The sequence below is a fragment of the Schistocerca piceifrons genome, chromosome 2 (genome assembly GCF_021461385.2).
Source record: "Schistocerca piceifrons isolate TAMUIC-IGC-003096 chromosome 2, iqSchPice1.1, whole genome shotgun sequence".
Classification (NCBI taxonomy): Eukaryota; Metazoa; Arthropoda; class Insecta; order Orthoptera; family Acrididae; genus Schistocerca; species Schistocerca piceifrons.
Genome location: NC_060139.1, coordinates 906,038,234 through 906,326,591, shown reverse-complemented (window position 1 = coordinate 906,326,591; position 288,358 = coordinate 906,038,234).

The window sequence follows — 288,358 nt, the reverse complement described above, 5'->3', positions numbered from 1 at the left end:
TGAACTAAAGTGCTTTTAAGTCCTTGTGCAGATCATTTTTATTCCTGGCATTGTATGTCTGAACTGAGTTGTTTGTTGGAGAAAGATATATATTGTTTAGGACAAATTTCATTAAGGAGTAAATATACTGAGAGGCAGTAGTTAGTATACCCAGGCCTTTGAAGAGGTTTCTGCAGGACGTCCGTGAATTTACTCCACAAATAATACGTATTACACGCTTTTGGACTCTGAAAACTTTTGTTTGACTTGAAGATTTACCCCAAAATATTATATACCATATGACATTATGGAATGAAAGTCGGCAAAGTGTGCAAGCTTTCTCATTTTTATGTTGCCTATGTCTGCTAACAGTCAAATTGCAAATACAGATTTGTTAAGGCGTTTCTGCAGTTCTGTGGTGTGCTCCTCCCATCTGAATTTATTATCAAGTTGTAATCACAGGAATTTAAGACTGTCAACCTCGTATGTATGGTTCCTTTTTTTCCCCACTTCTTTTCCGCATGTGCACACAATGCAATTGCGGTACGTACAACTGCTGCGGTTAATAACAAGTTCTTGTCAGCCATCTTGAACTTTGACGAAAAATTTGATGACAGTGTAATACCCTTCTAGCACTACGTCAAAGATCTTTGTCAAATATATTTGACGGAATATTTGATCAAATCTTTGACAAAGAAATTTGATAGTGCAATACCGGCCTAAAGGCACATTTGGTAGTTTTTCTTTGTAGGTCTTGGTGCGAGCAGGGAACTTTAAAAACACTTTCTTTGTGGATGAAATCAGTTTATCTACATTCACACACGTGGAACGTACTACTTCAGCAAAGCGATGTACTCCATAAGCAAAGCGCGTCACATGAATCAAACTGGGATAAAATACTCAGAGCTTTTCCTGCTTTGATCATATAGGGAGCAGCATCTGAAATAAACACAAACACCCTTTCATTTGCAGAAGATTCCGGAAATACTTTTCTAATACCCACATTCTCAAATCTGGCGATCGTAGAATGATTTACTTTGTCAAGTTCTTTGCAGGCTGCTAAATAGGAAGAAGAAGGCTGTTTTAAAACAACAATTACATTTGCAATGTAATGCACACATGTGTTTGTAGCTTTGTCAACTGAAATCCAGATAATGCTGTCCTTGAGTTCATTGCGTATTTCTTCCAGAATATTTACGTATATTGTCGGTATGTAATTTTTACGCAGTGTTGATTCATCTGGTATATTTTGATTTAAGCCTTTGAGGATAGGTTTTCTAAGTTTGCGAAGAGGAATATTGCTTGCAGTGAAGGCTTCACATATATCTATTTTAAACAGACTTTTTTGGTTACCTTTTGACATATCCCTGCTACTGCAACTCGCTGTTGTCAGAAGTTGTCGTGGTCCTTTCCTCCGCGTTCCTGCGATATGAAGACTTGTCTTGACAAGCTGGTGTATTTGAAACTTTTTTGTATGAAACTTTTTTCTCGCAAACTCGACCATATAAACCAATTCCGCTATACGTAAATATTCCAGGATCGTCAGCTATCCTCGAAACGACGTATCTTTTTCGGACGGTAAGGCGCACAACACGTTACACACTACACGTCGTTAACACGTTCTACTGTGTACAAGTAAATAGAAAGCTAAACTGAAACAATGGAGGTGCGACTAAAAGCTTGCGTAGTTTAATTGTTGCCGACGGTAAGGTATGACAACGGAGGACTGGAGGGGAGGGCGCAGGGGTGTGTCTGCTCTTCTGTAATAATTTCGCTAGGCAGTGGTTCAGCGATTGCACTCAGTTCTAGGTCGCGTTCAATCTGAGACACATCGAAACTAGATCGAGCTAGAGACCGCGGGATAAATTTTTAAGATCATGTAAACATAGGGTGAAAATATACATCGTCACTAGTTTTTAGTTAAAATATGCGATAACCGGTGAAAAGCAGCCAAATATGCAAATGCGTCTAGTAACGCAATTGTGTCTAGTAACGCAATTGTTTCAGAACAAACCTGAAAAAAATTAGAGGTGAATTTTCTGAAGAAAGGAATAATGGGTAATGTAAAAATTTCGAAGTTTTTTTTTTCTGCTGACAAGTGCAGAGTAGAGCCAACACTGGCCCTAGCATGGTATCACAATGAGAATGTAGCCAGGACTGAAAGCCAGAATGTAGCAAATAGCAAGGCACACAACAGGGGCATTGCCACACAACACTCTAAGCTGAGAGCACTAAGTGCAACCGCAGAAGAATGACCACATCGTAATGTCATTCTGACAGCACTGAAAGGTGCCATAACACACAAATCTGATGCAAGAACGATTTTGAGCCTGGTGACAGAAAGTGACAAGCTGAAGAACTGAAAGCCACAATTGAGACACCACAGAAAGGTGTAAAGTGCTGATGAACTTACAAAACTGGGCCAAGTTCGGTCATCGTCACAGATTACTAACATTATCAGCATCAGCCAGCCCGCATAAATACTGGGACTTGCAAAGAATATATTCGGTTATGTTCAGTTGTCAGCAGTCTGCCATGGGTTGGTGTGACAGTCTTGTGAGTTACAGTGGATCCACACCAAAGCTGTTCCATAATGTGCTGCCAAACATTCGCATTGACACTTCAACTGAGACAGCTGCTGCACTATACTGTCGTGGAATGCTACCACTGATGTTAAGATCTGAGTGTCGTCAACCAGCATCCCACTGGATCAATCGAAGGTGACCTGCTAGCTGCCGGCCGTGGTGGTCTCGCGGTTCTAGGCGCACAGTCCGGAACCGCGCGACTGCTACGGTCGCAGGTTCGAATCCTGCCTCAGGCATGGATGTGTGTGATGTTCTTAGGTTAGTTAGGTTTAAGTAGTTCTAAGTTCTAGGGGACTGATGACCACAGCTGTTAAGTCCCATAGTGCTCAGAGCCATTTGAACCTGCTAGCTGCGACCAAGTGAGGTGCTGCAGTGTTCAGCACACTGGACTCACATTTGGGGGATGACGCATCGAACCCATGTTTGGCCAACCAGATTTAGGTTTTCCGTGACTGCCCTAAATTGCTCCAAGCAAATGCCACGATAGTTCTCGTAAAAGGGCACAGCCGATTTCCTTCCCCATTCATGACACAATCAGAGCTTGTGCTCTTTCTCTAATGACCTCGATGTTGACGGGTCATTAAACCCCATCTTCCTTCCTTCTCTCTAGCTGTCGGGCATGCACAATATCAGTGTGGTGTATCTGTGTTTACCCTAGCTCTACCTGTGAGCGACTACCAGAGTCTTGGACACCTCTTGTTGGGAAGCTAGGGCATACTTTTGCATGGTTACCATCATCCCTTGCGGAGCTGTGGGCTACTGACCTGGATGAAAACTCTGATATCTCTGAGAACATATTGGTACAGTAACTCTCACCACTGCGGGCGTTCTGGCTGAGCAGACAATGTCTGCAGACCTCTGGGTTGGCATCCTGCATGACAGTGCCCCTGCTGAAGGTGTGGCCTCTGGCCTCAGACTGTAATATAGGCGCCACTGAGCTGGCAGAGTCAGCAACTCCTGGCCATGTGTGCTGCTGCCACATGAATCTAAAAATAAACATATTTACAGCCAATATTGTATCACAGGCGCCCTCGGGTGTTTCAGTGGACTCCGCTAACACATTCAGAGTTAAGCATCCTGTGCCTTTAGAGACCACAGATTCCTGGGTCCCTTCAGAACTTAGTATTTCTCTGAAGTTTATGGTTACGTTTGGGTGTGTGGTGTGGTCGATAGAAGTACCTCACTCTTAGATACTGAGTCTCGCCCAAACAATCTCACATGCAATTGACTTTCTCTCGGTGGAACTGAGTCTGCCCACTGCAATAGATACATGACCTTCACTTCCCATTAGCCTATCCTCTCCATCTACACACAAATTTCCCCCAAAAATCTCAATATCTGTTTTCTGAATATATTAGTAGCACGTAAGCTAAGTGGCAAACAGCAGCGTTCATTGCAAAGATGTCTGGGAAGTAGTAACATGCTGTAAATAGGACTCAGTACTTACGGATGCAGGTAAACATTTCCTTTGCAGTATACCATTACAATCAAGTAAGTAGTAAGCCAGCAGCAAGAGCAGCTGTACAGCCTGAGATGGTGCCAGCATTTTTAAGAGCAGCAGCTCTCTTTCTGATTTACCAAATTCAATTGAAATGGCAGAAGAGTGATAAGCAGTAGTGATAAGATTGTTTCCTATACAGTTAAAAATTAAAGTTACCTAATCTGTCGTTAACGTGTAATTTGACTCAGTCCACATCCTTAATAGTTCCCCTTGTTGACAGGGTCAACAGAACATGATGAACGTATCAGAACATGTACAATCTTTTTTCACTGATATATTACTTCAAGTGCTTAAAAAATATTGCAGAATCATTAGCGCACGACTCTAAATTGCGATTCGGTGGAACTGCACCATGATAGGTCTGTAAGTTCCGCTTAATTTTGCCACCAGTTACAGTGCAGCTATTAGCAAAGATCCTTTCAAAGTATTTTTGAAGCAGCCCTATTATAATAAGAATCATTTGATGTAAAATGTAACTTTAATAAAACTAATCTTCATCTACATCCATACTCCGCAAGCCACCTGACGGTGTGTGGCGGAGGGTACCTTGAGTACCTCTATCGGTTCTCCCTTCTATTCCAGTCTCGTATTGTTCGTAGAAAGGATTGTCGGTATGCTTCTGTATGGGATCTAATCTCTCTGGGATTATACATTGACATGTTGTACCTGAACGAATAATGCCTGACCTAAAAATGTTAAGCACATAGAAAACACCGTCGGATGTAGATTTAACTTCATACGTGCACATACTGTCAGTGGGTACGTAAATAGTTACAACTTCCATTCTCTGTGACAGGTAGAGCGTTTTATTGTTAGTCTTTAGCGTTGTTACCAGGTCTGGTACGACACATAAGGGGACACGATCAGCATGAGATGTTGAGTGGTCACTGAAGGACACGTGGATGCCGTGTGCTCATGTGAGACTCCGTTATCAGCATCTGATAGTGTTGGAAAGGTCTCATTGTGGGTCTTAATTTGGTCGGCTGGTCAAAGTGTAGTTTAACTTCTCTCCCCATTAAGTCCAGAAATTAATTTCTCAAAATAGAGCAGGTTTTACTGATTTCCCAGAATACAAAGTTGACTACGAGTTAAGACACATAAAATAATATCCCGAGCCACAGACAAGGGAAAAGTTAAAATAACGAAAGAATCAAACGTACGGTTCCCATTCACGAAATTATAGTTTTCTATAAATGAGCTTCATAGGTACATTTCAGGATACATTATCCTCTTGCTCGAGATGAAATATCATAGTTAACCAAATCAAATCAAGTCAAGTTAAATTACGTATTCAAAATGCCACCTTCCAACAATACCGCTAATTACAGTTCCGCTGCGATCATACTCTCCGCAATTGCTAAATCAGAAGCAGCACACGTAATGTTTCACATTATATCCAGAGTTTTTGTATCATGAGGCAGAGATTCTCTCTTTCTTTCGTAACGAGTCTTTGTTCCATATACAGTAGATCACTTGCGCAGTTACACACAAACATTTGCGCTTAAGGAGACAAAGTAACAGGAAAAGGGTGATACTACAAATACCCCTCGTGGTAGCAACAAACTTCAAATGCCAATTAAATTTGATCGCTACCAATTAAAAAGGGATTGTCTCAAAATTATAAATTTATTGAGAATGAATAACTATTAAGCATATTCTTTTGCAAACAGGCCAAAATTTGGTACCTTAACTATTTTCAAAGAATTTTTATACATGCTCTTTCGGATAGTATGGGTTGGTACAAGGTTGCTGACTTCTACGTATGGAGAGGTTCAAATGGCTCTGAGCACTATGGGACTTAATATCTGAGGTCATCATTCCCCATAGTCGTAGAACTACTTAAACCTAACTAACCTAAGGACATCACACACATCCATGCCCGAGGCAGGATTCGAACCTACGACCGTAGCGGTCGCGTGGTTCCAGACTGTAGTGTCTAGAGCCGCCCGGCCAGCGTGTGGAGAGGCTTATATCTAGTTCTACCACACAACCGTGAAAGATCACAATGAACCTCTACCTATTTGCGATATATAAGCAACATGGGTATTAAAATTTTGAAAATTACACACAGAAAACTAAAATAGCATGTACTAATTGCCTTGGATATTTTAAAATCTTAACTAATTTCGTTTGGTAAAGAATTTGAATGTTCAGATTATTGGTATGGCATAAACTACAGTTTGTGTGTTTACAGTTCAGTGAACAAATACAAAATAACAATCTTTTGGCTTGAATAGACGAAGTTGACGAATGTTGATGGAGCTGGATGGAGTTAGTCGGCAGATGGATGGCTGGATGCTGACTGGAATTATTGGAGTGTGATGTAGGGCGATTCTTGCGGGAACCTGGAACCAGGTTGTAGGAAAGTAGGATGATATCGAACCTCAGGTCACCAGATAGGACCAACAGGACATGAAATAACTTCAGACATTGATCAGTCGGACATTTTACCTTAGACACTGCTAAAGAACGAGTTAGTAGCGTATTTCTCCCTCGGATTCTTCACGAATTTAGTAGATTCGGAAGAGGTATGATCCACTGCTGTGTACTCTTCATACAATCGATTTTACCTATTTTTAAATAAGTCTTTCCAAAGTAAATCACTGCTCATGATCGTTTCATTACATTCGGGTGTTCTTGTACTATATTAAGTAGGCAGATCATCCAATACTTTCTCTAACTTATACCACGTAACTCGACATATACGAATTTTTCGTGTGAGCCGATATTTAAGAAAGATCATCCTTCGTTTTAGGAATCCTTCTCTCTGTGAGTCGATATCCCATATCATCCTTCATAGTAAGACAAGACAATTTTTCGTTTATCCAAAGTGAATATTTCACTAGGGAAATATTTTCAACGAAGACTATAAATCATCTTGCCTTCGCACCACTTCTATTCTTTCGTCACACATTTCTCTCTCGAACTCCTATGCCTTCTTAATTTCTTTCCAAACCACGTCCGAATCTGGATTCACTTTAGAGCAGATAGATAAATTAATTCTTCTTACATTCATGATTATTTGAAATCAAATTATGCAAACATATATAAAGGATTTCATCTTCCTGAAAGCAAAATTCATCAAACCAATCGCAATCTACATCTTATATACCAACCAACTTGCAACTACACTAAGTGGCAAGAATGTAGCAAACTTTAACTGTTCATTATCGATGATTTCTGCAAGTCCCTAAAATTTCAACCTCATTGTAAGTCAGAATACCTCCTTCAGGTAAGTTCAGACAATTCAGGTACATTTCCTTCCACGCGAAAGACTAACTTATGATGCATGAACCTGAGTGGATAAAGCACATGAAAACATTCTATGATCATAAAAATAAAGAATTAACTTGGTCATTAATAAAAAGAAGTAATTCGTTAACTAGATAAACACTATCATTACTTCTCTAAAGTGCATGCAGTGCACTTACTTATTAGTAACTCTGATCTCACTATGAGTGCGTCAAAGTCAACACCAAACACAATTACTTTATATTTAATCACTCCTCATTACCTAATTCCTAATCACTATGAGCTGAATCATCATAGCCCTTTTAACACGGTTAACCACTTCACATGATATTTCTTAATATCCTGAAGGGGATACAGTCCTCTGATACTTCAACTTTCTGGATACGCCATTAAATACGCATTAGTGTTTCGAACCTTCACAATTATGAACGGTCCAGTGTACAATAACTGCCACTTCTTGTTCTTTTTGGAAGGTAATGAGGATTGTGGATGTGTTCGCGGCAACACTTTTTCACTGATGCTGAATGTTTGCATCAGTTTGAGTTCGAAGTCGTAATCCTTTTTTCTGATCTTGGCCATCTCGGTGAGGTTAACCAGAGCTTGTCTAATTTTCCCTTCCCGAGGTATTTCAGTATCTTCTGTCTTCGGAGATTTATCTACCAATCCATTTCTTTCCTTTTTTCTAAACATCGATTCAGCAGGCATGAATTTGGTTGAGACGCAAAGCAAGTTATTCATAATTGCCTCAAATTCCGCCGACCGAAGTGGCCGTGCGGTTAAAGGCGCTGCAGTCTGGAACCGCAAGACCGCTACGGTCGCAGGTTCGAATCCTGCCTCGGGCATGGATGTTTGTGATGTCCTTAGGTTAGTTAGGTTTAACTAGTTCTAAGTTCTAGGGGACTAATGACCTCAGCAGTTGAGTCCCATAGTGCTCAGAGCCATTTGAACCATTTTTGAAGCTCAAATTCCTTACGACTGCAGAGAACCCGATAGAAGCTGTGACAGTATGTCCTATGTGGTATAACATTAAGGTGACAACACACATCCTTTGATAATTCTGGGTTTTTCTTCAGAACATCCGAATGAGATAATAGGAGGCTTGATAACTGCTGCTGCTGTTCCTCAGTGAGGTGAATAGGTTCATTTAATTTCTCATATGTATATACACACCTGAATAATTGGGACAGTAATTTCATTCCTAGTTATAAGAGGGCTATGCCGAAAGTTTTTAACAGAACGTGTGAAAAAAAATTTATTTGCAAAAAAAATTTACTTTTCAAAATACTCTCCATTAGCATGTATACATTTTTCCATTCTCTGAAACCACTTAGAAAATGTGTCAGTCCACGCTTCTTTTGGGATGTCACTTAGTGCACTCTCGTACGCTACAATGGCCTCTTCATCTGATGAAAACCACTGCCCTCGAATTTTTTCCTTAGTCTTAGGGAACAGAAAGATGTCACAGGGGGCCAGGTCAGGTGAATAGGGGGGATGGGGTAACATTCACACTTTTTCCTTCTCCAGAAAGTCCATTGTTCTGGCAGCCCTGTGCGTAGATGCATTGTCGTGATGCAGCAGAAGGTGCCCACTCTTGGACTTTGGATGCTGCGACATCCATGTGGCGATGACTTTTGGAAGACAGTTGTCACGTACCATTCAGCATTGACTGTACGACGTGTGTCCAAGGTCACAGAGGTGAGATGCCCGATCTTTGTGAAAATGTTGCCACCATCTTTTTTCCAGAGCTCCGACTTCGTCGAACTTTTGTGGGTGGTTCCTCCCCTGGAAAGTACCACACAGAAGACTGTCTCTTCATTTCAGGGTCATAATGATACACTCACGTTTCATCACCTGTGACGATATTGTAGGTCTCTTGGGACTCCCCTCCATTGAATTTTTCGAGCCTGAAACGACACCAGTCCATTCTCGCGTCCTTTTGGCTTTGTCAGGGAACGTGGCACCCAACGGGCACATCTCTTAGTAAGGCCTAAGTGGCTATGAACGATGGTCCGTGCTGTTGTTGATCCAATATTTAGGGTCCCTTCAATGTCGCAAAATGTAAGATGTGTATCTTCTTTGATCATTTTCCTCACAGCATCATTGTTTTCAGGAGTCACAGCTGTTGTTGGACGACTGGGACGAGGTTCATTTTCAATTGACTGCCGACCCCTCGAAAACTCGTGAAACCAATTTCCAACTGTGGCCCTAGAAGGGGAAGCTTCACCAAAAACACACAGTAAAGAAGAATGGCATTCTTCGGCACTTAAACCCTTTTTATAATCATAAAAAATCATGGCGGGGAAAGCTGTGGCACGACAGCTTCATCCTGCACCGTCTCTGACTCAGCACTGCCTGTGTTTCCTTACCGCGCTGTTGGGGGATCACTGCTAGCCAGGGGCTGCGCGCACGCGTCCCAAGGTTGAAAAACATCGCTCTTTCGAATGAAAACAACCCCATTGTCCTCTACCATATGGTTTACGGGCTGCTAAAAACTTTCGGCATAGCCCTCGTAGCAACTGCGTTTATAGATTACTTGATCTGGAAATGCAGATACTATCATTGTGTTCTGGGAAAACGTTTTTCGGCGTTTATTATTTGTGACAGTCAAGCTTAAGCGGGCCGTACAGCTGTACCGCTCATGTACTCCTCCTTTCCGTATTACCTCCACTAAAGCACCATCAACACAAAATTTCCCTTTCCCCATTGAGAAGTCGATGCTTCCGTCCCTCTCTCGTATGCTAGTAATGAGAAGGATACAATCCACAGTCAGTTTTCCAACAGTCAGGCACGCGCATGTAATTGGTGCATTTCACAATTTCAGATGTATCTGCATCCTAATACTTGGGGGAACTTGTGCTTAAGGTTCCTCTAATTCTCCAGTTCTCCAGTTCTCCACTGGTGAAACTGGTAGTTTTGCTTTTTGCTGTAGCTTTTTGGAACAAAGCACTCGATATCACATTTGCTGAAGCTCCCGTGTCTAATGTTGGTGCCTGGAACTTCTTCAATTGTAGGAGGCGTTTTTTTAAAGTAAGTACCGTTTTAAAATAGAAAAAAGACGTGCTAAGATATCTCAATTTTATTTTTACATGAAAGCCTGTACCTTACTCTACTTTTCTACGCAATTTTCGTCAATATTGAGGCACTTGCCATAACGTTGTACCAGTTTTTGAATACCCTCCTCATAGACGTCTGCCGCCTGACTTGTTAACCACTGAATCACCACTGTTTTGACTTCGTCATCGTCTTGAAGATGCTGACTGCCCAGGTGTTTCTTCAAGTGCAGGAACAGATGGTAGTCACTGGGCGCAACATCGGGGCTGTACGGAGAATGATCTAAGAGTTTCCCATCGAAAAGATGTGATGAGATCTTTGGTCTGATTCGCCACATGCGGACGGGCATTGTCTTGCAGCAAAACGATGCCCTTGCTCAACTTGCCATGTCTTTTGTTCAGAATTGAACGGCGCAGATTGTGCAATGTGTTACAGTAAGCTGCTGCATTGATTGTCTCATTACGAGGCAGAAATTCCACAAGCAATACTCCTTTTCTGTCCCAAAAAACTGTGCACATGATTTTCCAGGCAGAAATTGTTTGCTTAAACTTCACTTTTCTGGGTGAATCTGAATGCTGCCATTCCATGGATTGTTGCTTTGATTCTGGTGTGACGTAGGCCACCCATGTTTCATCACTCGCAACAATTTGGCTTAAGAAATCATCACCATCATTGTGGTACCGCTGAAGGAAAGTCAATGCACTGGCTACATGTTTGGTTTTGTGCGCATCTATCAACATTTTCGGTACCCAACGGGCGCACAGTTTTCGGTAATTCAAGTGCTCGGTCACAATGCCATACAAAGCACTACGAGAAACATTAGAAAAGTCATCCCACAAGGAGGAAATCGTAAAGAGTCTGTTTTCTCTCACCTTATTGTCCACTTCCTGCACCAAACTTTCATTAACCGCCGAAGGACGCCCACTCAGTTGTTCATCACGCACATTTGTGCGGCCATCTTTAAATGGTCTCACCCACTTTCTTACCATTCCATCACTCATAAAGTTTTCTCCGTAAACCGCACAGATCACGCAATGAATATCGATCACTTTTAGGCCTTTAGCACTAAGAAATCGTAAAACAGCCTGTACTTCACAGTCGGCGGGACTCACGATTATCGGAGGCATCTTTAACACTCAGCACACAACGTAAACAAGGAAGAATCAGACTGTAATGGCGTCAGCGCGTAGACAACAGATGTAGGTACCCAGTGCGCATGCGCTGAACGCCGACCGCAGCGCTGCGGCCGCTGTGTGAAACGGTACTTACTTAAAAAACACGCCTCGTAGTAAGGGTTTCCGACAATGGCACGAAAGGATAAACCTTGTCACACTGATAAATATCCTCACACAAGTCCTCCGGCAGTTCCTTTGCATCGTTATACCGTAGCATCTGCAACAGCTGGTCGTACCCCTATTCGAATCCCTGACCGCGTCTCTGGGGCTTGTGGCGGTCACGATTAGTTTTTTGGACGCGCATCACTGCCCCTATTGGCGCTGTCTGTTACCTCTGTAATTATGGGCGCCTGCATGTGCCAGTCTCCTGGCATAAACGGCGGCTGATTCTGTTGTTGCTGTTGAGGCAAGTTTTTGTTCCAAAACTGACTAGTTGATGGTTGCTGGTTATTAGGTTTGACTGGATTGTAACTCTGGTCACCTCTATTAAATTTGTTTCTGGCCGGTCGGAAGCCACTAGCATTTCCATTTTTGTTCTTCCAACTATTGTTTGGGTTACCATTTGGTACATTGCTTGGATGTGCTTTATCCATGTGGTTGGTACTTTGTGCATTATTACCATTTCCAAGGCCACTTGTGAGTGATAATTATAAAATTTATTCAATCGTGACATGGACTTCATGTCTTCTTGAATCAAGTGGATCGAATCTAACGCAGAAAAAAATTCCTCCATATTTTCTCCTGACGCATTAAGAAGCTGATTTCTGACACTGACCTGTAATTTAGCTTTTAATATTCTATACATATTCAGTTGTGGTAACAGGTCGTCCAAGTAACGACTTTTCTTGCGATACTTTTCGAAGTACTTTCTTAACTCCCCTTGCTTGAATGAGAATTGTTCAGGATTAAATACTTCCTGATGCAACCTTTGTTGAATTCCGTGCGACCAGTATTTTGCCGACAAGATTCGCATGCGTCTGTTGCCCATAGTGCACCTTCTCCTTGGATATAGCCTGACACATAGCTTACCTTCTGTGTACCAGTCCAGTTCCTTGGCAAAGCTTCCGAAAAGCTTCGCACGAACACTACGGGATTTACCGTCCCCTCATCGAAATTAAATATCTGAAACTGCCGATACTCGAGCATTTTTACTTCGATATTAGCTGTAGAATACAGGTACTCGCCCATAGTGGCTTCTTTTGGACTATATGGGGGACTATAGTATGGCGATTACACGTTTGGATTTCCGTAACTGGATGCATCGCCCGAAGTTTGCTGTCGTGGAGCTTCATGTACCTTACTACCTATACTTTTCTAGCTTTCCTCTGGTCATCTTAATAGATTCTTCGATTTGCTCCTTCAATTTCTGAAAATAGGAGCCTAGCTGAGTCTTAACATCTTCCAATCCTTTCTTAAAGAAATTCTCTTCTGGCCATTCATCTGCAGATAAGTATGAGACAGCAGATTTCACGCCACCTGTGATCTATCACCTGCTGTTGCTTTGCCTTTGCCAAGTTATCGATCTCCTTCGAAAAGTAACTCTTACGTAACTCAAAAATTTCTTTGATTTTGTTTTCCTGTCCTGAGAAAATATCTTGCACTATTCTGCTGAGGCAAGCAACTGTTTCTTCTGCTTGATTCCGTCGATTCATAATTTCACCCACAGCATCACTTGTGTTTTTGATCTCTATCGGAAATTTGTCTTGAGCCTGTCGCAATTCTTGTTACTGACTCGAAGTGGCCTCGTGCTTTCTCATAAGATCAGCTATCGTCTCTTGCATTTCGTTTTGATTTAGCACGATCAACGTAATTAAGTCAACCTGTGTCTGGATTTCAGACTGCGCCTGTGCTATGGTTGACTGCGATTGTGCCATCTGATCGACTTGAATTACCATATCTTTTTGCGCTTGCGCCATATTTGACTGTGCTTGTGTCGTAGTTACTGCGCTTGTATGATATGAGACATATTATCAGTTAGCAAACTAAGCGTTTGCATAATTGCAGTGAGGGGCTCAATCGCGGGTGCTGAGGATCTACTAGATCCTGCGCCGCAGCTGAGGGGTCGTCTGTAGCGTCCGTTAAGTTAGCTGACTGCATTTCACTTTCTTGTTCCGCTTGCATTTTAAACTGCGCGCTAGTTAAAACCATGAAATGCTGCCAACAATTCCGTAATCTCTACTTTTCTGATTAACACAGTCAATAAACTGAATCACTATTTAATACGCAATTAAATCTCGTAGCGCTTCACAAACTACAGCTACCGAAGTTCGTCTACAGAATGACAGCGACAATGGAAAACTATTCTTTACATAGAACAGCAACAGAGTCCTTGCCACTTCTACTCACAACAAGAACCAAGTTGGCGGCGTAAAAGATGCAGAAAGATAATTGGTTAGAAAGGTCGTGCCTTTATATGTTTTCTTCGTCGCGGTTCTGGTCTGAACTTTGTGATGGACCTGCGTAGTCTGCACCCTACGTCGTAGCAGCAGTACTCGTTCCGTCGTGGCATGAAACAGATACACACAAATAATATACACGGAGTCCTGGCCTAAATGATTGCCAATTTAGCTTCTCTCCCCATTAAACTGAAGTTAATTGTGACTGTATAATATCTTGTCACTTGAACGGAAAACTTTTGGGCGACGGAAGTCGCTTCCCCAATACTTTAACACAAATATCTCCCACAATCCAAGGTATAAACGTAATTTCTGTTTGAGTTCTCAAGTCTATGAAACAAAATGTTTAGGCAGTAACAATTCGTAATCATTCTCTGCTTGCCTCTCGATGTCGAAGTCAGCAACTGAAATGAATGGCTCGGCAAAATTTCAACGGTCGTTGACTCTGAAAATTCTTAAAATAGTCAGAGCTACAATAGCCCGCCGTAGAGAAGCTGTAGTGGGTGCTTGGCACTCTGCAGCATCAGTGTCCAGGTACTGTATTAATTTTGACAAAGTCCAGAAATTAATCTCTCAAAATAGACCGACCATAGTGCAGGGTTTACTGGTTCCCAGAATACAGAGTTGCCTACAAATCACGACACGTCCAATAATGTTCCGAGACACAGACAAGGGAGAAGTTAAAATAACCAAAGAATTAAACGTACCTTTTAGATTCATTAAATTATCATTTTCCACAAACTATATTCATATGTACATTTCAGGATACATACTCTTGTATGGGGTGAGATGTTATTGTAATTAACCAAATTACATTCCGTATTCAAAATTACAGCTTCCAACAATGCCGCTAATTACAGTTCCACTGCTATCATACTCTCTGCAACTGCTAAATCAGAAGTAAGTAAGTAAGTCAGTCCATAGCACACGTAATGTTCTACATTGTATCCACAGAGTTTTTATACGCTGAAGAGCCAAAGAAACTGGTATCGTGTAGGGGCCCCGCGAGCATGCAGAAGTGCCGCAACACGACGTGGCATATACTCGACTAATATCTGGAGTAGAGTTGAGGGAACGGACACGACGAATCCTGCAGGCCTGTCCATAAATCCGTAAGAATACGAAGGGGTGGAGACCTCTTCTGAACAGCACGTTGCAAGTCATCGCAGATACGCTCAATAATGTTCATGTCTGGGGAGTTTGGTGGCCAGCGAGAGTGTTTAGATTCAGTAGGGTGTTCCTAGAGCTACTCTGTAGCAATTCTGGACGTGGGGGGTGTCGCATTGTCTGCTGGCATTGCTCAACCCTGTCGGAATGCACAATGGACGTGAATGAACACATGTGACCAGGCAGGATGCTTCCATACATGTCACCTGCCAGAGTCGTATCTAAAAGTTTCTGAGGTCCCATATCACTCCAACTGCACACATCCCACACCATTACAGAGCAACCACCAGCTTGAACAGTCCTATGCTGACACGCATGGTCCACGGATTCATAAGGTTGTCTCCATACCCATACACGTCCAACCGCTAGATACAATTTGAAACAAGACTTGTCCAACCAGGCAACACGGTTACAGTCATCAACAGTCCAATGTCGGTGTTGATGGTCCTGGCGAGGCATAAAGTTTTGCGTTATGCAGTCATCAAGGGTAGAAGAGCGAGCCTTCAGCTCCGAAAGCCCATATCAATGATGTTTCGGTGTATGGTTCGCACACTGACACATGTTGATGGCCCAGCATCGAAATGTGCAGCAATTTGAATGATTCTTTTCAGTCATCGTTGGTCCCTTTCCTGCAGAATCTTTTTCCAGCCGCAGCAATGTTGGAGACTTGATGTTTTACCAGATTCCTGATATTCACGGTTCACTCGTATAGTGGTCATACAGGAAAATCCTCACATCATCGCTACCTCAGAGATGATGTATCCAATCGCTTATGCACCGACTATAACACCACACTCGAACTCGCTTAAATCTTGATAATCATTATAGCAGCAGTAGCCAATATATAAAAACTGCACCAGACACATTTTGTCTCACATAGGAGCTGCTGACTGCAGTGCCGTACTCTGCTCATTTACATATCTCTGTACAGGGTTATTACAAATGATTGAAGCGATTTCACAGATCTACAGTAACTTTATTATTTGAGATATTTTCACAATGCTTTGCACACACATACAAAAACTCAAAAAGTTTTTTTAGGCATTCACAAATGTTTGATATGTGCCCCTTTAGTGATTCGGCAGACATCAAGCCGATAATCAAGTCCCTCCCACACTCGGCACAGCATGTCCCCATCAATGAGTTCGAAAGCATCATTCATGCGAGCTCGCAGTTCTGGCACGTTTCTTGGTAGAGGAGGTTTAAACACTGAATCTTTCACATAACCCCACAGAAAGAAATCACATGGGGTTAAGTCGGGAGAGCGTGGAGGACATGACATGACATGACATGAATTGCTGATCATGATCTCCACCACGACCGATCCATCGGTTTTCCAATCTCCTGTTTAAGAAATGCCGAACATCATGATGGAAGTGCAGTGGAGCACCATCCTGTTGAAAAATGAAGTCGGCGCTGTCGGTCTCCAGTTGTGGCATGAGCCAATTTTCCAGCATGTCCAGATCCACGTGTCCTGTAACGTTTTTTTCGCAGAAGAAAAAGGGGCTGTAAACTTTGAACCGTGAGATTACACAAAACACGTTAACTTTTGGTGAATTGCGAATTTGCTGCACGAATGCGTGAGGATTCTCTACCGCCCAGATTCGCACATTGTGTCTGTTCGCTTCACCATTAAGAAAAAATGTTGCTTCATCACTGAAAACAAGTTTCACACTGAACGCATCCTCTTCCATGAGCTGTTGCAACCGCGCCGAAAATTCAAAGCATTTGACTTTGTCATCGGGTGTCAGGGCTTGTAGCAATTGTAAACAGTAAGGCTTCTGCTTTAGCCTTTTCCGTAAGATTTTCCAAACCGTCGGCTGTGGTACGTTTAGCTCCCTGCTTGCTCTATTCGTTTGACTTCCGCGGGCTATGCGTGAAACTTGCCCGCACGCGTTCAACCATTTCTTCGCTCACTGCAGGCCGACCCGTTGATTTCCCCTTACAGAGGCATCCAGAAGCTGTAAACTGTGCATACCATCGCCGAATGGAGTTAGCAGTTGGTGGATCTTTGTTGAACTTCGTCCTGAAGTGTCGTTGCACTGTTATGACCGACTGATGTGAGTGCATTTCAAGCACGACATACGCTTTCTCGTCTCCTGTCGCCATTATGTCTCACTGCGCTTTCGAGCGCTCTGGCGGCAGAAACCTGAAGTGCGGCTTCAGCCGAACAAAACTTTGAGTTTTTCTACGTATCTGTAGTGTGTCGTGACCATATGTCAATGAATGGAGCTACAGTGAATTTATGAAATCGCTTCAATCATTTATAATAGCCCTGTATTTTAATATGCACGCCCATACCAATTTCTTTGGTGCTAGGTGTGTATGTTCGCACTTTGTATACTGCTATTTTGATGGACATATTACTTGGCAAACGTTGGTTGCTTTGAGAATGGGCGTAGCCCGAAACTGGTAACCGAAGACATAAACGTCCATTTTAGTTGCAGTTCTGGCTGTCTCTTTTTACATCAACATGAATGGACCACATGTCCCAAGTGCTCAGCAACATGTAATAGATACCTTAGGAAAGCAAACACAGCTTCTATATGTAACTCTTTTCCCAAACATGAATGAGGAAGAAATGAACATGGATGTGAACAGGGTATCAGCAGTGATGGTGTCTCAGAGCAAGTTATACATTGAAGAGGGTGTTTTTAAAAAAAAAAAATCATTGAGAATGGAGGTAGATGTGAGTGTAGCAGCAATGTTGGTGAATTCTCAGACTTAGGTGGACTTGGTTTCTCCCTCTCTGACTCCAGTAACACTGAGGCTGGTGAGTTACAGCAAACAACAGGTATCCATTTTTGGACAGTTTTCTGCACCTGTAACTTAAAAGGCTGTGATTCACTCATTAACATTCCTAGTTGCGTACAATGCTTACACTTAATATCTGTTTGGTTTAGTCACTTTTAAACTGTTTGGATTGTCCATCAATGATGAAATGCATTTGATTTCTGATAAAGTTCCATACCAACAATTAGATACTGTCTGTGCTGAATATTCCTCTCTATTTTCTCCAGGACTGGGTTTTGCAACAGAACTTCAGACTCTCATAACAATGAAACAGTCTGGCCAGCCCCGTCTTTCCTGGTTCCACCCAGTGCTGGTAACCTTACAGAATCAAGTAAAAGCGGAATTAGATCCTTTTTAATCCCTTGATGTTATTCGAACCATTTCTTCAAGTGAATGGCCAGCACCACTGATTATAGTCAAAAAACCTACTGGTAAATTACACCTCTGCAGTGATTAAAAAAAACTATTAATGAACCATCACTGATACCTGTTGTTTGTCTAATGACCTGTTAGCAAAATTATGGGGGATGTGGAGGGGGTGGGGGGGGCGGCACATTATTTTTCAAAGACTGCCTTGGCAGAGGCATATTATAACTGCTGTTCAAGAAGGAATCTAAATGACTTCTATTTTTCAATGCTTTTTAGACTAACTTACTGGATCCATTCAAGGCTGCATGAACTATGTAGATGATGTACTAGTGCCAGTTGCCTATACAGAGGAACATTTGCGGAACTTTTGTGCTCTCTTTTCTGCTTTACGGTCTGCAGGGTTAGAGTGCAATTTGGACAAGACACAGGTTTTTCAACCATCCATTATTTATTTGGGAATTTTGAAGTGTCATATGCTAGTATTAAACCATTGTGCCATCATACTGATGTTGTTGCTGTGTTGTGACACCTCATGTCTGTCAAGGACTTACAGGCATTTTTAGGCAAAATTGCATACTAGTACAAATTCATACCAGATGCTGCATATATAATAATGCACTCCATGCATTATTATATAAAGATGTTTCTTTCCAGTGGCCCCCAGCTAGTGACCAGACATTTAAGTTGTCAAATCTAAGCTGTAGTTGGCACCTTCTTTGGTCACTTTACAGCTGGTCCAGCATTTGATGTCAGCAATGGACACATTTCAGTTTTGCCTTTGTGCCATCCTTGCTCATAAGTATGCAGAGGGATCTTAACACCATATTGCGTATGTCTCTAAATCTTTACATTCAGTGCAACACCATTATTCTTAAATAAAGAAAGAGGCTTTAATGATTGTGTATGCTCTAAAATACCATGTTTTTCTATTTCTCTTTTTATCTTGCTTTTTGTGCATGTTCAGACACATGATAATGCATTAATGCATGGATGTTTTAAGATTTGATTGCGCATGGAAATTTGGGCTGTACTACTTAATGGAAAAAAGACTAAATAGTTCCATATTAACATTCTTTACTTCCAACCAGAAATCGACCATTTATACAGTAATCACAAAATAAAAATTTACAGTTAAGGTAAACTGAAGAAAAATTTGATTTCTGCTGTTGCAAATTCAATGGTGAATAATTTATATTACTTGCATACTTTGGAATTTTTAGCAGAATGCAAACTGAACTCATGTCATCTAATACTTGCTTTCTTACAGACTCTTTAATATTTTCCTTATCAGAAAGTACTGAAACACAGGCATAGTTAGATGAGGATATTGTCAAAATAGCAAACACCAGCTTCTTTAGAAAGATACATGTCTCTGGAATTGAATTCCACATTTACGTAATGTTGATGTCAGAATTTTTCCTCGAATTGCCAGATAGTCTAATTCCTTTACTTCCAATTCTTTTCTTGTTTTGATAACTTTTTGAGTCTGTATCGCACTGAGACAAATCCCGTTTAAACAATCAAGTCATATCTGGATACATAACAGATTTTAATGTTTCCGGCAATGCTTTGAACTGAGAAAATCTCAATGAAAATTCTTTGATTGAACAAATTAGCAAAGAAAATTCCTTTTTTGGTTGACTTTTATGTAAATTGAAATTGCTGGTAATATTTTTCAGATTTGAGAAGTACTTGCAGTTTTTGGAAACAGTCATTATTAAAAAGTCACAGTTTAGTCTCAAAGCATGAATAAAATGTATCATAATAATAACAGTTTTACTTACTTCCAAGTCTGGATGAACAGACATTGTTGATGAAAGACAGACATCTAAAATTTCTTCAAAATAAGTTGGCTGAATACAAATAACTTTCTTTTATTCGAAACTTGTGACACAAAATGCTTCACTGTTTTTGTGATGATGGCTATTATATTATCAAGGGAAGTGAAACTACCCTTTGCACACAAGGCTTGTCGATGTATGATGCATTGGATTTCAGGAATAGGACGTTCCATGTGTACCGTTCCATGTGTACCTGGAATAAACTAATAAAGACATTGAATAAAACAAGTAGTTTACTGTTTCAGTCACTGTTTATTCATATCCACAACATGCACCACAGGTTTAAACCTCCATCATCTGGTGGATTTCCATGTGTTAGTATGACGTGTGTGTGCGGTGTTAAAATTCGGAGGTTATGTGTGACACTGCTTCAGTGGTGAAACGCTCCTTCCTCTATTGTAACACATCACATGTAAACTGTCATATTTTGTTTACAAAATACAAGAGACTGAGTAAACTGTTCTTTTGTTTGATATAAATAAGTCACAGTAACCCCTAAACTAAAACGTTCACATTTAAAATCAGTAGTGCACACAGTTACAGCAAGTGCTAAGTGAGGAAAATGCAGATGTACATATTCTTACAGAACATGGATTGTCTAATACTTTAATTACAATGACTAAATTGGACAACTATACTCTGTGTAGTAATTTCTGTCAAACAGAACATAAAAGTGAGGGAGTTGCCATATATTATAAAGACCATCTACATGTCACAAAACTGGATTTTATCACAGAACTTAGTGTAGAAATTACATCTGAAATTTCAGCAATAAAGCTGTTGGTAAACAAAGTGACCCTGATTGTTATAGGTCTGTACAGATCTCCTAGTAGTATTGTGGACAATTTCTTACAAAACATGGAAAAATGATAGAAATTGCATGTAATTAGTATAAGAACATAGGTATTGTTATAGCTGGTGATTTTAATATAGATTCCTTAAAGTATACTAAAGATTATGAAAAAGTAAATGATATTCTATGTAGCTATAATTTGTCAGACAGGGTTAATGGGCCAACCAGACAAACTAAGGACTCACCTAGCTGTATAGATCACTTTTACACCAACATAGATAACTGCAGAGTTGACATAATAAACCTTCACCTCTCTGATCATCTTTGTCAAACAATGGAAATACTGAATATGTATGATTCACAAATTACACATGAGACGATTGAAATAAGATGTACAAATGAAAAATGTTTAGAGAAGGTGGGGTCCGCACTGCCGTCTGAGACATGGAATGATATATATTGTGCAGAAAATGTTGCAGGCAAATGGAATAACTTTTATAACACTTTCTTTGCTCATTTCAATGTAACATGTCCACTTACTTTCAAAAAGAAATATACTCAAAACCGCATAAGACTTCCTTCAGAAGTAAAACAGCTGAAGAAGAAAATGTTTATTACTTGGAAAATATATAAAGAGTTCCAGGACACATCAGCTAGAGACAACTACCAAACATGTCGAAAAGCCTATAAACAAGCATTGAATGTATACACAAAGGAAACTATACAACAAAAAATTGCGACCTCAAATAACATAAGCAAATCAGTATGGAAATGTGTAAATGAGACAATCAGCAGAAAACCAAAGCCTACTGTCAACAATATCCAACTAATGACTGAAAATGTAAATATTTCAGATCCATATATGATCAGCAATGTTTTTAATACCCACTTTATAAATTCAGGTAACATGTGTGTGATCTCTGTCGCTGATGACTACAGAACTCCTTACCAGGTACAAAAATCAGTGTTTATGTATGAAACAGATACAATTGAAGTAGAGGGAATAATAAATAAAATGCAAAACAAATTCTCTATGGGATGGGATGAAATCTCCTCCATTATATTAAAACGATGCAAACATTTACTCATACCTGTTCTGGTCCACCTCTTCAATGAAAGTTTGAATAAAGGTGTGTTGCCATCTGAATTAAAATACACAATAGTCAAGCCATTTCACACAAAAGGTAGTATCGACAAAGTCAAAAACTACCGACCCATTAGTTTAATTCCAATCCTAAGCAAAGTATTAGAAATGATTATTTCAGTATGGTTAGGAAACTTTCTTGTCAAAGAAAAAGTGCTACGAGAAACCCAACATGGTTTTAGGAAAGGCTATTCTACATCATCTGCCATATGTGATGTAGTACATATGATACTTATGAAATTAGATGAAAAAGAAAGGGTGGCATGTTTGTTCCTAGATTTATTGCATGCAGTCGACACAGTATCTCATGAGCTGCTACTTGAGAAACTGGAACCTTATGGTATTAGAGGAATAGCCAAAAGTCTCATACACTCATACCTACAAGACAGATATCAGGTCACACAAGTCACACACAAAGTGGGCAATGTTATTAAGAAGTACAGCTCCAGCCCAGCTATAGTGGGCTATAGTAAAGTATGGTGTGCCCCAAGGGTCAGTTTTGGGTCCTTTATTGTTCATACTATATGTTAATGATCTGCCCACAGAACACAACAGCAAGATACTTAACTACGCGGATGACACAACCATTGTTAACTGGGGAACCAATGAGAATGATATGGCCCAAAATTGTTCTGATGTCTTATTTGGATTGAAGAACTACTTCCAAAACAATCACTTAAGCTTAAACATCAATTAAAAAATCTAATGGAATTTCAAATACACCACAAACAAGATGAAATGCAATGGAGTGTTACGTCTGTTGATGGTCCAGAAATAAAATTGAAAGATAAAACTACCTTCCTTGGCGTAATGTTAGATCAACATCTCTCTTGGGAGCATCATATCAATTTCTTATGTAAAAAACTTAGCAAATCAATTTATGCAATGTGGACAATGTCACAATTTCTTAAATATGGGCAAACGAGTATAATGTACTATGCTTTAGTGTATCCATACCTCACATATGGAATTGAAGTATGGGGATGTGCTGCTGCCAAGCATGTAAATAGGGCATTCATCCTTCAAAAAAAGGCAGTTAGGATCATGTGTAAGCTTAGATATAATGAGTCTTGCAAAGCTATTTTTAAAATTAAGAAACTACTAACACTCCCATCACTATATATTTATAAAACTGTTCAGGTGATGCTAAAATACAAGCAGTACAATCATCTAAATAGAGAAGTGCACATGTACAATACTAGGAGGGACGATTATTATCACATGGAAAGAAATAATACAATAAGTGCAGACAAGAGTCCCTAATACATGGGGATCAAATTTTATAACAAACTTCCAAAAGAATTGAAAAGCTTAAGTGGAAGCTACCTGGAAATTGCCTTGAAGGAGTTCCTCAGCAATAAATGTTTTTATGGAATTAAGGAATTCCTCTCAGAGGAGTAGAATACTTTCATTTGTATAAATAGTATTTACATGCACAAAAAAAAGCAGCATAGTTTTTTCTGTTAGACATATTTTATATAATTGTTTCCCACAATGTTATAAGGGGAAATGATCAATATGTAAACTATCCAAAACAAATCCTTGTCTCTCTCTCTCTCTCTCTCTCTCTCTCTCTCTCTCTCTCTCTCTCTCTCTCTCTCTCTCTCTCACACACACACACACACACACACACACATTGTTGATATATGTAGAAAACCTAGACACACTCATATCTGTCTCCATGAGACAAGTCATCACTATCTGTCACAAAGAGATTCGATGTTAAGGACTATGGTCCATAGTTCTTGTACACTTCAGAGAAGGAAAGTGTTGCCATAGAATTAAAACACCTACAAATAGTTTTCTAAAGGAATGGGTACTCAGATCATCAAATTGAAAGGAAAATGCAGTCAAAATCAGGAACAGCTAAGACAGAGGAAGAGAAGCAAAAGTCACTTATCTACCTTATGCTGGCCCAATGGCCAGAAAGATCAGTACGCTACTGAGTAACTATGGCAACCAGTTGTGATGAAGCAAGCTGGGATCTCTTTAATTCTTCTCTTGTTTTGCCATCTGCCTCCTTAAATTCATTTTATTTTAATTTTTGACTAATTACCATTAACATACATGAGTATAATCTGCATTTTCATAAAAAAGAAAGGTTGCCTCTCAGTCTTAAGTAATATAGCACCAGATCTAATTTTGTGCTTAGTTTTGTGTATGTAATCAAGCTCCTAATTTATTTTGACCATTCCTAGTTAATATCTTTTGTTATGGGTGAAATCAGTAACTGTTTTGTGACTAACATTCTGTTGTTGACTTGTAAATAAATATAAATTCTATACTAATTATAAACATTTGGAAGAAGCATTGTCAGTATCCTTTCCAAAGTAATTACCAGGTTTGCCAAAAGTATTGTTTGTATAACTATGTCTGTTAATTTCATTATTTAAACAAATGATTTGGCCTAACCCTTGTAGTAGAAGAAACTGTTAAAAAGAAGAAATTTTTCTATATATTCAGTTACTTGAATGAGTTATATTTAAATTGTAATTTCTGTAACTTTAACATTGAACAATGTATAGATTCAGTACGTATTATTGTGAGGATATACGAAGGCCAAATTTTTTGATTTTTGGTCCTGGGACAATCAGTCCACAGCCAGTTTGGTTAGATCAGCAACAATGTATCAACTTAACCATGAAATAGGTGTAAAACAAATACACTGTGTGTTAAAATAATGACAGTGTCTGTTCAACAGTGTCACATGTACCATATCATTCCACAAGAACTTTTGTGGTTAGGTTTTTACTGCTCATAGATGTTCAACGGTAAACTATCGTAGCAGTATGTTGACATTTGCCTGCAAACTATTAATGAGGCTTATCAAAAGTGAACCAATAATGAACTGGTCATATTAACTGTGTAATATTGGGGGGTTGTGAGCAAGGAAAGTAAAGAACTGTGAAACACATCTGTGCAACTGTCGGCTACATCATTTACAGTAGTCAGTGTTGAACTTCCACTCCCCATTTTACAGCCAGTATAACAATGTGTTACATTGACTCTGGAGACTATCAATGAAGAAATAAAGCAGGTAAATATCACACAGTATACGTCATTCCCTTCACTTGTGATAAAATGTGTTCCCCGTAGTCAAGGGAACTCGTACTTGAGGCAAGCTGCACCCCCCACCCCATATTCTGTTCTGCCCCTCCCCCAATCCCTCCTGCGTTTACTATTGTGTGAATGCCCTCATTTGTAGCATTTAAGATGATCTAGGTCTCTGAAAGCTGGGTGTGTATCACATTCCGTGTGACTCTTAGTCTGTCCCACACACAATGGTTAAGGAGAGATGCAAGAAACATCAGTGATACATCAGACGAAAACAACCAGCCAAATCAGCTGTTGTTCAGCACTGCCTTAAATCTTGAAATGAAATATGAGACCAGTATTGTGGTGTAAACACAAAGTTTCTGGGAAAGCATAATTAAGGAGTCTGTCAATATAAAGATGTCAGAAGACCTAATAAATAGGGAGGGAGGCTTTAGTTTAAACAAGATTTTTGGGCCCAACACTCAGTTATAAGATATCACTGGCTGTTGCATCCACCAGAGTCAGAAAATGATGAAAGAATTTGTGTTCTGCTGAATATCAGAATGAGCTCTGAAAAACAAAAAAAGCATCAAAAGCTATAGTTGGTGTCAGGAGTGGAGGTCTGCTATAAATAGCGATATAAGAGCAGTAATAGTTCAGTCTGGTTGGAGTACAGCCAGTTGGTACACATAACAGCAAAACTTGTGGCACTGTAGATGATGGTTGGGTTGTTGTTGAAATATTGTGCATAAAAGGGAACAAGTACTTGGCAGAACACCAGAAAGCACATTATTAATTTTAAAAATCTATTGCCCTAAGGTATTGAAACAAAGTAAAACAATGCACAATAAATGTTGCACCACACCCGAGTATAAGTGCTTCACACATGCCCCATGGATACGTAGACTCTCAGTTACATTTTTTTAACAAATTTTAAAATGGTAATTTATACAAAACATGATGCAGAACTCAAAAGTAATTAGGTTATTTAAATGTAGGGCAGATGATCATTACAGTAAAAACTCCCACAGTAAATAAAGCATTTTGATATGTTGTGAAGACTGAGTCAAGTAGAAGTTAGTACTGTAAAAATTCAGATAATGTTAATGTAATAGGTACTGAATGTATTTAATATTCATACTGTTGAGTCTCATTGCACAAGTTACTTTACTGCAGCTTAGTTTAACAATGAAAATGACAAAATTTAGAACACAAAACTTGCTGACCTCTGTTAAGGCAATCAAAGTCCAGTTAAGAGTCTGAAGAGTAAACACCCACAAACCAGAACCATAGTGAGAACAATACCAACAGACCAACAGTGTGCCCTCCCAAAGCATCCACATTGAAAGGGACAACAAATTGCTCAAAACAGATAGGGGCTGCTCAATGCAGGATTCATCATAGGGTGCCTCTGGTGACAAGCAACATATGTATAGTAATGCCATGATGGTCAATAGTAATGTTGTGCCACCTAATCAGTTTCCACAACAATGTTGTGTGGTGAATATTCACTCCACTCCCCCCCCCCCCCCCCTTCTTAGTGATGACTGTCAGAAGAAAAAGGATCAGGAAGTGTATGGACTGTGGTCTGGTGGATCTATCATGTAGAAGGCTGACAGTTTGGTGTCCACAGACATTGCTACAGAAGGCCAGAGTAGGAAGAGGCATGAGGAAAGTTACATGAGTTGCAACGAGGGCAGAGGCTTTGTCAGGTGCAGAGATCAGGCATCTGCTGACCATGATTGTGGACATCAGTATGCCCACCCAGGAAGGAGAGGCCTCAACAATGACATGCATCAGCAAAGGGTACAGCATGTCCAAGAGACTACAGTGAGGATGGCTATGAAGCTGCTCTGCTGAGTTGCAGTCTTCGATTAATGTGCACTTTGATCTCCAATCACCATGCATTAATTACGAAACTATTTACAATAAGAGATAAAAATCAACCATCTGTTACATGGAATTCTAATTAGGATTCACAAAAAGTGTCATAAATAAGGAAACATTAAATGCTTCTCAGACAGCTGTCTCTGTATTGGAGTGGTGACCTGGATTGCAGCAAATGGCAGTGACTGATGCCTTTAAAGAGTTCTTCCAGATCACAGATCTGATTGTATCTATTCACAGAAGACCAAACAATGTTTTGCAAACATATCATAACACAGTCACAGTGTGAAAAAAAAACATGGTATAATGATGAACTGAAAAAATTAAAATGTGTAGTACTGCTACTACATGATCACTACAAAACGGCAACAGATTCCAGTGCAAAGAAATATTCTACAGCAGATGTTTACAAACAAAAAGACAGAGAAAGGATGTAGATGAAGCCAAAAAGAAAAGCAATGATAGGTTAATAAGAGCTCACAACCTGTGCAATGCGGCCTGATCAGTGAACACAGAACGAAAACCACCTGTCCCATAAGCTTGTTTAGTTGAGATGACTTTAATAGTTATTTTATTAATATTGTGGAAAACACTGTAAGCACAATCCCAGACTTCAATATAATCACTGCAACTACTGTAAAAAAATGACAAAAAGTGCACCATGATGAACTGGAAGGAATTAAAAGAAATGAAGTAATACAGATTATGTAATTTTACAAATCTACTGATAGTCAGGATATAGACGGGATGTCTACCAATGTTCTTAAGAAAATTATTTGTGAAATTGCTGAAACATTAACTATGGTAATTAATAAATGTTTAGCTGCTGGTGTATTTCCAGAGTTTCTGAAACTTGCAGAGACAGTGCCAGTTGATAAAAAGGGTGGTCCAGCCATGGTAACAAGCTTCAGACTAATCTCAATAATTCCAGTCTTCACTAAAGTCATTGAGATTGCAGTGAAAGACCAAATATCAAATTACTTTGAAAGTAATGAACTCTTCACAGATGCACTGCATGGTTTCTGGAAAAGCAAATCCATAACAGCAGCAGCACTAGATCTGGTTACCAGGAGAAAGCAAAGTTTTGAGAAAACAAAATCTGTAGTACTGACACTTTGCTACCTTAGTAAGATATCTGACTGCATTCCTTATAAGTTACTCCTAAACAGTCTCTGTAAATATCGAGTTGATGGCACTGTTCTGGCAACCCTGAAATCTTATTTGGAAAACAGAAGGCAGATTGAATCAGTCCAAAGAGCACTGTGATGTGAACAGAAGTTGGAATATGGCATGCCACAGGGATCAATAGTGGCTCCTCTCCCGTTCTGAAGGATAGTACTTGCAAGTCGCTGATGATGTAACTTTATACTCAAAAGGCATTGATGCCAGCAAGGTTCAAGAAAAAGTGGACTTTTGTTTATGCTACAAAGGAATAGTTTGTTATAAACAAAATGAGCATAAATGAAGAAAAAAACACAAAAAGTAATGTGTAGCTTCAGTGACATAGGATACCTAAGTAGTGCAGGAGCTGTGAAGCTGCTGTGGTTCATGGTAGATAGTAAACTCACTTGGCAAGAATGTACTGCACATGTGTGTGACAAACTGTCATGAGTTGTATACCTTCTGAGGAGACAATTACAACACACACAGTAAAGAAAACATAGACACAGGACAGGTCTTCCAACAGTTGCTATTAAAGTGTTCAATCATTTAAATATTAAAATCCTGTTCTTGGAACTGGTGAAATTTCAAAGAAAGATGTCACAAAATCTATTCCAAAAACCACTGTATGGTTTAAATGAGTTCCTTCAACAGTCAAATAGCAAATTGGACTCCCTAAACAGTGCACTACTACCTGAAATGAATGAACATGTACTTGTTAAAAATGTCTCACTCTATGTGTCATTAAGTGTTATGCAATACTTGTGCAAATTTGTTCTTTTATTATTATGCATACCGATGCTAATTTTTTTCTTTTATTATAATGCTTGTGTAATCTTAACCTGTAATGCTGATGTAGTCTACTGAGTGAGGTGACGCAGTGGTTAGCACACTGGACTAGCATTCAGGAGAACAATGGCCCAAACCCACGTCCCGCCATCCTGAATTAGATTTTCCGTCATTTCCCTTTGCTTCAGGTAAATGCTATGATGGTTCCTTTGAAAGGGGATGGCCAACTTCCTTCCCCATCCTTCCCTAATCTGATGGGACCAATGACCTTTTTGTTTGGTCCCCTCCCCTGAATCAACCAACTGACACAGCCTAACCAGTTCTGACTGGTGAATAACATAGCTATGGTAATCAGTGGTAACAAAGCAGGTGGATCCTTTTCAGTTGGTATGTTTTTCTTACCACAAAAATTATTATTTTTTTGTCAGATCTTGTGATATCTTCAATAATGTTAGCTTTATAACATGTACACATCACCTGAAATTCCATATGTTGATCTAGGGCTTATCCAGCTTAGCTGTACTATTTTTATTATTTTGAACTTTTCCTCATTCCAGAGGATTATCTCCAACATAATAATTTACTCGGAAATTACAATACAAACAATAAACATTCTTAGACTATATTTTCAAAATATTCCTCCAGGTGTTTCGATCTTGTGTGTCCTCTTCCTCTGCGCCCATTCTCCTCATTGTGTGCTGTACATTTTGGAGCCAGGTGGTCATAGGTCATCCTCTTCTTCTTCTCCCCTCTGGTTCGCACTCCAGTATCAATTTTGGTATTCTGGTTTTCTCCATTTGTCGTACATGCCTATACCACTGTAATTTCTTCCTATCCATTATATCATATATTCTTTCTTTTATTTCCATTCTCCTTATTATTTTGGTGTTCCTTATCTTTTCTTCCCTGGAGATTCTTGCTGATCTTTCCAGAAGTCCATCTCTAGAGCTTGTAATTTTTTAATGTGCTTCATGTTAATTGTCCAGGTCTCCGTTCCATACAGAATCACACTCTCTAATATGGATTTGTATATTAATTTTCTAGTTCTGCTCTTTACATTCCTGCTCCATAAGACTGAGTTAAGCATCCCAATGACCCTCCGTCCGCTATTAATTCTTTTATTGAGTTCTGACTCTGATTTTCCCTCGATTTCTAAAATAGATCCAAAATAACAGAAAGTGTTTATCTTTTTGATTTTCTTTCCTTCAACGTATAGCTCATCTGAATCATTAGTCAAGTATTCTGTTTTTTGGTAATTAATCTTCAAACCCCAAGTTTTGTATGCTACTGCTAGTTGATTGCACATATAGTTATCATCCTCCCCATCTTGTGCTACGACTACTTGATCATCAGCAAACAATAAATGATATAGGTAAACTCCATCTCTTATTTCTAATCCCATACTGTTACATTTATGAGACCATGTTCTAAGGCTAATATCTATATAGATTTTAAATAATGATGGTGACCTGGGACAGCCCTGTAAAAGGCCTTTGCGTGTTCTAAATTTCTTTGAAAGTTTATTACCAACTTTCACTTGGCAAATGTTATCTTTATACATCTGATGTATTATTTTAATCAAGGAAGGGTTTATGTTTGCCATATGTAGTGCTTTCAAAAGTAATTTTCTTGGAACAGTATCATACGCTTTTTCTAGATGTATGAAAATTATTCCTATCTTTTTTTTATTTTTCCCTATATTTCTCCAAAATCTGTCGTAATGTGAAAATATGGTCTAGACATGATCTCCCAGCCATGAATCCACATTATTCTTCTTGGGTTCTAAAATTTTTTCCAGTTTGTTTTTAATTATTTTCACAAAAATTCTCATTAATGTGTTTGTAACACAAATTCCTCAATAGTTTGAACAAAATTTGCGATCTCCTTTCTTAAATATTGTATTACTGTAACCTAGCTTCATCTCGTTGGGCAATGAATCTCCATGTATCATTTTGTTGAAGAGCTGTGTTATCAGTTTCACAATTTGGTCACCACCATATTTCAGACACTCCAGATTGATATTGCCTGGGCCCGGTGATTTGCCATTATTTCCTGTTCTCAATGCCTGGAGTACTTCACTTTCTAAAATCTGGATCTCATCATCTTCATGTCCTTTTTCTTCCACTGTTGCTTCTTCTAGATATTCTTCTCTGTCCTCATTTAATAATTTTTGGAAATACTCTTCCCATTCCTTTTGTGTTATCAGTTGAAGATTAGTTTTGCTTTTTGTATCCTGTCAAAGCCCTTTTAATACTGACCATGCTTCTTTTGCTCTCCCAAATCCTAATTTGCAATTCACCTTGGCACATGTTCTTTCTGATGCTTCATTTTTTGCCATCCTTATTTTTTTTCATCACTTCATTCTTCTTTTCCTTGTATATTGATCTTGTTTCTTCTGATTTATCATTCAACCACTGAAGGAACACATTTCGTTTTTCTCTAACGAGGACCTCTAGTTCCTCTGACCACCACTCTGCTGTACGGTTGTGATTGCTATCTTTTTTACCCAACACCTCTGTTGCTATGATTTTCACACTAGTTTTTATATAGTCATATATTTTCTCTGTACTTCCTTCAAATGATTCAACCAGTTTCCTTTCCATCCTGGCCGCAAAGAGTGTTCTGATACTTTCGTCTTGTAGGCTGTCAATATTAAAAGGTAAATTATCATCTTTCTCAGTCTGGTTCGTTTTATTTATGTTACTTGTATCATTCCTTGCATTCTTCCATGGCTAGAAAGACTTCATTTTTACTAGATAGTGGTCTGATCCACACTGGGCTCCTCTATAAGATCTGACGTCTAATGCCTTGAAACTACTTGTTTGCCTAATGATAATATAATCTATTATAGAATGAAGTCCTTTAGTGTTCTGTTGCCAAGTATATTTATGAATGTCCTTATGTTTGAAAAATGTGTTGGTACTTTTTAGATCAAATTGTTCACAAATTGCAATCAGTTGTTCCCCATTGTCATTATATTTGTCCTCTCCATGTTTTCCTACTATTCTACAGGATTCTCTAATTCCTACCCTTCCATTCAGATCTCCCATGATAATCAGCTCCTTTCTTCATGGGATTTTTTCAATAGTCTCCCTGAAGGTGGCCCAGAATGTATCTTTCTCCTTATCTTTTGTGTCGTTCGTGGGTGCATATACGCCAATAATCACAACTTCCCCAGCAAATAATGCCATTGCAACAGTTATAATATGTTGATTGATGAATGTCCAATTTTTGATTCTTTCTTTCCATGATTTCTTTATCATAATGGAGACTCCTGCTTTGGCTCTTACTGCTTTTGATACCACACTCCAGATATGTACATAATTATCCATTTCTTCTTCTCCTTGGCCTTTCTTCTTTGTTTCAGAGAGTACGACAACATCCATGTTGAACATGTCAAACTCTGCAGGTAGTAAATTTCTTTTAGTGGAAATACCTTGCACATTCCAGCATCCAAACATCATTTTCCGTTTCTCATCGCCAGTTCGTCATCCAAAGTTCCAATTTTTCCAAGGCATATTATTAGGTTTTTTAGCATTTTTAGGTTTTTATGTGAGTAAGGAGCTGGCCCACTGCACAACCCCCAACCCGGAGGACCAGCTGTACTATCTGTTACTTTCTTTTGGTTAATTATAATCAGTCAGTATAGTTAGTTTGCCTGAAAACCTTGCTAATTACAAACATCAGTAATTTCAGATTTCATTGACATTTTTCACATGCTAACATGCACCTCATTACTAATGTCCTGATACAGAAGAAAAAAAATAAACATTCCACATAGGAAAAATATATATAAAAAAACAAAGATGCTGTGGCTTACCAAACGGGGAAGCGCTGGTAGATAGACACAGTAAAAAACACACCAACACACACAAATTTCAAGCTTTCGCAGCCCAAGGTTGCTTTATCAGGAAAGAGGGGAGGAGAGGGAAAGACAAAAGGATGTGGGTTTTAAGGGAGAGAGTAAGGAGTCATTCCAATCCTGGGAGCGGAAAGACTTACCTTAGGGGGAAAAAAGGACAGGTATACACTCGCACACACACACATATCCATCTACACATATACAGACACAGGCAGACATATGTAAAGGCAAAGAGGTTGGGCAGAGATATCAATGCAGTTACTTGCTTGCATTCATACGAACCAGAGATATAATAATATTGCTGCACAGTAACTGGAGTTAGCATCTGTATACAGATTGTTTATTCTCAGTTAGATTCATATTGTTATTTAAAGCTTTGTTTGTACTCTGATTGCTTTAAAATGATTAAGTACTGTGCTCTTGTGTTGGATCATGTATAGCTACCTCCTTTCTTCTTTTCAGAAAATATCAAATAATCTGTTGTAAATTAATTTACACGTAATATTTCAAATCTATAGATAACATTAGTTTTCACTTTCTGTAATACTAATTACTCTTCTATTTATCATTTTTTTTAACAGCAATCTCAATTTAAATATTCATGAGAGCACAAGTAGAGATAGAGGTTCTTAAATGCTATCCACTAAAAGAGATACAAAGCTTCAAAATATTTTTTATCTTCAGAAAAACCTCAGGCTAATTTATTTTCATCACAGAATACAACATATGCCACATAAAAATGTAACGACAATTGTGAAAGCAAGTGTGGCTCAAACCAAAACTGAATACAGATTGATACTGAACATTTTCATTACATGGCGACAAGGCAGCTACAGCTGACCATTAGAAGGCTGGAAACCTGGGCCGAGACAACTGGTTTTCAGTTCTCATCAGAGAAGACTATGTGTGCCAATTTTAGCCATGATAGTCAGAGTTTTAACCAGCCAGTGCTCACAATGGGGGACAATACCATACATTTTCAGGAAACTGTGCACATTTGGGTTTATTGTTTGGCTTGAAATTAGCTTGGCTCTCATACCTGAGAGATCTATGAACAAAGGACGTCCAGTCATTGAGTATTTTGAAATACCTTAGTGGGAAAGCATGGGGAGCTGACAGGTCCTGTCTCCTGCAGTTATATAGGCCATTTGTTCAATGACAGTCCATATTTCCTACGTCAAGATGTTAGACACTGTCCACAATGATGGCATTTGGATATTGACTCAACCCTTTTGGACCAGCCCAGTTCAGAGTCTGTGTGCAGTGGCTGGTGAACCACAGGTACTCAAAATCTCAGCGTCACCTCAGTCATTGTGATTTAGTGCAGTGGTACAGCTCAACTCTGAACAGCTGTTCAGGGATTGGCCCCATGAGACCAAGCCATCTGGGATACATGCTACTGACTATCTCAAGAATCTGGATCTACCAGAACTCCAAATACACAGCCAGGGATGGAACGGGCTGCTGCCTACATATCTTCAAAGGCCCAAAGTGATTTTAAGGTTGACACGGTACAAGAAAACTTGTACTCCAGATTACATTTGTACAACTTTCCATTTTAAGTATGTACCACAGTTTTATTGTTGTTTATACAGATTGATCCCAGCTAGAGAATGTTCTTGGTTGTTCTACTGTTTTCTCTGAGAGGGTTTTCAAAGTGTATCTTCCGGAAAAATTCACAAATTATGATGTGGAGTTATATGGCATTATGATGGCACTGGAGACAATTCACAGACATCACCGTACAAGATTTGTTGTCTATTCCTGACTCACTTCACCAAATGTATCCAGTAGACCAGTTGATTCAGCTCATCCATGACTCCTTACAGTGGCTTCATCACCATGGCAAGGTGGTGATTTTTTGCTGGGTACTTGGCCACGCAAGGATACGGGGAAATGACATGGCTGACAAAGCAGCCAAGGAAGCATGTCAGGATGGTGTTGTCCATCAATATCGAATCTCGTTGCATGCCATCATCTCATTTTCTGACAGACTCATCATGCGTCAGTGGAGGACTGAATGGACGCAGGTGACAGGAAACAAACTGTGGTCACTCAAATTGACCAACCAGGAATGGTGGACTTCATGTCAGCCTCCCTGCTGGAAGGAGATTCTGCTTACCAAGCTGCACGTCATACATAGCCCTTTAACACACCTCCCTCCTCCAGTGGGAATATCCACCACTCTGTGAGGTTTTTGCTGTACCACTTTCAGTTCAGCATATTTTGGGACTGTGTGACCTGTATACTGATATTAGGGCAGCACTCAGTCTCGATGGAGATCTGCTCACTATCCCCACCCATACTGATTCCAGTGTTATAAGAGCACCCCTCACCTCAAATCATCATCATCGTCAACAGCAGCAGCATCATTTTCATTATATGTACATATTTATTTACTTTTTCAGTTACTAACACAATTGTCATAGAAATAAAATGTAGCCTCTAGCTGCTTCTCATGATACACAGCCATCAAACTAGTGCAGATTTCATCTGATGACGTAAAGTCCCCATGCCACACAAAACATCACCGTTAACTCACACTTGATCTCTGCACTGTTCTTGAAACACAGAAATGTACAGCAAATACTTTGTAGTTTTTCATATAAAATTGCTACTACATAAAAATAATTAACAAGTATAAAAATAAATTGTGAACATATCTTACCAAATATTGTGGAGGAAGCAGAACTACACAGAATTACATCAATGTCCGATGTATCACTGCGTAGCACTAGGGCAGAGAGAGAACCACTAGGGAGGTGTAACTTGATGGACTGACATGTGGAACATTTGCAGACAAGGTATTCAATGTCAGAATCAGTAACTGACCAGACCACTTGTCATTTTGCCAAACTTCCCATCCAGAACATGCCCCCGTGAGCAGTGTGCAGTAAGTGCAACAGTCGGGACCAAAAAGAGGCAGGAATCAAATGTGGCATTGGTCCTCCTCAGAGACCCCAACAGATTTTTCCCTGATGAGTCAGATCAAAAATTGGGCCTAGCAGAAGCATGCAGCCACCAGTGTTGCACAATTTATCGAAAGAGCTAGTACAACTTACATTTACATCTACATCTACATTTACATGGCTACTCTGCAATCATAGACAGTTCTTCGAACCTTCTCAATAATTCTCTATTATTCCAACCTCAAACAGCATGCCGTAAAAATGAACACCTATATCCTTCTGTGGGAACACTGATTTCCCTTATTTTAGTATGATGATCATTTCTCCCTATGTAGGTCAGCATCAGCAAAATATTTTCACATTTGGAGGAGAAACATGGTGATTGAAATTTTGTGAGAAGATGCCACTGCAAAGAAAAAGGCTTTTGTTTTAATGATGTCCTTGCCAAATCCTGTATCATGTCAGTGACATTCTCTCCCCTATTTCTCAATAATATAAAACATGCTGCTCTTCTTTGAACTTTTTCAATATACTCCATTAATGATATGTGGTAAGGATCCGACACCACCCAGCAGTACTCCAAAAGAGGATGGACAACCATAGAGTTAACAGTCTCTTCAGTAGATCTGTTGCATCTTATAAGTGTTCTGTCAATAAAACACAGTATTTGTTTCAGCTTCCCTCAACATTTTCTATGTGTTCTTCCGAATTTAAGTTGTTTGTAACTGTAACTGCAAGGTATTTAGTTGAATTTATGACCTTCAAATCTGACTGATTTATCATGTAACTGAAGTTTAATGGATTCCTTTTAGCACTTACGTGCATGTGCATGACCTCACACTTTTCATTATTTAGGGCAAATTGCAATTTTTGCACAATACAGATATCCTTTTTAAATCATTTTGCAACTTGTATTGCTCTTCTGATGACTTTACTAGACAATAAATGATGGCATTATCTGCAAAATACCTAAGACAGCTGCTCAGATTGTCTCCTAAATTATTTATATAGATAAGGAACAGCAGAGCTTCTATGACACTATCTTGCAGAGGGCTGGAAAAAAACACTTCTGTTCTACTTTATGATTATCCATCAATTACTCTGAACTGTGAACTCTCTGACAGGAAGTCATGAATCCAGTCACCTAACTAAAACAATATTTCATAAGCATGCAATTTGACTACAAGCCACTTGATAGGTACAGTTTCAAAAGCCTTCTGGAAATCTCGAAATATGGAATCAACTTGAAATAACTTGTCAATAGCATTCATACATCATGTGAGTAAAGAGCTAGTTGTGTTTCACTAAATCTGTGTTGACTGTGTGTCTTCAAGGTAATTCATAATGTTTGAACACAATATATGTTCCAAAAGCCTGCTGCCTTTCATGAATATTGGTGTGACCTGCACAACTTTCCAGTCTTTGGGTACAGGTCTTTCATTGAGGAAGCAGTTGTAAATGATTGTAAAGTATGGAATTATTGCACTAGCAAACTCTGAAAGGATCATAATTGGTATACATTCTGGACCAGAAAACTTGCTTTTATTAAGTGATTTAAGTTGCTTCACTACTCCCAGGATATCTACTTCTAATGCTATTCCTGATTTGAATTCTGGAATATTTACTTCATCTCCTTTGGTAAAAGAATTCTGTAGGCTCTATTTAGTAACTCTGCTTTAGCAGTACTGTAATTGATAGTATTTCCATTGCATGCAGAGAAGGCATTGATTGTGTCTTGCCAGTAGTGTACTATACATATGACTGGAACCTCTTTGGATTTTCTGCTAGGTTTCCAGACAAAGTTTTGCTGGGCAAACTTTTGTAAGCATCTCATATTGAAATCCATGCTAAATTTCAGGCTTCTGTAAAAGATTGCCAATCTTGGAGATTTTCACTCATTTGAATTTGGTATGATTGTCTTGCTGTTTCTGCAACAGCATTCTGACCCATTTTGTGTACCAAGAGGGAGCAGCTAGATAATTTGTTAATTTATTAATACTTATTTCAGCTTAAGAACATTGTTTCTGAAAGTGTCCAAACAGAATTTTGTTCTGTATCATTTCTTTTTTTAAAAATTAGCTGCTGTTATTACATTAACTTACAGCAGACATTCTGGTACAGCAACCAAAAATGTATGTGTTGATAGCCCCATATTTGCTATGCACAGCTGCTGCACTTGACTGTTTGTTTTGAATTTATTTTCAATTGCATCTGAGACCACTACAGATGATAAGACAACCTGATAGCTGCACTTCTAGGGCGTGGTTCTTACATAAATACTATGAGAGTTTGGATACCTGGCCAGAGAGAGCAGCACAGTTCAGCACTTCTCAAGAAGCTTTGAGATACACAAAAATTTGGCTGTTTATCTCCAGATACTTGAGTAAGACAAATTTCCATTCGTAGTCAACATGGAGTGACTAGAATAACATGCCATCATTCAACTCATCTTTCAGTAAAAGAGCCAACAGAAATTTGTCCCAAGTAGTGAAGATCTATAAGGACACTGGTCCTCAGTTTTCAACAGTTTAGAATTAATGCCTCAGTTCAACCAACTCAAAAGTAATTCATATGAAGCACATTCCAAAACTTCAATCACTGATGAAAACAATCAGGAAGCATTCAGTATGTTATTGGGCAGTTGATGATTAAAGGCAGGCCTATATGAAGTAGACTACATATAGGCATACAAAAAGAGAGTATGTTATGCCACAGTTATTCCTGATATTTTAGGGAAAGTAGAAAACAATATATCAAAATTTCTTAAAATTTAAGATATCTTTCTTTTTTTAAGAAAAATCTTTTAATTATGTAGATTGTCTACATATTTTGAAATTAAAATATGATGACTAGACTAGTTTCAGTTGTTAGAGCAATCATCTTCATATCTATGAATAAGACAAAAACAAAAAATCACATAGGAAAAATTTCTGTTTTAATGTGCAGTATTTGAACGGAAACATAAATACAACGGTAATAATCTAATAATCCACCACTTGTGGAAAAAATGTCAGCATACAATTCATTCTGCACATTATACACTGGCATTTTTACTTTGAGTAGTAGGTTATTATCTTTGTATTTATGTTTCCCTTTAAACATTTTAACCTTTTTGCTAACACCCCTCCCATCCATATTCTTAAATGTTACAAAAATGCATTTAAGTGTGTAGTGTAGTTGTGGTTGTGAATGGGAGAATTACTTTCGTGTATCTAAAAAATCTTCTTGTTATGTTTAACTTTAGTAGAAATATTTGCTGCCATGGTTATGATCAAGCTAAGTGTACCACGATCTCGAGTGGACCAATTCTGTGGCAATGTTAGAGATCTTGGCTGTGTAACTGCAAGTTCATTGCTGTCAGAACCTGCCTTGCACCAATATCATGTAATGTCCCTACGAAAGCTTAATTTGCTACTTGGTACTTGTCAGACGGCAAGACAGATGACAACAGAGAAATGACAATAAAGTTGTAAGTACTCATCAGTATGATCAATGCAATGACCATAACAGTTGATGATGGATGTTTATTGGAATTTAATGGTCCAATAACAACAATTTAATGATATGCTTTCTATACCAATACAGAGTCTTTCTCCAAGATAATACATCACAATCTCTCCACATTAAGCAAACAGTTGAATGTGGCAAAGAATAATATGTTTCACAGGGCATAAAATGTCACTGCACATTAATATTGTCACTGGTTAACAGGTGTTCACTTCATAAATGTATAATTATAATCAATAACAGTTCACTCACTTGCTATACAGATGATAAAATGGTATTACGGAATTGTGATGTTACAGCTTGAAGATTATTCAGTAAAAAATATCTTTCCTAAGACGATTTAGGTTTTGTGCTTTTTGCAGATCTGAGGATGGTTGCACTAACAACTGAAACTAGTCTAGTCATCATAGTTAAATTTTTTATACATGTACATGATCTAGGAAATTAGAAAATTATTTAAAATTTTAAGATTATATTTTATACTAGGAGCTAAATATGAGAAAGTTTTGTGCAGTGTTTTGGTTCTGACAGAATGACAAAAATTTTCTGAGATGTAAAAAGGAGTTCTTGATATTGATTACCTTGCAAAGGATAAAATAGTAATTCATGAGTACCATACATGTGCTTTGGACCAGCTTGAGGAATAAATATGTAAAGAGGACTGGACCACAAAATAAAAAAAAGGAAAAAAAAAGTTTTCATCATGATAATGAAAGGTGCTTTGTCATGGAAAAACTGAGAAGCCTGAAGTATGAATTGTAGGAAATTTGTCACATTATGACTTCCACTTAGCCCACTTTTGGAAGCTTTGTCAATGAAAAACTTTCATGACTGAAGATCTTGCAAGAGCTATAGACAAGTATTTTGCAGACATTCCATTACTGTACTTCAAGGAATGGAAGCTACTGCTTGGAGAAAAAAAGCATGAATGCATGTCTGCCAAGTTGCCACTTGCAACAAGATTCATCACGACGTAGTACAAGATCCACACATTCACATCATAGCACACTAAATGTACTCGGTAACACTGAGATTGAATAATCTTCAATGGCCGTATAAGTAACAGTATGTCCATCAAACTACCCTGAATCAATTTGTCAGGGGCAGTAGTTTGGATTGGTGGTGGTGGTTGTTGGGATGTTTAAGGGGGACTAAACAGCTAAGGTCATCAGTCCCCCAAGTTTGGATTATCTAGCTGAATAGTGGGTGGTGGGGTACTATAAGAAAACAAATGGTGGAACATAATGTGCTTCTAAATCTCATTACAGTAAAACTAAGATGTTTGATCTCAACTGAGAGGCTTGTAAAAATACTTACTCCAAGGAAAATTATGTCCTAACCTGATGATGAAATATAATGTGTACTTGCCCTTGGTACAATAAATTTACAATTTATGTGCAGACCAACTGGCAAAGAAGAAAAGGCTTATTTTAATACTACCAGTATGTAATACATGTTAAATGTCTTTCTGGTATTTATGATAATTTAATTCATACCAGACCATGTCAGTGAATGACTGCCGACTGAAACAGCAATGCAGCAATTGCACCTTTGTTTGCTTTAAATTTGTACAAGTTATTGAGCATGAGAGGGTAAGGCGATTCAGTAATTAATGAATAAGAGTCTCATCTTTATAGCTGTTATAACTTCAAGTTGAACAAGTATATTACAAGGATGACGCAATACATGAAAGTCACAGATCAAGTAAACAGAGTAAGACATGTGTCACTTTAACAGTCAAATCATAACTGAGTCCGAGTCTAGCGGCCACTGACTGGCTGGCCACTTAGGTGGCACTGCTGCTGCGTGGCTGGCAGACAGTTCCGCATGTAGAGGACATGCCTAACTGTGCGGCAGCACTTTGAAAGATCGGCGAGTCACAACACATTTCCCCCCTTTGAATTTTTTGCACTGGTCTTGTTGGAGGTGGCCTGTAGATTGCTAGCGTCCATAGGTGTTGTTTGACTGGCCGTAAAGTCTCGAGGAGGAGGCTTCCCGTATGGACGGAAGTGTCCACGATGATAGTGGGTTGAGATGACAGGAGACGTGGGGGTCGAATCTGCTGCGGCCCCGTGCACCAACCAGCCAGTTGCGGCAAGTCCGGTTGTTATAACAAGAGACATGGGCGATGTGTCCATGTCCGTAGGAGAAGGAGGCAAGTAGAGTTGCTCCGACAGATGATGGTCATCTGGTTCCTGCATGGGCATGTCTCCTGGTGGCGTCAGTTCTTGTGCTGGCACCAATATGATGGTGTGAGGACTGTGTTGTGAGTAATGAGAGATTCCAGGATCCCGAGCGTCAGGTAGAGCTGAAGGTGGTGTAGCGGCATCCAGAACAGGTGTTGCCGGCATATGAGGCTGAAGCTGGTCCGAATGACGCACTGCAACACCCGTGTCCATCTGGATTTCATACAGGAGTCAGCCATGGTGTTGTAAGATGCAGCCAGGACTCCATTTTAGCCGCCTGCCATATCTCCGTACCCGTACCCATACAAGGTCGCTGGCAGTGAACCGGCCAAACGAAGGCACCTGCAGCCGTGAGGTGGAAGGCCGCAGAAGATGAAGTAGTGTGCAGGGATGTCAGCCATGTAAGAGCTCAGCCGGGCTGTGGTCGCCCATAGGGGTGAAAGGGTAAGAAGCCAGAAATTGGGGAAGCACATCATCATCAGCAGAAGAAGTCAGGAGTATCCTCATCTGAGCCTTAAATGTGCGGGCCAGTTGTTCAGCCTCACTGTTTGACTGTGGATGGAACAGAGGAGCCGTGACATGCATGACGCCGTGACGGGCACAAAAATCTGCAAAATCGGAAGAGGCAAATTGTGGACCATTATCAGTAACAAGAGTAGAGGGAAGGCCTTCCAAAGAGAAAATGTGAGCTAGAGCATTGGTGGTTGCCGCGGTGGTAGGCGACGTGCAACGGACAATGAAAGGAAAGTTAGAGTAGGAATCAGTAACGAGAAGCCAATAAGTACCTAAAAAAGGTCCCGCGAAGTCAGCATGAATACACTCCCAGGGCTTCTCAGGCAAAGGCCACGGTGACAAAGATGACTTTGGGGCAGCGGCCCGTGATGCACAAGGGCCACAGGCAGCGACCATGTGCGCGATTTCAGAGTCGATGCCAGGCCAGTACACATGACAGCATACCAGAGATTTTGTGTGAGAGACACGCCAGTGCCCTTGTTGGATGAGGTGCAAGACCGAAGCACGCAAAGACGCAGGTACCACAACACACGGCGAAGAATTTTCGGTGGAAAGGAGGATAACACTATCCCTAGCCGTGAGGTGGTAACGCAAAGTGTAGTAGTTCTGCAATGGATCAGAAGTCTTAGCAGACGGACGATCTGGCCAACCCTTCTGAATACAGTGTAAAACCTGGGAGAGGGTAGGGTCAGAACCTGTAGCAGCCGCCAGCCGGTCCCCGGTGATGGGGAACCCATCCACAACCAGCTGCTCGACAACTTCCAGGTGGAAACACAAAAGTTTGTCCCTATCAAATGCCAGATCAGAACCCATGGGAAGGCAAGACAGTGCATCAGCATTCACATGTTGAGCCGTCGGTCGGAAATGAATCTCATAATTGAAACGAGACAAGTAAAGAGCCCAACGCTGGAGGCGGCGTGCAGCCTTGTCGGGAAGTGACGTTGATGGATGAAACAAGGAAACAAGTGGTTTGTGATCCGTAACAAGATGAAATTTGGATCCATAGAGAAAAATACCAAACTTATGAAGAACATAAATAATGGCCAAAGCTTCTTTTTCAATTTGAGAATACTTTTGCTGAGCATCCGTGAGCGTTTTAGAGGCATAAGCAATGGGTTGTTCAGAACCGTCAGGAAAATGGTGCGCAAGGACTGCACCAACACCATATTGAGAGGCATCCGTGGCAAGAACAAGATGTTGGCCAGGTCGATAAGTAGCCAGGCACGGGGCCTGTTTCAGCATAGTCTTTAATTTCTGGAAAGCCGCATCTTATGACGCGGACCAGTGAAAAGGCACGTTTTTATGCAACAGACGATGCAACGGCTGAGCCACCAAAGCAGCAGATGGTAAAAACCTGTGATAGTATGCTATTTTCCCCAAGAAGGCCTGCAGTACCTTAACAGATGTAGGGCGAGGAAGGGCATCTATTGCAGCGACAGTTTGCTGAAGCGGACGAATACCATCCCGAGAGAGTTGAAACCCCAAGTACGTGATAGATGCCTGAAAAATGTTTGAATTCTGAAGATTACACTTAAGACCGGCAGTCTGTAAGACATGAAAAAGTGTGCGGAGATTCTGAAGATGTTCTTCAGTGGTGGAGCCAGTGACAACAATCGATACATTTCAGGTGAAATCCATGAAAGGAACAGAGACTTACATGTTTGGTCGTCCGTGACATGAAATGCCAAGAAGTGCTGTCGAAGACGTTTTTCATAATGAGACCAGTCTTCTGCCATCTCGTCGTAAGGAGAAAAAGGAGGTAGAGACAATGACGAGAGACACCCCACATTTGATGGCGCAACGAAATTACGAATCTCATTTGTGAGAAGCGTTTGCTGTTCTATGAGACCTTGCAATAGTTGCTCTAAAGTAGCCATGGAAACACGTGAGTCAATTATGAAAAAGAAAAAATCCCACCCTCATCGCCAATTGTTAGAACTTCAAGTTGAACAAATATATTTCAAGGACGACGCAATGCATGAAAGTCACAGATCAAGTAAACAGAGTAAGACGTGTGTCACTTTAACAGTCAAATCATAACTGAGTCCGAGTCTAGCGGCTGCTGGCTGGCTGGCCGCTTAGGTGGCACTGCTGCTGCATGGCTGGCAGACAGCACCACATGTAAAGGACGCGTGTAACTGCGCGGCGGCTCCTTGAAAGATCGGCGAGTGACAACAATAGCACAGTTTATCATGTGCTGTACGTAAATAATGGCTGGCTCTGAGCACTATGGGACTTAACAGGTATGGTCATCAGTCCCCTAGAACTTAGAACTACTTAAAACTAACTAACCTAAGGACATCATACAACACCCAGTCATCACGAGGCAGAGAAAATCCCTTACCTCGCCGGGAATCGAACCCGGGAACCCGGGCGCGGGAAGCGAGAACGTTACCGCATGACCACGAGCTATGGACGTACGTAAATAATGATTACAGGAAACAAATATCCTAGCTTGTTCAGACTGAAAATAATTACTGCACCCCAATATGCCAAAAAAATTAGTAATGTGCCCAAATATGGAAAATAAACAATAGAGCTACTAAGCAGCGTCATACATACTCAGTTTTTATGAAATAGTTCAGAGTAGGTAGTAAAATGAAAATATTATTTATCAGAATCATACAGAGTCAGCCAGAATGATTAAAGAGGATTTAAACTGTGCAATCCAATTGTGGTTTTTATTTGATTAACTGAGTATTGAACTACTTAAAAGCCTCAGCTCCTTTTACTAATTTAGTTTACAGTGGAAACTTACAATCCTGTAGAAGGACAATCATTTCACACTGACAATTACTGGTGACCACTAATTTTTCTTTACATTAATTTTTCCTAAACTTTATTCAAGTGATGCTCTACAGAGACACTGTATCCCAGTACAACAAATTGAGCAGATACTATCATAATGTTACATGAGAGTTTGTTGAGCAATTTTTTTCATTCAGTGTGTGTGCTCCTTGGTGATTTTTCACTACATGCTTTCTGCCAGGTAGGTAGTAGTTGTCAGTGACTGTCTTGCCCACCAACTGAAGTGTGGCATCCTACACTGTACCACCCACAGCCACAAACTCTCCAAGGAAGAGATAGAACGTAACAGCCATATATGGGGAAAACATCATAATTCATTAACAAAAGCATTAGTTTGTGTTCTTTGATGGATTTATTTATAGAAGGAATCATATGTGAAGGTGCCACATAAGTTACCAGTAACTCTGAACAACATTTTAGTGTTTTGGAGCTGCGCTGGGATCTCAAATGGGAATTGCTGGAGGGAAGGTGACATTCTTTTCAAGGAACCCCACTGAGAACCATCATTTGAAGCTGCAGAATTATTCTAATGCTGCCAGCATACATTTCACATAAGAGCCATGAAGATGAGATATGAAAAATTAGGGTTTGGAGACATACAGACAGTCATTTTTTCCTGTCTCTCTCTGCAAGTGGAACAGGAAAGGAAATGACTAGTAGTGATAGAGGGGACCCTCCACCATTCTCCATAAGATGCCTTGCAGAGTATGTATGTAGATCCAGACGTAGAAGTAAAAAAGTTTTGCTTTAAAGAAAACAACAGTTATGTTAAAAAATAATTACATATTCCAAGCTCCTCTCACAAAAATGGTATTATTACCAGTTTTAACTTATTACCTAGTCATCATCATATGATCTGTTCAAAATGCAGGGAAAAGGGGGATAGTAAAATATTAGGAAACTAAAATACAAATTTAACATATATACAGAATTATAAATAGCTCAATATGCACATAGTGTAACTAGTCATCCAAAGAGGCCCAGAGAAATGCTCACAGTGAAAACATATCTGGTAACAGGAGTGTACCTAGTATATGAAAAAATTCTGCCCCTTAACAACAGTAAGATAAATGGAAAAGGATTTATTAATCTGATACTATAAAACCAAAATTTAGGTTCCCTCAAACATATTTGTATAGAGCTTTCAATGCTCTTTTCCTTTAGATTGATGAAACTGAAATTCAGTAGGGGGGAAAGATTGGAATTTGAACTCTGTCTGAAGTATGTTGTTGCAGTAAGAGTCAAGAATTGAAATTATTCTACTTTTATTGATGTGAAGTTTCCCTGCATGTTATGAAAACAAGGAGTGTCATTTATCCGTAACAAAAAGAAAAAAAAAAAGAAAGAAAGAAAAAACCCAGAGGAATGTGAAGTGGTGAAGTGTTTGACACTGAATTTGCATTAAAGAGAGCAGCAGGTTGTATCCCCATCAGACTAGCAGGATTTTCATCTCATATGGTTTCCCTCCTCTTAAAAAAATGACATGATGGTCATAGGGAAAGGGACATGACTAAACACCTTCTTTATCTTGTACCAACCTGAGCCCTAATGCCCTCTTCATCATCTACATCAGTACTTGGCAAACCACCTGATGGTGTGTAACAGAGTGTACTTCTGTTACCACTACACTAACTGGTCCCCCACACGGTTTCCCTGTTCCACTTTCAAGTTGCACATGGAAAGAATGATTACCAGTAAGCCCCTGCATTAGCACTAATTTCTTGAATTTTTTTGTCATGATCATTTTGCATGGTGTATATGGGTGTAAGTAATATGTTGTCCAACTCTTCCTGGAAAGCACTCGCTCAGAATTTCATTAGTAAACCTCTCCAAGATGCAAAACACCATTTTTTAGTACTTGCACAGGGGTCTGTTGAGCATCTCCGTAACACACTTGTGCTATGACAAAATGTGCCACTTCTTGTTATATACGCTCTCTTTTCTTTCATGGATGAGTTAAATTTCCTCAAAAATTTTTTTATGAATCTTTCTGATGTGTGCTTTTTCTTACTATTTGTTTTATGTGGTCAGTCACTTAAGGTTGCTCTGGATAGTTGTGCCTAGATATTTTATAGTATGTACTGTTTGCAGCAAATTTCTCAATGATAGTGTAGTTGTACAATGGTGGATTTTTTTTGTACATACTTGCAATATGCTACATTTATTTACATTCAGGGTCAACTGCCAGGGGCTACGCCATCATCAGTCTCTGTAGGTCATTTTGTAGATCATTATTGTCTACTAGCATTATTACTTCCTCATAGCCAACTACACCATCTGCAAAAAGTCTTAAAAAGCTTCCTACATTTTCTACTAGAGCATTTATATGCAGTGTACACAGTAACAGTTCTATCACACTTCCATGGGCTATACCAGAAATTGTTTTTAGATCTATAGATTTTTTTCTGTTAAGAGCAACATGCTGAATTCTATCTGCAAGAAAGTCCTGAATCCAGTAACTAATCTGGTCCAACACTCAGTGAGCTCATATTTGTTTAACTAAATAGCAATCTGGGATGAGATCGAATGCCTTTCTGAAGTCAAGGAATGTGACATCAACTGAGCACAATTGTCTACAGTGCTATGGATCTCGTGCAGGAACAGAGCGAGCTAAGTTCCACAAGATCTTTGTATGATCCCATGTTAATTTATGTAGAGGAGATCACAATTCTCCACATATGTCATAATTCTTGAGTATAAAAATGTTCCATAATTGTACAAGAGACTGACTTCAACAAAATAGGCCTATAATTATATGCAACTGTCCTATGACCCTTCTTGAAAAGGCAGATGATTTGTGCATTTTTCCAGTTTCTAGATACCCTTTGTTTCTCCAGTGAACTATGATAAACTGCAGCTAGAAGGAGAAAAAGTTCTTTCACATAATCTTTGTATAACATTGCTTTTCTGTTTCATGATTGGTTATCTCAATATTTTCCATTTTGATGTTCATTCAGTGATCAAAAGGAGGGACCATATTGAGATCGTCCATGGTGGAACAATTTTGGAAGACCAAATTCAGTGTTTCAGCCTTCTTTCTGTCATCTTCTGTTACAGTGCATGTATGATCTCTGAATGACTGAATAGATGGTTTCCACTTGCTTACTGATTTTATGTAAGAATGAAACCTTGTAGGGTTTTCAGTCAGAGTGGTTTATGAAATTTTACTTTCAAAGTCATTAAGTGTTTCTCTCATTGATCTCCTTAACCTCATTTTTCTTTGTTCAGTTTTTGTTTGTTTGCTAGGTTTTAACTTCTTGTGAATCTGTGATGAAGCTCTCTTTGTTTACATAGCAGTTTTCTAACACGGCTATTAAACCACAGTGGGTCTTATCTATCCCTTAAGATGTCGCTTGTGACACACTTGTTTAAGGCCTATTGAATGATGGTTTTGAATTTTGTTCCATTTGTGCTCCACATTTTCATCTTCAAAATTAAATACTTGATGCTGACTACTCTGATACACAGCAATTTGTATCCTGTTGCTCTTGATAAGCAAAAATATTTTCCTATCTTCCTTAACATTTCATGTAAAATCCAGGATGGAATACAAGATGGAATACAATATTGTGAAAAGGAAAGTTGCTACTCACCATAGAATGGAGATGCTGAGTCACAAATAGTCACAACAAAAAGACTGTTACAAATAATAGCTTTCGGCCAGTAAAGCCTTTACCAAAGTTAGACGAAAAACACACACATACACATGCACACAAAAGCAAGTCACACACACATGACTGCAGTCTCAGGCAACTTAGGCCACACTGTGCACGTTGTACCTGTCACTAAAGTGTAAGGAGCCAGCTTTGCAACCCATTCCTTCTTTCATCTTCCACCAACTGATATGCAAACCTACGATGTCTGCCACTCACTATAGAGTGAAGACAAGCAAGGGAGATGCTGAATATCTGAAGATACAGCAACAACCAGATCACCAAGGGATTCTAGTGGCACCAGAGATGTTTCAGGTCTCGTCACTGGTGCTCCATTGTCGTTGCAGCTTTGAGCAGCTCCCAGAAGCCTGTGTATTAGCGCCAACACAACTTCCTGTTGTTTAGAGACAGAAGCTAGTTCTTTCTGTGACTGCTCACAACAAGCACACATACTGCATGAGAAAACTGAACAAAATCTCAGAAAATACAGATGAAGCAAATGAGGTAAAAACTGTGTAGTACACTACAAAATAAACTCACTCAACACAAGTGATCAAGAATACACGATCTCTTACACCAAAAATAAATAACAGTACCAGAAACAGCTAAATAATCAGTTACGGTTGTCTTCTACTCAGAAGTAAGTCAGAATAACAACAATAAAAATGATGTATACAACCTATGTACAGCAAATAAGCCACTCCTGCTGCTGCTGATCTTTGATCTGGTAGGAGACTGGAGCTCTGCTCAGTGAATAGGACATAAAGTTCACAATCTTCCTTCATTACGTCCATCCCAGAAAGCAGCCACAATAAAAATGATATTATTTGAAATCATTGCTCACCAAACTCAATTAACATTTCTTAACAATGACAACAAACATTCAAACAATAATAATATTTATTAGGACAGGTGCTACTCACCACACACAGGTGGTGTTATATGGCAGTCATCCACTTTCAAAAGTACATTTAAAAGTAAAATTAATAGTAGACTAAGCTATCAGTCAAAGCCTTTCATCAGATTCATAAAAAAACATGCACACATTCATACACCCACAGCTCACACACACGGCCATTTTCATCTCCAGATGCTGTGACGTAACTGCAGTCAACAAAAAAATAAAATTTATATTCTGGTGATTTATGAATGCCCGTAAAACATTTCATGGGTGTTCAACAGACAACAGTAGCAGTTACAAATCAACAAACAGAAATTGTAAATCACAAGAAAGTGGTTCTACTTTTAGCTGTGAGACTGTTTAATGAAAAGTACCAAAATAATATTCTTTGAGTTATATTCCTAATCAGTGACTCAATGTATGTTTCTTGAAAGCTGGAAAATGCAATACTAAAACCATTTAATTACAAGTGTTATTCACATCTTAATTTTTTCTGGAAAAAATGAGACAGTAATCACTTATTGTAATACTGAAGTCCACTTTTCTGAGAAGATCTTGTTAAATACACTACTGGCCATTAAAATTGCTGCACCACAAAGATGATGTGCTACAGATGTGAAATTTAACAGACAGGAAGCAGATGCTGTGATATGCAAATGATTAGCTTTTCAGAGGATTCATACAAGGTTGGTGCCGGTGGTGACACCTACAACGTGCTGACATGAGGAAAGTTTCCAACCGATTTCTCATACACAAACAGCAATTGACCAGCGTTGCCTGGTGAAACGTTGTTGTGATGCCTCGTGTAAGGAGGAGAAATGTGTACCATCACATTTCCGACTTTGACAAAGGTCGGATTGTAGCCTATCGCAATTGCGGTTTATTGTATCGCGACATTGCTGCTCGCGTTTGTCTAGATCCAATGACTGTTAGCGGAATATGGAATCGGTGGGTTCAGGAGGGTAATACGGAACGCCGTGCTGGATCCCAACGGCCTTGTATCACTAGCAGTTGAGATGACAGGCATCTTATCCACATGGCTGTAATGGATCGTGCAGTCACATCTCGATCCCTGAGTCAACAGATGGGGATGTTTGCAAGACAACAACCATCTGCATGAACATTTCGAAGACGTTTGCAGCAGCATGGACTACCAGCTCAGAGACCATGGCTGCGGTTACCCTTGATGCTGCATCACAGATAGGAGTGCCTGCGATGCTGTACTCAACGACGAACCTGGGTGCACGAATGGCAAAACGTCATATTTTCGGATGAATCCAGGTTCTGTTTACAGCATCCTGATGGTCGTATCCGTGTTTGGCGACATCGCGATGAACGCACATTGGAAGCGTGTATTCGTCATCGCCATACTGGCGTATCACCCGGCGTGATGGTATGAGGTGCCATTGGTTACACGTCTCGGTCACCTTTTGTTCGCATTGACGGCACTTTGAACAGTGGATGTTACATTTCAGATGTGTTACGACCCGTGGCTCTACCCTTCATTTGATCGCTGCGAAACCCTACGTTTCAGCAGGATAATGCACGACCGCATGTTGCAGGTCCTGTACAGGACTTTCTGGATACAGAACATGTTTGACTGCTGCCCTGGCCAGCACATTCTCCACATCTCTCACCAATTGAAAACGTCTGGTCAATGGTGGCCGAGCAACTGGTTCGTCACAATACACCCGTCACCACTCTTGATGAACTGTGGTATCGTGTTGAAGCTGCATGGGCAGCTGTACCTGTACACGCCATCCAAGCTCTGTTCGACTCAATTCCCAGGCATATCAAGGCCGTTATTACGTCCAGAGGTGGTTATTCTGGGTACTGGTTTCTCAGGACCTATGCACCCAAATTGCGTGAAAATGTAATCACATGTCAGTTGTAGTATAATATATTTGTCCAATGAATACCCATTTTTCATCTGCATTTCTTCTTTGTGTAGCAATTTTAATGGCCAGTAGTGTACTTCTAACATTACTTCTGTAATGAACAAGTTACAGGTTAACCATTTCATAACCACACAAATCAAATGTTCACTGATGCAAACAATAAAATTTATTCTAATTGCCTCACATGATCTCATATTGTATAAATCATAAACTTCTCTTTGTAAATTAAAATAAAATGTTAATGGCAGCCCACTTGCATGGACTGAGCCCAATCTTTACATCAAACACAGTTATCATAAATCAATTTCATCCATAGGTTGCAATTAAATTCAAAACAACTACTAGAACATGCAGTCTTTTTCATCCCATCTAGAAAGTCTCCCCTCACCCAGGGTTCTGGGCAACCTTCCTGTACCTCTTTTCATTTTTTAGACCCCACCAGTCCTTTTCCTTCACCCCTTTTCCTTTCCGTTCAGCTGTTCTGCCAGAAGAAAGAGCTACTGGCTCCAAAAGCTTGCACATTTCAAATTTCCTTTATGTTTTTTCTCCTGCTGCTGATGCTAGATGAGTAGATTTTTTATCTATTTTTATATGTATACTAATATACAAAGAGAAAACAGTATTAGAAAGTACCTCAAAAAGCTCTTGATTGATTTGCTTCAAATTTTTGCATGGTAGTCTAATAAACTTTAGGAGGGTCATAGGCCATATATTTTTTTGAACAACCATGTACAGTTTTCTGTTTAATGTGATTGCAAAAAGAAAATACTGCATTGTGCTTTGAAAATGTACAGTTTGGTTTAACTTCTTGCAGTTAATTTTAACTACAATAGCAGGACATTTAAATGATTAGCCAAATTGGTTCGCCTATACATTTCTGCAAATCTACAATTTCAAGCAAAAATTATATGCACTACAACATGCTGTTTTGTTTTCTTTCTTGCAGTCAGTTTTACAGAAAAATTGTATATTACTAAAATTGTATTTATGGTTCATTCACTTATGATTAAAACCCAACTACCCAGTGTGAATTGTCTAAAACTTTGTAATGCTAGCCATTTGACTATGAGAAATATTTTCACTGAAGCTACTATCCTCATAGGTCCAGCAGATGGAGAGGTCTCTCTGACATACAGTATACCAGTGATCCCAACTGATTTCCCCATTCAATTTAAATGAATCAGGATTTCATTTGCCGTAGCAATCGAGATTGTTCAAGGTCAGACACCCAAATATGTTGTTATTGATTTGCAACCTCAATGTTTTTTGCATGGTCAATTCCATGTTGCCCTTTCATGAACTGGTAGTTCAGAAAACCAGTTCTTATTTTTACCACACAGTACCTGAAAAATGAAAAATGTGGTACATTCTGAAGTTTTGTAATAGTGCCATGTACAATTTTTTTTTAAAAAAACTTAAAAGCAATAAACAACAAAAACAGAACAAAGGAGCCTTTTTCATTCACATTCTATATGATTTATCATAATTTGAGTTCTGTACCTTGTGCATTCTTCCGCAATTCCCAGGGTTACCCCAGATTAGGATGCATATCAAAATCATATAAATATTTAGCAATTGCAAAGCATTTACATGTTTTTTGGTGACAGTATATTCTGAATTAAACAAAACTATTCATATCTGGTATTAAATGGATGCGAGAAGATACAAGAGAAACAACTGGAAATAATAACAATATGAAAAAAAGTAAAGGGAAACTGGTAATGGATAGAGATCAGTTCATCTGTTAAGATACCTTAATAATGATAATTATGTAGGGCTCATTTCAAATCGTGGAAGTCATTACATATGAGAGTTGAGGTCCAGTTAATTGTTCTCTATCCTCAAACATATATGCAGGGTATGGTGAATTATAAGACCAGTCAGGCTTAAAGGGCTCATTAAAGAAAATTCTACAGAGTCTCATTAAGGGAAATGAAGCCCTTACTAATTGTCCAAAATCCCAATAACTTTAGTGTATGGAATGTAGCATTGCTCCTGGTCCTGTATCCTCCAAAAAGTCAGAATATCACGAATGTTCATCCTACGCCAACCACAAAGTCCCTTCGAAAGTTCATGTCTTGAATTTAGCACCCCTCATGACAAATACTTTACCAACACAGCTAAACTGCTGCCTGGACTGAAACAGGTGCCTTGCACAAATGCATCTCATACTGCAGTCCCTTCCTCTCATTCACTTCTCTCAGTTTATATCATTTAGCCCTACTACAGATCTCCAGCTGTCGCTGTTCTGATTCAGAAGACTTGAATTGTTTACATCCCACAAAATAATTGTACCATGACTTTTGTAAAGGTGAATAACATTTGAACTTGTAAGGACTCCCCATGGTTTATTTATGGCAAGAGATATGTACAAGATGCTCCTCTGAAAACAGCACAAACTGACTTAAGTCCATATTCCAAAGCAAAGTTCAGTCTAAACTGTATCATTGTTCTGTTTATGATGAACAGAGTCCACAAAACTGGCATCTAAGCAAAACCAATAGCACAATCAGAGTGCACTCCACAGGCTGCTTCACGGCTTACTCAGATGAACACTGGGTCAACTTATATGCTTATGTGTCATGATTCTGATGCAGTTCCGTCAGAGATTACTTCTCATTACCAATACTTTCTGTGTACTTGTGCCACAGTGGTTGATATGGTAATGTCATGCACCAGCTATGTAGTTTCCTTAGAGATACTGGGTGTTGCCATTACATCTTCCCCATCCCCTAGCAGCAGCCATGTAGGGAGTGGGGGGAGGAGAATGTAGGGTTTGATGTGGTGTCATGTGATATAGAAAGATGGTAGATTAATACCTATAGCAGTCACAGTGAAAGGCTGGGACAGAAGAAGGTGGCATGGAAGTTGTACGAATCAACATGGGATTGGAGGGTGAGCTGGGGACCAACAAAATGATAGTTGCTGACCATGTTCATGAAAACAAAGTTAATTGTGGCAGTGTTACTGAGATCTGTTGCCATGGTAACCCCATCAAGGGAATGTGGCAGATAGGGATTGTCCTGTGGAACTAGGTGAAGTAGTGTATGAACTCGCAACATGTCTCAGTCAGGGAACAGCCATTACACTGCTCCAGTTGGCCTGGCCCTGTAAGTTGCTAGAAAACCGAAGAGGGTGTTAGGTGTGGTGTCATACATCATTTCCTTATGTGTAGTAGCTGTGTCATAATCTTCTGTTAGTTCAAGTCTATTGGCCAAGAAGATGAATCCTAAATCTGTCCAGAATGATGTGACAAAGAACATTTGAACACATTATGTATTAGTCCTTTTGCTCTTTCATGAATCATAAATACAGAATGCAGAAAGAGACTGTGCCAAAAGCACTGTCCACTTTGGCATCAGATACCAAACGGAAATTTACTTGGCAAATCCCTTGATTTAAGAGAGTAAAGGCAGAAGTTTTCCTAGCAAGGACGCCTGAGACATCCATAGGCCAAAAGATTTGCCCTTGCTGCCTGCAAAGGTGGCAAATCTAAATTAAAGTAAGTAGAATGTTTTAGCAAGTGCATACACAGAAGCAATGGTGTGGTTCAAATGGCTCTAAGCACTATGGGACTTAACATCTGAGGTCATCAGTCCCCTAGACTTAGAACTATTTAAACATCACTACCCTAAGGACATCACACACATCCATGCCCTAGGCAGGATTCGAACCTGTGACCATAGCAGCAGTGCGGTTCTGGGCTGAAGCACCTAGAATCAGCCAGCAGCAACGGTGTCCTCTAGAACCTAACAGGTGGTGTGTAAATGGATGCATCTAAGTATATTTGCTGGATTGTATCTTAAGAAATCTGCACTTACATAGATTTATCACTCACTTACCACATTTCCATAGGTTGTGGCATATTTGCATTAGAACTACTACAACATACTTCTTGCATGTGTCCCTTTATGCCCTACCTGTTGCATCTTGTGTGCCAGTGAGGGCACATGCTGCATGCTTGATAAAGGAAACAATGATTACTACAAGGCTAAGACATTGCCCATCTTGACTGGTGTGATTGTTTACAAGTTGTCCAGGTCATGGAGCAAGTGGGGATTCTACTGAAATAGTAACAGCCTGCATGACTGATGCCAGAGATCCGACTGCTGCAACATCATCCTTTCTTTTGAGTCATACACCTTCTGACTGGTTTGATGTGCCCCACCACGAGTTCCTCTCCTGTGCCAACCTCTTCATCTCAGAGTAACACTTGCAACCTACATCCTCAATTATTTGCTAGATGTATTCCAATCTCTGTCTTCCTTTTCAGTTTATGCCCTCTAGAGCTCTCTCTAATACCATGGAAGTCATTCCCTGATGTCTTAACAGATGTCCTATAATCCTGTCTGTGCTTCCAGTCAATGTTTTCCACATATTCCTTTCCTCTCTGATTCTGCACAGAACCTTCCTCATCCCTTACCTTATGAGCCCACATAATTTTCAACATTCATCTGTAGCACCACATCTCAAATGCTTTGATTCTCATCTGTTCTGATTTTTCCATAATCCATCTTTCACTACCACACAATGCTGTGCTCCAAATGCACATTCTCAGAAATTTCTTCCTCAAATTAAGGCCTATGTTCGATACTAGTAGACTTCTCTTAATCAGGAACACCGTTTTTGGCAGTGCTAGTCTGCTTTTGATGTCCTCCTTGCTCCATCCATCATTTATTACTTTGCTGCCTAGGTAGCAGAATTTCTTAACTTCACCTACTTCATGACCATCAGTCCTGATGTAAAGTTTCTTGCTGATTTCATTTCTGCTACTTCTTGTTACATTTGTCTTTCTTTGATCTACTTTCAATCCATATTCTGTACTCATTAGACTGTTCACCCCATTCAGCTGATCATGTAATTATTCTCCACTTTCACTCAGAATAGCAATGTCATCAGCAAACTATATCATTAATGTTCTTTCACCTTCAATTTTAATCCCACTCCTGAACTTTTCTTTTATTTCCATCATAGGCTGCAACAAATGGATTGGTCTTCAGTATGGAGTCTTGATAATATTGAAACTAAATTTAACTGTTTTATAAATGAATTCTGTGCTCTTTTTTTTTTTTTTTTTTTTTTTTTTTTTTTTTTTTTTTTTTTTTTTTTTTTTTTGAAGAAATGTTCCCAAAGAAGTGGATCAGAAACTGTGCTTCCAATTCTGTAAGTAAGCATTGCATTAGAAAAGGTATGAAACAGTCATATAAAACCAAAAGGGAAACTTATGCTGCAATAAGATTATCTAAAGATGTAGAAAAATGGGAACACTATAGATTATACTGTAAAATTTTAAAGAAACTAATACAGAAATCAAAAGCCCTTTATTATGAGAAGCAAATGGATAATTACAATAATAAAATAAAAACAATTTGGAGCATTGTAAAGAAAGAAACAGGAAGAGATACAACAACCAAAGAAGATGTAAATGAAATCAGGCATGAAGGTACCCTAGTAGATAACCCAAAAAGTGTGGCTGGGATTTTTAATAAACACTTCTTAGCAGTAACTCAACAAATTGATTGCAAGCCCGATGTTGATGAAGCCGTAACACTTTGTCAAGCTGTATATTCAAACACAATTACAGAAATGCACCTTAATCCTGTCACTGTAGATGAAATTCAAAAAATCATCATGTCTCTAAAAAGTAAGAACTCTGCAGGGCTTGATAATATTTCTAGTAATTTATTGCAATATTCTTGTGTGTGGATAAGGGACATTCTCTGTCTTACTTGCAATGCTTTTCTTCAGAAAGGTGTTGTACCCAGTAGACTTAAGTATGCCATTGTGAAACCACTGTACACAAAGGGCAATGAAACTGAATTAACTATCGACCTGTCTCTTTGCTGACAGTTTTCCTGTAATTCTAGAAAATCTAATATGTGTAAGAATTACTGATCATCTCATGAATCATGGAGTTCTCAGCAAGAGCCAATTTGGCTTTCAGAAGGGTCATTCAACAGAGGACGCAATCTATGCACTTGCAAATGAAGTCCTAGAAACCCCTGGCGTATTCTGTGATTTGTCTAAAGTGTTTGACTGTGTTGATCACCACATTCTCTTTCAAAAAGCAAAAGTAGTAGAAATAAGTGGTGTTGCAGGCAACTGGCTACAGTCATATCTCCAAGACAAAAAACAAAAAGTTGTCTTGAATGGCTCAGATATGATGTTTCTGCTTGTGTCTGTATGTGTGTGGATGGATATGTGTGTGTGTGCGAGTGTATACCCATCCTTTTTTCCCCCTAAGGTAAGTCTTTCCGCTCCCGGGATTGGAATGACTCCTTACCCTCTCCCTTAAAACCCACATCCTTTCGTCTTTCCCTCTCCTTCCCTCTTTCCTGATGAGGCAACAGTTTGTTGCGAAAGCTTGAATTTTGTGTGTATGTTTGTGTTTGTTTGTGTGTCTGTCGACCTGCCAGCACTTTCATTTGGTAAGTCACATCATCTTTGTTTTTAGATATATTTTTATATAATTATGTACTCAAATGTCTGTATGTGTTATAAGCTTATCACACTGTGTTTGTAAAAAACTGACTCCTTCCATGTCCTTGTGAACCCAACACAATTGGACCTATGGAACATGAAATAAAATAAATCAATCAAATCAATCAATTGCTTCTTCGATGTGCAGATTGAACAGGAGGGGTGAAAGACCACATCCCTCTCTTACACCCTCTTTAATCTGAGAACTGCATTCTTGGTTGTCCACAATTGTTATTCCCTCTTGTACATATTGTATATTACCTGTCTCTCCCTATAGCTTACCTGTCTTTTTCTCAGAATTTCGAACATCTTGCACCATTGTACATTGCTGAACACTTTTTCCAAGCTGGCAAATCCTTTGAACATGTCTTATTTTTCTTTAGTCTTGCTTCCATCATCAAATGCTATGTCAGAATTGCCTCTCTGGCGCCTTTACCTTTCCTAAAACCAAACTAATTGTAATCTAACACATCCTTGATTTTCTTTTCCAGTCTTCCATGTATTATACTTGTCAGCAACTTCAATGCACCAGCTGATTGTGTGATAATGCTCACACTTGTCAGCTCTTGCAGTCATTGGAATTGTTTGGATGACATTTTTCCAAAAGTCACATGGTGTGTCACCAGACTCATGTACAAGATCTTTTGAGGGACATTTCTTGCTGCCACAACTCTAACCAGGCTGCTGTAAGATGTGTCTTGCCAGAGTTTGCAGTCATTTGTATATGAGGCGTACTTGCTTGTGTGAATGAATAGTGTGTGTTTTTTTCTTTTTCTGATGAAGGCTGTGGCTGAACGTTTTGTGTAAGTGTCTTTTAATTGTGCGTGTATGGTGAGTAGCAATCTATCTTTTCCTACTGCCTTCATGTAAATATATTCTTGCAATAAGAAAAACATTCTAGACAACTAGAGGTCCACCAGGTTCCTCAATGACTCAAATTTTTGTATTGAAGTTTGGGATTTCCTGGAAAGACCATAGATTTTTGTCTTTCTGTATTGGAGAGTTGACAAACCGAAAAAATGTAATTGCCATCTTTGGTGATAAAAAATAAACACTGGTGGTGCAATAGATGTTGCTGCTAAACTTCTTAATGTTAGCACTACCTATAATAGAACTGCCATTAGCTCCTGATAATGCTGTGTGGTTTGTTTTAGTAGTTATTGTAAGTGTTCCATGGTTGAAAACCTGCATTGTAGCTTAATTACAAAAATTTTCAAGGTTTCATTTGCACATATCATGAGTTGCTGGGTTGTCATCACTTTTGCAAAGATGAGTTACACATGATCTAATGGGACTTGCCTCAGTTTACTTGTAACAAGAGATCTATACAGCACCTAGAGCATTTACACCAGCTTCTCAACCATTTTCGTGCACATGGTTTGCTTATAACTCCAGTGAAGTGTGTTTCCAGAGCATCAGAGGTGCAGCTCCTGGGCCACACCATCAACACCCATGGAACATGGCCTCCACAAGAGAGGTGATCTTGAATTACCCACAACCAATAACAATACCGCATTTATGTTGATTTTTCAGTGTCACAAACTTTTATAGGCATTTTGTTTGTAACCATGTCTTATTGGAGGCACCTTTGAATGAGTACCTACAAGGAACCCATAAACCTAGTGAGGAAGTGAAGTGGACTGATGGAATGCTAAAGGCTTTTACGAAACTGAAATCTGCTATTGCAGTCGCCACACTGTTGGCTCACCCAGCTCAACAAGCACCTCTTGCCCACATGGTCAATGCCTTTGCAACAATAATCAGTGCCATGATGCAACAACAGATGAACCAGAGCTGGCAACCATCAGAATTTGTGAGCAAGAAACTTCTGCCAGTACAGCAACTCCAGTACATGTATGACCAGGAGCTGTACACTGTGTACGCTGCAGTTAAGAAGTTCCAGTACATGGTTGAGAGGCAACAAGTCATCCTGGTTATGGACCATAAACCTCTCACATATGCATTTCAACATAAACCTGACAAAGCCTCAGCATGCGAGCTCTGTCATATAGATTTCATAGGACAATTCATGACCAAGATTGCACACATTGACAGTGAGGAAAATGGTACTGGCTGACATTCTATTTCACATTCCAGAGATCACAAGTGCTGTGGTCTATGAAGCCCTCACAGCAACACAACAACTTGATACAGAGCTGTGAGAGATTTTGGCACAATCTGCCAGTCTACAGATCCAGCATCTTCCACTGCTTGCATCAAACATCTTTATATACTGCAATGCGTCTACATCAAGGCCACATACTTTTGTGACAAAGGGTTTCTGCCAGCAAGCGATTGCTTCATTGCGTCAGCTGTCACACCCAGTAGTCCGAAGAATCACCAAGTTGGTCAAATGAACTTTTGTATCACCGGGCTTCTGTACGTCAGTGCATAGCATACCAGCACAATAAAATTATGTGGCATATTCATGCACTGCTCGGCACATATGTGCCACCTTATCAATGTTTCGAGCGTATACATTTGGATGTAACAGAACCTCTCCCACCAGCTGAAGAGTTAACCTACTGTTTTATCGCAATCGACCAGTTCACAGGTAGGTCATAGATTTTTCCCATGCTAGACATCACAGCAGAGACTATAGCTCCCACCTTTTTCTGTGAGTGGGTCACCTGTTTTGGCATTCCCCTACGCATCATGACGGAGCAAGGGAGACAATTCAGCTCACTTCTGTTCAAGGCTCCTCCTTTGCTGTTAGGAGCAAATTGGATTAGAACCACAGTGTACTACCCAGTGGCAAATGGACTTGTGGAAGGACTGCACCGAGAGTTAAAGGTGTCCTTCCGTTGTCATAACTGACAACATTGGACTGAGTCACTAGCTATCATTCTATTAGGCATCCATGCAGCTATAAACGAGGATGTGGGAGCCACAATAACAAAGATGATATATGGACCAATTATTCATCTGCCACATTACTTTTTCAACAGTACTCACAGTGATGTGATTGAGGTCTTGGACTTTTTTAGGAAACTGTGATTGCGCATATGGCAACTGCACCCCTTGGCATTGAGAGAATGACAGTTTCATCATTCATTTGTATTCTGTGTGTTGTCAAGATGCAAACAAGTTTTCATTTGGCATGACACAATGTGCAAACCATTACAGCCACCTTAAGATGGATCCTACAATGTGCTCAGTAGGGGTGACAAACAATTTAAGGTGGATGTTGGCGCTAACCTGACGATGATTTCAGTTGGTAGACTAAAGTCCATTTATGGTACCACCTCCACCAGCTGGGACAAGGCAACTTGACAAACCAGTAAAGACACATCAGCACAGCTTCCCACCCCACACGCAAGTGCAGGTGCCATGCAGCCGAGGTTAACCAATGGTGCCGGTGATGCTGCAAGGAGTGTCACAACTGCAAGCACTGCAAAGCAAATGGCTACAAAAGAAAAAATATGTCCTGGAGACCATCACTGTGTGATGGCAACCACATCTGCTATCCAACACCACATCTACTTTTCTCTAGTGCCACATCTACAATCACATTTACATCTGCCACCCTCTACCATCACATCTGCAACTACTTCTAGATCTACATAAACACTTTCCCAGCCACTTTGTACTGCATGGCAGAAGGTACATTCCAGTCTATCAGTTATTATCACTTTTCCCATTCCATTCTTGGCAGTAGCAGTGGAAGAATGATTGTTTAAATGACTCTAATCAAATCTTGTCCTCGTGATCCCTATGGGAGCAATGTTTAGGGGGTTGTAGTATATCACTAGAGATAGCATTTCAAGCCATTACTTGAAACTTTGTCACTATATCCCATCTCACGGAGGACGGCACTTCTGTGCATAGAGGCAGAGTGATAAGGAAGCATAGAGGGATGAGAACTGCTAATGTGTGGCAGCAAAGAGTGGGCAAACAAAGTCCATGATGCCAAACTGTGCTACCGTGCAAGGTGGCGCAGTGGTTAGCACACTGGACTCACATTCTGGAGGACAATGGTTCAATCCTGCGTCTGGCCATCCTGATTTAGGTTTTCCATGATTTCCCTAAATCGCTCCAGGCAAATGCCGGGATTGTTCCTTTGAAAGGGCACAGCCGACTTCCTTCCCTGTTCTTCCCTAATCCGATGAGACCGATGACCTCACAGTTTGGTCTCTTCCCCCTAACAACCTCCAACCAAACTTTGTTGCTGCAGACAACGATCAGGTTCATTTGTCTACAGTACATTGTATTAGATGTTCAAATCTACAAGGGGAATAATAAAATTTAAAATCGATTTTGATCAATAATCATGAGAGAAATATTAATTCAATCTTGATCACATTGCATCCACTGCTCCACAGATTTAGTCTGCATGATGTCAGGAGGCAAGAACAGCTGACACAGGTTTCTGAAGACATGAAGTACAATCTTTCTCAAAATGACAATTGTCTAATGTCAATTGAAACTGCTTGCAATAATTATCATTTATTGTGATTTGTGCTGTAATATAAGTAAAAATACAATGCACAACAAAATTAACTTCAAGCACAAACTGAAATCATTATATTTGCTCGACAACTGCTTCTACTCAAAGGAATTTTTAAAAATGTGTATGAGGTGTTTGTGGGGATGTGTTTGACTGTGCGTAAGTGTAATCATTCTGCGTGGAAGAGAATTACTGGTAGAAAAGACTGTTGTATACGGTCAGTAAGCTGTCACATTTTCCGCTGCCAATAGGCATTATGAGTGTAAACTAACTTGTTCGACTTTACAGTGAGAGACTGCATTTATAATCCATTGAAAAAGAAAACAAATTAAACATCATCTGTTACTAACTCCAGGGAGTGCTGACCAATAACATCAAAACCACCGATATCTCTACAAGGAAAAGTTACTGTCATTTTAAGGCATTTTTTAGTTGAATGAATAATTCAGTTATCATGAAATACAATAACAGTGTAGTAAGCAAGAGAGAGATTCTCACCATCTAGCTGTAACTCACTGCTAGCCACTTGGAAAGAGAATGAATATTATTAGTGGCCAATGGCTAATGGATGGGGATTCTCAGAATGACTGAAAATAGGCTGCCTTCCTACATGATGCAAATTTTAGTCATTTCAGGGATAGTTTCCATCAATCTTCAAGAGCCTCCCAGTTGTGTTCTTCCAACATCTCTGTAACATTCCCATGGGTCAAACAAACTTGTGACTATTGATTTTGCCCTTCTATCTATAGGTACAATATATACCTGTTGGTCCTACCTGGGTGGAACCCCCACAAATGAGCCATATTCTAGGATGGATTTATAATCAATTTTATTTGTAGATTTATTGTGTTTCCCTGGTATTCTATCAATAAATTGAAGCCTGCTACCTGCTACAACCATGGCAGCCTATGTGACTCTTCGATTTCGTGTCCTACAAAGTGTTGCACCTAGGTATTTGTATGATTTTACTGATTCCAACTGTGACTTACTGATATTATATTTTGTGAAATGGATGGTTTACATTTCTGAACATTTAAAGCATATTGCCAATCACTGAACCACTTTGAAACCTTATCAAGTTCTGACTAAATATTTGTCCAGCCTCTTTCACACTGTACTCCATTGTAGATAACTGCTTTATTTGCAAAAGTCTGAGATTGCTTTTAATATTGTCCATGACATCATCAATGTACAAAATGAACAGCAAGAGTCCCAACACACTTACCTTGAGTACACCTGAAGTTACTTCTACATTTGTTGATGACTCTGTATTGGAGATAATATGCTGCATCCTCCCTACTGGGAAATCCTCAATCCCCATCACAAATTCTGCCTGATATACCATATGATCACACTTTATGTAGTAAGTATAGGTGTAGTACTGAGTCAAATACTTTTCAGAAACTGGGAAATATTACAACTATCTGACTGCCTTGATCCACGGCTTTTGGGATGTCATGTTAGGAAAAAGCCAGTTGCATTTCAAACAATCTATGTTTTTGAAATCTGTGCTGGATGGCATGGAGGAGGTTGTTCTGTTCAAGATGGCTCATTTGTTTGAGGTCAGAAAACATTCTAACATTCTACATTAAATTGATGTCAAGATTATTTGACAGTAGTTTTGCAGATCATTTCTGCTACCCTTTTTGTAGTCACGTGTGACCCACGCATTCTTCCAGCTACTGGACAAGATTTCTTTGTTCAAGGTATCTATGAAAGATTATAGTTAGTAAGGGATTTACTCAGCCATAATTTGGCATGGAGTCTGATAAGGATTCTGTCAGACCCTGGAGTTTTGTTCAATTTTAGTTATTTCAGCTGTTTCTCTACACCACTGACAGTAATATCTATTTGCCATGTTTTCAGTGATACAAGAATTAAATTAGGGCAATAATTCTGGGTTTTCCTCTGCACAGGAACATTCAAAAACAGAATTAGGTATTTCTGCTTTTGCTTTGCTACTCACAGTTTCAGTTCCTGTTTGATCCGTGAGAGACTGGACACTGACTTTGATGCCATAAACTGCCTTTATATGTGACCAGAATTTCTTTGGTTCTTGTGAAAGATCTTTCAGCAGTATTCTCCATTCATAGTCACTGAAATCTTCACACATTGCTCTCTGACTACCAAATGCATTTCTTCAGCGTCTCTCTATCTATAGCCATATGCTCAGGGGTTGGGAGAGTCACACAGAAAAACTGTGCTCAAAATTATCTCATGGATTTATCTGTTGTACAAACTGAGAAGTAATGTAAGCAATACCCTGCTAGTACAGTGGAATCTCACTTAACAAGCACCTCCCACAATGTGTAATTTGCGTAACGAGCAAAACAAATTGTAAAAAATTGACTCACTTAATGAGCAATGCTTTGCATAATGAATGATGACAATTTAGTGTGATGTCATCAGCTGTTTGCACACAGCAATGTAAACATTCAACAATATGGACATCTTTCATTGTCGGCAGCAGCATATGAACAATGTCTTTAGTACATACCAGAGTCTGGGTTTAGCACTCTTCCTGCTACCATCTTAGTGCAGCTTGTGATCACACATTTTTCTAAACATGTGTTTACACACTGTTTTTTTCTTTGTAAATTTAATAATCTTCACAGAAATATCCCTGAAGATAAATCCACAAGAAGGCAACCGCAAGTGAAAGAAAAGACCTTGGAAATGAAAGATAAAATAATTGAAAACTGTGAACTTGGTGTGAGTGTTGCTGATTTGGCATGCACATGCAATTGGTCTACAAAAGCTATTTGCACTATCTGCAAGGGCAAGGACAAGATTAAGGAGATAGATGGTTCAAAGGGACTGACAAGAGTATCTAAACAACTTATTCTGGACAATGTCAAGGGTTGCTCCTTATAAGGACAAATGAAATGCAATTACAAAGTGATACTATTAACAAGAACATCCTTTATGAGAAGGCAAGAATGATTTTTGCTGACCTCATTAAGAAGATGCCAGGATCATCAGCAGCCAGAGAAGTGTTTAAGGGAAGTTTTGGGTGATTTGAGAAGGCTAAGAGAAGAATTGGCATGCACAACATTGTGAGACATGGTGAAGCAGCCAGTTATGACACAAAGGCATCAAAGAACTTCATCAGCAACTTCAAGATGCTCATAGATTCTGAGGGTTATCTGCCTCAACATATTTTTAATTGTGAGAAGGTGGGTCTACTCTGGAAAAAGATGTTGAAGTGTATCTTTATAACAGCAGAGGAGACTGCATTGCCTGGTCATAAGACAATGAAAGACCACCTAACACTGCTATTCTGTGCCAATGCAAGCGGTGATTTGAAAATTAAACCACTTCTTGTTTACCACTCAGAAATTCTATGAGTGTCAAGATGATGGGAAGGGCCTACCAAGAGAACTCTCACTTCTGCTTCAAAGAAGCTTTGGCCGGAGTGTATACCGTATTTACTCGAATCTAAGCCGCACTCGAATCTAAGCCGCACCTGAAAAATGAGACTCGAAATCAAGGAAAAAATATTTTCCCGAATCTAAGCCGCACCTGAAATTTGAGACTCGAAATTCAAGGGGATTGAAAAACTATAGGCCGCATTTCCAAATCGAAACAAAGTTGGTCCATTGTAATATGAGACACAATTTAGGTCAAATGAATGACGATACAGCTACAGTAGTTTGGTTCGAGTCGTAAGTTAGCAGTTAAGCTTTACCAGGTAGCCATTGCTATGCGTCAGGTGCTCCGTCCGTATTTATATGGGTACCCTTCCTTTTCCATGTGCTTCGTCTGGTCTGAATTGATAGCTTATTTTTCTTTGATCTGATAAGCGCAGTTTTCTTTGTTAAAGGTTTTTACGTCACTCTAAGCTGAAAATGCATTACTGTACTGTGTCATGCATTGTTTGTCGCATTCTGATAGTGCGTGTTTACGGCCTGTCACCGCTCGCGGCATGGCTTGCTTTTGTGCGCACTACCGCCGCTTTTTTTTTTTTTTTTTTTTTTTTTTAAAAAAAAAGAGGAATCGTCTCATTAGCGAAACAATGGCAAGAAACTGCTATTTGTTGTTACTCACACTGCTGCTTTCTTTGATAATGATCAACAAGAACCAAATAATAGACTGCGTATGATAGAAGATGTTCTGAACGAGAGTTTAGCGAAAATTTTTCTCCGTTTGAAAATCTTTGCAGGCGCCTCTTTAGTACATTACATTCTACACAGAAATTAGAGTCATCTTAGATTTAAAAATCTAGTCAATTGCCGTGCCTCATTTCTGACTGTATCACTATTAAGCATAAGAATAATATGAATATAAACATGACATGATATTTATATTCTTCCGCGTTAGCTGTTGTCTCACTCTAGTTTCGTAGTTTATTAGGCAGACCGGATTTAAATGAGATAGCAGCAAACATGAAACAATACATGGCAAAATGTTTATATGCGTATTATTCTTATGGTGATGAGAATACTGCATGTGATTCACAATTTATAAAAGTTCCTATTATAGCAACCATCTCTTCTCACAGATAGGAAAAAATTCAGAACGTAGAGTTGGCCATATTGACAAACATCCCAAACAGTCTCGCCAGTTGGATTTTCATAGTACATTGAAAATAGCTCGTCTTCCACCCTTTTTTTTAATTTATTTACTGACGCAGAGGTTTTGACGCCAGTATTTATCTTTGTGCCTACAAAGCATGCCTGTGTAACGCTACATACGAGGGCCGTTCAGAAAGTAACCTCCGGTTGATTTAAAAAAATACACAAAGTTAAATAAAAATATTTTAATATATACATCTTACAACTACATCTTTGCACTATTTTTCTACATAGTCTCCATAGCGATTGAGGCACTTATCATATCTCTTCACAAGCTTTGAAATTCCTTCTGCATAAAAATCACCCGCCTGTGCCTGGAGCCAGCCTGTGACCGCATCTTTGAGCTCTTCGTTGTCATCAAACCGCTGTGACCCGAGCCATTTCTTCAAATGCATGAAGAGGTGATAATCACTTGGGCTGTAAGGTGGATGGTTGATAACGTCCCACTTGAAGGACTCAAGAAGGGCCGTTGTTCTGCGAGCAGAGTGAGGACGGGCGTTATAGTGCAAAAAACGATACCGGAAGTCAACATACCACGGCGTTTGTTCTGTATAGCCCGTCGTAACTTTTTTATTGTTTCACAGTACACGTCTTGATTAATGGTCGTACCACGTTCCATGAATTCAACCAACAACACCCCTTTGGTATCCCAAAACACCGTTGCCATCAGTTTTCTGGCAGAAAAATCTTGTGAGGCTTTTCTTGGTTTGGTAGGCGAATTTGAATGTGCCCACATCTTTGATTGTTCTTTTGTCTCAGGGTTCACGTACTTAATCCAGGTTTCGTCACCGGTCACGATTCTGTTTAACAATGGTTCTCCTTCGTCCTCATAACGTGACAGAAAGTCTAATGCAGAGGCCATTCTTTGAGTTTTGTGGTGGTCGGTAAGAATTTTGGGCACCCATCGTGCACAGAACTTACGGTAACCCAATCTTGCTGTCACTATCTCGTACAAGAGAGTCTTAGAAATCTGTGGAAAACCAGTAGACAACTCCGACATTGAGAAACGTCGATTTTCACGAACTTTTGCATCAACTGTCTGAACGAGTTCGTCAGTCACCAATGATGGTCTACCACTCCTCTCTTCATCATGAACGTTTTCTCGTCCACTTTTAAATAAACGTACCCATTCACGGACAACTACTTCACTCATAACTCTTGGTCCATACACGGCACAAAGCTCACGATGAATAGCTGCTGCAGAATATCCTTTGGCTGTAAAAAACCTTATGACAGCACGCACTTCACATTTGGCGGGGTTTTCTATTGCAGCACACATTTCAAACTGCCACAAAAACTAAACTAGCGCAGGTACAACGTTCACTCGACCACGGCTTGATGCCGACTGACCTGTTGAGTGCGTGAACGCACAGATGGCGTCGCTACTCCCCCCACAACCCGCACTGTGACCAATCAGAGGTTACTTTCTGAACCGCCCTCGTATATTCGACGGCAGAAGTAAGTTGTGGCGGCACCCACCAACTTTTTTTCAGAGTTTCCGCTGACTTTGCACTCAATTATAAGCCGCAGGTGGTTTTTTGGATTACAAAAACCGGAAAAAAAGTGCGGCTTAGATTCGAGTAAATACGGTAGTTAAATGTGACTGAGACATTTGAGTCAGTACCTGTGGAGCCTGTAGTCAATGAGATTGTATATTTGTCCAAGAGCATGGGCCTAGAAGTGGATAACAATGATATCAATGAGTTTATGGAATGATCACAGCCAAGAAATGATGAAAGAGATTATAGAGATGATGGAAGAGATTATAGAGTTTCAGTGTGTTTCACAGCAGGGAGTTGGGAGAGGTGTTCTTCAGAGGAGGAGGTGGTAAGAGCAAAGCAGCAATCTTTTGCAACAATAAAAGAAATACTGAAAGGATGGGAATCAGTTGCATAGTACACTGAAAACCATCAACCCAATAAAGCAGTGGCTACACACACTACAAATTTATTTGAAGATGATGCTATATTGCATTTTCGCCAAGTGTAGCAAAATCACCACAAACAAATGACTATGTGTAGCTTCCTAGTAAAAAAGAATTAGTTATGTATCATGAATAATAAAGTACATAATAGCAATATAATGGAAGGAAACATTCCACGTGGGAAAAATTATATATAAAAACAAAGATGAGGTGACTTACCGAACAAAAGTGCTGGCAGGTCGATAGACACACAAACAAACACAAACACACACACAAAATTCAAGCTTTCGCAACAAACTGTTGCCTCATCAGGAAAGAGGGAAGGAGAGGGGAAGACGAAAGGAAGTGGGTTTTAAGGGAGAGGGTAAGGAGTCATTCCAATCCCGGGAGCAGAAAGACTTACCTTAGGGGGAAAAAAGGACAGGTATACACTCGCACACACGCACATATGTGCGTGTGTGCGAGTGTATACCTGTCCTTTTTTCCCCCTAAGGTAAGTCTTTCCGCTCCCGGGATTGGAATGACTCCTTACCCTCTCCCTTAAAACCCACTTCCTTTCGTCTTCCCCTCTCCTTCCCTCTTTCCTGATGAGGCAACAGTTTGTTGCGAAAGCTTGAATTTTGTGTGTGTGTTTGTGTTTGTTTGTGTGTCTATCGACCTGCCAGCACTTTTGTTCGGTAAGTCACCTCATCTTTGTTTTTATATATAAAGTACATAATAGTGTATGTATGATTTTCTTTGAATGAATGGCATGAATAAGATACAAATTTTAGTACTTTTTCTGTCTGGAATGCTATATTGTATTTTACATTGATTTAAATGGGATAAATTGTTTCAGTTAATGAGTGTTTTGCATTATGAGTAATATTCTGGAACAAATTATGTTCACTATTTGAGATTCCACAGTATATGCATATTTTACATTTTTCCTCTCCCGCCTTAGCTTCTGTAGGGTAATTGCCTCAGCTCAAAAAGTGTACTCAACTGATGAAATAAGGTTACCAGATGTATAGCAGCACTTATTCCAAGATAATCTTGTAAGGATCACATCAAAGACCTCAATATTATGACAGTCCCTAACCTTCTCAGTGTTAAAGAAGATTTAAATAATTTCAACCTTCAGATTTGCATACATGAACACAACCCAAGAACTGGACAATCAATTGATGTATCCTACAGTAGCATAGTTGTGTTTTACAACAGCCTCAAACATCTAGGCCCCACATTTTCAATAGATTCCCAAAAGCTGCCCATTCTGTTCCATATAGTACATTTAAGATTGTTCTATCAGAGTGGTTTAAGAAGAAATCATGCTGCTCCATAAAGGAATAAGAGGAATCAGACCTAAGTGATCTACAGTTCTCAATACTGTCATACTAAGTTGTGATAAATCACTGGTTAAAAGGTTCCTGGATGTGTAATGTTCACATTGCAGGTAACAACATGACACTGATGTAAATGCCATGAAATTTTTATGTAGTTCATGTCTCTTAGCTGTATATGTAAATATTTACACCAGTAATATGCAAAATGTTTGAGGGTGAATAAATTGTATTCTGTGAAGTGAGGCTTTCTCTAAAGCTTTTGGTTGCATCAGAAAGTGAGACTGGTGCTTGATAAAAGCATCCTATTATAATTTTATGTGCTCCATTATTACTGAGTCTTACCCAATCAATGTCACATGCACCTTCAACTGCTGTCATGGTGAAACTGATTTCCTTGTCTGCTGGCACAAATATATCACCTCCATCTCCCATTTCCCTGTCCTTTTGGTATATGCTTAAATTTTCCACCAAAGAAATCACTTCTGTCAAATTGACTTTTGAGGCTGCTTTCTGTGTGTGGTATAATTTGATCTTCAGTGTTTTTAGGAGCACTTCAAACTCTAGCACTTTGTTGTAGTTAAGCACTAGGATTTTAGTACCCTCAACTGTGGGGACATTGTTGTGGATCTTACTCCAGTACTTGCGAGTTTTCTAAAGCTATTATCTGGATTGGATAGAAGTTACCTAATCTAAAAAACCCTTGTGTGCAGCCCACGCACCTTCAGCCACCTGGGTAGCTGCCTCTGATGTGTAATATGCACCTGACCCATTTAGGAGGCCCTACAACTCTCACCTCCATGGCATAAGTCTAGAAAGTCACAGCCAAGGTTGTGACAGATCATCAGAGTCTCTGGCTCAAGCCTTCCATTTGACTCTGAACCAAGAGGTAACAATCTGTTCTGGGGACAATGCTTCAGATTGTGAGCTTTGTTGAAACCACATGGGCAAGGCTGGTATTCTCAAACTTCTCTAATAATCATTGGAATTATCCAAGTATGACCTCAGAGCCAAGACAAAAGGCATCAGTTGTTCCAACATGGAAAACAATTTGCAGTTGGTAACACCCTGTTCCCTCAGTAGCTGCCGGAATAGCCTCTTCAACATGCAGAATGCACATTGAGTGCACATGGTGTTCCTTCCCATTCCTTGCTGCCATTTCCCCAAGGGGTACCGTTATTTGCATTGCATTTGAGTTGCTGACAAATAGTAGACCTCTATGTCTTTGTTTTTGCTGCCCCTTGAGCACTGTTACCCCAAATTTTTGAGTGTACCAGTACATAATATTGATGAAAATTTAAATAAAAAAAGAAAAACTCATTCTGAAGCTTATAAAACAATCAGTTTTATATTGTTACAAGTTTCAGGTTAAATTAAACAGAAACACACAGTTTTATTTCCATCCAATAGTACCTCACTGAATTATTTTGTGGGATATCTTTACAAAAAGAGTTTTCATGGCACGTAACTGTGAAGTAAGAATGATATCATGCAGTGTGAAATATAGCAACTGGCATAACACAGTTTCAATACTCATCTTCCAGATCTTCAGTTTGTCAAAGGGGCACTACATTTCTAGTGGATAATGACTTATAAAGAATTCCAGGAATATCAAGGACTTCATGAGCAATTCTGCAGTGCATTAACTACTAAATGATCAAGTGCACACCATAACTTCTACTCCAACTGTTTATTACATTATGCCAAAAGATACACTAGCTCTGAGCTGACACTGACTGACTGGCTGACTGACTAACTAACTAACTAACTAACTAACTAACTAACTGACTGAAAAACGAAGCAACAACTGGATAAAGTGATTTCCACCCTATTTATTATATAAGATCACAATAACGAAAGTTGCAGAAGTGCATTGTTAAATCTCTATCTTAAAGAGTTTACAGTAAATGATTTGCATATATGGGTAATTTGGACATAGATTAGACTTGGTCTTGATACAGATTTGAACATACAATAATTGCACTGATAAATTTAGAAACAGTAACTTTCATAAATATGTGATCTAAGTTGGATTAACAATGTATAAAAAATAATTCTTTAGTAACTTTCAAATTAAGTAGATTTTGATATTTCTAATATGTTCTCAGTATTATAAGACTGGAGGATTCAAAAACAATAATTGCTGCTTGTCTGTGTAAATAATTTTTGTGTCATAATACCTACATTTCATAACATCCTGAATTTTATTTACATAATTTAACAAGTAACATGTATTGAATTTATAATGGCAACCAACCAATTACATTCCAAAGTTATCATTCTGGATGTAGAAGTTCATAAAGAAAACAGATAATCAGTGGTGTACTTTCACAATGACCAGCATGTGGTACCGTTGTTTGCTACTGATGTGGTATGGAAGTTTTCTTAATATATTGTCCTACATTACATACCACCACCCACCCCCTTCCTGATACTTGAACGTAAGTCTTATGGGCAATGCATGGAGCAGAAATGGGAAGTTTGTTAAAAGTGTTATTACAGTGTGTATCTGTATGTGTAACAAAATAGTGATAACCACTAATCTATTACTCCAGTTAAACAGAAATTGCTATTTATGCAAAATTATGGATTTTCAGCTAGTTTTGCTCAGTATAGTGTAAAATAAATTCAATGAAGTATAGTAACTGTGTGTTTACATCACTAACAAATCTCACTAAAAATCACAAATATCAGTGAGCGAGTGGGTTCTGAAGGTAACACACCATTCAGATGAAGGCTCCTGATTTTTGTCAACTTAGTACTGGGATGAGAGGTTCACGGAAGGAAGCAAAAGCTCCAGCCAATGCTTTTGCTGCTTCCATGTTTTGGTCAGTAAATCTGCTGCTTCAATAATGCTGAATTCAATAATAAGACTTTTGTGGCTAAATAATAATATTACACAAGGGAGTCGCTAGTCTCACTGGTCATTCTGCTTAAAGACAGCAATTTTTTTGAGTCTTCTGTCTTCTGACTTGTTCAATGTGGCCTGCTATGAATTCCTCTCTTGTGCTCACCTCTGCTTCTCAGAGTAGCACCCACAATCCCAACACCCAACATCCTCAATTATTTTTTATATCTATTCTGGTATCTGTCTTTCCCTCCAGCTCTCTTGAGCACCCTGGAAGCTATATGCCCATGTCTTAATATGTCCTATCATCCTGTCCCTTTTTTCTTCCTCCTTGTGTTTTCCCTATGTCCCTTTCTTTACCTATTCTGCACAGAACCTCCTCATTCCTTACTTTTCAACAGCCTTATATAATACCACATCAGACACTTCAGTTTACTACCTTTTTGGCTTTCTCACAGCCTATGATTTACTACCATACAGTACTATGTTCCAGATGTACATTCTCAGAAATTTCTTCCTCATATTAAGGCCAAGATTTGATACTAACAGACTTACCTTGCCCAGGAATACCCTCTTTGCTTGTGGGAATCTAATCTGAGAATCTGCTTTTTATGTTCTCCTCCCTTTGTCTGTCATGTCTTATTTTGCTTCCAAGTTGTACTCTATGATCCCCAATTTCAGTGTTGAGTTTATTGTTAATCTCATTTCTGCTGCTTCTCGTTACTATTTTCTTTGGTTTATTCTGTGCTCATTAGATTGTTCATTACATTTAACATCCTGTAATTCTTCTCCAAATCCACTGAGGATAGCAATGTCATCATTGATTCTTATTTTTGATATCCTTTCACCTGAATTTTAATCTCACTCCTGAACTTTTCTTTTACTTCTGTCATTACTTCTTCAATATACAGACTGAGCAGTAGGCGGAAAGACTGCATCCCTGTATTACACCCCTATTTTTTCGAGTAGTGAATAACAGAAATGAGCTTCTTCAGTCTATATATGTCAGTGTGCATGTGTTACAGGCTATAAGATTTAATATAATTTTGTACCTGAAATCTTTGTAAGCAGCTCACAGACCTCCCTTCCTTCCTTGTGTAATTTCTCAAGCAGCTCCAGAACTTCAGTTCACAAAGTTTCACCGGCATGAGTCCCATTTATCACAATTTTGATCCAGCAATTCAGACTTGAACCCATCAGACAGTCTCTGAAATTAAGCATTGTTCTCATTATCAAATATCTAGTCAGAGCACAATTAAAGATTGACAAAAACCCTGTGAAACAATAGATGCATATGGGTAAGCTTATCACTTTGCAGAACTTCTAATTGCACATAGTCACAAGAATTCAAACTTAACAAAATTAGAAAATTAGTTATCAAAAGGACTACCATAACATATGCATGCAAGTGTAAATAATGTAAAATCATAGTCACTAATAGCTAAATGTGCAGGCTAATGAATATCACTGTCAATGCAGCTGGCTGAATTCAAGTAATATAAAATTTTAACTTCTGACCATCCATTCAGTTACCATATCATAAGACAGGGTTGTAGCCTCTCCCCGATGTTATTCAATCTCTATATTGAGCAAGCAGTAAAGGAAACAAAAGAAAAATTTGGAGTAGGTATTAAAATCCATGGAGAAGAAATAAAAACTTTGAGGTTCGCCGATGACATTGTAATTCTGTCAGAGACAGCAAAGGACTTGGAAGAGCAGTTGAACGGAATGGATGGTGTCTTGAAGGGAGGATATAAGATGAACATCAACAAAAGCAAAACGAGGATAATGGAATGTAGTCGAGTTAAGTCGGGTGATGCTGAGGGTATTAGATTAGGAAATGAGACACTTAAAGTAGTAAAGGAGTTTTGCTATTTGGGGAGCAAAATAACTGATGATGGACGAAGTAGAGAGGATATAAAATGTAGACTGGCAATGGCAAGGAAAGCGTTTCTGAAGAAGAGAAATTTGTTAACATCGAGTATAGATTTAAGTGTCAGGAAGTTATTTCTGAAAGTATTTGTATGGAGTGTAGCCATGTATGGAAGTGAAACATGGACAGTAAATAGTTTGGACAAGAAGAGAATAGAAGCTTTTGAAATGTGGTGCTACAGAAGAATGCTGAAGATTAGATGGGTAGATCACATAACTAATGAGGAAGTATTGAATAGGATTGGGGAGAAGAGAAGTTTGTGGCACAACTTGACCAGAAGAAGGGATCGGTTGGTAGGACATGTTCTGAGGCATCAAGGGATCACCAATTTAGTATTTGAGGGCAGCGTGGAGGGTAAAAATCACAGGGGGAGACCAAGAGATGAATACACTAAGCAGATTCAGAAGGATGTAGGTTGCAGTAGGTACTGGGAGATGAAGAAGCTTGCACAGGATAGAGTAGCATGGAGAGCTGTATCAAACCAGTCTCAGGACTGAAGACCACAACAACAACAACATCATAACATTAGTAAACTTTGTCCTGACAGTAGAGATACATGTGGTAGATATAATCCAAGTTTTAAAAAAGAAAGGTGCAAATTAAATTAACTACTAAGCAGAAGATAGTGTAATAAAACATAATTTATCACACACACACACACACACACACACACACACACACACACACACACACACACACAAATACATATACAGTAATGTCGTAAACTTCAGAGCAGTTGGTTGCGCTGACAATGTTCAGTTGTTTGCTCATTCAGTAGGGGTTTTATGATTGATGAAGATGAGATCAGTCTACTACTTATCCTTTCTTAACATAAAGTGCAGGGTTAGTATTTTTTTGTTGCCTTATGCCACACCTTTCTGTCAAGTACATCCTCATGTCTGAGGCCTGTCACTTGGATATTCTCCTTGGCTTGTCTAACAATCATTTTTGAGGATGGCCTCAGGGCTGCCTTCCTCCTGAGTTGAATTGGAGCTCGTTTCTTCCACTAAGTTATCATCATGTTTGGTGATGTGTCCTTACTACTAAGATGTTTTTCTTCTAATTTGTTGGTGTCTGTTGTCATGCCCGTCCTTCCATTTACATGTTTATTCTGTGTATGGACCAGCCTTGTGACAACCACAAACCAGGGTAAAATTTTCATTTCATGCAATGCTCGTTTGTATTTTTTGTTACTGCAGTATCTGCAGTTTAATAATGTCACTTCCCCTTAACAAAGACTGACAACTTTGTCAAAAAGCACTGTAGTGACTTCACACCAGGTCAGCTATGCAGTATCACCTTGATTTCAAACACCAAAAAATGTCTTATCATCTAAAGTTATAAGAGAGCAGAAGTGTGTAAACTGCGTCATTTGGGTGTGGTCAGTTCTCTAAGACAGTCTTAGGTTGACATTACAGGTACTCAATTTTCTCAATAGTTAACCTCCAGCTATTATTGCTAAACAATTCTTACAGCTCAGAGATCTATTTTCAAGATATCATCAGTACATAATACTGTCCATGAATGGAATATATGAAGATCTACCTTTTGTGTTCATACAAAGGACGAACAAGAGAGGTGGCAGTCCTGTGGTGCACACCAACAGTGATTGGAAAAGAAAATGAAATTCCAGCTAGGCAGTGAGTGGCACTCACAACATTACAGCATTGGATCAGGAGTCACTCATACATTTATCATTTCCTGTAGATCCTATCAAAGAGGAGAACCTTCATAGATGGGGAACAGGTCAAAGCACACATTAAAAAACACAAATAAGTCATAGAGACTTAATCTATCCTATCAATAAACTCTCATTATACTGCTTAGTGCTACTCAAACTTATGAAATCTAAATTTAATGAAGTAAATTAACATGGCTCCTATTGACAGCTTAATTTTTAGTTGATTACAATGGTATGCTCCATTGAAAATATTTACCTAAAATGTAAATATTGACTGAGAGACCTGTTTACAGTACAATAACACTTTTGCTGCATAGTATTCCTTGTTGTGCTGATATAATGCTTTTGTATGTTGATGTATTATTATCTTTGCCCTTTTCGACCAGCACACAGTCTTTTTTTCCTTGGTATATATTTAAACTGTGCTTTACAAGGAAATGTTCTGTGCCTTGAGTTTTTTTAAGAGCCTTCATGCAGCCCTTGGTCTTGCGGTAGCGTTCTCGCTTCCTGCGCATGGGGTCCCGGATTCGATTCACGGCAGGGTTAGGGATTTTCCCTGTCTCGAGATGACTGGGTGTTGTTGTGTTGTCATCATCATCATCATTATCATCATCATCATCATTCATCCCCATTACAGGAAGGCAATGGCAAACCACCTCCGCTACGACATTTGCCTAGTCAGCGGTGCAGGTCTCTTGCATCGTTCCCTACGTTCCTCGGAGTATGGGACCTCATCATCATTTTATTCAAGAAATAACTTGTTCATCACATACTATTATAATTTAATTACAAACTGTCCAACTGATCATGGGCCTAGGAAAATGTGTTAATTTGTTGAGGTAACATTTTCTTTTCTCTCTGTCAATCAAGTTTCCAAAGTGGGTTCAGTTACATTGAAATTTGTTCCTGGAAAGTGAAAAGAATAAAGATGGATTGAGTGAAGATTTTCAGTATCCAAAAGTTTGATGAAGGTAATTTTCAGTTATGGAAATTATCAAATGAAAATTATCTTTCAAGCCGAAAAATTGCTAGACATTGTTGATGAACGTGAAGTAATAGCAGTCGAAACTACAGATGCACAGAACTTGTGGGATGAGCTTAGTGCAAAAGCAGCAAAAACAATGCTTTTAGTTTCATCTGGTATGGAATTTAAACACCTGCAAACTATCATAATGCGTGCAGCAGCAAATGAGTTGGAAAACAAGTGGGAGATACAGACAAGTTCTTATTGTCATAAGAAGGGTCATTCTAAGGCTGAGTGCAAAAAAACACTGACAAAGATTGTAAACATCAAGCTCTGTGTGCAGATATCAGAAACATTGTGACTACTAATTGTGGTAACATTTGGCTGTTGATAGTGCTGTATCAAAGCACTTGACATCACAAAAGGAATGAGTTTGAATACTTAAACCATTTGAGAGAGTCGAAGTTCCTGTTCACATAGGAGATAATTCAATTGTCGATGCTGAAGGTATTGGATAAGTCAAGTTAAATGCACTAGTAAATGGTGTATGAGAACCTAATACACTGGAGGACACATTAATGTACTTGGTCACATTTAACAATAATAAAATTGGGGTATTTAGTGAGAGGCTACTGGCTAGTTGTGGGAAAGCTGAAAATCAATGTTGCAGAATGTTATTTTTATGGACAGTGTGGAACAAGGAAACTGTGCATCATCTGATTTAGCTCTGTTATGGCACAGGAGGTTGAGACACATAAATTTTGAAGGAAATGACTGACTGTGGCTTTATTCCAGAAGTAAAATCCAATGCTTTTAATAAGTTTTTCTGTGAATCATGTTATTATGGTAAACTGGATAGGAATGGATTTAGATAAAGTTTACATACTTGTGCCTGTGCTACAGGAGAATTTATTCACGCTGATGTATGTGAAAGATACCACATGCAGTGTTAGGTGGAGCTACTACTTTATTGTATTTTAAGATGACTGTACTTCATATATGTTTGTATATTTTCTCAAGAACAAAAGTGATGTTGCTTCTGTGTTATAGTGTTTCAGCAATTGGTTGGAAGGCTGCAAAGGAATAAATTTAAAGTTATTTGGACAGATAACAGGACAGGATTTGTTAATCATCAGCTTCATTATCATTTCAAGAAGACTGATATTATCAATAAAGCCAGTTTACCATATACACCAGTGCAGACTGTTAAAGCTGAACATGAAATCAGATCTATAGTGGAAAGTTCTCACACAATGCTTATCAGTTCTGGTCTTCCAGGCACACTTTTGGCAGAAGCTCTCAACGTGGCAGTCTATACATAAAATTGCTGTCTGTGTAAGACTAATTGTGATGAGATGCCTCATGTGAAATGATTCAGGAAGAAAATATCATTCAAGCAGACAGAAGATTTGGTGTTGAATGCTTTATGCATACTCCCAGACAGTTTTGGTCCAAATTTGGAAGTAAATTAAAGAAGGTAGTAATGGTTGATTACAGTGATTACTGTAATGATTATAGGCTGTATGATTCTGTAACAAAAAACACAACTGTTTCAATGAAAATGTCACAGGGTATCCTGCAGAACTCTGGCCCAACAACATAACATATGGGTACAACTTTCTGACAGATGCAGAAGGAAATGTTGTTCAGTAACCTGTTGAAAACAGAGAGGAATTTGTACAAGACCCATGATGTCATGCTACTGAGAAGATGATGTCATGCTACTGAGAAGGCTGCTCCATCAGGAATGATGGTAGCATAATGAGGTATGAAGCTAGATTATGTGCAAAAGGGCATTCTCAGAATCCTGGGCTTGAATATGGAGAGACCTTTTGATCTGTTGTTCAGTACAAAATCAATTCACATTCTTTGGTTTTGGAAGGAGTGTATTATATGGACATGAAGCAATTTGATGGGAAACTTTTCTCAGTTGTGAGTGCACTGGCGTATGCGGACGATATCGTGCTTCTGGCGCGGGATTCAGAGGCGATGCAGATGCTCCTCAATGTTGTGGGTGAGGCGGCGACGTGGGCCGGGCTTACCTTCAAGCCGTCGAAGTGTGCCACGCTTCACATCCGCCGTCGGCAGACACTAGGCTCGGTATTCGCCCTGCAAGGGGGAGAACCAGCCATGCTTGGTGCGGGTGACGCCTACCTCCATCTTGGCGTTCCCACCAGGTACAAAGTCACGCAGACGCCAACGGATGCGATCACGGCAATTCGACGCGACTTGCAGCACCTGGACGCTTCCCTGCTGGCTCCCTGGCAGAAGATTGATGCTGTGCGTGTCTTCCTCCTCCCTAGGCTTGACTTTGTCATGCGGGGTGGAGCGGTACGCAAGGGGCCGCTATCTGCACTCGACAAGGCAGTGAAAGCGGCTGTCAAATCTTGGCTGTTCCTCCCACAGCGTGCGTCCACTGAACAGCTCTACCTCGCGCTGGGAGAGGAAGGATGCGGCCTGACGCCGCTCGCGGACGCTGCGGACATCTCGACGATCGTCCACGGCTTCCGCATGCTGCACTGCGACGACGCCACCATCCGAGACATCGCCTGGGCCACTCTATCCACGGCCGCGTGCCGCCGGCTGGGGAGGGAGCCGAGTCGACCCGACTTGGCCACCTACCTTAGCGGCAGCACTGAGGGCTACCTCGCACGAGACGGAGGCGACATTCAGTTACTGTGGACACGCGTCAGGAATGCCACAAGGCGCCTAGCGCCGCGGGGCGTCACCTGGCGCTGGAGTGAACTGCTTTCTGAGTTGCAGGTGGAGGTCGGCGGCCGGCCCGCCATCGCTGACGACGCGGAACATGGCGGCATCGGAGGGGTGACGCAGCCGGCCACGGAGGGGGCTACACGACACCTCGAAGATGGCAGCGATGGACCGCAGCACGATGATGACAGCATGGGACGCACTGCCAACACTGGCGTCGAGCATGTCCGGGTGGGAGGGGGCGCCAAACGTCTTCTCTCGCGGACGCTCCGCGAGTGTCTGAGGCAGCGCCTGCGCCACATCCTACTCAGGAAACCGGACCAGGGGAAGGTGTTTGAGTGCACCAGGGAGTCCACAGCGTCCAACCACTTCATGGCAGGAGGAAAATACACGCACTTCGCAGACTGGCGCTTTATCCATCGCGCCAGGCTCAGAGTCGTGCCTCTGAACGGTTGTCGCCGCTTTGATGGGCGGGCAAACAACAACAAAGCCTGCCGACACTGTGGCCACAACAATGAGACGCTCCCACACGTGATCAACGCGTGTATGGTGCACTCAGCAGCCCTGCAGTATCGCCACAACGTGGTCCTCAACCGCCTCGCGACAGCAGTCACTGGGCGGCCAAGAAGAGGAAACACTGCTGTTCCTGACATCAGGATCAACCAAGCCGTCATAGGGGACAGCAGTGGGCTGCGTCCGGACCTCGTAATAACTGACGAGGCCGCAAAGACTGTAACCATCATCGATGTGACAATCCCCTTCGAGAACAGGCAGATTGCGCTCGACAACGCTCGGCAACTGAAGAGGATAAAGTACGCCGACGTTGCGCGCGGATTAGCCGCTCGCGACTATTCCGTCACTGTCGACGCCCTGGTTGTTGGCAGTCTGGGGGCGTGGGACCGCCAGAACGATGCAGTGCTTTGGCACCTAGGCATCGCTAGCTGCTACTGCCAACTGATGCGGCGGCTGATGGTGTCTGACACCATCAAGTGGTCCCGCGACATTTACGTGGAACACATTACTGGCCACCGCCAGTATGTGTCCCCCTAGACTGTGGCATGCTCTGACGTCAGGCTGCGAGACCCTCGAGACTGCAGTCGTCGGAGAACTTCGAGGTCGGTGCCTTCGTGATGTCGGTGTCGAGATTCTCCTCCACGACGCGGGACCTGCGGCGCTACACCATCTTCGCGCCGCACTGCAGCAGTGCCGAGTCAGTAGCGGTGCGTGCGGTGCTGCCTGGTGCCCCTCCCTCCGTGGTGTCTGCCGAATATGGCCCCCACCTCGGTTGGCGCGGTGCTAGGCGGCGCCAAACGTGTGCCTACTGCCCGGCAGTCTCCATCCAGCGTGGGAAGCAATGCCCTCCTGCCACGACACCCCAGTGACGCCTGCCGCAAGGCGGACAGAGGGGAGAAGTCCGGCTGTGTGTGACCCGCCTGCGTGCGTGGCACACCAGCCGCTGGCAGCCGTGCATGTGCAGTGTGCTGTCAGGGCATGGAGAAGAATGCAATAAACAAAATAGATCCTAAAACTAGCTCCAAACCTTCCCCGGTCTGAAATATCTAAGGCCGCGCCTATCGCGGGATTAATCTTAAGGTAATATACTTAAGCATCCGCGCCTAACGCGGTCTTCCAATATTTAAGTAGTGGGCTTAACCCACGAATTAGAATAAGATTCAACTATTTAAGTATGGTTAGAACCGTCTACTATATATTTTAACTTAAATTTTCATTAAATTTGTAAAACTCGCATTGTATAGAGTCATTGATATTCTTTCTTAAATTTATACTTCGTAAAACTGTAACTAAGAATTATCTCGGAAAATAAAAATATGGACATGAAGCAATTTGATGGGAAACTTTTCTCAGTTGTGGCTTGCAAGAAGATATATTCATGAAACAACCAGAAGGTTTCATTAATGAAAAAGCAGATTTAGTCTGCAAATTAAACAAAAGCCTTTATGGACTGAAGCAGCCTCCTTGATGGTGGAATCAAAAATTTGTTTAGTTTATTAAATGTTTTGATTTAAAGCAGCTTCATTCAGACAACTGTGTATTTTGTGCTAAGGTTGATGGTCAAGAAGTGTTTTTGGATTTTTTTTGTTAATGATGAACTAATTATAAGTACCTCAACAGCAATTATAAATAAAAGATGTGAAGAATTCAAAATTCATCTTAAAATTGTGGTTATCAGTCCCAGTCACTTTGTAGAATAGGAAATAAAGTGAGATAATGAAAGTAAAGAACTGTTTATCTACCAAGAGGGCTATGTTAGTCACCTCTTCCCAAAATTCAACATGAACAATTGAAAGCCCTATGCAACACCCACAGATTGCAGTTTACAGTTGCATTTAGGATAGTGCCCAACAAATGAAGATAAGAAATCCATGGAAAATTCTCCATTTTGTGAGAGTGCAGGTGGGTTGATGCTTGCTGCCACAGTGACAAGACAAGACCAGTCATAATGTTTTCTGTCAGTCAAGTAAGTCAGTTCCTTCACAACCCCTGGACCTGATGACTGCATTGTTGTTAAACACATCCTAAAGTATCTTTAGGGTACAAGAGAAAAAGGTATTAAATACAATGGCAGTAATCTTAGAGTGCATGTGTATTCAGATGCTGATTTTGCTGGAGATATCAATATTCATCATCTAACAAAGGGCTTTGTCAATGTACTGAACAGTGGACATGTTATGTGGACATCTCACAGACAAAAATGTGTTGCCAGATCTATGACGGAAGGACAAAAATATGTTGCCAGATCTATGACAGAAGCAGAGTATGTTTGCACCATCTGATACAGCTGCTGAAATTGCTTGGCTTCAAAAATTCTTACGGGAGATGGAGAGAGACAAATTGTGGCCACATGATTATTTCCCTATTAGCATAAAGCGAAATAGCTCTTAGAGCAAAGCATGCCGAGCTTAGTTACTTGAACAGGTGGTCAATATGTGCATATCACCTTAATTTATTATCCATTTGTATGTCTAGAAATCATACATGTCAAGTTTCATCGATTTTATTACCTTTGGTATCTATTTGAAGACCTTGTAGCTTGTTAGTTGCTATCTGAAAATGCATTCATTTGGTTTTTATCATTTTTGAACCATTCTTGGATGATCATTGGATGGTCATTTATGTAGATTAATAACAAGAGCAGGCCCATTATTGATCACTGTGGCCCCACATATGTTAGTTTGTCCCATTCTGATATTAGTTTCATGCCTATGACACTGTCAGTGAGACCTTGTACTTTCTCCCACAAAGGTAAGACTCATCCACACACGAGTGATGCTATTAATGCCAAAACACTTTGTTTGCTAAGTAGAATATTGTGGTCCACTCAATTAAAGGCTTTTGCAAGGTTGCAAGAATAATTTTTCTTATTTAGCTCTGCGAACACTTCATTTTTGAGGTCTTGTGTTGCTTTCTCTATGAAGAATACTTTGTGGAAGACAATTTGAAAGGTAACTAACAGTTAAATGAATGTTCTTTAACAGACTACTTTCTCTTCCACTTTTGAAAATACTGGAAGGCCTGAAATAGGTCTGTTATTAGCAGTGGTCTGATTATCTCCAGTTGTATAGATGGATGTTACTATATAGTATTTAAGCCCACCTGGTTAGCCATGCAGTCTAACGCACTGCTTTCCCTTTGGGAAGGCATGCTGGTCCCCGGCATGAAACTGCCCAGCAGATTAGTGTCGAGATCCAGTGTGCCGGCCAGTCTATGGATGGTTCTTAAGGCAGTTTTCATCTGCCTCGGCAAATGCAGGCTGGTTCCCCTTATTCCGCCTCAGTTACACTATGTCAGCGATTGCTGTGCAGACACTTTCTCCATGTACTCGTACACCATAATTACTCTACCATGCAAACATTTGGGTTACACTCATCTGGTGTGAGAGATATTCTGAGGGAGGGGGGCCGAACTGTACTATAACCCTGGGTTTGCCGTGGGGTGGCAGTTGGGTGAGTGGACTGCTGTGGTCTGTTGCTGGGTTGTGTACTACTGAGGGCTACAGTGAGGATGAAGCCTCTCTGTCATTCCTAGGTCACCAGTTTCATAAAATACAGTCCAATACAATACTGTATTTAAGACTGTCAGCAAATATTCTGTGAGTCATTTACTGACCACAAGGATAGTTTCAGGGTAACACTATCGAGTCAGCATAAGATTTTGATATTCTGCTGAAAACACCATCATAACAAGCCGAATTACTACTTTTTAGTGTTGTAATTTCCTGAAGGCTTATATTTTTGAAGATAATAACTGTTTATGATGCGAGCAGCATTTTTACAAATAAATGTATTGCATTTGTATTGGCCATTTACTAGCTGGTGGAATGTTTTCTGTCGCTGTGAGGTGGTAATCATTGATTTTTGTGGTTAGTGATTTGAAATTGTTGCTTTGTCTGCCAGAGATACTTTCTGGAGCTATTTTTGTTTGTTTCTCATTTAATAATTTTCTGGATGGTTTTTGCCTTTTTCTTGGAGTGTTTTATTTATTTATTTTTAGTTATTTATTTTTTAATGGCATACATTATTTTTGCCTTTTTAATGACAGACTGGAGGATTTTACAGTATTGGTGGTAATGGAGTTTCAACTCTCAACTAATGCTTGTCCTCTGTCATTGGTAGCGATGTCTCTTTCTAGCACACAATACTTTGATATCAGAAGGTATCCATCCCTTATGCTTGCTACTGTTCTATTTCATCCTTATTTGTTTTAGGGGGAAACAAGACTCAAAGTTCTGTATGATATGCTTAAGAAAGAATTAAATTCTCCATCAGCACTTTTCATTTTAAGAATTCCTTCTAAATGATCTTCACTTAATTTCTCTCGAAACAATGTGATTGAGTCATTTGTTCTTCACATAATTTATGTCTGAATAATGTGGTTGAGTCATTGTTTATGATGCTGTGACACACAAATTTTCTCCTGTGAGCTGTACCCAACTCCTTAGTTTATTTTACTGTTAACATTTGACCATTGTGGTAAGATAAACCATTGACTACTGGTTTTATATCTAAATTACTACAGCTTGCTGAGTCTAAAAACGAATCATTAATACCTGTTCCACTACATCCTTCAAACTTACAAGAGTTAAGATTTATTTGAGAATTGCAGTGGAGCGTTAGTGGCTTCTTGGATTATATTATTACAAAATGCTTTTTTTTTTTCAGTCTCTGATCACAATATGAATTCTTTAGACAATGACCAGTTTCAGTCTGTAATGACCATCCTCAGATCTTTTTTACACCATGTCCTAAAGTGATACAGCCATATGGCATCGTCAAAACATATAAATATAATCAGCATAGCATCATCACATGGATCTAAAATATGGTGTGGAATAGGCCACATCGTCCACCATATTATAGATCCATGTGACAAAGCTATGCTGATTATATTTATATGTTTTGACAATGCTATTATGACCTTATCACTTTAGGACATGGTGTAAAAAAGATCTGAGGATGGTCATTACAGACTGAAACCGTTCATCGTCTAAAGAATTCATATTGTAATCAGAGACTGAAATAAAAAAGCATTTTACAGTATTGGATCATTGTTTGTGTATGCGATTATGTCGCAGTCGGTGAAGTTATTATTACAACCGAGTTTGAGTCTATTGGTAGAATACTGGGGAAGTGCAATCAATCTACAAAAGAGATTGTTTACAAATCACTCGTGCAACCAATTGTAGAATATTGCACAGGTGCGTGGGACCCATGCCAGATAGGACCAACAGGGGATATTTTGATGAGTACAGAGAGGGCAGCATGAATAGTCACAAGTTTGTTTAACCATCGGAGAATGTGACAGAGATACTGAAGGAATTAGGAATTAAACTGGCAGACTCTTGAAGACAGATGGAAACTATCCTGAGGAAGTCTGTTAAAGTTTCAAGAACCAGCTTTAAATGATTACTCTAGGGTTACACTACAACGCCCTACATTTTTCTCACATATAGATTGTGAGGATAAGATTAGAATAATTACTGCACTCACAGAGGCGTTATTACGCTCCATATGTGAATGGAACAGGAAGAAACCCTAATAAATGTTACAACAGGACGTATCCTCTGCCATGCATCTCATGGTGGTTTACAGAGTATAGATGTAGATGTGGATATAGATATAGATTTTTACAGGAAATTTCACTGTGAAAAATAATCCAAGTTGGACGTGAAGGACTCTAGTATTATATGACAGAAAATCAGCATTGAAATGTCCACAAACAATTATTCTCCTCCACACGGAATTAGCCGAGCGGTCTAAGGCGCTGCAGTCATGGACTGTGCGGCTGGTCCCAGCGGAGGTTCGAGTCCTCACTCGGGCATGGGTGTGTGTGTTTGTCCTTAGGATAATTTAGGTTAAGTAGTGTGTAAGCTTGGGGACTGATGACCTTAGCAGTTAAGTCCCATAAGATTTCACACACATTTGAACATTTGAACTATTCTCCACTTCGGTCTGCATAAAATTATTAAAACTGTTTCTAGCAGCTTTATGAAGCTTAAAATACTTCCTGCCAGGCTCTATAAATAGTCAGCAGACCTACTAGAAGTCTTTGTTTCCTAATCCACTGTAGCACCACAGCATTTAAGAAACTGCTCAGCCTGAAGAGCTAGTGACTGAATTCTAGTTTTTGATATTAGTAAGTATTGATCAAGATATATCTGATGTTCAATAAAGTTAGAAATTTTTAATCCTCACTGTTTACATCAATTTGATACTTTACAAAATTATGTTTCTTCCTAGCAGTTTTTAGATGTGAACTCCTTCATAATACCAGTATAATCTCATGAGAGCACTGACTCAGACCTGACTGTCTAATAACTAGTTCAAGAAGTCACTAATGCTCTATTGCAATTCTCAAATAATTCTCGTGAGAACACTTACTCTTGTAACAATGCTGAATGATTGCACTGCTTGGGCAGCAATAACAGGCAAAGTGCAAAAAATCAAAAGGCTACCGTTATATTTGGAAATATGTCATTAAAGGTGGAAGTAAAGCTATGAGCTCGATCATAAGTTGTGCTTAGCTAGCTTAGTTGATAGAGCACTTGCCTGCAAAAGGCAAAGGTCCCAGGTTTGAGCTCCAGTAAGAGACATACTTTTAATCTAACAGGGAGTTTCGTTACGGTGCTCACTTGGCGCAGAGTGAAAAATTCATAGGATTTCTCAATTTATTTAATTCTTCCATTAGACTCTTAATATTGGCACTTTCAACATATACTGTGGATTTCATTGCTTAAAGCACAATGTTACATATGTTTATTGTAACTGATACTTTGTATCACATTGAAAACACCAAGACACATTGAAACACTTCTGAATGCTCTTTATTTCACTAAAAGCAAGCTGAATCACCCTTTGTTATCCTGACAAATGCTTAGCAAATGGCCACATAGGATCTGGCCATGTAGAAAATCTTGCATCTGATGGCCCATCAAGGGATGATCCAATATTTCCCTTTAAAGTTTCCCACCTTTGGCGACTAGCAAGGAAAAAATTACAGGGATTGGAAACACCAAGAGAAACATATGCTTGGAACTAATTGCATGTGCTAGCAAAGCCTGCATGTAGCACTGCTGCATATGACCATGAACAGAACCTGTGCAATGCTCTGTAGTTGCAGTTGTCAGTCATAGTGAGAACAGTGTTCTGTTTATCTGTCAGTGCATTATGTGGGCAAATTGTTGATGCTCATATAGTGTATGCTTCTGTAAGTAAGGTAGCTAAAGTGTTTAGCATTTAAAGAGGCACTGAATTGCAGTTTTATACAGCATACAAGGTAAGCAGAAATCATTATCCGTGAAGTGGATGTAGTGTGAGTTGAGTGGTCATGACAGCAGGGAAAAAATTACAGGGGTTGGAAACACCAAAAGGAATATATGCTTGAACCTAATTGCAGGTGCTAGTAAAGCCTGCAGGTGGCACTGCTGCATATGATCATGAACAGCACCTGTGCAGTGCCCTCTAGTTGCCCTGTATTAAGCCATATTTGTAATTTTTCCTTTAGGAATGGTCAGTTTCCTGAATGATTTAAGTACACAGTAGGAAAGCCACTTTATAAAATGGGAGAAAGGGATAATGTAGACAATTTTAAAACTATTTCTATGTCATCAGTGTTTGCTAAAGTTATTGAAAAGGCTATGTATGTAAGGATAATTGATCATTTTAGGTCACAGGATTTGCTTTCAAATGTACAGTTTGGCTTTAGAAGTCATTTAACAACAGAAAATGCTATATTCTCCTTTCTCTGTGAGGTACTGGATAGGTTAAACAAAAGGTTTCAAATGCTAGGCTTATTTTTTAGTTTAACTAAGGCTTTTGATTGTGTTGATCACAAAATATTACTCCAGAAGTTGGACCATTACAGAATATGGGGAGTAGCTCACAATTGGTTCACCTCTTATTTTAGCAACAGGCAGCAAATGCTCATTATTAACAGTGTTGAGAATGGCTGTGATGTGGGATCTGAGTAGGGTAAGGTCAAGTGGGGGGGGGGGGGGGGGTAGGGATCAATGTCGGCACCACTCCTGTTCCTTATTTATATAAATGATATGCCCTCTAGCATTACGGGTAGCTTTAAAATATTTCTGTTTGCTGATGACAATAGCTTGGTAGTAAAGGATGTTGTGTGCACCAATGGCTCGGTTTCAAGTAGTGCAGTTCATGACATAAGTTTATGGCTTGTAGAAAATAAACTAATGCTAAATCACAGTAAGACTCAGCTTTTACAGTTTCTAACACAAAATTCAATAAATCCTGACGTTTTCTTTTCATAGAATGGGCATATGATTAGTGAAACTGGACAGTTCTAATTTCTAGGTGTTCAGATAGATAGTAAACTTTCGTGGAAAGCCCACATTCAGGATCTGGTTCAAAGACTTAATGCTGTCATTTTTACTATTCGAACAATATCTGAAGTGAGCGATCGTTTGACACAAAGATTAGTCTACTTTGCTTATTTTCATTCACTTATGTAGTGTGGTATTATATTTTGGAATAACTCTTCCCATTCAAAAAAGATATTTTTGGCTCAGTTTGGGCAATAAGTGGTGTAAGTTCATGAACCTCTTGTCAACCACTGTTCATGAGTGTGGGTATTTTGACATTGGCCTCTCAATATATATATTCCTTACTGTCATTACTTGTTAACAATATTAGCTCATTCCCAAGAATAAGCAGCTTTCACTCAGTTAATACTTGGCAGAAATCAGACTTTCATTTGGATCAGACTTTGTTAACTCTTCTGCAGAAAGGTGTGCAGTATACTGCTGCATCCATGTTCAATAAGCTACCACTCAAATTAAAAAATCTTAGCAGTAATCCATGTGCTTTCAAATTGAAACTGAAGAGCTTCCTCACAGGTCACTCCTTCTATTCTGTTGAGGAGTTCCTTGAAAAATTAAGCTAATTCTTGTTGTAGTATTGATTGTGTTAACTTAAACTTAAGGGTTGACTTTTTTCAGGTTCATAAACATTTTATTTTTATATGTTATTACTTTTATGTTGTAATTTCATGTACTGACACATTCCATGACCTTGGAGATTTGCTCCTCAATTTGCTCCTACAGTACTTGACGTGTAAATAAATAAAAAAAAATATTGTTACTGAAGGGGACTATAATGAAAAGTAAGGGGACAATAGCTGGAAAGTCATGACCAAGCGAATGTCACACTCACAAACTGTGTCACCATGAAAACAACAATTTGTAAAGTATCAAATTGATGTAATCATTGAGCATTAAAAATTTCTAACTTTATCTGAACATCAGATATATCTTGATGAATACTTAGTAATATCAAAAACTAGAATTCAGTCACTGGCTCTTCAGGCTGAGCAGTTTCTTAAATGCTGTGGTGCTACAGTGGATTGGGAAACAAAGGTTTCTATTAGGTCTACTGACTATTTATAGAGCCTGGCAGGAAGTATTTTAAGCTTCATAAAGCTGCTAGGGATAACAGTTAAGTTTTTACAGTGATAACTGGTAGGATTCAACCATATTTCTGCCATACACACAGATGAACAATGCATTTCAAGAGTCAATACTCTCGTCATATTGTAAAATGTACCTAATTTTTAAGTTAAGATATTAAAAATTGTACCAACAATAATAATAGCGGTGTCCGTAAGATAATGTTTCTATTTTATTTTATCTTATGAATGCCACAGTGCTACCAATTATCACTGTAACATGAATGAATAGAGCTCCATAAGCAGGGAATTTCTGGGCAAGGAAGCAAGGGAAGGAAGTTATTTGGTCAGATTAGTTTCATTTCACAGCATTTCCAACATACGGCGAAGTGTATGACCCAAGATTGAAATGCGGTAGGGGTTCAGTGATGATTTTGGCAATCATATCACAGTATTCTATAAGCCACAGGTTACCCTACAAGGTTGCATTAGTGCAATGGATTATGTGATCATTTTGGCTGATTGGGTTCTCCTCATGGTAAAACAACGTTTGCTGCCCAATGGTGATGCTGTGTTACAACAAGACAGGGCAGCTGGTCACAGAGCTTGCATCACCTAGTACTGATTTTGTGAGCATGAGCATGAGGAAGAGTATGAACTGGCCTATCTCCCATGACCACCTTTGAGTAGGTAGGCTGTGAGAACTGCAGACCAGCAAAGAATTCCACCACCCCCCTCCTATATTGTTTTACACAAAGAGCTATTCTTCTCTAATCCTCCTAATGTTCTTGAACAAAGGGCCATTGTTTTCTACTTCACCTAGTTTTCTGTTAAGTGGTTTTTCATACCCTCCCTCCTGGGTATTCCAGTTCCAGAGCAGAGCCTATTGTCTAAGGTCACCCCTCTGACATAGGCTAATTTCCCTATGTAGCATGTGGTGGAAAATTTTGAATTTGGCAGATAACTTAATGCGGGGTGGAATGTAGATGCTCAGACTCCCACCACTAGTATGTTGTGATAACGCTGCACCACCTCTAACATCACAGCCCCCTGGATCCAAGTTAAAATGACGAGTAACATAAAAAATGCAGGAAGCACACTTGTACTTTAACCCATATTGAAAAATTACAGGCAAATTAACCTAAGTTGAAGATAACCTATAACCCACACATGTGTTCACATGGAAACTGATAAATCAAGAGATGCAGATTCATCCTCCTGGTGGTGGACACTTGGGCAGTGGGTCGAAAGCAAAAACACTTCAGGTACTTCTCTTGTAAAACTCACAACAGAAAATGCGTGTATGCAATGAATGGTGGTTATTTCACTGGCAGTGATATAGCCAGCCACCACAGAGCTGTCAGACATGTGAACAACATTTGGAAGTTAAACACAGTTATAGGAAGTGGAAAGGTATATAGCAACCATCAAATTGCAGTAAATACATACAATGGGAAAAAACAGCATTTTTACAAGAATAATTGTCAATAGCATAGTCATGTCTATCACTTAAACTTGAAGAAAATACTGTTATCTCCAGCAGCAGAATGCATAGTCATACAGTGACAAGTTGTTGAACAAAGTGGTCAACAACCTACCTCCAGTCCACAATAGCACCTGTATGTCCACAGATTCTGAAGATGACAGAAAGACTCAGCCAGTTACTGGCACAACCTGTTGCAGCCTGATTACTGCTAATGGCTGACGCTGCACCCACCACAGAGCCAGCCAGCTACCACTGCTGGCCTGTTTGAGGAAGATTACTGTGACTAAAGGCAACTTGCATGGACTGATGATTCTGTTTGCTAACAATGTAGGACACTGAACACTAACCAGACATCAGGAACACAAACTTTATGTTTGACTACATATATAACATCATCATCTAAGAGTGGTTTAAGATATTTCTGCCATAGATTGAGTCTCCGCATAGCGATCCATGTTGCAGCATACAGGACACACAAGTTCACGGCATTTTGGTGCTTGAAAGTTACTCAACCAAGAGCACCTCATGCACGTAATGATTCTCCCATTGCTCCATTTGTGAGTGGAATAGAAAAGGAATGACAAGAAGAGATCAGATATACTCCAATACTCCACAAAGTGTTAAATGAAAGCTTGGAGAGTATATATAGTTGCTTTTCTAAGGTATGTAGCTTAGCACAGGCATCATAAAAGTTTTAGCCTGGAGTAATACAGTAATTTCATGATTTTAGCCATACGTTAAGTTCAAGTTATTCCTCCTATAAACAGAAAGTGATTTAGTATTCATGCAATTTTAAGCTATTCTGCATATGAATTATAAGTGTTTTACATTGCATGTAGGACATTCGACATTTCCAGTGGATTTCTTATGATCCTATCTTCTGTGACTAACATTGTGTGGACCTATGTGCCATTGAGCTCAATGTTATTGTAAGAAAGATGAAGATAGTTAATACACAAGTAAACCTCACCAGAGTAGATGCATGGTATTGTCTCCTGCCTGACACAACTGAGAAATATGCTCCATTTTCAAAGAGAATCATATTTTAACTACATAGGTTTTTCAAACATGACTTGGTTTTAACCATTGTTTACCAAAGCTACCAGCTTCTCACAAATTGTTACCAGTTATACTTACCGAAAACAAACTATTAGCTTCACAGGAAGCTTCTTGATGGAAATAGGCAAATGCAGGGCTTCAGCATTAGTCTTCCAAACTTAAACAGTATTCTGTATTTATGTTGTGAACAAGACTGGAACAGAACATTAGATCACCAAAATCCCACTCTCTCTCTCTCTCTCTCTCTCTCTCTCTCTCTCACACACACACACACACACACACACACACACACACACACACACACACACACACACACACACACACACACAATAAGTGTCAAGCAAATGGCTAGAGAACCTTATGAATAGAGCTGACAGAGCCTCATCACTTACTATCGCTGAGTGAGATTTGCTACAGCTATGAGAGAATGATTCAGCTGATATCCAAGATCTGACAGCGAAATGATGCAATTCACATCATCCTACACACTACTTCATTTGATAGACTCCAATGTCTACAGGGGATGCAACTTAATTTTTCAGTTTTTCTATTTTGAAATCGATTTTCAGAGGATTTTATCTAATCTAAGGCAACTGCAGTCCACATAGTCCCTTTTCTAAGGTTTCATTTTGTGGCTTAGCTGAAATAGCATGACAGTGTTGTAAATAGTTCTAGACATGGCAGAATAGCCCTTTTCATTTGGACTGCAAATAACTGCAAATATATGATTTATAAACATTTTTTGATGATTGCCTGTGTGATCTCTCCAACAAGGGTGGTTGTGCAGGAGGTCTTCCTGCTCGACGTGAAAGTGGGTGTCAGGAGATGTTATGTGAAATGACCTTTAGTGTGGTCTTTGGGAAATTCTACAAGCCTGCTAGATTGTAGGACACTGAAATATATCCAACTGCTAATATAGTTCCAACAATCATTGAACTTAGTTATTCAAAGTCATGAGACATTTTATTTTATGAAGGCTGCTTTGAAGTATTCTGAATGAAGTTTAGGCTTTGAGTATTCCATTTGAAGTGGGCATATTGTGGGAATTGACCAATCTGTGCACTGCAGAGTGGAGCCTAAATAAAACTTGACACTATACTCTACTTGTTTCAGGAAAAATTGTTACAAAATGCCCTCCAAACTGGAAACAAGATGACTAATTTTAATGCTATGTGAATTGTGAGCAATCCATGATAGTAATCTTGAGGGAGCTGCTGTAGTCTGATGGTTCTAAGTTTATAAAAAAAAATGGTTCGAATGGCTCTGAGCTCTATGGGACTTAACTTCTGAGGTCATCAGTCCCCTAGAACTTAGAACTACTTAAACCCAACTAACCCAAGGACATCACACACATCCATGCCCGAGGCAGGATTTGAACCTGCAACTGTAGCGGTCGCGCGGTTCCAGACTGAAGCGCCTAGAACCGCTCGGCCACACACGGCCGGCTCTAAGTTTATAATTCAAGATCGTGGGCCAAGGTTGTGACCCATGACATCATAAATGATGTCAGAATCCAAGATTGTGGACATTGGATTATGGATGCAGCTTGTTAAGTTATCAGCCAAAAATACATAGGTCTTCCATTTTCTGTGGCGCTGCTACCACCTTCAGGCAGCAAAAACTGACTCAAACAATAAGATGTAGGTACTAAGCCATTCCTCTCTTGCAATGTTTATCAACTATTATCATCGTCATCATTTACTTTATGTGTTTTCCCGGTTTTCTTTTATTTGTCCCTCTGTTCAACTGCTCTCTGACATAGATAATGGAATGCCTGATACATTTGAGCAGCAGCAGCAGAAATCAAATGAGCATGCAGAGATACTCTCTGCTGTAGCTCTTGACATGGAATGGAAATCAAGCCAGCGTGTAGAAGTGTTTGAGACTTTGAGTTTCCACTATATCCATCACTGACACCACTAAGTCAGGATACAGACAAACTCTCTGATCCAGCCCCCAGTATATCAGAGCAAGACACTGAATTGTTTCCAGACTCTGAGCTTCCACTATATCCAACACCTCCACCACTGATCGAGCCACAGTTAAGCCATTACAGAGTGCTGCTGTTCAGCACTACTTATCAGTTGACTGCCAACAGATTGAAGCATTGGTTTATCATATGATTTGAATTTCAAAGTTATGGCAGAAACAGAGAATGTCCAGCAAGGTGCAAAGGTGCAGTTTAGAGATATGGAGTGGGGTAGCTGTGCAGAAAGCTGAAATACATTGACAAAAAACCCAGGATGGAATGTAACAATATTATGACAAGCAAAGTTCAGACATGCTGAGTTGCAGATAGGCACAACAAAAAGACTGTCACAAATAAAGCTTTCGACCAGTAAGGCTTCTGCCGATGCCATATGGATCCTTCCCACCAACACCATCTCTTCTGAAGTGTGCAGGTGGGAACTTTCCCAGCAATATATCCTATGTTCCCATAACCCTCCTGGCCTCAACCTTTGTTAGTCAGTGTCCTCACCCATCCAGCCCCTTCCCTGTTCCCATTTCAGTGCTACACAGCCCTCATTCCACCATTGCACCCAATCTTTTTTCTTCTCTCCTTTTCTGCTACCCCCCCCCCCCCCTCTCCCTGCCACCCTCTCATCTGCTCTCCATCTAACCCGCAGCACTTCACTGTCTGCCACCCCTACCCTACTATCCCTCCCCTTCCCCAGCCTCCTCTTTACCTCCACCCAGTGGCCACTCTCATCATGCACTGGTGCTGCTACTCACAGTGTGACCTCAGTTGCCTGAGACTACAGTCACGTGTGTGTGAGTTGCGTTTGCGTGAGTGTGAGTGTGTGTGTGTGTGTGTGTGTGTGTGTGTGTGTGTGTGTGTGTGTGTGTGTGTGTGTGTTTGTGTTTGTTTGTATCTGTCGTCTATTTTTGACTAAGGCCTTACTGGCCGAAAGCTTTATTTATGATAGTCTTTTCGTTGTGCCTATCTGCGACTCAGCATCTCCGCTATATGGTGAGTAGCAACTTTTCTATGGATACATTGAGGAATGCATGACAACTAAGTGTTGGAAGTGTCCAAACATCACAGACGTGTGGCTTGTATGGTGCAAAGTGGATCACCATTGAGAGACTCAGTCAATGGTATAGGTATGCTAAACTGCTCTTTCATGATTTTTTAAAATATGTATTGTAGCATGAAGGTCTTGGTGGGGAGGAGGAGGTAGATGTGTGTATAAGTATGTGTATGTGTGCTGTACCCAAGTCTGCTAGTGTTACTCATATAAATGGAAATTCCATACAGGTGGAGTTTATAGATGGCATTTCTAAGTCTATTAGTGCTCCAATTGATTTGCTTGTAATACATGCTGAATTTAAAGCCTATATAAATGTTATCTGGAAAATATTGCAAATTGATGAACAGGATTGATGGAGAAAAAAAAAGAATGACAATGTTTATTTTCTACAATACATAAAGTACAAAAATGTATATAAAATATTAAAAGTCATATCAAGATATATAATAAATAATATTTCTGGGTTCTGTTGTCACTGATAACCTTATGGATTGCCATCTTGAACTCTAAACTTAGAACCATGCAGACTGCATCCCTCAGAACCGCTATCTTGAATTGTTCACCATGCAGACTGCATTGAGGTTAGTCATCTTGTTTACAATTTGGAGGTCAATTTGTTACTAGTTTTGCTGAAATATGTAGAAGTGTGGGGTGAAGTTTTATGTAGTCTCCACTGTGCAGCATACAAATTTTTCAACTTCCCACCATATTCCTGCTTAATATAGAATACTCAGAGTCCAAACTTTGTTCGCAATATTTCAGAGTAGCCTTCATAAAATAAAACTACTCATGATCTTGAATAAAGATGTACAGCAATTGCTGGGAATTATTTCGGTGCAGTTGGATATATATCGATGTCCTACAATCTAGTAGGATTGTAGAACTCTCCCAAAACCCCACACTTGGTTGTCTCACATCATATCTCCTGATGTCTTCTATGTTGACCAGGAGAAAGACTGCCTACACAAGCTCCCTTGTTGGTGGAATCATGCAGGCATTCACCAAAAAATGATTCAGAAATTTTATGGGTTTATGTACACTCACTAACAGCAGTCCTACTACCCCACCAGACAATTATTAGGATGTTTCACATATCGCTCGCATCTTCAGATTCCTCATCTCTCACCATATAGGAACCCACTGGACATGTTAAATGTCTTATGTATAACCTAAAACGCTTAAAATGTTGTGAGGAATAACTTTAAAATGCAGTGCTAGTCTGCACAGTGGATTGAATTCTGCTTATAGGAATGATTGTTGTAGATTATCGTTTTGTGTACACAGATTTCAAATTTCCATCACATGAAGGTATACCTATTGTGGAAGTCAATGTTAGTTAAAAAATAATACTGTCACCCATCAAAAGAGTGTGGGGTCACCATTGTACCTGCTACCCCTGGATGGTTCAAATGGCTCTGAGCACTATGGGACTTAACTTCTGAGGTCATCAGTCCCCCAGAACTTTGAACTACTTAAACCTAACTAACCTAAGGACATCACACACATCCATGCCTGAGGCAGGATTCGAACCTGCAACCATAGCGGTCGAGCTGTTCCAGACTGTAGTGCCTAGAACTGCTCGGCCACCCCGACCGGCACCCCTAGATGACAGGTGAACATAGGCACCACATAAATAACAAAAACACAGGACCATCTCAGCACATTACCACTAAGCCATCTTCTTCCTGCTCCAGATTCCTCCGAGCAGAGTCGAGGATGGCAGACAGTGATGGCACTGCCTCAAAAAAATCTTGTGACCAGTAGCTTACATATGGAACCACTCCCAGCCTGGAGAATACTACACCAACTGCTGCCATTGGCTCAAAGTCACAACCCTGCTGGTATCACGCCGAATTTGGCAATTCCACATGCAACTGCTGTTCTCCCAATGGGTTTCCAAACTTCAAATGTGAGCCACTATAGGCAACTCAGCTCAGGCACAGATGTAAAGTCATCTACAGCCACTATGACTCAAGCACATGTCCCCTCGACCGCATGCTTGGGCATGCTGCCTGCATATCTACGACATCAGTTCCAGAGAGCACATTTTGGAGGACACTGAGCTGAGAATGTGAGGAAGCACACGTGACCCCACTCTTGCCAACCGACTGCAACACACTACCCACACTCCCAGCAGAAGTGCATCCATCACACTGAACACAAACAGCAACATTTAACTTAGTACTGCACATTCTGCCTTGCTGCATGCATCTCAGATGTATGTCTCACCTCGTAATGTTGATGCAAGTTGGTGTGATATGAAACAGCATGATGCATGTATCCTAACAACCGCTGTAGATCACATAGCCCACCAACTGGCCTTAGCTAACATATGCGCCGCTGAAGTGGAGATTGACAAAATATTACAGGCAGACATTTTTCGCCTTCTGACATGCTGTGGGTATCGCCACCAAATCATTACAAAAAACAAAACGATGAAACTTTCAAACTGTGCGGCGACTGCAGGGTCGTCAACATTTATATGGTTCATGACAGCTACCCAGTACCCAGTATACAATACTTCACGCAGTCGCTTCCAATGCACGAAGATGATATCATGAAAACCGCAACTATCTTCGAATATCTTTCGATGATACATGGTTTAAAGAACGCCAGGTAGACGTGGCAGCACTTCATTGACGGGATTCTTTTTCGTCTTGGTTACTGCCACACGACATCCTCGTTTTTTGGCTACACCTGAAGACCACGATCGACACCTCAAACATGTTCTGACTGCCCTAAGAGACAGCAGTGTACTGATCAGTCAGGACAAATCTCAGTTACAGAAAGCGAAAGTTACCTTCCTCGCACACCTAGTTAGCGATACTGGAATCAACCCATTCCCAGATTGGGCTGAGACTGTAAGGCAGTTCTCACTCTGCAGAATTATCATGAATTCTGTCGTTTCGTAGGATTTTTGATCTTTTACCGGTACCACCAGCCACAAGCAGTGACTGTACAAGCAAGTGCTAATCTAACAAACACGGTAAAGGAAAACTGCGTGGACCGCAAAATGAAAGACATATTCAGACCTGCCAAAGACTGCCTAGCACACACTATAACGTTGGACCATCCTGTTCCAGATGCACAACTCACTGTCACAACAGACGCAAGTGACCCCACCTTTGTTGCCATACTTCAACAGCTAGTGGCCAGAGAGGCACAGCCCCTACAATTCTCCTCACAAAAAAATCCATCCTCTCAATCAAAATGGTCATCATCTGCCTGAGAACTTCTCGCTGTATATGAAGCTGTGAGGTACTTCTACGAAGATATTGAAGTTGTTATGGTATAATCTTTACAGATCATAAAGCACTCATCAGTGACAAATGACCCCAGTCAAAGGAGATCAGCCCACGATGCTACTGGCAGTTGTACCTTATTACTCAGTATACAACAGATATACACCACCTACATGTAGCGGACAATCTCATCACCAAAACTTATCACGAGTCAGCACCATCTCGCGTCATTCTGAATACGAGAAGCTAGCGACCAACCAGCACAACGATGCAAGCATAGCAGAACCGATGTGCAATGTCACTACTGGCCAACGAATCGAATGACACGCCGTTCTGGGATCTGAAACACTCATCTTCTGTAACCTCTGTCTCAACAAAATCCACCCATTGGTGCTACAAACAATGTGATGAGAAACCTCTGACCACTCCCATGGGGTTTCTCTCCCCAGCATCAGACCCACAGCTCACCTTGCAATGGAACGCTTTGTGTGGCCCAACATCAAGTGGGATTGCTGCATCTTGGCACAGGCATCATTACTGTGCCAATGGAGTTAAGTTAGAAGACATGTGCAGCCACAGTTAGGTCAGTTTGAAATCCCCAAAGCCCACTGCCATCATTTACACATTGAGCTCATTGGATCCATCCTGGAGTCGGATACAAATACTTTCTCTCAGTGACAGAGCCTTGTGTTGGGTGTTTGGCAGCCAAGATAAGATTACTACAGAGGAAGGCCACCAGTCTGAATCAGCAGTCTTCGCCCCTCTGTTTAGGCTCTGTGGAATCAAACGTAACTGTACTACAGCTTATCACCCCCCAGAGTGATGGGTTAGTTGAGTGGAGGCATCGATTCTCACAGCAGCTCTTACGTGTCAAGGCAGATTGCGGATCAATGCACTATCTGGGGTTCTACTTGACGTCCGAATGGTCTTCGAGGAGGACTTGCAAGCGTCCGTCGATGAAATATTATTTGGTGAATCACTGGTCCTCATAGCTGTTCCTGTTGTCCTCGCGCACATCTATGAGTAAACGGACCTACTACCTGCTGTAGTTCAGGAAGTGGAGGACCACATTAGACATATCCATGTGGCAACCCATTCCCCTGTTCCTCATTCGGCACTCAGGATCTACATACATGAAATGCTCTCAAACTACAAACATCTCACGCTACAACATAGTCTGGCTCGCACTACAGACACGATACACAGGGCCCTTCAAAGTTCCTGCAGGAGACACATATGCGTTTGACATTCTGATTAATAAGAAACCAATGGCCGCTTCGATTAACCACTGACAACGCCTACCAACCACTACCCAGAGTACAGTTGGCTAACCCTGACACACCACACCTTGTCACCATTTGGCTCAATCTCTGTGACTTCAGCTCAGACAACATCACCATCAAACTCCTTGATAACGAAGTGTGCCTCACAGCTCGCAACGAAGACATGCCGACATGCGACTCAGCACGCATCTGACATCTAGACCACGTGCACACTCTCCTCACTAATATCTGTAACTTAAAAAGCAGCTGGTTCGACAGCCGCAGGGCGGACTGAATCTGACAGGTCGGCTGTGGGGCGGTGGGACAGTTTGTTGGGGCTGTCAACTATCAGATGTACTATGACAGGTGAGACGAATGCAGGTAACGGCGGCTAGAAAGCTACGAGGCCCAGCAGTTCTCAGTGCTTTCCTGGGCGGAAAGAAGAGTGTGTTTCAGCGGCATGGTCGCGGAACGAGCTAAGACTTGTAATATCGTCACTAATATAATTTTAATGAAAAAACCTAAAATCAGGTTCTAGGCGCTTCAGTCTGGAACCGCGTGACCGCTACGGTCGCAGGTTCGAATCCTGCCTCGGGCATGGATGTGTGTGATGTCCTTAGGTTAGTTAGGTTTAAGTAGTTCTAAGTTCTAGGGGACTGATGACCACAGATGTTAAGTCCCATAGTACTCAGAGCCACCTAAAATCTCTTATAAGTATGACATAAAGAAACCAATGACAGCTTTGGAACCGTGGCAATAAGTCGAGCTCATTGAACATACACTGAGGTGAGAAAATTCATGGAGTATCGCCTAATATCGCATCGGACCTCCTTTTGCCTAGCATAGTGCAGCAGCGCGACGTGGCATTGACTCGACGAGTTACTGGAAGTTCCCTGCAGAAATATTGCGCCTAGTTGCCCCGATAGCCATCCATAACTGCGAAGAAGCTGCCAGTGCAGGATTTTGTGTCCGGACTGACCTCTCAACTATGTCCCATAAATGTTCGATAGAATTCACGCTGGACGATCTGTGTGGCCAAATCATTCGTTGGAACTGTCCAGAATGTTTTTCAAACCAATCACGATTTACTGTGGCCTGCTGACATGGCGCATTGTCATCCATAAAATTTTCATAATTGTTTGGAAAATCCTTGAGAGACTACAATGGTCTCCTACCAGCTGAGCATAGCCAGAACGCAGTCCATTCCATATAAACATAGCCAAGGTCATTATGGAGCCACCATAGCTTGAACAGTGCCTTGTTGACAACTTGCGTCCGTGGCTTTGTGGGGTCGACGCCACGCTCGAAACCTATCACAGCTCTTACTAACGAAAATCGGGGCTCATCTGACCAGGTAATGTTATTCCAATCGTCTGGAGTCTAACGGATATGCCGGTCGAAGTGGCCGTGCGGTTAAAGGCGCTACAGTCTGGAACCGCAAGACCGCTACGGTCGCAGGTCCGAATCCTGCCTCGGGCATGGATGTTTGTGCTGTCCTTAGGTTAGTTAGGTTTAATTAGTTCTAAGTTCTAGGGGACTAATGACCTCAGCAGTTGAGTCCCATTGTGCTCAGAGCCATTTGAACCATTTTTTTTTCTAACGGATATGGTCACGAGCCCAGGAGCCGCGACGCAGGGGACGTCGTTATATTAACAAAGGCACTCGCGTTGATAGCCTGCAGTCATAGCCCTTTAACACCACATTCCGCTCCACTGTCCTAACGGATACGTGTACGAGATACTACCGCCATCAGTATATGTGCTCATAGCTATCCCATGACTAGTTGCCGGCCGAAGTGGCCGAGCGGTTCTAGGCGCTACAGTCTGGAGCCGCGCGACCGCTACGATCGCAGGTTCGAATGCCATTTGAACCATTTTGAACCATTACCAGTTATCACCTCGTTGTAAATCTGTGTTCGAAGCTTTAGTAGTTAAAGTAATCAACAGCATTACTAATATTGTTTGTAATAAATTGTAACAGAGGAACCCATCACGAAAGTCACACTTATGGTGCAACGCACGGAAGAGGATATTGCCATCAAGACAAGGAACAGATTATTTTCCTAACCAAACAAATATGCAAAAATGTTGTAAACAATTTAGTTCATTTACGTAAATAGTGTCATAACTATGGGATCCTCGACAGATACGCAAATGACCTCATCAGCATGAGTTTCCTTGTTTAACATTCCAATAGCTTTCGGTGTATATTTAATTAAAGTTGGCATTTACAAAATAGGTCAAATTAGTGTTCCAGCTCGAGTGCCAGATGGGGTGATTTATATGTTTCAGATTTGTTTAAAATAATACGTAAATAACTTTATTAAGAGGTCTCAAACTGAGCGCAAAATTTTCTATGTTTTATTATACGTATTTTTGTGTAATCTTTATGAACAGTGGTCAGGATGAAAGTACGTGCACTGTATCGGGGAGTAGTCATGTGATCGGACCTTTAAATAAGCGTGCGGGATAGAAGTCTTTGGTGTTATGCTGTCGTCTTGCGTCTGGAGTATTGGTGAGATATTTCCGTTTGGGTGTCGTCGGAGACGGTCAACTTAAGTGGTTTACGATAATGTTATTGGCAGTGTGTAAATCGCGAAAGTTACTTTTATGTAGCAGGGAATAACAACAATCTTGGGTGCGTTTGATAACTTGTAATTCTCAGAACTCTGATTTCAGTCTTTAGAGGCAGTTTAGTTAGTTATGAGATCTCACATGGGTAACTTCAGTTCCTATTGTAAATCACTGCAGCTGAGTGCTTGTAAAGATTTGTTTTAACGTATTTATGTTGTTATGAACTTGAATTGATTTAGTTGAAATAGCATTGACAGCTATAAAATTTAGATTCCCTGGGAATGATAAAGCTCATGCATAATCTAGGTTTTCGAGAATTTATTGCACTGATAAACTTTAGTATTTAGCACTCGCTGCTGGGTGTAAATGTTATGTCCACACAAAATACTACCAAATTTGTCCTTTCTGATAGACGCTGGCCAGTTATTCCATGAGTTATTTGTATATGGTTACCGTATGCATGCATTGTGCATTTTTGAAAAATAAAAGGGATTTCTAGCAAAGTTAAAATCAATCTGTTTCGAGCAATATCATTATGTCCAGTATTTCTACCAACAGATCCAGCCTCAGTTCATATTTTATTAAATTATTAGCTAGCATATCTCACTGATAGCATGAGGTTTTGGGATAAACGTTATTATGTTGCCAGAACGGAATTTTCACTCTTAAGCGGAGTGTGCGCTGATACAAAATTTTCTGGGAGATTAAAACTCTGTGCCGGACCGAGACTCGAACTCGGGACCTTTGCCTTTCGCAGGCAAGTGCTCTACCATCTTTTTTATCTCATTTTGTTCTATATTGTTCGTTGAATTTGTTCGGGGCGGACGTCCGATGACACCCATTTAGGTTCTTCGTTGATCCGTTCACTCAGTTTTTAACACGCTGAGCTACCATCTGAGCTACCCACGCACGACACGCGAGCCGTCCTCACAGCTTTACTTCCGCCATTACCACGTCTCCTACCTTCCAAACTTCACAGAAGCTCTCCAGTGAACCTTGCTGGACTAGACTCCTGGAAAAAAAGGTTATTGCGGACACATGGCTTTGCCACAGCCTGGAGGATGTTTCCAGAATGAAATTTTCACTCTGCAGCAGAGAGTGCGCTGATATGAAATTTTCTGGCGGGTTAAAACTGTGTACCGGACCGAGACTCGAGCTCGGAACATTTGCCTTTAGCGGGCAAGTGCTCTACCATCTGAGCTACCCAAGTTCGAGTCCCGAGTCGCGAGTTCGAGTCTCGGTCCGGCACACAGTTTTAATCTGCCAGAAAGTTTCATTATTACGTTGAGTTGTTGAGCTATAGAGAAATGGCATACAGCCACCCCTTATTGATGATAACAAGCTATGCTCAAAGTTAATGGTCGTACATTGCTCGCACTTTGATGGAATATGTTACTGTGTCTTAGTTGTTTGTATCGAAAGGGTTACGTGACGTGAGAACAGGGAGCAAGACTCCATGAGGCATTGATTGTGCCTTCATACCATCCAACCTTTCAACAAATGGCATCCACACTGTCAGCTGCTCGAAGGTCCTCTCTCGACTGCCGCTTACACCCCTGCCTCAAGTCGTGGGGGACCTTACTTCAGAGACGACCCCACTCTTGCCGCTCCCTGCACCCACAGAAGAGCAACACGTGTCCAGGTACGGGAGCACGAGGCACCGTCCACGCCACCTGCTCCCCTACAAGGTCTACAGCACTAGCACATCAGATGACACGGTTTGGAGAAACGATCTGTGCCATGCAGTGCCACCAGCCACCACACAGCTGGTCACGCACACGTGTGCACGCTTGTCCAGCCAAACGGCAATGCAGTTCACATCTTCCCTTCAGTGCTCCACACTGGGAGGGGGATATCAATAGTGACATGCTTCACTGACAAGTGAGGAGAGGTATATCTGCGGACGGAACGAAGATTTCAGTGCATTCTGTACTATGATCGAATGTGGACATGTCTTTGTGTTATGCTTTGTAAATAAATTACACTACTGGCCATTAAAACTGCTACATCAAGAAGAAATGCAGATGAAAAACGGGTATTCATTGGACAAATATATTATACTAGAACTGACATGTGATTACATTTTCACGCAATTTGGGTGCATTGATCCTGAGAAATCAGTGCTCAGAACAACCACCTCTGGCCGTAATAACGGCCTTGATACGCTTGGGCATTAAGTCAAACAGAGCTTGGATGGCGTGTACAGGTACAGTTTCCCATGCAGCTTCAACACGATACCACAGTTCATCAAGAGTAGTGACTGGCGTATAATGATGAGCCAGTTGCTCGGCCACCATTGACCAGCCGTTTTCAATCGGTGAGAGATCTGGAGAATGTGCTAGCCAGGGCAGCAGTCGAACATTTTCTGTATCCAGAAAGGCCCGTACAGGACCTGCAACATGCGGTCGTGCATTATCCTCTTGAAATGTAGGGTTTCGCAAAGATCGAATGAAGGGTAGAGCCACGGGTCGTAACACATCTGAAATGTAACGTCCACTGTTCAATGTGCCGTCAATGCGAACAAGAAGTGACCGAGACGTGTAACCAGTGGCACCTCATACCATCACGCCGGGTGATACGCCAGTATGGCGATGACGAATACACGCTTCAAATGTGCGTTCACCGCGATGTCGCCAAACCAACATGCGACCATCATGATGTTGTAAACAGAACCTGGATTCATCCGGAAAAAATGACGTTTTGCCATTCGTGCACCCAGGTTCGTCGTTGAGTACACCATCGCAGGCGCTCCTGTCTGTGATGCAGCGTCAAGGGTAACCGCAGCCATGGTCTCCGAGCTGATAGTCCATGCTGCTGCAAACGTCATCGAACTGTTCGTGCAGATGGTTGTTGTCTTGCAAACGTCCCCATCTGTTGAATCAGGGATCGAGACGTGGCTGCACGATCCATTACAGCCATGCGGATAAGATGCCTGTCATCTCGACTGCTAGTGATACGAGGCCGTTGGCATCCAGCACGGCGTTCCGTATTACCCTCCTGAACCCACCGATTCCATATTCTGCTAACAATCATTAGATCTCGACCAACGCGAGCAGCAATGTCGCGATACGATAAAGCGCAATCGCGATAGGCTACAATCCGACCTTTATAAAAGTCGGAAGCGTGATGGTACGCATTTCTCCTCCTTACACGAGGCATCACAACAATGTTTCACCAGGCAACGCCGGTCAACTGCTGTTTGTGTATGAGAAATCGGTTGGAAACTTTCCTCATGTCAGCACGTTGTAGGTGTCGCCACTGGCGCCAACCTTGTGTGAATGCTCTGAAAAGCTAATCATTTGCATATCACAGCATCTTCTTCCTGTTGGTTAAATTTCGCGTCTGTAGAACGTCATCTTCGTGGTGTAGTTATTTCAATGGCCAGTAGTGTATTTATACGATCACGCATAACTACATTACTGCAACGTTCCCTGTCACCCAGTAGAAAATTCTTTCACAAGTTTCTGTAACTAGTCATCTGAATATTTCTTCCCATTAATAATAATGTAATCCATATTCACAAAACTAATTCTGAAATAAGATTGAATTCTCAAGAAGATGATGCTCAGAAATACAAACTCACACTAATGGTAACATGGGTGCTTTTTCACCCAAATATTTTCTGCTCAGAAATAATGTTGCAACTGATATACATATTTTAATAACGGCTGAACTTACAATACTGAAAAATGGACACACCGTGATCGTCAACATACTAAGCATGTTGTTACTTCACAAGAAAGGTGATTTTTCATCCATGTTACCATTTAAGTGTTCAACTGCTCTTTGATGATGATGATGATTTCAAGTATCGTGTTCCAGACATCTGTAGGTGTTCTATACATTTCCAAGATGACACTGCATGAGCTAAATACGAACTATCAGCTCAGATTTATGATAGGATTGAAGAGTTCCTAGCAAGTAGCATTTTGTCTTTAGTGATGGGTACTAAATGCATTGATTTAAGTACTACTTGTATACGCATTGTTTTAAACGCAAAATTCATTGTTGGCAGTAAAATACCTATTTTAGAAACCAAAAGAGCAGAGGACTTTACACATCTGTTGTGTGTATGTACCATACTGTGAGTACATCCAACATCGCTAGCAAAAAAAAGTATCACTCCACACTGATCGCCCGTGATCATGGTAACCTTCCACAGACTGGCTGGCAATGTTAACTGGCTCCGTGGTGGGTATGACCCGAGTCATTAGCAGTCAGGTGAGTGCCACACGGCACGCCAGTATTTGGCTGGGTTGCTCTGTTCTCCTCAGAAATTGTTTACATGTGGGTGATATCATGGACTGCAGGTAGGTTTTGCAGCATTGTGTTCAACAACTCATCACTGGCTCACTGTGTGCTCTGCCCTGGTGATAATAGTTTACTCTTGTAAAAATACTGTATTTGGCTGGCTTGCTTTCACATGAATCACCTGAGTACAAATGACAGTTTCACCAATGCACTGCCATCTGTATACATGCATATCACTATCTCATGACTTTTGTCGCCTCAACGTATGTCTTATACAGTCCAGTGGCCGATGGCACAGCCCTGTCCAACCCTTCGTTGCCAGCAGTAATGTGCTACAACTGCCTAGTGTCAGACTTTGCGACTGATGTGGCGATTGTGAACTTTGGCACCATGGAATTTGGGCTCTCAACATAGCATAAGTGGAGAGGTCCAATCTTAGGGTGGCATCAGAGTGACATTTTTTAAGCTATGGACAGCTGAATTTTAACTTGGGGCAGGGAGAACCTAGTGGCAATCTTGAATTCTATACTTACAACAAGTGATATGGCAATCGTGACTATAGGTTCCTACTTGTATGACTGGAAAACAGCATCAGGAAAACAAGTTATGCATTTTTTTCGTGTCCCTGATAGAGTAAAGTGAAAAACATGTTTATGTAGCCACAGGCTGACACAGGCATCTTTTGTCTAACAGATAGGCTTGGTCCTGAAAGGGAATCAACATCCTTTGTCTCAGGTGAGTGATGTAAGGGAAAACCACAGGAAATCTGACAACAGTACTGAGCACACCAGTATTCCACGTCAGCCAGTTTGATTTCCAGCAGGACAATGGTCTATCTTGGAAATTTGAATATCCTGCCAATTTATACTTATGACAATAGCTATACTTCTACAGTGAAGTCATAGAAGTTGGGGGAAACCCTTTACATTATTTTGATTCTCCCACAAAATTTTGAATTTTCTGCCATTTATTCACATTCCCATCATCTTATACATCCAGAAATTGGCCTATGTCACAGGGGTGACATTGGGAGATGGTACCATTTACTCGAGAGATGGGAAACACAAGTGGGAGGAAATGAAAAAACACTTAAGAGGAGGAATTAAAAAAACAATAGCCCTTTGTTCCAGGACAACAGGGCTAGAGAACTATAGGGAAATAGAGAACAATAGCGCTTTGTTCTAGAACAATAGAGGGGGATGGAGATGGTGGCAGCGTTCTTTGATGTCCCAGAACTCTCACAGCCTACCTACTCCTTTGTGGTCTACTTTGGAAAGAATGATGCTTGATCGCTATACATCTCCATCATCATTACCTGAACTCGCCACTGTTTTGCCGGAAGAATTGTGTAAGATTCCCTAGAAAATCATACGGGACCTTTACCTATCCATTCCAACACGACTGTAAGTTTTGAATGCCAAGAGGTTTCCTGCACAGTATTAGCCATTGTCACGTTATAACGGTACAGCCTTCCCCAGGACTCATACGAAATGTCCGATACCACCTTTTTTTATATGCATCCGGCTAGGTTATCAGACAATTTAGTGCTTCCTAAGGCCTTGTATGTTGATAAAAAAACTTGATATTCATTACGAAGGCGTGTGGAATGTTCTGGAAGGAAGTGCGTTGTCGTAATTACCGGTGGATTTTTGTCACCACGCTGTTTAGCGCCCGAAAACCTCAAACCACACACAAACATTAAATTATGTACATATACTAAATTAAGTAACTAATCAAGAAACTGAAGTAATAAGTCCTTAGAAATAAATAACTAGAGACTGCAGAGATGTTAGCATGAGAAGTCAATGCTTGTAATTAACATAACTGTAATCTAAACATTCAGTAACCTTAGACCTCACTACCCTGAGAAACAGCTTAAAAGTTAATCAAAATATCCACGGGTGTGCTGCCGGTCTATAGTGTCCAACTGGCACAATATTTCGCCATCATCAGGTGAACTGTATTTCGCAAAAATGGGTACTCAGAGTGGCAGATTCAACGTGCTCTCCGCCCAACCACTGCAGCACAACCTGTTGAGAGGGATGAAGTCACGAGGGAGGAGGTAGGCACTGCATTTATTCCATACACAGGCGCACTCTCGGGGAAAATCGCCCGCATTCTGAAGAAACACCGGGTCGGAACTGTGTTTTGTCCTCCAAATAAAACTCGTGCACTGGTGGGGAGCGCCAAAGATGACCTCGGTTTGAGGAAGGCCGGCGTGTACCAGATTCCGTGTCAATGTGGCAAGTCGTATATTGGTCAGACGATGCGTACCGTCGAGGATCGATGCCGTGAACACCAGAGGCACACTCGACTGATGTATCCGAGCAAGTCGGCGGTCGCTGAACATTGCTTGTCGGAAAATCACGCCATGGAGTATGACCGCACGAGGATTCTGGTACAGACGTCGAGATACTGGGACAGCGTTGTTAGAGAGGCCATCGAAATTCGAACCAATGACGACCTCATAAACCGTGACTGTGGCTATAATCTTAGCAAGGCTTGGGAACCAGCGATTGGGTTAATCAAGAGTAAATCGAGCAAACGTATAGTTGTGACGACCACGGCGGACAGAGCCATCACACCGACGTCATCTCGGACGTCGTCGCAATCTGTTCCACCGCGCGACCGTGGCGCGGGGCGCGGACGGCGGAGGGAGCGCGCCGCGGGCGGAGGGTATTTAAATCGGCCGCCGCCGCGACCGAACCCAGTTCCCTCTGAGCAGCCATAGCGTACGGATCTCCGTGCCGGCACGTTCACAGGAGCTCAGTCCGTCAGTTCACCTGATGATGGCGACATGTTTGATCGCCGAAATATTGTGCCCGTTGGACACTATAGACCGGCAGCACACCCGTGGATATTTTGATTATCAAATACGCCGGGAGAAACTCAAGAATCACAGCTTAAAAGTTATTAACAAGCGATGTAATTTCTTTTGTTATTTATTTTTATGTCTTCCTCTGTAATTAATATTCTTTGTAATTACATTTCTAATTAACTCTCCAATTGTCTACATCTCACAGTTTTCCAAATTACGGAATTTGAGGCCTTATTTGTACGTTGTATGCATTTAATCGGATAAAGCATGAGCTCTGTACTATCATTACATGTTGGTAACCAAATCCAAACTGTAATTAATTACGTAACTAAATATGAGAGACATTATTGTAATTAAAGTTCAGAACGATTTTCTACTGAAAAACTAAACATATTACTATAAAAGATTGTCATTGAATATTGTATTTTATACCTTATTCGGCTGTAACATCAGTTTCTTTACGTTTTGTATATTTTAATTGTAACATCTAAACTGTAAAAATTAAAAATGCTTTATTTTTGAAGTTACTTTTAAAATTCTATAGGGCCTATAAAGCAATGCAGCGAGGCTGCGAATTAGTTGTTGAGCTATTGTTTTGTCTGTCAGTTTTAAAGTTACTTTTAGAAGTCAAGGAGATCAGTTAAGTCTGTCCGTGTTTTGTTTACAAGACGAGTGTGCAGTTCCGATGTCAATTAATGTGAATCAAGTTTGTCAAGCACGAAAATTTCCCTTTCATTCATCAATGGACCAGGCAGAAGAAACTTAAGTAACATTTAACATGAATCGTTACAACGTCTTGTGTTTGTAGTATAGTGTTTCCACATTTTTGTCCACCACTGTCTATATTATCGAAACAACCCCGAAAATAAAGACTACATTTCGCCCAGCTCACCGCAGCATGGACGCCGCAAAGATTTAGTGAATGAGAACCGCAAGGAGAAAATTATCGACAGATTTTCTTTTAGCATCTGTGCTTGAGCTCCCTGACGGAAGCCACTCATAAAGGTCCCGTCGTCATAACTCTGTCTACGACATTGTGATAACTGTAAGCCATACCGCTTCAGCTTTTCGCAAAGCATTTCAACGCTTGACTATTCAGTCTTCTGGTCACAGTCAACAGATTCGAGAAAAGATTTTTCTCTGCTCAGGTTTTATCATGAGTTGCATCCACAACAGAAAAGCATTTATTACGTTTTACTCCTGTTAAAATACTCTCCAGCTGCTTAAATAAATTAGTTCTAAACGTTAGATAATGAACCATGTTATATAAATTCGTTCTAAACATAATATGATACATAATGAACCATGCATTTATCTCCTTGTTGCAACGAATCAACTTTTATTAAATGCTCTTTGATAACTGGATCAAACTTTGCCAAATCTCTAAGGCGAACAAAAAAATTGTTATTGTGAAGTTCTCCGACTAAGTCTTTATCAGCCCTCAAAGCTAAACCTCTTCCCACTAGAAAAAAGATCATTTCAATTACACAATGCAGCGTACTTCGATGCAATACTGTTATACACTTACATTGTTTCGGTCGTCTGAATTACTATTTGCGCCATCCTAATCGCTGCTTTCATGTTCAGTCACTTTTTGTTTCAGCAGTTTCTAGCCTCTTGATAATTCCCAGCCAAAGTGAAGAGCAGGATCAGTTTTAACACACATCTGTGCGTCGTGAAAACAACCGGCAAATAAATCAATACAATGCTTGCGTTTCTTTACTCCGAAAACGCCAGGCCCTTTTCGAAATTTCCCCATTTTATAAGATACGTTGAACCACATTTGAAGAGAAAAATTAACTATTTTTTCTGTCCTGTGGCAGTTTTTTTGGTGTTTGCTCATGTCGTCGCCTAATAGCTTTTTACACCTCCAAGCTGTTGAAGCACTATTTTTTTTCCATTCCACAACCGGTATCATAATCTAAAAGCTTCTCATTTCCTGTCGATCAAGCCGTTAAATTATGTTTAGTTTTTGGAACGATTTCGTCACTGTCGTTGCCTCTTGCTCTAGTACTATCACTTTCATTTTTTTGTGTGCACTCCTCAACGGAAATACCACTCCCTCTTAATCTCTTTCATCTACGTGGTCCCATCTCTGCACCGTCGATGCTGTAGGTGCTTCTTAACAACAACGCCTATCAACATTTGCAAAATTTTTGAGAAAGGCATCCATTTTTGTACCAGAGGGTGCACCCCAACAGCGCTTATCAGTTGTAATTAGAACTGTCTAACAAACAACATACCTGAATTAGGGAATTCTGATACTGCCCACTTTCAATGAAGGAAGCCTCAGATTCATCTCGACGTTCTGCTGAGTCCTCCGACATCCTCCGACACTGCTCGTTTAGCGGGTGGCACAAAGGCTAACAATGTCTGTCCCTTCTTCGCAGCATTGTCCTTTCAGCCTTACTCTCGTTTTTGGTAACCTGATGAACTGTAACAGTTTTTCTGCTTGGGTCTTTCGTCTCGATTATAACGTAGCTCTTAAAGCTGTGTGATGCAGCGATACAAAAACGTAACATTCAACACACCCACCAAGTAATAGACTTGGAAAAGAACGTTATATCAAATTCCTCACAATACTTTGTTTTGGAGGCAATCAGTTCCTCGTGTGATGAGAATTACGACCCTGACTACGGAGGGGCTAGCAGTCACAAGCCAACCTATTTTTCCCCTCCGCTTGCTGCCGTCTGTAGTTCGTCATTGGCGTGATGGCATTTGTTGTCACATTGTGTCATCCTGTTACGTGGACGGCGCAGGGCGTACTATTTATTTTTGGAATTTCCAATGATATAATGCTTCAGTGTTGTCCCTCTGTCGCCAATTTTCGAGGGCACAATGGAGGGAAAACTTAAAGCATACCTGTTTAAGGACGAGACTCATGCGGTTGTTTGAAACATTCGAGAGAAGGATACCTTGTAACTGAGGCAACACAAGTAATGTCTTTTTGTTTAGAAGCTAACGTTAAATTCTTAAAGACTGCTTCAGTGTTTATTTGTGTTTTACTTATCGCTACAGGAAACAAAGAAATGAAATGAAACAAGGAAATCATGAAAGATGCGGAGATACACTCTAAAACAGAAGAAAACGACGCACCACAAAGGAATGATCCGAGTGGGACGGAAATCGGTAGATACGATGTGCACATGCAGACAAAGAAATAAATGATCATCGCTTCAGAAAAACTGGATGATTTACTCTAGAGAAAGAGCTTCACCAGTTGAGTAAGTCAGGTACGCTTTGGTCCATCGCTGGCTATTATGCACATTTGAGGACGGTGTTCAGAGACAATGGGTACTCGACCCGGCAAATTAACAGGGCCTTCTCAACTAGAGCCAGGAACCGGGAAGTGGATAAAGAGGAGAACGCGCCAGCCAAGTCCCTAGCTTTTCTTCCCTTTGTCAGAAATATCTCCTTCAAGGTAGCAAGGATTCTTAATCATTTTCATGTGAAAGTGGTTTTTCGTCCGCCATCTAAGATTTCGGATTTGCTGGGATCGGCGAAGGATGATTTGTTACTGCGGAAGGCGGGAATTTACAAAATACCGTGTCAATGTGGTATGGCCTATACAGGACAGACAACGCGTACAGTGGAAATTGTATTTCTAACGGACATTCAATGGAGTACGACAAAACCTCAATTTTGGCCACTGCAACAACTTTTTGGGACTCCATTATCAAAGAATCAGTTGAAATACGCATTGCGGGAAATCTAATGAACCGTGACAGTGGTTACCAACTGAATAACGCATGGAATCCCGTCATCTCCGAAATTTGCTCGAGACGAAGACGCCAGAAGACTTTGATAGTTGCGGCCAGCGACAATACCGACGGCAGCTGAGTATTGCAGTTCCACCAGCGAGGGCGCTGTCGCTGGGCGGTGTGGCCCTCCTGTCTCCCTGACTGCAACGCATGCGCGGCAGTACTATCAGCGCACTATATTAAGCTGGAGAGGAGAACGTCTCCATCCCTGATGTTCCTTAAACCCGGTAAACCGCCATCCGCTGTCTCCTCCTACCGTCCCATCAGCCTTACCTCGGTCTTCAGCAAGGACCTGGAATCCATCCTCACCCGACGCATCCACCAGCATCTCTGCCAGCACCGCCTCCTTCCTATTACCCTGTGCGGCTCTCGGCCGTCCTTCTCTTCCGATGACCTTCTCCTTGACCTCACTCATCTCTTCTCCAAACTGCTTAATTCCCGTCGCTCCGCTATCTTCCTCTCCCTTGACCTTGAACGAGCCTATGACTGCGTGTGGCATTCCGGTCTCCTCTTCAAGCTCCAAACATTCGCCCTTCCTATTAACTACGTCCATCTGATCGGGTCCTTTCTTTCCCAACGTCCTTCCTACGTCACCATCCACAACACGGATTCCTACACCTTTTTCCCCTCCGCCGGTGTGCCCCAAGGTTCCGTCCTCTCCCCTCTTCTGTACCTTTTGTATATGGCGGACATGCTGCCGCCTTCAACCCCCATCCACCTTCTCCAGTACGCCGATGACACCGCCTTCCTTGCACTTGCCCCCACCCTGCAGCGCTCCCAACACCTTCTCCAATCCCATCTTGACCAGTTCACCGCTTGGTGCAACCAGTGGTTGCTTAAGGTCAATCCTTCCAAAACCCAGGTGATAACTGTAGGCAAAACCACCCCTTCCTTCCAACTCCTCGATTTATACATCACCATCTTCGGCCGTCCTATCGCCCTCACCCCCACCCTACAGTACCTTGGTGTCACCCTTGACCGTCGCCTCTCCTGGACCCCCCACCTCTGGACGATCCAAACCAAGGCACGCTCCCGACTCTGTCTCCTCAAGCTCCTTTCTGGCCGTACTTGGGGTCTGGACCCCTCTACCATCCTCCATACCTATAAATCCTTCATTCGCCCTATCCTTTGCTACGCCCACCCTGCCTGGATCTCCGCTCCCCCTACCTTTTACAAATCCCTTCAGATCCTAGAACGCCATGCTCTTCACCTCGCCTATTGCATCCGTCTCACCTCCCCCACGCGGATCCTGTATGACCTAATTCCCTTCTCCCACCTCCTCCTTTTCCTCGAATGGATACAGATCCTCTACACCTCCCATAAACTCGATCCTCCTCCCCTCTATCTACCCCTCCTACCAACTTTGATCCTCCCGCCCTATTCCTGTGTTTTTTTCTATGGTTACCCTCTCTCCCTTCCCTCCCCCTTCCCCTCCTTCCCCCCTTTCCCCCACTTTTCCCCGGGCTTCCCCCTACCCCTCCTCCTGCCATCTCCTCTGCCATTGGCATCTTTTCTCTCCCCTCTCCCTCCCCATCCCCCCCCCCCTTTTCCCCTCTTGGCAGGTCCCTGGACTCACACACGCTATGTGGACATTCACGCCGGAGATCATCGTCATCGTTTTCTCGTGCGTGTGGCGTCATATTTGTGTTTAGTGTTTGCCGTCATGCCTCTACATTCACCGTGCCGTCGAAGTCGTCAGTGTTTGTGCGCCATGCCAATGTGTTTCAGTGTATTTTTCGTCGAGTGTGAATGGCTCTGTGTTTTTGTATTCTGTGTCTACTGTTGTTTGCCCATCAATATGTCTATTATGTGTGGCTCAAATGGCTCTGAGCACTATGGGACTCAACTGCTGAGGTCATTAGTCCCCTAGAACTTAGAATTAGTTAAACCTAACTAACCTAAGGACATCACAAAGATCCATGCCCCAGGCAGGATTCGAACCTGCGACCGTATCGGTCTTGCGGTTCCAGACTGCAGCACCTTTAACCGCACGGCCACTTCGGCCGGCTATTATGTGTCTTCTTTATGTTTTCTTATTGTGCAGTCTAAGGCTGAAGAGCAGCGTAGGATGCTGCTGCCAGCCTACCTGATGTACAGGTATTAAAATTACAATAAAGGAAAAAAAAATAAAAACGTCTCCGTCATCCCCCTCCACACCCTGTGTTTTTTCCTTAGCCTTCCTCCCTCCTCCCTTCCTCCCCCCTCCACCCCCCCCCCCAGGGCGTCCCCTACCCCCCATACCTTCTTTCCTCCCCCTCCTGTCTCCTCTGCCACTGGCATCTATACTCTCCCCTCTTCCTCCTCCCCCACCTTTTCCCCTTTTGGCAGGTTCCCAGACTTGCACATGTCAAGTGAACATTCTCGAGCCGGAGATCATCGCCATCGGTTCTGTGCGTGTGCCGTCGTGTTAGCGCTTCAGTGTTTTCACCGCACCACGCTCCATCGTTCATGTGTGTCATCTCAGTCATCAGTGTTCGTGTACAGTGCTGACCGTTTTTTATTTTACTCCACCTGTAAACGGCTCTGTGTTTTTTACTCACGTGTCTACTGTTTTTGTCCATTATGTTTTGTTTTTCTGTGTCTTCCTTGTTTCTGTTTGTACTGTCTGTGGCCGAAGAGCGGCGTAATACTGCCGCTTTTGGCCCGCCTAATGAATAAGGTGTCAAAATAACAATAAAGGAAAATAACAAAAAAAGTATTCCTGAGTCCTCGTTCGGCTCACTTGAAGATGGCTGGCAGTTGTCCAGCCGAAATATCGTGCAATGAAGTTTACGACGACCAGCTGCAAGCCCGAAATTTTTTGATCAATGACCTTGGCTTCGCTGGGGAGACGAGTACCGTTACGGTCAGGTGTAATACTCGCTTTGTCTCCCTCTTTCACCTTTCCGACTAGAATTCAACGACAGAAAACAAAATGGCTATTTGCTGACAATTGGGAATCGGATCCACCAGTTGGTTACGGACCTGAGGGCTTTGCTCTAGAATAAATGGGATAAACGCACAGCAGGGAACGAGAGCATGAGGACAGCTGGTTCAATAAACAAATGTAATAAGTAGACGGAATATCGGAAACAATAAGGTTATATTTTGTAATAAAAAATGAAAGTGATTCAAAAGGGAAGGACTGACAAAATATAGTACCCTTTACTGTATAAAACAGATGCGGCATCTTAAGGATTTATTGGAATTGTTTAACAAAAAATTTAATCAAAAATTTAAAAGAGTAACTGCCCTTACCACTAAAAAGGTAGTTAGCACATCAGTCATCGTTTCTGACCATAGCCTACCTCTGTCCTGAAGCACATTTGAATGTACCGAAGTCCATTCTCAAGGCCCAAGTATTAATAAGTGATTGGAAAGAGGAAGGTTAAGCAGAGCGAGGATGAGAATTCATATGGAGAAATAACTCCCGACATAGGTTCTTTATCTAGTTTGGCTGCGAAATGTGGATAGCAGGTGGCAGCATCAGATGTTGCAACAGCTACGACGGTAGTGAATTATCATGACTTAGGGGTACCCTTAATAGGTACATGGATAGTCGCTGGGGATCTGAGAGATCCAAAAGAGAAAAGTGGATAACTCTGGAAAAAAACTAGTGAATCTCTTCTTCAAAAAATGGAACATGAGAAACGGCTGTAATTCTTCACATATTTATTAAAAAATGGAACAAAAATTTGAAAAAATGTAACACTAGCGCTGTACGGACAGAAGAGCAACGTGTGGACCTCGAAGATCCAGCACGACGCATCGGGTGTTGATGCTCAGAGGAATGCCGACTTCCTCTGCTCTCCAACACTTGACAAACACGCGCGTCAGTTTGCATCGGAAATTAGACCAAGATGGGCACTATAGCCTCCTCTATTAACACTCCACCTTCTTTGTCCTGTACAAGACGACTCATCTTTACCAGAATCTATTCAAAACGAAGCGCAGGCACAGACTAAGAGTGCGGCCAACTCCTCTCTTAAGGTCATTAACTCGGTTCCCAAGTAAGAGGAAACTGTCCAAGTCGGCATACTACACACCCCATACGATCAATGATGCCCGGATCGACAACCTCCTACTGGATCTGATAGGGATCGTTGGAGCTGCATCAGAAAAGCAGCCACTTTGTGTGGATGTGAGATCGCTTTACAAAGTAGCAGAATTTAAATGAGTAATCGCTGCTTATCATTAGCTGTCATCATGTGGATTTCGGTTAGTGAATTAACGACCAATGCCATCTATCTTGAAACTTTGGGTACAGCGACTCCAGTATCTGGGGATGTCATTAATAGTTCTCCCTTCTCAGTCCAATGATATTAAACATGTAAAATTTGGCCATAAAGTTTCCTTGAATTTAAACCGATTATCATACCAAAATTTTTTAATTAAAGGATACTGTTCTTTAAAGGAAACCTCTCTATATATGAGGTGCTACATTTCCTAATAAACGCGGTTTGTGCGCTAGTAAATGGTTTGTTTTAGCTAATTTATTTTACATTTCACTAACGAAAACTGCCCTAGCCGTCCGTTGTTTGTCCTGCGGATTAATTTTTCCCATTAAAAACGATGTTTTCTGAACTAATACTGATTACAGTTTTCTGTTTATGTTAATGACGATTCGAGTTTCAGTTCAAAACTGCTGTAGGTATTTGAACTCTCTGTCTTAATACGAACTGTGAAACATATCCCTGTTTTTCTTAATAATTGACAGCAGCACGAAGCCTGTGGTTTCTCCTTGTTGCGAAAGATATTTCTTGACACATTGTGCTTACTTTTCTTTTTTTTGCTGAGAATTCGAGACATTCAGTTTGAAGCCAGTGCCCTACTTTACCTATACAAGAACTAGTAGAGTACATTTTAATAAACTAAACTCCGTCGGAACAGGCCTTGAAGTCCTACCGATCGCCGTGTCATCTTCAGCCCACAGGTGTCACCAGTTGCAGATATGGAGGGACATGTGGTCAGCACACCAGTCTCCCGGCCGTTGTCAATTTTCGTGACCGGTGCCGCTACTTTCCAATCGAGTACCTCCTCAACTGGCCCCACGAGGGTTGGGTGCACTCCACTTATCAACAGCGCTCGGCATGCTAGCCATGCCCGACAGCGCTTAACTTCAGTGATCTGCCGGCAACCGGTGTTACCATCGCGGTAAGGCCTTTGGCTACACTTAAATAGAAACGGACAATTGTACCGTGGCTGTCAGTGTACAAGCAACAGCGCATTGGTCATGAAATGATGGTTGCTGGCAGGCTGGCCAAAGTTTTTCTTTGCGGATCTTTAATCCTCATTGAGATGGAGACACTGAGTTGCGACACTCGTTGATTGAAACCAGGGTAGCGAAACCAGTTTGGTAAACAGATGTCTACATGGCGGTGTCAGTATAAAAGTCAGTTTTAACGTTTTATTAGTAGCGAAGTGCCACTTTTGTCTCTGAAATGGAAGTTGTGGTAGTTACATTGGTAATGGCGGTGTTCAGACTTTGTGCTTGGAACTAGAACAAAAGAGAAACAGTGAACGTGTTTGAATACGTGACTGGATAAAGAGAAGATGTCAGCTTTTGTGCCAAACGGTGAACTTTTTTTAAAAAATAAAAACATTATGTAATAATACCTAGATCGCGTACATTTTCAAAAAACGTTTATAAAAGGGTGATTTGAAAAGTTCGCGGAATCACCACGTGCGGTCAGCGCTAGCGCAACAAGTTGTTCACGTGATTTTCATTGGACTGTTGCCTGTAAATGCGCGCCACGTCAGTGTTCTTGGAAGAGAGCTGTGGCGGTGATGTGGCTCTGTTGTTGTTCCCGCGTAGTGAATTGCAAAGATGGGAAAAATCGAGATTCGAGCAGTAGTTAAGTGCTTCGTAAAATAAGGTATGGAAACAAAGGACAGTCATGCCGATTTCCAGAATACACTGGGGGACTATGCTCCTTCATATTCAACTATTGCCATGTGGACAAATGAATTTAAATTTGGTCGGGAGAGCTTAGATGATGATATGCGCAGTGGTCGGCCAAGATGTGTCACTACTCCAGAAATCATTGCAAAACTGCACAAAATGCTCATGGAGGATCGCCGATTGAAAGTGCGCGATATTGCTCACGCTTTCCAGATGTCATCTGAAAGGGCTATATCACATTTTAACTAAGGAATTAGAAATTAAAAAATTATCTGCAAGATGGGTGATGCGACTCTTGACGCGCGCCCTCACACATTTGCCGTCGCCACGGCAAAATTACGCGAACTAAGGTATGAATTGTTGCCACACCTGCCTTGTTTACCTGATATGGCTCCGCCAGGCTTCCATTTCTTCCCAAAACTGAAAATTTTTCTTGGTGGACGAAGATTCACTTCAAACGAAGAACTGATAGCCCGAGTTGACAACTGTTTTGCAGGCCTGGAGGAAACGCATTTTCGAGATGGGATCAAGGCACTGGAACATCGTTAGACCAAGTGCATTAATCCTCAAGGAGGCTACATTGAAAAATAAAAAAAAAAGTTTGTGTGATGTAAGTACTTTTCTTCTATTCCGTTCTGAGAACTTTTCAAACTAAACTCGCACGTACTGACTAGTTTCATTTGACTAAGAATTCATCTTCAGATCTGAGAACATTCAAAGAACAAAAAATTGCCTTAAGTTAAATTTTAGAAACTAAATCTTGAAATTATAAAATTTTGAAAGTGAGAAAATAAATAAAAGTTATGTACCACTTATTGTAAAATATATGTCAAGGTCATATGGCACAGAAGTGTTGGGCAGTGACTTTAGTGTGCCAGTCGATCACTTCACGTCGCTCTTTTCATTTCAGAGCGCAAAACGACCGCGTAGAAATGCCTTAAACAACAGTGTCTCCCGCCAAGTATGTGGATCTGAAGGTATGCAGCCCACATAACATAAATGTCATGTGTTTCTTTCTTCAAGACAATTTTCAGCCGTATTCTGCAGGGGCAATGAAGACACTCCTACAGCGTTTTCGATGCGAAGTGTGTGATCACCCACATACAGCCCTTAATTAGCTCCCTCCGTTGTTCATCTCTGCTCACATGAACCACTGGCTACGAAGACATTTTGGCACAGACAACGAAAAGCAGACCAGTGTAAAAAATTGGCGGAAAGCACAGACGACTGCTTTCTGTGAAGAGGCGTGCTGCAAAGTTTGTACAATGCCACAAAGAATGTCTAAGTCAGTGCGGCCACTATTTAGAGGGGTAGCTGGAAGATGTGGCTAACTGTTGAGAATGAAAAATTTTTGACTTTCACTGTGGTTTTCATTTCGCGACCGATCGGACCTTATTTTCCGAACAGCCCTCGTATTTAAGAGAACAAAAATGACCGCCGGATAAGTGTGTACTTCAAATGAATTGACAAGATTACAATAGAGAGGTAATGTATAAAAATATAATGTTCATGTGAGTAACATTTGCAATAAACTGAATAAGTCTGCAAGGTATATCAACTAGTTCCGAACCTATAGGAACAAGAGGGACAAAACATATGTTACGTAGTGAAAATTATTACGAAAATAATAATACCAATAATAGTCAAAAAGAAACATACGATGATTAATGAAACTTCAGTCAATTATAAAATTTACATAGCGTGATTCTTTGGTGATGATGCAAACTTAGTCTTGCTGCAGCAATCAGTAGGTCACAGTTAAACCAGACCAACTGGATACGTAACCATTTCTCAGCTTTGACAGGCTGTTCGATGTAACGATGTTGTATGCACGGTGATTCCGTGATGATGTTACAACCTTTCGGGGGTGATGGACAGTAGTAAATGTACCAATTTAAGATGAGGGACTCTAGTCCGGAAACGACTGAGTTACTAGTTACAAGTGAAAATCTTTCTGATATCTCTGACAGCTGACCTCTTGTGCCGCAAACTCTTTGCTTTTCATATTTCGAGAGGTGGTATTATGAACCAAAATAAGTAAATAAGAAATCCAGTAAACATGGGCTTTAAAGTGCACAGGCCTACCGTAATACCTATGAGTTTTTGTTCGTCTGCGCTACTGTGAAACATCCCTTCTATTGAAGAAAAGTTCATAGCTCTTAAAGTATGCATTTTAAAGCGCATATTTATTGTGCAATATTTCATGTTTTAGTCCATACTATCTCTCCCAAAATATCGACAGCAAGAACTTGCAGCAGAAGTAGTCTACTGTCAGAGGTACCAGAACGATTTCCGCTTTGTAACTTTCGACTCAGTTTCTGGACCAGGATCTCTTACCTCAAAAATGGTTCAAATGGCTCTGAGCACTATGGGACTTAACATCTGAGGTCATCAGTCCCCTAGACTTAGAACTACTTAAACTTAACTAACCTAAGGACAGCACACACATCCACACCAGAGGCGGATTCGAACCTGCGACCGTAGCAGCAGCGCGGTTCCGAACTGAGGCGCCTAGAAACGCTCGGACGCAATGGCCGGCTCTCTTACCCTTTTCCATCATCACTGAAAGTTGTAAAATCATCGCGGAATCATCGTGTATACCACATCGTTATATCGAACAACTTGTCAAAGCGGAGAAATGTTTACGTGTCCATTAGATCTGATTTAACTGTGACCTACTCATTGCTGTAACAAGACTAACTGCTGTGCGTACTTGCGAAAGTCAAACCAAAAGTTATCGGAAGCCCGGTTGTTGGCGCGCGAGAATACACAGTTAGACCATGCGGTAGAAGAACAAGAATAATTGTGATCTAGATTAAAATATATGCTATGAGAACACTTACACAAAGAAAATATAAGAAAAATATACGGGAAAAAATTAGACATTGTAAAACGAGGCGTTAAACATCAGGTGAATGATGTGAAATAGAGAAGCTGCAAATGGAGGACACTGTAATTCGCCTTGTGGTGAAAGAATTACGACAGAAAGCTACTAATTTACGTATTATACGCCAGTATACAACATTAAATGAATAAACACAGCAATAAGGTGAGAAGAAGTGGATGGAGCGCCACGTCCTAGGACGTGAGGTCAGCGAAGACCGTCGTTGAACACACAAGTGCAGCTACATGGCGGAGGGCGGCTGTCACCACGTGCGAGGTCTCAGTACAACCGACTTCAACGCCCGAACTTACAGACTTCGGACGTCGGTCGGCGAATTTCAGACCAGTTTGCTTTCTTCGGTCGAATCGATCGACGTTCCCATACACAAAACATGGAATGTTCGAAATTTGAAGTTTAGTACAAGAAAGGAGTTGCATCCTGAGGATGAGGACTACACTCTAAGACAAAAAAAGACTCAGCACGAAGGAACTATCTTAATGGGACGCAAATCAGTGAAGGGTACCCGCGCGTACAGAAAAAACATTTACAATTTCAGAAAAATGATTTTTCGAGAGAAAGAACTTCACCAACTGAGCAGATCAATAATGTGTTGGTCCACCTCCGGGCTTATGCAAACAGTTACTCGGCTTGGAATTGATTGAGAGAGTTGTTCGATGCCCTTCTGAGTGACATCGTGCCAAAGTCTGTCCAATTGGCCCGTTAGATGTCAAAATCCTGAGACGATTGAGGGCCCTGCTATAATGCTCCAAACAAACTTTCTCAGTTGAGAAGAGATCCGGCGACCTTGCTGGCCTTAGAAACTTACTCGTGTGCAGACGGACACTGTCTTGCTGAAATGTAAGCCCACGAAGGCTAGCCACGACGGGCAACAAAATGAGGCTTAGAGTATCCTCGACGTACTGCTGTGGTGTAAGGGTGCCGCGATGACAACCGAAGGGGTCCTGCTATGAAATGAAATTATACCCCGGATCATCACTCCTGATCATATTGATGATGATGATGATGAATGGTTTGTGGAGCGCTCAACTGCGCGGTTATCAGCGCCCATACAAATTCCCAACCTTTGCTCAGTCCAATCCCGCCACTTTCATGAATGATGATGAAATGATGAGGACAACACAAACACCCAGTCACTCGAGGCAGCATCACTGCTGATTGTTGGGCTCTAGGGCGGGCGACGCTCAGGTTGGTGCCCCACCTCTGTCTGGGTCGCCTTCAGACACGCCTTAGGCCTGTAATCTTATTGACTGGAGAAAAATTGGCTCCAGTGATGAGTCCCGCTTCGAACTGAGCCCCGGTAACCAGCGAAGACTCGTCTGGAGACGCCCCAGACAGCGGTGGGGAACTAACCTGACTGTCGCTCACCAGGAGTGGTTGTTTCGGGTGCCATTTTTTACCGTAGTAGGACGCCTTTGGTTGATCATCCTCGGCACTCTTATCGTTCAGTGGCACGTCGACGATTCTGTACGCAACGTTTTGTTTCCCTTCATGGCAAGCCAACCTGGGCTTACATTTCAATAAAATAATGCCCCCACCCCCACATACGGTGGCCAGCAAGGTCGCCGGATGTCTCGCCAACTGAGAGCGTTTGGAGCATTATGGGGAGGACTCTTCAACCAGCTCGGGATTTATAAGATGTAACGCGCCACTTGGGCAGAATTTGGCACTATCCCTCAGGAGGACATCCAACAACTCTGTCAATCAATGCCATGCTGAATAACTGCTTGCATAAGGGCCATAGGTGGACCAATGCGATATTGACTCGCTCAGTTGATGAAGCTTTTTCTCTTGAATAAATCATCCCACTTTTCTGAAATTGTAATCATGTATTTGCCTGTACGTATACATCATATAGGCCTATAGCGATTTCCGTCTCATTCCGATAATTCCTTCGTGAATATCTTTTTTTTTTTTTTTTTTTTTTTTTTTTTTTGAGTGTATAATAAGAGGGATACATTGGGATTCTATGATCGGAAATCGCTCTCATTTGGAAACCACAAGTTTCGAACAAATTATAAATTTATAAATAAGTGATTGAACTTTATCTTATATTATGCATGTTCTGTGATTGTCTAGTCATTTCTGTCTTATTTCTATACTTCAAATGCTCCATGTATTCTGTAACACAGACACAATCTGTATTGGAAATTTAGGTCTTGATTATAATCTCAAAAAAAAAAATCATCCATTTAAGAGAGAAAGATGGCTTCTATCAATTTAATGCTTAAAGTTTCTGTAGTTGGTCTTGTATGGGTTGTCGTAGGTAATCATTAGCTGCCTACGAATCATTATTACTTCTTACTGGATTTTTACACCAGTGCTATATGTTTTTATTAAAAATGAAACTCCTCCAGCTGTACTTAAGATTTTATATTTATTTGGCTACTGTTTTCGACGTTGCGTCAACGCCATCTTCAGGCCCGTACACTTTGATGAAATCAGTTGTGTGAGGCTGAGTACTAGAAGTCAGCGGTGAGACCAACACGTACTCCACATGGATGGCGGGCAGTATTTGTTATTCACGCATATGCTGAATGACAGTCGTTGAAGTCTGAGTGACATAGGCCAATGTCTGAAGTGCTGAATTTATTTGAAGCTATGCAGGAGTGTTTGTAATCTTGATGTCCAATTGTACCACGAATCATCGCTTTATCTCATATATTCATATAACTTGTCTGATTAGTCCAGTAACTAAGCAAAGAGCGTACATTGCACGCCACGTTTGAATAGATTCTAACCTCCTTGGCAGAATAGACTCTGACATCCTTTATCCTTCCAAAAACTGACGAAGGAGATCGCACGCATTGAAACCAAGCTGTCGCTTGATGTTATTTCCGGCGGCATCTGGCGACTGTTGTCGGTGCCACTGTTACCGCAACATTATGTCTACAAGGGGCATTCAGTAAGTTATGCAACACATTTCTTTCCCGAAAGCTGTTTGGTTTTACTCGGGATCCTAATAGGGTAAGTCGGGGACACTTGAACCACTTTTTTCTTCAGGATAAAATTTGTGTGTTTCTCAATTTTATTTGGATTCTGACAGCATGTTCACATAGGGTGACATACAGTACAAACTTAAGCACAATATACTACAGAGGTACTGCCACTTAAAATACAAGAGATATGATAAAACAAAAATTTAATTGAGTGGTGTATGGGTGAGATGGACCAGTGTATTGGGAGAGCTCGAGCATAGGAAAATGGCTATACATGAAGAAAACAGTCAATTAAAATTTCATATTTTTATTTGGAATATGTTGTAATGAATACGGTATTATACTATTAAATATTTTAGCGCAAAACAGTTACATCAGTTCATTATAATTGACTGAACATCGGCTTTTCTAGCGAGTTGTTCGTTTTGTTCAAGCATTACCCTGTCTTTCTCTTGCCACAGGAGCTACACTTATAACCAACTGGTGGACAATATTCATGTGACCATCGTAAAGAGGAAGCACACTGAATCCAACAGTAATTTTTATTAGTTTTGTAATAGACTTCACCACACACAACACATCCATCTTCACCCCATTCAACAAAGTTATTCTCGTAGTCCTCTAGAATGTCTGTGCGTTACTTGCAGTATTTTTTAAAAATTTCTTTGATCTCCTTTTCCCTTCAGTAGTGTTTCCTTTTGGTCATCTTCTAGTGCCTTTTTCTGTTTCCTTTCTTTTCTTATCCACCTTTCTCTTTGTTGTTCCAATATTTTCAGCAGGGTTTGCCATTTGCTTACAATTGCTGCCTTCCTCTTACAATTCATGGTTTTATCAACGGAAGAAACAGTTAATATTTCTTCGAAAAGTTTAGCCTGTATTGACTTGGTGATATACAATTTTGAGGTGGTAATGTTGGAAGTTCTAGGTTTACTTGGATTGGATTCCGAGTTGTGTCATTGAAGGAATTTGATTTGTGCAGATAACTCAGCTCTTTTGATGTGGTAAGCCTTTTGATATGCTTTGAAGTGTGTGGTTGGCCTGTGTGTGAGTTTCTGCTCTTCCAGTTGTTGGCACAGGCATACCTTCCGACAAGTAAGCATAGTTTGAGACAGCGTCTATCTTCATCGGGGTTCTGCCAAATGCCTTGAATTTAAATTTAATTGTCCTCCGTCTTTGCCACATTAAAACAAGTGGTCCATCTCTCCCAAATAACACTGGTCCAACTCTCCCGATTGTCTGGGAAAGATGGACCACTCCGACTTCTATACACAGGTAGCGAACTCAGTGGCCATTTTAGGTTAGTTCCATGCCTACAGATTCGTCAAGCTCAGTGAAAAAAATGCATCAATATTACGCAAAATAAGCCTTAATACTAAAATTACGTAACTACACATAAAACTTTTCGGCTTACCAGAACAGTGAATGTGATTTTTCTCCAGAACTAACACGAAAATGACACAAACATTTTTGCACCACGCTCTCCAGCGGCGCATTTGAGAAATACGCCGGCCGGCCGCTGTGACCGAGCGGTTCTAGGCGCTTTAGTCCAGAACCGCGCTGCTGTTACGGTCGCAGGTTCGAATCCTGCCTCGAGCATGGCTGTGTGTGATGTCCTTAGGTTAGTTACGTTTAAGTAGTTCTAAGTTCTAGGGGACTGATGACCTCAGATGTTAAGTCCCATAGTGCTTAGAGCCATCTGAACCATTTGAAATATGCCATTGGTCCGTCTCACCCAGTGGTCCAGCTCTTCCGAACTTGCTCTACGCTGTATTATTCCCCTCTCTTCTGGCTGCAAAACCCTATTTTTCGACATAAACTCAGTCCATTGCGACGGCTTTACGACACCTTATTCGGAGGGCCTGTTTGCCCGCATGGTACCACTCGACCGGTCGACGTCGGAGCCAATGTCTTGCTGCATCAATAACCTCCCCTTCATCCATGCGCTGCTTCCAGCGGAGTGCATCCTTCATTGGACCAGATTTCACGTCGGGAGATGCGAGATCTGGGCTGTGTAGGGGGTGAGGAAGACCAGATCAATGAAATTTTGTGAACTCGACTCGGGTGCGCAGACTTGTGTCATGCCTCGCATTGCCATTGAGAAGGAGTACTTCGTTTGTAGTTTCGTGGCCACGAACACGCTGTAGTCTTTTCTACAGTTTCCTGAAGGTAGCACAGTACAATTCAGAGTTGACTGTCGTCGAAACAAGGTTGCGCAAAGCTGTCCGATCTCTAGCGTGGCGACAGCCCGCATGCAACTGTGACTCCAGTATTGGAACGTGTGGACACTCTCGCTCGAGGTGATCGACGGGTCACAATCAAACAGCTCGCTGCTCAACTGGATGTCTCTGTTGGAACTCCTGACACACTCGTCCATCAGTTGGCTACTCAGAGGAGGACATCAAACACAATTATCTCTTCAGAGCCCCAAAAGACTATCACCACGGGTTTACTGGTTGAAAGTGCTGCAATGAACGTTTTCTTCGGAGGAGAAGTGGCGTGGCGCCACTCAATGTATTGCCGTTTTGTTTCCGGTTCGAAGTGATGAACCCATTTTTGATCGTCTGTGATGATGTTCGATGAAAATATTGTCACGTTCAGCCTCGTAACGCACAAGCAATTCCGTAAACATGGTCCTTCGTTGTTTATTATGGTCTTCTGTTACCACACATCATTGAGTACCCAACTGATGGACGAGTGTATCAGCAGTACCAACAAAGACATCCAGTTGAACAGCGAGTTGTTTGATTGTGACCCGCCAATCACCTCGAATGAGAGTGTCCAGACGGTCCAATACTGGAGCCACAATTGCTTGCGGGCTGTCGCCACGCTGGAGGTCGGACGGCTTTGCGTGACCTTGTTTCGATAATGACAGACGTCTCGTCCAACGTCTCACCGTGCTTTTGTTCACTGCCAGGTCTCCGTAGGCATTCTGCAAGCGCCTATGTATATCTGCGACACCACTTCGAAGTCTAGCGCCGCCATCGATCGGAACTTCATGAAACTATAGGGGCTGAAGAGGGAATATTCCACGATGTCCCGCAACAAATGCCGCATTTTTTCAACCGAAACTGGCCGAGAAAAAAAAAGTGTTGCGTTACTTATTGAACGCTCCTCGTAGTTTCGTATCGTTAAGGTTGGAACGAACCGAAAGTGAATAGATTGGCCAACGACTTCTGCCATTAACGGCCGTGCAGGCGCAGTGGCTAGCGGCAAAGTTCCGAAACTCTGTTTCGCAACGTAGTGCCTTCCAGAATGCTAGGCTATATAGCAGCCTCCCTCGCTGCGTCCCCCTAGCGGTGACAAGGTCCACCTCTGCAGAGACGAGCAGCGCGCAAAGGCGCCGGATTCCGGCGCAGGTCCGGCTTATAATTATCGGCGGAATGCTCGGCGCGTAATTGAAGGCGGCGGACCATTGTCCCGCGGCGGCCTCGTTGTCACCGCGGCGGCAAAAAACACGGCCGTCGGCGTGTAGTGTCCCCTCCCCCAGATAGTCATCAGCCGCTGGCGCCGGGAATGCGCGACGCGCCAAAATGGCGACCGCGGGCCGCAGCCGCTGCTGGTGCCTAATGGTTCTTTACGGCCCCTTCCCAGTCGGCCGGCTTACGGAATCGCCGTACTTTGGCGCAGCATATTTCACTCGGCGCCCTCTCGCAATTTTCTCCTCGCTGCACCCAGATTCCGTGGTCGGGATGTAGCTGCTAAACGTAGGAGCTTTTACTCGCGGCAGCCTGCAGCAGAAATTTGCGACGGCAGAAGAAAACGTACACACAAACGAATACGCACCGAAATAACATAAAAAGAAACCTCCCTCAAAAAGGTAAGTTTTGTTTCTTTTAGGAAGGTTTCCTTTTACCTAAATAAGGCAAGCGTCATATGCTTCAGAGGTACACTGCATATGTCGAGCAAGTCGTTGACTGTGCTATAACTACAGGTAAACATATACAAATTCACATCCATCAGGCTTTCATATTTTTGACCTGAGACACATTGACCCGGAGTTAATTTACAAATAGTTCCCATTCCCACCTCCCTGGTCTGACCAAGGTTTTAGGGAGGTTTCGCCCGCCGGTGTGGCCGAGCGGTTGTAGGCGCTACAGTCTGGAACCGCGCGACCGCTACGGTCGCAGGTTCGAATCCTGCCTCGGGCATGGATGTGTGTGATGTCGTTAGGTTAGTTAGGTTTAAGTAGTTCTAAGTTCTAAGGGACTGATGATCTCAGAAGTTAAGTCCCATAGTGCTCAGATCCATTTGAACCATTAGGGAGGTTGTGAGGCAAATGGTGAAACTGGAAATTCCCTCCGAAATATTGCAAATCGGAATTCCCTTTCCCAGCTTGTCTGGTATTGGGCTGAAAAGACCCTGAGTCTTCAAAGCATCATTACTCCGACAGACCGCTCCGACTTGAGGGGCTCCTACAAATACAAAAAACCAGAAGAGCCGCTGAATAGTTCTGAGAAGAATGGCTCTGAGCACTATGGGACTTAACATCTCAGGTCATCAGTCCCCTAGAACTTAGAACTACTTAAACCTAACCAACCTAAGGACATCACACACATCCATGCCCGAGGCAGGATTCGAACCTGCGACCGTAGCGGTCGCGCAGTTCCAGACTGAAGCGCCTAGAACCACTCTTCTGAGAAGAACTCGGGGACGATGTATCAAAGATCCCACAAGGATAAGGGTAAAATGGCTCTGAGCACTATGGGACTCAACTGCTAAGGTCATCAGTCCCCTAGAACTTAGAACTACTTAAACCTAACTAACCTAAGGACATCACACACATCCATGCCCGAGGCAGGATTCGAACCTGCGACCGTACCGCCACAAGGATAAGGGTAGGGGCTGATCCAACACACAGATAGGCAACAAACGAACCGAACGGAATGGGAAGGGCTCAAAAAATTTTGGAAGCATTTCTTCATAAAATGAATGTCAACATAGTTGAAAAGACTTACCAGTTAAAAGACTGCTGGTTATGGCCGAACACCAAACTGAAATAATAATGTTTTGGTCACGTGGCCGTCAGCATAAAGCACATGAAAGAGGTACTAAATTGTAAAATATAGAAGGGTGGTAACATAAAATTAGGTCATCACGTGACAAAAATCGAGGTGAAGTTTTGGCCCAACAGGAGAGACTATAGCGCACTCATTATCAGGTATATACGAAGTAATTCAAATTTAACGTGAAAATTTAGCAGAAGGAAATGAGGCATAGCAAGACATCAAGCAAAACCTCGTACAGACTACACAGGTGAAACGCTCCACCAAATACTTCAGAAAGCAACAATAGTGGAAGCGGGAAAGTTAAAGCGAGTTGAAAAACATACGAGAATGGAGAGAAAGGTAGCAGAAAGTAATAGCGAACAGTAAGATTATTGATGCGGCTTCAGCCTTAGGCAAGACTTCGCAACCAGGCAACGGGTGTCGATGCCCGCCACGTATGAAATATTGCAGCTAGTTGCTAAAATATTGCTGGCGTAGTATTCTCCGATGCAGTAGTCTCCGTAGTAGTGGGCTGGACTGCACTTGTCATGACCCAACGCTGCATTTCTTCAGCTAGATAAATGACGAGAAACAGGCTTCCAACACACTCAGCCATTGCGAATATACGAGGTGCGACAATAAAGTAATGAGACTGATTTTCTTTACAAGATGTGGCAATGCTGCAGGCTTGCGTAGGCACAATATTTTTGACCTTGGTCTATAAGCTGCTTCTAGTCCAAGCGGCACATTGATGCGACTGCTCAGTCGTGAGTTGTGCTGTAATAAGTTAATACGTGATTGAGTCTCTCGTCACCGCATAATATTGCGCAACGGTATGCCATTTCTTTTTGCATTAAATCGGGTGAAAACGCGACGACAACTTACGGTAAGCTTCAGAAGGCTTTTGGAGAGGAGGTTATGTCAAGAGCTCAAGTTTTTCGTTGGCATAAAATGCTTAGCGAAGGCAGAACGAATGTTGAAGATGAAGACCGCAGTGGATGACCGTAAATCTCACGGACGGATGTCAACTTGGCCAGAATGCGTGAACTCGAACGATCTGATCGAAGATTATCCGCGAAAATGATTGCAGAAGAAGTGAACATCAATCGAGAAACGGTTCGTCTAATAATAACTGAAGACCTTGGTATGAGAAAGATTTGTGCAAAAATGGTCCCCAAAAATCTCACGCCACAACAGCGAAAAACACGAAAAATGTGGCAGCCGATCTGCTAGAGCAAATGAAAATCAATTCAGAATTGTTGAGCCATGTTATCACTGGTGATGAAAGTTGGTTTTTTCAGTACGATCCAGAGACAAAAAGCCAAAGTTCGCAATGGTGCTCAAAGGGATCACCCAGACCAAAAAAAGCTTGCATGTCAAAGTCAAAAGTGAAGTGCATGCTTGTGTGCTTCTTTGATTCCAAGGCAATTGTTCATGAAGAGTGGTTCCCTCCTGGACAAACTGTTTACCAATATTACTACATAGAAATTTTAGAAAGACTTCGTAAAAAGAGTTCTCCGTGTCTGTGCCAACATTGTTGATACTTGGATTCTGCATCACGATAATGCGCCATCCCATACTGCTCTGTCAGTACAGCAATTTTTAACCTCAAAACAAATTTCAGTACTACATCAGCCACCTTACTCACCAAATATCGCTCCGTGCGACTTTTTTCTATTTCCAAGAGTAAAAACGGCGGTCAAGGGCATCATTTTCAAACAACACAAGATGTCCAAAAAGCTGTGACGAGGGTCTCGGAGGATATTACGGAAGATGAGTTCCAGAAATGTTACCATCAATGGCAGAAGCGCTGGAAAAAGTGTGTGCAATCAGAGGGGAACCACTTTGAAGGAGACAGCACTAAACTTGACTAAAACGGTAAGTAACATTTTTTTCACATCAGTCTCATTACTTTATTGTCGCACCTCGTAAAAGCTCACCACTCAGCCATTAGCAGCACATGTACTTTGACTTTCGACTTCCACCGGCAGCGTGACCGTCTCCGCACCAGTCACGTGATTGGTCACGCAGCTACAGCCGCATTTAACAGCATTATCAACTAGGCGAAGCCGCTGGTCTACAAGCACCAGCTGGTCTTGACGCTTCTGGGTCTGGAAATGGCACCGCTGAGGCGAGATCATCCCCTGGGTGCCATCATCTGACGCTCCAGACTTCGAGTGTCCTAGGATCGTCTGCACTCCAATGCTGCCCAGCTACCACTACCTGCAGTGTATGCTAGTCCAGTTGGAAGCTCGCGGGATGCTGAACTGACTCCAGTCTTGCTTCAACTGGGTTACATATGGTGTCAGCCGTTCTCACGCCGAGATAGCACGCCACTGCTTCGGTGTTCACACATGCTGCCCGCTCCTGTACGCAGTCATCGACCTCCTGCATGGAAGAATTGCTTAATAAAGAATGTTGTTATTAAGTAATCATTCTTGAATCAGCGCTCATTGTGGTACTAGAAGATCCAATGCTACATATCCCCCACAAGCTATTCTGGAGCAGAAGTGGCCGTTCTGCAGGTGCTGGTTTCCGTTTTGACTCGACAGTCCTGGTACCACTGTAGTACTGAGAAGGATCAAAAGGCAAGCATACAAGGCAGAAATTGATGATTTGGAAGGAAACTTCTGCAAAAAATTACACTAAGGAGCTCTACAGAGCGCGCAAGAACAGAATGAGATACAGTTCCCCACAGTCGTTTAATGAACAAAGTAACAGCATATGGACTATCAGACCAATTGTGTGATTTTATTGAAGAGTTCCTAGATAACAGAACGCAGCATGTCATTCTCAATGGAGAGAAGTCTTCCGAAGTAAGAGTGATTTCAGATGTGCCGCAGGGGAGTGTCGTAGGACCGTTGCTATTCACAATGTACATAAATGACCTTGTGGATAACATCGGAAGTTCACTGAGTCTTTTTGCGGATGATGCTGCAGTATATCGACAGGTTTGTAACAATCGAAAATTGTACTGAAATACAGGAGGATGTGCAACGAATAGACGCATGGTGCAGGGAATGGCAATTGAATCTCAATGTAGACAAGTGTAATGTGCTGCGAATACATAGAGAGAAAGATCCTTTATCATTCAGCTACAATATAGCACGTCAGCAACTGGAAGCAGTTAATTCCATAAATTATCTGGGAGTAGGCATTAGGAGTGATTTAAAATGGAATGATCATATAAAATTGATCGTCGGTAAAGCAGATGCCAGGCTGAGATTCATTGGAAGAATCCTAAGGAAATGCAATCCGAAAACAAAGGAAGTAGGTTACAGTACACTTGTTCGCCCACTGCTTGAGTATTGCTCACTGGTGTGGGATCCGTACCAGATAGGGTTGATAGAAGAGATAGAGAAGATCGAACGGAGAGCAGCGCGCTTCGTTACAGGATCATTTAGTAATCGCGAAAGCGTTACGGAGATGATAGATAAACTCCAGTGGAAGACTCTGCAGGAGAGACGATCAGTAGCTCGGTACGGGCTTTTGTTGTGAAGTTTCGAGAACATACCTTCACCGAGGAGTCAAGGAGTATATTGCTCCCTCCTACGAATATCTCGCGAAGAGACCGTGAGGATAAAATCAGAGAGATTAGAGCCCACACAGACGCATACCGACAATCTTTCTTTCCACGAACAATACGAGACTGGAATAGAAGGGAGAACCGATAGAGGTACTCAAAGTACCCTCCGCCATACACCGTCAGGTGGCTTGCAGAGTATGGATGTAGATGTAGATGTAGATGCAGAGACAGGCTACAAGGGGATTCACCTTCAGAAATCAAACTGGCGATGTGACAGCGAAAAACAAAGACTGGTGCAAAAACTGAGCTGAGTCCTTCAAGGAGCTACTGAACTGTAAAACATCACACGATGGAACTAAGTAAACAAGGCTAAAGAGTATCTGGAATCAGAGGAAATATAACAAAAGGAGGAAGAGGGAGCGATGACGGAGCCCAAGAACCATAATGGAACAGGAGAAGAGCAAGTATCGGTTGAAATGATAAAATGGCCAGATAATAAGGTGATATCAAGCATCACCGGATTCATGAAAGAGATCTAGGATAAGGGTAAAACCCTAGATGGCTGGAAGACAGCGATCGTATACTCATAATAAAGAACCACCCAAAGATGTGAACAGCTGTTACCAGATATTTGTAAAATCCTCTAAAACTCACAGAAAATAAAGTAGAAAAGGAGACAGAAAGCAAGCCACCGAACGCAGATCACAGTTAGGGAGCTAACAAACAAGTGAACAGTATCGACTTTGAAACTTCTTGGCAGATCAAAACTGTGTGCCAGACCGAGACTCGAACTCACGACCTTTCGCGGGAAAGTGCTCTACCAGCTGAGCTACCCAAGCACGACTCACGACCCGTTCTCACAGCTTTAATTCTGCCAGTACCTTGTCTCCGCGAAAGCCAAAGGTCCCGAGTTTGAGTCTCGGTTCGGAACGTAGTTTTAATCTGCCAGGAAGTTTCATATCAGCGTACACCCCGCTGCAGAGTGAAAATCTCAATCTTGATTTTATTCATATTTTCATGAAGTGCATGACTCATTAGACAGACAAACACTCTTTAAAATAGATGAATCGGTATAGATTACAGGGAAATAGCGCTGGTCAAGGAAACGGTTACAAGCACCATATCTGAAGTGTGATCCCAAGAACAGATGTCATAACCTACTGGGCCAAGACAGCAGCGACACAGTGTGTCGAACTTTCATTTTTATGTGGAGAAAAAAAAATAGAAGTGCAGAGCAGAATGCAATAAAGAAGGCGCGGCCAATATAATGCTGTGTTATTGTAAGGCCAATGTGAACAGAAACTGCTTAGCCTTCGCTGATGCTACATTTGTTCTAAATGACACTAGAGACCAGACAGTGTGAAATAGCCTTGAAAAGGGGAACAACATACGGATAACTGAAGTGGCAGACCGAATCAAATATCTGGATAAGTGTTTACTGCAAGGAACACTTTTCAGACATACAGCTCTAGCCAGTCCTGTAATAGAAAGTTAATATATTTTCATATTCCATTTTTAAATTATGGCATTAACATTTTTAAGTGCTGCAGTCTTTTCCTGAAATTACAAACATTACTCCGGGAAATTAAAGTTTTTCCAAACGTGAAAACATGTTAGAAGATACAATTCGGCCAAAACCTAGGAACAAATACTTTATTTTTTATCAGTAGGGCCTGCAGCATGAAATACGTCGAAGTACGGCATTATTAAAGAAAAATACAATATTTATTTGCTTGTATCATGACATCTCTGCACAACAAGTTTGCCTGTTTCGCCTTACAATGCCATTTCAAGTGCTGCAGAGGGTGTTGTTAATAATGAATCTTATTTACATCTTACTTATGATCGAGAATGTATTTCTATGGCTTCGATTCCTACTTAGGTCTAGGTGGAGTGGATGAGATAAATGATATGCCCTATAGTATTACGGGTAACTCTAAAATATTTCTGTTTGCTGATGACATCAGCTTGGTAGTAAAGGATGTTGTGTTCAACATTGGCTCGTTTTAAAAAAGTGAAGTTCATGACCGAAGTTCATCGCTTGTAGAAAAAAACTAACGCTAAATCACAGTAAGATTCAGTTTTTACAGTTTCTAACACAGAATTCAACAAAACTTGACGTTATAATTTCACAGAATGGGCACATGATTAGTGAAACTGAACAGTTCAAATTTCTAGATGTTCAGATAGATAGTAAGCCGTCGTGGAAAGCCCACGTTCAGGATCTTGCTCAAAGACTTAATGCTGCCATTTTCACTATTCGAACGGTATCTGAAGTGAGTGATCGTTCGACACGAAAATTAGTCTACTTTGCTTGTTTTCATTCGCTTGTGTCGTATGGTATTATATTTTGGAGTAACTCTTCCCATTCTAAAACGATATTTTTGGCTCTGAAGAGGGCTGTTCGGGCAACAAGTTGGTGTAAGTTCACGAACCTCTTGTCGATCCCTGTTCACGAGTCTGGGTATTTTGACATTGGCCTGTCAATATATATATTCCTTACTGTCATTTCTTGTTAACAATATTAGCTTATTCCCAAGAATAAGCAACTTTCACTCAGTAGTACTCGGCAGAAATCAAACCTGCATTTGGATCGGACTTCCTTAACTCTCGTGCAGAAAGGTGTGCAGTACACTGCTGCATCCATTTTCAATAAGCTACCACTGGAAATCAAAAATCTCAGCAGTAATCCAGGCGCTTTCAAATCGAAACTAAAGAGTTTCCTCATGACTCACTCCTTCTATCCTGTCGAAGAGTTCCTTGAAAATTTAAGCTGATTCTTATTGTATTGTTGATTGCGTTTCCTTAACCTATGGGTTGACTTTTTTCGGGTTCATAAACATTTATTTTTATCTGTTATTACTTTTATGTTGTAATTTCATATACTAGATCGTTCCATGACATTGGGGATTTGCTCCTCAATTTGGTCCTACGGAGTAAAATAAATAAAAAATAAAATAAAATAAAATAAAAAGTAAACCATACGGCTTCCAGAGGCCAACTGTGTGTTTGCTGTTGTGAAATATTATTATTATAATAACGTAACAATAACCAAAACGGCCTTGCTGTGCTGGTACTGCGAACGGCTGAAAGCAAGGGGAAACTACAGCCGTAATTTTTCCCGAGGGCATGCAGCTTTACTGTATGATTACATGATGATGGCGTCCTCTTGGGTAAAATATTCCGGAGGTAAAATAGTCCCCCATTCGGATCTCCGGGCGGGGACTACTCAAGAGGATGTCGTTATCAGGAGAAAGAAAACTGGCGTTCTACGGATCGGAGCGTGGAATGTCAGATCCCTTAATCGGGCAGGTAGGTTAGAAAATTTAAAAAGGGAAATGGATAGGTTGAAGTTAGATATAGTGGGAATTAGTGAAGTTCGGTGGCAGGAGGAACAAGACTTTTGGTCAGGTGACTACAGGGTTATAAACACAAAATCAAATAGGGGTAATGCAGGAGTAGGTTTAATAATGAATAGGAAAATAGGAATGCGGGTAAGCTACTACAAACAGCATAGTGAACGCATTATTGTGGCCAAGATAGATACGAAGCCCACGCCTACTACAGTAGTACAAGTTTATATGCCAACTAGCTCTGCAGATGACGAAGAAATTGAAGAAATGTATGATGAAATAAAAGAAATTATTCAGATTGTGAAGGGAGACGAAAATTTAATAGTCATGGGTGACTGGAATTCGAGTGTAGGAAAAGGGAGAGAAGGAAACATAGTAGGTGAATATGGATTGGGGGACAGAAATGAAAGAGGAAGCCGCCTGGTCGAATTTTGCACAGAGCACAACATAATCATAACTAACACTTGGTTTAAGAATCATGAAAGAAGGTTGTATACATGGAAGAACCCTGGAGATACTAAAAGGTATCAGATAGATTATATAATGGTAAGACAGAGATTTAGGAACCAGGTTTTAAATTGTAAGACATTTCCAGGGGCAGATGTGGACTCTGACCACAATCTATTGGTTATGACCTGTAGATTAAAACTGAAGAAACTGCAAAAAGGTGGGAATTTAAGGAGATGGGACCTGGATAAATTAAAAGAACCAGAGGTTGTACAGAGATTCAGGGAGAGCATAAGGGAGCAATTGACAGGAATGGGGGAAATAAATACAGTAGAAGAAGAATGGGTAGCTTTGAGGGATGAAGTAGTGAAGGCAGCAGAGGATCAAGTAGGTAAAAAGACGAGGGCTAGTAGAAATCCTTGGGTAACAGAAGAAATATTGAATTTAATTGATGAAAGGAGAAAATATAAAAATGCAGTAAGTGAAACAGGCATAAAGGAATACAAACGTCTCAAAAATGAGATCGTCAGGAAGTGCAAAATGGCTAAGCAGGGATGGCTAGAGGACAAATGTAAGGATGTAGAGGCCTATCTCACTAGGGGTAAGATAGATACCGCCTACAGGAAAATTAAAGAGACCTTTGGAGATAAGAGAACGACTTATATGAATATCAAGAGCTCAGATGGAAACCCAGTTCTAAGCAAAGAAGGGAAAGCAGAAAGGTGGAAGGAGTATATAGAGGGTCTATACAAGGGCGATGTACTTGAGGACAATATTATGGAAATGGAAGAGGATGTAGATGAAGATGAAATGGGAGATATGATACTGCGTGAAGAGTTTGACAGAGCACTGAAAGACCTGAGTCGAAACAAGGCCCCCGGAGTAGACAATATTCCATTGGAACTACTGACGGCCGTGGGAGAGCCAGTCCTGACAAAACTCTACCATCTGGTGAGCAAGATGTATGAAACAGGCGAAATACCCTCAGACTTCAAGAAGAATATAATAATTCCAATCCCAAAGAAAGCAGGTGTTGACAGATGTGAAAATTACCGAACTATCAGCTTAATAAGTCACAGCTGCAAAATACTAACACGAATTCTTTACAGACGAATGGAAAAACTAGTAGAAGCCAACCTCGGGGAAGATCAGTTTTGATTCCGTAGAAACACTGGAACACGTGAGGCAATACTGACCTTACGACTTATCTTAGAAGAAAGATTAAGGAAAGGCAAACCTACGTTTCTAGCATTTGTAGACGTAGAGAAAGCTTTTGACAATGTTAACTGGAATACTCTCTTTCAAATTCTAAAGGTGGCAGGGGTAAAATACAGGGAGCGAAAAGCTATTTACAATTTGTACAGAAACCAGATGGCAGTTGTAAGAGTCGAGGGACATGAAAGGGAAGCAGTGGTTGGGAAGGGAGTAAGACAGGGTTGTAGCCTCTCCCCGATGTTGTTCAATCTGTATATTGAGCAAGCAGTAAAGGAAACAAGAGAAAAATTCGGAGTAGGTATTAAAATTCATGGAGAAGAAATAAAAACTTTGAGGTTCGCCGATGACATTGTAATTCTGTCAGAGACAGCAAAGCACTTGGAAGAGCAGTTGAATGGAATGGACAGTGTCTTGAAAGGAGGATATAAGATGAACATCAACAAAAGCAAAACAAGGATAATGGAATGTAGTCTAATTAAGTCGGGTGATGCTGAGGGAATTAGATTAGGAAATGAGACACTTAAAGTAGTAAAGGAGTTTTGCTATTTGGGGAGCAAAATAACTGATGATGGTCGAAGTAGAGAGGATATAAAATGTAGACTGGCAATGGCAAGGAAAGCGTTTCTGAAGAAGAGAAATTTGTTAGCATCCAGTATTGATTTAAGTGTCAGGAAGTCATTTCTGAAAGTATTCGTATGGAGTGTAGCCATGTATGGAAGTGAAACATGGACGATAAATAGTTTGGACAAGAAGAGAATAGAAGCTTTCGAAATGTGGTGCTACAGAAGAATGCTGAAGATTAGATGGGTAGATCACATAACTAATGAGGAAGTATCGAATAGGATTGGGGAGAAGAGAAGTTTGTGGCACAACTTGACCAGAAGAAGGGATCGGTTGGTAGGACATGTTCTGAGGCATCAAGGGATCACCAATTTAGTATTGGAGGGCAGCGTGGAGGGTAAAAATCGTAGAGGGAGACCAAGAGATGAATACACTAAGCAGATTCAGAAGGATGTAGGTTGCAGTAGGTACTGGGGGATGAAAAAGCTTGCACAGGATAGAGTAGCATGGAGAGCTGCATCAAACCAGTCTCAGGACTGAAGACCACAACAACAACAACAACCTTTACAGCATGAAAATTTTCGAGACAGTATTGGTTTGACAGCTGTTTGACTGTAGGGGCCCTTAGATGTTACATGCTTACAGATTTTTTTATCTTTGGGAGTCGCGGATGGTGATTCTTGCATAGCTGTTTTATTGTTAAAATGTTTAAAGTACGGCTTGTGTTTCAGGCCAGTCACCAACTGTTACCACCACTTCGCTGCAAATTTCTATATATACCTTTGACATTATATTGCTCTCATTGTAGTTGATTTTCACCATCAGACAGGCTGTTTAAAATTCTTGCATTGGTTGTTGAAGTTTGTCCGCACTAGAAGTACACAGTACAACGACCTTTCCTTCTGTGTTCTTCCTTTATCAGCACCTCGAATGACTTTATAAATCTCATTTTAAATTACTTTAGGAATTTCGTTATTTTCATTTTCAACTTTCCTTAATTCTTCGCCCAAATTTTACTGGCGAAAAATTTCTTGTACCAGCAGCATTCGAACCAACTACCTGACATGTAAAACGGCACAGCACTAACCTTGCGTTTGCAGCTTTGGTGAAAATGGCATCTGTGAGATCTAGAGCGCAAGATGAAGTTGGAGAACCTCCAAACGGATGATTTATGCATGCCAAGCGATCCGTGCAAACCGATATCGTCATGCTGAAAACAAAGTTCCAGTGAAAGTATTCATTGTCGTTCATTTTGTACAGTCTAACATTTGACGTCAGAATTGTCCTAGACTCAGCATCGAAAAATGATTGGCGTGATTTTTCCAGACGAGTCTGAAGTAATTAATTTTTTCTTTGATCATGAATGTGTCCGTCGTCGTTCAGACAATTATTGCCCATTATTAACTACGTTTTGCGCTACCCTATGTTTAGTACCAGTCAGAATTCAGAACAGCAAATCGTCTCCTTACCCTTCATAACGTGCGAGAAACATTTTTCTCACAGCCACTGGGTTTTGTTTGAGGTAGACCATCAGCGATTTATACACCTAGCCTGCGCATTTTTCGAATAACGTAATTTGCGTGTAACAAGTTTCGTTAAAAAGAGTTCGCAATAGTTACAGCCATAGCTCAAGACATTTTTTGATAATGAAACGCTTGGTAGATCAGAGAGTTGTTTGGTCAGTTTCAGTAGTCCCCGCGGATGAGTTTCAGTGTCCTCTTGCATTATGAAGGTAATTTCTCCCCTCTAGCAATTCACAACGCCACTTTGCCAAATTTTACCTATTCACAACATTTTCACTATAAGCAGCATGGAGACGGTTTCAAGTTTCAGCAGCTGTTTGTCTCTCCCCGGTTATACAGAAGCGGAATTGGTACTTTGCGGATGGCGCTGTCATTTTGAACACGTTTTTCGAAGTCATCATTGCTACATCGTAATAGCGAATTGCATTTCGTATCGCAGTCAGCGGAGAAAACGGGAGACCCGAGGGTATGAGAAAATGTTTGTTACATTTTTCTCTTTACATGCTAGTGAAATGATGAATTACAGTGCATCATATAGGCAACAGAGGAAATCATCGTTTTGCACGCTACAAGAATTATAACTACTCGTCCATTTTTTGAGATTTATTTCATTACTTTTCGGTTAACTTCCGTAACAGAAAATGAAGGGTATCAGAAGCGGCGATATGAGATTCCAATTCGATCTCAGCGTGGATTTTGACACACAAATAACGGCGACCTCAGAAATGTCGGCTAACCCAGTCGTTCTTTTGTGATCGCATTCTATGACATTCGACATCAGCGCTCTCACAGTGTCTGTTACGATTCACAGGTGCTGCACTTTCACGCATAGGTAGCACTAATCTTAGTCAATACAGAACTTGTTGCTAGTTCGACTTGCCGTAGCTCTTGGACAACACGAGAAGCGTTCTTTTATACAGTTATTTCTAAAGCAAAGCGTAATCAGAAAAGGATACCACATTTCCTAAGTAGGAAGTAAGAAAATTTATATTACATAACCCTCTACATTTGATCAGTTATTTTTTGTTTTGTATTTATGTTTAGCTGCAAATGAATTCCTTCTTGAAGTGATAACCTTTTTACCATTTACTAACCTTAATTCTGATCCTACTTTATTAGTTGCAAAGTTTAAACTCGTAAATAAATATTGACGAACAAGGTTCTCAATAGCAGTTGCACCAGAGTGCACTGTGGTGTAGGATAACGCGATGGCCTAGTTACGGATGTATTAAAATGTTGGCATGGTGGAGGAGATTTTGTTGTTTAAAAAAGAGAATGTGAGTCCCCATGTCGGGAGGAATAATTGCGCGACTCTTGCAGACGCACTGTGTGGACGTTCTAATTTGATTGTGAGACACGCTGATAATGGATTTGTGAGTTGTTTTGGAAGTTGCTTCGCCAAGACACTTTTGGTTGTACAAGGTGGGGTAAATAAAAGTCGCCCGTAGAACAGAGTTCAGAATACGAAGAAACACAGCAGAGGAGAGGATATTCGGTACTAACCTGACTATAGAAGATGTTCAAAGTAACTATCATTCTTCTCTGGGCACTTTTGGGCCATGGTCAGCAAGTTGCCGAAGACGGATCGAATCTGGACTGCTAGAATTGCTGCAGTCTCATCCGAAATGTTTTACTGCAATTCGCGAAGACTATGAGAATTGTTACGATACACCTTAGATTTAAGGGTCCCCCACACAATGTAACAGCGCACTGACAGATCAGGTGACCTGTTTAAGTAACTGTAAGTTTTCTCCTCCTCTGTAGATGCTGCGACAAATTTACGTCCAATCGTATCATCCGGGCCACATATGTTTGGCCCACCCTGTATTTGGCTAAGTGAAGATAGCGTGGAGACTTTAGAATAGCAATTTTTTACGTGTTTATATTAAACAAATGGGGGCTAGATCACATTCGTGAGTTTGAGCTGCGTGGGAGGTGGAAGTTTAATATTTCAGAACTAGTGATAAGAGCTGTAAACTGTTTATTAGATGCCGAAGTGTACTGAGCAGTGATTCGTTCTTCAGATCTGTATTAAGAAAATCTACGATTATAAACAATCGACATTTTATGCAAAGCAAAGTGAAGTTTACACAGGCAGAGGCTACTTATTGTATGAGCCATTTGCGCGTTTTACGTGTTGTGTGTATGTGTGCGCTTGCGCGTCCCCATGTGCGTCTGTGGGGAATAAAACAAATGAGTACGCGCTGATAAAATAAAGTAGTAAGGGGCATACAGTGTTGACTACATTAATTAATTGGACATCAAACTCCTGATGTGATATCAGTATGTGATTGCTGACAAGGGAACCTCCCCATCGCACCCTCCTCAGAATTAGTTATAAGTTGGCACAGTGGATAGGCCTTGAAAAACTGAACACAGATCAATCGAGAAAACAGGAAGAAATTGTGTGGAACTATGAAAAAAATAAGCAAAATATACAAACTGAGTAGTCCATGGGCAAAACAGGCAACATCAGGAATAATGTGAGCTCAGGAGCGCCGTGGTCCCGTGGTTAGCGTGAGCAGCTGCGGAATGAGGAGTCCTTGGTTCAAGTCTTCCCTCAAGTGAAAAGTTTAGAATCTTTATTTTCGCAAAGTTATGATCTGTCCGTTCATTCATTGGCGTCTCTGTTCACTGTAATAAGTTTAGTGTCTGTGTTTTGCGACGCACCGCAAAAGTGTGCGATTAGTAGACGAAAGGACGTGCCTCTCCAGTGGGAACCTAAAACATTTGATCGCAAGGTCATACGTCAACCGATTCCTCCACAGGAAAACACGTCTGATATATTCTATACGACACTGGTGACGGCATGTGCGTCACATGACAGGAATATGTTGTCGACCCACCTAACTTGTACACTTAGCGAATGGGTAAACCTTGCCCGATTTATGTTTTCTTGTGGATGTGATAATCACTCCCAAAAAAGTGATGAAAACATAAGAGTTTGTCACATAAACTGCAACAAATGAATGCAACAGTTTCACAGTCGCACAGTTTTCCCTGTGCTCTGTCAAACTAATGTTTTTAACGTTTTCAAATTTTTCCGTGTGTAGACTGTCATATCCTGCATATGTCCAAGCAAATCTGAACATGTCCTGGAATTTTGGAGAGCGAAGTTGATTATGTGTCAGTACCTGAACTCTGATAATTGACACACGATCACGTAAACAATACTGCTCTGTGTACCTGTGCAGCTTCGCAAAATCATAGAATGTTTTCACAAAGTATTTCACTTGCCGAAAACCTAACACATCTAACGGTTGCACAAGAGGTGTACAACCTGGAGGAATGGTAATCACGTCTACTCCCACACTAAAATTGTACAATGCCTGATCCTTCTGTCCTGTATAGCTGTCAAGGAGTAAGGCAAAATCTTTGTCCGCATAAGGAGCAATCACACGTTCATTAAAGTCTTTCACTAGTCTTTTCTCTATTTTCCCTGGCGCACTGCAATTCACAGTGACATTCGGCGGACAGATAATAATTGTCCGAAAGTAAAAAGAATTAACTTTTTACTCGAGGGAAGACTTGAACGAAGGACCTCTAGCTCCGCAGCTGCTCACGCTAACCACGGGACCACGGCGCTCCTTGGCTCACATAGTTCCTGATGTTGCCTATCTTGCCCATGAACTACTCAGTTTGTATATTTTGCTTATTTTTTTCATAGTTCCGCACAACTTCTTCCTGTTTTCTCGATTTATCTGTGTTCAGTTTTTCAAGGCCTATCCACTGTGCCAACTTATAACTAAATCTGAGGAGGCTGCGATGGGGAGGTTCCCTTGTGGGACCTTCAGCACGTCGCAGACTGTCGAACGGTGGATTCCCAGCGCAGAACTTTATCACCCTACATGTTACTGTTTAAAAATACATGTTACTGTTTACTCATATTAAACCGTGGAAGTACACCAAGATATAATAGCAAGCTTAATAAAAAATACAAAAGAGTAAAAGTCACCACCTAAAACTTAAAGCCAATAATATACTTATAAATACAATTCTAATATACTCTGCTAAAAAAATTAAAGTAAAACCATCGTCCATGATGTCTTGATGTAGCGGCGGCGGTGACCGTAGACTTCATTGCAGCATCAGCGAGGCTACGTCATCACAAGATACGTCTTCTCTAACACCTCTGTCTGTCGAAACTGCGGTGATAAGAAAACACAGTGCTTACCATGGTGCTTGAAAACAGAATAACATTTTCAGGTCATATTGAAATTGCATACTATACAACACTTTACACATCTGAAAAGGAGAATACACTTCTACCGTTCGTCACAAGACATACATTAAAATATAACAGATATTTTACAAAGAGAAAAAAGTGGTGGCACTTTCAGATCTGTGCGTACGTGGTAATGGAAAAACAAAATCCGGTTTAGCAGTACTTGCAAGCGGTTGTGGGAATGGCAAAATGTACCGACGCAGAAAGAGAAACTTCGATTGAAATCCGATGATGTACTGAATGTGCACGCGAAGGGTTTATAAAACTCATTTCTCTGATAAAAAGTTTCTCTAAGATTTCTGACAAAATTGCTGTGACATACATCCAAACTTCGTCTAATGACCTTTTTCGGAAGACGATGTATGTCGACAAAAAGTTAAGCATGTGGACTTACAAGTCGTACAATATTCCGTAACAGGCCTGCTCTTGGAAAGGAAGAAATGGGTAGTGTAACACCATAACGTACGTATATCATCTATAAGTCACTTTTAAGTGCCACTAGAAATTATGAGAAATCGCAAGCATACTGTGATTAATAGAGCTTTTGCTAAAGCGAAAAACGCTTCTTTCTGTAACATCTTGACGCTGGCGTTTCGGGCAGATCTTCTGGGAGTGAGACGATTCAGAGAAGCGGTTAGAGATTTTTGCTAAATCCCAGAGTAATCGCTGAAGGAAGAATCCACATTATACCTCCACGGAACCCCAAAAAGTTCCAGTAATTTTATTTGACATTCTCTCCAAAAGGAAGGGCGGCATGTCCTTTGCTTTGAGACGCGCACGGAAAAACGACGGCGGTGTTTGACCTCAAACGCCAAAACAGGAGGGCGGATAATTTGGTCGCGCCACCTAAAGGCATATTTAGCGTTGCTAACCGTCATCATGTCCGGCTCTCTGGTAAAACGTTTCGTGTCGGTAGGCGAATGCTACCTTTGTTGTAGGGCAAGTGTATTGTTACAACGGATGTTTTATAAATTTTTCGCTTAACGACTCGGCGAAAGTATCCAACAATGCATGTGACGTCAGAAGCATGCGCATTGTTCTCATACGCAACGTTCATTTGTTAAGCAGACTTGTGCACTAAAGAAGATCATTGTTCTTCTTTCCAGAAATCTGTAGTTAATAACGGGACTTGTAACCTTTGCTTAGAGGCTCTTTGAATCATTTTTCTCGTGCTTCGACGGCGTTTATTGCTAGATAATTGGAAATAATCATAACAGTGTCATTGAATGTAACGTAAAAGGTATCACACGACACCCCAACAGACGGAGAAGAGAGCTCTAATGATATTAGTGTATGACAACAACAGGCTAGTTAATGACATACGACAGCGTAATTTCTTACAGTTATCGATGTATCATACGCACGAGGGGTAGGTGATTATTTTCTGTCGATTTCTCTATAATTTCACTCGTTTATGTTGTTATAAATGATGGCTCTCGATCTTCCACCATAACCGAGTCCATCAACATGAAGTAGCAAATATGAGGTAGCCAAGGAGGTGGAAACTATGCCAAGATTGCTTGTTAGCTACAAAAGGAAAACACAAATAATTAGCAAGAGTAAAAAAAAAAAATGGCTCTGAGCACTATGGGACTTAACTTCTATGGTCATCAGTCCCCTAGAACTTAGAACTACTTAAACCTAACTAACCTAAGGACATCACACAACACCCAGTCATCACGAGGCAGAGAAAATCCCTGACCCCGCCGGGAATCGAACCCGGGCGCGGGAAGCGAGCAAGAGTACAAAATAAGAAAGTATTTATTACGTAACTTTGTTGTAGTCCATGATCTGTTGGTTGACAATAATAGAAGACGCGACTAGACTATGCGTCTGTAGAATGACATAATTTACAAGTCACAAAGCTTGCTGTGACCAATTAATCTCTCGTAATCGTGAATGTCGAATCCGGTGAATTTGAAGACTAACTTGACTGTCGTCATGACAGAACGAAGAATTGTTTATAACTGCCAACTTAATACTGTTGCTTTACTGTAGTACAATTACGGAACTTTACAACTGCGCTACAAAGACTTGATGGCAGCAACGACGACTGAGCTGCCGACGATGACTGACTAACATCTGCGCTGGCTGACCACTGAGCGCGTCTACGAACTGCACTACACTCACGCTACACATGAAGTGGGATTGCGGCGCCTCGCGGCGAGCATAAATATTGCGACTGGCTGTGTATTCTTTGGCTAGCACAGCCGTTATTCTGTTCCGTTTATCGAGAGAATCGCATCCGGCGGATCGATATCTCAAGCGGCTGTGTGGTCGCATGACTGACGACATCACAATAAACACGTAGACTGCGTCCAAACAACTCATTACGATCTCCATACGCTTCCGTAACCTTATGTAACTGTTTCTTACAGAACTGCCTTTAACACCTAGTAATGTAACCCAACCACGAAACAAATATAACTCCTGGTACCAAAACAGACATGGTCTTGAATGGCTGGTCAGCAACGAGAAAAGTGAGTGGCCATCACAGTGCCATTGTAGTGACAAAGATCACTAAGCGCAAGCAAAACGAAATAAACGAAGCAGATGAGGTGGTAAGGAGGGTTTTTATATGAGTTTGAGCAGTTAAAAAACACTGATTGACTACCCACAAAACGAATCATTTATGCCGGATTTGACACACACACTCAAGTTCAAACTCGTCTCGCACTACGGCTTGGGTAAATGCTTCTCAAATGTGGAGGGATGGAGGAAACCCCCACGGGCTTATGAGCAAGATTGGTGAGAAGCTGAGAAAACGTTATTGTTGTACTCTCGATACAAAAAAACCTGTTTGCAGATCGACAATCAGTAGGTTATAACAATTCGTGCATCGCTAGCAATACCTACTCTTCACGCCTATGGTAACTTCACAATCAATGAGCAGCAAAAGATGTTTCAAGAAAGGCAAAAACTCCTAGGTCTCTATAAAATCACTTAACGGACGCAAAACATCTGTACAATCACTAGTGTTTCAATTTGTTGTCGAAATAGAAAGTCATATATGGAAACCCAAAATCGTAAATTGTACGTTCAAAAACATATTACGCTAGTACCGCATTATGGAACTGAAATTCCTTCGTTTTTTGCATTCGGAGGGAACAGCCGGTGATTGAAATTCGTAAAAAGATCATGACGCAACTAGAAATGACTTTGTGTTAACGACTGCCATCCCCTAATAGCGTATCATATCGGTGACACTCTCTCCCCTTCTCCGCCATAATACAAAATGAGCTGCACTCCTTTGAACTTTTTCGATGTCCTCGTCAATCTTGTCAGGTAAGGATCCAATAGCGCGCAGCAGTAATCCAGAATAGGACAGAAAAGTGTAAAGCAGGCAATCTATTTAGTAGATTTGTTGCTCCCTTTTAGTTCAAATGGTTCAAATGGCTCTGAGCACTATGGGACTTAACATCTGTGGTCATCAGTCCCCTAGAACTTAGAACTACGTAAACCTAACTAACCTAAGGACATCACACACATCCATGCCCGAGGCAGGATTCGAACCTGCGACCGTAGCAGTCCCGCGGTTCCGGACTGAGCGCCTGAACCGCTAGACCACCGCGGCCGGCCCCTTTTAGTTCAAATGGTTCAGATGGCTCTGAGCACTATGCGACTTAACTTCTGAGGTCATCAGTCGCCTAGAACTTAGAACTAATTAAACCTAACTAACCTAAGGACATCACACACATCCATGCCCGAGGCAGCATTCGAACCTGCGACCGTAGCGGTCACGCGGTTGCAGACTGAAGCGTCTTTAACCGCACGGCCACACCGGCCGGCTCCGTTTTAGTATTCTGTCAACAAAACACAGTCTTTATATCACCTACCACACATTTTCTGTGAAACTGTTCCACTTTAAGTTGTAAGTAATTGTAATTCCTAAGTACTTAGTTGAGTTTACAGCCTTTAAATCTGTGTAATTTCTCTTGTATCCGAAAGCTAAAGGATTCCTTTTAATACTTATACGCATGACTACACATATTTTATTGCTTAGGGTCAACTTCCACTTTTGGCATCACACAGATCTCGTATGTAAATCATTTTGCATTTGATTTTGATCTTCTGGTGACTTGACTAGACGGTAAATGACAACATTATCTCAGAGGGCTGCCCATATTGTACCCTAAATCGTTTACAAAAATTAGGAATTGCGGAGCCCTATAAAACTTCCTTGGGGAACGCCAGATATCGCGTATGTTTTACTTGATGACTTTCCGTTAGTTGCCACCAATTGTGACCTTTCTGGCAGGTCATCATGAAGCCAGTCGCACAACTGCAACGATACTCCGATGGCAGGTTTGTAAGAAACGGTATCAAAAGCCTTCTGGAAATCTAGAAGTACTGAATCAGTTTGAGATCCCCTGTCGATGGGACTCATTTCTTCGGTGAATGAAGAGCCAGTTGTGTTTCACAAGAACGATGTTTTCTGAATCCGTGTTGACTGTTTTCAATAGTTCGGTTTTTTTCCGAGACATTAGTGGTGGGTGTGTAATTCAGTGGACTGCTCCTATTTCCTTTCTTGGGTGTTGGTGTGACCTGTGCATCTTTCCAGTCTTTAGGTACAGATCTTTGTCGACTGAGTACTTCTGTATGATTGGTAGACATACATTGTTGGAATTAGTACTGAGAACCCGAGTATCAGATGATTTGTTATGTGTGAGAACATGAGCACCAGATGATTTATTATGTATCATTTGGAGGACTTGTTTCTTGAAATCACACTGTTGTCGACCAAGAAAATGAAAATTCCTCTACTTTCATACCTTCACGGCAATTGTGATTCACATCTACATCTACATTTATACTCCACAAGCCACCCAACGGTCTGTGGCGGTGGGCACTTTAAGTGCCACTGTCATTACCTCCCTTCCCTGTTCCAGTCGCGTATGGTTCGCGGGAAGAACGACCGTCTGAAAGCCTCCGTGCGCGCTCTAATCTCTCTAATTTTACACTCGTGATCTCCTTGGGAGGTGTAAGTAGGGGGAAGCAATATATTCGATACCTCATCCAGAAACGCACCCTCTCGAAACCTGGCGAGCAAGCTACACCGCGATGCAGAGCGCCTCTCTTGCAGAGTCTGCCACTTGAGTTTGTTAAACATCTCCGTAACGCTATCACGGTTACCAAATAAACCTGTGACGAAACGCGCCGCTCTTCTTTGGATCTTCTCTATCTCCTCCGTCAGTGGAAGTTCTCCATTTCTGGTGGGGGGTGTTGAGGTAGCGTTGTGAGTGGAGACTTTGTGCTCCTTCTGTGCTGACGTAAGCTGGCGCCACCACATCATACGGCATAGAGGTTAAAAGAAGATCGACAGAGGCCAAAAACAGACTCGCAAGAAACGCGCTGCAACGCGCACCCGGCCGCCAGTATTTGGATAGCCGTTGCAGGTCGGAGGGCCAGTTAGTTCGAGCCTGTTACGCCGAGTTAATTCGAGTCTGTCGCACCGAGTGAGTTCCAGCGTGCCACCGAGTCGGAGCCGCAGTCACAGCCTCCAGCTCACAACCAGGCAGGACACAGCAACCATAATTGTGCACATAACGCACTTTGTACTTCAGCAGCATTGAGGCTAAAGTGGACTAGAACAGAGAGCTTGTACCACAGCACATGGAAGATTATGTTAGGTAGCTCTTTATTTACGTTAATGAAGATCCCAGTTAATAATTGCGTGCAGTTTCAATTGATAGGTTCCAAGTCTTATGTTACAGTGAGGAGCAGTGTAGCAACAACGTTTACAAGTGGATTACCGTGCGTCCATTTCGCATTCGCATTACAAACTTATCTTCTGCGCATTCAAATAAGAAATTTTCTCTCTTAGAAACCTCCGACAGTGCAATATTTGTTTAGAATTGACGTTCAGATGCAGTGAAAACGGAAGACTCTTATTACTCTCAGTAACGGAGTACTGGTTTAGCGTTCATTCTGGTCCCCATGAACAAATGGAAGATCTACAGCGTTTCTACCAGAGCGCGTGCTCCACTGGAACGTATGAAACTAGACCGACTGAAATACAATTCTACACCACTGGTTGCCTAACGATCAGGGGGCACCGACTATGCTTGGAGGTAGGTTATCGTCGTAATAGGTTCATTTACTTCAAATAATTGCCTGTCATCCCAGGAAAATTCTCTACTTCGTTGTGAGAGTCCTTGTGTACCAGCTGACGGGAACCAACCGCGTCTCTGGCTGTCTCGAAATCTTTCTCATGTACGATGCAATACTTATTTCTGCAGTTGATTATAAATTGTTTCATATAACGAAAGATTAGCTTTGATTTTACTTCCATTTAATAATTTTAACTGGCACTCGATGAGTGTGCCATTGAAATGACGGCAAAACGCAAATCGTCAAACAACGGGAAGTTAGTTTTCTTTTGCGTTTGGATCATCTGATTTTGTAGTCCACATTACAACTTACCAGTTTAAATTACACCACTGGCCATTAAAATCGCTACACCACGAAGATGACGTGCTACAGAAGCGAAATTCAACCGACAGGAAAAAGATGCTGTGATATGCAAATGATTAGCTTTTTAGAGCATTCACACAAGGTTGGCGCCCGTGGTGGCACCTACAACGTGCTGACCTGGGGAAAGCTTCCAACAGCAGTTAACCGGCGTTGCCTGGTGAAACGTTGTTGTGATGCCTCGTGTAAGGAGGAGAAATGCGTACCATCACGTTTCCGACTTTGATAAAGGTCGGATTGTAGTCTATCGCGATTGCGGTTTATCGTATCGCCACATTGCTGTTCGCGTTGGTGGAGATCCAATGACTGTTAGCAGAATATGGAATCGGTGGGTTCAGGAGGGTAATACGGAACGACGTGCTGGATCCCAACGGCCTCGTATTACTAGCAGTCGACTTGACAGGCATCTTATCCGCGTGGCTGTAACGGATCATGCAGCCACGTCTCGATCCCTGAGTCAACAGATGGGGACGTTTGCCAGACAACAACCATCTGTACGAACAGTTCGACGACGTTTGCAGCACCATGGACTATCAGCTCGGAGACCACGGCTGCGGTTACCCTTGACGCTGCATCACATACAGGAGCGCCTGCGATGGTGTACTCAACGTCGAACCTGGGTGTACGAACGGCAAAACGTCATCTTCTTTCGGATGAATCCAGGTTCTGTTTACAGCATCATGATGGTCGCATCCGTGTTTGGCGACATCGCGGTGAACGCACATTGGAAGCGTGTTTTCGCCATCGCCATACTGTCGTATCACCCGGCGTGATGGTATGTGGTGCCATTGGTTACACGTCTCGGTCACCTCTTGTTCGCATTGACGGCACTTTGAACAGTGGACGTTACATTTCAGGTGTGTTACGACCCGTGGCTCTACTCGTCATTCGGTCCCTGCGAAACCCTACATTTCAGCAGGATAGTGCACGACCGCATGTCGCAGGTCCTGTACGGGCCTTTCTGGATACAGAAAATGTTCGACTGCTGCCCTGGCCAGCACATCAGCACATTCTACAGATCTCTCACCGATTGAAAACGTCTGGTCAATGGTGGCCAAGCAACTGGCTCGTCACAATACGCCAGTCACTACTCCTGATGAACTGTGGTATCGTGTCGAAGCTGCACGGGCAGCTGTACCTGTACACGCCATCCAAGCTCTGTTTGACTGAATGCCTAGGCGTATCGAGGCCGTTATTACGGCCAGAGGTGGTTGTTCTGGGTACTAATTTCTCAGGATCTATGCACCCAAATTGCGTGAAAATGTAATCACGTGTCAGTTCTAGTATAATATATTTGTCCAATGAATACCCATTTATCATCTGCATTTCTTCTTGGTGTAGCAATTCTAAAGGCCAGTAGTGAATTCGAATCTGTTGAAAACACGGAGATATGTGTATCAACTAGTATCAGAACGGTATCCAGATAATACTCTTAGTCTCAAAGAATACTTAATTTGAAAAGTTTTGTCAATCTACAACAAAAGTGTTCTGACGCACTCCAAAAGAAACAGCACAGAGAGTACAACAGGCTACGTTTCATGTGTTCCGCTAAGCAGCATGGCGTAGATTCTACAAAAGGCCGTCCGAGGACTGCGACTGTTCCCGGTATAAAGATGATGATGTCAATGTGTCTCCGTGTCAGTCCAAATAAATACTACTCTGAACGTCTCCCATACGGCGCCCACTGTCGATGGAAAGCATCGGTTTTTTGCCATCACAAACAAAATTAGTTTTATAGCGGATTTTTGCGTGCCTACTCTATAAAGCGGTCTTAAATTACCTAATGCGATATTAATTTTATTGATATGTTTCAACAGGCACACGAAGAATAATGAGTACTCCAGCACAGTTCCCTGGCCTGTGATAACTGCAATCGCCCTTCAGCAGCGCTGCTTAGTCGCTGCTGGCGTATTGGTTAGTCTCTGTGTTTTATTGTCCTTTTTAATGCATATCGATGAAAGATATATCATACTAGACTAATATGGGACCACCCTATCGAATAGGTACGTAAAATACCACTTTAAAAATAATGTTTTTTGTAACAAAAAACAAAAACTGTTAGTCACATGAATTACATGATGATCTCGAATATTCTCGTGTGATCTGGAACGTTCCTAGAAAACTAACTAAAACATCCGTTGTGTCACTAGCTACACAAATCAGCTGTTCCGCCATCTTAAGTTCCCATGACCACTCACAGCAGACGTATCAACACACACTTCGAATTTAGAACAAGGACGGCGCATAGTAAAGTTTTACCGGTACTTTTACTGGCGTTATCAGAGTAACTCTTTTATACTATAAATATTCAAATCCTAATCCAAAGAAGATGTCTATAACCAGTTTCGTCAGAAAGGAGCACCTACCTTTGGTCGAAGAACACCTATACGCTGGTTTTCCATTTCTAGAGGGCTATGGATCCTGGATGGACAAGTATTGCTGAAATGGTAATTAGATACAAAAATAAGTCGCAAGGGGTTTCAATTGAACTGGTCGAATTTGTGATTGTTTTCTTAGACTTCGAGAGTTCGAAAAAAATCAGCCAACTATTTGCAAGTGAAGGACTATTGGAACCCTTGACCTTGGTTTCAACAGTTTTAAAATTGTAAATACGAATTATTGCAACGTCACTTTTTTGAATAGTTATTTATTATTCCATGAACCGGTTTTCGAACTTTTTCAGGTCATCTTCAGACGGTTTTCTGGAAGTTACATCGCTATTTCTAGAATAATGCTGGGTGCTGGCTCTGTGAACACTGTGAAGATGTAACACACTTTAATGTATCGCCACGACTGTTGTTTACCTGTCGATACGGATGCCAAATTTAGTTTTGTACTTACTGCGACAGTATGGGTGGCCATCTGTCTGCTTCCATTTTGATGGGCAGTTGGTACATGACTTCACACACTTTTACACAGTCTGTTTTCCTGGTCATTCACGTTAATGCCAATCTTGATTAAAGTAATTGCTCATAAATTGACTGTATTATACGTTAATATATGTACTGAAATAAGACGTCAGATCACTTGAAATTTTTTCTTGTAGTAAGTCATTTATTTATTTTATTTTGTGCTCTCATTTTATCGCCAGTCTCAATAAAATATTTGCCCTTATATCGACTAATACATGTAAACAAGAGCAAGTAAACAAGAGCAAATTACATCTCTTAGCAAAGTAGGCCTATGCCATATCTTTTTGCCAAAATCTTTGTTACAAGCAGCTCTTGTATAGCACATGGTGGATTCTGGCAAAGTTTCGCTGTCACAGTGTAAATGAATACAGATTGTGTAAAAGTGTGTGTAGTGATGTACCAGTTGGCCATCAAAATGGAAGCAGAAAAAAAAGGTTCAAATGGCTCTGAGCACTATGGGACTTCTATGGGACTTAACTTCTGAGGTCATCAGTCCCCTACAACTTAGAACTACTTAAACCTAACTAACCTAAGGACATCACACACATCCATGCCCGAGGCACGATTCGAACCTGCGTCCGTAGCGGTCGCGCGGTTCCCGACTGAAGCATCTAGAGCCGCTCGGTCACCCCGGCCGGCAGACAGACGGACACTAATGGAAAAAAGCCGCCTAAACTGTCGCAGTAAGCACAAAACAAAATTTTGCATCCATATAGAGAGACAAACAATAATCATGGTGTTACATTAAAGCGTGATCCGTCTTCTTGGTATAAAGACAGCACCCAGCATTATGCTAGAAATAGCGATGTAACTTCCACAAAAGAATCTGAAGCTGAACCTGAAAATGTTCGAAAACCGGGTCATGGAATACTAAAATAACTATCCAAAAAAGTGACTGGTTGCAGTTTTATGTACTGACATTCAATTAACAGCCACGGGTTCTAAAATATCCGTAATGGATAAGCTTAATCTAAAGTTTTAAAATTGTCTTCTTCAGATGGTGTAATGGATTCTAAACATTACATTAGTGGTTGCAGACCCTACAAGGACTTCAATAAATACAGCTGTAGCGGATTAACGAAATTCCATTCAGTTATATGTTCATCGGTTTTATTCATTTTAACATCTATGCTCAACTGCTTTAAACTTCCGTAAACTATGGATGTCACGTGCTTCGTGGGCTGAACGTCGGCGGCGCAGGTCGTCGCGATGTACGAGTAGGGTGAACTTTTCTGCAACTGTGAGGGTATCAGATGCTCATTAGGACACTGTGACACGGTGCCGGGGTCTGAAATAACTGCAGCTCCCACCCGCCGGTGTGATGTTACGCTGGAGTCCTCATTTTGTGACTCTGATGGTGCCTCCGATTCTCGCCAAAATGAAAAACGCGGCGCACTTTTCTTAATTGGGTCTTCCGTTACCCGCGGCGCCACTAGCGCGTGCGGCGGCCGCCGTCAGCGTTTAGGGGCGGTGGAGGGGGAGGGGGGGGGGGGAGGGGGTAGTAGGTGTGGGCCGCTTCCGCTCGCGTGCCGCCTGCTTCTGCGCCAGCGCCGCCCGTGGCGATGCTATCTGCGCCGATTTACGAGCGCGAGCCCGCGGGCGGCCTTAAAGCGCTCCCTAATTGCGACCAGCGGGCAATTCGCGGGGCGAGTCGTCACTCAGCGCAGGTGCTCGCGGCAGACGAGAGGGCGAACGGGGACGAGGGCTGTGTGTCGGAAGGAGGAGGAAAAAGTGAAAGGTCGCCACAAGTTGCTGGCTTCCTAGTGCTCTTCGTAAGCAAGCCGCGCTATGACGAACACTGATGAATATGTTTGGTTTGTGGGGCGCACAACTGCGCGGTCATCAGCAGCCGTACGAAGTCCGTCTTTACACAATCCAGTCTAGCCAGTTTCACGAATGATGAAATGTTGAAGACAACCCAGACATCCAGTTCCCAGGTAGAGAAAATTTACCAACCCGGGTGGAAACCGAACCCGGGACCCCGCGGTCCAGAGGCATCAACGCTAGCCACTAGACCACGTGCTGTGGACACAGACACTGAGGTAGTGCTTGAGTTGTAAAACTGCCGTAAGATACTGTAGACCAAAGTTTTTCAGCCTGTGGGTAACGACTCCCTGGGGGGTCGCATCGCCTTGCTTAGGGGATCGGTCAATTTTATGCTCGCTCAGAGCGAAGCGCGAAGACAATAATCACATCCGTACTTGCTGGCGTAATCGGACAACAGATTGTCGTGACCGAAAATGCGCGACTGTGCTCGCGCTGAGCCCTCCTCACGCCCGCGCCTTTACTGCGGCAAAGAATGCAGTCCATCAGCAAAGGAGGTGGCTTACAAAACACTCGTTCGACCTATACTTGAGTATTGCTCATCAGTGTGGGATCCGTACCAGGTAGCGAGGTGGCGCAGTGGTTAGCACACTGGACTCGCATTCGGGAGGACGACGGTTCAATCCCGTCTCCGGCCATCCTGATTTAGGTTTTCCGTGATTTCCCTAAATCGCTTCAGGCAAATGCCGGGATGGTTCCTTTGAAAGGGCACGGCCGCTTTCCTTCCCCATCCTTCCCTCACCCGAGCTTGCGCTCCGTCTCTAATCACCTCGTTGTCGACGGGACGTTAAACACTAATCTCCTCCTCCATCCGTACCAGGTCGGTTTGACAGAAGAGATAGAGAAGATCCAAAGAAAAGCGGCGCGTTTCGTCACAGGGTTATTTGGTAAGCGTGATAGCGTTACGGAGATGTTTAGCAAACTCAAGTGGCAGACTCTGCAAGAGAGGCGCTCTGCATCAGGTGTAGCTTGCTGTCCAGGGTTCGAGAGGGTGCGTTTCTAAATGAGGTGTCGAATATATTGCTTCCCCCTACTTATACCTCCCGAGAAGATCACGAATGTAAAATTAGAGAGATTCGAGTGCGCACGGAGGCTTTCCGGCAGTCGTTCTTCCCGCGAACCATACGCGACTGGAACGGGAAAGGGAGGTAATGACAGTGGCACGTAAAGTGCCCTCCGCCACACACCATTGGGTGGCTTGTGGAGTATAAATGTAGATGTAGATGTAGAATATATTTATATCTCTGCCCGCAGAACACTGCGACCTCTTTTCGCGTTGCACTTGAGTTCTCGATCAGTATAGTATCAAATGGTTCAAATGGCTCTGAGCACTATGGGACTTCACATCTGAGGTCATCAGTCCCCTTGAACTTAGAACTACTTAAACGTAACTAACCTAAGGACATCACGCACATCCATCCCCGAGGCAAGATTCGAACCTGCGACCGTTCCACACTGAAGCGCCTAGGACCGCTCGGCCACAGCGGCCGGCAGTATAGTGTCAATAGAAAGAAAATTAAATACGTTGCCTTTGAAATCGCTGACATACTTTGATTATGGTGCTGGGTGTTGCCAGAATATTTTTACTGGGAAAGGGGACGCGTATTCAAAAATTTTGAAACACACTGCTGTAGACTTTCGCAAGTAACCGTAGACTATGGTAGTTTCTCGAGCAGCATTTGTCTGTTAAGTTCGCAACTGCTTTACTTTTGTGTTAAGTGTGTTGCATAACTGTCGGACGTTACCTCATTTCGATCGTTTTGTTTTCATACACAATTAGTTTCTTACTAGTTTCCCATAGAAACTGGAAGCGATGAACTGTCTGGAAACTGAGTGAAGGTATACAATTGGATGTGTAAGTTACGGAACATTTTTGTTCTACATAGTTATCCTCCCGCCTGTTACTTAAAAGTAAACAGTATCTATAGCAAAATTGAAACTATCAATGCTTAATTCAGATTGCATTGGAAAGTTGATTTGTAATGTGAAACAGAAGGATGTTGTGGTGAAAAAAAGTACAGATCTAGCGCATAAAGTAAGAAAACGCAATTTCCTGAAAAAGGTAAAGTTAAAAAACATATGAAACATTGCTTTACTACTTCGTCGAGCTTACGTAAAACATGTTTCCGTTATTCATTAACAACTTTCACACTTATTAATAATAACAAGAAACTCTTCCCTTTGATCGTGACGAAGAACTTTGTATTGAGTACAAACTTACAAAAATAATTATATAGATTTTTTATATTTGTGCATGTAAACTATTCTTGCATCAAAAGTAATTACTTTGATTTCATCAAAGCACAGAATTTTTGGAAATTGGAAATTTGTGGTAAGGACTATGGGACCAAACTGCTGAGGTCATCGGTCCCTAGGCTTACGCACTACTTAACCTGTCTTAAACTAGCTTACGCAAAGGATAACACACACCTATGCCCGAAGGATGACTCGAACCTCCGACGGGGCGAGCCGCACGAACCGTGACAGAATTTTTATAAAATGCAATTTATGTTTTCTAAGGATAAGAACTACTTATTGGACTAGCACTGAACTATGCGCAAAACAAACAAACAACAAAGATAAGTCATCGTCTCCCAGTTTCTCTATCACATATTGAATTATGTTCCTTTCCAAACCAATGCTACCATTACTAGTGGTAATGGTACCATTTACTACGTCATTTATGTGCTACACCAGAACTATCGAACCACAGTTTTGGTAGAGCACAACTCCAGGCAGCCACCACAAACAAGACTGGTAAAGGCCTTTGCTCACTGGTGAGTGTCCTGTAAATTGCATCAAGTGAAATTTGCGGCCACTGAAATTTCCTCCCTGAAAAGATGGACGAAAAGTCCATTAATCCCCCTCCGCTACTCCCTTTCCCACCCTGGCCACCTCTCCGCACTCCGTCCCTCCCCCGAACCCCGTCTCCCCCCCCCCCCCTTCTCTCTCTGCCTCCCTAGGAGAAAATACATATTTACCGTAATAATTAAAACCACGCCGGCCGCCGTGACCGAGCGGTTCTAGGCTGTTCAGTCTGGAACCACGCGGCTACTACGGTCGCAGGTTTGAATCCTGCCTCGAGCATGGATGTGTGTGATGTCCTTAGGTTGGTTAGGTTTAAGTAGTTCAAAGTCTAGGTGACTAATGACACCTGATGTTAAGTCCCATAGTGCTTAGAGCCATTTGATTGAAACCACTGATGCCTTTGATGACACCGGGTGGTTTGTAATATTCGTACCATTAAGACATATTCAGTCTACAAAATACCTTTTCTGTTGTCTTGGGGGGAACGATAAAGGATCAACAAATAAATGTCAAGGTGGACAGGTAAACGTAATCATACAAAATGTTCCATCTGCGATCCAGTGTTTCGGATTTAGCCACCGAATCTCCGCTAGGCTTTTTGGATTCTGTTAATGACGTAGACGTACGAATACGTGTGCGGGCGATTTACAGTTATCACCATCCAACTAGACTAGCGAAGAATCGCTGATTACATCCCAAACATTGAACCGCAGGTGGATCATTGCGTTTTGCTTATTTAGTTGTCCAGCTTGATCAATAGTTCATCGTTTACAGCAGTCCTGGAGACAATGGTAATAGCATTTACTTGTTTGGAGATGTCTAATCAGGCGAACACTGCAGACCATCAGTTAATGTCAAAGGCACCCGCTATGTCAACCATTACAGTAACTGCGTATTTCCTAAGCGTATATATACGATGGGAGTACAGTAAGAAAAGTAACACATTCTTTTTTGTGAAAGCAGGTTGGTTTTAGCCAGGATTCCAGCCCACCATATTATTTCTCACTCTTTACGCTACAAACCTTATATTTCAACATAATCTCCGTTCAATGTGATGGCCTCACACCACCTTACTGGGAGGGCCTGTGTGTCAGCATGGTACCACTCCACCGGGCGACGTCGGTGCCAACATCTTCCTGCATCAGTAACCTTCGCATCATCCACATACTGCTTCCTGCGAAGAGCATTCTTCACTGGGCGAAACGGATGACAGTCGGAAGGTGCAAGATCTCGGCTGTAGGGTGGACGAGGAAGAACAGTCCAATGAAGTTTCGTGAGCCCCTCTCGGCTGCCCAGACTTGTGTGAGGGCTTGCGTTGTCATGCAGAAGGAGAAGTTGTTTGCATTTTTGTGGGCAAAAACACACTGAAGATACCACAATACACTTCAGTGTTGAGCGTTGCAGCATTAGGGAGATATAACCCTTCAGAGTCCCAGAAGACCGTCGCCATGGATTTACCAGCTGAGGGTGCGGCCATGAACTTATCCTTCAGAGGAGATGCGGTCTGGTGCCACTCCATGGATTCCCTTTTTGTTTCCGGCCCGAAGAGATGTACCCTGTTTCAACGCCTGTGACGATGTTCGACATAAAATTGTCACGGTCACCTTGTGAGGCGCAAGCAGTTTCGCACAGATGGTCTTTCGGAGCTCTTTATAGTCTTCTGTTGAGCGGCAAGGAATCCAGCGGACACTCAGGATGAGAACCCAACTGGTGGATGAGTGTGTCAGCACTACGAACAGAGACGTCCAGTTGACCAGCAAGGTGTTGCAAGCGCCTATGAGTATCTGTGGCGCTCTGGTGTTCCGTTACATACGTCATGGTTACGTATGGCGCCGCCACCTTTCGGAACTTCATGAAACTGTAGGGCTGAAGTGAAAATGTTCCACGATGTCCCACAGCAAATACCGCTTTTTTTCAACAGAAACTGGACAAGAAAAAAACGTGTTGCATTACTTATTGAACCCCCCTCGTATATATGAAGGGCTTATTTCAATTGTGATACAAGTCCATTTTTGTTCATTCTGAGATGCAGAGTCCTAAAGTTAAATGAGCGCTGAAAAATCTGCAGTTGAGATACCAGAAATATTAAAGTATATGGCTTGTTGCTAGATATGAACCTTTCTTTCTATTTGTCTGGATCATTAATTTCAGCAGCGTTATAGGCAGAAAATTGGAGGTAATGGAGCTGTACCACTATTGCAATAAAATAAATTGAACATTGTATATAAACCTGTTAATGTGTCACTTTAATTAGTGTTAGGGCAATGTTTACGTTCCTGTTTTGCCCACCACACGTGTCACTGTACGCAACTACCTGTTTTTGAGCAGTGACACACTTTTCAATATGTTTCAATAAACAGGTACCAATTTCCTGTGAACCCCTTGATCCAGATGTTTCATCCCAAAAATACATATGGATTTTGCCTCAGTTAAATTGTGGCGCCGGCCGGAGTGGCCGAGCGGTTCTAGGCGCTACAGTCTGGAACCGCGCGACCGCTACGGTCGCAGGTTCGAATCCTGCTTCGGGCGTGGATGTGTGTTATGTCCTTAGGTTAGTTAGGTTTAAGTAGTTCTAAGTTCTAGGGTACTGATGACCTCAGAATTTCAGTCCCATAGTGCTCAGAGCCATTTGAACCATTTTTAAATTGTGGCAACCAAAATTATACAGGTACATGTTTCTTTTTTAGTACGATATTGATGTTGTCAGCTTAGGAAATGCAAGTGCTTTTTGCAGGTCAAAGGTAAACACGAACACCTGGGAATCTGCCTCTTCACTACATACTGTGACTGTAGCCATTGCTGTTCTTGCAGCTTCAGCCCTCCTAAGGTGAAGCTCCTTTTCAGTTTGAAGCTTTCTTTTTTCTTCCGCATTGGTAGCATCGTCCATTGCAAAGTTCAATTTGTGACAAAAAGACCAAGTGTCTTTACTTGGAGGTCGAAATGACAGGTTGAAGTCTTTGTTAAATATTTTTCGATAGATGTGCTCCCCCACAATTCCTTTATTCTGAGATATGCATTTACCTTTGTATAAATCGTACATTTTGGCCACGCACAGCTCAGGATTTAAAAACCTTTTGTGGGGATTATCCTTCCTCGCAGAATGGCTCTCGGAAACTGGAAAGCTTTTGATGTGTTCCTTTACGTCATTGATTAAACCTTCCGGTACAGAGAATTTGTTCTGATGTTTGCCCCTTCCATCAAGGTAGGTTTACCTTCATCCTTGCTTTTTGTTAAAGGCCTAGAGAGTAGTCCATTAGAAATGTCAAAAGTATAGAAGAAAAACTTCTTGCATACTAGTGCACAGTTTCCGTTCACATGTAATCGATATTCATAAATACAGCTTTTCTGAGAACCAGAGCCAACTCTTGACTGTCGGCGGTTAACTGAATGATACGTGCATAAACCATTCAGGTAACTATTTTGGCGATTAATATCACCCATAGCCCAGAAATTGTCAAATAACGTCTTCCTCATCCTCTGAAATTTTATTGAAACATTTACGTGCACACCTGCAGTCCACATTGCGAAACGTTTTTGGAGTAATTATTTTATCAGTTGCTGTGACGTATAATTCCCCAGTGTTCCTTTTTTTTCGAATATGCTATTCATATGTGTTCGTTTTCCTTGCACCCTTCTTGCTTCGAGTACGCTTCCCTTTTGTCTGCATATTTGCGGCTGCACCGTTCGCACAGGCATCAGTAACAGTGTCTCCTAATTCGTAATTTTTTGCACTTTCATTGCTATCTAGATAGAAAGTAACACAAGCTATGATTTATACAGCACCAGATGACTGAAAACATATGCATGTGTGAAATACATTAAGATGGACACCTTCATTTTCCATTGTTATTGTCAACATGACCTTCATTCTCGCATATTCCTTTTTCGGAACAAAATGTCTATAATGCTGAGAGAAGAGTAAGTAATATGTTTTTACCTGCAATCGTTTGAAAATCTGGATCACAGTATCACAGTCACTTGATCATGCTCCTGAATCTATCATTTCGCAAGAAATAGCAACACGCTGCAATGCACAAAAGCACTCTGACTTGTACCACTACTCAAATAAATTTCTGCTTGCTTTCTCTAATGCGCCAGCGCTGGAGCTGTCCCAACAACGCAAATAAATTAAAAACGACTTGTGTCAGTACGTACGTGAGAATAACCTCATTTTTTTTGAAAAGTGAGCTTGTACCACCATTGAAATAAACACTTCATATGTAAGTATATATACAGTGTGCTTCCGTAAGATCGTGCAAAAATTTAACAGGACGTAGAGGATGCTCCACTGAACAATTTGAGGTAGGGAACCTGGGGTCGGAGAAGCCAGCTTAAGGAGATAACAGAAATAAGATCACATTACTGTGTACTTTTTATTTACATTCGTTACAGTTAATCGCAAATAGCATCACTGAAAGTACCATTTGTACAGTATTTTACAAAATGTGTTGAAACTGACGGCCGTCAGACTCAATGGAAGCATGACATCGGCGAACAAGATTCTGACGCACCGTGACAAATACCCCTAGTGTGTTTCGAATCACAATCATACGCGGCTCCAATTCTAGCAATTAATTCCAGCTACGTATCCACTGGGGTCTCATAAACAGGTGACTTTAGATAACCAAATAGGAAATAATCAAGCGGACTCAGCTCAGGCGACCTCGCAGTCCATGAAATAGGACCTCCCCTTCCGAATCCAGCGACCAGGAAATACAGGATTGTGAAGGTGAGGTGGTGCACCATCATGCTGTATCCACGTTCTCCAGCAACTCAGGTAGAAGGTATGAGTTACAGCCGAATGAGGTTGTCACTTACATTGCTGGCCAAGAATGCACATGTAAATAAACAGCACAGTACTTGTAAACGTGTACACATATTAGTTGCGAATAAGCTGGAAAACAGTAATGTTAGACAAAATGGGAGACAAGTTTACTTCCATATCTCTTTAAGCTCATTTCTCCGGCCCCAGGTTCCCTACCTCAAATTGTTCAGAGTAGCATTCTCTATGTCCCTATGGAAACACCCTGCATACTTTGTCGGTTCACGAAAAGATAGTAATAAATGACAACCCAGCATGTTGTTTGACTCTTTACGTGGATAGCTTCCCAAATGCTTGGACTCCGCGATTGTCCATCTACATTCTTAAAATATACCCATTATAGACCTGAAGATGAGTCTATAGTGACGTGAAACCGGTAGTTGCGAATAAAGCACGTTCATACAGCTTTGCGGATTTTTGAAACACCTCATCATTTTTTGACTTTTTTGTTACAATTTTTATGATAATGTAAATGGTTATTGAGTGTTGAGTGCTTTTATCGTTATTCACGATATCTCTGAGCTGTGATTGCCCTCCCCAGAAAGTTCTTTGTATCCACGAATAAAAACCTTCATTCCTGTTGGGCTGTTGCTTCAGGATGTTAGTTTCTCATTTGCCTGCAGCAATCACGCTCAGGGTACCATGTGATGCCTGCCATCTACTGTTGTGGCAAATTCTGCCAACGCCGTTGTCGACAGTCATAAGGAGGAACAAATGGTAAGCATACCGCTTTCTTGTACATTAATCTGAGCTTTCGAGACACAGTCACTATTTCTTTTGGAAGTGGCGGTTCAGTTGTCGTCACGAAGTTGAGAGTACAGCTTTCCTATCTTCCCACTAATCAAAAATCCTTGCCACGACCAGAAATGGAAATTACGTCCTCAAAATGGCACTCAGTGAAACTGAAACGCAGCAAGGGGAGTGGATGGTAGAGTGACAAAAGAAGTTTTTTGTTGCGTTCCAAGAGATAAGAAAAGACAGAACCGTTGGCGCCATGGGGGAGGGGGGGTAAGATCTCATAGTTTCTGTCATTTTTAATTGTATTTCTGTGTGGACAAAAATAGTGATACACATTAATGGATCCTTAAAAGCCTCACTCATGCTGGTGGACCGAGCGATGTGGCGCAGTGGTTAGCACACTGTACTCGCATTCGGGAGGACGACGGTTCAAACCTGCGACGGCCATCCTGATTTAGTTTTTCCTTAATTTGCCTAAATCTCTTGAGGCAAATGCCAGGATGGTTCCTCTGAAAGGGCACGGCCGACTTTTGAAAGGGCACGGCCGACTTACTTCCCTAATCCGATGGGACGCCGAAATCAACCAACCACCCATGCCGGTTGTAAGGTGGCTATAATTTCGCACCTTATCAGAACTCATCCACTTACTTTGCCGTGATCTGCAAACACAATTAGGTATCATTTGATAGGTTGTACACTGTCTATATGAATATTTAAAGGGGACTGACACTGTCACGTATGCCTTGTAAATAATTGTTAACGCTTATTGCATAAAAGTTGACGGAGTGTTTTTAGTATAAAAACGGCGTAATGAACGACTGCCTGTACTAGTAGAGGTTGGAACGCCAGTGGAGATGAAACGGCAGGCAGAACGCAAGCTCTGGGTGGAAGGCCCGCACAGGTGTTGGTCCTGCTTAAACACAGGAAGCAGCTAGACGGACGTCGTGGCACCTGAGCTCTGGAACACAATAGGGTGACGGCCGGCCGCTATTGTAGCAGGAGCCGGAAAGATAACAGGCTAATAATTCCGAACGCTGAAAATCTTGGACGCAGGTGAGAGGAACGAAGAAGCGGCAGCTCGGAAACCACGCAGGCTCGGTTATTTCCAAGGACTTTTTCTCAGAAGCGTAGCATTGTGCGAGTATAGGTTTTTCCTCGCAAACTTTCCGCGCTGGACGACAAAAGACTAAAATATGGTTGGTCGGCGTTCGGAAGAATCTGTAAAGAGGGAGAATATTCCGTGGTTTCGGGAATATGATTCGTTTTCGGAATTACGATGGTGGGGAGCCAACCTTGCTGGGAAGCCAGCGCTGGAGAGACGTAGTCTTCCGTTGTGAGCGCCCATGTGTGACGGTTGCTCGATACCAGTTTTTGTTGGTACACACGGACTTCTTGTCTTTGCTATCAGTGGAGTTCATAGTTAGAACAGTTAGGAAGTGTACTGTTGCGAACCTATACGATTCTGGACCGCACCTCTGGGTTGGAAGTCGTCGTTGAGTACGCAGCGTTCAGTAATTGAGAGCACTTCCTCCGCCTATACTTACGTTGAGACGTTATCTGAACTCCGTCCTTGTGGCTGGGAGTTCGCGTTTCTCGTCCGTAGACGACAGAGAGGAGAAGACAGTATTAGAGTATATTAGTCAGAGGACCGCCTTCTGCCATTCTAATGTTTGAAAGAGTTTATTTGTGGCTGGAGTTCTTCCATCGTCGCAGACGAGTACGAGAACCATCACTTCGACGCACCGGACGCAGTACATACAGTGATATCGCAAATTGCTTCGGCTTATTAGGGTTATAAAAGCTAAACAGCTGTGATCACGTTAGTTTATTTCCCCTGGGGTTCCACACTACCATAGATCATCTTTGAAAGTAGTGTCTTATAGTGTTTGGTACGTAGTGATGTCAGTCATTTCGCGTTATTGATGTTAGACTGCAGTCATAATAAGGGGCGGGGGCAGAGTTGGGCAACTGATTAGTAATTTTACTTAAGAAATGTAAACTTTGTAATATAAAGGGTTTTTCTTAATCTACAATAAATATATAAGCAGGAGCAACGTTTATCATTTAGTAGGATTAGTTGCCTTCATCATTCATTTATGTTTAGATTGTAATTTATAGAATTAAGAGATCCTAAGATATGCTTCAGGAGGTAGTCAGACAGGGCCAAATCTTCATTTTAGCGTTTATTACTCTCCGTTGTGCACATTCAATTTACACCCGCCTGGAGCAGCTTCTTGGACGGTGGTTAGACAGTAATGCTACCTTGGGACCAAGGGGGCATGGAAGGTTTTGTCCTTCAGATAGCTGGTGGGTGTTTTTGTCATGAAAACATTTCACAAAGAGGTACGGACATCCGTCCTGTGAAAAAGTTACCGAGAGAAGAAAAGTAATAATCTATAAACATTTTTGAGAAACTTTGGCAGACACCACTACATCCTGACGTCGGCAAGATCAATATAGTTTTGCTTCATTGATGTTTCAGACACTAGCTGACCTCGAATGACGTAGATTTCGAGTAAGAACCTTCATTTCTGGTAGGAGCACTTCCTTCTTGTTTGACGTGCGCCTCGAGCTATAAAGATTCGCCGACACAGGTCGCGACCCGCGCCGGCCTCGCACTGGCAGACTGCGAGATCGAATTCCTGCTCCCGGGACTTCTTTTTGCCGCTGCGTCCTTTTTTCCGCGTCCTCGCTGCCGACACGCCGTAAAGCGCGGGACCTCACGACCGCAGCTGCCTCCCTGATCGCTGATCGCCCTTGGTGCGGCGAGATACATCGCTAGCGCTAACTTACCGTGCGGTGACGTCACCGACTGAGTGACGTAGTGTCGGCCACTGGCACGCCCTTCGTTGACGCTCTGACCGCGTGCACTGCCATCGTCGTGTACCAGTTTTGTTCCAAGCGAGATTTTTTACTTTCCGTTGTAATACATATACAGGGTGTTACAGAAAGGCACGGCCAAACCTTCAGGAAACATTCCTCACACACAAAGAAAGAAAATATGTTATGTGGACATGTGTCCGGAAACGCTTACTTTCCATGTTAGAGCTCATTTTATTACTTCTCTTCAAATCACATTAATCATGGAATGGAAACACACAGCAACAGAACGTGCCAGCGTGACTTCAAACTCTTTGTTACAGGAAATGTTCAAAATGTCCTCCGTTAGCGAGGATACATGCATCCACCTTCCGTCGCATGGAATCCCTGATGCGCTGATGCAGCCCTGGAGAATGGCGTATTGTATCACAGCCGTCCACAATACGAGCACGAAGAGTCTCTACATTTGGTACCGGGGTTGCGTAGACAAGAGCTTTCAAATGCCCTCATAAATGAAAGTCAAGAGGGTTGAGGTCAGGAGAGCGTGGAGGCCATGGAATTGTCCGCCTCTACCAATCCATCGGTCACCGAATCTGTTGTTGAGAAGCGTACGAACACTTCGACTGAAATGTGCAGGAGCTCCATCGTGCATGAACCACATGTTGCGTCGTACTTGTAAAGGCACATGTTCTAGCAGCACAGGTAGAGTATCCCGTATGAAATCATGATAACGTACTCCATTGAGCGTAGGTGGAAGAACATGGGGCCCAATCAAGACATCACCAACAGTGCCTGCCCAAAAGTTCACAGAAAATCTGTGTTGATGACGTGATTGCACAATTGCGTGCGGATTCTCGTCAGCCCACACATGTTGATTGTGAAAATTTACAATTTGATGACGTTGGAATGAAGCCTCATCCGTAAAGAGAACATTTGCACTGAAATGGGGATTGACACATTTTTGGATGAACCATTCGCAGAAGTGTACCCGTGGAGGCCAATCAGCTGCTGATTGTGCCTGCACACGCTGTACATGGTACGGAAACAACTGGTTCTCCCGTAGCGCTCTCCATACAGTGACGTGGTCAACGTTACCTAGTACAGCAGCAACTTCTCTGACGCTGACATTAAGGTTATCGTCAACTGCACGAAGAACTGCTTCGTCCATTGCAGGTGTCCTCGTCGTTCTAGGTCTTATCCAGTCGCGAGTCGTAGGCTGGAATTTTCCGTGCTCCCTAAGACGCCGATCCATTGCTTCGAACGTCTTCCTGTCGGGACACCTTCGTTCTGGAAATCTGTCTCGATACAAACGTACCGCGCCACGGCTATTGCCCCGTGCTAATCCATACATCATATGGGCATCTGCCAACTCCGCATTTGTAAACATTGCACTGACTGCAAAACCACGTTCGTGATGAACACTAACCTGTTGATGCTACATACTGATGTGCTTGATGCTAGTACTGTAGAGCAATGAGTGGCATGTCAACACAAGCACCGAAGTCAACAATACCTTCCTTCAATTGGGCCAACTGGCGGTGAATCGAGGAGGTACAGTACATACTGACGAAACTAAAATGAGCTGTAACATGGAAATTAAGCGTTTCCGGACACATGTCCACATAAAATCTGTTCTTTCTTTGTGTGTGAGGAATGTTTCCTGAAAGTTTGGCCGTACCTTTTTGTAACACCCTGTATATCCTTCCCATCCGAACACGCCTCGGAAGGCCTAACGGTACCGATCGACCCACGTGTCATCCTCTATCAAGTGGCATCAGTGGATGCGGCTAGGGAGGATCATGTGGTCAGCACACCGGTCTCCCGGCCGTTGTCGGTGATCGTGACTGGAGCCGCTACTTCTCAGTCCGGAAGCTTCTCAACTGGCCTCACAACGCCTGAGTGCACCCCACTTGCCAATGGCCCTCAATAGATCCAGACGGTCCTCCACCTAAGTGCTAGCCAAGCCCGACAGAAGTTCACTACGGTGTGTTACCACCGCGGCAAGGCGGTTGACCGAGCGAGGTGGCGCAGTGGTTAGCACACTGGACTCGCATTCGGGAGGACGACGGTTCAATCCCGTCTCCGGCCATCCTGATTTAGGTTTTCCGTGATTTCCCTAAATCGCTTCAGGCAAATGCCGGGATGGTTCCTTTGAAAGGGCAAAGCCGATTTCCTTCCCCATCCTTCCCTAACACGAGCTTGCGCTCCGTCTCTAATGACCTCGTTGTCGACGGGACGTTAAACACTAATATCCTCCTCCTCCTCCAAGGCCGTTGACAATATGTGCTAGAACGAAATTTATTCTTCTGCATTATATGAAACCATCCGCACTGGAAGTATACTTTTCTTAATGTTGGGCCGGCCAGTGTGGCCGAGCGGTTCTAGGCGTTTCAGTCTGGAACCGCGCGACCGCTACGGTCACAGGTTCGAATCCTGCCTCGGGCATGGGTGTGTGTGATGTCCTTAGCTTAGTTAGGCTTAAGTAGTTCTAAGTTCTAGGAATCTGATGACCTCAGCTGTTAAGTCCCATAGTGCTCAGAGCCATTTGAGCCATTTTTGAACAACCAATAGAAGAATTTTAAACAGCCTGTCTGAAAGTGAAAATCAACCACAATAAGAACAATAAAATCTCAAAGGTATATATAGAAATTAACAAAGAAGTGGTGGTAACAGTTGGTGATCATATTTTCTTCGGGCAAAAGTGGGACTTTCATACATTTACTAGGCCAAAAAGTGGGACAATTTTTATTTCTCGTTAAATATCACTTTTAATGATAACATCTCTTCTTCCTCTGCAAATATAGCCTTCACTGATATTTGTGTGTGTGTGTGTGTACAAAACCAAACAAAGAATGGAAAAACTGGAAAGAAGTACATTTCAAGTTTTCAGAAATTTACTTATTAAGAAATGTAACATTTATTATACAGAATGTAGAAAGACATACAGTAACAATCACTACAAAAAAAGTTCTTAGTGAACACAAGGAATTTATGGTTTTATGGATTACACACTGCAATCATATTTCTTCGAAGATGAAATTTCATTCAGCAACTCAGGTTTGCCTAATAGGTATGAATAGAAGTCACTGCAACCGCTACGGTGGCAGGTTCGAATCCTGCCTCGGGCGTGGGTGTGTGTGATGTCCTTAGGTTAGGTTTAAGTAGTTCTAAGTTCTAGGGTACTGATGACCTCAGATGTTAAGTCCCATGGGGCTCAGAGCCATTTGAACCTTAATGTTGGTTTCGTTGCAACGTGACTCATCGAAAAAGCGGCATCATAGAATAACTGATGTACGTGCAAAATAATCGCTACTAGGCAGGATTAATCGAGAGCTATAAAAGCACTCTGTGACGTAAATGAATGTAAAATGTCGACATTTCCTGTGAATTTCTGTTGCAGGTGTAAGCAGACGAAGCATGACTTACGGGGTTTATCCGCTGTTATTTTCGATGGGGTCTAAAGTAAAGTTCGTCACCATTATCGACATATCTTTTTGTGCTATGGGTATCAGTCCTATTTCATACTTTAACTCTCCAGCCAGTGTCAAAAGCCCTTGTCTGTAGATTTTTACGTCACGTTGCTCAGATAAACTGTTGCTTGTGGTCTCGTATGTCTGTCACTTAGTGTCTTCAGTAACACGTTTCAGTAAGGAGGGAGATGAAACAAAGGGAAGTTTTTGATAATTATAATGACGGCAATGGAGCTGCAATATTAATTAATTGTTGCACATTTGACATAAATGCGGAAAACGAAACGTAACCCACACGCATTCTTTGTCATAAGCTTCCACATACAATCTTGCACTTCTTGCCCCACTGCCCGCCTAACACTGCTTCCCCGTCCACAGTAATATCCCCCCATAATTATTGTCACGAGCTGTCGACTCCCTGCCGTTGAAAGTACGAAGTATATATGCTTACATAGTGTTTGAAGCTTGTGGATGTGAATAATGAACGCGTCTGAAAAAAATAGAGTTTATCGTAAACTTAGCCTGGACTAGAAACTATGTAACAGCAGTCCTGAATGAACAGTCACAAACGGTTCAAATGGCTCTAAGCGCTATGGGACGTAACATATGAGGTCATCAGTCCCCTAGAACTTAGAACTACTTAAACCTAACTAACCTAAGGACATAACACACATCCATGCCCGGAGGCAGGATTCGAACCTGCGACCGTAGCAGCCCCGTGGTTCCGGACTTAAGCGACCAGAACCGCTCGACAACAGCGGCCGGCTAGTTAGTCAGTATTGGGTTAATTTTGACTAGGTTCATATTTTTTACTGCTGCGTCACTCCTGTTCATCATCACACTAAACATCAGTATTTACATTGGTGCATTATTTTAACAATTGATTATTAATGATTTATTATTGAGTTGCCCGTCTTATTTGTTATAGTAGTAATCGCTCTCCAACGAGTCTAGTTGCAAGCGGGCAAGCACGCCATCTAAATGTGGCTGCAGCGTTACAGGTGTGCCAGTGCTACTATAACGCTGCATGTAGCATGTAGTTTCCTTGTAGATTAAGTAGCTTAGAACCACATAGCGGTAAGATTGGAGTAATAATAATAATAACAAAATCACCTGTAGTGTAGAATAAAAAGCTGCATTTCTTTGTATCATCATTAGGACCCACTAATGTAGTCAGGTAGTGGGTTAATATGTATAATTACTCTGTTTTTTTTTTTTTTTTTTTTTTTTTTTTTTTTACGCTGTTTACTTCTTGCGGCCATGTGACTTGCAGCTGACGAGATGTGTGCGGCGGCGGAGATGAGACGTGGAGGCGGCACCTGTGAATCAATCGCGGCCACGAAAGAAATGTAAAAATCTCATGGTCTTGCGATCAGGCAGACGGATCGCATTTTACTCTCTACCAGAGCCCTGAAATCACAATAGATTTCAGTGTTTGACACACCCTTTCAGTGGTCGTACCAAGGACCAATTTGGCTCACTCATACGACAGAGATCACAAAGATAACAAACGTCAAGACTGGTAAACCAAAACAAAAAAAAAGAAAAAACGGTTAACTGTGCCCTCGCAAACGAGTAGTCCGAGACGTCTGAAGCCACACTGTGAGTACAGTAAGAACTTCACCACAGGCTCCCCAGTCTAAACTCTTAACTACTCGCAAGTGAAGCCACTCTCAGAACAGGTCCCAAGTACCAACCACACAGGGCTTTGACCAGAAGCTTACCAGACCAAAGTCCCACACCTGAGTACTTCGCACCTCTTCAGAAAAAAAATTCTGTTTTCCTACAAAGTCCACAAACGACACCGCCTTCACCTCTACTTGAGCCAGTCACAAGGCTCTAGAGACGCTAGATCTCCCGTATCACATGACAGCATAAACTTATGTCGAACCACCGCAAGAGTTAAGAAACCTGCATCTCTGAAAAAAAAAGAAACTGCCAGTTACTGGCTTTTTTTAGAGTTTTTGCCGAGAGGGAAGGGATGATTTTTTTTTGAAGCTGTGTCTCTTCCCATGGCAACAAGCAAATAGATACAACCTCAAAGATTTTCATCTAAACCGCCTGTGCCTTGGAACTTGTTAGTTCTAGCTGTGAGGTGTAATAAAGATTCTATCTCTAGACGTTTCTCAGATGCCGGAGTTTTCTTATACAACAGAGGCAGCTGAGGGAAGTGATTTACTGACCTACTTGCACTATTGGAGAACACGAAAACATGTGAATTTTTATTATACATGGCTCTGCACACAATGCCCAGTTTTCGACTCCACTGTGTAGACGCGTTCCTTGAGACTATCGTCCTAGCCCAGGCTTCTCTGGCGCCGTGTCAGGTATCATGGCATTGTTCTGCTGGAGCCCTGTCTCGATGAGGGGCTGCTGTGTCTGCTCTGTATGGCTGTGGACCTGTCTGGCAAGATTTACTAAGGGATGGGCTTGCTGCCAATTGCTTTCAACTCCCAACAAGCCGTTTCTATGAGCTAAGAATCACAAAAATACCTCATACTTTTAGCGCCCTACCAAGCTCCATCAATGTGTGCTCAGACCGTTAACTTTCTAGAGTCTTGCTTGAGTGCGCCAGGTTGCAATAAAATCTTTAATAATTTTCCGTATGCACAAAAATAGGTGAGAGAGAAACTTGTCTTCTCTCAAGTTGCCTATCTGGATCTGCAAACTAATTCAACATAACAATACAGAGTAGATGAATTACCCACATGTTCTGAGATGTCTACCTCGTAGTGGTGTGTGCAGCAACTATGCTATGGGGCATATTACGAATCTAAACTTGGAGACATTCGTCATTTCTCCGTATGTCTACGTTTTCACGCAGTTTTCTTCCGAGTGGCTGGAGGTACTCATGACTAACTCTGTATGTGGACCAAACACAGTGCAATATCATGCGGGGCAAAGTGGAGCATGTGGTAGATTGTCTTGGCGTCAGAGATGATAGTTTGTGGGCATTATGGTATGAGAAGTCTTAGCCTATATTGACCATATCCTGTTTGATGTGAAAACACCGGACATCACTGGATAACCCAGAACATCACTTAGCAACTGTCTGTTGCACTTCCTTCAGTGTCAGGTAGGTGTAATAATATAAAGGTCCATGCTCGTGCACGCACAACTCACGTTACCTAACACTGCAAAGCTGCGTCATCTGACCCAACCTCTGTCGAGCATAATGAGACTTTGAATGGGTTGGTCTATGTCACCGGCAATGCTCCTAGACTATTTGCTACAGCTGGTGGACGTACATGGAACACAAATTCACAAATTCCGTTACATTTCCAGTAGTCTCAGCAGCTATAACTGCAGGACTAGAGGCATAAAAGGGGGGGCCGAGAGAGTCCGACCCCCTTTCCCCCACTCCTGTCACCTAAATGAAATTACACACGATCTAATTGCCGTGTTGTGAAGCTGAAAGACATACGACTACAAAGGGGTACGCACTATTGATAGCCAACAAAGTCAACGATAGATTAAACTGTCTATATAGTATACCCACAGCATTAATGGTTATCGCCCATCCCTATTTTGGCCAAGACCAATTGCTGGCTTGCTTGAGGTCAGTTATTTTATTAATCCGTTCAGTTCTTAACTGCAGTTTTAAGTGGTACCGTTTACTGCTTTTGTACTGTGTGTTCTTGTAATAATTTCTAATTATGGATAAGTTTGTAACAAGGAAGAAGAGGAAAACCTATTCTTATTCATCCGATAGCGTTATGGTATGTTAAAAATATTTACGAACTACTATAATAGCCTACTTAACTGTCTATAGCAGTTTAATGTTAGCACTAGAGTTGTTATTTGGAGGTTGGCAGAACTTTAAGTGTTTTACTAGGCAGCTGAACGGCAAATATTAGTACAAATAATATTAAATTAAAATCATTGCATAAAAATAGACTTGCATTTGTCTGTGTCGCCCAAAGATGGTGTTGATCAACAAAATGTAACCCAAAAGGCGATGGTTGCATTTCTGTAAAACATAACTCCGTATTCTACCATTAGTAGCCCAAATGGCAAAATTCCACCCAATACGATCACTTTGGCGGTGCTCAGTTATGAAAACCAACTCCGGTACGTAATGATGGGGAGACGTTTGTGGAGAGCGGGGTATATAATGACAGCACATTCCATAGTTCGTTCGTTCCTAAAAGATTTTTCCAGCAGGCTGTCTGAATTTGTTCTAGCCGTTTCCACCCTACATCCCTCCCTCCCTTTCATCCAAAATTTATTTACGCACTTGTAATACTATAAACTGAAGCGTCGCGCGGGATTAAACGAGCGGTCTCAGGCGCTGCAGTCATGGGCTGTGCGGCTGGTCCCGGCGGAGGTTCGAGTCCTCCCTCGGCCATGGGTGTGTGTGTTTGTCCTTAGGGTAGTTTAGGTTCAGTAGTGTGTAAGCTTAGGGACTGATAACCTTGGCAGTTAAGTCCCATAAGATTTCACACACATTTGAACATCTGAATAACTGAAGCCAGCAATTCCATGCATACTGAAATGTTAAAATATGCACGCATTCATACACAATCAAATGACTAAACATGAGCTAGCAATCATCGGATTCGAGAGGCTAGGTGTTTTGAATCCATCCATCGGCAACCTTGAAAATGGTTTTCTATGATTTTCCATTTTAAATTTAAGTACATGCCAGGATTGATCCGCCACAGGCACTTCTGAACGCCTTTCTTTCCTGACAAGATTCCAGTTCCCTTAAAGATGCAGTCCCCCTGCTTAAATGAAAATAGCTGCATCGAAGGCGAGCACCTCTGCACTAAAAATCATTTGATAAATAAATAATAATCCAAATTCCCCTCATTTAGGCTCATGCATTTGTCTGCCGGGACATTCGTTAATGCGGAAATGATATTTCTTGCATTGCAAAAAGTGACAGATGCATACTTTAATGAGGAAATTTGGGAAAGTGTAAGGCTGAATAATTCCAGATGCTTTGCATATTTATCATCAAAAACAGTTCTAGCTTCTGTGACGACCAGAGATCTCTCTATTCCAAAAGATCTATTGGTAATAGTCACAGTGCCCAAAAAGTTAAAGCTTGTTCACCTTATACCACCTTCTCAGCTCAGATCCAAAGAGAAAGAATGTAAAATGAACTTGCAGGGTGAAGAGAGATTGGAGCGTGACTGCTTCTTAGTGGTTTGCCAAATTACGGCACATCTGAGTAACGGATTATATCTCCGCTTGGTGGAATCTTCAAGATCATTGAGGAATAAAACTGTTTATCGATCTTTGTCGAAGCTTTCGAAATAAATGAAAAACATCAATCTTTTTAAGAGCCTTTGACAAAATTTTGGCTACGTCCTTGCTAGGGGTACTACAATTGCTGCCTCGGACAATTTACATATTTGAAATTAGGATCATACGCAACACATTGTATAAGATGTAAATAAAAGTCTTTATTGTGGGACCATTTCTATATGGGGTACCTTCTTTACTTATCTACTCTTAGAACTGGTTACCAGTGAAATCACGAAGGAACTCCACTCGCAGTCACATTTTTGTCGTTGTTGTTTATAAACGTAATGGAGAACAATGTACAATTGAACGTTCACATACAGTTGAATTTCTGCTTGATAATGGTATTAAAGTAAATGTAACAGAAAATTTTGCTGAAAATCTAAGTAACATGTTTGAAGAGTGTGCTGCTAATAATTTATGCAATAAGCTATTCTGTGCTACAGGGGAGTTGAATTTCTACTTGTTAATCGAATTAATGTATCAGAAAATTTTGCTGAAAACGAAGTAACATGTTTCAATTGGGTGCTGCTAATAATTTATGCAATAAGTTATGCTGTGCTACAAGGGATAATTGAAAGGGCCAAGTTTGATGGAAGTTAACCTAACGAGTTTGACGTGGATGCTGCTAATAAAGTATGCAATAAGTTAAGATGTGCTTCAAGGGATAATTGAAAGGGTCTGGGAAAGCAATAAAATTGTGATTGTCGTCTGTTACAAGCGAATCTGAAACATGTGTATAACGAAAAGCAATCATATACATAGCGATCGTGTGTTTGAATGATTTAATTGTCAGCAACAATAGTCATCCGGGCACGCTGCGATGAGCACTGACATAGTGGTCGTATTCAGCAATAATTTTCAGTCTTCAGCCTCATAGTCTAAGAGAATGCTCAGGTGACCACCCACTATAAACGCATGTAATCACTTTTATCCTGTAAGTAGGTTTAAAACGGCGCGCAATTGAATAAATACCGGTTTCTCACTGACAGGCAGCAGTAAAGCTGGATCTGTGTTTGCTACAGAGGGAACACAGTTTCACCCTTCCGTCTACGCAAAGCAGATGAATTAGCATGGTGATATTTAAATAACTGCTTGTTTTAAAACTAAATTAACTTAATTAAGTGGCATTGAAATTTAGTTATTACACGCGCTAGTCTTGTTTGGCAAATATTTTCATTATTGCAGACAAATTGTAGTGCATAGGTTAGATCCTGGAGGTCATATTATTGCCAAACCACCGGTGTAATAACTCATAGTTACAAAATACTAGCCCGAATTATTTACAGTACGATGCAAAAAGATTGGTAGAAACCGACCTCGGTGAAGATGATTTTAGATTTCGGTGAAATAGCGAAATATACGAGTCGATACTGACACTGTGAATTATGTTAGAAGACAAATCGAAAACGAGAAACCTACAGTTACAGCACTTGTATGACTGCAAAAACCTATAGCAATCTCGAGGACGCCAGTTTTGTTGCCATAACGGTATGTGTCCGAGAAACGAGACGCATACTGCAGCTGTAATAGTCGAAGGTCATGGAAGAGAAGCAGTGGTTCAAAAAATGTTCAAATGTGTGTGAAATCTTATGGGACTTAGCTGCTAAGGTCATCAGCCCCTAAGCTTACACTCTACTTAACCTGAATTATCGTAAGGACAAACACACACACACCCATGCCCGAGGGAGGACTCGAACCTCCGCCGGGACCAGCTGCACAGTCCATGACTGCAGCGCCTTAGACCGAGAAGCATTGGTTGAGAAGGGAGTGAAACATGGTTATAGCCTGACCCGGATTTTATTCTAGACGAGCACTGAAAGCGCCAGTTCTGCTACCATGATGAGATGTGTTCTAGAAGTTCACGTGAATCACGGCGCGAAAGGCCTGTGAAAAATTGCTAGAAAAAGGGTCACTTCATTAAGGAATGGAAATCAGTTTACATTGTTTACTGCAGACAGTGACTGTAGGATGGAGATCACTGAAATCATTTACACGATTTGTCATCAGAAGAGGCCGCACCCAGTGTTGTCGATTTCGTCAACTTACACATCATGTTCTGTAAGATATTCTTATGCCTAATACGTCTTCCTACTACTGTCCCTGAGACAGACACAATAATATTCCCAATTATTTTCAGAATTTCAGTTCTTGTGTTCATCACATCCTGCTTGTAATTCGATATGCACCGTGCACCCTAGTCCAGTTCATGAAGATGGCGGGCCGCACATGTCGAGGCAAGGACGGAGTTCGCATCGTTGGCGGCTCCAAGCGAAAAATGCGGTTCGCCCGTACACTAATGAGACAAAACATTATGACCACTGCCCACCGCGGCGTAGGATGCCGTATGATGGCGTTGTGGTCATGTGACACGGTAACAAAAGTATGTAAGCGGAGCAGACAGTGACTGAGGGTGGGGGGGGGGGGGGGTAGGGGGAGAGTCACCCTAGCAAAGATATGGGTTGCAAACGGGGAAATCTTTTGAGATAAGCGCTTTGACAAAGGACAGTTTATTTCTATGCGGATCCTGTGAAGGAGTACCTCGAAAACGGCGAAACTGGTCAAATGCTCACGTGCTACTGTCGGGAGCACGTAAGGAAAGAGGTAAGACAGTCAAATTACCACTAAGCGCTAAAATGTTGGACGTCTACGGCTCACCACAGAACGTGGCGTTCGGAGACTTGTGTGCTCTCTAAAATAGGATAGATGGTGATCTGTGGCACCTCTACCGAAAGAGCACAATGCTGATGCACGCACAAGTATTTCGGAGCAGATTGTTCATCGTACGTTGCTGAAAGTGGAGCTCCGCAGCAGACCACCCCTACGTGTTCATATCTTGACTCAAGGACATCGTCAATTAAAATTGCAGTGGGAGCGAGACCATCAGGATTCGACCGTCGATCAACGGAAACGTGTCGACTCTTCGAGTGAATCACATTTTTGCTACACTAGGTCGATGATCGTCTACACATATGTCGTGATCGAGATGAACGGCGGCTCGAAACGTTCAGCAAGCCACGGGCGCAGGCTGATGGGGGCAGTAATACGCTGTGTACATGCGCTTGCGTGGGACCTGCAGTAGTAATGGGAGACACGCTGATTGCGGGGAACTATCTGCGTCCCACCATACCTCATGTCTTCCCTGACGGCGGCTTCATCTTTCAGCAGTATAATTGTCCGTGCCTCGGAACCAGAACCGTGCTACAGTGGTTTGAGGAGCGCTATACTGAACTCACCTTGATGTCTTGGCGACCAAATGCGCCCGATATAAATCCTATGAAAACCGTCTGGGTCGCTTTCGGGCGCCATCATCGCGGACGCAAATCAGCGGCCCTTTATTTACCCGAATTACATGACCTGTGGGTAGGCATCTATCGCCACATACCTGCACAAACCTACCAACAAACCGTCGGATGTCAGTGATGTATTTCGTGCCAAAGATGGACAAACAAGCTATTAATCAGCTGGTCGTAATGTCTTGGTTCATCAGTTTATACCTGCTTCGCACTTGAAGCAAACGTGTATCGTGCAAATTATGTCTCTCGCTTGCTGCTGTTGAATTTGTCGCTTACCACTACCATCATCGATGAAACCCCGCAACAGATGGAGTAAAAATTCACTAACAATTCACTTCGAACATGTTTCATGGTCGCACTGTCTGCGATACACACAGTAGAGCGCTTGGAACACTACTGAACTACAGAATAGAGAGTATACAGAATGGAAACTCAGCTAAAATCCATGCGCCAAAATTTAGTGCGCATGAGCGAAGTCTGACATACTGAAACCGAGGAAACAGCTGTGTTAGAAGCCAAAGGCAAACGGATACGTTTTGTTTATTTTATTAACTGTGCATTTTAGCTGCTGGGCTTACCTAGAATTAAACGGTTGTTTGATTTACTGTAAAAGTTAGAAACGTCTAATGAGCAGTAGTAAGAGAAAAGACTACACAGGAAAGTAACGAGCCAGTTGATAGCAGTACACGAGAAAAATGAGTTTTCCGATTTTATTGCTGTAAACAGTAAAGGCTCATGTATACATTGCAAAGCCACATCAAATTCTGCTGCTCGTTTTTCGGCAGAGGTCTACTTTTTCCTCTACAAAATTGAAAAGATTTGTTTCACATTTGCGAGTCTACTTCACTTATGTATATAATATCTCTCATTCGATCCAGAGGAAAGCAATTGTCTTACGAGCCGTGTCGGCTCGTTTTCCGAGCTGTTATATCTTTGCTTACTGGCGCGATCTGTTTTCCTGTCATGTCACCGGGTGGCGTTTCGGTCGTCTTGTTGTGGACTCCTTGGTTGGAGGAAGTTGGACGCAGGTTGTTGACGGACAGTGGTGCAATGAGAGAGAGACACGTGGGCGGCTACTTGTACGGGGCCGTGTTGGTGTGGAGTGTCGGCTCGCGAGTGACTATATGCTGATGTGGACGTCGTGATCACGTTGCCTACCCCGGTTACCCGTCCGTCCTATCTTATTTTTGGGTAAGGTACTTCCCTTTGTGGATTTTGGCACCTGTACTCCAGTGCTGAACTTACTCCCGTTACGCTGTTTTAGCCGCTGTTCTTCGTCATTCCGAGCTCAAGCTACTGCATTCGCCCTCCTCCAGTCTGTGTGAACTCTTCTTATGCGTGATATATTTGAGTGTGTTTAAACTGTTTTCCTTTTATTGTAATTTGTCCAGTATTTCTGTGATCTTGTCATTACATCATGAGTTTGAAACTAATATGGTTAAAGTGTGTTCTAGGGCATGTATTAGTGACCACTGAGGTCCAGTATCGAGCCTGATCTAAGGAATTTATTATTGTATATTTTATTACAAATGTGATCTCGTGCTTAGTTAGGTATTTGCGCTTAAGATTTCTTCACACTGTTAAGCTTACCTAAGTGATTTTTTTTTGGGGGGGGGGGGGGGAGGTCTTGTTAACGGCTGCCTGTTTAATCAAATCAATTCCTGTGTTTGATCATTACTGTTAAACGGTTAACCGGTTAATCTCTGTTTTAATTATGCAGTCATTGTAACACTTAGGTTTTGGTCGGTATCTGGGGCGGTGTCTACATTTGGTATTTTTTGTGTTTCGGACCGTGGGAATTTCCTTATTTTAATCCTCAGTGCTGCATGCATTATATGTCTGTTTGCTCTTGGCATCCCGAGTTGGTCATAGCGTTGAGGCCATTGGCCCCAGTGTGTTATCCACTACCCGCCGATTCACCGTGCGTGGATAGTCCACGTCGGCTGTGTATGTATGTGCGGCGTGGTTTTCTGCCTCCTGTCTTGTGGTAGCCATTGGTCAAAGATCCGCCTCAGTTGCGAAAAGTTACTGGCCTTGACCCAGGTTTCAGCTAATCTAGCCTTCTTCAGAAGTATAAAATAAACTAATACATGCCAGAATAAGGCACGGTCAAACATAAAAAGCTAAAGTACCGTGGTACCATGTCAAGCTACGTTACTTAGCTGAGGAACAGCCCCAGCCCCACTTCATGGAAAGCGGTTGGTTAGCCGCGGACACTGCGTTGGAACTCATAGCCTTATCCTGGCATGTATTAGTTTATTTTGTACTTCTCAAGAATGCTAGATTACTCTAGCTGAAACCTGGGTCAAGACCAGTAACTTTCGCAGCTGAGGCGGATCTTTGACGTATTAATTTATCACAGTTGCTGACAGGGCTGCAACATGTTACAAATTCTTACATTAGGACTTAAATTTAAATCAAGGTGTTCACTACCCCAAACCATCCTATCCGAGCAATGCCTCGGCCAGCCTGGCCTTGACTTGTATTGCTGCTTGATTTGAAGATCTCTCAATTCTTAATTGTGCATTGCTTTTAATTTTAAAATCCTTGTTATTGTCTGTTCCGAAATTATTAATGCCAAAAGGGCGTTTCTGATCTTCATTGTAACCCTGGATGTGTAAATTTTAAAACATTGTCGAATAGCGAACTCGTAAAATTTTGAATATTCTTACATTCCTGTATGAAAAGTTGCTAAACTGCTAACACCAAAAGGGCCCTCAAGTTATTTTAATGGTAATACTCAATTTATAAAAAAAATTCTAAATAAGGGCCATCTTCCTTGTATGAAGTTCACTATCTAATGAGTGGTTTTCAGATCTTTATGGTAATGTCCTGTTTGTAATTGCAGTGACATCAGATGTACCTGGCTGAAATCTTATGGACGCTTAAGAGCTTACGAGCTGTATTTTTATGAATGTCAAACTCGTTCTTTTAGAGAGGTATTACTTGTCCTGAAAAAAATGAAAAAAATGTTTAGTCTTTTTGGTTCGCCCGGAATCTGTCAGTTACTATTGGCTTACATGTAACTGATATTTTTAAGTGTACCTTATTAAATAAAGGATTACCAGCTATTGTGAAGCAACAAATGGCCTTCGGTAAACTCAGCCTGCACCTTCCTCTCGCCCGTTAAGTTGTCGTATCCTGGGGCGTCCGCTGAGATTTCAGCATATAAAATTGTTTCTTTCGACTCTCACAGTTTTCGTTATGGGTCGCGGTTACTGTGATACTAAATATGCAAGTACTCTGTAGTACAAAATTTGAAGGGTTTGCGATGAAAAATGTGGTCGGTGGCTTCTTTACGTGTGGTCCATTTTAGGTGCACGTTGTTGTACACTAAATGTAGCTAATAGATGGTACTTCTTTTTAAAGTGTAGAGGAAAACCACTCAGAATGGAGAAAACAGAAGATACACTATTACAGCTTAGCGCGCTGCCTTCGCGCGCCACTCACAAGTAGCTTGCGGCTAACAAGGGGACCGCGACGACTCGTCTTCACCGATTTCGTCCAGATTTGTGGAATACGCAGGGCTTCGGCAGAGATAAAAGGAACAGAATTGGAAGCTCCAGGTGGCCAGGTTTTTAAAAGAAAATAGCTTTTCTGTGGCGGCTCGGGCGACGGTTGAGCCATTTATGGTAATATAACTCGCAAGCAATGTGCAGCATTGTGGAAAGAGAGTGCTGGACGGTAAGCCAAGGGTCGCGGGTTCGAGTCCCATACATTTTTATTCTACAAAAATATACGAAATGTCAGTGGACGCCCCAGAATAAGGAAACAGCTAAACGGGCGTGGGAAAGGTGCAGGCCATTTATCATGTCATTTGTTACTTCACAAAAGCCCAACAATCTTTTACTGCACAGATATCAAAAACACTAACAAAATACAAGTGATTCAGATAGTTACTCCAAAATTTCTTCAGTTGAATCAATCGATGGTTAATTAGTTAATATAAACGAATAAAACACACTAACTTAGGAAAGACTAACAAATAAGTAGTCCAAACAAAATGGTTCAAATGGCTCTGACCACTATGGGACTTAACATCAGCAATCATCAGTCCCCTAGAACTACTTAAACCTAACTAACCTAAGGACATCACACACATCCCTACCGAGGCAGGATTCGAACCTGCGACCGTAGCAGTCGCGCGGTTCCGGACTGAAGCGCCTATAACCGCTCGGCCACAAGTAGTACAAAAATGGTTCAAATGGCTCTGAGCACTATGGGACTCAACTGCTGTGGTCATTAGTCCCCTAGAACTTAGAACTACTTAAACCTAACTAACCTAAGGACATTACACACATCCATGCCCGAGGCAGGATTCGAACCTGCGACCGTAGCAGTCGCACGGTTCCGGACTGCGCGCCTAGAACCGCGAGACCACCGCGGCCGGCACAAGTAGTACAAACAAGCACAGCTCAAACATGGGCTTAGCGCTGGGCAAACGGTAACAGCAGTGATGCTAAGGATTACAGTTCCAACATTTGGTTGGCCAAAGGGGGCGCGTGACATTAATGAATAAAACTTTCACAAGGTGTAGTAACGAAAAATTACACAAGTCTGGTATCAACACAAATCTCCAATATTCAATATTCATCAGAGAAGCCCCTTGGGCATATTCAAGATACTGACGTGGAAAAGTAATAAAATACCATTTTACAAATTGAGTATTATACCAATATTAAAACTGTTACATTAAAAACAAACTTCAAGCATGGAAAACATGGAAGGGGCAGGCACGGCAGGTCTCAATAAGATGGTTTAGAATAATGGGCACTTCTGATTGAATTAACACCCGGCTCCTACGAGATAGAAACTCAACTTATGAGGGATGCCATAGCAAGCCAGGTGGCCGCAACGTCTCAGAGGCTACGGTGAGACGAGAAGAGGCGCGCCGCCCGCGCGCACGTACACAGCCGACGCGGGCAGGCTACGCCCGATGAACCGGCGGTTAACACAACACCCCGGGCAGCTCCTCCAAACGCTACCAACAGGTCGGAAGAAAGAGAGCAAACAAGCAGGCATATGCTTCATGCATAATAATCACAGAACATATGAAAATGCTCAGATCAAGGCAAGACACTCAATGTGAGGATGACCCAACTAAACCTCACAAGAATATTACAATAAGAACTACTAAGAGGATTAACCGGTTAAAGTGAAATATAACAACAAGTTCATGTAATAACTAAGAAATCACAGATTATTCAAACGCTTGAATTTAAGTGATTTAAAAGGTCACAGGTTAATCTTGAGGCCTAACACTCAAACAAGTACAACAGTAATTATATTTAAAACAATAAATATTAATTTTCTTGAAAGGGGTAAAATCTCACCAGAGTTACGTAACTTAATGATCATAATGATCCTAGATTCACTGGGCCACTAGCATTTGCTTATGTAGGCAATTTTATAGTCGCTACATCAGTCAAGGAAGCAACAACTTACAATACAAATAAGACTCAGTCTCGACCTGAGTGGTCACTAATACACATGGACGCCTTGACCATATTGTTGTTGTCTTCAGTCCAGAGATTGGGTTGATGCAGCTCCCCCTGCTCCTCTATCCTGTGTAAGCTTCTTCATGTCTGAGTAACTACTGGAGCCTACATCCTTCTGAATCTTCTTAGTTTATTCATGGTTTTGTCTCCCTCTACGATTTTTACCCTCCGAGCTTCTCTACAATACTAAATAGGTGACCCTTGGTGCCTCAGACCGTGTCCTACCAAACGATCTCTTCTTCTACTCAAGTTGTGCCACGAATTCCTCTTCTCTCCAATTCTATTCAGTACCTCCTCATTAGTTACTTGATCTACCCATCTAATCTTCAACATTCTTCTGTAGCACCACATTTCGAAAGCTTCTATTCTCTTCTTGTCTCAACTATTTATCGTCCATGTTTCACTCCCATACATGGCTACACTCCATACAAATACTTTCAGAAACGACTTCCTGACACTTAAATCTATACTTGATGTTAACAAATTTCTCTTCTTCAGAAACGATTTCTTTGCCATTGCCAGTCTACATTTTATATCCTCTCTACTTCGACCATCATCAGTTATTTTGCTCCCTAAATAGCAAAACTCCTTTACTACTTTAAGTGTCTCATTTCCTAATCTAATCCCCTCAGCATCACCCGAATTAATTTGACTACATTCCATTATCCTCATTTTGCTTTTGTTGATGTTCATCTTATATCCTCCTTTCAAGACACTGTCCATTCCGTTCAACTGCTCTTTCAAGTCCTTTGCTGTCTCTGACAGAATTACAATGTCATCGGCGAACCTCAAATTTTTTACTTCTTCTCCATGAATTTTAATACCTACTCCGAATTTTTCTTTTGTTTCCTTCACTGATTGCTCAATATACAGATTGAATAACATCGGGGAGAGGCTACAACCCTGTCTCACTCCTTTCCCAACCACTGCTTCCCTTTCATGCCCCTCGACTCCATACAAATACTTTTAGAAAACACTTCCTGACAGTTAAATCTGTACTCGATGTTAACAAATTTCTCTTATTCAGAAACGCTTTCCTTGACATTGCCAGTCTACATTTTATATCCTCTCTACTTCGACCATCATCAGTTATTTTGCTCCACAAATAGCAAAACTCATTTACTACTTTAAGCGAATCATTTCCTAATCTAATTCCCTTGGCACCACCCGATTTAATTCGACTACGTTCCATTATCCTCGTTTTGCTTTTGTTGATGTTCATCTTATATCCTCCTTTCATGACACTGTCCATTCCGTTCAACTGCTCTTCCAGGTCCTTTGCTGTCTATGACAGAATTACGATGTCATCGGCGAACCTCAACGTTTTTATTTCTTCTCCGTGGATTTTAATACCTTCTCCGAATTTTTCTTTTGTTTCCTTTACTGCTTCCTCAATATACAGATTGAATAACATCGGGGATAGGCTACAATCCTGCCTCACTCCCTTCCCAACCGCTGCTTCCCTTTCATGCTCCTCGATTCTTATAACTGCTAGCTGGTTCTTGTACAAATTGTAAATAGCCTTTCGCTCCCTGTATTTTACCCCTGCCACCTTCAGAATTTGAAAGAGAGTATTCCAGTCAACATTGTCGAAAGCTTTCTCTAAGTCTACAAATGCTAGAAACGTAGGTTTGCCTTTTCTTAATCTAGCTTCTAAGATAAATCGTAGGGTCAGTATTGCCTCACGTGTTCCAATATTTTTACAGAATCTAAACTGATCTTCCCCGAGGTCGGCTTCAACCAGTTTTTCCATTCGTCTCTAAAGAATTCGCGTTAGTATTTTGCAGCCGTGACTTAAACTGATAATTCGATAATTTTCACATCTGTCAACACCTGCTTTCTTTGGGATTGGAGTTATTATATTCTTCTTGAAGTCTGACGGTATTTCGCCTGTCTCATACATCTTGCTCACCAGATGGTAGAGTTTTGTTAGGCCTGGCTCTCCCAAGGCTGTCAGTAGTTCTAATGAAATGTTGTCTACTCCCGGGGCCTTATTTCGACTTAGGTCTTTTAGTGCTCTGTCAAACTCTTCACGTAGTATCATATCTCCCATTTCATCTTCATCTACATCCTCTTCCATTTCCATAATGTTGTCCTCAAGTACATCGCCTTTGTATAGACCCTCCATATACTCCTTCCACCTTTCTGCTTTCCCTTCTTTGCTTAGAACTGGGTTTCCATCTGAGATCTTGATATTCATACAAGTGGTTCTCTTTTCTCCAAAGATCTCTTTAATTTTCCTGTAGGCAGTATCTATCTTACCCCTAGTGAAATAAGCCTCTACATCTTTACATTTGTCCTCTAGCCATTCCTGCTTAGCCATTTTGCACTTCCTGTCAATCTCATTTTTGAGACGTTTGTATTCCTTTTTGCCTGCTTCATTTACTGCATTTTTATATTTTCTCCTTTCATCAATTAAATTCAATATTTCTTCTGTTACCCAAGGATTTCTACTAGCCCTCTTCTTTTTACCTACTTGTTCCTCTGCTGCCTTCACTACTTCAGCCCTCAAAGCTACCCATTCTTCTTCTACTGTATTTCTTTCCCCCATTCCTGTCAACTGTTCCCTTATGCTGTCCCTGAAACTCTGTACAACCTCTGGTTTAGTCAGTTTATCCAGGTCCCATCTCTTTAAATTCCCACCTTTTTGCAGTTTCTTCAGTTTTAATCTACAGTTCATAACCAATAGATTGTGGTCAGAGTCCACATCTGCCCCTGGAAATGTCTTACAATTTAAAACCTGGTTCCTAAATCTCTGTCTTACCATGATATAATCTATCTGAAACCTTCCAGTATCTACAAGCTTCTTCCATGTATACAACCTTCTTTTATGATTCTTGAACCAAGTGTTAGCTATGATTAAGTTATGCTCTGTGCAAAATTCTACCAGGCGGCTTCCTCTTTCATTTCTTACCCCTAATCCATATTCACCCACTACGTTTCTTTCTCTTCCTTTTCCTACTGTCGAATTCCAGTCACCCATGACAATTAAATTTTCGTCTCCCTTTACTATCTGAATAATTTATTTTACGTCGTCATACATTTCATCAATCTCTTGGTCATCTGCATAGCTAGTTGGCATAGAATAGGGACATAATAGTGATATATACATTCTTACATTTGTCCTCTAGCCATCCGTGCTTAGGCATTTCGCACTTCCTGTCGATCTCATTTTTGAGACGTTTGTATTCCTTATTGCCTGCTTCATCAATTAAATGTAATATCTCTTCTTTTGCCCCAGGATTTCTACTAGCCCTCGTCTTTTTACCTACTTGATCCTCTGCTGCCTTCACTATTTCATCTCTGAAAGCTACCCAATCTTCTTCTACCGCATTTCTTTTCTCCGTTCTTGTCAATCGTTCCCTAATGCTCTCTTTGAGACTGTCTACAATCTCTGGTTCTTTCAGTTTATCAAGGTCCCATCTCCTTTAACTCCAACCTTTTTGCAGTTTCTTCAGTTTTAATCTACAATTCATAGCCATTAGATTGCGATCAGAGTCCACATCTGCCGCTGGATGTGTCTTAAAATTTAAAACCTACTTCCTAAATCACTGTCTTACCATTATATAATCTGTCAGAACCCTCCAGTGTCTCCAGGCCTCTTCCATGTATATAACCTTCTTTCATGATTCTTATCATAGAACGTATGACACAATTAATTTGAGGCCCGAATGACAAGATAAGCAGACACTGAGTAAGTTACAATTATAGGAAATTTTAAAACACACAAAAATAGCACTCAAATAATTTCAAACAGAGGCAGCACAAGGTAAATTAAATACTTGAGACTGAGTGATGGAGAACCACAGGCAATACAGCGTAGCCGTTTGGTCCCATAATCCCTTTCAACTTATCAATCAATCAATCAATGCAGAGCAGCGGGAGCAACTTCCAGCACGGTAGCGCATGTGTTAGTCAAATAATGAGTATGTTACCCCCAAAGGATAGAACCGACGACACCATAAAATGAACAGCACACCAACACCAACATCAGCAACTATGCCTACTTAATCCAAGATAAACCGACTGCATCGACATTAGACCCAACTATTGCCGGCCAACACATCTCTAACGACCACCGGCCGCTTAGAAAATTGTGTGCGGTCGTAAGCTCCGTGAACAGCTAACCGTACGTCACATGTGCCTCTCCCCCTGACTGCTACCAACTGCCTGCTCATATCATCAACAAGCCGCTCCAAGGAACTACAGCCAAAGACAACTGACAGGCGACTACACAGAGACGGATCGTGCCAGCAGGCAAGGAGGAAACACAACAGGGAACGGCCATAGAACGTGTGTTCATATATTTCACTTTGAAGCCAAAATTGTTCACTGCAGACCGATGGCACTTACGCATGGAAATAGCCTTAAGTCTCGCACTGTGGCGTTTTGGTTGAGTGGGTGGAAGTGGGTGGTTGTGGGTGGCAAAAATGGTACTGCTAACATAATTAAGACTCGGCGCTGACAACGCGAACTGAGTGGTTCAATCTCTGCCAAGTGGGTCTCAATATCATTATAATAACCGCAGGAAAAAATAACAAAGAAAAACTTCTCGGGAAAACTGTGATTCAGTTCCAGTTCTACATTTAAAATAGAATTAATTAATATCAGTGTGTAATAATAACGAACATGAAAATCTATTGGAGCAAAATGCTCAAACTTAAGATCAACTTTTCACGACCCCGTATAATGTCGAAAAGACGAAAGATGGATCGGAACAACGAAACCGATTAAGAAAGAGAAGCACATCTAGCGAAGAAGAAGAAGAAATAATCAGAAGAGCAGCGTGTAAATATTGGGGAGACTCATCGGAGAAAAAAGCAGACCTACAGAAGAACAGGAAAAAGAAGGGATAACAACAAAAGTAATGAACAGAATACGAAACTAATAAATAATCTTCGCTTAGGAAATTAGGTCGTGGCACAATCATTGAAAACGTTTTCAAATTCTTGATTTCATTAATATCTAACTATAAAATATAATGAATATCCAAGTGCAGCAATCTGGACAATCGATGAATTATGTAGACATTGCAAGACGAAAACATGTAAGGGAGAAACACAAAGTATTTGGTGCTCAAATGGTAAAATTACATTGCCATTACTTAAATTACCTTCACCTGAACTCTTCGAATATATGAAAGGCGAAACACTGATATCGAAGGACCTTTAAAAAAAAAAAAAAAAGAAAAAAAAAACCGCATGCTCCCAGATGACATCGTTTGGAGCAACAGCAGTAACCGAGGTGGAAGGATTTAATCCGGTGTTTAGAATCCAAAGACAGTTGTATCTTAAAACTGAGCAATTGTTACCACTTCCAAATGAAACGCCGAAGGTTTTACAAGTTTACTTTGTGGGAAACGAAGATGATGAAACCGATCAGCGCTCTTTGAACATCACCGGATTGCATCCAGATACAATTCTGGATCGACAACGTTTCCTACATAAAAATAATGAACTGGTACGAACGTTTAAAAATCAAGTCAAAAATGGTCAAAGATAGTTACAAAATAATAATTCGAGCTGATAAGAGGCCAACAGGCAAGCGTGAAAACGGTTGAATGAACCACAGTCAAACGAAGTGGTCGTAGGAATTGTGGACAATGAAATTAGTTATCATGAAATTGTGATACATCGAAATAAACAAAACGAAAAGTCTTGAACTGCCGTTTTTTTGTACATTATTACATTTATAAAACTACTGACAGAAAACTAAAACCCCAGCGAAGCGCGCTATTATCAGTTAGTCGTCAAATAAAAACTCATACACAATGAAGAAAGAAGTCAACAAACCTAACTCGAAAACCTCACAAAAAGACTGAAAACATTCCAAAAACACACACAAGAAATAATATCCTACGTACAAAAACAAGACGAACTCTCAACAGAGAAAACATTCAATAACACTTCTTAATAATAAGTGCTATTTGTATATATAAGAAATTGAATAAAGTTTTCTGATTGTTAAAGAAAAGTCCGTCTACCGGAAATTATTTCACCTTTTCTATTTAAAATTTTTATTTCATTTATACTGAAAAATAAACAGAAATAATGTTCAATATATTGTAGTTATTAACACTTACATATAAGGCGTGAAAAGAAAATGAAAACAAAAATTTTGGACTTCATATAAATTTCCAGGAAATGCTTGTACGCATGATTTACACTTGCTGAGTGTTAATATTTATCATAAAAACAGCCGTGAATAGTTCATGGAAGTAAATGTACGTTTCTCGAACTAGTGTTTGCGATTTGTTGTAGTACTAATTGCTGGAAGAAAATGAAGAACAAGAAGACATTGCATACCAACAGTTACATAATGGAAAAGCTAAACACATCTCATATTTAGGACAAAGTTGGACAAAAGTTTCTTTACGACACTTATCAATCGTCATTTAGTAAACGAAAATGATTCATATTAGAGTGAATTTACGTTATAGGTCTTGGCCTAATTCAAAACATTTGTGTAAATTGAATTTCAATCAGCCTATTGACTTCATTTACATTAATGTCAATGCCTTACTTTCCGGTTGAAAACATGAATCAAAATAGCACTCAAACATACCCTGCAAAGTGTTCAATAACATTTGTTTATGTTGGAGGTGAAATTGATTTATTAGTTCAGTCCCAAAAAAAAGAGGAACAAAATAAAATTGTTGCAAGGCAAGAACCTATATCTACAAAAGAAAATAGCTTCATTGTCATCTGAAGCTAAAAGTAGTGGCAGTTCACAGCTTGTACACGTAATAGTAATTAATTTAAAAGATCATGTGATAAGTTTTTATCTAACGATTTATCGGATCTTGTTTCATTTGTGTTTCCTATCGTAAAAGTTTACATTTAGTCGGTTAGATCTTTCTGTGTCGTAAGAATGTCCATTTCGAGCCTTAATAGTAAGTAGTTATTGTTTCACGTTTACAAATCCAAGGAGGTTTCACGTTTACAAATCCAAGGAGCCTCCCTCAGCTTTCCTTTCTGTATACTCTCTATTCTGTGAATGAACGCTCATTGGCCGTCGGAGAATGTGTGACGTACGTGCGCAGAACAAGCCTAAGCTCGCCCGCCATCGTACGTGACTCCAACTATAGGAAAAACTTTAGAAGTTCATTTTATTTCTTTTTAATCGGTGGCTTAATTGGTGGTGTCATGACGGTCAACTTACAGAGCCAGAATAAAAATACCGTTATTTCAGTTTAGTGTTCTGCCCATTAGGCAGGTCTTTAATATTGGCTCTCCATCTTCGTCTGTCATCTACCATTGTTTTTGTCATTACATAACTGTTTTTCAGTTTCATCTAAACCTATCAGCTGTTGTCTTTTCCTTCTTATTTTCTATGACCTTCCCTTCTACAACGTCTGTACTAAGCATTGTTCTCTTATCAGTTCTTTTCTCTACTTAAAATCTCTCCTAATATTTGCCTTTTTTCACGAACCGTTGTTAATACTTCTTCATTCCTAACTGTTTCTGTCCAGTTTATCTATTCCATCCCTCTCCACATCCACATATTAAGGGTCTCAAATCTTTTTTCATCTTCCTTCCTTAATGTCCACGTTTCTGCGCCATACAAAATCACACATCACATGAAGTACATACCCACTCTTTTTCAGAGTTATCTGTTCAGGTTCTTTCATAGTATCTTCTCTCTCATCTTTAAAGCTTGCTTAACCATTGCAATTCTGGTTTTAATTTCTTGCCTTAATCTCATACCCTCTTTAATTTAGTGCATAAGTATCGGAATTTTTTTTAGTTGTTCAGTTGTCTCTTGTTCTAAACTTACAGTTGCCCTCTTAATCTCTGTACTAGAGACCTACTCTCGGTTTTCTTAATTTTCATAGCTATTCCATACATCTGGCATACTGCACGCAGATGTTCTATGATATTGTTCACTGTCAGTTCATCTTCACCCAAACTTCACACATACTTCATCTACTGATACTTTTGTTCTCTTCAAAACATTTCTATGTAATTGAAATTCATGAGAATGAGGGATCACAAGTGTTGATATGATGGTAAAATAGAATTTCAAGGTTTTGTATCGTGCCATATTACTGTGGAAAAACGTTTCGGACAAACGTGTCTCCTCAACTCACTTTTTGTTATATTTGTGAGTTGTAGCTGTTGTGTATGTACTGTATCAGAAAATCGCGAGCGGAGGAAAGGGTGCCCCCAATTCTGTGGTGGCGAGGGGTCGAGCCAGTGATCTCTATACAACCTGGATGTAGAAGCCTTGTTTCTGAGTATAGAATTACAGAGTGTGTAACCTCCCCACAGTAAATTGCGTAACCTATCAATAATAAAAAGTGACTAATCTCTCAATAATCGCTCACTTATAACCTTTCACTAATGACTGTGAATTTAAACTGGTGGATTTTGGACGTCAGCAGCGCTGCGTCATGGCCCTGAAAGATCATTCTGAATAAATTGAAAATTCTTACCTCAATAAGGTCGCCGGATAACGCGTATGTATCTGCTCCCATAAGAAATTTTTCTGGCGCAGTTCAGTGCAATGCTGGCAGATAGATTTGTCATGTATAAAAAGAAACAACTGATTTCTCTTTTCAATAATCTGGATGACCAAGGATTGGAGAAATTAGTAAATTCTTTAAATTAAAATGCTGATTGTCAAAAGTTACTTTTTATGAGAAAGATTATTACTAACAGATTTTTTTAAACTTTTACATGGGACTTTATATAACAATACTACATATGCGCGAGGCTGCTTTTACCTCAACTACAACGCTCAGGCTCCGCCATCGCTCCCCCACGACCGGTCATACACGCGACTGCAAGCTACTACTTACTGCTACTGCTACAGACACTGCTCTTACTGCATACAACACTGCTCTCTGGTCTGAGATTCTCTTACAGCTTACATATTTCAGGCAGCGCGTGAGCAATACATCGAAACTACATCTGCTCGAGTGCGCTCGATGGTGAGTCAATTGGACTTGCCATGAGCAACAAATTTTTCTATAATCCATTTAGTTAACTAAGTCTACAGTCAGAGAGTATATACATTATTGATAAGTGCAGAACATAGTAAGAAATGAAATAGAGTGCACACGCACTGAGTTCAGAACATACTAAGAAATGACACAATGTATACGCAATGAGTACAAAATATATTAACAAATGACATAAAGTGCACACGCACTGTATAAGTCTTTAGCATATTTGGGACAACTGATCATATTAACAAATGAAATGAAGTGCACACGCACTGTATAAATGTTTAGCATTTTTTACAGGAACTGAATACATTAACAAATGAAATAAAGTGCACACGCACTGTAAAAGTCTTTAGCATTTTACAAGAACTGGATACATTAAGAAAAGAAATAAAGTACACAAGCACTGTAACAGTCTTTAGCACGTTTACAAGAATTGAAACATATTGAGAAATGAAATAAAGTGCACATGCACTGTTTAAGTCTTAACCATTTTACAAGAATTTAAACATATTGAGAAATGAAATAAAGTGCACACACTGCATAAGTCTTTACCAATTTACAACAATTTAAACATATTGAGAAATGAAAGAAAGTGCACACACACACACACACACAACACACACACACACACTGTAAAAGTATTTGTCATTTTTACAAGAACTAGGAAAGGAATGGGAAGGATAGCATCATGGTTGTAGCACAGTAGGTTGCACATAGCTGCACTGAAAGTCCATATCTTTCTATAGAAGCACAACGCTAAGTGAGACAATCTGAAGTTCTCTTCCCTGAAGTATTTATCAGTGTAGCAAAGACACTGAAATGTTGCATTAATATTGTATGTTATCGTTTTGGTAGTACATTAGGTACACCAAACAGTAGGACCATAATAACATCTCCATCGTTGAAGGTGGTGGACAGCTTGGTATGTCAACACCACATTCTTGTAGAATCCATACTCTTACATCAACGCAGAATTAGTGCAAAAACCAAATATAGTGCTCCATGATCATGAGGATGGACAGGACATACGGATATTGCAGTAATTGCTGGTAATTAGGTCAGAAGGTGAAGGATACATTAAGTCTTATGCTAGTCATCATTCAGAATTACACTAGTGTATCAACCGATCTGAATAATTATTGGCATTCATTAGCTATTTACACAGCATTTAAGTAGTATATATATGGAGTATTACAGAAGATTATTCATAAGTCATCTCATTACAGTAATCATTGGCATAGCATTTGTGTGTAAGTCATCTAATTATAGTAATCATTGGCATCACAAGTCATCTCATTACAGTTTACAGTAATCATTGGCATTGCATTTATGCATGAGTCGTCTCGTTACAGTTTACAGTAATCATTGGCATTGCATTTATGCATAAGTCGTCTCGTTACAGTAATCATTGGCATCATAAGACATCTCAGTACAGTAATTATTACAGAACATTATTCATAAGTCATCTAATTACAGTAATTAATGTCATAGCATATTCATGACTCATCTCATTACAGTAATTATTACAGAACATTATTCATAAGTCATCTACTTACAGTAATTAATGGCATAGCACATTCATGACTCATCTCATTACAGTAATTATTGGCATTCATTGGAATTGCATTTATGCATAAGTCATCTCGTTACAGTAATTACTGGCATCATATCATCTCATTACAGTAATTATTAGCACTCATTGGTCAGTTACAAAGCATTTTTATGCATTATTCAGAAGTCATCATTCAAAATGAGTTAATTATTGTCATATCATTTATGCATAAGTCATCTAATTATAATGATCATTGGCATACCATTTATGCAGTATTACAAAACATCATTCAGTATTACTCAGAAGTCATCATTCAAGTGACATAAGATATATTTAAAATGTAATACATTGTAACTATTACTCAAGGTCTGTAGTCTAATAATACATAGATGTAATGGATTCAGTACATCAGAGAAATTTGCATTATATTTAGGACTAGAAATATATCTTAAACTGGTAGCATTATTTAGTTATATACTGGTAATAGCTGGGACTGGTAATAATTTTTTTTTTTTTTTTTGCTAGCAATGCATTGCGTTGGGATCTATAATTAATTGCTGGGGCATAAAAATATTTACTTTTGACTTATTGCTGGAAATAAGGACTAATAACGTCATTCGTCATGAGTCAGCTGTAGCAAGGTTATGAAACAAAGACAATATATGTGATCACATTCATAAATGATAGACACAACTGGGTAAAAAAAATGCAAGTACTAGAACAGATTTAATAATTAAGTGCTTATAGCATATTAGTATCACGAAAAGCTTCTCCTGGAAAAAATACAAAAAGCATTATTAACCTGAAGAAAAAATCTATATTATGCTGAAAAGTAGTAAACTTCGAATTAACAGGTAATGAAACGTGTACTCAGTATGTATGTACTCTAGCTGTCTTTCCAAAAACATTCAGTCATTGTACTATGTGACATAAGACATACTGTCAAAAGGAACTGCAACAAATACTTAAATAAATACATAGCATTTCTTAACTAACAGAAAATTTATAAACTCCATCATTGTCATCATCTGCAAAGAAAAACTTCATTATTCATATTATCATAACTTCATCATTATCATCATCTGCAAAAAAATAGACACTTCATTATTCATGTTACTATTTACTTCATACAACTATTCATAGTATAGAGTTTCTTATTTCTAGCATATTTCGTCACTAAAATTAACATGTGTAGTTCTGTCAGGCAGCTTGCATCAATCGCCTCGTATTCTGAAACAAAAATAATTAGTTAAGACTGCAATTATACGATGTGTGTAGTATATTCTTGTTAATGCTTGTTAATTCTGATCCATTTACTCTTCATGACAAGTTATTGCATTTTCTTTCGTTCATTCCGAAGGTGAAATTCCCATTTCATAGTAATCCACTGTGGTTTGTTTAATTTATTTTTTACACGTTATTGCTTTCTGAAAATGATGAATATGGATTAATATCTTGCATTTAATTCATATACCCATTAAATAAAAACTTGTTTCTAGTGATATAACTAAGCATACAGCATAGCATGACAGAAAACGTATTATGTCAAAAACATAGACAGTTTTCAAGTGCAAAAAATGTAGACACAGTATCATAATGTAGTAGCAAAAAATGTAGAATAGTCAAGATGTTGAGATATCATAAGACTAAATGTCAATGGCAACTGGTGTTTGTTACATCTTAAAGATTTCATAGTGCATACAGAAAAAAATTCTACTTTCGATAGGAAAACAATCATACATACACAAAAAAGGGAAAATGTGCAACGTCTGATGTCTAACGACAAGAAAAGCGACCAGCTAACCTTACCTTGCCGAGCACTTGCCAAGAAAAAAAATATGATCATTATCAGTAAGTAGTCACATAAATATAATTGCATAAGTGGTCATATAAATATCAGGAAATGGCATTACAATGTGATAAGTCATGAAATATGTTCATTCAATAAAGGGTTTAATACTGGAGACATGGTGATTGCCTTTGCTTTTTCTGGTTCTCAAAGTTTCGACATGTACTACATTGGGGTGAGGAATTCTGCGAATTCTACATGGACCTGCGTATAGAAGCTTAAATTTACTGCATCTGCTCTTTCCTCTGTTGAATAAATAATGCGTGCGTACTAATATCTTCTGTCCAATGTGAAAATCACAGCGTGTACAAACCTGTTTCTGCTGTCGTCTCCGGCGCTCTACGGCACGTTTGATGTTGTTGAGCGCAATGTCAATTATTTCATGGTGACGTAGTCGACGAGATGTAGGTTAGGTGGTTCACCATTTTTCAATATAACAGTCGGAGATAGCATAGTAGATTCATTTGGTATGGAGTTAATTACATCCTGGAATGAGAGTATGTGTGTATCCCAATCGATATGTCTTTTATGGCAGTATATTCTACATAGTTTACCAATTTCTTTCATTAGTCGTTCGCAAGGGTTCGAAGAAGCGTGATACTTGGATATATAGATCGGAGAAATGTTTCTAGCTCGTAACATACGTGTCCATATCGCAGATCGAAATTGTGGTCCATTGTCGGAAATTACTTTCAATACATGCCGTACCTGAAATAAAAAATGTTTTACAAATGCATTCAAAATAGATTTAGCTATAGCTTTGCGTAACGGAGTGAAGGTAACAAAAATGGCTGTGAGCACTATGGGACTTAACTTCTGAGGTCATCAGTCCCCTAGAACTTAGAACTACTTAAACCTAACTAACCTAAGGACATCACACACATCCATGCCCGAGGCAGAATTCGAACCTGCGACCGTAGCAGTCTCGCGGTTCCAGACTGAAGCGCCTAGAACCGCTCGACCACCCCGGCCGGCGATTGAAGGTAACAAATTTCGAAGTGAGTTCAACAGCGACAAAGATGTAATAAAAACCTTTATTAGATCTAGGAATCGGACCAAAAATGTCTACAGCGGCCATGTCTCAATTTAACGGGCACAATGGGATGTAACGGAGGAATATGTGAAGTCGTGTCTGATTTAGCTTTCTGGCAGAGTTTACATGACGCTAAAACTCGTCGAATACGTTTCTCCATGTTGGCAAAATAACAGTTCTGGCTCAGTATAAGAGAACATTTTCTGGCTCCATAATGTGCATAACTTAAATGAGTATACCAAATTAATTTATTAACAAGTTCGTCAGGAATGCATAATAACCAGTTGTTGCTGTCAGGATGAGAGCGGCGAAACAGAATGTTATTGCGTACAGTATAATGGTTTCTAATGGTAGCGTTATTCTTATGTTGCCAAAGGTGTTTAATTTCTTTCCATACGTTGTCTTTGCTCTGCTCTTGTGCTATGTCTCGTAATGACGACGGAATGAAATTTTCGAATGCAACTTGTTGAATATACATGACGCTAAAATTTGCTTGGCAGAAGCTGTATCCGATGTCTTGCTGATAGTTGCTGAGAGAACGGGATAGTGCGTCTGCTACAACTTTTTGTGTACCGGGAATGTGAACAATTTTAAAATTAAATTCCTGTAAATAAAGTTTCCATCTGCTTAACCTGTCGTGTGTAAATTTTGCGGAAAGTAAAAACTGTATAGCTCTATGATATGTGTAAACGGTCGTATGTCTTCCATAAAGAAAATGCCTAAATCTCGTAAATGCCAATACAATACATAATGTTTCAAGTTCTGTGACAGAATAATTGCGTTCAGCAGGTGACAGAGTGAGACTTGCAAAGGCGATGTTTTTAACTACTGTAGTACCGTCTTCTTCAATTTCCTGAAAAATGTGTACGCCTAAAGCGGTGTTAGGACTGTCGGTGGCAATGGAAAAATTTCTAGTAAGATCTGGGTGTGATAAAAGTGGTGCATTCAACAAGGCATGTTTCAGATTAGCAAATTCGGACTGTGCTTGGCTATCCCAGGACCAAATAGCGTTTTTACCCGTCAACTTGCATAATCTAGGCGTATCTAAAGCAGAGTAATGAATAAATTTGCGAAAAAATTAATTAATCCCAAAAAGCTGCGTAATTGTTTCTTTGTCGTTGGAACAGTAATGTCACGTAAAGTTTGAAGTTTTTCCGGGTCAGGCGCAATGCCTTCTGCTGAAATTACATGTCCAAGAAATTTTATGGAAGTTTTGCGAAAGTGCGATTTGTTAAGATTAACTGTGAGTCCTTGAGCACGAAAAGTTTGCAACAGTTGTTCCAGAATCAGATTATGTTCAGACCAATTAGCTTCTGCAATAAGAATGTCGTCTACATACGTTGTGATTCTTTCTTTAAGTTCTGTCGGAAGTATAGTATTCAAACCGCGAATAAATGCAGCTGAAGAAATTGTTAGACCGAACGGTAATTTGCAAAATTGATAACAATCACCAAAACAGAGAAATGCCGTGTACTTTCTGCAGTTCGGATGGAGCTGAATTTGCCAAAATCCCAATTTCAAATCTAATGTGGAATAAACAGCAGTACCATGAAATTTCTGTAGAAGTTCTTCTAGTGTCTGTGGGCGATCTGTTTCATTAATAATAATGTCGTTGACATGACGCGAATCAAGTACGACGCGAAGTGTGCCATCCTTTTTCTTAACAATATGGAGCGGATTTATGTACGGACTAACTGCCGGTTCAATAATTCCTTGGTCTAGCATAGCTTGTAATTCTTTCTTAACTTGTTCTCTGTAGATATACGGAATACGGTAATGTTTGGCTTTAAATGTGTCATGCTGTTTAACTTGAAATTACAATCTCAAAAAAAAAAAAAAGAAAAAAAAATCATCAGTTTAAGAGAGAAAGATGGCTTCTATCAATTTAATGCTTAAAGTTTCTGTAGTTGGTCTTGTATGGGTTGTCGTAGGTAATCATTAGCTGCCTATGAATCATTATTACTTCTTACTGGATTTTTACACCAGTGCTATATGTTTTTATTAAAAATGAAACTCCTCCAGCTGTACTTAAGATTTTATATTTATTTGGCTACTATTTTACAAATTAGAAGGAGGCAATTTGAGGGCCTGCGGCCTATACACAATGGACTTGCACCTGGAGTTACGATCCGGGGTGCGATTTCGTATGACAGCAGGAGCACTCTCGTGGTTATCCCACGGACCCTGACTGCAAATCTGTACGCCAGTCTTGTTCTTCGACCTGTTGTGCTGCCACTCATGGCCAGCATTCAAATGGTTCAAACGGCTCTGAGCACTATGTGAGTTAACATCTGAGGTCATCAGTCCCCTAGAACTTAGAACTACTTAAACCAAACTAACTTAAGGACATCACACACATCCATGCCCGAGGCAGGATTCGAACCTGCGTCCGTAGCGGTCGTGCGGTTCCAGACTGAAGCGCCTAGAACCGCTAGGCCATGGGCAGCATTCCAGGGATGTTTTTCAAAACGTTGACGTTCTTCCACGCAATGCTGTTGTAACCCAGCATGCTCTACAGAGTGTCGACATGTTGCCTTGGCCTGCTCGATCATCAGATCTGTCTCCAATCGAACACATATGGGACATATCGGACACAATTCCAGTGTTATCCACAGTCGCCATTAACCGTCCTTGTATTGACCGTCCAAGTGCAACAGACATGGAACTCCATTCCACAAACTGATCCGGCACCTATACATCACATTGCATTGCGACATTACTTAACGGTTATTGCTAGGGTACTTGCTTTTCAAAACAGCAGTCCATACTAGCAAAGCAGTTGTACCTTTTTACCTGTGGTTACTCGTACGCTAGGAGCCTGGGCTATGCATGGCTCTTTTTTACCACGCAGCTAATCCATTGAAAATAACAACCTGTGGCTGTCCTCTTGCAGTCAAATAGTCTATACATTAGCTGATACTTCCTGTTATTAAAATACAAAATAAAAGTTAAATGAATAATTTAATAACGGAAGTTCCATTCTAACGTCTGTAATCAATGTCGACAGTACAAAATTTTGTTGAATAATGTTTATTTAAGAACTGACATTTCAGATAAATAGGAAGTGGTCCTACGATATTCAGTTAAAAGAAAACAGAAAGTACCCCTATCAAACATAGTGAAGTTACCTTTAGAGCGTACGAGAATGGTAGCAAAATCCCCAAATTAAATAATCAAAGACGCGCGAAAACTAAGTCCGTTTCGTAATCACAATACACGAAAGGTTCAGCAGCTTAGATAGTTCAGACTTCAACAAGATGCTTCACAAATTAACAAACCCGATACAACGAATAGTAACTCATACTCTGTCTATTCTCAGTTCCGTAAATCAAGCAGAAAAGTTTGATTCCTGCTCTGGGGCACAGTCAGATCTCTCGCGAGTTAGAGTCCCTTCAGAAGTTAAAGTTAGTATATTGTAACGGCCGTTCAACTTATTCGACTGTATCACGCACGTTACCACAGGGAGGCCTCCCTTCTTCCAGCACTCGACATACGTCTTCGTCATCTACCCGAAAACAGCCCTCATAAATTAAAGTCACATAGCGGCTGTTCACCGCTCATAATCTGTCACCCATACGTCCGAATCACGCACGTTGCCACAGGCAGGTCTGTCTTCTTTCAGTACAAAGAGTCCAGAATTCCTCCTTTGAGTTCTTCACTCGTAAAGCCCCGTCTCCACTTTACTCCCGTACTGTTCCGCTACAGTCTTCTTTTCCCGTGACTGAAGGCCGTCCCCACCAAAAATACTTCGTTCGTATGCTCTACAGACTTTATTCGACTCAACGTGACCGCTTTCCCAACCTAAACTATGTTTTACAACAATATTTAAAAAAAATAGATGTAAATATTCAGTTACACTCGGATAATTTACAGTAAATATAAGTAACTGTTGGTTCATAAATAAATAATACAGCATTCTAGCTCAAGTGTGCTCACGAAAAATGACAACAGATGGTCCTTAAATATCGCTTAAACAACTATTTATGCCTTCTTGACAGAAGCGTCTCTTGGTTCTCTTTCCAGTTGTGGTGCCCGTTAACACATGCCACTGACCGCTTTTAAATCGGCACAGTTTTTTTATATCATTTCCAACCAACATTTAAATAACGCAACTGGCAAAACAGTAAACTGTTCACTAAACAAAAACACAAGTATGACAAAGTATGTAGTACTGACGCTGTGTTCATTTGCTGTGTAAATTAGGAGAAACACTTGCGTGGTAATAAAAAATATATAAAAGACGTAATTAATCAAGAAATAAAGTAGATACAGATACATGGCTTTCAGGGATGACAGCTAAAAGTTGTTAATTCAGAGGTTCATTGTGAAAATGTTTATTCACTGTGAAATATTAACTTCCGTAGTTTTACAGATATTGAAATACTGCTGTCACTGGATGCGCCACATTTTTATGGGATCGCCGATGTATTCAGACTTGCATTGAAGTTTGGCTGTAAAGTTTTACAGACTCTCAAAGACCTGTAAGAAGCCATCTTTCATCTTGTCTGACACTCCGCCATTTCTTGGAGCATTGTCCGTCCTCTTAAACGACCATCCGCCGTCAAAATTTCCTGCACTGGGAATTTCCCCACATCTGGCCCTTTGGTCAAGTCTGCACCCGGCTGGGCTAGACTGGTTGCCTTCCTGGTCTTGCAGCGGCGTTGCCTGAGCCCTTGGACCCGCTAGCAGCCAGCTGTACTACAAATTCATCATACCTCTTAACAATACTCGCCTAAATACGCGTAACTTTACAGCGTGCACGTTTGCATGCTTGCATCCAACATTCTGATTGTTACACCGGTTATTAATGTACCAGCATTCCACATTTCAATGGCATATCTTGCGTTTATATTAACCTGTGCTCTTGCTGTGTCAATCAGTTAAGTATGTCACCTAGAGAAATGTATTCCCGAAATTTCATTACTTTACATTGATCATTGTTTGGTGCTGCGCTTTTTTACCGTCAGTATATGTATCAATTGCTTGACTTCGGAAGCCAATTACTTGACTTCGGAAAATGGTCCTGTAGGACTGGTTACAGCTACCATTACAGCAAATATTGTTCTAACAGTCAAACGTCTATTCAAATACAAGAGAAAGATCACATACTAACAATTATATATCTTATAACTGGAAATACTGCATAGATGCGTTATTACAAGATTGTTGATGGATGATAATCCATATTAGGAAGAAGGGACGGATTTTGCATGGTGATGAAACATTAACTCACTATCTTAATAACACGTGACTTCGCAAATAGCAGTACAAAGCCAGGATATTTTTTATATACCACTACAGGAAGTGTTGACGACTGACAAGAAACTGTACAGTGACAGGTCCCACCCTTCGTGTGCCACTACAATTTCCCACCTGAAAACGTGGTAATCCTAGATAACGGCCAGAATTTTATTTTATAAATTATGTCAGAAATTTCTTCTGAATGATTCCTTTGACATTGAAGAAACTGAAGAGAGGTTTTTTCACAACACTGTTTTGCACGCGCTATTTCTTTGGTTTTAACTTTTCTAGGCTCGACGCCACCGAATTTTACCACTTTTTGCGAAGCACATATTGAAAACGCCAAGACTCATAATCAAGTACAATGGATTTTGTACAACGTTTATCAGTGCAGACCAACCACGTCTCAGGAACAATTGTCATGAGATGCGATGCGACCAGCACAAACCACCCAGTCCTCGTCTTAAGAAAATTACTGATAAAGTGGTCACAGAACACTCTATTATATCAGAAAGCTCCTCAATGTGTCTTACGGAAAACCAAGTCTTTGTTGTAAGAATTTTGGCCACTTTTCATACATAGTTTTTGCAACGTGATTTGTTTTTGGCTTGGGCGGTAATGGAGCGGCTTAATTGTCCTCCCAGGCGTCATAAAATGTTGCGGATCAGTGACACACGTTCGAACCACTCATTCACCAGCGTATGCACCTTTCATAATCCGTAAGTTCCTTTAGCTATTTCTCCCTAACTTTCAACAAGAAATGATAATTATTTTCAGTTCATCAAAACTTCTGAACAGATATATTCCACCAAAGGCTAGAACGAGTGGTGCAGTGAAATTGGCACCTTCAGTGGTGGATGGTCGCAGCGGGAACTTGGACTCAATACAATTGGCATTACAAGCTATCAAAAATTAAGAAATGGAAGATTTACAGTTTTATCTGCGTACACTGCATTACTACACTATAGAAGCTCTGGGCTGCGGAATAGGCCCTTCTGGATCAGCGGTCCAGCTTATTGTAGGGTCTTCTATAATAAACGAACGGAAACTGTAGTATTGAGCCATGACAGACTAGTCCGGTATGAGATTTTCACTCCGCTGCAGAGTGAAAATCTCATTCTGGAAACATCCCCCAGGCTGTGGCTACGCCATGTCTCCGCAATATCCTTTCTTCCAGGAGTGCTAGTTCTGCGAGGTTCGCAGAAGAGCTTCTGTGAAGTTTGGAATGTAGGAGACGAGGTACTGGCAGAAATGATGCAGTGAGGACGGGTCGTGAGTCGTGCTTGGGTAGCTCAGTTGGTAGAGCAGTTGCCCGCGAAAGACAAAGGTCGTCTCGGTCCGGCACACAGTTTTAATCTGCCAGGAAGTTTCAGACTAGTCCAGTATTTATCAGTCTTTGCAGAGATATTCATCATATAATGGGTGTTAAGTAATTTAATTTTTATTCCAGTCGAGACTGATGTCCACCATTAAAATCGGTATAAACTGTGATCTCCGCGGCCACAAGAATACACTCCTTTATTCACGGCGAAGGAGAAATTATGACGTCAGCTGCAATAGGGCATTGAATTAAATCCAATGGCGAGAAGCGCAAATTTGTGCTGGACCATGCCTCGAACCCGGATTTCCCGCTTATCTCGAGCGGTTGCCTTAACAGGTTCGACTATCCGAGTGTTCTGTTCATCCAACCCAAATTCGCATGTGTCGCACACTACATCCATAGTTTCCCCTGTCCATTATCCTCATTGCTTTCAGTCTCACCTGATTGTCCCAAGAGGTCGAACATCCACACCGGAGGTATCATTATTGGCAGAAAAACTGTGTGGTGTCCGTTCATTCGGACATGTCTCAGACAACAGACTCCATTCATGATCCTGGAACCGTGCGTACATGACGAAAGAGGAATTCCGAGATCAGCTTCAATCAGGTACTAAAATAAGTCCAATGGCGGCTAGTGAAAATTTGTAATGGACCAGGACGCGAACCCGTATTTCTCACCCAAATTCCCGTATGTTGCACAGTACATACGTAGTGTCACCTGTAAATTATTTTCATTGCTTGCAGTCTCAACTGATTCTCACGAGCTGTCTAACGAAGAGTGCATTTGCATTGAAGGCATCATTATTTGCCATCAAAGAGCATATATTTATATATGTGTCTCTGTTCTTTCGGACATCTCCAAAAGAAGGTTCAAATGGTTCAAATGGCTCTGAGTACTATGGGACTTAACTGCTGAGGTCATTAGTCCCCTAGAACTTAGAACTACTTAAACCTAACTAACCTAAGGACGTCACACACATCCATGCCCGAGGCAGGATTCGAACCTGCGACCGTAGCGGTCGCGCGGTTCCAGACTGTAGCGCTTAGAACCGCTTGGCCACCCCGACCAGCCCAAAAGAAGGCACATATATTTATATGTGTGGTGCCTTGCGAACAATAAAGACGAAAAGTGTGCGGCACTAAGTTCCAGAGGAACGTTTTGCCACGTCGAAACACATGCTGTTGTTAATGAATATTGGTGGCTGGAGACTGGTATGAATGTATATGTCTTCCTATCGAATCCCAGACATGCTCTGTGAGTGACAGACTAAGCGACCGGGCAGGGCAGTTAAAGAGCCACACGATCCTTAAGGCATTTGTAGTGTGTACTGCAGTGTCGGTATCGTATTATCCTACTGGAATATTTCATTTGGTACTCTGGTCATGAAGGGTATGACAGCAGGGTTTACTATTCCTGCCGCAAACTGGTGAGCACTCAGTCTGCCTTCAATAGTTATCAGCTCAGTCCTGTTGACATATTTTATAGCTGCCCACACCGTGATTACAGGAGATGGAGAGATTTGTGTTCCTATAACCGCTGCTTCTTGTGTCTTTTTACCAGATCGTCTGCTCACATGATGGGATCGACCTGACCACCACAAGAAGGAGCAAGACTTATCACTGAAAACCAGAGAATGCCACTCAGTGTCGCAACTGACAGTGGTAGTACACCCATGCAAATCTCTGTTGTCTGTAGTATGATTTCAGTAGTAAATGACGCCCTGAAACTGAAGACTTCAATTCAGCTTCCAATAATCTATTCTCGGACGTTCATGTAACTTCCGCAGAATTTCAGCTGCTAGCATGCACCTACCCGTCACACTCGAGCAATCCTAGCATCTTATTGCGGTGTAGCCCTTCTGGAATGACCTGCGCCTGCCCTGCTGCTGACAATTTTGATCCGAGGTCATTTCCTGACCACTCGTTCCGCAGTTATTGCACTGCAGCTAACTGTATCTAAGATGTGTCGATATTATGCTACCATAGCCCTCACATCACTGATTCGATATTTATATATGTGGTGTCTGTTCTTTTAGACACTAATGAACAAAGGCACTACATTCACAGTGTATGGAATAAGTTAAGAATTTTTGTCTGACAGGAGGCACGCTAGCGTAGTCCGTGTGGTGGTGGCTACCATGGTGTGTGTATGGTGTAGTGATCAGTGCATCAGCCTAATAAGCAGAAGACTCTTTTCGAATACCAGGCTGGCATAAATTTTCAACTTGCCCCATTGATATAAATCACTGTCCACTGGCAGGTAAAATTCTTTTGTGTCGTGATGCGATCTTTCTTGAAGCCCGAAAAACGGCGTGCACGCCTTCTGGGAATGCTATGTTGTGGTCTCCATCTGAAAAGTTCCAGTAACATTATGCACACCCAATAGCCATAAGGTCCTCACACTGTGGTATCATAGATCGATATCACCAAACTGACGTCCTACAGTTTGTAACAGCAACGCAAGTTCCCATCAGACGCCAATAGCGGTCATGCTGGATTTGGCAGACCCAAATCACGTCTCTAGCAACTCCATACCACGAGCGCCCTCTGCCACCACAATATACGATGAGCGGCAGCTGCTACACAGCCCATTCGCAAATTGGCGCAGTCCAATTACAACGGAGTCGCAGCCCAGTTATGGCCCTGACTGTTGCTCTAGCATTAGTTACTTAGCGTCTCCCTACGATGTTTTTGTTGCTATTGTAACTGCTAGACTTCTTCATATTCTTCTTCTTTTGCTGATGCCTTGTCCCGCAGATGTGCAGGGCCGGGTCCGCAGCTCGTGGTCGTGCGGTAGCGTTCTAGCTTCCCGCGCCCGGGTTCCCGGGTTCGATTCCCGGCGGGGTCAGGGATTTTCTCTGCCTCGTGATGACTGGGTGTTGTGTGCTGTCCTTAGGTTTAAGTAGTTCAAAGTTCTAGGGGACTGATAATCAGAGATGTTAAGTCCCATAGTGCTCAGAGCCATTTTTTTGCAGGGTCGGCATGGTTAGGATCAGATTTTGGCAAGGTAAATTTTAAGGGGTGGCTGGATGCCGTTCCTGCCGCCACCCCGTGCCCCCTGGGACGGAATTAGTGTAGCCCAGCTGTCGGCGTCTAGTGTAATCGATGGAATAGTGCGAAAGTGTTCAGATGTCTGCGAATCGTTTAACTGAGGTGGAACTTGGGGACCAGCCCGGTATTCATCTAGTGGGGTGTGGAAAACCGCCTGAAAACCACATCCAGGCTGGCCGACACACCGGCCGACGTCGGTAATCCGCCGGGTGGATACGATCCGGGGCCGGCGCGCGTACCCGAGTCCAGGAAGCAGCGCTTTAGCGCTCTCGGCTAACCTGGCGGGTTGTAAAGCTTCTTCATACGCTCGGAAAGTCTACAAGATATGTAAGGCTTCTGTTTACTGTATTTACTTGTTCGCTAATCATTTCTACTCATGTCCAGCTCACCTACGATGACATCTACGCCGGCCGGAGTGGCCGCGATGTTCTAGGCGCTACAGTCTGGAACCGCGCGACCGCTACTGTCGCAGGTTAGAATCCTGCCTCAGGCATGGATATGTGTGATGTCCTTACGTTAGTTAGGTTTAAGTAGTTCTAAGTTTTAGGGGACTGATGACCTCAGAAGTTAATTCCCATAATGCTCAGAGCCATTTGAACCATTTTTTATGACATTTGCTGCACTACCCTGTAGCCCACCTCTCCTTACTGTTGTGTACGAAATAGCAAACACACACAATTCCTTATCCGCAGGAACAGCATTGATCTCTACTAATACTAAAAATAAGCTCGTTTCAGAGCGAAATTTTAATCAACATATCTCATAGATGTGGCTGTGTACGCATAGCTATATTCCTCAAACAGCCACACAGTGTGTAATGGTTGCTAATTGGCACCATTGTTATGTTTTCCGCTTTTCCCGCTTTTCCCGCTCCACTTGTGAAATCCACATCTGAAAAGCATTACCTACACACTTCTTTATGTTCGCTGTTTCCCTTATTTTGCAAATGCCGACTTCGATGAATAAAAACTAAAATTCGATGTCCTAAACTTTGTTGACATCTGACTTCTAGCCCTGATTCGTGAGACGTAGCTATTATTCGTATTGCAATGGATCACATTAAATGTGTAATCAGTCATACAAAAATTATTTGACCTTAGTATTTACTTACGGGTACAGAACTTAAAAAAGTTCGTCTTTCCATCATTGCGACGAGTAACCAAAAGACAAAAAGGCCAACGGATCGTTCGTTGTGTATTATATCCACACTCGCAGTCACTCTATTCTTGTTGCCCTTTCAAATAAGGAATTACAAGTATTTTGTTGTACGTGCAGTTGCTATTACATTTGATTTTGAACTAGAAAGAGGTTAGTCGTTCATCGATCGAAATTATTGACACGTCTATGGTGGTAACACAACGCGGTGAATGAAGACAGTTCGGTGTAAGTCGGCGGTGTAATTGATAGTATGAGGGCTAACGGTGGAAGCAGTGTCAGATGACGTACGAGTATCTGAAACTGCTGTGACTTCTCGTGGGGCGCTTGTAGTGCATGTACGTAAGACCTGATCAGGCACCACAGGGAAACAGGACTGCGGTTCTGTTTGCGGCTGAGATAACATGAGAAAGATGGAGTGCGAAACAACTTGAGAACGATGGTGGAAAAATACTGAGCCCTAAAAGCTATTGCTAAAGATGAATGGGGAGAAGTGGGCTAGAGTCGGAGAAAAACAGAAATCATAGCGGAGAGGGAAAAAATTGTAGTACATTTGATCAGGATGAATACCGATGCAATGGCCAAAACGGCATCGAAAACAACGAGCACGACAAGAGGAAAGGCAGGAACCAGGTGTCCTGCTGGAGTCAGAACTGTGGATCAAGACGAAAGGTGAAGAAAATATGCAAGTTGACACCGACTAATTTTACAAGGGACTGAGAAGAATACAGGAAAAGAATAGCGAGGAAGTATTGGGACAGACAAGAGAAGAGCATACTGAGGAACTCGAAGGAAGTGCGGGAAAGAAGGGAAAGGATGCAGTAGTTCTTGGAGGAAAAGAAGAATACACAATCCGTGAAGGGGCTACGTAAGGTCCTATGGAGACCGCAGTGAAATGAAAAGAAGAGTGTAACATTTAGTGAAAAATCCGAATATGGACAACAGCAACAAATAAATTTCGTTGTTTCAACAGCTGTAAATGTAGAAGGAAGCAACAGAGTAATCTGTACAGACGAAAGTGAGAAAACACAACCAATTATAATGGAAGACTGTGAACATTTGCTGCGTTCGGTGAAATTTAAATAACGATTTGGAAAAGATGTGTAACGCCTGACTTGATCTCTCTCCTGGGAGGCCAAGTTCTGCCTGTCTCAAACCAGCATGAATGTAGAGTGTTGTAGCACACGAAAATAATTGGTTCAGCTGACCCAGCTGGTATTACCTCGAAGGGCATCCTGCTGGAGTTGCGTTGGAAACTGCAGCGACGTGTAATGCCAGGGGGCCATGAGATCGCCAATACGACGCGCAGAGCAGAGGCAGCGTTCCTCTCTGTTCGAGTTGGTACACACGAAGGGGCTTCTTACTGAAGGAAGGCAGCGGTTCCTCCAGTAGTCATTATTGGCGGGTTTCAATCAGACTTCGGGCAACTGCGATGGTCGGGACGAATTTAACTAGCGCAGTACTGCGACGTGGTAAGCAATGAGAAACCGTCACATTATCATTACCTATCAACTGAGTTTCTTTTATGAATATGTCATGATCGTGATAACTTTTTCCTTGTTAAAATATTCCAGTGGTAAAATAGTGCCACATTCGGATCTCCGGGCAGTGACTAATTGGGGAGAGCAGTCAGAAAAAAGGAACGTGGCCATGTGAAATGTTAAAAACTTCTGCGGTGTGGGTAACTAGAAAATCTAAAGTAACAAAAGGAAAGGATGCATACAGAAATTTTAGAAACTTTTCGGATGCGATAGGCTGAAGGAGGTGGGGGCATTTTAGAGTAGGTATTGTAGGCTTATTGATACAGGAACAGATGTGCTCTACGATCTTGGAAGTAACAAATGTCCAGCTAATGATGAAATATCAGCTTAATTTTTAGGAACATCAGGCCAAACGGTGGAAGGAGAACTGTACAATCTCGTGAATGAAATTTATGAAACTGGAGAAGTTCCATTAGATTTTGAAAATAACGTAGTTATTATGCGTCCGAAGAAGGCAAGGGTGGACTGGTGTATAAATTACCACGCAATGAGCCCAGTATCACATGCTTCAAGATTACGCAGGGTAAAGAACTGAAAATAGAATAGGAGCGTACCAGACTAGTCTTAGGAGGTATAAGGAAATTTTGACACTGTGGATACTCATAGGGGGCAGATTTAGTGCGGAAATAAGGTGGCACATACAAAATTCACTGCATAAAAGATACCTATAGCGTTTAATATGTGGTGGTATACGGCAAACTAATCATTTTTCAAGCGGGAATCCCTGTCGAGACACGACGTTGTGAGGCAGCGAAGTTTGAGGAGAGTGGGGTCAAAGGTTCTTTGGATTAGGTACCTATACTAGTAAACGGTTAACCAACCCGGAGCATGGTACCCCTCCCCCCTTCCTCAGGTAGCCTATCCAACGGCTTCGAGGGACAACAAAAATGTTATTTTCAACATTTCACATAGCTACTGATAGAATTTGAAATGCTCTCATAATACACTCACTAGAAGTTTAAAAATGTGAGACAAATATTGCAGCTAGAAACTGTGTTTACAGTACTGCTTGCAAAAAAGTCAAACATTCGGAAGTAATGGTGTGCAACACGGTTCTATCAGAGGACGTGTAGAACAGCGGAACCATGATAACTGGCAGAGAGGGGACACGCACGTAGGCCCAATTTTTGTGTGACTGGACAGGTCAGTAATGCAATGCTCAGTCGGTGCGGAGTTGTCATACGAGGATGATGCCTTGCCAACATCACAGGATGGAATATCGGCACGTGGTGCGTTCAAACGGGGCAGAATGACTGATCTCCGGGAGGCGGGTCTCTCGTTCCATGACACTGCGGCTCGTACAGGGCACGGTGCTTCATCAAAAAGGCATATGTGGAACCAGTGGAGAGAAGAGAGCCGTACACCGCGGCGATTGGGTACTGGACGATAAAGATGTGACCACAGTGCAAGATGAACACCATCTTGTTCTCTTGGTCGTAAATGACTGTATAGGTTCGTCCACAGTGTTGGCGCGACGTTGGAACACTGCAACGGGTGTGAACATACCTGGGTCAACGGTTCAACGCCGTCTTTTGCGGGCTGGAGTGGTGGCATGCATTCCATTGTATCGGCTTCCACTCACCTCAAACCACAAACGCCAGAGACTGCAGTGGACAAGTGATCGCCCATACTGGTGAGCTGAGTGGCAAAATGAAGTGTTTTCGAACGAGTCCGTTTCAACTTGTCCTGTACCGAAGGCATACGCGTTCGACGCCGCCCTGGTGAACACAATTGTACAGACCGTATTGTTGAGCGGCATAGCGGTCAAATGCCAAGTGCGATGGCGTGCGGCGCCGTTGCCAAACATGCGACCCCGCCAACTACGTCTAGAGGGCAACCTAAACAGCTACCTCTACATTAGGGAGGTTTTAAAGCCCGGGGCATTGCCCCTACTATAGGCCGTTCTACGTACCATATTTCAGCAGGACAACGCCCAGCCGCATGTCGGGAGGAATGTGCGAGCCTTATTCGAAGAACGACGGGTACCACTGCTTCCCTGGCCTTCCCGGTCGTCTGACATGTCACCCGTCGAACATGTCAGGGCTATCGCCGATCGGCAACTTGTTCGTTCGGGTCCTCTTGCAGCCACAGATGAAGCTATGTGGACGCGTCTACAAATCACGTGGCAAAAATATTTCCAGTTAGCGTGTTCAGGCGCTCTTTGATTCCATGCCACGACGTCTAGCGCCTCTATTTGCAACATTTGACAGCACTACTCCGTACTGAATTTCAACAGTCATAGTGCATGTACAGGTCTGTAATGCTAATCACTTGTGTAGTGTCATGTCCCTAATCTGTGGAATAAATTTCATTGTGAACACATCTATCGGTCTTAGTGTTTCACTTTACCCAGACAGTAGTGTGTATCTTCAGACAGCATAACTCTCAGTACGCAAGGTTAGATTCAACCAGTATTTGTGAATTTGAGGACTTGGTGCTTTCCAACAAACTTCATACATAATTTCAGACATTTCCGAAACGTTTTTTTTCTGCACCTTCCACGAAATAATGAAAAGAAAAAAGTTGATGTCTTACTACATTTTCACTGTTCATGCAGTAAACATCAAGCATGACGTTCTAATTGATTAATCCGAGAACCAATTATAGCCATCGTTCTCAAATTCTGTGCTAAACAACGTCGTTGCTGTGCGTTTACAGAAAGAGGTTCATCCTCGGAAATTGACTGTCTTGCCGTCCCGCACAGCGTTTTAAGCCACGGTCGGCCACGGCGTGCAGATCTAATCATGAGCACAGTGTGACGCAAGCATGAGGGAATAGGCAGGGCCTGTTTCGGTTTTGTTCGGTCCCTCTCGGAAGCACTCGGTAAAGCACAACATTTCATTTAGCACCGGGTGCGGCATTTTTCGGTCGGCCCGTCATTGTTCCGTTTGGCATTATCATGTTGTCAGCACAGTTTACCCTTCGCCATTAGTTCGTGGTGTAAAGGAAGTTCACAGCTTCAGTGGCAGTTTGCACAAAAAGAAGGAGTCTAGCGATCTATCGTCTCACGTCTTTAAAAATGAAGGGAAATGACAGAGCAGAAGGATGACAATTCTCAATATCTATACACATCGAAAAAAGGTTTGCATTATCCCAGTTCCCAGAACTCCTGAAGATAGACGTTGACTGTGGACATTGTATCACAGACACAGTTCCCTTGACTGTTCAGAGATGTCACTAAACCCGCCCAAAGATGTAAACAGCGAAGATGAGCAGCGCCTATTAGACGCAGGGGGTCCGACAGCCTATCAGTACCAGTCATTCCACCAGCAAGGAGGTACACGGCTCGTGTTGTTTGTAGTTCAACCACGCCTAGACGGTCGATACTGCTGTTTGATCGCGTCCGCATTGTTGCTTTGTGTCAAGAAAGGCTCTCAACAAGAGAAGTGTCCAGGCGTCTCGGCGTGAGCCAAAGCTATGTTGTTCGGACGTAGAGGAGATACAGAGAGACAGGAACTGTCGATGACATGGCTTCGCTCAGGCCGCCCAAGGGCTACTACTGCAGTGGATGACCGCTACCTACGGATTATGGCTCGGAGGAATCCTGACAGGAACGCCACAATGTTGAATAATGCTTTCCGTGCAGCCACAGGGCGTCGTGATACGACTCAAACTGTGCGTAATAGGCTGAATGATGCGCAACTTCACTCTCGACGTCCATGGCGAGGTCCATCTTTGCAACCACGACACCATGCAGCGCGGAACAGATGGCCCAACAACATGCCGAATGGACCGCTCAGTATTGGCATCACGTTCTTTCCACTGATGAGTGCCACATATACCTTCAACCAGACAGTCGTCGGAGACGTGCTTGGAGGCAACCCGGTCAGGCTGAACGCCTTAGACACACTGTCCAGCGAGTGCAGCGAGGTGGAGGTTCTCTGCTGTTTTGGGGTGGCATTATGTGGGGCCGACGTACACCGCTGGTGGTCATGGAAGGCGCCGTAACTGCTGTACGATACGTTAGTGCCATCCTCCAACCGATAGTGCAACTATATCGGCAGCATATTGGAGGGGCATTCGTCTTGATAGACGACAATTCGCGCCCCCATCGTGCACATCTTGTGAATTTCTTCCTTCAGGATAACGACATCGCTCGACTAGAATGGCCAGCATGTTCTCCAGACATGAACCCTATCGAATATGCCTGGGATAGAATGAAAAGGGCCGCTTATGGACGACGTGATCCACCAACCACTCTGAGGGATGTACGCTGAATCGCCGTTGACGAGCAGGACAATCTGGACCAACAGTGCCTTGATGAATTTTTGGATTGTATGCCACGACAGATACAGGCATGCATCAATACAAGAGGACGTGCTACGGGGAATTAGAGCTACCGGTGTGTACAGCAATCTGGACCATCACCTATGAAGGTCTCGCTGTATGGTGGTACAACATGCAATGTGCGGTTTTCATGAGCAGTAAAAAGGGCGGAAATGATGTTTATGTTGATCTCTATTCCAATTTTCTGTACAGGTTCCGGAACTCTCGGAACCGAGGTGATGCAAAACTTTTTTTGATGTGTGTATCATGCAGTCGCATGTACATCAAGAAGTACTTTGTGCAGATAAACAGGCATGGAGCATGCAGCGCAACTGGGGAATGAATAGTAAATTTTTTCTAGTTGCACGCATTTTTACATTGTCACTTGTAACAATTTTTTCAGTGGAACTGATCGAAGAGTATGGACACCTTGTATATTACTGCACAATACGTTTTCTAAGTCAAGGAGCATGCCTGGAACGATTTTTCGATGTAAAACCCGGAGTTGTTGAATTTATGTAGGAATGGACTGCAGAGCAGTGGACTTGACTGCACACTGCACAGAGTATGACACAGCAGGGTGAGAAACAAATTTTTTCTGATTTTATGGGGATGCATTTAAAAAGAAAATCGTATTGTAGGATAAATTCTGTCATGTCCCCTGTCGTTAAAGAAAACGCGAGTTTTGAAAAATTCATGGAGGCCCTGAAAGAATTACAAAGATTGGTTTCTAAACTTTTCGAGGACAGTGCCAATACATCTTTTTTGACTGTTTTCGAGACTGTTTGTCGTTTCAGCTGAAAGCACCCTAGCGCATGTGCAGATATAACTAATTGATCTGCAGTGAGCCCACCAGTAAATAGCAGATCATATACACGCAATAGAACAACCATCTGCTGACGTAGCCGTAGTTTAAACTTAGGAGTCCATGTGGGCAGTACTAGAGAACACCAAGATTTCCATAAATTTTCAGTACAAAGAAATGATTGAATTTGAAACACTCGCTCACATGCAAACTTAAAAAATGTCACATTACACATAGTCGGAGCCAAAGCAGATGAAGACAGTCATTCAAAACACGATCTCAAGCCAGGTCTCAGGCACGCTGGCAGCAGGAAGCAATTGCAATGCCTATTTCCAGAGTTCGAGACAGTAGTACTTCATCTTTCTGAAGAACTGCTCTGTAAACGTTGCGAATGGAAACGTTTCATTGATCGCGATCATGCAACCCGATTGATTCAACAGCAACTAAGACTTCCGGTCGCGAAGGCCTTCATTGTGTGATGAAAAAGGTATTTCCCGCCCTTTCGTTTTGCAACGCGGAGAGAGGTGAGACAGAGTTACTCACAGCTACCTCCATGATTTCAGACAACGCTTGCGCAAAAACTACGGACACATAGAAAACAGACGTACATCAGCGGACAGAGAATCTCTCAACATTTTACCTCATTTTACAGCTGCACAATGTGGGCTTCATTTTTGATGTGGTAGACGTCAACACTTGCATGCAATTCGTTCACACGATTTGTCCTGGAAGGCGCGACGGCAACCTGCTTTCAAATTCTGTTAATTGGGTTGCCTATCTGCAGGAACGAACTCAAGCGACACGATAATACGGAGCAGAGGGTTAACAAAGAAACTGAAGAACAGCACAAACTGTAGGTGCAATCTGCACTTATAAGAAATCGGCAAATCAATAACAATCTTTCCCTTACCAGTGGGACATACAAAATGGCAAGAACGAGCAGCAAAATGTCACTGGTTCTCTGAATACATATATCCCGATAGTAGTCAAAGGATTAAGGATGATGATGATGATGATGATGATGATGATGAGGTCCCATGCTCCAAGGAGCGTAGGGGACGATGCGGGAGACCCGCTGCACTAGGCAAGGTCCTAGTGGAGGCAGGTTGCCATTGCCTTCCTCCGACCGTAATGGAGATGAAAGGTGATGCAGACGACACAACAACACCCAGTCATCTCGAGGCAAAGAACTAATATTTTTAGTATTTTGTTTGAGGAGCTTCCCTTGCCGAAGTAGTGGTTCAAATGGCTCTGAGCACTATGGGACTTAACATCTGAGGTCATCAGTCCCCTAGAACTTAGAACTACTTAAACCTAACTAACCTACGGACAACACACACCTCCATGCCCGAGGCAGGATTCGAACCTGCGACAGTAGCAGTCACGCGGTTCTGGACTGAAGCGCCTAGAACCGCTCGGCCACCGCGGCCGGTAAAGTAGTGTACGTCAGGGAATAAGAAGACAAGGTTCAGTTTCAAGACCTTGTCTCGGACACTTAATCTGTCTGAATGTTCCTCTATGGCCGTTTGTCGAGTGGAATTACCCTTATCGATATAGTTCATTCTGCTTCGTCGCAGTGACCGTTCCCACTCGTCTTGATCCATGTGTGGTCTCTGTCCCAGAGGCTCTTTGTGTAGACGGGAGGCTAGAATTTAACAGCCCTATTGCTGACATGGCGGGTAGGACGGCTCTGTGGGGAATGTACGAGTCGGTGCGTTCTGTACAGAGTAGGCGCACTACTGGCGCTGTCGTTCTCACATAGGATACTCCCCATCGCAGCTCCCCCACTCCCCTTCCTCAGATTTAGTGGTAACATGGCCCACTGGATAGCCCGTCAAAAACTGAACACAGATCAAGCATGAAAATTGGAGGTGTACTGAACTGTGGAAAAAACAAGCAAAATAGAAACAGCGAACACTCCAAGATCAACTGTGCAACATTTGAATGAACCTAATGTCGTGGTTATGAGGTCATAGTGTTGGGCTACAAAGGGTGATATCCGGGTTCAAATCTCACCCATGCCCCCACTTTTTTTGTGCGCAGTATTATGAACTGTCCGTCCGGTCACTGACGTGTCTGTATCGTGGCGCAACGTCCGTCTGCAACAGCGGCTTGTAAAGAAGGGACCTCCTATTTGTTTTACACAAGTACAACATGTAATGCCTCTTGCGTCCCATTTTGGAAGTTTTGACTTTTGAAATCATAGTTCACAACCGTTTATTTGTTGTTTTCATTTCTGTGAGAAGTCTATGAGGGATCTCGCCTGCTCTCACTATTCATCATATTTACTTGCGACGGTAATATATTCTTATTAAACGACTCATATTCTGTAACCAGTGTGCAGCTTGACAGTTGCAAGACTACAGAAGGAATACAGACACGTCAATGATCGGACGGACAGTTCATAAATTTGTGAAAAAAATAAAAAAATGGGGGCGAGGGCGGCTTCAACAAGCATCTCCCGTTTTGCAGTCTAACACCGTGACCACACAACCACAACACCGTGGTCGAGCTGTGGTCGGCTCGCGTTGATGCCGTTTATTCTTTGGCATTGTGTCTCAATCGAGTGGCGTCTTATTTCTCCCTGAGTTACTACCATAACAAGTTGCTGACTTGCCTCCTTCAGGTGCACCAGCATCGCTTATCGATACTAGTACTGCTGTACCATCTTCGGTGTGACCGCTATATTTCCTAGTGGTGGGATGTGTGGCAGTCGGTCGGTTGGGATAGAGCAGCGAGGAAGTCTCCAATGCGCAGAGTCAGGCAGGGACCACTGGCGGTGTGCACGCGCGGTCGGATTGTGAGGCGCTAGCTGCGAGAGCTAAAAGAGTTCGTTGCCCACCGAACCTGGACACTGAAGTTGACTGATCAGTTAACCTGTTATGAAACCTCAGCTGCTGTGACATCTCTTTGTTCATTGCTGGTTGTTGCTTCCTGGGCCATTCCGGCTAGCACCAACGTATGGTGTGTTGGAGTCGGCGAAATTTTGCAGCCATCTTCCTGTATGGCCTTTAACTATTACATTGGTTGTTACTTATCAGTGAAGTGCACCAGCGGTATTTTTTGCCTTGTGCCCCGGTCGTTAGCATAGTTTTCCGGGAGTGTGTTTTCCTCACTGTGTAGATGTTGTCCGGCACGGCGTGTAGTTCGACAGCCTTTTAGTTGTTTGTTCATATATTTTTCTTAAGAGTGGTTATTGTGCCTTGGCTGTTTTTAGAAGATGTAGGGCGGCTGGTATCTTCGTCCTCGGCTGGTATTTTCCGTTGTCGTACCGTTGGTCGGGCGGAAGGGAATTAATTAGGTTGTTGGTCGGTCCTTTAGCCATCCCTGGGTCGGGTTGCCACCTGATTTTTTAACCTTACTCTTGGCTGGCTGTCTTACCTCACCTTACGTTAGAGCTACCTCCTCAGGCCGAGCCTCGGAAAGCTTCTGAGCACCACTGTTCTGTTGCTTTTAGATTGTGATTTTCATTTCAGTCTGATATACTGTACGAGGCCTTCAGCCATCTATTAAGGCCTTCAGCCGACTTTAATTAAAAATTTGAAGACTGATTTGTTTAATAATTAAAATTTTGAAAGTTTGTTCTATCTGAAATTCTTGTTATCCGGGCCCTAAGCCCTGAGTTGTTCAATGTCTTGTGTGTGGCCTTCAGCTGAGTATTTGACGTAACATATTTTCTTTAAAAATAAGGATTTCAGCCGTATGTATTTTTTGGAAGCAATTTTTTTATAACTTGTGTTCAAGCCTTCAGTCGTTCTTGTTTGCCGGCCGAAGTGGCCGAGCGGTTCTAGGCGCTACAGTGTGGAACCGCGCGACCAATCCGGTCGCAGGTTCGAATCCTGCCTCGGGCATGGATGCGTGTGATGTCCTTAGATTAGTTAGATTTAAGTCGTTCAGGGGGCTGATGACCTCAGCAGTTAAGTGCCATAGTGCTCAGAGCCATTTGAACCATTTCGTTCTTGTTTTTGGTGTAGTTTTGGGCCTTCAGCCCAGGAAGTATCGCAAGTTATCTTAACTAGGCCTTCAGCAGTAATGCTTTAATTTGATCCTTTTAAGGCAATGTGTAACTAAGTGGTTCTTTGGATAATAAAAGTTTGTGTGTTTCGTGCAACTAACAGTAAGTGATTACAGCCCCCTCCACAACCACAACCTGATCCGCTCTACCCTGCGAAACCAGATTTCAGTGGTTCTTCCGAGTCGCTCGATGTTGCCCATCTTGAAACTGGACAGTTTCTCCTCTTCTTTTGTAGTTCAGTAACCTTCTTCTTGTTTTCGTGCTTGATCAGTGTACAGTGTTTGACGAGCTGCCCACTAGGCTATTCATCACTAAATCTGAGGGGGACGCGAAGGAGAGTTTCCCTGGCCAGAACGACGTCGCGCTGTGGAGCAGTGCCGCCTGCGCCGGGCGGTTCGCGGTCTGGGCCCAGACTTATGGCCGATCGCAAATCCGCCGACTGCACAAAGAGCGGGCATTTCTCAGCGGGCCACCGGTATAAATTTCCCTGCGACAAATAAAGTCCTTGACATATAGAACTACTTCCCAGATGGTGCGCGACGCAACTCCAGTTACATATTGCCCTGCTGCCCTCCTAGATATTCGAAAGCTGGAGAAACACTCTCTTTTTTTCCTCCGAAGGAGACGCCGCTCGGATAAAAATCTGCGGCCCTGTGAACGAGTTTTCTGTAGGTCCATTACGCCCTCACTAGGTAACGGAAACGCCCGCGAACCAGTATCTGTGCAGTCTCAAAAACTTGGTCTAGTACTAAAACGAGTGGCGACCGTGTCCCTCGAGAGAGGCAGGGATGTGGGGGAAAATGGCTTGCAAACAACTGACGAAAGAGAGAAGTAGTTGACTCAAGAAGTCTAGGAGAACTAATGGACTGGTGATGCGAATATAAAGTCTCTCTCACTCAAATGCCAACCTCGCCTGCCCTTTGTGTACTCTGCCGAGCTAACGAGGCTCTGTCGACAGAATGAGCGACTGTTGAGGAGACGCTGCACCAATACTCATTTAAGGACAAATATACGAGGGCTGTTCGGAAAGTAAGATCCGATCGGTCGCGAAATGAAAACCGCAGTGAAAATAAAAAATTTTTTATTCGCAACAGTTAGCCACACTTTCCAGCTACTTCTCTAAATAGTCGCCGCTCCGACTTAGACACTTGTCGTGGTGTTGTACAAAATTTCCAGTATCCTCGTCACTGAAATCAGCCGCCTGTGCTTTCCGCCAATTCTCTGCACTGGTCTGCCTTTCGTTGTTTGTGCCAAAATGTTGTCTTCGCAGCCAGCAGTTCACGTGAGCAGAGGTGAACAATGGAGGGAGCCAATTAAGGGCTGTATTGTGGGTGATGAAACACTTCCCTTCGAAAACGCTCTAAGAACGTCTTCAGAATGCGGCTGGAAATTGTCTTGACGAAAGAAACGCATGACATTTATGTTATGTGGGCTGCGTAGCTTCAGGCGAAACCTCTCACCAGATCCACATACTTGGAGGGAGACACAACTGTTTTAGGCATTTCTACGTGATCACTTCGCGCTCTAATCCGAAAAGAGCGACATGAAGCGATTGGCAGGCACACTAAAGTCACTGCCCAACACATCTGCGCAAAATTTCATCGGATTTTCACAGTGGTTTCCATTGCGTTCATAATCGGACCTTAATTTCCGAAAACGCCTCGTAACCTTGACTGCTAAACTCGAAGATGGTAGTCCCATCACCAATCCTACCAGCTCTGGGTTGGTAACCAATTCAGGGACCACGATACTCGCAGTTCCCACATTTGCCTCGAAAACCGGGATGAATTTTCTCTTACGACTCCAGTTCGAGGAAAGAACTAGAGAAATGTATTTCTGGGAGGGCAAGACAAGCTACGAGGAATGCAAGAGCAAGAAATAGTAATCATATTCTCACAAGAGAAGATAGCAAACATATTCTCACAAGAACAGATAGATTTAGCAGCTATCTCAAAAATTACGAAGAAGCTGAAAGACCGTAAATATGTCTGAAAACATACAATGCTGTGTAGTGGAGCACAATAGAAAGAGAAAGCAAGTAAAGTTATAGCAGTAAATAGAAAACGGGATAATATATCAAGAATTACGAATGGTCAGCGCACTCTTGCCACTGTCCTGATGTGCCTCGGCGTCCAGTACTGAGCATATGGTTGCAGGGTGTAGAACGACGCATCCAGCATGTTTACCACTGACAGTCTGTACAGGCCTGATCGTGCCTAGTATTCACTGGACCACATTACGCGTCGCAGCAAGGTAATAATTCGCATCTTTTTCCGTTTTTCCTCCTTCACTTTGTGGACCATAACTTGCCAATCCTATAATACGGACGAGGATCGTGGGTATTGAATAAAAGACAAGGATAACAAAGGAATAGAAATGGGTTTTCTTAGAGCGATGATGAGCTGCAAAAGTCTAGATAAAATACGAAATGAAGATATTCGAAAGGAGTTGAAAATTTGCACCTTAGAAGGCAAAACTGGATGGAAACAATAAGAAATGGAATGGACATTCACAAAGAATGGCTCCAGTGAGACTGCCGCGTCAAACAAAGAATTTTAAACTAAAAAGGAAAAGACATCCTGGCAAATGGAGAAGGAGATGGGAACAGTAACCATAACAGACCACAATTAGCCCACTATGGAAAGTGCAGAAGAAAGGATGAAGAAGACGTAGGTCTCCTAGGAAGCACGAGTGTCATTCTGAAGAGCGCCCGAGTGTGTTGTCTTTCGCTGGCACTTCTCCGGTTCGAAATATTTAGAGGATCAGACGAGTTTTCACGCACCAGGTAACTGTTCTGATATACAGGGTGTCGGACAAATAAAGGATATATATATATATATATATATATATATATATATATATATATATATATATATATATATATATACTTCAGGAGAGGGGAAGCGGGTGTTCATAGGGCGATGAGGAGAAGAAAAGTCTGTTCATAGTGTACCGCCGGCCAGAGTGGCCGAGCGGTTCTAGGCGCTACAGTCTGGAACCGCGCGACCGCTACGGTCGCAGGTTCGAATCCTGCCTCGGGCATGGATGTGTGTGATGTCCTTAGCTTAGTTAGGTTTAAGTAGTTCTAAGTTCTAGGGGACTGATGACCTCAGAAGTTAAGTCCCATAGCTCTCAGAGCCAGAGCCATAGTGTACCACGAGGGAAGACTACTATGGTTTGACGGAAATGATAAGTTGGAGCAAAGACTTCGTATGTTTGTACGATCTATTTGGAATGACTTCGAAAATTAAACTAATTTAGTATACATCATTGTTATCGTTGTTGACAAACAGTTTCAAAATTAGTCATCTGTCCTGCTTGGTCCTAGAAAATATCTTTAGTGAATAACTACAGAATGAACGGAGCTGATGAATTTAATGTTATTCAGTTTGTAATCTTACCCTCCCATACATCACCATTAAATTTTTTAGTCTCTTCGTAAAATATTAATTGCTTTGTTTCAAACGCTTCGAGAGGAGTAAGATGTACAAGTGATTCTTTTTACTTGTCTTCATTTTCTCGTTGTTAGCTGCAGTTCTCACGTCTAGGGGTAGATTATTGAAGCTGAAATTTAGACTTTGTGATTTCCAGTTGACACGATAATTGATGAAGTACTTTCTGTTTCTATGGCTTTTTTATTTTACCCATTCTTCTGTGTCACACTGTCTTTACAATCTTCACTTCCATAAAACCAAAAATTGCATTGTTATTGCTAAAATTAACCCTTTGTTTCCTGACATAAGAAAAAATTTACTTTTTAACATTTTCTTTGCAGAATTTATGCTATTGTGGCCTCAAATGACTGTAGGATTTTTTCTAAAATTTCATTTTATTTTTCACAACTTTTTTCTCTCCTGGTACTCAGAAGTACCGTCAGACTCCATGGACAGAATCACAATATGCGCAGAAAAGTGCTCCAGTTTTTATAACTTGTACTTTATTCCACATAAATGTTAAATATTTTTACATTAGATAATTAATTAACAGAAATATGATATTTTTGAATGTTTTTTTTTTTTTTAAATTTCGCATAAATTTATTCTAGAGCAACTTCACAATACATAGTAACTTAGCTATACATTTATGACAGTATATACATATCAAATATTTAGTGTTAGTGATACCTCATGAAATTGTAGGTAACAGTTCTTTTTCTCATTGTAGCACAAATACACTTTACATGTGCTACATTGTGAATGCGCTGTCGACTGAATTTTATTTTGTCGCACACATTTCGCATCGTCCTCTTTTACAGTTGCCAAGACTTACATTCTTCGGAACAGAGAAGTTATCCTTCCTTCTCTTTGGGGGAGTTATTTCATCTTTACCAGAGTTTCTCGTTTTGAGATTTGGCACTTGCTGTTCATTCATTAGCCCTAGTGCCACAGCACTCCTGAATTCCAGCAGTGGCAGTGCCCCATGTAGATCACTGAAAATTACGTAAGCATTGGCAAAAGCAATTTCTATTGCTCCCCAGGAGAGACGGTGCCACCATTTCTTCGATCGCCTGTCAATACCATAAGTTGAACGTAATCTGTCTGCATGATCCACACCACCCACGTGTTTATCGTAATCACATACAATAACTGGTCATGGTATAGTCAAACTAGTTCCATCTTTCTGTTTTCTTGTCACTACGCTCTGTTCAGTGCCATGGAAGTTTGACGCAAAATACACTACTTTATTTTCCCTTCATTGAAATACTGTTAGGTCTAACGATGAATCTCTGTGATTTGATTCTCCACGGTTTAGACATTTTTATTTAGGTAAATTACCTGGCAAACCTTTCCTGTTTGTTCTAATTGTTCCACAGGCAAATCTATTTACGGATTTCTGTGTGAGAAAAAGTGGACAGAACAACTAGTGAGAAGTAACGCATTGTTACTACAATAAAGTGTTCGCACAACCTGACGGTACTAATAAGTCCGCCTTATATTTTCCACTTTATCTCATTCACTTCTAACGTAATGCTTCAAACTATTATAAAAAAACAAAGAAGGTAAGTACGTACAATGGAAAACTCAACGGAAGTTTCAATAAATTGCACACAAATTCAGGCAACACCATGGAAACAAGCACATACAATCTTCTGTTTTCACAGCAGCGCGCGAAAAGCAATTTCAAGCTCTGACCGCCAGAGAGGTCTATGTATTGCACAATAACATCTATGAAACAGTAGAGCAGAGCTACTGTCACGTACCGACAGGCTTTCAGATCACTAAACTGCACCACGAGAAAATAATGAGAGTCAAAACTTACTGGTACTTTTAAGTACCGTCAGGCAACAAAGGGTTAAAAACACGTCCGATTCCATCACATGCATGCCCACTACTTTCACAATCTGCGGTACTAACAATATTCCAAAAGAGTTTACAAACTTTCTTAACCGAAGAAGAATCATCACCAAGTTATTTAATTATTTTGTAAATGAATCCAGAAATAAATTTAATAAATATTGTCAGATTTTGCAATTAATAATATGAATTTTATGTGTGCCAGATATTTCGTAATATTTCTAAAAGAAGAGTGATTTTAACTGTACATACAATTAGTAGATATCGATTGTGACAAATTAATTTCCTTTTATACAGTTTATCCTGAAATAAAATGCATCGTATACAAAATCATTTGAAATCCATTTATTTAAACAGCTGAGATAATGTTCACCTATACAAGATTCGAAGTTATTCCTACTATCGGCTATTTCTACAAAATAAGGCAATGCTGGAGGAGGGTGTCCCATTACAAGGTGCAATGGAACATTCGACATTTTTCAGTACGTCTGATGTAACTATACCTTATTCGGACCACCAAGATCACCAGATTTGACAGCATGGGATTATTTATGGTTTTAAATTAGAACAGAACAGAAATATCAGAAATAAACAGCCGGGCCACGTTAAGGACTGTACTACACTTATAACGGGGCGAAGAGATACCTAATACTGGAAATGTAATATGTTTTTTCGAAAATATGGAAATGAATCGGAATTGATGGTGTACTTCTTGAATTTTTTTTAATGAAATGTTTAAAACCGTTTACAAACAGCAGCATGTCATAATACTGTCCAAAATGTGTCGTGTACTCTTGGAAATTAACTTACTATAGTGTTGAGTTGCACAGGGTGCCGGAAATAAAGGTGGTTCAAATGGTTCAAATGGCTCTGAGCGCTATGGAACTTAACATCTGAGGTCATCAGTCCCCTAGAACTCAGAACTACTTAAACATAACTAACCTAAGGACACCACACACATCCATGCCCGAGGCAGGATTCGAACCTGCGACCGTAGCAGCAGCGCGGTTCCGGACTGAAGCGCGTAGAACCGCTCGGCCACAGCGGCCGTCGCTGAGAAGTTTAATGGTGTCAAAGTGCCAGCACAGCACCATGCTACGCTTTGTTGGTAAACGGCGTCAGACAGGATCTGTTTTGTTCAAGTCAAAAAACATTCCGAAACGTGCCCGCACATCAACGCCCAAAAGTGCTAATAGATGAATGTGGTCACTTTCAACATCTGCAATAGTCAGGTTAGTACGTATTTCCTTTTCTCTGCTGTGTTTCTTTGTGTCCTGGAACTCTGCTCCCTGGGTCACTTCTATTTGCCCCACCCTGTATTGGAAACCGTTATAAATGTGTAATGTGGCAAATACGTAATAGTAAATAATACATGAAAATAAATAATAAAATATAATCATTCCATATGGTAATAAACGTTTAAAGCCGATTAGCAGAGAAACCATTCGAAATAATGCATACGTCCACGTAAACTTTTTGGCTTCATATGACCGTTTCTGACGTCCCCCGGCACACTGGCAATTCCTTTTGTGACACCCTGTATAAACACATTACCTAAAATTCTTCTGTTAATAGAGACGAGCACCTGGTATTCTTTAAACACTCGATTTTCACAGGTGTATCACAGTCACCACGACAAAACACTTCCTCGTAAAGAACTTTTCTACCCATTTCGCCGTATGCTTTGCAATATGCTGCATTGGCGTCTGTACTCTCAGTAGCATTCCCAGACACATCACCAGTCATTTTAAACTTACGGTAACCTACTGCGATCTGTTTAGTGGTGCTGCGTAGACAGAACACTTGCTCCACTGACAGTACACTATCTAGCACATTCTGCAAGAAAATGGCTCTACAAATGTGGAGAAACTTCTAATACTGGCGACAAATGAAAAGAAAAATAAAGTTCAATTCTTCGCCAGACATCTGAGTCCAAATTTCAGCACAAGAGTTTCATAGTTCATGTCAATGCTATGTACGACTCATCCGTTTGTAGTACTTTTTTCTCGAAATGGAGGGCTGTCTCCCCTTCATCATCTTGGCGAATTTTTTCTGGGAGCCTGAAGACTGAATATATTTTGTGCGTGTTTAGAAGCCAGCTGATCTTTCTTGATAGTGGGACATGGAATAGCAAAAATGCAAGCTTCTTCGTGTCTTCCTCGGCGGCCTTCTACTTACGAGCACCCAGCGACATGGTTTCCGAAATTTGTTGTTTTTTGTAGCTGTTTTCTTTCAAAATTCAGTCCTTTTGGCAGGTTTCCAACGTCTAAAATAGCTTCCACTCGATGCATCTAGGTCCTCAGAACTGAAAGTTTCTGCGCTGTGTGGCGGTAGCTGGTGGTGTGCAGATACCGCCCATGTGGGTGCATGCAGAGGTATGTTGTTAATTAGTTACTTACATTATTTACAAGATATTTATTAGATGTGTCATCTCAAATGAAAAAGGAAACATTTTTTAAATATTAAGTAATTCATGCATACAGCAATATTATAAGAAAATTCTTTTAAACTGTTGATTTGTAACACATCATTGGCCATTGTCGGTGCTACACACACACATACACACACACACACACACACACACACACACACACGCACACATACTTCCCCATTTTTATGAAATTATTCATATTGTATCCTTGGCCCGTCTGAGAAAGCTCCATCACCACTTCAGCAAATGAATATTTTGAGCTGAAGAATTTTTCATTGCAGATCCAAAGAACAATCGTTACATTATCAGACCTTACTGGAGACAGACGGCGTTTGTTACTATATAAGTTAATTTTTTTCTGGTCCCTACTCTGGGTTGCCTACAGGACTGCTGATATTTTTTAAAATATCGGAAATCCGCCATATCGATATTTCAAAAAAAAAAAAAATAACGGCTCTCAATATATGGAGAAAAGTATGGATATATCGACGAAAAAGCATCGACGTACCGGCCCATAAGAATATCGGCTTCACATTGCAAATATACTGCCGATTTTCGAGCTGTATATTTCCGTCTTGATTTATTATTACACATTCTGTGCATCAACAAACTAGCAGACTGCTTATCGCCCTTAGAAAGGAAAAATACACGCTCACGCTTGGCGATAACCACTTTGCTAACGATAGTAACTGCATGTAAGTGGCACAATAAAAGGTGACCGATGGGTCCGTCGCTCGGTTGCGTCACATACCGAATTTGTCCGGAACACTTCATGAAGAGTTCCCTTTTTATTTTCATTTTTGCCAACGCCAGTGGCCTAGCATTTCCCCTCTCACATATCCGCCCAAACACAAAGGCCAATCTGGTCATATAGAGTTTTGCTCATCATTTTCAGAAGTTTTCTTGAAGAATGCCGATGTGAAGAAGTAGCACACTAGATGCGTTTAAATTTTGTTTTTTAACGCAATTGGTGTGCTATTTCTTCACACCGGAAAACTAGTTATTCCATTCACGCCTCCATTCCCCAGTGCCATCGCATATCTTCTTTTGTGCACATATGCTTGCTTCACACAGTCAAACAGAAAGTCTGGCTGTGATGAAGCGTCAAAAAGTAGTAAAACTCTTGCAAAAATATCTTCAAATATGTAACGAAAATTGTGAGGAAAATATAATATAAAATAAAAATATCGGCACTCGATATTGCAATTTTGATATTGATGACACGATACATCGGTGGAAAAAATTTCGCTTATGTGTATCGCAATATTTTGGAGAATATGTGGATTATTGATATTTTATCGACAGCGCTTCACTTTCTTGTATTGATAACATAAGAGTTACGCTTTAGCTGATTCTTTAAATATTTAGATTTTAGTTATCTCCTTGGATAATCTATTGCGCAATTTTATTCCATTGTAGGAAATGCTGTTTTCTGTTTTTTGTTTATTTATTCTTGCCAAATGTAAGTTTATTCCCTCTTTTGTTCGATGATGAATGCTGCTGTTCTTGATGTGTATGATGTGTAGAGTGTTAATTAAAACTCCATATACACACATCACCACGGTTCCGAGAGTTCCGGAACCTGTACAGAAAATTGGTATAGACATCAACATAAACATAATTTCCGCCCTTTTTATTGCTCATGCAAACCACACATTGCATGCAGTACCACATACAGTTTGAGACCTTCAGAGGTGATGGTCTAGACTGCTGTATGCAGTGGTACCTCCAATGCCCAGTAGCAAGTCCACAAAAGTTGCATGTTTTCCTGCTGTCCAAAGTGGAATGGAGCCCCAATGGGAGAAGGTCCATCGAGCTATGTTACACTACTGGCCATTAAAATTGCTACACCACGAAGATGACGTGCTATAGACGCGAAATTTAACCGACAGGAAGATGCTGTGATATGCAAATGATTACCTTTTCAGAGCATTCACACAAGGTTGTCGCCGGTGGCGTCACCTACAAAGTGCTGACATGAGGAAAGTTTCCAACCGATTTCTCATACACAAACAGCAGTTGACCGGCGTTGCCTAGTGAAGCGTTGTTGTGATGCCTCGTGTAAGGAGGAGAAATGCGTACCATCACGTTTCCGACTTTGATAAAGGTCTGATTGCAGCTTATCGCGATTGCGGTTTATCGTATCGCGACATTGCTGCACGCATTGGTCAAGATCCAATGACTGTTAGCAGTATATGGAATCAGTGGGTTCAGGAGGGTAATACGGAAGGCCGTGCTGGATCCCAACGGTCTCGTATCACTAGTAGTCGAGATGACAGGCATCTTATCCGCACGGCTTTAACGGATCGTGCAGCCACGTCTCGATCCCTGAGTCGACAGATGGGGACATTTGAAAGACAACCATCGGCACGAACAGTTCGACGACGTTTGCAGCAGCATGACCTATCAGTTCGGAGACTATGGCTGCGGTTACCCTTGACGTTGTATCACGGACAGGAGCGCCTGCGATGGTGCACTCAACGACGAAGCTGGGTGCACGAATGGCAAAACGTCGTTTTTTCGGATGAATCCAGGTTCTGTTTACAGCATCATGATGGTCGCATCCGTATTTGGCGACATCGCGGTGAACGCACATTGGAAGCGTGTATTCGTCATCGCCGTACTGGCGTATCACCCGGCGTGATGGTATGGGGTGCCATTGGTTACACGTCTCGGTCTCCTCTTGTTCGCATTGACGGCGCTTTGAACAGTGGACGTTTTATTTTAGATGTGTCACGACCCGTGGCTCTGCCCTTCATTCGATCCCTGCGAAACCCTACATTTCAGCAGGATAATGCACGACCGCATGTTGCAGGTCCTGTACAGGCCTTTCTGGATACAGAAAATGTTCTTCTGCTGCCCTGGCCAATACACTCTCCAGATTTCTCACTAACTGAAAACGTCTGGTCAATGGTGGCTGAGCAACTGGTTCGTCGCAATACGCCAGTCACTACTCCTGATGAACTGTGGTATCGTGTTGAAGCTGTATGAGCGGATGTATCTGTACACGCCATCCAAGCTCTGTTTGACTCAATGCCCAGGTGTATCAAGACAGTTATTACGGCCAGGGGTGGTTGTTATGGATGATGATGATGATGTTTGGTTTGTGGGGCGCTCAACTGCGTGGTTATCAGCGCCCGTACAATTATCCAATCTTTGCTCAGTCCAATTTCGCCACTTTCCTGGATGATGATGAAATGATGAGGACAACACAAACACCCAGTCATCTCGAGGCAGGTGAAAATCCCTGACCCCGCCGGGAATCGAACCCGGGACCCCGTGCTCGGGAAGCGAGAACGCTACCGCGAGACCACGAGCGGCGGACGGTTGTTGTTATGGATACTGATTTCTCAGGATCTATGCACCCAGTTAGCGTGAAAATGTAATCACATGTCAGTTCTAGTATAATGTCTTTGTCCAATGGATACCGGTTTATCTTTTGCATTTTTTCTTGGTGTAGCAATTTTAATGGCCAGTATTGTACTTGGCAGTGACACATTACATGAAAGCTACTTTCATGCTTAAGTTTTGCATACCAGTGTTGGCGAGAGGCACACGAGGCTGCTGAAGTGTCCCAATGGGAGACGTAAAATAATTAGGAAAGTTGGTGAGTATCTGACGGCATCGATGGAAAATGCTTCAGAGGAAAGAGGCTGGGAGGGGCATCATCCAGGCGGTGTCGGCAGATGCTGGCGGCACTCGGTCAAGGGCCGGACGGAAGCGGCCGCCTGCCAATATCCGGCGCGGCGTCCGGTGGCCATCTGCCGAGAGCTGCGGTGTTGGGGGGGGGGGGGGGGGAGGAGGGCCCGTACTGGGGCGCCGCACTCCCTCGTCCACACAGCTCGGGCCGACCTTGTTTGCCTTCCTGGCCGCTGCCCCCTTCCTATGATCGATCGCCCTGAGGGGACGAGATGCCCATCGGGTGTCCAAACCCGTGTCTGGACCGCTGTTACTGCAGACTATCCTTCGCTGCATCTGCACGTTCCTCTGCTCAATTAGCAGGTGTGGACCCGCGACAGTGGCGGAGGTCGCGAACGCACGCAGGCGCAATCCCGTTCGCCGAGGAGAAATCCGTTTTATCAATTTTATTTTATCAGTTTCAGGCAAGGTCCATTTCACCAGATATAATTACATCACACAACAGTAGAAACAAGAAGTCTGACTGACTTGATAATAAAATATAAACCACAATTTTGCAGTCCGTAAACTAATCTGCCTGCACCATTACAACAAAAGCCACAATTCTTAATGTACACTACTGGCCATTAAAATTGCTACACCACGAAGATGTGCTACTGACGCGAAATTTAACCGACAGGAAGAAGATGCTGTGATATGCAAATGATTAGCTTTTCAGACCATTCACACATGGTTGGCGCCGGTGGCGACACCTACAACGTGCTGACATGAGGAAAGTTCCCAACCGATTTCTCATACACAAACAGCAGTTGACCGGCGTTGCCTGGTGAAACGTTGTTGTGATGCCTCGTGTAAGGAGGAGAAATGCGTACCATCACGTTTCAGACTTTGATAAAGGTAGGATTGTAGCCTATCGCCATTGCGGTTTATCGTATCGCGACATTGCTGCTCGCGTTGGTCGAGATCCAATGACTGTTACCAGAATATGGAATTGGTGGGTTCAGGAGGGTAATACGTAACTCCGTGCTGGATCCCAACGCCTTCGTATCACTAGCAGTCGAGATGACAGGCATCTTATCCGCATGGCTGTAACGGATCGTGCAACCACGTCTCGATCCCTAAGTCAACAGATGGGTACATTTGCGAGACAACAACCATCTGCACGAATAGTTCGACGACGTTTGCAGCAGCATGGACTATCAGCTCGGAGACCGTGGCTGCGGTTACTCTTGACACTGCATCACAGACAGGACCGCCTGCGATGGTGTACTCAACGCCGAACCTGGGTGCACGAATGGCAAAACATCATTTTTTCGGATGAATCTATGTTCTGTTTATAGCATCATGATGGTCGCATCCGTGTTTGGCGACATTGCGGTGACGCACATTGGAAGAGTGTATTCGTCATCGCCATACTGGCGCATCACCCGGCGTGATGGTATGGGGTGCCATTGGTTACACGTCTCGGTCACCTCTTGTTCGCAATGACTGCACTTTGAGCAGAGGACGTTACCTTTCAGATGTGTTACGACCCGTGGCTCTACCCTCCATTCGACCCCTGCGAAACCATACATTTCAGCAGGATAATGCACGACCGCATGTTGCAGGTCCTGTACAGGCCTTTCTGGATACAGAAAATGTTCTACTTCTGTCCTGGCCAGTACATTCTCCAGATTTCTCACTAATTGAAAACGTCTGGTCAATGGTGGCCGAGCAACTGGCTCGTCACAATACCCCAGTCACTACTCTTGATGAACTGTGGTATCGTGTTGAAGCTGCATGGGCAGCTGTACCTGTACACGCCATCCACGCTCTGTTTGACTCAATGCTCAGGCGTATCAAGGCCGTTATTACGGCCAGAGGTGGTTGTTCTGGGTACTGATTTCTCAGGATCTATGCACCCAATTTGAGTGAAAATATCATCACATGCCAGTTCTAGTATAATATATTTGCATTTCTTCTTGGTGTAGCAATTTTAATGGCCAGTAGTGTAAAATCCAGTATACATCCAGGGTATTAAAAAACGTACGCCATATTTTGAGAGGTAGTAGTATGGACGAAAAAAAATCAAAAATGTCCACTAAACATGGACTCCAAAATGTACACTTATGAGGTGTTAGCGCTTCTTCATCTTTGCTACTGTGGAACAAGTCTCTTCTACTGCAAGCTCTTTGCTATTACGAGGTGCGCTTTTTAAGTAAGTAGCGTTTTGAAATAAAAATAAAACGAGCAGATTTTCCTTAGCAGTTTTATTATTACGTGCAACCGAGTACGTTAATCTACTTTTCTATGTAATTCCCACCAACATTAGAGCAGTTATCGTATCGTACAATCAGCTTTCAGTACCATCCTCGTAGAAACCTGCCACCAGAGCATTCGATAATAAAACGTTCTGTAACAACTGTGTGAAGCACACCTGTCGACGGTTTTGAGCTATAGGACGGTACGGAAAATGGGTGAGAGCTTCTAAAGATAGCTGTACGAACGTGCATGTCGAGGAACATGGGCGATCTCCAGTCATTACTAACGATATGATGCAGGCAGTTGATGAAAAAGTGAGAGAGAACAGGTGCTTTACGATTTCGGCGTCATGTAATGAGTTTCCTCAAGAGTAAGAGTTGTGTTTTATGCAACTGTTACAGAACGTTTAAAGTATCGAAAGTTGTGGCAGACTTGTACGTGTATGGTATACAAAGCTGATTGTACAATGCAGTAAACAAATGAGGACATGGACACAGCTTGCAGTAAACGTGTCTTACAACGAAACGTCAGCAAGTAGATCTCAAGCAAGATATCAGTCCCAGGAATGGATGGTACGAGCAAATCTTGGCCATAATTCTCAAAGTTCGCGTTTATGACCTCGTGAAACTACAGCTTTTAAACTTCTGCCGGCCGCTGTGGGCGAGCGGTTCAAGGCGCTTCAGTCCGGAACCGCGCTGCTGCTACAGTGGCAGGTTCGAATCCTGCCTCGGGCATGGATGTGTGTGATGTCCTTAGGTTAGTTAGGTTTAAGTAGTTCTAAGTTCTAGGGGACTAATGACCTCAGAAGTTAAGTCCCATAGTGCTTAGAGCCGTTTGAACCATTTTTAAACTTCTGCGAGCAGTATTTGTTCGTGACACTCTCTGCCCCACTACAGCCACTTAATGCCCAAGCACGAAGTACTGTACAGTGAAGTGAGTAAAAGGTTTGTGAAATGCTGTTTTGACATTAGTAACATGCAGTGTTCATTGTCATTGTGTGTGCCAGAAATTTCTTCGTTTTGAACACTTTTATGTTGCGATTTACAAATCCAGTGTAAATGAATAAAACCAATTAGTGTGCCGTTATAGAAGTGGCATAGTACTGTTCAGTTATTAATATCGCTGTTGTGAGTTGTTTTCTTTTGATTTTAAAGCTGCGATTGTTGAAGCGAGAACATTTGCAGTAGATGCATTATTCTTCTGAGTGATTAGCATGACTGTTAATCGAAAATCATTAATTTCTATTCACGATAATTCATCAGTAGTGTTCATTTTGAACCATATATACAGCTGCAGAATGTCAATGCGAGAGCACTGTTAAAATAATATTGGACGTACACTGATATGCCAAAACATTATGATGACCTGCTTAATAGCTTTATGTCCGTCTTTGGAACGAAACACATCACTGATTCTACGCATCAGGGATCGGACAGTTTGTTGATAGGTTAGTGGGGGTATATGGGATTAGATGTCTACTCACAGCTCATGTAATTCGCATAAGTAACGGGCCGCTGATTTGCGTCCGCAGTGATGGCGCCCGAGAGCGACACAGATGGGTTCCACAGGATTTACGTTAGGCGAAACTGGTAGCGAAGACTTTAACGTGAGTGCACTGTATTGCTCCTGAAACCACTGTAGCACGCTTCTGGCTCCGAGACGCGGACAGTTATCCTGCTGAAAGATGACATCGCCGTCGGAGAAGACTCAGGCATGAACGGATGCGGTGGTTCGCATCCGTCAGTGTGTCTTCGATTACTACCATAGATCCCATACAAGCCAGGAGAATGTCTCCCATAGCGTGATACTGCTCCCACCAGCCTGCGTCCGTGGCGCGCTGCACGTTTCGAGCCGCCATTCACCTGGATGACGGCGTTTGAGGAGAAGACCATCGACTCAGTATAGCAAAAATGTCACTCATCCAAAGAGCCCTCAAGTTTCAACTGATCGACGGTCGAATTACGGTGGTCTCGTGTCCACTTCAATCGTAACTGACGATGTTGCTGGGTCAACATGTGAGTACAGAAGGGTTACTTGCTGCGGAGCTTAATGTTCAACAATGTACTACGAACGGTGTACTCTGGAACACTGGTGCATGCACCAGCACTGTGCTCTTTCGGCAGAGATGCCACAAATCACCAGCTATTCTGCTGAGACGCCCGCTAAAAGCGCTGAGCAGAACAGCTGATTAGGGTTGTGGAAAGGGCCAAATAAGGTGTCGGTCAGTTTCACTTCAAAATTGTAATTTAATAAGACGTTTAAACCAAAACGGCACATAGCCGAACCTTTACAACTACGAGATTCAAAATCCCATTCTTTCACTGTTGAAGGCCTCCAAACAAGACAAATTTCAAGTGACTGAAGACACGCAGTTAAAATTGCAAATTTTATATATATATATATATATATATATATATATATATATATATAACATCAACTGTGGGCCTTCAGCCGCTTAAAGCCTTATTCTCAAAATTTCCCCTTAAGCGAAAACGTTGCGGCCTTCTGCCTTAAAGCCTTCAGCCGTTTGTATTGCACCTTGTATATGTTTGTGCTATCCACTGTTGCCTTGAGGCTTTGCGCCTAGCTGTGATATATATATATATATGTTTGTGCTATAGGTGCAATACAAGCGGCTGAAGGCTTTAAGGCAGAAGGCCGCAACGTTTTCGCTTAAGGGGAAATTTTGAGAATAAGGCTTTAAGCGGCTGAAGGCCCACAGTTGATGTTAGAAAAATTCAAAAATACCTTAACCTTTAAGTTTTCAATGGCCGAATGCACAATAAATGAAAAAGCAACGCAATGACAATAACTAAATTTAAGAATGAGGTTTTAAGCGGCTGAAGGCCAACAATTGATTTACATAAAACACAATAAAAAAAATTCTTTTAAAGCATTGGCTATAACAGATTACCAACAGACCATTAAACACCCATGAAAAGGACAGTATAGACAACGGCACTGAGACGCCTCTAGGGGGGAGCGGGGTAGGTGAGACAGGTGGTGGGCCCAAATACACTTGATCCGTCGGTAACCCAACCAAGAGACAGTCACGGACCGACCGACTTAATGACTTGCTAGTCACCAATCGGTCATAAAAATTCAAAGACCAAACTGTTACGGACGTGATTATACACAATGAAATATGTATTAAGCTGTCAAAACTACACACCAAGTTGGACAGTGACAACAGGTGACGATAGGACGCTGCTTTAAACTACGTTAGTGGCCAGGTTAGGTAATCGGAACACTAACGGCCACAAGGCAGAAAATTCCGCTGGTAAACTTGAATTTGAAATGAAGTTATATAGTTAACTTCACCAAAAAGGAACACTGCCTGAATTTACGTCAGTGGCCAGGGCAGGTAACCAGAACACTAATAGCCACAACGCAGAAAATTCCGCTGGTGCACTTGAATTGTAGTGAACCAATATAGTTAATTCCACCGCACGGTGGCTCGATTTCACCACTACAGACACTCGGTGTTTCTCACAGGAAAAGCTCCCCAATAGCGAACCACCAAAACGAACGACAGCATGACGTCCTTGGTCGGTGAGCCACGAAGCTCGTAGCGATCGGAGAGTTCCACACTGGCTCCGGCACTGAGCAGGGACCGCCAACGGACCCAGCCGACTTCACCGCACGGAGATATCCTCCCTGGTCTGCACCAACCGACCGAATGCCCGCAGACCCCCTAGCCGGAAACTATATGCACAACACCAAAGATGATACATGGTGCAAATATCGATACACATCGCTGCTGCCACACGTAGAAGGAGGAAGAACCATGGCATAACAGCAACAACAGTGGGAAACCAAACACAGATAGACAGCCAAGTTCAAGAAAACGCATAGTTCCGCATGAGCACGGCTCACCTACTTTACGGAGCAGACAACCCTCCGAACCTCATGTCCTGTGAAAAGTCGTGGACGTCCAACGATTTAGCTCCCAGCCATGGTTTCACTGTCGTTCTACCTCATTCCATAGATGCTAACGACAGAAGCAAGTGAACATTCGATCCAATTCGTCGTTTTCGAGATACTCGTTCACACCCTCTGCGTAATAATAATCTGCCCTTTGCCGAATTCGCTTATCTCAATGAATTCCGCCATTTGCAGCCCTATTTTTTCTAGAGTGATTCCCTGTCCGTCCCTGCTCCGCTTACATACTTTAGATACCGCGTCACGTGCCCGCAACGCCTGCAGGCGGCATCCAATGCCGCGGTCGGCAGTAATCATAATATTTTGGCTTACCAGTGTATTTGTGCATATGGTTGGCGTATTACTTACTAATATTGTTTATTTTTCTCGAAGAATAACACGTGTTATCGAGAAAGATTTCAATTTACTTTGGTTAGATGTGTCCGCCTTTAGCCTCCTCTTCCTTAGCCTTTAACATTCCGCGCATAGGAGGGCTCTGGTACTCAGTCTGCTGTACAGTGCTTCGCGTTCGGGTCTGTGTGGCGGAGTTAGTGACAAACGGTGTGCGCCTGTACTTTCAGAAGGTAAGAATACAATAGTGTCAGAAATGTGGGCCACATTTTCGCACGGGCTCAACTGCTGTGGCTGAAATTTGCAAGTGTGCATTTCCTCTTTAAAATGCGACGTCAAATTAATGACATTTCCATGTTAGTGTTGTTTCTGTAAACCCTGTTCACAATTCTGTGTAACTGTAGCGCGTACATTAGCTCTAATGGAACCAGTTTGTGGTTTGATACGTTTGTGAAATGCTTTTACACCGTAGTTTTATCTCTGAACTTACGAGTATATGGCCGAGCGGTTCTAGGCGCTTCAGTCTGGAACCGGGCGACCGCTACGGTCGCAGGTTCGAATCCTGCCTCGGGCATGGATGTGTGTGATGTCCTTAGCTTAGTTAAATTTAAATAGTTCTAAGTTCTAGGGCACTGATGACCTCAGATGTTAAGACCCATAGTGCTCAGGGATTTGAACCATTTTTTTTACAAGTATAATGGAAGCCTATTACTGCACACGGAAAATCGCGTACATGGTCTTCTATTATGGTCCGGTTAAGTGCAACCAACCTATATTATCGTCTGTGGATACAGTGTGCAATGAACATGTATTAGTATTCTCATTTCTTTGAGCCTTTGTGTACCGCGTTTTGTGGGTCATTCGTAACACCAAGGAGTTTGCAGTAGAGGAAATCCGTTTAGCAGTACCGAAGATGAGAAAGTGCTACATGGGAAATTTCTCTGGTTCAAATGGTTCAAATGGCTCTGAGCACTATGGGACTCAACTGCTGTGGTCATAAGTCCCCTAGAACTTAGAACTACTTAAACCTAACTAACCTAAGGACATCACACACATCCATGCCCGAGGCAGGATTCGAACCTGCGACCGTAGCGGTCGTGCGGTTCCAGACTGTAGCGCCTTTAACCGCTCGGCCACTCTGGCCGGCCAATTTCTCTGGTTTCGGCAGAAATTTTTAATTTCGTTTTTACACTGTGTAGATGAAGTTGGCCCAGATAAATACTGTCCATCACATGTTTCATGCTACACCCAGTGTCAACAGAGAGTGTCAGCTTGTTTCCAGTTAAAAATTAAATCGGAGTTTTGCATTCCCATTCGATAGAGATGCTCTACTCTAGTACGATATTCAGTTAGAGGTATGTATTAAGAGAGGCAGCAAAAAAAAAAAAAACGAAGGACAAGCAATACTCCAGCAGCAACTGAGTAGCGCCGCTCCATGACGATAGTAGATAGCGCGGATGTGACAGTATATGAGACGGGATAAGTCAGGCAACGAACACGTGGCGAACAAAGCTTTCACTGTGCTTCACTGGCCCTGTTAATACATATCCCTAAACCGAATATCGCAGTAAATAATTTAGGCCTGCCCTATCAATGGATGTGTAAAGTTCCACTTTAAAAACCATTTTGTTTATAATCGGAAACGATCAAATGTTTTTGATGACACTGGACCTTAAATGAAAAATATGATGAGCTGTATTTGTTTGGGTTGACTCCGGCTACACATTGCAAGAGCGAAACTGCGAATATCTGCTGAAACACCAGAGAAAGTGCGCCAGACGACTCTTAGGAGAGACATCGTGTATCTACAGCGTGAGGAACCTTAAGCAGGCCACCTAAAATGTATCCAGAATAAATAAATATATCGAGGTGCGATTGTCACGAAGTTATGGCAGATGATACGGCAAATTTTTTGGCGTGTGGATATAGGGGAACTGATCAAATAGCATCAAGGTAACAGCACTGCAAACCACTGTTCAGCTGTCAGTAAAAGTGGTTCCACAAACGTCTGCCCTATTACACCAAATGTAGGTCGAAGCAGACACGTAATTCAGGTGTGGTTATTGTGTTTACCTATACGTTTGAAGCCCATCAGTCTGTGTACCGTTGTTGTAGCAATCAGATAACTTGCTTGTAGAGCTACTGAGACGTTCACAACACGACAGTTGAAAAAGTGAACATCGTTTATGGCGGATGTCGCCAAATTATTAGAGCAGCAGTGCAGTTGTATGTTGAAAAGTATCAAGATCGTGTCAAGCATTCACGATCTGCCTCCGCGCACATTATAAAAAAAGAAATTCTATGAACTGGGAGCGAGAAGAATAAAATACACCACGCAAAAAGAGGAGCGTCTGGTGAAAGAAATGAAACAAACGTTTAAGCAGCAGTAGCACACAATGCAAATGTCGCTAAGAGAGATTCCATCGCATGTCATCCTCTTTACGTTTCTCTGTATCAACAGCTTCATGGCAATGAGTTCCAAAATTGGTTACTTTTCTCCGAATGGTATCTACGAAAAGTGCGAAGTGATGTGGCACATCTACGCAAAATTTTGTTCAAGGGAGAAGTATCGTTCACAATCTAGAGCAAGTGAACTTTCGCAATACGCATTAATCGTCAGACGAAAATCCACTCTGACTCAAAAAAGTGGATAAAAACAATGCTCTGGATTAGCAACGTTTGGTGCATGCTTTTCGAAACCCGTATCATTGGTGCCCGTTTTATTAATGAGAAACTAAATACACTCAAGTATCCCTAGTTCCTAAGATATGCTGCTGCCGCAGTTATGGAAGACATCTCACTGGACATAACGTAATGTGTGGTGACAATGTGACAGAAGTCCCTCCTATTCCGCACACGTAATGATAGACCCTCTTAAGATAACATTTGGAGGGTACTGGAACTATCGTTCAGGAAACGGAAAATGGTCTGCGCACTCATTAAACTTAACATTCCTATAATTTTATCTGTGGCGAAAATTAAAACAAGTGGTCGATAAGGAAACACCGACGATCTCCGCAGGCATGAAATGCCTTATAACACGAGCCTGTGCTGTCGTTAACTCCAGATGGAAACAACGCGCCGTGTTCTTTCTCCAGAATCACTTTACAGCTTGTAGCATACTCAAGGTCAGCAATTTGAGCGCTTGGTATGACAGCCTTGTTAATAAACTCACGTATCGTAGCTGAGTTACGTGCTTGCCTACATTATTCGTACAATAGTGGAGACGTTTGTGGAACGTCTTCTCCTGACTGCAGGACAGTGGTTTGCGTCGCTCTTATCTTGATATTATTTGATCGAGTCCCTTATATGTTAAGTCGTTAAAGGTCTGTTAGAAGCATCTTTCAAATGACGCAGAAAAAAATATATAGTTCAAATAGAAAAAGCAAAGTCGGTGTCGGAATTCGGCGACTATAAACGATAAAAATTACTTACGAGCGTCAGGAAATTCTGAAGTTCTTGAGAATTGTAATGCATCTTTGTTCAAACAGCAATATATGACGTGTTAATCATATCGTCTTGAAAACAGGAAGAAGTCTCAAGTTCTTACGTTCTGTAACTGGGGAGCCCAACCGGATATCCTCACCGACTTATGCTAGGGGCTGGTACGCTCTGTAATGGGCTACGGGGAAGTACCGCCCATAATACGTGTTACAAAAACTAAATGTACTCAACACCTGGCATTTAGGTAGTTCCAAGGAGAGAAAGGCCAGCTAACGAAAGCCAAAGAAATGCCTTTCGACATCCGCAGCGAACTATCAGCTAAAAGTTATGTTTCAAAGAGCAGTAACTACAAAAAAACTTTGTCATGTCCAAAGTTCAGCGTCCGACAGAAAGTGAATAACCAGCAGAATGCAAAGGAATATCTTTTTAGTGAGAGGCTGTCACAGACCCACATCTCCTTTGGTACGATACAATCAGTTGTGTATCTACATGTACCAAGACTGCGAAACAGCAGTCTGTGAATCTACCGACTATTTCCTTCAGTGAGTACGAGTCAACACACAAGGGTTAAAATGCAGCACCGATTACCCTGGAAATCGAATGGCGAGATTTTCCAGCACGTATACAAGGTTAGGTGCTCCAAATAACATTTGACTTATCGTGTCTCCAAGCTGAGTGGCGTCGACCAGTGTCGATATATCGTGGGTATTTCTATACATGAGAGACACTCGTAATATAACACTTTGCCAGCAGGTGACGAGTATGAAACTGGTCGAAACGTCGGGGCACCCCAAAAGTGCCACCCGGCTGGGAGACCTGACAGATTTTCTTCAGTGGTGATTTATAGGCCGGGAAACTCGAACTAAAAAAAAAGAAAAACTTGTCACGTGGCGAATAATGACCTCGTGTTCATGTACGAATGTGTTTTTGAAACTTCATTAATCCACGAGATACAGGAAACATTTCCTTAAAATGGAGCCACGATATGAATTTGTCTCAAACGGAAATGCCATTCTGACCAAAAGAAAAAGAAATTGCTTCACGAAAAAAGTGATACCTACATCTTGATGAAAACACGTTGGTCTCTGTTCAAATGGCTCTGAGCACTATGGGACTTCACTGCTAAGGTCATCAGTCCCCTAGAACTTAGAACTACTTAAACCTAACTAACCGAAGGACAGCACACACATCCATTCCCGAGGCAGGATTCGAACCTGCGACCGTAGCAGTCACGCGGTTCCTGACTGAAGCGCCTAGAACCGCTCGGCCGCTCCGGCCGGCTGGTCTCTCTTTCGTGAGCTCCAGGACTACGTGAAATGCAATGACAAATATCTTCAATGCATTAAAAGTTATCTGAGGTGAATGAGTTAGGCCTTACTCTGTACACCCATGGATCGAAAACAAACGAGAGGAACTGCAGCGCCTATTATTGTTCTGTCTTGCAGATAGGGAAAAAATAATTACCAGAATTAGTGTTTATAATGCAGAAGTATTTGTAATTAGAGAGGCTGCTCTCTTTGGTAACCAAAAATAGAATAAAACTCTAATTGCAGTCTATTCTATAAAAGCTTTGGAGCAAACATAGCATTCGGATTGCAAATTGTATATCAACACCTTTGTTTATGACGTGTTGTAATTGGCAATGAAAGCCACAAACGAAAATGAAACCAGTCATTTAATGTGATTAAAAGGATATCCGAGTACTTGGCACGATGAAGTAGTAGATGGTATAACAAGAGGTAGTTTCAATGAGGGCAAATACACTGACGGAAAATGATCACAAGACCAAAAAATAATTAATGTAGAGTAATGAAATATGGGGAATACATTTCCAAGTAAGTGATCAACATTGCAGGTCACAGGTTAAAGTACGTGCGAGATAAGCAACTGCAAAAATGGAATGCTGGTACACTAATAACCCATGTAACCGACATAACGCTGAATGCATGAGTGCAAACGTGCATGCGTTGTGTTGTACAGATGCCGGCTGTCAGTTTGTGGGATGGAGTTCCATGGCTGTTGCACCTGGTCGGAGCAGTTAATGCTGGTTGTAGATGACCCTGGAGTTGTTGTCCGACGATGTCCCATATGTGCTAGTTTGGAGACAGTACAAAAGCGTATAATAAGAGTAATGTGTAGTGTAAAACCAAGGACATCATCTCGGAACCTATTCAAAGTAGTGGGCATACTAACCACAGCTTCTCAGTATATTTATTCCTTAAGGGGGGTAGGACGTCAAACGGGCCGACTTGGAGCAGGAGAGACACCACAGGACATTTTAAATTCCACTGTGTATACTTTTACAAATAAATTCATAAAACGTTGTCAGCATGACCAGGAAGGATTCAGGATTCACACTCATAGCAGTAGAAGTTGAAAAAACATAACAAAATAAATTTTTTGCATGTGAAATTGCATCATTTTTTCACTTACTATTGGCTGCATTTGTTGCTATAGGTACACTTTCCTTCATAAGTAAGAAAGATTTTTCTATTAATTTAGCACTGCTTGTTAAACGCAAACTACTTAATGCATAACTCTAGAATTTTCCAAATCTATTAAAAACTGTGGTAAAAATTGGGATAAATAATTATAAAATTTTAATTTTTTCTAGACATGAAATTTAAAATTTAACAGCTCATTCATTTTTTCATAAATTAAATAAAGTCCAGAGTTTCATGTGTCTGTAAGTATGCTGTGTAAAATTTATCGTAGAATCTCACTTACTCACGAAGAAAAGTGTACCTATAGCAACAAATGTAGCCAATAGTAAGTGTAAAATGTATGAAATTTCATACGTAAAAAAAATTATTTTGTTATGTTTTGAACTTTCATTGCTATGAATGTGAATCTTGAATCCTTCGTGGTCATGCTGACAAAGTTGTAAGAATTTATTTGTTAAACTATACACAGTGGAAATTAAAATGCCCTGTGGTGCCTCTCCTGTTCCAAGTCAGCCCGTTTGACCTTCTACTCCCATTAATGAAGTTCGTTGTAAATAATACATCTCATTTTCCAACAAACTGCTTAGTACACAGTATCAATACTAGGAATAAAAACTATATACATAAAGATTTAAAATCACTTACTCTTGCCCAGAAAGGAGTCCAGTATTCAGCAACGTATATTTTCAGCAAATTACAAGCAACCATTAAGAGTTTAGTTTCAGACAAGGCGCAATATAAAAATAATTTAAAAGACTTTTTGGTGGCCAACTCCTTCTATTCCATCCATGAATTTCTCAACAAGTGCAGTAGACCATTTTAATGAAACTTTATTATAGCCCACTTTAATTTTTGACAATACTTAGTTGTAACAGCCAAATAACTACCTACCGTGTGAATGATGGATGTATGGGAAGCAGTCTGTAAATAGTGGAAGTTTAATTTTAAATCTTGTACGTAATTTGACTGTTCTTAACTGAGGATCATTGAAATGAATAATTTACTTTAATTTTTGACAATACTTGGTTGCAATAGCCAAGTAACTAGCTACTGCGCGAATGATGGATTTAATGAAAGCAGATGTAAATATTAAACTTGTAAATATTACAAGTTTAATTTTAATTCATGTACATAATTTTACTTTTTATTGACTGAGGATCATTAAAATTAATGAAACTCAAGTTTTTCTACAGGGCTATTACAAATGATTGAAGCGATTTCATAAATGCACTGTAGCTCCATTCATTGACATATGGTCACGACACACTACCGATACGTAGAAAAACTCATAAAGTTTTGTTCGGCTGAAGCCGCACTTCAGGTTTCTGCCGCCAGAGCGCTCGAGAGCGCAGTGAGACAAAATGGCGACAGATGCCGAGAAAGCGTATGTCGTGCTTGAAATGTACTCACATCAGTCAGTCATAACTGTGCAACGACACTTCAGGACGAAGTTCAACAAAGATCCACCAACTGCTAACTCCATTTGGCGACGGTATGCGCAGTGAGCGAAGAAACGGTTGAACGCGTGCGGGCAAGTTTCACGCGTAGCCCGCGGAAGTCGACGAATAAAGCAAGCAGGGAGCTAAACGTACCACAGTCGATGGTTTGTAAAATCTTACGAAAAAGGCTAAAGCAGAAGCCTTACCGTTTACAATTGCTACAAGCCCTGACACCCGATGACAAAGTCAAACGCTTTGAATTTTCGGCGCGGTTGCAACAGCTCATGGAAGAGGATGCGTTCAGTGCGAAACTTCAGTGATGAAGCAACATTTTTTCTTAATGGTGAAGTGAACAGACACAATGTGCCAGAACTGCGATCTCGCATCAACGATGCTTTCGAACTCATTGATGGGGACATGCTGAGTGTGGGAGGCACTTGATTATCAGCTTGATGTCTGCCGAATCACTAAAGGGGCACATATCGAACATTTGTGAATGCCTAGAAAAACTTTTTGAGTTTTTGTATGTGTGTGCAAAGCATTGTGAAAATATCTCAAATAATAAAGTTATTGTAGAGCTGTGAAATCGCTTAAATCATTTGTAATAACCATGTAATTACATTTTTGTAATGTTTTATCTGAGATGTTCCACACCCAGGAGGAGCCCCTCTTCTTTGGGTCTATGGAATGAATAATTAATCTAATCTAATCTAATCTCAGATCTGGTGATCGACCAGGCCAAGGCAAGACGTCGACAATTTGTAAAGAGAGTTGGGTTACAACAGCACAACGGCAGCACAAAAGGTCGAATCATCAGATTGGTGTATAAATTTCCAGTTAGGGTGCGTGGGATAACCACAAGAGTGCTCCTGCTGTCATACGAATTCACAACCATATATCAAGGTGTAGGTCTAGTGTTCCTAGACCTTTGGCGTATCCAGACCGATGGTTGCAGGCCATCAACTGTCCTCCTTCTGACTGACGTCCAGCCATAATAGGCACCGGGGCAGCTCCAGTTTGTATCAGAAAACACAACAGACCTCCATGGCGGTGGCTTGAGGTCAGCGGATGGGTTGGGTTTTTTGGGGAAGGAGACCAGACAGCGAGGTCATCGGTCTCATTGGATTAGGCAAAGAAGGGGAAGGAAGTCGGCCATGCCCTTTCAAAGGAATCATCCCGGCATTTACCTGGAGTGATTTAGGGAAATCACGGAAAACCTAAATCAGGATGGCCGGACGCAGGATTGAACCGTCGTCCTCCCGAAAGCGAGTCCAGTGTCTAACCACTGCGCCACCTCGCTCGGTAAGAGATCAGTGGAATGCACCCTACTGGGCGTCTGGTTCGGAGCCGATTTGTAACAGTTCGCTGTGTCACTGTGGTGCCAACTGCTGCTCAAACTGCTGCTGCAGATGCAGTGCGATGCACCAGACCCATATGTGTAACACGATGTTTTCCCTCTCGGTAGTGCAACGTGGCCTTCTGGAGCCCAGTCTTCTTGCGACCGTTAAGGGATGACGTTGATGAAATTGACCAAAAATGTCAATTTTCGATTTATTTTTTATTTGTTAGTACAACTCATGGACGATAGGTTCTCAAAGTTTAAATGTTGAAATCGCATCCGAAGTGCCTGAAAATTAATTAAAAGTGTGACGCGGCCTCCCTGACACGCCCACGTTTTGAAGAAGGACTTCAATACCAGCTCAGTGAACAACGATTCTCTGTATTACTTTCAACCAAACGTGTGCGGGATACATCTAGAAGGCCGTGATACATACTCTTTAGTTTTATAGATCATCTTTGGCCGATCCTGCATTTCTCAAAATGTGTGTTCATGGCAAAACCCAAAATCCAAATGAGTCTCTAAATTCACTCATATGGAAACGACGCCATTAAAACACATTTGCATCTAATACACCTGTCAGAATTGCAACTTATAATTCAGTTATTGTATTTAATGATGGGAACGTCGGGAGGATGAAGGCATTAGAAAGAATGGGCTTCAAGATAGGAAATTTTACTCAAGACATCCTGAGAAAAGTCAGTTGAAGACCTGGTAAAGGAAAGAAGACAGACAACAAGATACCAGAAGAGAAGCCTTGAAGGGAAAGACGACCCAGAGTACAAATGTGGTGCCTTCTGAAGAAATGACATAAGGAAAAAAGTTGGGCTGAACTTCAAACTGCGTTTCCTGAAAAGTTTGTTTTTTAAAGTTTATGTACCTTTTCCTCAGATTCTATGAATGCTAGAATTATGAAATGTTGTACACTTATTTCTGTAAACCTAATAAACGTTGTCTCAAGAGCACATTTTGAAATTCAGATTGCAAGCTGAGATATGGAGCAAAGTGCTTGGAATTTTGCATGCATTTAAAATTGTACTTGTGCAATTATAATTAAAAAAATACGAAAATTCTCGTATTTGACCTATTCCAAAAACCTCATGAGGGAAGCTTACAACATATAAAGAGATGAAACAGAGAAATTTTTGTAGAAATCTCTTATACTTTCTGAGAAAAAGGAACATACTTTATGTTTTGAAAATAAAACTTCAAATTTCATTAAAACAACTTGAATATATATAATCAAAGGATTTCATATGTAAATGTGTTACTTTCATGTAAAGCGTGGTACAAAATTTCATTGCCATATCTCCAAAACTGTGGATTTGATGCATTTTTGAAATAGTGTGTGTTTTTCATCAACGTCCCCCCTTAATTTTCGTGATGATCGCTGTCAGCAATCACGTACAGTGGCTACATTTCTGCCAAGTCATTCTGCAATATCGCAGAAGGAACATCCAGCTTCTTGTTGCCCCATTACATGACCTATTTCAAACAGAGTGTCGTGGTGATAATCGCGTCTTTATCGAATTAAAGGCACTTTTGAGTAACATCAACTCACCACGTCCAATATCAAAGATCACTAACGCTCACGGCCGTTACAGCGTGTTTTTGGAGCAAACTTACTAACGCCATTCTTATGTAACTGGCGCCAAATCTGAATATACATCATCTTTTAGATGTAGAAACAAGCCTACCAGTTTTGATTTACGTCGCACAAGCCCTTCTCGGCGTTGTGATTTTTTCAGACAGTGCAGATACTTATGCAGATTTCCATGCATTTCAAGAGTAAAAGAAACAGATACACAGGGTTTCCACAATTCATGAAAAGTGACACACCTGGAACGGGAACAGCAGTGGCAAAACTCGCAACACAAAGAGTTGCCATTCGCTTCTGTCTAGCGCATGACAGAAATTAAAAGCCGTGGTACTGACGGAAGAATCTTCAAGGACAGACGTTACGTCAGCTATAGGCTACGGGTACAGTTGAGGTTCGTCTATTAACCTATATAGTGCCAAAGTGATGGTATCTTCAAGGTTATCTAGAAGGTGATCGGGTTCCGAATTACGTAATACTGGCATGCATTAAATGTTATCCGCATCAATATACACTGGCAGAAGCATCTAATAACAAAAATAAAAAGGTGATGGGTCAGAATGTTATGATATCAAAATTAATCATCCAAGAACACCTTAAAGCATTGTTGACTATCAAGGGTAACACCCATATAGTAATTTTGAGGCCCATATCATAATTACTCTGCTTTCATGAACGTTCCCTAAATGCGAGGATTTTCGATCCATAAAGTAATATAAAGTAGAAATAGGCTGAAAGGGTTAATTTTTAATTTTGAATGAACATGTAATGTCACAACGAGAATGTTATTTTGCTCTTGTTTTGTGAGGTGGGCGTGACATTTTGCTTTTGTAAGTTATCGATGTGCACGTCAGAGAGAGAGCAAGTTATGTTATTGTTAAACAATCTTTGATCTTGTTGGGGCACAGTTCTTGTCTCTGCGCAGTAAGATAATTCTTAGTTGAAGAACAGTAAGTGATGAACGTAATCAGTAGTGTTGTTTCGACTTGTGATTGTATCTGTTAGATGAAGAAAGACATACTGTAAACGACAGGAAGGATGAATAAGATGTATATATTGGAAACCGGGTAGAATAATGTTATTATTTGTTATTATTTCATGAAGAGAAGAAATTTATGGTAAGACTACAGCACTGCGCAGCTAGTCGGAATGATTGTCAGCTAGTTAACTTTCTCAGAACTGAGAGAAAAAGACCACCGCACTTCCCTGAATCATGCATTTAGGTATCAACTGATTAAGCAGTTTGGTTCTTATAGAAATTTTATGTTAACATTGTGTCCTTTTCAAATCATTGTTCATTTTGTTAAGCATAATATTGTTCAGATCAATGTTATGTGTGAAGATCACACATAACATCACTTCATTTTAAAATCGTTGTCTTGGAATATCATTTCATAGGAACAGTTACTCTCCACCCCACTGTTCAAGATTACTCATTAACATGTGGTATGCAACAGTCGAAAATTTTATTTAGAAATAGAAGTCTAGCGTAGCCACTGCGTGTTTGCTGTTTTGCTTTCGAGAAATCTGCAGCAATGTTGCCAAGACGCGAGGTAAGAGCAAATTTTGATTAGGGTCAGATAATTGTTTTACTTCAGTTGCACATTTAATATAAAGGCAAGTGATATTGAGACCAGTTACAGCTCAATTCAAATTAGGTTCTGTTTAGTCAAAGGTTAGCATACGAGTTTAAGATGGATAACGGTTTTTGGGTACATAGTTTTGGTAGTACGTAGACTTTTTATAGAGTGGGAGGTATATTTGGGCTAAATTTCATGCAGAAACATATAGTGGGGAGATTACAGTTTTGTTTTGAGAAACAAGTCAGTAAAATAAAATTTCCAACTGTATCGAATGGTCCTGCGCTCCATGTCCACAGCAATTACTCTACAAACCATTACTTAGTTTGGGAAATAGTTGTTCGAACACGTCTAACGAAAGTACAAGTATAAGGGGATAAAGCAATATTTATGACTGGATTCAGGAGTTTTTGATGGGAAGGACGCCGCATGTCATCTTGAGTGGAGAATCGTGCCCCAGGGAAATATTTAGACACCCTTATTGTTCGTGTTGTAGGCAGGGACTCCAGAAAGTAAGTCAGACATGTGATGTCACGCTAAGACCACCGCTCTACAAGACTGGAGCGTTGCCAGAAGAGAGCAGGCTACACGTTCCCGGTTTCCAGCAGACACAGTTCTTTAATGGTACGGAAAAGTTGCACCGGGATTGAAATGGCGCTGCAACTGGAAACATAGTCCAGATTTGAAGCTCGCAGGACAGTACGATTCTTGCATGTGTGAGTCTAAACTGCGCACAAATTCGCCGTGAAATTCTGGCGGTATATGGAGCACATGCAATGTCGAGATCAGTTGTAGTGAAACGGTGCCAAGAATTTGGTCTAGGCCAGACGTTGGTGATGCTATCCTGAACGAAGACTACCTATATCGACCACAGACGACCATGTCCAAGCAGTCGAGGAAGGACGTCTCGATGGAAAGAGGCTCTCCAAAGATGAGGACGATTATGCGACGGTTCTCGAATGGCTCCGTGACCAAGGGAAGGATTTATGTCGTCAAGAAACTGAACGATTTGTGGAATGTTCCAACCTTGTTCCCAGAGACTTAAAGACTGTGTTGAAGAAAAACAGTGTAATTTATTTGTATGAGTTTGAAGTGTAGTGTAGGATTCAATGAAACTTACTTGGCATGCCATGATAATGTGGAACTTATTTTTTACACGTCTCCCCGTTTTTAATGATATGGCGGATAATGTTAACTGTAACCCCAAACGTTTTTGAGATGGTGCAGTAATCTACTATAAAATACTTTCTGAAAAATGTTCCACAGTTATCCAGACAGATACTGATAAGACCCAATTTGGCGAAAATGTTGAGAACTTGATTCAGAAATGTAAAATTTTGCACTTCTTCAAGAAACGAAAAAGGCGTGGTATCCTCTGACTACAACATCAGATAGTACTGGAGTCAATCAATTCACAGAAATATCCGAGTGTAGCTACTTGTAGAAAACGACTCTGCGGCGTGGATCCCTCACGTAGCTTACTGCGAATGTCTCACCCAGCGCAAGGTCCCAACGACTGCAAAAAAAGCGCAGGTGTATAAGAAGGGTAGAAGAACGGACCCGCAAAATTGCAGACCAGTATCCTTAAAATCGGTCTGCTGCCGAATTCTTGAACGTATTCTCAATTCAGTTGTAATAAATTTCCTTGAGACGGAAAACCCTCTGTCCAGAAATCAGGAAAATTTTAGAAACCGTTACTCGTGCAAAACTCATCTCGCCGTTTTGTCTCATGATATCGTGCGAAATGTGGATGAAGGGTAACAGGCAGCTTCCAGATTCCCAGATTTCTGAAAAGTGTTTGACACAGAGCCCCAGATACACATACAGAGCCCAAGATACAGATATGTGAATGGCTCGAAGATTTCTTAAGTAACAGAATCCAGTACGCTGTCCTCGATGGTGAGTGCTCATCATAGACGAGGATATAGTCAAAAGTGCCCCGGGGAAGTTCGATAGTACTGCTATTATTCTGTATACACAGGGTGTCCATAATTAAAGTTCCAGTTTCGAAACGCTGTAAAAAGAGAACCACTGCTCATCATCACGTCTAATATGAACAGCGTGTTACCGACGCAGGGGGAAAGCTCGTGGAAAAAAAATTGCGCGAATTTTACCTGTGGATGGCGCTGTAGCCGTCAGAATATGCACACCAACAGACGCGCGACACTCGTGTGTTCCTCAGTTTGCGTCCCAGGCCTCCAGCATGATTGTCTGCATGAAGGATCGTGCGCTGATGGTAAACCTTTTTTTACAAGAACGTTAACTGTGCTCCAATAGCCCTGCAGGGTGCAAGAAAAGACATTGTCCTGAATTGTGCTAAGGTTCTTGAGAAAATGGTCACGGAATTCGAAAAAAAAAGAGATTCTTCTGAAATGCAACGTGGCAGAGGGAGGAAAACAGTTAAATCGAGTTCTGTCGAAGATGTGCCCACAGCATTGTAGGAGGGTTCAAATGGTTCAAATGGCTCTGAGCACTATGGGACTTAACTTCTGAGGTCATCAGTCTCCTAGAACTTAGAACTACTTAAACCTACCTAACCTAAGGACATCACACACATCCATGGCCGAGGCAGGATTCGAACCTGCGACCGTAGCAGTCGCGCGGTTCCAGACTGAAGCGCCTAGAACCGCTCGGCCACTCCGGCCAGCCGCAGGAGGGATCGAGGGGCGGTATGCAAACATGCAGTGTACGAGGAATTACCCGAACGTTGGACATACCTGCGAGCACGGTGCCTAAAATCCTACGAAAGATCCTGCATTGATGTCCGTACAAGGCAAGTAGTTTCTTCCTGCTCACATACCACCAAGACACATGTTCACTCTGAAATTTCTTGCCGGCATGGAAGTGGACAATGAATGGCCATTAAACATTCTGTTGACAGACGGCATACGTATCCTAATGTCAATGTCAATACGCAGAATTTCAGAATATGGGCAACGGAAAACCAGCACGACATCAGCCGGTACCACTTCGTTCTGCAAAAGTGTGTGGTGCGCTTTGATGGCATCGTGTATTGTAGAGCCGTGTTTTTCGAGGAGATGAGTCCTGCGGGTCCTATTTCTTTTACCGTCAGTGGTAAACGATATGGGAGTCTTTTGTGCACAAACCTTTCAACAGCGTCGATGTATGGGCAGGATCATTTTCATGCAAGATGGTGCTCCTCCGCAAATTGCACAGCCAGTGTAGCGACTACTGCAAGGCGATTTCGGAAATGCTTGCATGATGAGCTGTCATTTCCCTATAGCCAGGCCGTCCAGATAATCTTAATCAGTGTGACTTCTGGCTTTGGCAGTATCTGAAAGATATTGCGTTCAGTATTCCAATTTACGAACGTAGCTGAAGTGATGACGACATGCATTGTCCAGGAGGAGACTGCCAAGGGGGAGGTGACTATGAGAGAAAGATTGAAAAATCAACGAAAGAGTAACGTTCTACGAGTCAGGGAGTGGTAGGGAAGCTAGAAAATCATAAAAGGGAAGTGCAAAAGCTCAATGCAGATAATGTAGATAATGTAGATATAGTAAAGGTCAGTGAGGTGAAATAGAAAGAAGATCAGGAATTCTGGTCGGATGAATATAGGGTAATATCAACAGCAGCAGAAAATGGTATAACGGGAGTAGGATTCGTTATGAATAGGAAGACAGGGCAAAGAGTGTGTTACTGTGAACAGTTCTGTGATAGGCTGGTTCTTATCAGAATCGACAGCTGAACATGAAGAGACAGAGAAATCATTTGAAAATATAGAAAGGGTAATACAGTACGTAAAGAGAGATGTAAATCTGATAGTCATGGGGGATTTGAATGCAGTAGTAGGGGAGGAGTAGAAGAAAAGATGACAGGAGAATATGGGCTTTGGACAATGAATGAGAGAGGAGAAAGACTGATTGAGTTCTGTAATAAATTTCAGCTAGTAATATTGAACACTCTGTTCAAGAATCACAAGAGGAGGCAGTATACTTGGAAAAGCCCTGGATGATACCGGACGATTTAAGTTAGATCACATCATGGTCAGACAGAGATTCCGAAATCAGATACTGGATTGCAAGGCGTAAGACTCAGATCACAATGTAACAGTGGTGAAGAGTAGGCTGAAGTTTAAGAGGTTAGTCAGGAAGAATCAATACGCAAAGAAGTGGGATATGGAAGTACTAAAGAATGACGAAATACGCTTGAAGTTCTCTAAAGCTATAGATACAGCAATAAGGAATAGCTCAGTAGGCAGTACAGTTGAAGAGGAATGGACATCTCTGAAATGAGCAGTCACAGAATTTGGAACGAAAAGCATAGGTACAAAGAAAGTAACTGGGAAGAAACCGTGGCCAACGGAAGACATGCTTCGGTTGATCAATGAAATAGGAAGTGTAAAAACGTTCAGGGAAATTGAGGAAAACAGAAATACAGGTCGCTGAGGAATAGATAAATAGGAACTGCAGGGAAGCTAAGGCGAAATGGCTGCATGAAAAATGCGAGGAAATCGAAAAAGAAAGGATTGTCGGAAGGACTGACTCAGGGTACAGGAAAGTCAAAACATCCTTCGATAAATGGAAATCAAGGGTTGTAATATTAAGAGTGCAACGATAATTCCGCTGTTAAATGCAGAGGAGAGAGAGGATTAGTGGAAAGAGTACACTGAAGGCCTCTATGAGAGGGAAAACGAAACAGGAGGCGATTTAGAGAAGATAGTGGATCCAGTAGTAGAATCGTAATTTAAGAGAGCTTTGGAGGACTTAGCATCAAATAAGACAGAAGGAATAGATAACATTCCATCAGAGTTTCTAAGATCATTGGGGGAAGAGGTAACGAGACGACTATTCACGTTGGTGTGTAGAATGTATGAGCCTGGCGACATGCCATCTGACTTTCGGAAAAACATCATCTACACAATTCCGAAGACTGTAAGAGCTGACAAATGCGAGATATATCGCGCAGTCAGCTTAACAGCCCATGCATCCACGTTGCTGACAAGAATATTACAGAGAAGAATGGAAAAGAAAATTGAGGATGTGTTAGAAGACTCTCAGTTTGGCTTTAGGAAAGATAACGCCACCGTATAAACAATTCTGACGTTACGGTTGATAATGGAAGCAAAACTAAAGAAAAATCAAGACACGTTGATAGGATTTGTGGACCCGGAAGAAGTGTTCGACAGTGTAAAACGGTACAAGATGTTCGAAATTTTGAGAAAAATAGAGGTAAGCTGTGGGAAGAGATGGGTAATATACACTCCTGGAAATTGAAATAAGAACACCGTGAATTCATTGTCCCAGGAAGGGGAAACTTTATTGACACATTCCTGGGGTCAGATACATCACATGATCACACTGACAGAACCACAGGCACATAGACACAGGCAACAGAGCATGCACAATGTCGGCACTAGTACAGTGTATATCCACCTTTCGCAGCAATGCAGGCTGCTATTCTCCCATGGAGACGATCGTAGAGATGCTGGATGTAGTCCTGTGGAACGGCTTGCCATGCCTTTTCCACCTGGCGCCTCAGTTGGACCAGCGTTCGTGCTGGACGTGCAGACCGCGTGAGACGACGCTTCATCCAGTCCCAAACATGCTCAATGGGGGACAGATCCGGAGATCTTGCTGGCCAGGGTAGTTGACCTACACCTTCTAGAGCACGTTGGGTGGCACGGGATACATGCGAACGTGCATTGTCCTCTTGGAACAGCAAGTTCCCTTGCCGGTCTAGGAATGGTAGAACGATGGGTTCGATGACGGTTTGGATGTACCGTGCACTATTCAGTATCCCCTCGACGATCACCAGTGGTGTACGGCCAGTGTAGGAGATCGCTCCCCACACCATGATGCCGGGTGTTGGCCCTGTGTGCCTCGGTCGTATGCAGTCCTGATTGTGGCGCTCACCTGCACGGCGCCAAACACACATACGACCATCATTGGCACCAAGGCAGAAGCGACTCTCATCGCTGAAGACGACACGTCTCCATTCGTCCCTCCATTCACGCCTGGTGGCGGGCTGCACGATGTTGGGGCGTGAGCGGAAGACGGCCTAACGGTGTGCGGGGCCGTAGCCCAGCTTCATGGAGACGGTTGCGAATGGTCCTCGCCGATACCCCAGGAGCAACAGTGTCCCTAATTTGCTGGGAAGTGGCGGTGCGGTCCCCTACGGCACTGCGTAGGATGCTACGGTCTTGGCGTGCATCCGTGCGTCGCTGCGGTCCGGTCCCAGGTCGACGGGCACGTGCACCTTCCGCCGACCACTGGCGACAACATCGATGTACTGTGGAGACCTCACGCCCCACGTGTTGAGCAATTCGGCGGTACGTCCACCCGGCCTCCCGCATGCCCACTATACGCCCTCGCTCAAAGTCCGTCAACTGCACATACGGTTCACGTCCACGCTGTCGCGGCATGCTACCAGTGTTAAAGACTGCGATGGAGCTCCGTATGCCACGGCAAACTGGCTGACACTGACGGCGGCGGTGCACAAATGCTGCGCAGCTAGCGCCATTCGACGGCCAACACCGCGGTTCCTGGTGTGTCCGCTGTGCCGTGCGTGTGATCATTGCTTGTACAGCCCTCTCGCAGTGTCCGGAGCAAGTATGGTGGGTCTGACACACCGGTGTCAATGTGTTCTTTTTTCCATTTCCAGGAGTGTACATTATGTGTAAGAGCCAAGAGGTAATAGTAAGAGTGGGCGACCATGAACGAAGTGCTCGGATTAACAAGGGTGTAAGGCAAGGATGCAGTCTATCGCCCTTCTGTTCAATTTGTATATCGAAGAAGCAATGACGGAAATAAAAGAAAGCTTCAGGAGTGGAATTAAAATTCAAGGTGAAAGGATATCAATGATCGATTCACTGATGACATTGCCATCCTGAGTGAAAATGAAGAAGAATCACATGATCTGCTGAATGGAATGAAGTCTAATGAGTACAGAATACGGACTGAGAATAAATCGAAAAATGGCGGGCGTAATGAGAAGTAGCAGAAATGAGAACAGCGAGAAAATTAACTTCAGGATTGATGGTCACAAAGTAGGAATTCTACTACCTAAGCAGCAAATGATGGACGGAACAAGGAGGACATCAAAAGCAGACTACCACTGGCAAAAAGGGTATTCCTGACCAAGGGAAGTCTACTAGTATCAAACATAGGCCTTAATTTGAGGAAGAAATTTCTGAGGATGAACGTTTGGAGCAAAGCATTGTTCGGTAGAGAAACATAGACATGGACTGTGGGAAAACCGGAACAAGAGAGAATCGAAATATTTGAAATGTGGTGCTACAGAGGAAAGTTCAAAATTAGGTGGACTGATAAGGTAAAGAATGAGGAGGCTCTGCCCAGATTCGGAGAGGAAAGGAATGTGTGGAAAACATTGAAAAGGAGAAGGGACAGGACGATAGGAGGTCTGTTAAGACATCAAGGAATGACTTCCATGATACCATAGAGAGCTGTAGAGGGCAAAATCTGTACAGGAAGACAGAGATTGGAATATATCCAGCAAATAATTGAAGTAGGTTGTAAGTGCTACTCTGAGATGAAGAGGTTGGCACAGGGGAGAAATTCGTGGTGGGCCGCATCAAACCAGTCAAAAGATTGATGTCTGAAAAAACTGCCAGCATGGCAGGTATAAAACGCAGCCTAGCACTTGCAAAAAGGGCGTTCTTGCCCAAGAGAAGGCTGCTAGTATCAAACATAGGCCTTAATTTGGGAAAGAAAATTCTGAAAACGTACATTAGGAGCGCAGCATTGTATGGTACTGAAACATATGGACTGTGGAAAAACCGGAACAGAAGAGATGTGGTATTATAGAAGAACGTTGAAAATTAGGTGGACTGATAAGGTATGCAATGAGCAGTTCTTCGCAGAATCAGCGAGGAAAGGAATATACAGAAAAGAGGACAGGATGGTAACACATATGTTAAGGCATCAGGGAATAACTTCCAGGGAATTAAGAGGGAGTTGTAGAGGGTAAGAACTGTAGAGGAAGATAGAGATTGGAAAACGCCCAGCAAGTAATTGAGAACGTAGGCTGCAAGTGCTACTCTGAGATGAAGAGGTTGGCACAGGAGAGGAATTCGTGGCGTGGCACATCAAACCAGTCAGGCGACTAATGACTCAAAAAAAAAAAAAAAAAAAAAAAAAGTCTCTCGTTCAGGTCTCTATTGATGAACCTTGTGTTACTTGTTGTGGATTTATGTCAATGAGGACTACTCTAGTCTCAGAATGTATCCATGTCTTAATCTTTAAACAGTCTTTGAATTCGAGATGTAACTTCTGTCCACCTACCAGTCTCCTAACTAATCAGCTACCACCTGCAAGTATGACAGAAACCGATGCTTTCCACGGTCTTAACTGGGTGTGATTTTAATTTAAATCCCATCGGTATGTTAATTTTACCTGCTCTTTAGGAGCTGCTATCTGGAGTGATTGCTAAGAACAGTAGGGTGGTCAAGACTTTGCACAAACGGTTAGTGATTGACAGAAAGGACGTACCATCAGCTTAGTACGACTCTGGACGTAGAATTCATGACCACAGTACTTGGGAACAGGCTTTTTGCGCTAGAAAAAAAAAAAATCCTTTCACTCAGGTAGCGCCTGCTTGAGAAACGTAACAGGGGCGATATTATCGTTGTAAGTTTTCAGCTACTCTGTGGCCAATAAGATGTGTAAGATTGTTACAGACACGCCGGCCTGGCACCGACGGAAGCCCCTTCTGGGAATGCAAAACAGTAATATCATTTGCGGGACGTGACGACGCGAGTATCAACAACAACTGGTCGCAAATACAAGATTTTAGGGACTTTTGAGGTAGTGCAACAACGGATTGGTCCCCTGGAGTGGGGGGGGGGGGGGGGGGGGAGAGAGGTATGGAGGGTAGAAGAAGTGTCCAATGGGAATCGGCTATTGGATGGTACTGATACACCGCCAGCCAATGATAAAATGAGAAGACAAAAGGTCAACGTTCTGGACACAATAGAAGGAGAAGATGTGGCCCAAAAGCTATGGGCCTTGGAGTGGAAAAGAAATTTCTCTCTAACCTCCGACTCGGAATACATCGTGTCTGGGACTTCGTGCTGATATGATCCCATGTTAATTTCGGTCTGTTCCATGCTTTAGTGATTCCCACTCCAGTATACGTGGGATTTCATTCCGGTCTAATAATTTCACGAGCATTCAATTCTGTTTGCGTTTCTAGTACAAGCCTTCCAACTCTCACCCTGATGGTGCTTGTACAGTCTTTTTTCAGTATAGATTCGAGCTATGACTGCTGACAACGCATCATTGCCTGAACACCATTATTCTGTTCACTGACGATTACTTTGGTGCTAATTAGCTTCTCTTAGTTGGGATTCATAGTCATGTAAAATTTTGTACATGATATGTTGGTCGCCTTTGACAGCGAGAAATGCCTCCCTCCCGCCGCCCCCACCCCCCCGCCAGAACCAAACCCTATATCCGCGACTACGGGTCAACATTTTTTTTTTGTTAATGCCACCACCACAAAAATAGAGCAGCAGAGGATACGGAACAGCACTATCAACAAAGATAAGGCTCACGTTCCTCCTAATAAGGGCTAAAACTGAAAAAAAAAGGATCTGAAATAGAGAGGTGTGTCTAATCTAAAACCCGTAAATATAATTTAGTTGTAAAACACTGCATTAGTGAGCAAGTGATTTTTGAAAGTTTGCGGATCTAGAGATTAACCAAGCACCAATCCTTAAAGCACCAACACCTTATTACGGACAACTGCCATCAACAGACTGCCAAGAGTGATAAGCGAGTTGTTATTTGCCATACTGCCAGACATTTGTTTCAAATATTCTATGACATACTTACAGAACAATTTTTTCCAAAGTAGAAGTTGTGTTGTTGTCCAGTCAGTCGGGATGGTTATGTACCACTTTCTACCATTTTTTGAAAATAGTGGATACAAAATAAATTACATATCACAACAGACATAGTAACAGTTTACATCTCCAATTACTCAGTGTTGGGAAAGTGAACAAAATGTGCCCTATTAGAGAAAAATTTCAATTATTGGTTCAAATGGCTCTGAGCACTATGGCAATTAACATCTGAGGTCATTAGTCCTCTAGAACTTAGAACTACTTAAACCTAACTAACCTAAGGACATCCCACACATCCATGCCCGAGGCATGGTTCGAACCTGCGATCGTAGCGGTCGCGCGGTTCCCGACTGAAGCGCCCAGAACCGCTCGGTCACACAGGCCGGTTTTCAGTTATTCTGTTGGTACAAAGTTACACTGTCGTTCAGGATAACATTAGATCAGTCTTTAAAAACAAAGAATTCTTCCTATAGCTAATTCTCTGGTTAAATTTAGATCGTGACAGTAGGAAATTAGGCGTTAATAAGAAGTGAAAATAGAATGAATTTAGAGCTATAGCATTATTTTAAAATATTACTATATTTGTGTTAACCTGGCCAGAAGTTGTCTACACAGCCAACGCAATTAAAGGATAATCACATGCCTTGGAACTTGTAGGAAGTCGGAAAGACAACTGACACACTATCTATAAATCAAAAAGGTAATGAAACTGTTGCTATTAGTACAAAATAATGGAAGTTGGTGGAGTAGCCGCCATTTGAAACAAAAGTGGCAAGTGGTAAAAGATACCCAGACTGGTAAAAAAGTCACCCTGATTGACTGTTCGTTCTTCCTTTATTCGTTAACGAAGCGCATAATATGTAGACTTCCAACGCGAAACAAAGCGGAATGGAACAGTATGTACACTTGACAGAACATTTTTACATGCTACATCAGTTCTGGTATACCAACGCTGCAGTAATCTGCTATCGAACGCCACAACAATCACATTATTCAGATTTTTGCCACAAGCTGTTCCATTCGGCTGTTTCAGTCACTTCATTGAAACTCCACATTTGACATCGATGAACAACAAGGTAAGGAGGACTACAAAACAGCAACTTCTATTTTGAAAAATATATTTCTGTAAGTACTGCATGTTGTTCTTGTTGTTGTTGTTGTCTTCAGTCCTGAGACTGGTTTGATGCAGCTCTCCATGCTACTCTATCCTGTGCAAGCTTCTTCATCTCCCGTGCCTACTGCAACCTACATACTTCTGTATCTGTTTAGTGTATTCATCTCTTGGTCTCCCTCTACGATTTTTACCCTCCACGCTGCCCTCCAATACTAAATTGGTGATCCCTCGATGCCTCAGAACATGTCCTACCAACCGATCCCTTCTTCTAGTCAAGCTGTGCCACAAATTTCTCTTCTCCCCAATCCTATTCAATACCTCCCCATTAGTTATATGATCAACCCATCTAATCTTCAGCATTCTTCTGTAGCACCACGTTTCGAAAGCTTCTATTCTCTTCCTGTCCAAACTATTTATCGTCCATGTTTCACTTCCATACATGGCTACACTCCATACGAATACTTTCAGAAACGACTTCCTGACACTTAAATCTATACTCGATGTTAACAAATTTCTCTTCTTCAGAAACGCTTTTCTTGCCACTGCCAGTCTACATTTTATATCTTCTCTACTTCGACCATCATCAGTTATTTTGCTCCCCAAATAGCAAAACTCATTTACTACTTAATCGTCTCATTTCCTAATCTAATTCCCTCAGCATCACCCGACTTAATTCGACTACATTCCATTATCCTCGTTTTGCTTTTGTTGATGTTCATCTTATATCCTCCTTTCAAGACACTGTCCATTCTGTTCAACTGCTCTTCCAAGTCCTTTGCTGTCTCTGACAGAATTACAATGTCATCTCCATGGATTTTAATACCTACTCCGAATTTTTCTTTTGTTTCCTTCACTGCTTGCTCAATATACAGATTGAATAACATCGGGGAGAACTACAACCCTGTCTCACTCCCTTCCCAACCATTGCTTCCCTTTCATGCCCCTCGACTCTTATAACTGCCAACTGTACTGCCATGGTCTGTACAAATTGTAAATAGCCTTTCGCTCCCTGTATACCGCATATCCTAAAGTAATACACTGTTTTAAGGGATGTTTACCTTTTTGACAAATAGTACCTCATTTTTTTCTCTTGCTAATCTGTCGGAACTAGTTGTCTGTTAGAGGTACTGGTTCTTCAGGGACTTGAGCTTCTGTATTCTTTACATCCGTTAACCTTCAAAAATCTGTTGTTAAACACAAGTGCAGAGTTTTACAGTCAAATAATATTGATGGGTGGTACAACATACATAACGCCATTTATATATATATATATATATATATATATATATATATATATATATATATATATATATATATATATATATATCACCGTTACGGATTTCGAACCGACAGGATCATCATCAGACGGTCTTGTCCACATTAAGATACATTTTTGTTATTTCATATTAGTTTTCAATTTTTACTCTCCCAAATGTTGAAATTTCTTTGAAGTGGTGATGCCCTACAGCAAAACATGTCAGTAAAATGTTTATATAACTGTAACTATTTTAAACCACGTAAACAAATTATTAAAGCCAAAATATTTCAGGTGCTTATGTCGAAAATTCCGCGCCATTACGTTCCAGTGCTGACTGCTTGTGTTCATGCAGCAGCAAAGACTAGATGAAGCATTTTCTTTATATAAACACTACTGGCCATTAAAATTGCTGCACCAAAAAGAAACGCAGATGATAAACGGGTATTCATTGGACAAATATATTATACTAGAACTGACATGTGATTACATTTTCACGCAATTCGGTGCATATATCCTCAGAAATCAGTACCCAGAACAACCACTTCTGGCCGTAATAACGGTCTTGATTGGCCTGGGCATTGAGTCAAACAGAGCTTGGATGGCGTGTACAGTTACAGCTGCCAATGCAGCTTCAACACTATACCACAGGTCATCAAGAATAGTGACTGGCGTATTGTCACCAGCCAGTTCCTCGGCCACCATTGACCAGACGTTTTCAGTTGGCGAGAGATCTGGAGAATGTGCTGGCCACGGCAGCAGTCGAACATTTTCTGTATCCAGAACGGCCCATACAGGACCTGCAACATGCGGTCGTGCATTATCCCGCTGAAATGTAGGGTTTCGCAGGGATCGAATGACGGGTAGAGCCACGGTTCGTAAGACTTCTGAAATGTAGCGTCCACTGTTCAAAGTGCCGTCAATACGAACAAGAGGTGACCGAGACGTGTAACCAATGGTACCCCATACCATCACGCCGGGTGATACGCCAATATGGCGACGACGAATACACGCTTCCAATATGCGTTCACCGCGCTGTCGCCAAACACGGATGCGACTATCATGATACTGTAAACAGAACCTGGATTCATCCGAAAAAATGACGTTTTTCCATTCGTGCACCCAGGTTCGTCGTCGAGTACACCATCGCAGGCACTCTTGTCCGTGATGCAGCGTCAAGGGTAACCGTAGCCACGGTCTCCGTGCTGATAGTCCGTGCTACTGCAAACGTCGTCGAACTGTTCGTGCAGATGGTTGTTGTCTCGCAAACGTCCCCATCTGTTGACTCAGGGATCGAGACGTGGCTGCACGATCCGCTACAGCCATGCGGATAAGATGCCTGTCATCTCGACTGCTAGTGATACGAGGCCGTTGGGATCCAGCACGCCGTTCCGTATTATCCTCCTGAACCCACCGATTCCATATTCTGCTAACAGTCATTGAATCTCGACCAACGCGAGCAGCAATGTCGCGATACGATAAACGGCTATCGCGATAGGCTAGAATCCGACCTTTATCAAAGTCGGAAACGTGATGGTACGCATTTCTCCTCCTTACACGAGGCATCACAACTGCGTTTCACCAGGCAACGCCGGTCAACTGCTGTTTGTGTACGAGAAATCGGTTGAAAACTTTCCTCATGTCAGCACGTTGTAGGTGTCGCCACCGAAGACAACTTTGTGTGAATGCTCTGAAAAGCTAACCATTTGCTTATCACAGCATCTTCTTCCTGTCGGTTAAATTTCGCGTCTTTAGCACGTCATCTTCGTGGTGTAGCAACTTTAAAGGCCAGTATCGTATGAATACACATAATGTAAGGCACCACTCACACACCGTGTAGTTGTATACATCCTACCATGTGGCGAAAGTTTATGGTGTGTGAGTGGTGCTTCAGGCTGTGTGTGTACATATATATAAATAAAGCGCTTCATATAGTCTTCGTTGCTGCATGAACTCAAAACACTCAGCACTGGAACGTAATGGTGCGAAACTTTCGACGTAAGTAACTAAAACTAAGTCGTTTTAACATCGTTGTGAGGCACAATTACAGTGAAATATACATTTTCTCAAATCATGTTTCGTTTGTAGGGCACCACCGCAGGAAGGAAATTGCATCATATGGGGGAATAAAGAGTGATAACAAGCAAAGTAAGAAAAATGTATCTTAAAGAGACCAAGCCTTCTGATGATGAACCTGTTAATTGCACTAGTTATATGTATAATTAACAGCATTATAAATCAATCAGCCTGTATTTTGTACACGACGGTGTGCGTACATTTGCCACGCCGGACATTCGCCACGATTTTACCTGTTCCGAAGGGTTGGGTCCCTTATCTCCCCCTCCTCCTCTTCCTCGCCCGCCGCGTAGTAAAGGTATTTACTGAGCCTTTCCACTGATTTACTTAACATAGGACCAGATTCTCTTTAGATTTTCCGCCACATTTCTAGAGAGAGTTTCGTTGTGGAATCTATTAAATGCATCTCGCATTGAAATCGGCACCAAATTTCGAGCCTCTGTAAAACTTCGCCAATCTTGGAGATTTTGCGTTGGCCTAAATTATACGAGCCTTTTTCAGTGCTCCTGCAGTAACTTTCTGTCGTGTTTTGTGTACCATGGGGGATCAGTTCCGTCTCTTATTAATTAATTTGGTATGACTCTCTCTAGTGCTGTTGATACTATTTCTTTGAACTTAAGTTACATATAGTCTTCACTTACATAGTTTGGAAGGGCTGGAGACTGTCTCTTAAAAAGACGTCAACCGAATTTTTATCAGCTTTTATAAATAGATATATTTCGCGTTTACTTTTGGTGAATTTCTTTTTTACGGAATTGAGCCTCGCTACGACTGTGTGTTCACTAATCCCTGTATCCGTCGTGATGCTCGGGATTATTTGTGGCTAAGAGGTCAAGTGTGTTTTCGTAATCATGTACAATTTGAAAGGCCACGTGAACTAATTGTTGAAAATAATTTAAAAAAAGCATTTAGAACAATTGCGGAGGTTGTTTTCTATCTTAATTGGCTCTGAGCACTATGGGACTTAACATCTATGGTCATCAGTCCCCTAGAACTACTTAAACCTAACTAACCTAAGGACATCACACAACACCCAGTCATCACGAGGCAGAGAAAATCCCTGACCCCGCCGGGAATCGAACCGGGGAACCCGGGCGCGGGAAGCGAGAACGCTACCGCACGACCACGAGCTGCGGACGTTTCTATCTACAATAGGGTCTGAAAATGTATTTTTGTCAACATACGGAAGATAGATTGAAGTCACTGCCAACTATAATTGTATGAGTAGGGTACCTATTTGTGATGAGACTCAAGATTTCTTTGAACTGTTTCATTTGAGACGGGGGGTCGGTGAAAGGAGCCACTTATTAATTTATTCCTGCTGTCGAATCTAACCTCTGTCCACACTAAGTCACAGGTGCTATCTGCTTCAAAGTAGCTTGTGAGCTGGAACACACGTTACATTATTTTTCCTTAAGTTGTGCTTCTTGTTTCTGTTGTAGTGCAGATCATTACAATTACGGCTTTTCCCTCCAAAACCTAGGATGTTTTCTCTGTGACTCTGTAAATACCAGAGCTAAACCATGTAGAACAGCAACGTATTTACAAGCATAGCATTCTGTATTACTTCATTTCCTTATTTCTAACATTTTAAAAATGTAAGTCGACTTTAGATGACATGTCAATCATAGATGTTCTTATATCTATTTAGTGAGCGTATTTTCAGTCATGTTTTGAACATTGTCCTGCTACACTTTATTAAGTAATGTTTCGCCGCAAGGGATATCGGATTTTAGAGGGTAATTTAATATGGAGTATGTCGTTCTTCTTTTCAAACGTTCACATACCCATTTCTTGTTTCCTTATTGTCTTTTGGGCATGCAGTTCTAGTAATTAAAGTAGGCACAAATGCAGTGACCAAAAAGAAATGACTAGCTTACATTCACATTCTCTTTACATCGTTCCTTTCTTGTTGTTCCCAAGGCGATGGACTGTTTCTATCGCAATAAGTAAGCGTGATAGGAAGCTACCGTACAGGCAGAGGGATCCAAATTTATACTTGGCAGAACTAATTACATACTGAGATAATCGTCGGTATTGCTTTCGTTTCCCAAAAGTTATAAATATTTCGATTTCGGAGAAGAAGCTCTGTATTTCGCCAAGATGTCGATGAAGAAGGTCCCTTATGTACTGGTTGTATCGAGTAAGATGTGAAGACGGCGGTTTGAAAGCGGACAGAAGGTCGTCCCTTACCTGAGGGATCGATACTCTAGCTACCTGGCGAAGGGGCAAGCGTGGCAATTGTCCCGCGTGGCACATGTCCGGCATTCGTATACGACCACGGGCACAAAATAACAATAGATTTACTACTTATTATGCTTCCGTTAGCCTTCTTTTATTTTCATATTTAGCCTGTTAGATAAAGTGAAACAGTATTGCACTTTAAACGCCCAAAGAAACGAATAGTCTCATTTTAACAATTACTGATTGAGTTTGTTAGCGACAGTTACGGAGACACGAGACAGAGCTCGTAATTCGCGCGGTGTGCAACAGATGGCATCAGCAGCGCCGGACAGGAACAGATGCCCCTGCGCAGGCGCGAGCCGTGCAGGGACCAGCTTTCCCGCGCCGTCGCCATTTGTTAAGCGCGCAGTCCGCACGTTTCGAAATTAATCGCCAGCGTGTTCGCCCGTATTAATAACGGGGAGACCAACAAACAAATTGCCGAATCAGAAGAGAGACCAGGTAGCGGCTTTTAACAAGGGAAGTTATTTGCTCTGGCGGAGCAAGTTTTCAATCACGCGACCGGCGAACGTCACGATCTGTGCACGTAGCTGCGAGGAACGCGACTCTGCCTTCTACGTTTTTTATAAAAAAAATTAAAAAAGAGCTCTCCGTTTATTGATATCTGACATATAACTTGAAACACGCGCCCGTCTGCGGGTCTCGTGTTGCGTATAGAAAGCCAGGGGAGAAAACCGGAGGCGGGTCACGAGATGTAAATCACGGAGCAGTGCTTAAGCAAGACCGTTAACTTGAGCGAGACATTTACGATCTGGAAGATATGAAGGGTGGGAACATCTGTGTTATGGCCTTCGCTAGTGGTTCAAACGTGAGAAATTCCTTATTTGTTACAATTACTTGTTTAACTGGCTGCCATAGAAGGCAAAGTACAGAGCGACAACCTCTTAATTAGGAAAGGGAAAGGCAAGAACAATTAAGCAGAAATTGGCGAGCTACCCGGCAGCTGCCAGCAATAATGGCGACAGTTTTCTGTATGCTTCACTTTTTATTGGAGCGGGATTCTTTAACTTTCTTACAGTCGTGATGTGTACAGTACATTGTTCTACAGGGTAGCATAATAACCGGCGTATGTAACCTCATTACTGCACGCCAGGTACTGGGCCTTGTTAACTGTTTGCAACACAGCACTTGGCTTCGCTAAAAGCACGGCCGAAAATCGGCGACATGTAACCAAAGACTGTACACCTAACTGGACTTGCTACACAATCATTGCGTATAAACACCATATAGAAGAAATAGCTGTGAAGTATGCATAGCGTGCTGCGCATGTCGCCCACATAAGACAATTATGAACACTTCAGTATAACGCTGTTTCTTTACATTTCGTGCTACGATCGAAACTTTCAGAGGAACAAAAGCTATGTTTCTTAGGTAAGTAACAAAAATGTCTAAGTGAAGTTAGCTTACATCTAAGAGGCTCCTTATGGGTTGAGAAATATCGAAACACTGTGTGATGAAGAGTTAATGTCATAGAGCTGTTTTATGTGATTTGTAAATGTATTTATGAGACATGTGCTAGATTAATGTGGTAGTGTAAGAGCATGCTCCCAGGCAATCTCTTGAGTGTTCAAATGGTTCAAATGGCTCTGAGCAGTATGGGACTTAACATCTATGGTCATCAGTCCCCTAGAACTTATAACTACTTAAACCAAACTAACCTAAGGACATCACACAACACCCAGTCATCACGAGGCAGAGAAAATCCCTGACCCCGCCGGGAATCGAACCCGGGATCCCGGGCGCGGGAAGCGAGAACGCTAACGCACGACGACGAGCTGCAGACTCTCTTGAATGTTCTGAGCAACTTTTCTATGTAGATATTTATCTACGAATGAGCAGTTACATCCAGATTAAAAGAGTCTCCAAATCATTGTGTTTATTTTAAAAGAAACCACAATGACAAACTGTTGTACTAGTGTCTATGACTTCGAGAATCAGTATTTGGATTAATATTTTAATTTCTTTATGGGTAAAGAAAGATGAAACATTTGGTCCCAGGCAGTAAAAACGGCATAATTTCATCCTGAAATATATTTCAGTGTGTGATAAGTCGTTAATTTGCTGCGTGTCATAAAAGCAGAGTCGCTGTTTTTCGGGACACTTCCGGTTTGGCGTGCTAGACGGCCCTTTCACAGCATAATTTTGCAAACCTAAACTAAAATGCCTTCGGAACACGTCTCGGAAGACCCTTCGGTACTGACCGACCGCCGTGCCCTCCTCACCTACAAGCGGCATTGGATGCGAATATGGAAGGGCGTGTGGTCAACACTCCGCTCTCCCGGCCGTTGTCAGTTTTCGTGACCGGCGCCGCTTCTCAATTTGCGTCACAAGGGCTGAATGTACTCCGCTTTCCAACAAAGCGGTTGGGTTGTTTTGGGGGAAGAGACCAAACAGCGGGGTCGTCGGTCTCATCGGGTTAGGGAAGGAAGTCGGCCGTGCCCTTTCAAAGGAACCATCCCAGCATTTGCCTGGAGCGATTTAGGGAAATCCTGGAAAACCTAAATCAGGAGGGCCGGACGCGGGATTGAACCTTCGTTCTCCCGAATGCGAGTCCAGTGTGCTACCCCTGCCCCACCTCGCTCGGTATGCCAACAAAGCTCGGCAGACTGTATAACATCCACGATATATATATATATATATATATATATATATATATATATATATATATATATATATATATATATATATATATTACGAGTGGAATATGAACGTGTGGAAAATTACGTAACTCAATAATATTCATTCAGTTATGTAATTATTTCTTAAAAAGATGATAATTATGTAAAACACACACAATATTTGTCTCACATTCTTTGTTAATCTATGTCATTCTTTTCTTTTGTTGTGCACCATTTTGTCGTCTTCTTCTGATGTACGTCGCCGACGCAAGACGCGAATTGATTTTAGGTCTGTTGAGTGAAAAACATTTAATGTAAAATTATTGTACTTTTATGATCATTTGCTGATAAAAAACAAATAGAGCCAAATGCGTTAAAACTATTTATGATTAATTATTGAAAAATCACTTCCTCTTTTAATTATAATTTTGTATTAATTGTTTTATCATGCCTGCAAGAAGTGCAGCCATTGTTAGTTGCGACTATATAGCAACTTCGTCTCTACTTCTAGTTGAAAATAGCATAGGTTTGTGTTAAACTAATTTCCAAAACAATTTAATATTTTTTTTTATTGGTGACATCAATTTAAATGATTAATTATTTATTGAGCAAAGGAAAATCTTAATTAAAAAAAGAAATCCTCTATCTTTGCTTAGCCGCCATCTTAACTTTTATCTCAGCGGCAAATTTAAATTACTTGAAACTGCAAACAATATTCCGATGTGTAAGAAATAAATGTGCACTGGTGGTACTGAACTCTATTTATAAAAGAAAAAGTTAATCGAATCAGACTGCATTTTCTAAGAACAGTGCTGACGGTATTTATTGTTGAACAAGATTTCATTGCTGATGTACGAGGTCAAAATTAAACTACGCGCGAATCACGGAGAAAAAAATTTCTGGTAGCATACGTCAGTGTTCTGTGCGGGTGGTATTCTGTGGTTCCTTTTCGTGATCAATTTGCTAAGAATAATTAAATCCATGGGAGACAAAAATTATGAAAGCTCTGATGTACGATCTGTAATTTTAGTGATATGAACACAACTACAGTCAACATTATTACACTACGTCAGGTGGAAGTCTTGTGCAATTTGAACAAAATAAGTATCCAGGAGAAGTTGTAGTATGAATAATGCATTATACATGTGTATATTGTCAGTATCATTTACAAAATCAAATCAATGCTGTGGTGTCACCGCCAGACACCACACTTGCTAGGTGGTAGTTTTAAATCGGCCGCGGTCCATTAGTACATGTCGGACCCGCGTGTCGCCACTGTGTGATCGCAGACCGAGCGCCACCACAAGGCAGGTCTCGAGATACGGACTAGACTCGCCCCAGTTGTACGGACGACTTTGCTAGCGACTACATGGACGAAGCATTGCTCATTACCCGAGCCAATAGTTAGAATTGCCTTGAGCTAAGTCAATGGCTACGACCTAGCAAGGCGCCATTAGTAACATTGCATGTATCTAAAGAGTCTCACTTGTATCGCCACAATCTCCAGATGTACCAAAAGGATGGATTAAAGTTAAGTATTCCAGAAGCTACGTACTTTTCTTTATAGCATTCATTACGTATCCTGTTTCAGACCTCACGCACCCTGATTTGGCTTAGCGCGTGTCTTTCGGCTTCCTCTCATTGTGTCTAGGCTGTCTTGTCTAGACACAACAAATGCAACTGCTAAAAAACAGAGTGAATTCAAACCGCAGAATACCATAGAGTAACGTATCATCCATATTCATTGCATTTGTCCATGTTGATGATACGCAAAAACCGCCACAACTGGACGGTCACCCATCTAAGTGCTAGCCAAACAGGACGTCGTTTGACTTCGGTGATCTGACGGCAACCGGTGTTACCACTGCGACAAGGTTTTGGCAATTTCTTAACACAAACTAAACTAAACTCCGTCCAAACAGACCTTGGACGGCCTAACGGTACCGACCGGCCAACGTGTCATCCTCGGCCCACAGGCGTCACTAGATGCGGATATGGAGGGGCATGTGGTCAGCTCACCGCTCTCCCGGCCGTGTGTCAGTTCGCTGGGTGCACCCCCCTTGTCAACAGTGCTCGGCAGACCGGATGGTCACCCATCCAAGCCGACAGCGCTTAACATCGGTGATTTGACGGAAACAGGTGTTATCACTGGGGCGGGACTGTTGGCAATTTCTTAAAACAGTCACTCAAAATTACGAACAAGACCTCCTTTTAATGCGACATTTGATCACTGACAACTGTCGCAAACTAGCGAAATGCTCTTGCGTTTATCTCTTCAAATTCCAAATTATTAAGTTGCCTGTGAAACGTACATAGTACTTTTGAACAGGATCTATCAGTTCTAGCGATGTAGTGACGTTCAAAATCGAAAGAGCGTGTAAGGGGAAAGCTTTCCCCATAACGTAGTTATGTGACTTTAGGGGAATCGTATAACGACAAAAAAATATATATCCTCTGTGTAGCTGAATAAGCCGGCCGCTGCGGCCGAGCGGTTCTAGGCGCTTCAGTCCGGAACCTCGCTGCTGCTACGGTCGCAGGTTCGAATCCTGCCCTGGGCATGGATGTGTGTGCTGTCCTTAGGTTAGCTAGGTTTAAGGGGTTTTGAGTCGAGGGGACTGATGACCTCAGATGTTAAGTCCCATAGTGCTTAGAGCCATTTGAACTATTGTAGCTGAATATTCCCTCCATAGATATTTCTAGCTTATGGTTAACAATGTGTTGTTGGCAGCTTCATCGTGCAATTCTCCCTGTAAGTAGCAGTTTGTTTAATGCGTAATTAAAGCATAGTTGCGCACAGCGTAATTAATCAGTTTCCAGGACGCACAGTATAAGGATGACGATTTTAGGACTCTTGGACGTACAGGTGTTTCACCAGCAAACTGTACAGTGTATTGGGTATAATGTAGCCATAGATGTAGGGCCCGTTCAAGGTACAAGGGACACAAGGCGCTGCTCGGGGTGCCAAGCTATAAGGGTTGTCAGAAACGCGGGCGGGGAGGGGGAGAGGGGGGAGGCGGCGGCAAACCGGTAAGTCGCTTGTGTGGACAAATGTTCTCGAATAGACCCTGCTCGTATGAATGCAGAAGGATAATCGTCAATGCTTTTAGATAATGGGTTCTTGCATTGTCATCATACATTTCAATTGCATAAAAAGACTAAGATTTTTTCTACTATTTTCAACCTTCAGTCGTTTCACGTAGTTTCGTAGTAGGACTTGCGGAACATACTGAGCAAATTGGAGATAAATTTCCAAACAAGGAGAGAGAGGTATTTGTTCGTCAGCAGTTGCCGACTTGATATCGATGATTTGTAAGTTGCTATAATCACCATGTGGAGTAGGAAAGAGGTAATGGACTACAAAGGGAAAGGCTCCACTGTTTGTGTTGGTAATATACGGGGTCCCAACGACCTGTCAACGGCTACGAATAGGAAAAGTTGATTGGAATTACAACTTACCTATAGAACACAGCATTACAACATTCATTCGAGAAAAGGCAGCAACGTAAAAGAGTTGTTCCCCTTTCTCATTTACAGTGAGGAGTACGTAAGACTGCCAACGGCCTTGCCACAGTGGTAACACCGGTTCCCGATCGATCACTACACACACTGAAGAGCCAAAGAAACTGGAACAACTGCCTAATGCCGTGTAGGGCCCCCGCGAGCACGCAGAAGTGCTGCAACGCGACGTGGCGTGGACTCGACTAATGTCTGAAGTAATGCTTGAGGGAATTGACACCATTAATTCTGCAGGGCTGTCCATATATCAATAAGAGTACAAGGGGGTGGAAATCTCTTCTGAACAGATAGTTGCAAGGCATTCCAGACATACTCAATGATGTACATGTCTGGGGAGTTTTGCGGCCAAAATACACTCCTGGAAATTGAAATAAGAACACCGTGAATTCATTGTCCCAGGAAGGGGAAACTTTATTGACACATTCCTGGGGTCAGATACATCACATGATCACACTGACAGAACCACAGGCACATAGACACAGGCAACAGAGCATGCACAATGTCGGCACTAGTACAGTGTATATCCACCTTTCGCAGCAATGCAGGCTGCTATTCTCCCATGGAGACGATCGTAGAGATGCTGGGTGTAGTCCTGTGGAACGGCTTGCCATGCCATTTCCACCTGGCGCCTCAGTTGGACCAGCGTTCGTGCTGGACGTGCAGACCGCGTGAGACGACGCTTCATCCAGTCCCAAACATGCTCAATGGGGGACAGATCCGGACATCTTGCTGGCCAGGGTAGTTGACTTACACCTTCTAGAGCACGTTGGGTGGCACGGGATACATGCGGACGTGCATTGTCCTGTTGGAACAGCAAGTTCCCTTGCCGGTCTAGGAATGGTAGAACGATGGGTTCGATGACGGTTTGGATGTACCGTGCACTATTCAGTGTCCCCTCGACGATCACCCGTGGTGTACGGACAGTGTAGGAGATCGCTCCCCACACCATGATGCCGGGTGTTGGCCCTGTGTGCCTCGGTCGTATGCAGTCCTGATTGTGGCGCTCACCTGCACGGCGCCAAACACGCATACGACTATCATGGGCACCAAGGCAGTAGCGACTCTCATCGCTGAAGACGACACGTCTCCATTCGTCCCTCCATTCACGCCTGTCGCGACACCACTGGAGGTGGGCTGCACGATGTTGGGGCGTGAGCGGAAGACGGCCTAACGGTGTGCGGGACCGTAGCCCAGCTTCATGGAGACGGTTGCGAATGGTCCTCGCCGATACCCCAGGAGCAACAGTGTACCTAATTTGCTGGGAAGTGGCGGTGCGGTCCCCTACGGCACTGCGTAGGATCCTACGGTCTTGGCGTGCATCCGTGCGTCGCTGCGGTCCGGTCCCAGGTCGACGGGCACGTGCACCTTCCGCCGACCACTGGCGACAACATCGATGTACTGTGGAGACCTCACGCCCCACGTGTTGAGCAATTCGGCGGTACGTCCACCCGGCCTCCCGCATGCCCACTATACGCCCTCGCTCAAAGTCCGTCAACTGCACATTCGGTTCACGTCCACGCTGTCGCGGCATGCTACCAGTGTTAAAGACTGCGATGGAGCTCCGTATGCCACGGCAAACTGGCTGACACTGACGGCGGCGGCGCACAAATGCTGCGCAGCTAGCGCCATTCGACGGCCAACACCGCGGTTCCTGGTGTGTCCGCTGTGCCGTGCGTGTGATCATTGCTTGTACAGCCCTCTCGCAGTGTCCGGAGCAAGTATGGTGGGTCTGACACACCCGTGTCAATGTGTTCTTTTTTCCATTTCCAGGAGTGTATTTAAACACAAAAGTGTGTTCCTGCACCCACTCTGTAGTAATTTTGAACGTATGGGGTGTCACATTGTCCTGCTAGAATTGCCCAAGTCCTTTGGAACGCACAACGGATATGAATGGATGCGGGTGATCAGACAGGGTGCTTACGTACGTGCCACCTGCCAGAGTCGAGTCTAGACGTATCGGGGGTCCCAAATCTCTCGAACTGCACACACCCCAAACCATTAAAGAGCCTCCACCAGTTCGAAGACTCCCCTGCTGACAAGCAGGGTTCTTGCCTTCATGAAGTTGTCTCCATACCCATACACATCCATCCGCTAGATACAATTTGAAACGAGATTCGTCCGGCCAGACAACATGTTTCCAGTCATCAACAGTCCAGTGTCGGTGTTGACGGGCCCAGGCGAGGTGTAAAGCTTTGTGTCGTGCAGTCATCAACGATACGCGAGTGGCCTTGATTCCGAAAGCCCATATCGATGATGTTTCGTTGAATGGTTCAAACGCTGATACTTGTTGATGGCTCAGCACTGAAATCTGCAGTAATTTGCGGGAGGATTGCTCTTCTGTCACGCTGAACGATTCCTTTCACTCGTCGTTCTTGCAGGATCTTTTTCCAGCCGCAGCGATGTCGGAGATTTGATATTTTACCGGATTCCTGATATTCACGACACACTCGTGAAATGGTCTTACGGAAAAATCACCACTTCATCACTACCTCGGAGATGCTGTGTCCGATCGCTCGTGCGTCGACTATAACACCACGTTCAAACTCCTTAAATCGTGGTAACCTGCCGTTGTAGCAGTAGTAACCGAACTAACAAAGGCGCCAGACACTTGCTGTCTTGTATAGGCGCCGCCGACCGCAACGCCGTATTCTGCCTGTTTACGTATCTCTGTATCTGAATGCGCATGCCTATAGTTTCGTTGGCGCTTCAATATATATGGTCCAACTAAAACATTCATATTTCTTTACGTACTACACGAATATGTCATAAAAAAGGGGGTTCCTATTTAAAAAAACGCAGTTGATATCCGTTTGACCTATGCCAGCGCCATCTAGCCGGCCAACCATAGCGCCATCTGGTTTCCCTCTTCATGCCAGACAAGTTTCGTTCTTTGTAGTTTTTTCGTTTGACGCTTATTTCGTGAGATATTTGGCCCGGTCACGATCAGTGGACCACCCTGTATATATATCTGGCCACTGCAATGTCGTATATCGTAAACGAGATCTAACTGTGAAGTTCTATCAGCTCGAAAATTAAAGTTATAAATAATTTTTTGTTTGTTTGCAAGAACATGTCCACAGTCTTAGTACACACCGAAATCCCCGAACGAAAATTTTGTGGCACGTCTCCAGAAAAGCCAAAACGAAATGACAGAACCTATTCATGCAGTAGAATGGTGAATGGTGTGCGGTGATTCTGTTGTTGACTGGGGGGCGTCCACTTCGACGACAAGCCCGCGGCCGCTGGAAAAAGACTCCTGATAGAACGCATGCTTGTATTCTAGAGCAGAATACACACAACGAAAGTGACAAAGAACAGTGAATAGTAAAATATATTACTCAAATGGTAACAGCAATTCTAGACTGCAGATTGAGCGTAAGTGTCGTGCGTTAACTACAGTTGTAAGAGCACAAACTACACTTCTGGCCATTAAAATTGCTACACCACGAAGATGACGCACTACAGACGCGAAATTTAACCGACAGGAAGAAACTATGATATGTAAATGATTAGCTTTTCAGAGCATTCACACAAGGTTAGCGCCGGTAGCGACACCTACAACGTGTTGACATGAGGAAAGTTTCCAACCGATTTCTCATACACAAACAGCAGTTGACTGGCGTTGCCTGGTGAAACGTTGTTGTGATGCCTCGTGTAAGGAGGAGAAAGGCGTACCATTAGGTTTCCGACTTTGATAAAGGTCAGATTGTAGCCGATCGCGATTGCGGTTTATCGTATCGCGACATTGCTGCTCGCGTTGGTCGAGACCCAATGACTGTTAGCAGAATATGGAATCGGTGGTTTCAGGAGGGTATTATGGAACTCCGTGTTGGATCCCAAAGGCCTCGTATCACTAGCAGTCGAAATGACAGGCATCTTATCCGCATGGCTGTAACGGATCGTGCAGCCACGTTTCGATCCCTGAGTCAACAGATGCGGACGTTTGCAAGACAACAACCATCTGCACGAACAGTTCGACGACGTTTGCAGCAGCATGGACTATCAGCTCGGAGACCATGGGTGCGGTTACTCTTGACGCTGCAACACAGACAGGAGCGGCTGCTATGGTGTACTCAACGACGAACCTGGGTGCACGAATGGCAAAACCTCATTTTTTCGGATGAATCCAGGTTCTGTTTACTGCATCATGGTGGTCGCATCCGTGTTTGGCGACATCGCGGTGAACGCACACTGGAAGCGTGTATTCGTCATCGCCATACTGGCGTATCACTCTGCGTGATGGTATGGCTGCCATTGGTTACACGTCTCGCTCACCTCTTGTTCGCCTTGACGGCACTTTGAACAGTGGACGTTACATTTCAGATGTGTTACGACCCGTGGCTTTACTCTTCAATCGATCCCTGCGAAACCCTACATTTCAGCAAGTTAATGCACGACCGCATGTTGCAGGTCCTGTATGGGCCTTTCTGGATACAGAAAATGTTCGACTGCTGCCCTGGCCAGCACATTCTCCAGATCTGTCACCAATTGAAAACATGTGGTCAATGGTCGCCGAGCAACTGGCTCGTCAGAATATGCCAGTCACTACTCTTGATGAATTGTGGTATCGTGTTGAAGCCGCATGGGCAGCTGTACGTGTACACGTCATCCAAGCTCTGTTTGACTCAATGCCCAGGCGTATCAAGGCCGTTATTACGGCCAGAGGCGATTGTTCTGGGTACTGATTTCTCAGGATCTGTGCACCCAAATTGGAATTCCTCTCTGGAATCACAGTACACCATAGATTCAACGTTGCAACAAGCGAAGCTGAGCTGCTTGGAAGTGTACGACAACAATGCACCGTTATATGATACGGTTTTTATACTCTGTTCATCATAAAAATGAACTTGATGTAAACAAACACATACGCTATGATTGATCAGGAGCAGTAGCACACGTGCACTAAGTTGCTACGCTCCGGGAAGAAGGTCTTTCTAATGTAATACACATATTAAAGTTACATTAAATGAAACTTTAAGGTATTCTAATGAATTAACAACCGTCAAAGTTTTTCATAATCACCCTTTAGCTGTGTAATTTTTATTTAAAAAATCATGTACAGTCACAGGCTTTGTACTTGTGCTCTGGTTGTCACGCTGTTAATGCGCAGTACGAAAATGACTGAGGCTACTTACTGTTCCTTAGTGAAATACGTGTGTGGAAAACGGTTAAAAAGTGTCGAGAAATGTGCTATTCTTGATGTTTTTAATAATTTTACAGAAAAAAATCGGCTTTGAAATTTTAAGAGGGTGTATTCGATGCAGTTTTAATAGTAACACGCTTTGGATGTATAGAGGAATCGGTAGTGTAGTAGCCTGAAAATCAAGTGAAGCATGGGTCGCTGGTTCGAGTTTCGCCTTAGTCATCTTTTTTTCTTTCAATTTGAAATACCTACAGCTTGTACCTGTAAAATTCATAATCATTTTTTATGAATAATGCACGTCTTCTTGTTTCTGATTAAGTATTGGACGCGAAAGTCCTGTTTTCATTTCAAATATAAATTCTTAGTAATCGATATTTTATGAAAGACTGTTAATAAAGGTAGCTTAAATTAAGAAAGCATAACAATTTAATTTTTAGGGTAAAAATGAAAAACCAAATACTCTTTATTTGGACTATGTCCACTGTTTTATACCGCAGATGTAGTCTCAGACGAACCAGAGCGATAAGTGTCGTAGAAATATGAAAAACAATCATTTTTGCACACCATAGAAATTATGCATTTTTTATATTTGCCACTGCACAGTTACAATATGAACCCAACAGAACTGATCTCTGGCCAAGTTAAGGGATTTGGCCCGAGGAATAACAAGACCGTTTAAGCTGCCAGACGTACTGGAACTAAAGCACGTAGCTTTTTCACACGTCAGTGCCGAACACTGGCAGGATATACAGAATTTTATACTATCGTATGGCTAGTGGACCCCATCGGGCAGACCGTTCGCCGGGTGTCGGTCTTTCAATTTGACGCCACCTCGGCCATCTGCAGTCGATGAGGATGAAAGGATGATGATGAGAACAGCACGACACCCAGTCCCTGGGAGGAGAAAATTCTCCGACCAGCCGGGAATCGAACCCGGGCCCAGAGGGTTGACCAACCGTCACGCTGACCATTCGGCTACCGGGTGGCGGACATGGGATATGCAATAGAACTGCGCTACATACCGGCCGGTTTGGCCGAGCGGTTCTAGGCGCCACGGTCGCAGGTTCGAATCCTGTCTCGGCCATGGATGTGTATGACGTCCTTAGGTTAGTTAGGTTTAAGTAGTTCTAAGTTATAGGGGACTGATGACCTCAGAAGTTAAGTCCCATAGTGCCTAGAGCCATTTGAACCATTTTTCGCTTCATAACGGAAGAGGAGAAAATGCGGCGCCTGGGTAGCTACGTGGATTCTGTTGTTGATCGACTCGTTATGGACGTAGCAGATGACAGTTCCTGACCTGAAATGTATTTCTAGGATTCGAATAATGAAGGAGCTAAGAGATTACTAGACGACTAACTATAATGAATACCTTCAGTGGCTTCAGCATTCGACAGTACGGTTAAGTCCCTGCAGTATACTTTTGCATCACACATAGCTCGCCCAGAAAAATTATCCTCTGTTTAAGTTAGGAATTTTTATAGCTCTTTTTGTAATTAGAATACTATCTTAGGTGAGAACGAGAGCATTTTATGCTTTTCGTCTGGTCATCTAAGAAGCGCGCAGTAGCGCCGGAGTTTTGCCGAATATTATTTCATCCTCTTTAAGAATTAAATGACATTCAAAGCTGTATTGTTTCTTTGCTGATCTATTTTTACGCCTGAACTACAATTGCTGACATCATTGCAGGTTGGTTGGACCAGCTGGTTGGTAAGTGCTGTCCAAAAAAATGGTTCAAATGGCTCTGAGCACTATGCGACTTAACTTCTGAGGTCATCAGTTGCCTAGAGAACTAATTAAACCTAACTAACCTAAGGACATCACACACATCCATGCCCGAGGCAGGATTCGAACCTGCGACCGTAGCGGTCACGCGGTTCCAGACTGAAGCGCCTTTAACCGCACGGTCACACCGGCTGGGAAGTGCTGTCCAAGTTTAATGCTCCGGTAAAGCTGTTGTCCTGCATTATCGCTCGGTCTATGTGCTTGCATGAGAGCGTCAAACGTATCCTTATGATAGTGCTTGACTGTACTGAACACAGTTTGGCTTCCACTCTAAATGAAACGAAATCCAATGAGGTTCAAGCTGACGCGGAAGAATACATGGCGTAATGTTTACATCAGATTTATTATTGCGATGAGCATAGTTAGGTGGCGCAGACGCTTCCAGTACAGTCAGACAAGCATGAATGACGATGAACGAAGTGGGGAATGTGTAGGACGAGTGGAGGTCCTATTTCACGAAGACTGACTCACCATGTGCGAGGCGGTAGTGGATCAGTTTTAAACATCTTGTTAACATTTTGAAATTGACAAATGTCGCTGCCTGCTGGGTTTCGCGATGGCTGGCACTCTTTCAATCAAAAAGCACGCGGAACCGAGGCGACTACATAAACTTAACACCGGTGTCATGTCAATTCACATGAATTCTTTTGTTTCCTGATCACCGTGGGCGAATGCTCCGTGTATCAGACTGACATCGAGGCAAAGGAGCAAAGCAAGCAGTGATGATATGTATGTTCCCTATCCCTGAGACATGTGAAGTCCAACCATCATCCGGCAGAGTGAGCTGAGTGTTTTGGGCAATAACGTGGTATCGTGCTAACAGATTCTTCTCTTACGGTGTCAACGAGGCATGAGCAACCTTTAGTGACCGTCGTGCTTGTTTCACATACTTAAACTCTCGAGGAGCCTTGTCACGTGATCCGAGCATGAAGTCAAAACTATAGCTTCCGACCGACCTGAATGGCACCCTGCTATCGTCATTTCGTGAGTCTTCGGTAATTTTCGTGCCGTTGTCGCTACTACGAACCTTTTCTAGCACAAACGTAGGCAAAAAGTGGTAAGTAACGTGTGTGTGTTGCCAGCGCGGATCCTGATGCGAAAATACTTCTCCCCGCACCACTTCTACGTAGTGACTTATTTCCCTCACTCTCCGCAAGCACATGCTCAAACTGGAAATATGTTTCTCTCTATTGTTTAAATCCAGCGGCGGTGAAATGGCATTGCGCATGCCGGAGTAAGCAAATCTTTCAGTAGTCTGCGTCATGTCCTGCAACCCCGAGACTAGCCGAGCGTCGGCGGAAATAAACGAAAATGGGTGCCGGACGAAGTATAATATGAGCGCCTAGCTCTTTTTCCCACGAATTTCTTCCGCGGACCGGACTGAAACCAATCACTGGTCGCATCCGGTCGGCGAGCTACTGGCTGCCCACCCTTGGTGTAAACCATCATAGTTTCATAAAAACAGAATCTCTTGGCGAGCTTACGGCAGGCTGTTTTGACGAGGGGTCGCTGGAAACTGTCCAAGGGAGTGTTTTTGCTCACCCCTCCAACCGTTTTGCGCAGTGCTTTTTGACATGGAACGTTTCTTAAATAGCCAAATTGCAGATTAATACAACCAGAGTCTCTTGTCAGGTCACCAGTCACTAGGCAAAATTCATCACACTCAAAAATGAATATTTAGATAGCATCTTGAACAACAGTTTGAACATGACAGAGTTCGCTTGCGGCTGGGTTCAGCTAGAGAGCCTATATAAGGAGAGAGTGGCCAATCGGCTCGTGGCCGCCCTGTTTTTACCAGATTGCGCGCGGGACGTGCAATTAGGTAGAGACGCAAGAGGAAGCTAGCCACTTCGCGAGTAAAATAAGGCATGTGTTTCACGCATGAGACCAAAGCAGATATTCTAGCTTAAACAAATGCAATTCGTTTATGTTTATATAGGCCTCATAAATTTGTGAGCAAATGGAAGTATCGTGAAGCAGTGTGTATGTCTGCCGAATTTCAACAGCTGTATTTTATGATGCTATATAAACATTGACAACTGATTAATAAGAAAAATAAGGTTCATTTAATGTATCTCAGAGTACATGATGCTATTTCAGATTTTTCCGTGCGGATATTCATCGCTGAAATTGGTAAACTCTTGTCTATCTCCGTCCCCACATAATGCACTTTAAGTGTGTCGATCTTATAAAATTTTCTTATGCTGGCAAAACACGTCGTTCTGTACACACTTTTAGGAACTCTATACCACACAAACTCGGAAAAATGTCAATATTTAGGTACTCTACTGAAACAGCAGAAAGTAATTCAAAATAGGTAACTGAATAGCCACACGACAATTATAATTTACAGGAATGTGAATAGCAAGACTACAGAGCCAAGTGCGAGTCGCCAGTCGGAAGAACGTAGACGTAAGGTTTCGCATACATGTTAAAACACATCGTGTAGCATGAATTGCCACTCAAGAACCATTAGAAGTCTAGAAAATAACGTTTAAAAAATCTGGATTGATCAGGACTCGAACTCACGACTTTCGGATAGCAAGGTTAAAAACTCTACCCCTGTCCTACAAAGCCACATGAGATGTTCATGCAAAACTACAGATATTTACATGTATTTTAGTGTACAATGTTGCATTTCAAAATGCTTATAATTATTATTACAGTTAAAAATAAACTGAACTATTTACAGGCCAGTGCATTTTATAGCTCGCATAGAAAGGCATGTTTAAGTAAACAGTCTGTAAACCTTCCAAGTAAAACAAAATATTATTGCTTGGGCCTTACTAACGGCATATCACAGGAGAAAATTACTTACTTCACACAGAATGGAATAATTTGTTGCTTTCCATAAGTCACCTTTACGATTTCCCCCCCCCCCCCCCCCCCCCCACTTCTCGGTTGACTTTCACTGCCCACTGTTTAAGTCTTTCTTCATTTCTTGGGAAAACGAGCATCATATATCCATCTTCACTTCGGTTTTTGCATCCAACAGCGGAGCAACCAGGCATTCCTCTTGACTGTCCTCGATGATTTTGTAATTAATATTATTAGTGACACTCAGTAAATCACTTTAAATAAAAATTTTGCATCTAAAATTGCTGTGAAGTTCTAAAAGTATCGTCAAAGATCCGACCAGCAGAGTGACTGTAAGGCAATTTACGTAAATAGAACCGACAGAGAACATGCAAAAGTCCTTCAATATCTACCGTATTACAACCTGTACATAATTGCACAATGGAATTGACGTTCGAAGCGTTGAAGAGAACCAATAGCACAGAATCACACGCAGTATCTGTTTATACTCGTACCAAGTCAGCGTCAGTTTGGTAAAAACATGGCGTCCTCGGCTATCAGCCAATCAGCGACGCTATCACCATTGGCCACTCTCTCCCTCTATATAGGCTCTCTAGGTTCCGCGATTGCTCATACCCATTCAAAAAACCCGCCGAACTGAGACGGCAGAGGAAATTTAGCACCCGTGTCAGGTGGAGCCATAGGACTGGCTTCATGGTAGAAGCTTTATATCTTCGAAGTGACCATTGAAGCTTAATGAACACTCATCGCAGGCAAGAATAACTTAACTATTACTAGTATTTTGCAACTGAATTTATTCATTGTGTAACCTCCCCACAAAATTCTTTCACAGCTAGTGTAACCTCAAAACAGAAAAATTCCTAAACTTCTCAACAGTAAAAATTATAATTATGTCGTTCACATTCAGTGTAACGTCCCAACAAAAAAAAAAAAAAATAAATTCAGTAACCTGGTAATAATACAATGTAACTAACCTCTCAATTAAATTGTCGCTCACTTATAACGTTTCAATAATCGCTCACTTATAACGTTTCAATAATTGACTGTGAATTTTAACCTGGTAAATTTTGGACGTCAGCTGTGCTGCGTCATGGCCCTGAAAGATCATTCTGAATAAAAAAGAAAAATTCTTACCTCAATGAAGTCGCCGGATAACGCATATATATATATATATATATATATATATATATATATATATATATATATATATCTGCTCTCACAATTAATTTATCTGGCACGGCCCTGTGCAATGCTGGCCGATAGATTTGTCATTTATGAAAAGAAACAACTGATTTTTCTTTTGCAATAATCGGGATGATTATGGATTGGAGAAATTAGTAAATTCTTTAAATTGAAATGAATGGTTGTTAAAAGCTACTTTTTATGAGAAAGATTATTATTAGGACATTCTTAAAACATTTACATGGGACTTGAAATAACAATACTACATATGCGCGAGGCTGCTTTTACCTTATACAATAATGCTCAGGCTCCGGCATCGCTGCACCACGACCGGCCCAGCCAACACGATACACCAGACCAGACTGCTCGCTAGCAACAACTTACTCCTACAGCTACAAAGTTCCTACCGCAGTCAACACCGCTCTCTGGTCTGAGATTCTCTTATACCTTACATATCGCAGGCAGCGCGTGAGAAATACATCGAAATTACATCTGCTCGGACTTCTTACAATTATCCCATTCAAACCTACGAGGGAAGATCGGCAAGTACCACACAATAATTCTTTTACAAAAAAGGTTAATAGGTAACAAAAAAATCACAAATGAACTTACTTATTTACGTACGTTTCTACATTCTACATAGCCACCAACGTTCTCAACACATTTTTCCACCGTGGTATCAGTTTCAGTATGCTCTGTTCATAGAAATCCGTTTGGTTGTAGTTTAGTTATGTGCAGACTGATGATTTCACTTCCGCATCAGTCCCAAAGCGCTGGCCGACCAGGAATTTCTTCAAGGGACCAAACAGATAAAGGTCCGACGGAGCAAGGTCCGGATGCCGGAGCACCTCCCACGCAAATTTGGTGGTTTTATCACGAACAGGAGCAGAAACCTGGGGGCGTGCAATGTCATGAAGAAGTTTGACACTTTCAGCATTAATGTCATAACGTTTGTTCCGAGGCCCACGACGCAACTTAAAACAAAGCTTTAACGTAGGCTGCAGCATTCGCAGTGGTCCTGTGTTCAGCCAAGTCCACCAGTGACACGTCATGCATATCCCAGAACACTGTCACCAGCACTTTCCTTGCAGATTGAGTCCACTTTGAATTTTTCTCGTACTGGGAACCAGCGTGTTTCCATTCCATTGAAGCCTGCTTGGTTTCGGGAATATAGTGGTACACCCACGACTCCTTACCAGTGATGATTACTTTGAGAAAGTCATACTCTTCTGCTGCGTAGTGTGTTACGTGATCAAACGTTGTCACCATTTGTTGGCCTTGGTGGTTGTCTTTCAGGTTCTTGGTGACCCATCGAGCACTAACCTTACGAAATTTCAACGTGTCGTGAGCAATATCACAACGCACTGCAGAAAATGTTGAACTGCTGCGACAAGGTTCGCAGTTGCACACGCCGGTCGATCAGAATTGATGCCTGAATGGCTGCGTGGTTGTAGATGTTTCCGGCCCGAAGCGTGGCGAATCACTAAGATTCACACGGCCCTGGAGGCATTTCTACAGTCAATACAGTCGTCCCCCTACACGCCACGCATATCCCCATGAATTTCACTTGGCTTCTGGGTTTTGGCCAACGGCCTTGCCGCAGTGGTAACACCGATTCCCGCCAGATCACAGAAATTAAGCGCTGTCGGGCTGGATGGGTGACCATCCGGTCTGCCAAGAGCTGTTGGCAAGTGGGGTGCACTCAACCCTTGTGAGGCAAACGGAGGAGGTACTTGATTGAGAAGTAACGGCATCGGTCTTGTAAAGTGACATACGGACGGGAGAGCGGTGTGCTGACCACATGCCCCTCCATATCCGCATCCAGTGACTCCTGTGTGCTGAGGATGACACGGCGGCCGGCCGGTACCGTTCGGTCTTCATGGCCTTTTCAGGCAGAGTTAAGTTTAGTTATGGCCTTTAGTTCACAAATATCACATTATACTTAGCTGCTCTTCACAAATTAACAACAGTAGCATGTGAGCCATTTTTGTTTCGTAGTTCAGGCTTCTCTCGGTAGTGCTGCATATTAAAACAAAGTACAACTCTAGCGCAAACTTCAAACTGCATCGTCATGAAATTTCAACGTTTCAGCCGCAATACCAGGGGAGAAAAATATTATTGTACGATACAAGATTTTAAACATGGCTGAAACAGCAACTGTTGAACTTCTTCACGGTAAATGATGACAGCCAAAACAGTTGCAGGATAAAGATTTATTAAAATTCTTGACCACGGTTTCGGTATATCTAAATATACCTTCATCAGAAGTAAAATACCCTGAACAGGAAGACACTTTCATTAGCAAAAACTTAGCATCGGAAATGAGAAAGAAAAAACGCTATAAAATTACCAGAGTATTACAGGCACAAAAACTTTGTCACTCACTAAAATTACATCCTGCAATGGAGATTAATAAAACAGTCGTGCCAAAGGCGTCGTCAGTAGTTAAGACATCATCTCCATTTATACAAAATGATTACGAATAGAGGGTCGATATGAACACAGCTTACCATCAGTACTTCGCCTATGGACTATCGTGGCGAAGGTGTGAAAGCCCTAGGGCAGACAGTTTCGCTCGTTATGTTGATTATATACTCATAATATTTCAAGGGAGTGACCAAGATCTATAACAAATGTTTCATGTTTTTAACGGTTTTCACGAGAAAATGAATTTCACAAAAGAGATGCAAAACAATGAGAGAGAACTCCATTTTCTTGATATTTGAAACTTAAGTTATCTGACAACACTGTTAGCTTCGACATTTTTCGTAAAGTAACTTTTTCTGATAATATTATCCCAGCAGATTCTTGTCATCCTCAAACTCACAAAATCGCCTTCTTTCATTCTGCAGTTCATCGTGCTGTGAGCACACCTGTAGAACAGAATTGTTTAGAAAAACAAATATCTTTACTAAAATCAATAGCTACTAACAATGGATATGACCCTAAATTAATTGACCAAATTGTTAGGAAAAAAAAAACAGCTGTAAACTGTTCAGCCTTAGGCGATAATAGAGCGAAAAAGAACGAGGGTAATAACTTTATTTCTATTCCATTTTTGGGGAACGTATCATATAAGATAAGTAGACTTCTACAGAAACAGTTCGGTTACAGAGTTGCCTTTTCCGTAAATAATAGCCTGAAACAAAGAGTGATTCATACTATTGGAGCACGGGAAGAACTTGGCACTAAATCCGGAGTTTACAAAATTACTTGTAACGCCTGCCCAAACTATTACATTGGACAGACAGGTAGACCCATTAAAGTAAGGTATAAAGAACACTTGCTAGGTAAAAATGGGGAAAACGTATATAATTCCACGTTTGCCGAACATCTCTGGGTCTTACAGCATACGCCACGTAAACTGGATGACGTAGAATTGCTTCACGAAGCGAGTAAGGGTTACAAACTGGACCTGCTCGAAGAATTAGAGATTTTCAAGCATCTGTCCAAAAAAGATGGTTTTGTTCTTAATGAACAAATGCAGCTTAGAAACAAAAAAAATTTAGACCGTTTCAAACCCTCCTTGCTCTAATGTATTATAGTCTGGCTGACTAGAAGTTAGTTTTCTTACCTGTTGATGCCGGTGAGATGCGCTTTTCCTGTCTTGTTGGGATTTTACGTATTTTTGATGTTTGCTGTTTGTGGTTTTCGATGTGTATGTGTGGTTAATTGACTGTTATGTTTTTATCCACAACAGCAGATGGTTTTGTTTTACTTTAAAATTTTGGTTGTTTTCGCTAGTATGTATTTTACTTTTAAGTTCCGCGAGATTCTCGCGCATAACACTAGTACTCTCTCTCGTTAGATGTGTTCTGTAGAGCAAGCTTCATCTGCTTGACACTAGGACACAGGTAAATTGGTTTCAGATTTTCTATTTTACGTAGATTTTTTTAAATGGTTCTGTTATGTTTTATTTATTAAGACAGAAGGTTTGAATTAGGACAACTTTTAATAATTTTGATGCGCATGTGTATGTGTCCATGGATTTTAATGTGCGCGAGTGTCTGGCACATACCACAAGTGCCCTCTCTCGGCGAAACTGTCTGCCCTAGGGCTTTCACACCCTCGTCACGATAGTTCATAGGCGAAGTGCTGATGCTAAGCTGTGTTCACATCGACCCTTTGTCCATAATCATGTTGTATAAATGGAGATGATGTTTTAACTACTGACGACGCCTTTGGCACAATTGTTTTATTAATCACCATTGCACGATGTAATTTTAGTAAGTGACTAAAAGTTTTTGTGCCTCTAATACTCTGGTAATTTTAGGGTTACTTAAGCTATAATGTTTCTTCTTTTTCATTTCCTATGCTAAGTTTTTGCTAATGAAAGTGTCTTCCTGTTCAGGGTATTTTACTTCTGATGAAGGTATATTTAGATATACCGAAACCGTGGTCAAGAATTCCATTGTAGGTCATCTTTTTGTATTTTACATCTTCAGTCTTTTTCTGTCTCTGTTTATGTGTGCTCACTGGCTCTTGCGTAAGCAGATTTGGACTCAACCTTGCAAGGCTATTACTAAATTCTCAAATGGTTCAAATGTCTCCGAGCACTATGGGACTTAACATCTGAGGTCATCAGTCCCCTAGAACTTAGTAAACCTAACTAACCTAAGGACATTACACACAGCAATGGCCGAGGCAGGATTCGAATCTGCGACCGTAGCGGTCTCGCGGTTCCAGACTGAAGCGCCTAGAACCGCTCGGCCACAGCAGCAAGCACTAAATTCTCACTTGTGCATGATTCACCCTAGTGAAAGTATTCATCAGTCAGCAGCAGAAATGGTTTTCTATTTTCAATTAAATTCTAATTCTTGATAGAGTGTGTGTAAAATGTTTTCAAAATGTGGAGGACTGAAGAGGATGGTAATGAGGAACATTTGTAATTGAAATACTTATTATAACAAACGGGATCTGAAATATTTTCCACAGCGCAAAATGCTTGCATTTCAGTCCTCTCTGTACTTACCCTTCTACATACTGCTCTGGTAATTTTCAGAGTGCTTCATATATTCCATTAAAAACTTGACTGCTCTTCGTCGTAGTGTTAATGGCGTAAGTATAATTTTGTACAGAAAAAGATGTTGAGTCATGGATTCTACTCTCCCACACCTTCTACATAAAGAGCCAAGATAATTTTATGGTACTATGGACATCATTATAATCGCAATCAACAACTTTGGTAACAATTCCCATATTGCACCGAAGGGGAGGTACCGATTTGACATTACTGTGTACTGATCGCTTCTAAAGGGTGATACTGTATTTGTTGGTATAAAGCAATTAAATAAATCAAGGTAAGGAAGATAACGGATACCCATGCGTGAAGTCAGACTTATTCTCTCTAAAAGCACGAACAAATGTCGATCTAT